This window comes from Phascolarctos cinereus, unplaced genomic scaffold (genome assembly GCF_003287225.1).
Source record: "Phascolarctos cinereus isolate Bilbo 61053 unplaced genomic scaffold, phaCin_HiC Scaffold_2;HRSCAF=192, whole genome shotgun sequence".
In the NCBI taxonomy this organism is placed as follows: Eukaryota; Metazoa; Chordata; class Mammalia; order Diprotodontia; family Phascolarctidae; genus Phascolarctos; species Phascolarctos cinereus.
The window spans coordinates 11076683-11345811 of record NW_027555625.1 but is presented as its reverse complement, the minus strand read 5'-3'; the positions used below and the strand labels follow the sequence as shown (position 1 = coordinate 11345811).

General features: G+C 47.4%; 5 protein-coding genes and 1 long non-coding RNA gene across 16 annotated transcripts in view; 4 read left to right on the top strand and 2 right to left on the bottom strand.

Moving 5' to 3' along the window:
- The first annotated feature begins 37567 nt into the window (after positions 1-37567).
- On the top strand, positions 37568-49418 carry BOLA3 (bolA family member 3). Of its 10 annotated transcripts, none has more exons than XM_021007738.2 (5): positions 37568-37866; positions 41941-42122; positions 44374-44497; positions 48048-48136; positions 48908-49418. In XM_021007738.2, exons 2-5 carry the CDS (start codon positions 42057-42059, stop codon positions 48971-48973), a joined length of 345 nt encoding a protein of 114 aa, XP_020863397.1. In that variant the 5' UTR covers positions 37568-37866; positions 41941-42056; the 3' UTR covers positions 48974-49418. The 10 variants fall into 10 exon arrangements, with proteins under 10 accessions (XP_020863397.1, XP_020863396.1, XP_078005353.1 ...); XM_078149227.1 differs by lacking the exon at positions 37568-37866 and adding an exon at positions 38207-40372; XM_078149232.1 differs by lacking the exon at positions 37568-37866 and adding an exon at positions 43005-43490 and having other exon boundaries at positions 38208-42122.
- Positions 49419-55273: 5855 nt separating this feature from the next.
- Positions 55274-81236, bottom strand: MOB1A (MOB kinase activator 1A). 2 transcript variants are annotated; one of them, XM_021007728.2, is made up of 6 exons: positions 81012-81236; positions 78801-78964; positions 65909-66002; positions 63565-63698; positions 61698-61861; positions 55274-60005 (listed from the first exon to the last, which is right to left on the bottom strand). In XM_021007728.2, the coding sequence occupies exons 1-6, from the start codon at positions 81023-81025 to the stop codon at positions 59928-59930; spliced, it is 648 nt and encodes a 215-aa protein (XP_020863387.1). In that variant the 5' UTR covers positions 81026-81236; the 3' UTR covers positions 55274-59927. The 2 variants fall into 2 exon arrangements, with proteins under 2 accessions (XP_020863387.1, XP_020863386.1); XM_021007727.2 differs by having other exon boundaries at positions 78801-78967; positions 81012-81234.
- A 4068-nt stretch (positions 81237-85304) lies between these two features.
- LOC144455486 (uncharacterized) lies at positions 85305-85923 on the top strand. Its single transcript, XR_013484183.1, has 2 exons — positions 85305-85586; positions 85734-85923. It is a non-coding gene; the product is annotated as an uncharacterized LOC144455486 (long non-coding RNA).
- Positions 85924-99606: 13683 nt separating this feature from the next.
- Positions 99607-125661, top strand: MTHFD2 (methylenetetrahydrofolate dehydrogenase (NADP+ dependent) 2, methenyltetrahydrofolate cyclohydrolase). Its single transcript, XM_021007748.2, has 7 exons — positions 99607-99821; positions 113968-114152; positions 116031-116153; positions 118883-119143; positions 119613-119705; positions 120800-120925; positions 124338-125661. The coding sequence occupies exons 1-7, from the start codon at positions 99727-99729 to the stop codon at positions 124496-124498; spliced, it is 1044 nt and encodes a 347-aa protein (XP_020863407.1). The 5' UTR covers positions 99607-99726; the 3' UTR covers positions 124499-125661.
- Positions 125662-126502: 841 nt separating this feature from the next.
- Positions 126503-245383, bottom strand: SLC4A5 (solute carrier family 4 member 5). Its single transcript, XM_078149225.1, has 26 exons — positions 245071-245383; positions 234299-234395; positions 231423-231617; positions 208358-208487; positions 176784-176944; positions 174844-174999; positions 173094-173192; positions 169487-169542; positions 162212-162369; positions 161255-161342; positions 160451-160605; positions 160192-160353; positions 158159-158333; positions 156700-156833; positions 155291-155562; positions 150126-150187; positions 145805-146005; positions 144527-144640; positions 144252-144413; positions 141491-141669; positions 139201-139273; positions 138570-138638; positions 138075-138248; positions 136754-136921; positions 132238-132299; positions 126503-129587 (listed from the first exon to the last, which is right to left on the bottom strand). Exons 2-26 carry the CDS (start codon positions 234375-234377, stop codon positions 129422-129424), a joined length of 3450 nt encoding a protein of 1149 aa, XP_078005351.1. The 5' UTR covers positions 234378-234395; positions 245071-245383; the 3' UTR covers positions 126503-129421.
- A 22311-nt stretch (positions 245384-267694) lies between these two features.
- Positions 267695-269129, top strand: part of LPIN1 (lipin 1) — a 152467-nt gene continuing 151032 nt past the window's right edge. Inside the window, 1 exon segment of the mRNA XM_021007716.2 lies at positions 267695-267884. Coding sequence (XP_020863375.2) covers positions 267807-267884 — 78 coding nt within the window. The 5' untranslated portion in view covers positions 267695-267806.

Here is a 269129-nt window from a genome sequence, read left to right as displayed (position 1 = left end):
ATTGCAGTTTGGGACAACTCTCATCATTATGAAGTTTTTCCTGACATCCCACTGAAACTGGTCTCTATGCACCTTCCTCTTGTCCCTGGTTCCACCCTCTGGTGCCAAATCGAACGTGTCTAATCCATGTTCCATGTGACAGCCCTTCATACATAAATGAATGAATAATCATTTCTTACATGCTTATGTGCCAAGAGCCATGTGCTTGAATACAGTTGTCATCACAAAATGGAAATTGACCCTAAGGTCTTTGTCACTTAGAGCAAGCCAGCACTCGGTTATGGGACCACCTGGCTCAAAGGCCCACAGGTATGAAGCAGAGGTGGTCCAGATTCAAACTCAATCTTCACTGACTACTATCCTGCACTACCTCAGTGGGGTGGGGGGTGGGAAGAAGAATAGTAAAATAAGGGGCCCCTCCTGTCTGCCCTTTTTCTCATCTCCCTTCTCATACAATCTCAGGAAGTAGAAGGGACTTCAGAAGTCATGAAGCTCAACCAGCAATTATAACATCTCTAACAAGAATGATCACCCAGCGTCCACACGAGGACCTGTACTAATGAGACTTAAATTATTTCCAAGAGCAGCTTGTGGACAAGTCCAATCACCAGGAAAGTTTGCCTCACATCTAGCTGAGTCTGCCTCTCTGATTTCCACTCATTTTTCCAAGGCCATAGGATGGTAAATTTAGACCTTGAAAGTCATTCAATCCAATGGAAAATTGAGGCCCAAAGACATGTGACTTGAGAAGGTCACAAATACTAAGTGGCAGGCCCAGGTCCTCAGCAAGGTCTGCTGCTCTTTCCACAGAGTTCTTCCCTCTCTCCATGTTTTGGCTTCTAGGGTCAAGGAAGGCAAAGCCCAGTCCTTCTCCCACAAGTAACTTATTTGATCTTTAACAATGGTATAAGGTAGGTGCTGTTATTATCCCCATTTATCTGGGATTCTTAGCCCCATGCCCCTGCCAGGTCTTCTCACTCTTGGGTTAACCGTTGCCAGTTCCTTTGCCTTTTCTGCCTTCCTTTGTCTCCTTTTCCCTTTCTGTCTTAGCTCAGTGGAAAGCCCTCACCCACATTATTTACCCCTGCTGGTGGCTCTCAGGGTCTGTGACGCTTGGGGGAACTCCTTCTGACTTGAGTACCAGTGGACTACTTGTGGGTATAGCTGGGTTGTTGGGGTGAGGGAGGGAATAAAGAAGGGGGTTCAACACTGCTGCTTCTGGGGAAGATTCCTCATGCCAAAATTGGGCTTATTTTTGTTTCAAAGACTTGCCTACCACATAAACAGAGCTTCCACTTAAGGGGTGTTTATGAATCAGAATTTGGGAAAGAAGAGAGGAGAAAATGAAAATGGAGATGTTCCTCCTCAGCACTCCTGTTGGTGCAGCCAAGGCTCTTGAGATCAGCAGTTTTTGCCTTCAATTCCTTACTCCTTTCCAAAGAAGGAGGTTGAGTATGTCCCAGTCCCTACAACTTCAGCACACAGGGCATGAAACTTCACAGCTGGAAGGGAATCTTTGAGGCTTTGAAGGCCAACATTTGAAGGAAAGATCCCTGTATAGCATGACAGCATAAAATGGATAGCTCCCAGTGCTGGCAAGTTTTTCCTAACCCATATCAAGACATTGGTGCATTGACTAATGCATTGTTGCTGGAACTCTGAATTAGTGCAACCATTTGAGAAAGTCATTTGGAATTACATAAATAAAGGGGCCAAAATATCCATGCCCTTTGACCCAAAAATTCTGCTGCTAAGCATATTTGGGAAAATGTAGTTGATGCAAAAACCAAAGGGATCAATAAAAAATCCATTTTTAGAATGATATTGGGACATTAAAATCTAGAATGCTGTTTTCACATGAATGACTGCTAAGCTTGGCAGACAGGTCTGCCTCCACCTTGTACTTGGGCAAGTGTTTTTCTTTTACTAAATTTTGTCGATGCCTTTATCACAATCATTTCTGAATCCAGCACTGCCACCACTAACCCCATTCCCACAAAGATTAAACCTTCCTTTGCAACAAAGGGAATTAAGCAAACAACAACAACGAATCCAGTGAACCTTGCAACAAGGTAAGTAACGTTGTGCCGCTAGAGTGCCCAGGTCACCTCCCTGCTAAAAGGTGAGAGGTGGGTTTCATGGTGTGTCCTCTGGGATCAAGATTGGCACGAGACTTCTTCGGAGTCTGAATTCCTCTAGTGCTCCTTTTAGTGACATCATCATGGCGGTCTATATTGTTCTTTTAATTAATTGGTTTGTCATCTCAGATCTTGAACTGGAAGGGATTTTGGACGTCGTCTAGTTTAACTACATCTTTTTACAGGACAGAAAACACACCTGGGGGAAGGAAAAGACTTGCCCAAGGTAACAGGGGTAGTTTTTAAAAATTCAATTTTTTTTGCTTCTGAATTTCCTTTCTTCTACCTCCCTGCATCTCACGTTGAGAAAGCAAGAAAAATCAACCTGTTAAAAACATGTGTAGCAAAACAAATTTCTACACTAGCCAGGTCAAAAAAAGGTTCCTCAGTCTGTTCTCTGGGTCCATCTGTTCTCTCTTTAAAGGTGGACAGCACATTTCTGTGGCTGATCACTGTGTGAATCAGAATGACCAAGTTTTGGAACATTGTTTGTCCTTACGATGCCAGTGTAATTGTATAAATTCGGTGTCTGATTCTGCTCACCTGGTCCTGTTCACTTCACTTTGCATCAGTTCCTATTAGTCTTCCCAGGTTTTTCTGAAACCATCCCACTCATAATTTCTTATGGCATAATAGTATTCCATCACATTCACATACTACAACTTGTCCAACCATTCCCTAATAAATACTCCCTCCAGTTTCCATTGGTCCACCACATAAGAAGCTGTTATAAGTATTTTTGTTCTTGTGGGTTGTTTTCCTCTTTCTTTGATATCTTTAGAGTATGGACCTAGCAGTGCTATCACTAAGTCAAAAGGTATGCCATTCAAAAGCTTTTTAGTATAATTTCAAACTGCTTTCCAGAATGTCTGGATCAGTTCATAGCTACACCAACAGTGTATTAATGTAGCTATTTTCTCATAGCCCTTTCAGCATTTATCATTTTTCCTTTTTTGTCAACTTTGGTGATGGAATTGAGGTATTTTAATGTGCATTTCTCTATTTAGTGATTTAGAGCATTTTTTCATATGGCTATTGATAGCTTGCATTCTTCCTTTTAAAACTGCTTCATCATGTTCTTTGACCATTCATCAATTGGGAAATGGATCTTGTATTCTCATAAATTTGAGCCAGTTCTTTATATATGTTAGAAATTAAACTTTATTGGAGAAACTTCCTGCAAACATTACCCCCAGTTTCCTGCTTCTCTTCTAATTTTAGCTTCATTGCTTTTGTTAGTGCATTTAAAAAATTATTTTATGCAATTAGAATAGTCCATTTTGTCCCATACTACCTTCTCTGTCTCTTATTTGGTCATAAACTCTTCCCCTATTCATAGATCTGACAGGTAATTTCTTCCATGTTCCTCCAAATTGTTTATAATGTCACCCTCTATGTCTAGATCATGTATCTATTTGGAGCTTGTCTTAGTATATGGTTTGAGATATTGGTACATGCCTAATTTTTGCCAGACTGTTTTCCAGTTTTCCTAACCTATGTGTATCCTCAGTCTCTTTTGATGGATCCTCACCTAGGTCAAGCCCACTAACCATGAGTGTCCCACAGAGCTGTGTTTTGGGATCTCTTCTCTTCTCTCCTCTCCTCTCCTCTCCTCTCCTCTCCTCTCCTCTCCTCTCCTCTCCTCTCCTCTCCTCTCCTCTCCTCTCCTCTCCTCTCCTCTCCTCTCCTCTCCTCTCCTCTCCTCTCCTCTCCTCTCCTCTCCTCTCCTCTCCTCTCCTCTCCTCTCCTCTCCTCTCCTCTCCTCTCCTCTCCTCTCCTCTTCTCTTCTCTTCTCTTCTCTTCTCTTCTCTTCTCTTCTCTTCTCTTCTCCTTCTACCTTTTTTCTTGTAGTGAGCTCATCAGCTCCCATGGATTCATTTATCATCTCTATGTTGATGATTCTCATATCTACTTATTCAGTCCTAGCCTCTTTGCTAACCTCCAGTCTCATATCTCCAACTGTCTATTGGACATCTCAAACTGGATGTCCTGTAGACATCTTAAATTCGACGTGTCCAAAAGCAAACTTATCTTTTCCCTAAAATCCTCCCCTTCCAAATTTCTCTATTATTGTCCATCCTCCCCCTCCTAGTCACCTAGGCTTGTAATCTAGGTGTTGTTCTTGACTCCTCAATCTTACCCACTCCCACCCACATGCCCCCACCCCCATCCAATCTCTTCATAGCATCTCTCCCATAAACCCCCTTCTCTCCTCTGATATTACTGCCACTCCAGTGCAGGCCCTCATCACCTCAATCCAAGACTATTGTAATAGCCTGCTGGTCAATCTCCCTGCCACAAGTCTCCCCCTACTCTAGTCTGTTATCCACTCAGCTGTCATAATTATCTTCTGAAAGCATTCAACAGACTCCAGCGGCTCTTATCAACTCTAAGATAAAATATAAAATCCTCAGGCATTCAAAGCCCTTCATAACTTATCCACACACATTTTTACAGTTTTCTTACATTAAACTCTGCCCCTCCTCCACGTATCCAGTGATCCTTGGTGCAGTGACATTGGCTTAGAGCAATAGGCTCATCTCCTGACTCTAGACATTTTCATTGACTGTTCTCCATGCATGGAATTCCCTTCCTCCCCATCTCTGCCACTTAGTTCTCCTGGTTTCTTTCAAGTCCCAGCTAAATTCTCATCTTCTACAGGAAACCTTTCTCAACCCATCTTACTTCTAGTATTTTCCAATTGTTGATCACTTCCCATTTATCTTGTATGTAGCTTGTTTGTGTATAGTTATTTGCACATTATCTTCCCCCCCCCCCGTTAGATTGTGGGCTTTTTGAGGGTAAAGACTGTCTTTCATTTTCCTTTGAATCCCCAACCTTTAGAGCAGGGCTTGACATGTACAGTGATTAAAAGGGTTGTTTATGTATAGGCTATCTCATGGGCTTGAGCCTTAGTTCCTTCAAATGAATTTTATCATTTTTTCTAGCTGTATAAAGTAATCTTTTGGTAGTTTCATTGTAATGGGACTAAATAATTAAATTAATTCAGGTAGTATTATCATTTTTATTATATTGATTCAGCCTACCCATGAACAATCAATATTCCTCCAATTATTTAAATCTGCCTTTATTCCTGTAAGGAGTGTTTTGTAATTATGTTAACGTGGTTTTTGTCGATATCTTGGCAGGCATATTCCCAAGTTTTTTATGCTACCTAAAGTTATTTTAAATGGAATTTCTCTATCTATCTCTTCTTGTTGTATTTTGTTGGTAATACACAGCACATCAGTAGTGAATAGTAGCTCCAGGATTTTAACCCAAGCCCTCTGACTCCAAATCCAGTGGCCTTTCTACCCCAATAGTTCATACCTATCTTCAGCTTTGGTGCATTCTTTTATCCATTTCTTACAGCACAGTGATATTCTTCTACCCTCACAGACTGCAGTTGGTTCAGCCATTCTCCAGTTGATAGGCACCCACTTTGTTTCTACTTCTTCGCTATCTACCACCAAAACTGCTGTCTTTTACCTTCTCGGGGTATATATAGCCAGTAATGAGACCTCTGTGTCTAAAGGTATGAGCAGTTTAGTGACTTTCCTTACATTTCAAATGGTTTCCCAGAGCAAGAATCTCTTCATTCTAAATACAGAATTCAAAATGGGAATCAGAATAGCAAATACCGGCACATAACCTGGTGGTCATCAAGTCACCCCAACTCATTTTACAGGACCAGAAATTGAAGCCCAGAGAGGAGCTCAAGAGTGAATTGACATCTCTCACACAGCTAGATGGCTGCAGACTCAGCATTAGAACTCAGGTCTCCTCATCCCACATTCAAAGCTCTTTCCACTCCATGAAAGCTGCCTCATCCAGCCTGTTTATACACCTGGATCCCCATTTGGAAATCTGATTAATGTGCCCTTTTTTTTGTTAGGCAATGGGGTTAAGTGACTTGCCCAGGGTCACACAGCTAGTAAATGTCAAGTGTCTGAGGCTAGATTTGAACTCAGGTCTTCCTGACTCCAGGGCAGGTGCTCTATCCACTGTGCCACCTAGCTAGCTGCCCCTGCTCAGTGTGCCTTTTCAGAATATTTGTTCAAAATTTCAGTTGACATGTGGAACTGAAAGTAAGGACAGTAGTGATCCTCTAGAGACTTTTCTCATTACCCCCCTCCCCGACTCCAGGTGGCTACAATCACTGACTGGTACTGCTCCAGGGACACAGGCAGTAAATGGGATTAAAATCCAGGTTTTCTGACTGAGTCCTCCTCACTACATGACATTTCCTTTCTTTGGGCACTATTATTCAGCCATTGGTTAATTCACCTAGCATAATTACCATATGGCCCACATTGCATACTGTCCCCCACCAGGATATCAAGAGAGACTTTGCAAAATGCTTTGCTCAAATAAAAATAGATTTCTTGCAGCATTCTCCCAACCTGCCAACCTGTAACTCTGCCAAAAAGGGAAATCAGAGGGATGGACATGACCTATTTTTCAAGAGTACGTTTGTATGAAATCTAAAACATTCCCCATTCATGGAATGACTGAGGAGACAGATGTCCCTTTTCTTTTCTTTTTTTTTGTTAATTTATTTTGATTTATCAACAATCACTTCCATATGCTTTTGAGTTTAAAATTTTTCTCCCCCTTCCTCCCCACTGCCTTCCCCAAGACGGTACACAATCTGATATAGGCTATACCTATATATTTCTATTAAACATATTTTCACATTGGCGATATTGTAAGTAAGAATTAGAATGAATAGGAGGAACCACCAGAAAGAGGAAACAAAACTCAACAGAAGAGGAAGAAAAAAAGCCAATAGTCTGCTTCGATCTGCATTCAAGTTCCATAGCTCTTTCCTCGGATGTGGAGAGCATTTTCCAACACGAGGCCTTTGGAGATGTCTTAGATGCTTGTATTGCTGGAAAAGGTTAAGTTTATCAGTATTAATCCAGATGTCCCTTCTCAATTAGATTCTCAAGTTTTCCCCCAGTTTTTGACACCTTAAATTATTTACAACCTGTGAGGTGAATAACTGGTAGTTTCTAGGAGAATCCCAAAGGAAGAAAAAATTCAGCTAATCACTCCATCCTTCCAAATGTTTTTCAGTCCTAATTACAAACTCCCACCTTCTAAAATACCCTTCTCAAAATGAATGAATGAATGAATGAATGAATGAATAAAATAAAATACCCTTCTCCCTTGAACTATTTTGGGCAAATAGAAGCAGCTAGGTGGATCAAGCTTGGAGTCAGGAAGGCCTGAGTTCAAATCTAGCGTCTGACACTGTTCAGAGTGTGACTCTCTGTGTGGCTGTAAGAAGCTGTAACATATGCAGTGGCCACACTGTCTTGGCCAATGGGCTAAACCATGCAGAGGGTAACCAACAGGATTCAAACTTATCATTGAGTTAGGGGGATAACTACCCTAAGCATTGGAAGACTCCTCCCTCCTCCCCATCTGCCCCCCCCATGGGTGGATGAGAACAATTGGTTCCAATGGCTGAGAAGGCGGCTGAAGCAGGTGCTTGTGGAGTTCTTAGAATTTGGCCAGACATCAGAGACACCGAGGTCATCTGCTGTATCCTGGGCCGTTGTCACCATCCTGCCCTTGTCCTGCCACTGGACTTCAGTGACTGGAAGAGAGAGCGAAGCTGATGCCTTTGAACAACTCTGCCTCGCTCCAATCCAATTCACCTTCAAGTCAACACATCACCCTCATGATGCATGGGTCCTCTTCAAAAACAAAGGACAACACACAACAGCTGGAGGACCCTGGGCAAACCACTTATTCTTTGTGGCCTCAGTCTCCTCAACTGTAAAATGAGGATAATAATAACACCTACCTTCCAGGGTTATGAGGATCAAATAAGCTAGTGTTTTTAAAGCACCTAGCACAGTGGCTGGAGATTTTAATAAATTGTAACTATTATTGTTTTCCTCAGTTATAACATTCTAGCCAGATTGTCCTACTAGGTGCAGCCCAAGTTCAACATTCTGTGTCCTGCCTCTGTGTCTTCAGATAGGCTGCCTCTGGGCCTGGATTGCTCTTCCTCTCTACCTCCATCTCTTAGTGGGACCACTTCCCCAACAACTACTCAGGTTGATAGGCTGGGCCACCAGAGGGAGGCTGATTACTTCTCCCTTCAGGATTCTAGCTATAACTCTGAGGGGCTGGGTTTCTAGCACCCACAAACCCTGGATGCCCTTAATTGTCCTTTCCATTAACAATCAGTCAGTTGATTAATTCACTTTTTAGGAGAGATATTTACTGAAAAGATGTAGTAAAAACAGATAGCATGAAATATTTTCTCTACAAAGCCTGGGGCACACTCTCCCACAAGTGTACACAGAATCCAGGGGCAAAGTGGGCTTAAATGAATAATATAATGGTGGTGATCTGGAGAGAAATCTGGAGAGAACACAGTGGTCAAAGAGCAAATGCAGCTGGTCATGGGAAGTTTGTTCTTGAGTCTGTAGCTGGCATTCTTCTCTGTCCAAGGGCTAATATGCCCTGAAGCTACTTTCCCCTTCAGGTGGCTTTCTGTGTCCTTCTGGATCAGTCTGTCTTTGTCCTTTAAGATGTCTCTCTCGGCTCATGAGTACAGCCTCTCCTTTCTTGAGGGACAATCTGTTTGTCCTCAGTATTTCCCCTTGCTCATGGCTGTATGCCTTGACTCCTACAGGTCCCTTCTCACCTCAGGTAGGTGGCACAGTGGGTGGAGTGCTGGACTTGGTGGAAGGAAGACTTGAGTTCGAATCTTACCCCAGACACTTCGTAGCTATGTGATCCTAGAGGAGTCACTTGACCTCAAATGCTCCTGGTTTTCTCATCTATAGACCGGGGAGTGGGAGGAGGCATCACACCTACTTCACAGGATCAAATGGGATAACACATATAAAATGCTTTGAAAGCCTTCAATTGCTGTGTAAATGCTAGTTATTTACTACTAATGTTATTATTTTCAGTGATGTAGTCATTGGGGGGCAGAGGGGAGGAAGGAGAGAGAAAAAGAGAGACTTTCTCCTGCCTCTCCCCCTCCCAGGAGCAATTCCATTTCAGGAACCTGAATGTGGATTCCTTCACTTGCTCTAGTTTACTGATTGACTAACCACTCCTGAAATTCATCTAGCTAATTAAGGTCTCCCAAAGTGGGGCTATTTTGTTGGGTTATTCCCTCCTTGAACCAATCAAAAAGGTTCACGCCTCATAAGGAGGTTCATCAGTCCCTACACTGATTGACTGAGGTGGGGAGTATGGAATGCCTTCCTCGTAGTCTCCCCCTAGTTAAACATTTGCTACTTGGAGTGCTTTTGGCACATTCCATAGTTCCAAATTCCGAATCCATTCTATTTTTTTGGGAGGGGTTAAACATTATGCTTATCCAGTACCTAGAGTAAGGATGCTGTGAAGCTCAAAGAGATTGTGAATGTAAAGCATTTTGCAAATCTTAAAGCACTATGTAACTACCAGTTAAATTAATGCTAATAAGTTTATTATTATCATTATCAGTCTACAATAACCAGGACCCCAGTCTGGTTATGCTTTCATTCCCTGAGCCTTCTATTGCACTCCTTTGGAGGTCAAGCGATGTTTATGGAGCCATGCAGAGGTGTGCTAGTAAATGTTTAGCAACTGGGCTCTAGGGTAGATGGGGGATGGGGGGAGGGGGAGGGGGGGAATGTCTGCACAGACCCTTTAAAATTTGATCTGCATACTTAAAATTTTCTTAAGCCCATGAAATCAACAAAATAATAGAGCTATCCTTGTTTTATAGCCATTGCTGATTTCTGAAGTATAAATGCTCAGACTGAAAATTTCACAATTAGATCTTGCAAGCTGGCTCTGGCATACCCATTCTAAAGAATCTCGGAAAAATCAATGTAGTGCAGTTCATATCAGGAAATGAACATGCCTCCCACTACTTCCCAATACGTGTTGATTTTTATTCGTTTTCATTTGTGTCAACTCTCTATGACCCCATTTGGGTTTTTCTTGGCAAAAATACTATAGTGATTAGCCATTTCCTTCTCCAGCTCATTTTACAGATGAGGAAAAGGAGGCAAACAAGGTTAAGTGATTTGCCCAGGGCCACACAACTAGTAAGTGTCTGAGGCCAGATAAGTCTTCCTGAGTCTGCTCTAAGCACTGAGCCACCTGGCTGCCTAATTTATGTCAATACGACTTATCATTTTACCAAATTCTCATCAGTTGCCACCTTTCTTTCAAAATACATAGCAACAGGGGCAGCTAGGTGGCACATTGGGAAGAACAACAACATTGGATAGCCCTGGAGTCAGGGGGTCCTCCTGACTTGAGTTCAAACCCAGCCTCAGACGTTCACTAGCTGTGTGACCCTGAGGAAGTCACTTAGCCCTGGTTGTCCCCCTACACCCATACACAGTGATGTAATTTAAGAAAAGGGTATCTTTTTACCAAGTTGCTATATGTTACTCCCCTGTCTCACAAAGGCCTTTACCAACCCAAACACAACAAGGAAAAGGAAATCTAGCTTCCAGACTCAGAGGAAAATTCTGGTCATTTCAGAGTCCAAGTTTTACCGAACAAATCCTTTTCTTGAGGGAATTTGTTCTGTGAAGTTTGGATTCAAAGTGGCAATGGGGAGCAAGGAATATTCCAACTTCTTGTCTCAACTAGTGAGCCAAAGGGAATGAGTGACAGTGCAGACCTAGAAGGCCACATGTGGCCTCGAGGCTGCAGGTTTCCCACCCTGGCCATAAAATCTAGGGCTTTCCCCACAGAGATTATGGACCCGAAAGTTAGCGGGAAGTAACCTCATCCTAAGATGTGAAACCAAATTGTTCTGGGTAAAAATTCTTTCATTATTCCATTTAATAAATAGAGGTCTGGCTGCACATCTCCAGGTGTCACTTTCCATAGTGGCATGCCAAAATGGTTCCCTGAGGGCCACATATATATTTTAGGGTACCCTGGAGCACCTGAATATCCCCACAGGATTCTGCCAATGCAAAGCAATCCAAAGGGAATTCCCTACTTACACTCATGAGAACAAGTAGGTTGACTTAAAGGAAAACAAACTCAGAAACTTCTAAAAGGAGTGTTTAAGGTTACTTACTTGAGTCTCTAGACCAGAAGGAAAAGCTTGTCCTGTAGACCTACAGTTTATAAGGATCTTACAAAAGGTATTTAGACCTGTTATTGCAATAAGGCAAGTAGTCCAGGTCTACTTAAAATCAAGAAAAGAAAAAGCAAACATTTAGTGGCTCTATTAGTATTCTCCAGGACAATTAAAGTAGCTGGATGATGTTGAACAAATGGGTGCATTTGGTATCAGTATCACGTATCAGTAGAGACATCAATAAACATGCATTTAGGCAGCAAAAGTTCTCTCAAAGGAACTGGTCTGACTTGTAAGGAAACACATCTCAAAACAGTCTGTTCAATTGCCTTGTGATTGCATGGTTTGTTCTTCCTTTTCAAAGAGGACCATGACATCAGAGCAATGATGACATGACTTGCGATTGAATTGGATCTGAGTGAGGGAAGGCTGTGCAAAATCACCAGCCTCACTTTCTCCTCCAGAGCCATCTGGGTCCAGTGGGCAGATATCCATCAGGATGACTGGAGATGGACCAGTGGCTGTTCAATTATAGTCCAAAACAAAAATTACTCTCTACTTAGTGGAATGTTCAAGATCAAGAGTTCTGGACAGAGAATATCCCCAGTAGGTCCTTGAAAATGTAAAGGAAGGGGGCAGCTAGGTGGCACAGTGGATAAAGCACTGGCCCTGAATTCAGGAGGACCTGAGTTCAAATCCGGCCTCAGACCAAACACTTGACACTTACTAGCTGTGTGACCCTGGGCAAGTCACTTAACCCCAACTGCCTAAAAAAAAAGAAAAAAAGAAAGAAAAGAAAACATAAAGGAAAGACCCCCAGATTCTGTCATATAAGCCCCTCAGATGTAGCATCTCTCCTGGAGTCACTCCCTCAAATTAAGCACCCTTCCTGGAGGGTGGAGTTGCAAGGGACAATTATTACTACTTCCCTCAGGATACTAAGGGTTAAGTAACCCGGAGGTAACCTTTCCATTTCCTGCTGCAGAAAGGAAGAGTAAGGACTTCCCAGGACCTGATTTCCATCTTCCTCTGGCCCCGGGACTTCTACTGTCCCTGCCTGAGCTCTGGAGAGGTAAGGCACAACCTTCCACCTGAAATGTGACCCCTGAAGGAAAAGGAAGAGGAAAATCTATGGAGAGAGGAACTTCTATCTCCTGCTGCCCTCTTTCTTGCCTGGTCTCCAGCCTTCAGAGGGAAGGGAAGAGGAAAAACAGGCTTTTCATTTGCCTTTCATCTTGTGTTCTATCTACTTTTTCCCGATGATCTCCAGTCTTCTCTTGGAAGAGGAGAGGTATGTGTCTTCCATTTAATGATTAACACACATCTGGTCATACTCTTCACATCCTAGTGATTCTGAAGCCCTTTAGGTTGTCATCCAAACTCCATTCCCTACCATCCTGTTCTTTTTTCCTATCCCCCTCAACCATCCCACTCCAAAGTCTCAACCCAAGCCACTTCTTCTACTGTGCCTTCTATAACACTTGTTCCATAGGCAACAAACTTGCCTTTATCATAAATCTTTTCCTCTCTCATTTCTTTCACCTTCTAGCAGCTGAGACCTGTCTGCCCTCGATGACACAGCCACCTTGGTCACCCGTGTCAGTACTGACTGCACTTTCACTCATTCCCTTTGGCTCACTAGTTGAGGCAAGAAGTTGGAATATTCCTTGCTCCCCATTGCCACTTTGAAGTTCTCTCTCTATTTCTATCACTCGGTAACCTCTCCTCCTTTGAGGACTGTGAAATCTGCATTGTCCACCCAATCAAAATCCTGGTAGCTGTTGTCTCTAGACCTCTAGGACTTTGCCCTTCCTTCTTCAATGAGCTTATCATCAAAGATGGCTCATATCTTTCTCTCTTCCCCTACTCCTGCCTTCATGCTGGAGGACTTCAACATAACATACTGCCTCAAACACTAACCATTCATTTTTTCAATCTACTCACTTCCTATGACTTACTTCTCTACCCCATCTCATCTGCACACAAAGATGTCCATATCTTTGATCTTGCCATTGCCACAAATGCACCACCTCCATATTCAAGGACTCTGAAATTCCTTTATCTGACCATCATCTATTGGCTTTCTACCTCTCCCTCTGTCTTCCCTTACCAAACCCTATTCCTTATCCCCATCGTGACCTCCAATTCCTCAGCCCCTCAGTCCTCTGCCAGACTATCGCCTTTGCACTAGCCACTCTCTCCTCTTTTCCCTATCTTGATCCTCTGTTGAACCAATTCAACTCTATACTGTTCTTTTGTCTTGAGTCCTGGTCCCCTTATAATGTTGTCGATTATGCTGTCACAAACCTCAGCCTTGGATTACTTCTGTCATCCGCTAGCTTGGCTTCTACTCATGTGCTGCTGAATGAAGGTGGTGAAAATCATGTAACCATTCTGAGTTGGGTCTGCTACAAATTTATGTTGCACGCCTTCAACTGGGACCTTACTGCTGCTCTGCAATTCTACACTTCTGTTATCAAAATCTACTCTCCACGGAGGCTCTTCCAAACCTTTTTATCCCTTTTCAAGCCACTTGTATATCCCTCTCTCACGTATTACAGAAAAAATCAAGTATATTTGCTAAGAGCTCCCTCTTCTTTCCTATGCCTCGTCTCATGTCACTCAGATGTCATCTGCCCCTGTATCCTTTCTTTCTCCTGTCTCACATGAAAAGGTTACCCTCCTCCTTGCCAAGGCAAACCCCTCTACCTGAACAAGGGATCCCATTCCATTCTGTCTCCTCCAACAGATTATCCCTTGTTATCACTTATCTTCAATCTCTCCTTGACTACTGGCTCTTTCTCTACTACTACAAACATTTCTTATCCTCAAAAATCCATCATTTGATCCTTCCATCCTTGTTAACTATTGTTCTATATCTCTTCTGCCCTTTGTGGCAAAACTTAAGAAGTCCATCTCTCCTACTTTCCACTCTAACTCTCCTCTAACTCTCTTCTTAACCCCCTACAATCTGACTTCTGACCTCATCATTCAACCAAACTGCTCTCACCAAAGTTACCACTGATCTCCAAACTGCCAAATCCGGTGGCCTTTTCTCAACCCTCATTCTCTTTGACCTTTCTGCAGCCTTTGACACTGTCACTCATCCTTAGTACTCTCTTGTCTCTGGGCTTTGGGGACACCACTCTTCTCTGATTTCTCTTTTACCTATCTGACCAGTCCTTCTCAGTCCTAGATACTCACCTAGGTCATGCCCATTAACCATGGGTGTCCCACAAGGTCTGTCCTAGGACATCTTCTTGTTTCCTTCTATATTATTTCACTTAGTGATCTCATCAACTGCCATGATATCCATGATTCTTCACCTCTAGCTCTAACCTCTCCACTAACTTCCCATTTCACATCTCCAATTGCCTTTCAGACATCTAGAACTGGAAATCCACTAGACATCTTAAATTCAACATGTCCAAACTTGAAGGCAATATCTTTCCCTTTAAACCTTCCCCACTTCCGAAATTTCCTATTACTGTTAAGGACACCACCATCTTCCTACTCACCAAGACTTACAACCTAGGTATCATCCTTGACTCCTCACTATCTTTCACCCCCCCCACAATCCAATCTGTTGCTAAGGCCCATTGAATTCACCTTCATAACTTCTCTTGAATACATTCCCTTCTCTCCTCTATTATTGCTACTACCCTTGTGTGGGCCCTTATGACTTCAACCTTGGACTATTGCAATAGCCTGCTGGTTCATCTGCCTGCCACACATCTCACCCTACTCTGGTCTATCCTCCATTCAGTCAGGTCAAAGTGATTTTCCTAAAGTTCAGGTTTGACCATGTCACACACACACATACACACCCACACACACCCACACACACACACACACACACACACACACACACCCTGAAATAATTTCCAGTGGTTTCCTATAACCTCTAGGATCAAATACAAAATCCTCTGCATGACACTGAAAGCCCTTAATAATCTAACCCCACCACCACCTTTCCAAGTTTCTTACACCTTATACCCTTATACGCCTTACACCTTATACCACACACATGCTCTACTTTTCAGTGACACTGGATTCCTTTCTGTTCCATAAACAAAATGTTCCATTTCTAGGCTTTGGACATTCTCTCTGGCTGTCCCCCATACCCCCAGTGCTCTCCTTCCTCATCTCCACCTACTGACTTCCCATGTTTCAACTAAAATCTCATCTTCTACAGAAAGCCTTCCCAAACCCTCCTAATTATAGCGTCCTCCTTCCATTAGTTATTTACTACTTATCCTTATACTTACTTGGCAGGAGTGATTCCATGATCAGGTAGATGATTTCTCCAGACTAGATTTATCCACTGTGCTCCAGATGGGTTGACCCAATTTCTCCAAATTGGGGTGGGGGTAGCTAGGTGGTGCAGTGGATAGAGTGCCACCCTAAAGCCAGGAAGACCTTTGTTCAAATCCAGCCTCAAACACTTACTAGCTGTATGACCTTGGGCAAGTCACTTAACCCTATTTGCCTCAGTTTCCTCATCTGTTAAATGAGCTGGAGAAGAAAATACAAACCACTCCAGTATCTTTGCCAAGAAAACTCCAGAGGGTCAGAGAGTCAGACATGACTGAAACACTGGACAATGCTTATCCTATACATAGCTTGTTTGTATACATTTGTTTGCTCACTGTCTCTCCCACTGGATTGTGAGCTCCTTGAGGACAGGCACTGCCTTTGACTTTCCTTATATATCCAGGGCTTAGCACAATACCTCACACATTACTGGGTGCTTAATAGATGCTTGTTGACTGATTGACTGACTGGTGGGTTTCTGGTACTATTGGTCACAAGTCCCCACCAGTGAGCTATCCATTGTCCCTCAAGCAGTTGAACTATGTTAGCTTTTAGAGATTTACTTGGGACATACAAGGTACCTAGGGAAAATGGGCTCAGAATGAAAGTATAAGTATTAGTGAGATACAGATAGAGAACATGTGCAGCAAAGGGAGATCTCTTGGGTCCTGGCCCTGGAAGTCCCTTTCCCCCTTTGTTTAGTCCTTGTAACACCCTTTTTAATAAATTTATTTATTTTTAGTTTTCAACATTCACTTCCAAAAGATTTTGAGTTCCAAATTTTCTCCCCATCTCTCCCCTTCCTCCACCCCAAGATGGCACATAAATTGATATAGGCTCAACATATACATTCATATTAGACCTATTTTCACATTAGTCATGTTGTAAAGAAGAATTAGAACCAATGTGAGAAACCATGAGAAAGAACAAACAAAGAGAAAGTGGGGGGAGGGGGAGGCAAATAATATGCTTCTATCTCCAGACTCCATAGTTCTTTTTCTGGATGTGGACAGCATTTTCCATCAAGAGTCTTTGAAGTTGTCTTAGATCCTTGCATTATTGAGAAGAGCTAAGTCTATCATAGTTGATCTTTGCATAATGTTGCTATTACTATGTACAATGTTCTCCTAGTTCTGCTCACTTCACTCAGCATCAGTTCATGGAAGTCTCTCCAGGTGTTTTTGAAGTCCACTTGCTCATCATTTCTTTTAGTAATAGCATTCCTTTACATTCATATACCACAACTTGTTCATCCATTCCCCAGCTGATGGGCATCTCCTCAATTTCCAATTCTTTTCCCCCACAAAAAGAGCTTCTATAAATATTTTTGTACATGTGGGTCCTTTTCCTATTTGTATGATCTCTTTAGGATACAGGCCTAGAAGTGGTATTGTTGGATCACAGGGTATGCACGTTTTTATAGCCCTTTGGGCATAGTTCCAAATTGTTCTCCAGAATGGTTGGATCAGTTCACAACTCCATGAACAATGTATTAGTGTTCCAATTTTCCCACATCTTCTCCAATATTTATCATTTTCCTTTTTTTGTCACGTTAGCCAATCTGATATGTGTGAGGTTGGTACCTCAGAGATTTGCATTTCTCTAATCAATAGTGATTTAGAGCATTTTTTCACATGACTACAGATAGCTTTAATTTCTCCCTCTGAAAACTGTTCAAATCCTTTGACCATTTATCAATTGGGGAATGACTTGTATTCTTATAAATTTGACTCAGTTCTCTACATATTTTAGAAATAAAGCCTTTATCAGAGAGACACTGGTTGTAAAAATGCTTCCCCAGTTTTCTGCTTCCCTCCTAATCTTGGTTGCATTGGCTTTGTTTGTGCAAAAACTTTACAATTTAATGTAATCAGAATTATCCATTTTGCATTTCATAATGTTCTCTATCTCTTGTTTGGTCATAAATTCTTCCATTCTCCATAAATCTGACAGGTAAACTATCCCTTGCTCTCCCAGTTTGCTTATTGTATTAGCCTTTATATCTAAATCATGTACCCTTTTTGACTTTATTTTGGCGTACTGGTAAGCTGTTGGTCTATGCCTGGTTTCTGCCATACTCTTTTCCAGTTTTCCCAGCAACTGTTGTCAAATAGTGAGTTCTTATCCCAGAAGCTGGAGTCTTTGGGTTTAGCAAACAGTAGATTACCATAGTCCTTGACTACCGTGTCTTGTGTACCTAAGCTATTCCACTGATCCACCACTCTATTTCTTAGCCAGTACCAAGTAGTTTTGATGATTGCTGCTTTATAATACAACTTGAGATCTGGGATGGCTAGATCCTTATAACATTTTTGATAGGATGTATGTTGGTGATGGCCATGTCAGTCCACTGCTCGGCTGAGTTGGGTCCTTGTAGGATATGGTGCTTCAGCTGGATGGTCAATCTGTTACTGAGCTGGGTTAAGCAGGTTGCTCAGCCACTGTGCTGTGCTGAGCCTTAATGGGCTCAGATGCTACTACACTAGGACCTTCACTGCCACTCCACAATCTCTCCAGAGTCCAGACCTTGTGATACTTAACCAGTCACTACTTGACCCCTTCATTTCAAGTTGTAGCTTGGTCACCTCCTGACTCCTGTGGCTACTGATCCCGATGCCAGTTACTGATGGGACCTCTGATGGGTCTCAGCATCTCCTGAACTCATGCAGTTGCTTGGTCATTCTAATATTAGAACACTCATTCACCTCAGTTCAGGAAATAATACAAAGACAGAGGTAGTCATGTACTCAGAGCCACCATTGCCAGGTGGTAGACAGGGCTGACAGAAACATTAATGCATTATTGATGGAGCTGGGAATTGATTGCCCCAACCATTCTGGAAGGCCATTAACTTGGTATTGAGAAGACAGAGTGACTACAATGTCATTATCCTTTGACCCTGAGATCCCACTGTTAAGAATATAAGCCGAGGAGATCAGTAAGGGAAAAGAAAGATCCTATATGCAACAACATATTTGTAGCAGCACTTTTTGTAGTAGCAAAGAGCTGCAAATAAAGTAGATGCTCACGTGTTAGGCAAACACCAGAAAACAGACTGTTCAATTATAGTCTAAGTAACAGATTAAAAAAAGTATATATCATTTTTTGATACCTTGCAAACGAGGGTATCCAAGAAATGTAATCCCAAGTGGAGAATCACTCCAGCAGATCACTACAATTCCTGTCTATATCTACTATCCATATTCTCTTCAGGGCTCAGCTTAAGTTTTTTGTTTTTGTTTAATTGAACTAAGAGAGGTAGGTCCAAAGCAAGGCATCATGCAAATAATAGATGATGTGTTAGACTTCTAGCATTAATCAAGCGTTTTCTCACAATAGCCCTGTGGGGGGCATCCTTCCGCGCTTCCACTTTCTCTCTGCATGAGGTTTGGATTGGTTGATTCCCTAGGTCTCTGCCAGCTTTGATTGCCCAGTCTTATTGTGGGGTGGGAAACAAAGGTGGCACTTTTTAGCTGTGGCTTCTTCATGGAAAGATTTGGCTCGTTCTGGAAATGAATCATCCCCCCAAAAAGCTGTGAAAGCTGGAAATGGAAGAGTTTCCTCAGTGACAGAGTTCTTGGAAGACCTCAGGGGAGGCCAGAAGCCATTTTTGCAATCATAGCTAAAAGTTATGGCCTCATAGCATTTTTGTTTATTTTCAAAATAAAGTTTTATTAATATCTTTTTACATCTACTTTTTAAAATTGAGTTTTATTTTTTTCAAATGAAAATCTGTCTTCTCTCTTCTACCTGCCGTTGAGAAAGCAAGAAAAAGAAAACTCCTGGTATAAACATGCATAGTCGATCAAGACAAATTTCCACAATGTGTGTGTGTGTGTGTGTGTATGTATGTGTATGTGTGTGTATGTGTGTGTGTGTATGTGTGTGTGTGTATGTGTGTATGTATGTGTGTGTGTGTGTGTGTGTGTGTGTGTATGTGTGTGTGTATGTATGTGTGTGTGTGTGTCCTTCGTGTTTAAAGAGGACCAAAATAACACCATTATGTTGGGGTTGAGGTACAGTGTGTCCAACTACGGTTGATCAGACTGATAGGAGCTTGGAAGACTCTACCCCTGTTTGGACACAAATTGTCCACATGAACATTTGGAGAGGAGATGTCTCTAAATTTGCACAGCTCATGTTTCTTTTGAGCTACTGCCGTTCTTCTTGCTCAGAGAGCATAGCACCTTCTTTGATGAAGGCACACCATGCTAGATGGTCCTGTGCCACCGTCTCCCATGTCTCACAATTGCCGGGGAAGTCTTTACGTGCTTGGGGTAGAAATTGCCCTAACTCACCAACAGTGACACCCCTCAGGTACCCTCAACCTGGTTTAGCCCATCTGCTGAAACGGTTTACCAAGGTGTGACTGCTGCACATGCTTCAGCTTCCTGGAGCCAAAGGTGAATTGGGTGAATCAGGTGGACACCAAACATGGATGAACAGCCTTGAAAAGGGCTTAGCAGCCCTCATACCAGAGGTTAGCTAGTCTTCTTCCCTGAACTCCCTACTCCTCTGGCACATAGTAGGTGCTTAAGAAATGCTTACTGATGGACTGCTTCGTTGGCTGTGGTAAGCCAAGAAGTTTTTCAGACCTTTAATCAATAGAGAGATGAGTCGCAGGCTCATAGATTCAGTTTTGGAAGAGACGTATTCTCTTATCCTTCATGCCTGACACAAAGCTCATTTCTCAGAGGGAGAAACTCAAGAAGCAGTCATTGGAGCAAGGACATGTCAGTGCAGGAGATGGGAAATCAAAGCTACATAGACATGTAGCTCATGGGCTGGTCCTTCTTCCAGCTGATGGGGGATTCTCCCCCTCCTCTAGGAGAGGGCATAGAGCTAGTAAAGAGCAGAGTTGTGATTTGAGCCCAAGGCCTTTGACTCGTCTTTTCCACTGTACCAGGCCTCTTTCCCCCAAGCTCATCCCATGGAAAATTCACTCTCTGACTCCCAGCTGAGAGCCTTGGTATTAGTGACTTCACCTTAGGATGAATCTTATTTGATATTTCCCTAATATCATTTGTTTTATGTTTGCCTCTAATTGTCCCATGATTTAGGAATTTAAGGATTTGGAAGGAGGATTTTCTTCCCTTCTTTGCATCCCCAGCACTTAGCATAGTACCTGGCACACAGTAGGTGCTTAAAAAAGCTTTGTAACTTAAGAGATTTTCCAAGAAATGGGTCTGTTCCCTAGCTCCCTAGTCCTTGAAGAGACTTCCCAGGGAGCCCTGTGTCAACCCCAGAAGGAGGCATCAGGTCTTTGGCTTCCTTGCTCCAAAGATCAGTTCTCTGGAGGCCTTTCCCACATCTGACCCACCTTGAACTGGTAGCTTTTGCCTACTGACCAGAGTGTCCCAGGCTGCACCTTTGCCAGCTCCTACCTGCTGTGCAGTGGTCCTCCTGGGCCTCATGGGACACAATAGCTCCACCTGATCTGACTTGCTGAAGGCAGGGTTTTGAGCAGCCTAATTATCTGCCCCCTCAACAGACATCTCCACCACTCATGCTCTGCTGAATTAATTTCTCAATGCTAGCATACTCCCAGCCCCTCAGATGCTCCCCATCTCAGTGATTCCTCTAGCTGACTGTCATCAAACAAGCCCCATTCCCCACCCCTCACTGCACAATCCTTCATGTCACACTGCTCCCCCACAGCCCTGCTCCGTGTCCCACTCCAGACTCATCCACCCCTTCCACTGTGCTTGATGAGATCAGTGCTTGGCTCCTAACCTTTCTTTCCACCCCATATCCTGTCCTCATATCAGAAGACTTCATATCGATATCAGCATACACGTTGATAATTTGATATGGTTGTCATATTGATAACTTCAACATACATATTGATATTCTCTCCAATGCCCTAATTTCCCAGTTCCACAATCTACTCAATCCCCATGACTTACTCCTCCACCCCACCTCAGATGGACATACTTTTGATCTTGCCATCACCCACGAGGGTTCCACCTCCATGTTCGTGAACTCAGAAAGGTCTATATTTGATCATAACCTTATCACATTCTTTGTTTTCCTCTTCTCATAATCCCCTAATCCTATTCTTCCTCTTTACTATGATCAATCCCAGCACCTCTCGATTCTTTTCCTGAACTAACTACACTCTCCTCCCTTCCCCATCTTGACCTCTTGGTGAACCAATTGAATTCCCCACTCTCCTCTGCTCTAGAATGTGTTTCCCCATTGTACTTTCTCCAACTATGCCTTGCCAAGCCCCATACTTGGATTACTACCACCATCTGTTGTCTTCACTCCTATTTCCAAGCTACTGAACAAAGCTGGAGAAAATCACTAGAGCATGTTGACTGGGTCCACTGCAGATTTATGTTACTTATCTAAAGAGGGCCCTTAGGACAGCAAGGCAATCCCTTTTATGCCTCCAAAGTTGATTCACTATCTCATCACAGCACTTTTCCAAAACTTTTTAATCCCTCCTCAAGCCTCACATGGCTCCTTCCCCAACATCCACCCTCTCAGCCAACAATCTTGTCTCATATTTAAAAAAAATTTTTTTTTTGAGGCAGGTCATAGAAAACACTCTTTTTTCCTTTCCTCATCTCACATTACCCAAATGTCTTCCCCTACAATCTCTTCCTTCACCTCGATCTCTCATGAGGAAGTGACCCTTTTTGTCCAGGCAAACCCTTCTCCATAAACGTTTCAGGATCACCTCTAGCATATTTGGGGGCCCTGTCTACATAAATAATTGTATTACAATTATGTGACAAAATTCATGTGCCCATTTGAGGTATACTGATTTATTGATGGGGATTTGGAATAATTAGCTTACAGCATTCACCTTTTTATAAGAAACAACAGAATTTAAAACACTGAACTATACGGAGCTGGAGTGATTGTCTCAGTTTTGATTACTATGATTGTCCACTCACATTATAATTCAAGCACGTGCAATCAATAACAGCTAAAAGCTGAACCCACCTCATCCATCCTCAATGCTAGTCATAATACTATCATCAGGTATTGTAGGAAAGCAAATTAGAAGCCAAAATTACACAGTGATTATACCAAAAGAGAACAAACTCATAATTCTGGGTGACTTTAGCACCAGAGTAGACACAGACTATCAGGTATGGCAGAGTCTTTGGGAGGAATAGAGTAAGAAATAGCAACAGCAACAGTCACTGACTATGGAAGATTTGTGCATCTCATGACTTTCCCATCACCAACACTGTCTTCCATTTACCTAAATGCAATAAAACTTCGTGGGGTGTAGGGTGTTCAGGGAAGACTAGTACCTCCAGCGTAGGCTGCCAAGCTCTTTTCAGGACTGCTCATCCACCTTTGATGTCCACCTGAGTCACCCAACTCTCACCTGCTCTATCATGTGCAGCAGCCACACCCTGGTAAACTGTATGGCAGATGGGCTAAACCAGGTTGAGGGTAACTGAAGGGCTTCAAACCCGTCAGTGAGTTAGGAAGATTTCTACTGCAAGCATGTGAAGACTTTCTCTGATGGAGTGGGCAGAGAACAATTTGTTCCAATGGCCACGAAGCCATTGAAGGAGGCACTGTGGAGCTTAGAGCTTGGTTGGACTTTGAAGATGCCAAGGCCATCCACTGCCTCCTGAGCCATCACCAGTCATCTTGACTTTTTCTCTTGCCACTGGACTCTGATGACTCTGGAAGAGAGTGAGACTGAGGACTTTACATAACTCTGCCTCACTTAAATACAATTTATGCGCAAGTCAAAAGACATCAGCCATAGCATTTTACTATTTTTACCTACCTCAAAGTCCTGTGGTGACAAGCAAGTGACAAAGCAGCAGGTTTAGATACACTGGGAGCTGTAGTCACAAGCTATAGTGTCATGTTTGCACTGGACTGAAGCAGTAGTGGGATTTGGCCACCCCCTGGATGTCTGAGCAGCCTGTTTGAAGAACCCCACTGCTCACCTCTTGGTGTGACGAAGGAGCTAGAAAAGGTGCCCTAAAAATTGTCTGCTTACCACAGCAGGTGGGCATCCCACCCTGTGGTCAAAATATAAAAAAAAATGTACACAAACTTTTATGAAGTTGGGGGAGTCGGTATAAGTTTTGTCACCAAAACTAATCTAGTCAACAAGCTCGTATGCCTCCCTGAAGGACTGAATGACAGGCTTTTGACAATGCGATTGCTATTTGCAGGAAAACGCCACACCACCATTATCAGTGCCTCCCAGCATGACAAACCTTGATGAGGTCAAAGAAAAATTTTGTGAGGACTTGGAGACCTTCATCATCAATGTGCCAAAAGAGGATAGTGATAACATGAAGAATTATGATATATTTTAAAAACAAATTTGAAGAAATCACAGTTTATTTTATGAATCATTAAGAATTTAGGTAAATAGAAAGACTTACATGAACTGATACAGAGTAAAATGAGCAGAACCAGGAGAACATTGTACACAGTAACAGCAACATTGTATGATGATCAGCTGTGAATGACTTAGCTGTTCTCAGCAGCACAATGATCCAAGACAATTCTGAAGGACTTATGATGGAAAATGCTATCCACCTCCAGAGAAAGCACTGATGGAGTCTGAATGCAGATTGAAGCACATTTTTTAAAACTTTCTTTATTATTCTCGTTTTTGTGGTCCATATTTTCTTCTGTAACATGGCTACTATGGAAATGTTTTGCATAACTGTACATGTATAATCTATATCAAATTACTTGCCTTCTCAAGGAAGGGGAGGGAAGGGAGGGAGACAATTTACAACTTGAAATTTTAAGAACTGGATGTAAAAATTTTTGTTTACATGCAATTGAGAAAAAAAATAAAAATTGAATGTTTAAAAAAGGGTTTTAGGTAAAGCACCCAGAATTTTTAAGCAGACAATGTGGGACATGTTAGAAATTCTAAGAAGCAAACATAGAATATCAAAAATTATTAACTGGAGGCAGCTAGGTAGCACAGTGGATAGAGCACTGGCCCTGGAGTCAGGAGGACCTGAGTTCAAACCTGGCCTCAGACACTTGACACTTGCTAGCTGTGTGACCCTGGGCAAGTCACGACCCCACTGCGTAGCAAAAACAAACCAAAAAAAAAATTTTAACTACTGAGCACATAGACTTTTGTTCATTTGTTTCATTTGTGTCTGACTATGATCCCATGTGGAGTTTTCTTGGCAAAGATACTGGAGTAGTTTGCCATTTCCTTCTCCAGCTCATTTTACAGATGAGGAAACTGAGGCAAGCATGGTTAAATGACTTGCCCAGGGTCACACAGCTAGATTTGAAATCAGGAAGATGAGGCATCCTGACTTTTGAACTGGCATCCTATTCTCTAACCACCTAGCGGCCTCAGGACATAGAGAATATGTTTCTTTCTTTCTTTCTTTCTTTCTTTCTTTCCTTTCTTTCTTTCTTTCTTTCATTTTTTTTTTTTTTGGCAATTGGGGTTAAGTGACTTGCCCAGAGTCACACAGCTAGTAAGTGTCAAGTGTTTGGTCTGAGGCTGGATTTGAACTCAGGTACTCCTGACTTCAGGGCCGGTGCTCTATCCACTGCGCTACCTAACTGCCCCCGAGAATATGTTTCTAATGTCAATATTTAAAGATTAATATTCTCCAACTATGACACATAATTTTGCATGGAAAACCTGATGTGTCTTTCAGATGTCAAAATAAAATCCTTAAGTTCAGCAACAGTGTTTCAATACTTTCTTCAGGTCAGAAAAACAGAATATTACTGTCAATATTGTTCACACTACAAATTTTTGGCTGTGCCTGGCTGCTAATGTAGTCTCTTTCATCATGCTGCATTTCTCTTATGAAGGAATATCTTCCTTTTAAAAGATTTTTTGTTTGTTTAAAAGATTGTTTGTTTAATTTTAGTTTGCAACATTCACTTCCACAAGATTTTGAGTTACAAATTTTCTCCCCATCTCTTCCCACCTCACACCTCAAGATGGCATGCATTCTGAATACCCCTTCCCCTCAGCTGCCCTCCCTTCTATCACCCCCAACTTCTCTTATCCATTTCCCCTTCTATTTTCCTGTAGGGTAAGATAGATTTCCATACGCCATTGCCTGTGAACCTTGTTTCCCAGCCACACATAAAAACAATTTTTAACATTCATTTTTAAAATTTTGAGTTCTATATTGTCTCCCTTCCTCCTTACCTCCCCCCCTCCCCTGCACTGGGAAGGCAAGCAGTTCGATATAGGTTATACATGTGTAGTCATGCAAAATACTTCCACAGTAGACATGTTGTGAAAGACTAACTATATTTCCTTCCATCCTATCCCCCCCCATTTATTCTCTTCTCTCTAACGGAGTATCTTCTAACAACGCCTACAGTTGTTGCCTACAGAAGCCTCTTGCATATGTTTTGGGCTATCTTTTTTTGCATATATTAACACACATTTATAGTATTCTATTTATCATCTGTGGCCATAGCTCCAGTTGCCAGTATACATGTGTGTACGCAGCAGTGTACTTGTGACTGATGAGAGTTAATAATGAATGGTAAATCTACAAAGAAGCAATATTGATGAGAATGTGGGGCAAGCAGAGCAGCTGAGTGGAACGTGGAACATTTTCTTGGGCTGTTTGCCATGTGGGGCTATCAGAGCCCACAACTGTCCTTCCTAATTTGGGCCAATTGGCTGGCTTACTTTAGTGGCATTCAGATATTCCCATATTCTGTGCAATATGTCCTATATAAATAAAGTAACTTTCACTTACATCTTCAGGTCGCTTCTAATTATTTTTATTCTATGCATTTCTTTATCTTTATTGTTTTCATGCCTATGATGAGTGGTGTCCTCCAAAGTATAGGGCACCCCAACTCTGAGGCCAGGACCTGGAACAGGAGCCCAGCTTGCCCAGGTCTGGGCCATACTAGAACAAGCAATCCCATTCCATCCTTCAGGCACATGATAAAGTCAATCAGTAAACTTTTCTTTTATTAATTTGTTTTGATTTATCAACAATCACTTCCATAAGCTTTTGAGTTTTAAATTTTTCTCCCCCTCCCTCCCCAAGACAGTGCACAATCTGATATAGGGTATACATATACATTCCTATCAAACATATTTTCACATTAGTGATGTTGTAAGGACGAATTAGAACCAATAGGAGGAACCACCAGAAAGAGGAAACAAAACAGAAGAAAAAAAGAGCAGATAGTGTGCTTCAATCTGCATTCAAACTCCACAGTTCTTTCTCTGGATGTGGATAGCATTTTCCATCATGAGGCCTTTGAGGATGTCTTAGATCCTTGCATTGCTGAGAAGGGCTAAGTCTATCAATGTTAGTCATTGGCCATTACTGTGTACAACATTCTCCTGGTTCTGTTCACTTCACTCAGCATCCAGTAAACATTTATTAAGGGAAATAAGCATGAATTAAGAGCCCACTGTGTGCCAAGCACTGTGCTATGTGCTTTATAAGCATTCTTAGTAGTAAACATTCACTGAACACGTGCAATGTGCTAGGCACTGTTTTAAGCACTGGGGTTGCAAAAATGGCAAAAGAGAGTCCCTGAAGGGGCTCACACTTTAGTGAGAAACACAACATGCAAACAGCTGTGGAGAAACAAGCCATAGATGGGATAGACTAGAAATAATCACTGGAGGGAATGCACTGAAATTGATCCAAGGCAGAAGAGGCTTCCTGTGGAAGGTGGGATTTTAGCTGGGATCTGGAAGAAACCAGGGAAACCAGCCAGCAGAGATGAGGAGGGGGAGTGCTGCAGGCGTGGTGCTAACCTATGACAATGCCCAAGGCCGGAAGGATGGAGGCCGGTGTCACTGGATTGCAGAGTAGAGGAGTAGGTGTACAGTGTAAGAAGACTGGGAAGTTGTTTTGGGGGGGGGACAATTTTGAGGGGCTTTGAAAGTCAAACAGAAGCTTTTACATTGGATCCTAGAGGTGGGAGGAAGTGTTGAAGTGTATTAACTAGAGGAGGAACTTTAGACAGATCAGCCTGGCAGCTGAGGAAGGATAGACTGGAGTGGGGAGAGACTTGAAACAGGTGGACCGGTCAGTAGGCTATCACAATAGTCTGGAGGTGAAGTGATGGGGGTTTGCATCCCTGTGGGGCCCATATGTGAAGAGAGATTTTACAAAACTGAAATCTACAGGTCTTGGATGTGGAAGGATATGGGAGGGGTGAGGGAGAGTGAGGAGGTGAGCATGACCCCTAGGTTTTGACTGTGGGGAACCAGGAAGATGGTGTTATTCTCTACAGTAATAAAGAAGTTGAGGGGAAAGTTAGTGGAAAAGATGATGAACTTAGTTTTGGACCTGTTGAATTTAAAATGCCTCTTAGACATCCAGTGTGAGATGTCTGAGAGTGGACGTAAGCAGAGGGGTGAGGTTAAAGGTTAGAGGTGAGTGAATTTGAGAATCATCAGTGCAAAGATGATGATGGATTTCATGGGAGTGGATGAGATCACCAAATAAAATCGTATAGAGGAGAAGAGCAGAGGGCTCAGCACAGAGCCCAGTAGGACACCCATGGTTAGCAGGTGTGACCTGGATAAAGGAGACTGAGAAGAACAGGGAGGAGGAGGAGGCCCAGGAGACAATGGTGCTCCGAAAACTTGGAAAGAAGAGAGTGTCAAGGAGAAGAGGGTGATCGATATTATCAAAGGCTGCATGCAGAGGTCACAAGGATGAGAATGAAGAAAAGGCTGTTGAATTTGGCAACTAAGAGATCCTTGGTGACTTTGGAGAGAGCAGCTTCAGTGGAATGCTGAGGTCCAGAAAACGGTGAGAAGGAATTAATAAGAGGGGAGAGGAAGTGGAGGATACTGTGGAAGTTGGCCATTTGGAGGACTTCAGCCTCAAAAGGCAGGAGAGATACAGGACGATGGCTGGATCAAAGGAGAGGCCTCTGAGGCCCTAAAGTCCGACTCCCATCCTGCTCCAGATTCTCCTCCAGGGCATACCCAAGACCAGGCTGTCTGGTGTCAGGAGAGGCGGGATGGTGAAGCCAATAAACTAGCATTAGCATCGGTCTTAGAGTGAGGAAGACTTGAATTCAAGTCCTGTCTCTGATACTTACTAGCTGTGTGACTCTGGGCAAGTCATTTGACCCTTCTGGGCCTTAGTTTTCCTATATGTAAAATGAGGGGAATAATAACACCTACTTCACAGGATTGCGGTGAGGATCAACTAAGATAATGTGTGTAAAATGCTTTGCAAGACTTAAAGTGCCATACAAATGCTGGTTATTACTGTTATTATTATTTGCCCAGAGACCTCTGGAGAGGGAAAACCTACTCCTTCCCTTTTTTAGCCACAGCACCTCTTCCTGACCTTGTTCTAAGTTATCTCCTACATTGACAGAGAGCAGGGTCCCCACACTGATGAAATGATAAACCTATGGAGTATTGATTATGATTCAAAATAAGGAGAAAACCAACAAAGTCTGAAATTTTCCAGAGGAAAAAGTTCAGAAGGGGACAGGGATGTAGACAGGATGTTTATGTTTCTGTCTTGTTAACACTAATCTCTGTGGCTTATGAAAGACAAACTGAACAACAGAAGTTTATAATTGTATGCACAAATGTTTTATTTGTTGTGTGGTCAGGGTACAGCTAGGCCTTTGTTCCACTTTCCTTCACAATGTCCACAAAGTGAATGTATGCACAGCTTCTCTCCTCCAGTCCCCCCAGCCCCTACCTTAGCTGGGGATGATTCCAAGGGGAGGGATGGAACAAGAGACAGAAGAGGAAGGATGCCAGTGAAAGACTAAGGGATTTTTTTTTTTGGCTTTCCTATTACTCTAAGGAAAAACGATTGGTAGCCATTATAGAGACTCTTTGACCAGGAAACTGGAGAAGGAGTGACGGACATAAGGAAGGAAAGAAAAAAGGAGAAATAGACAGAGAAAGTGAGAGGTAGAGACAGTAACACAGACACAGACTGAGAAAGACAGAGAGAGGCAGAAAGATAGTAATAAGAGAGAGAGAAGAAAAGAGACACAGGTACAGAGACAGAGAGACACAAAGATAGACATAGAGATACAAAGAGACAGTGAGGGAGAGATGAAGGAAAGAACGTACAAGGAGGACGGGAGAAAGAGTACAATCATCCCTCCCCCTTCCAGTGACTGGGATCAACAGGCCAGACAGAACCTGTGCCCTGGGCCTCTGAGAAAGGAGAGCTCAGAATCAGGACTTGAAGTCCCTGAGGAATTTCAGGCGTCTTTGGGAGTAAAGGTCACTCAGTCAGGGATTCCTGTGTTTGCTTCTTTTTAGTTCTCTGGTTGAAAATTAATTTTACTGATACATTTTGTTTTTATAACACCTTCATTTATGAATGCATCATCCTTTCCCCCTCTTCCGCCCAGACTGCGAGGGCTATGGGGTGTTCTGGGAGGACTGGCACCTCTGGTGTGAGGGCTGCCAACCCCTTTTCAGGCTGCTCATCCGCCCGACTCCTACCTGTGGCTCCAAGAAGCTGTAGCATGCACAGTGGCCACGCCCCTTAAAACCATCTCTAGACAGGCTAAACCAGGCAGAGAGGAATGGACAGGCCTGAAACCCATTGGTGAGGGTTATATATTTGTTTAAGTCCTTTATAGATCTTGAATACTAGAGCCTGTGTTCTCTTCATTTATTTTTTTTTTCAAATCAAGAAAGTATTTGTTTTTATTTTTCATTTAATTTTATTTTATTTTCAGTTCTGAATTTTCTCCCTCCCTTTTCTTTCTTCCAATCCAGGCCAAAAAAAAAAAACCCATTGCAAATATGTATACCTGTGCAAAACAAATTCTTGCATTAGTCATGTCAGAAGAAGAAGGAGGAGAAAGAAGAGGAGAAGATGAAGAAGAAGGAAGAAAAGAAAATATACTTTAATTTGCCTTTTGGATACATCAATTCTCTATCTGGAGGCAGACAGTATTTTTCACCATAACTCCTTTGGGATTGTGGTTGATCATTGCATTGATTAGATTTCCAAAACCTAATCTTAGATTACATTAATCTGAGTTTTTCTAAAGTTGATAATATTGTTCTTACTTTATAAATTCTTCTTCTGGTTCTGCTCACTTTACTTTGCAACAGTTCATGTAAGTCTTCCCAGGTTTTTCTGATAACATCCCCTTCATCATTTCTTTTTCTTTTTTTTATTTGTTATTTATTTTTAACATTCTTTTCTCTTTAAATTTTGAGTTTCAGATTCTTTCCTCCCTCCATCACCCCCCGACCCACTGAGAAGGCAAAAAATATTATATGTGAAATCATGTACAACATATTTCCGTGTTAGTTATATCACAAAAAAAGCAAAGACAAAAAAGTGAGAAAATTATCCCTCACAGCACTGAGTTCATCAGTTCTCCCTCTGAAGGTGGATATCATTTTTCATCCTGAATAGTCTGGAATTGTCTGGGATCATTGTATTGATCAGAGTAGCCATGTCTTTTGCAGTGAATCATCATTACCACGTTGCTATTACTGTGCATGGTGATCTCCCAGTTCTTCTCATTACACTTTGCATCAGTTAATAGAAGTCTTGACACATTTTTTCTGAAACCGTCCCCTGGTCATTTCTTATAGCACAATAGTATTCCACTATAATCACATCACTACAATTTGTTCAGCCATTCCCCAACTGATGGGCATCCCCTCATTTTCCAATTCTTTGCCACCACAAAAAGAGCTGCTGTAAATATTTTTGTACATGTGGGTCCTTTTCCCTTTTTTATGATCTCTTTGGGGTACAGACCTAGCAGTGGTATTGCTGGATCAAAGGGTATACACAGTTTTATAAGCCCTTTGGGCATAGTTCCCGACTGTTCTCCAGAATGGCTGCATCAGTTCACTACTTCACCAACAATTCATTAATATACCTATTTTCCCTCATCCTCTCCAGCATTTGTCAATTCTGGTGTGAGGTAGTACCTTAGAGTTGTTTTAATTTGCCTTTCCCTAATCAGTAGTGATTTAGAGCATTTTTTTCATGTGACTATAAAATAGTTTTGATTTCTTCTGAAAACTGTCTATTCATATCCTTTGACCATTTATGGAATGGCTCATATTTTTACAAATTTTGACAAACATTTTTACAAAAAGACATTTACAAAATGTCTTTGATGTCTGTGGGCTGAGGATCAGAAACTGCTACTGCTGCCAGTGATTCAGTAGTCCCAAAGCCTGCTCCCGGTTTGCTTGGGCTGGGTCTGCACTGGCACAGACTGTGCTAGACTTCTCTCTCACCCTGGTGTAGTAGACCTTTCCTGCTGATTTTCTAAGTTGTGCTGGGCTAGAAATTTGTTTCATTCAATCTTTTTGTGAGATCTACTGCTATAGAATTTGTTTAGAGTCATTTTAAAAGATATTTGGAGGAGTTTGGGGAGAGCTCAGGCAAGTCCCTGCCTTTACTCTTCCATCTTGGTTCAGCCCCCAATTCTGCTTTTTAAGGTGTTACTTTCTTCACTTTTTTTCTGTGCCTCTTTTTACCAAACTTCAATTCTCTTCTCATAAGTTTCTTTCATCACTCTCATTTTTTTCCCCTACCTCTACCACTTTTATTTCTTCCTTTAACTCTTCCAGGAATTCTTACTGGCCTTGGGTCAAATTAGCATTTTTCTTTGAGACTTTACTTGTAGCTGTTTTCACATTGTTGTCTTCTAAGTTTATGTCTTTGTTTTCCCTGACACAGTAGTAACGTTTTATGGTTAAGTTTGCTCAGTTTCCCGGCCTATTTCTTCACTTTGAATTTTATGTTGTTGTTGTTGTTGTTGTTGTTATTATTATTATTTTGGCTAGGCAACAGGGTTAAGTGACTTGCCCAGCATCACATAGCTAGTAAGTGTTATGTGTCTGAGGCTGGATTTGAACTCAGGTCCTCCTGACTCCAGGGCCGGTGCTCTATCCATTGCACCACCTAGCTGCCCCTGAACTTTATATTAAAGTTGAACTCTGCTTACGTGGGGGTGAGGAGGCATTCTCCCAAGTTTCAGGCTTTTTCATGCTGCTATTTTCAGAGCTAGTTCTGGGGGTCTGCAAGTTTTCAGTATTTCCAATGTGCTGTGATCCTAAGAGAGGCATGGTCACAATCCTCCTGGTCTGCACTCTGGTCTTTACCCAGGAAGGGCCCCTACTCCCCTGGAGATGCAAGCACAAGTGTTTTTCTTGGCCCTGGAACTGAGACCTCAAACTGTTTATGCGCAATAGAGATGCCAGTAGACTCCAGCTGCACCCAGTGCCAGCAAAGCGTCCCCTATAATCTCCTTCTGACCAGTTGTCCCACCCCCTTACTGTCTCTGGGCTGAGAGCCCCCAAAGGTGCTGTTTCTATTGATACTGCTGTTGCAGCAGTTTCTGTGGCCTGCTCCTGGTGCTGCCACCAGGCTCCAGGCCAGTGCCCAACTTGGCATCACCAATCTCTCCTGCAGACCTCCTAAGCTGTCTTAGGATGGAACAATGTCTCCCTCTGACCTTTTGTTAAATGTGATTTAAGGTATTATCTTAAAGTTGTTTGGAGGGGAATGCAGGGAGAGTTCAGCTGGGTTCCAGCCTGTTCTCTGCTGTATTGGCTCCATCCTTGATACCCTCTTCATCGTTTCTTATAGCACAATAGCTTTCCATCACATATATTTATATCTCTATATCTCATAACTTTCTCAGCCTTTCCCCAATTGATGGGCACATCATCAGTTTGAATTTTTTGTTTTGAATGTCTTTGCAAAAAGAGTGCTATAAATACTTTTGTACAAAAGGGTCCTTTTCCTCTTATTGTCCTTTCATTTTGACAAATTTATTTTGTAATATTGTGAAGTATGTATCTGCAAGTGGGGAATCAGCATGCTGGTGGCATAAGGGGTAGGAGCTCAAATTCCATCTTACATAAATCATTTTACCTCTCTGCCTCAGTTTCCTCATCTGTAAAATGGGGCTAATAAAAGCCTTCCAGGATTGTTGTGAAGATCCAATGGGATAGCATGTACAGTACTTTGTAAACCTTAAAGCATTATGTTGGCTATTATTAGTAGTATTATTTTGACTAATAATAAAAAATAAGTGCCATTTACATCCTGCTTTAACATTTGCCAAGTGCTTGAGACATATGAGCTCATCGGAGTCTCATAATTGCTTGATGAGAGGAGATATGTCATTATGGACAGAGAGCTAGCCTGGAAGCCAAGAAGGCCCAGGCTCAGGTCCTCCCTCTGAATCATATGTGCTTGCTGTGTGGGCAAGCTCTTCAATGTGCCAGTACTATGGGCAACTCAGATTCTAAGAGGTGTTGATTTACTTGAGAGCTGCTTAGTCATCAAATCAACAATAACTGTTTTTCAGGAGTGGCCCTTTAGCCGGTTTTGCATCCTATATGACTGTAATCTAATTAAGCCCAGAGCTGGAAAGGATCTCTGAGATCTCCTAAGTATGAAACTCAGTTATGTTTTGCACATAATGAACTCTGGGAATCTTTCTGAACTGGACATTCTGTGACTCTGTTAGGCCAACATTGGCAGTGATGGGTCTGGTCTGGGTGGCTAGCTACCAAGGGATTGATGCTGTTTTAGGTATCTCACAGCTATATCCAGGTGTGAAGATGACTCAAAGGATGTCAGGATGGGAAAGTACCGTAGAACTTAGAATGGAGAGTATGACCCAGGAAAAGTGCTTTAGACCTCAGAATGCTGAGTGTCAGAGGCTGGAAGGACTCTAGAACCCAGTAGCTTTAGAATATAAAAGTTGTTTTGATTTTAGTTATGTCCAAGTCTTCATGACCCCATTGGGGGTTTTCTTGGAAAAGATACTGGAGTGGTTTTTCATTTCCTTCTTCACCTCATTTTACAGATGAGGAACTGAAGCAAACAGGGTGAAGTGACTTGCCTAGGGTCACACAGTTACTAAGTGTCTGAGGCCGCATTTGCACTCAGGTCTTCCTGATCCCAGCCCCAGTGTTCTACTCACTGTGTCACCTAGCTGCCCAGAACATAAATGCAGAAAATCAAAGCTGTAACAGACTTTAGAACTCACAGTTTCAGAGCTGGAAGAGCTTTAAAACACAGAAAGCAATGCCTCAAAGCGAAAACAGACTTCAGAACAGGAAAAAGGCTTCAGAACAGATGGCAGATTTAGAACACAGAATGTAGTCTTTAGCAAGCCTTTATCAAGAGCCTGCTATGTGCTCTAGGCTAACTTCTGGAAACTCAAAGAAAGGAGGGGCAGCTAGGTGGCACAGTGGATAGAGGACCTGCCTTGGAGTCAGGAGGACCTGAGTTCAAATCCGGCCTCAGACACTTAACACTTTCTGGCTGTCTGACCCTGGTGGGCAAGTCACTTAACCCTGATTGCCTCAGCAAAAAGAAAAAAAAAATCTCTGAGCAAGAAAAAAAAAAGAAACTCAAAGGCAAAAACATTCCTTGACTTCAAAGAGCCCACAGTTTCATCAGGGAGACAACATGCAAACAACTGGGGACAGATAAAATATAGATGGGATAATTGGGGGTAATCTCAGAGTGAGGTGCTAAGGGTAAGGAGATCCCAGTAAAAGCTTCTGGGAGAAGGTGGGGTTTTAGCTGAGACTTGGGAACAAGGAAAAAGTAGGGGCCAGAGGTGCAGAGGGAGAGAGTGGGGGACAGGCAGCAAAAATGCTCTGAGTCCCATGTCCTGTGAGAACAGGAAGGAAGCCAGAGTCACCAGTTTGAAGAGTATGTGCTGAGGAGTTAGGAATATGTTAGGTTACTAAGGGCTTTCAATGCCAACAGTATCAGAACATCAAAGTTGAAATGGACTCCAGAACACCAGAACTGGAAAGAATTTGGAACATACAGGCTGAGGTGGAGGCTTTAGAACACAGAACACAGTGTCAGGTGAATGGATTTCAGAGCTCATACTCTGAGAGCCAGAAACACTCATGAACACAGAAGGCAGAATATCAGAGTTGAAATTGACTGCAGGACTCAGAGTATTAGAACTGAAATCAATCCGGTGAAACTGGCCTCCTCCTGGCTGTTACAGGAACAGGATGCTCCATTTCCCACTCCAGGCATTTTCTCTGGCAGTCTCCCAAGCCTGGAATGCTCCTTATCTCTGCCTCCCCACTTTAAGTTCCAACTAAAATCCTACCTCCTTTTTTTTTCCACTTAATAGTAATTTATTTTTTCCAATTACATGTAAAGAAAAATTTTAACATTCACTTTTGAGTTCCAAATTTTTTCTCCCTCCCTCCCCTCTCTTTTCCCCAAAATGGCAAGCAATCTGATATAGACATACATGTACAATCTTATTAGACATATTTCTACATTAGTCATGTCATGAAAGAAAAATCAGAACAAACGGTGAAAACTATGAGAAACAAAAAACAAAAAACAACCCAATAAAGTGAAAATAGTATGTATACTTTGATCTGCATTCACACTCCATAGTTCTTTCTCTGGATGTGGACAGCATTTTCCATCATCAGTCTTTTGGATTGTCTTAGATCCTTGCATTGCTGAGAAGAGCTAAGTCTATCATAGTTGATCACTGCACAATGTTGCTGTTACTATGTACAACATTCTCCTGGTTCTTCTCACTTCACTCAGCATCAGTCGTACAAGTCTTTCCAGGTATTTCTGAAGTGCACTTACTCCTCATTTCTTATAGCACAACAATATTCCATTACATTCATATACCACAACTTGTTCAGCCATTCCCAATTGATGGACATCCCCTCAATTTCCAATTCTTTGCCACCACAAAAAGACCTGCGATGAATATTTTTGTACATGTGGGTACTTTTCCCTTTTTAATGATCTCTTTGGGATACAAACCTAGAAGTGTTATTGCTGGGTCAAAGGGTATGCACATTTTTATAGCATTTGGGAATAGTTCCAAATTGCTCTCCAGAATGGTTGGATCAGTTCACAACTCCACCAACAATGCATTAGTGTTCCAATTTTCCCACATCTGCTCCAACATTTACCATTTTCCTTTTATTTTTTTGTAAAGTTAGCCAATCTGATAGGTGTGAGGTTGGTACCTCAGAGCTGTTTTAATTTGCATTTCTCTAATCAATAGTAATTTAGAGAATTTTTTCATATGACTACAGATAGCTTTAATTTCTTCATCTGAAAACTGCCTGTTCATATCCTTTGACCATTTATCTGTTGGGGAATGACTTGTATTCTTATAAATTTGACTCAGTTCTCTATATATTCTAGAAATGAGACCTTTATCGGAGACCCTGGCTGTAAAATATTATTTTCCATCTTTCTGCTTCCCTTCTAATCTTGGTTGCATTGGCTTTGTTTGCACAAAAACTTTTCAATTTAATGTAATCAAAATTATCCATTTTGCATTTCATAATGTTCTCTATCTCTTGTTTGGTCACAAATTCTTCCCTTCTCCATAGATCTGACAGGTAAACTAGTCCTTGTTCTCCTAATTAGCTTACCGTATCACCCTTTATGTCTAAGTCGTAAGATGTTGGTCTATGCCTAGTTTCTGCCATACTGTTTTCCAGTTTTCCTAGCAGTTTTTGTTGCATAGTGAGTTCTGACCCCAGAAGCTGGAGTCTTTGCGTTTATCAAACAGATTACTATAGTCATTGACTACTGTCTTGTGTATTTAACCTATTCCACTGATTCACCACTCTCAAATTCCACCTTCTACTGGAAGCTTTTCTCAATCCCTCTCAATTCTAGTCGCTCTCTTAATTATTCCCTATTCGTAGGTCTATTGCTTATTGTCATGTATTTATTCGTTCTTCGCTCGTTATCTCCCCAGTGGCACACGAAGTGCCTTTTGCCTTTCTATGCTCAGCTTTTAGCACAGAGACTGGCACGTGGTGTAGCGCAATAAATGTTAATTGACTTTAGAACCCTGAGTTTAGGAGCCTAAACTGCCCATAGAACTCCAAGCTCCGGGCTGAAACTGACTTTAGAACGCTGAGTATAGGAGCTGAAATTGATCATAGAACCCTGAGCTCAGGGCTGAAACTGACTTTAGAACGCGGAGTGTCGGAGCCGGAAGAGGAAGAGTCGCCCGCCCGGGAGAGAACCGAACTGGGGAAGTTTCCGGACACGCTACACAAAATGGATTTTGTCCTGCGGCGGGTCGGAGTCCAAACTGGCCCTAGAACGCCGCGGGTGTCCTAGCCCCTCCTCCCGCCCCGCCCCTCTACCCTTCCGGGCGGGCAGGCGGCCGAGGGGGTGGCCTCCCAGGCGACAGAGGGCGGGCTCGGCCCGGGTTCTCTCCCCGCCTCCGGCCCCGGCGCCGGCCCGGTCCTCTCGCCTTCCCCAGCGTGGGTGACTTTGAGCCGGCGTGAGTCGCAGGCTCCGCGCGGCCTCTCCCCGCCCCGCCCCCATGCCCGTTATGGCGGCTCCGGGCGCCGCTGCCACAGCTTCGCAGCTTCTCTGCTGGAGAAGCCTGCGTGTGGTGAGAGCTGGGGGCTGGAGGGATGGGGGGGGGGAACTCAGCGGGGGAGGGGGAATATGTGGGGAAGGGGAGCCCTGCGGGGCACCTCAGGTGGCGGAAGAGGGGGTGACGTGAGGAGGTGAGTGGGGGGCGATCTAAGGCGGAGAGTGATGATACAAGGCTGTGGAGGGGTCACTTGGGGGGGCAGGGCGGTCCAGAGACTGGAACTGGAAGAACGTGGGCTCAGAGTGGGGGAGGGGATGTAGCTAAACCGGACTAGTGGGTGCAGAGGCTGAAGGTTGGGGAGAGGGGGGTCTTTGCTGAGACTTAGAGGCGGGGGGAATGTGTGTTGGGGGGTTTGAGAAGGGAGTGTAGGAAGCCAAACGGGTCATCTCTGGCTGGAGGGAGAAAGCCGGCCCTGTGATTTAGCCGCGGTGACCCCAAGGACTTACCGACCTGGTCTCCAGGTCATGGAATTCCATCCCTTGGTTGTGTAGAGGAGGAAACGGGCCTGGAGACAGGAAGGGAGGTGAGTGGATCAAGAAGCATTTGGGAAGCTGCTAGGCACCGGGCTGCTCGTTGGGCATACTGACACCAAAAGGGAAAAGCCCCTGCCCCCGGGGAGTTTACAGTCCAGGGGCTAGGACCGGGCGCACACGTTTATGGAAATGGAGCCCACATAGTTCTAGGTACTGTAATGGCGTGCATTTGTGATAATAGCTGTCATGTAGGTGACCTTTGCGAAGCGCTTTACAAAAGGAGTTTGTTCTCAGAGCGACCCGGGAAGTAGGTGCTATTATCCCCCATTTTATAGATGAGGAAACTGAGCCTGAGAGGAGATCAGTGACTTGCCCAGGGTCCCTCGGTCAGGACTTGAGCTCAGGTCTTCCTGGCCACTAAACCATTCTGACCCATCATGGAAGAAGGTCGTTGTGGGAGGGAAGGCCTGGCAGCTGGGGGGAGTCAGGAAGGTCCTGGAGAAGGTGGTGCTTGAGCTGTGACTTGAAGGGAGTGAGGGATTCTGGGAGGGGGGGAAGGAGGGATGCATTCCAGGCTTGAGGGCCAGCCAGTGCAAAGATAGGAGTTGGCGGGGTACTCAGAGGGGAATAACAGGGGAGAGTAGCCCTCTGTTGGGACCTGTTGTCTTCTCCATGGTGCATTTATTGTCTTTTATTGTCTTTTGTTGCACAGTGCCTGGTATGCAGTAGGCACTTAATGCTTGCAGCTTGGTTGGTAAGAAAACAAGATAGGGAGGGCTAAGGTGTTAGCCTAGAGTTGTTCTCCTCTGTACACACCAGCACCAGATTCCCACCGCCTCCTAGGCTGGGCTGCTGCTCCTGGAGAGGCCCAGCCTCTTCTCTTAGCCTTCAGCTCAGTCCAGTGAACATTTATTGAGTGCCTGCTCTCCAGGGCACAGTGCTAGGCCCTGATGGCACAGAGACAAAACCCACACAGGCCCTGCCCTCTGGGAATTTACACTTTACTAGGGTGCTATTGATGAGCAAGGTGGGCATGGGAAGCGAAACAAAGGGAGGAAAGAGAGGAGGCTGCTGGCTGGAGCATTGGAAGAGCATCACAGGAGATGGTGGCAGGGCGGTGGGGGACAGATGCCATGCCTGTGAATTTAGGGAGGCAAGAGATGGCTGATGAGTTCATGAATGATGTACCCCCCAGTACGGCTGGACTGTGGAGGGTTTGAGGAGAATCCTGGGAAGATAGCAGAGGGCCTTGGATGCCACACAAGGGGTAGGAGAGGGAGGCAACTTGGGATCTCATTGGCCTAAAGAACTCCCAGGGGAGGAACTTCCCTCTGCCAGTGCAGGTCAGCACCTCCTATGCCAGGTCTGGTCTTAGAGAGGTTAAGCCACTTGTCCAGGGTCACACAGGCCAGTGGGAGTCTGATGTGGGAAGCCAGAGATGCCAAAGAATTTTTTATTCTAAAAGATCTAGGGAACCCTTAAAGGTTTTTGATTAGGGGAGTAATATGACCAGATCCACATCTTAGGAAGATCCTTTTGGCAGCTGGTGGAGGATGGATTGGAAAGGGGCACAGTCAGAATTAGAGCAGCCAGTTGGGAGGTGTGCCTGGCCAAGAGGTCCTCTAGGGAGCAGACTCCCCCTTTTACGGAGAAGGAAACTGAAGTCTAATGAAACTCAATGACTTGTCCAAGGTCATGCAAATAGTAGGTATCTGAGGTGGGATTTAAACCCAGGTTCTTTGATGCTAGAGCCAATGGAAAGAAGGGTCATCTGGGGGCACCATAGCGCACAGAGAGCCTGGCCAGGAATCGTCAAGACCTGAGTTCAAATCCAGCCTCAGACACTTACTAGCTGTGTGACCCTGGGCAAGTCACTTCCCCCTGTTTACCTCAGTCTCCTCATCTGTAAAATGAGATGGAGAAGACATGGCAAACAGCTCCAGTATCCCTGGAACCCCGAATGGGGTCACAAAAAGTCGGACACAACTGAAATGACTGAACCAGTGGAGAGAAACAGAGGAGTCCCACCGGTGCCAGGCATCCTGGAGGTAAAATCTGCTTGGCAATTGATTGGCTCCGCAGGCGGATGTAATCTAAGCTTCTCGAGCGCAGGGACTGTTTCCGTTTTTGGCTTTGGGTCACCAGTGCCTAACGCACAGTAGGTGTTTAATAATGCTTATTGATTACTTGGTTGATGAGAGAAATGGAAGAGTAAAAAGATACTTTCCAGGTTATGAGCCTCTGAGATTCCCTTCCACCAACACTGTGTGTCATGGCTGTACCCAGTTATGTACGTGTTGCATCCCCTCTTAAGAATGGAAGTTCCTTGAGGGACGTAGTAAATGCTTCACGAATGTTTGTTTGACTGATTTGGAGAATAGTCTTGCCCTTCTAAAAAGAAGGCTGTTTGAAGTTGGGGTGGGTTTGAGGAAGAGAGGATTCATTCTGTACCCGGCACATAGTAGGTGCTTAATTAACACTTGCTGACTTTGAGGCCACAGGCTGAGTGGAACAGGAGGAGGAGCTGTCCAGCAGACAGCTAGCTGCAGATGTGGTAGCGGAATGCAGGAGAGAGATGAGGGCTGGGTGTGCACACATTTCAGTCGTCGGCGGGTAGGGATTTGGCAAGAAGGGAGGAGGGCTGAGCTAGAAAGGAGCAGGGGCTGGGAGGAGAGTTTTCACTGTGCAGGTGGTGGCTGAACCCCAGGAACAGGGGTAGCAGGAGGTAGGGTTTGCTGGTCATAGCACAGGGTAAATACCAGCTGGGCTGGCCTGAATCGATGGAGGAGCCTCACTGACAACTCCCCAGCAGAGGGCTGTCCAGCTTCGAGCTCCCCCGCCTGGCAACAGTTCCCCGTGCATGCTAGTCGGACAGTGTGCCTTTATTAAGCCCCTTCTGTGTGCCAGGCACTGTGCTGAGCACTGGGACTACAAAGAAAGGCATTGAAGGAGATAGGGCACTGTACTTGGAGTCGGAAAGACCAGAGTTCAAATCCTGCCGCCGACATTTAGTACTTCTTTGACCACTGGCAAATCAGTTGACTTCTCTTGGCCCCAACCTTTCCTCAAGAGTTGTTGTGAGGATCATGTTAATACATGGAAAGCAATTTCTAAATTTTAAAAGAGCCGTAGAAATGCTACTATTATCATGATAATTGGATCATGTGTGTGCGTGTGTATCTATGGATATTTTATGTGAGCACAGGTACATGTGCATATATGTGCACACATGTGTATGTGCTTATGTATGTATAGATGTATTTACGGGTATTTGTGTGTGTGTATATACATTTCTTTTTTCCTCAGAGATCTTTTGAAAGGAGATAATCCAGTAGACACAGCACTTCATTTGGACCCAGGAGCCTTGGGTTGGAATGTTGACTCTATTACTTACTGTCTGTGTTTTCTTGTGCAAATACAGTAACAGTAATAATAATGGCTAGCATTTCTAGAGCTTCAAAGTTTGAAAATCACTTTAGTCAGTCACTCAGCATTTATTAAGCACCTACTATGTGTCAGGTGCTGTGCTGAGGACACAAAGAAATGGAAAAACAGCTCCTGCCCTCAAGGGGCTCATAGTCTGGTGGGGAGTATACAGCCATACGATTATGTGCAGATAAGCCACAGACGGGAGAGACTGGAAAAATCAGCAGAGGGAAGGCGCTAGAATGAAGAGGGATTAGGAAAAGCTTCCTGAAGAAGGTGGGCTGTGCAGGAAGCCAGGGGACAGAGATGAGGAGGAAGGGCTCTGCAGGCATGGGGTACAGCCCACGTCGCTGGATGGCAGAGGACACAGAGGTAAGTAAGGTGTAAGAAGGCTGAAAAATGAAGGTATGGGAGGCAGGTTTTGAAGGGCTCGGTTAACAGGGAACCACTGGAGTTGGCAGAGTAGTGGGGGTGAACTGGTCAGCCCTGTGTTTTAGGAAGATTTCTCTGACAGCTGAGTGGAGAATGAGTTGGCGTGAGAAGAGACTTGAGGCAGGGAGGACCCCCTCCCCCCCCCCTCCAGCAGCCATTGCAAGTCCAGGCATCGGGGCAGCAGCCATGCCAAAGGAGAAAAGATTTATAGAAGAGATATTGTGAAGGTAGAATCACCAACACTGATCTGTTGGCAATAGATTGGATATGGGGGGTGGAGAGGAAGAGAGGATGAACTGGAGCTTTCCAGCCCCGATGACTCAGAGGGTGGTGGTGTCCTTGACAGTAATAGGGAAACTGGGGAGACGGGAGGGTTTGGAGAAAAAAATCATGAGTTCAGTTTTGAACGTGTTAAGTTTAGGACGTCTAAAAGTCAGCTGGAGATGCAAGCCTGGAGGCTGGCCAAGTCAAGCTGAGAGTCATTAGCATTGAGGTGGGAACGGATTTCATGGGAGCTGATAAATTCACCACGTGAAATAGGACAGAAGGAGAATAGGGTACAGGACAGAGCCTTGGGGGATCCCCACCTGTAGCGGGTGTGAATGGGGTGAAGATCCAGCCAAAACAACAAAGGAGGATGGTCCAGATGATGGGGAGGAGAACCAGGACAGAGGTGTCCCTAACACCTGGAGGAGAAGGTGGTGTCAGTCTGTGGAGGCCAGGGAGGGGGAGGACCTCGAGACAAGGCTGTTAGATCCCACAGCTGTTCAGTCTTTTCAGTTGTGTGTGACTCTATGACCTCATTTGGGGTTTTCTTGGCAGAGATACTGGAGTGGTTTACCATCTCCTCCAGCTCATTTCACAGATGAGGAAACTGAGGCAAACAGGGTGAAGTGACGCCCGGGGTCACACAGCCAGTAAGTGTCTGAGGCTGGATTTGAACTCAGGAGGATGAATCCCCTTGGCTCCAGGCCCAGCGCTCTATCCACTGGGCCACATAGCAGGGAGATTATTAAATACATGTTTGTTTGTAATAGGGATCTTGTTTTTCTTGCTTTCTCAGTTGGTAGGGTAGGGTAGGGGGAGAATGATCTGAAAATAAAATTTAATTTTAAAAAAGAGATCATTAATATCTTCTGAGAGAGCAGTTTTGATTTACAAGTAGTATCTCATTTTGTCCTCCCAACAACCCTTCAGAATAGGTGCCAATATTAATCCCATTTTACACGTAAAGAAACCGAGGCAGAGGTGGTTACGTGACTTGCCCAGGATCCCACAGCTAAGAAGCGAATGAGGCTGGATTCAAAGGTCAGTCTTTCCGAGGCCCAGCCGTGTGCTGGGCGCCAGGTGCTTTGTCCAAGTGCCCTTCTCTCTCTGTGGCGTCTCCTCCCGTAGTATAAAATGACAGGGTTGGACTGGACGGCTGCTGGGGCCTTTGCAGCTCCAGAACCTGCCATCTGTGTTCGGGCTGACGTTCCTGAATGGGTGCATGCGTCGGTAGGCAGCCGCCGTCTGCACGGGACCTGCATTCCCTTCTGAGCCTCTGGAGTCTGTGAGTTATTTATGGTGCAAACCCCCACCTCCCTGAGGCCCCTGTCCTTCTGATGGAGGTCATGGGATGGTGTCGGTCTGGAAACTCCCTCTGCGGAGGCGGCTCCACACGTCCTTGTGGTCCTAGAGCTCCTGGGGGCCCTGCAAGGTGGAGCTGAGCAGCCACTCTGTGTTGGAGGCAGGATTTGAATCCGGGTCTCCCTGACTCCAAGGCCAGTTCGACCCAGTCCTTGCAAATAGGAGGAGGAGGGAGTGTAGGACAGTGGAAGGGGCTCTCGATCTTGAGTTGGTGGAACTAGGTCCAAATCGTGCCTTTGATAGTTACTGTGTGACCTTAAGGGAGCTCTTGACCTCTGTCAGCCTCAGGCTTCTCCTTAATAATAACTTAATAATGTTGATAATTAATAATAATAAAACTTAATAAGGGGGCTCCTTTACACGGCAGTGCCTGGTATACAGAAAGTGCTTAACAAATGCTTTATCTTATTGATAAGCTCCCTGCCGGCTCTAAAGCTATTACCCTTTGAGCCCACGGCAAGGAGTAGGGGACCCCATCACCCCACAGTGCTATGGCTGTCACTTCCCTGTGATCTCTCATCCCTCTCTCTCTCTCTCTCTCTCTCTCTCTCTTAATGGACAGGTCCCTTTTCTCCGATGTGCCCAGAGAACATTTGCTTCCCAGACCTCGGGGGAGCTCAAAGTGACTCAGATCCTAAAAGAGAAGTTTCCTCAGGCAGCAACTATCAAGGTCACAGACATTTCAGGTATGACCTCCTCCAGGCCCCTGCGGCCACAGCCCAGAAGAGCTGCTGGCTTGGGACAGGGCGGCCCACAATCTGCTTCTTTCTTTTTATTTTTTACTGACCCACAGAAGTTCTCACCTTTCCTTCCATTGGGCCAGCGAGCACAGCCACTTCTTAAAGGCAGGAGTAATAATGCAAGTCCACGTTTCTAGGGGTTCCTTAAGAGGGTCCTCATGACTGAGCGCGTTTTACAGAGGCACCACTGAATGAGCACTTAGCTCCCAATAGGGTCTAAGTCTCTGATCTTCTGGTAGAGCTCACGTGCCCCCAGTGTGTGGAGGACTTAGGGTGGGCAGAGACCCAGGTTCAGGTCCCTCCTCAGCAGTAGTCATTTTAGCTCTCGAAGCTTTAGTATCCCCGTCTTGCAGATGGGTTAATACTTGGAAAGCCCATCCCAGTGGGTGGTTGTGGGAAAGGACTTGGAAGAATTCCAGACGTCTGAGCTGTGATTCCAGACGGATTCCTCCTTCCGCAGCCATCTACCGGAAAGGAATCCCCACTCGGGCCTCTCCTAGGAATAGTCATCCTGCATCTGCTCAAAGACCTCCCAGGAGGAAGGATCCCCTCTGCATCTAACAGGAGTCATGAGGACCACCCTAGTGGGCTGGGCTAGGGAAGAGAGAACCGTGCTCACAGTCAGGGAGACCCACGTTGGCTGCGTGTCTCTGGCTACCACAGGCAATGTTGTTGTTGCTCAGCCATTATTCAGAGGCATCTGACTGTCTGTGACCCCACTGGGGTTTTCTTGGCAAAGATGCTAGAGTGGTTTGTCATTTCCTTCTCCAGCTCATTTTACAGATGGGGAAACTGAGGCAAGCAGGATTCAGTGGCTTGCCTAGGATCACACAGCCTGTAAGTGTTTGAGGCTGGATTTGAACTCAGCTCTTCCTGACTCAAGGCTGTGTTACCAGCTGCCCTCTACCCCAGGCAATGGTCAGATCCTAAGTCCCTAAGCTGATGACAGTCTGAGTTGGGAAAGGAAGTTTCCTCAAAGGAATTTATTTCCACCAATGAAATCACACATCTTATTCCCATAGCCCCCAAAACAGAACAGAACGTCCTGCTGTTTGTCGCCTGTAGAGCAGTTGATAGTAGACTGGTCGGCAGAGCAGAGTCATGGCCCAGAATTGGCCTGCAGTATGGAGAGACCCAGGAGGTAGGCAGCAGGATGCCCAGTGGAGACCTGGCTTGGACTCACTCCTCAAAAGCAGCCTTGATCCGGGTGCATCCTCTCTCTTAACCTCAATTCCCTTTTCTATAAAATGAGAGGTTTGGGCCAGAGACCTCCAAAGTGCCTTCCAGCCCTGGGTCTGTGATTTCTGCTCTGTGCCAGGCACTAGGAAAATATACAGAGCCCAAAACTTGCCCTCAGAGACCTTCCATTCTACCAGGGGGAAAAGACACGTCACTAAAAAGGAAACAGCATGATTTTGTGGGGTTGGGGGATGAGGGGTGCGGAGCCCCGACAGCCGGGGGATCCCTAGCTAAGCACTGTTGTGCTGCCCTGCAGAGGCCATTGCTAGTTTCCCCAAATGGCATGTTAGAATCTAAGAATCCACCATCTCTTGTATCTTGGGAATCTTTCAGAGTTCATGCTTGAAGATGCAGCCTGTGAGCTGTGTCAGGGCAGGGGAGGGCCCTGGGCCTGCCCGCAGCTTCCTGTGCTATGTGGGGGTTAATGTGGGAGCTATCAGCTGTCTCCAGAAATCCCCACCAAGGATCCAGACGTACTGCCTGTCAGATAGGCCTCTGGGCCTCATCTTTACATCCACCCACAAGCGTCCCTGGTCTGCTCCACCCTCCCGGTCACTGGCTGCCAACGGCAGTGGCAAAGATATTTACCGTTTCAGCAAGGCTTGCAAAACAAATTTTACTTTGGGAACCATCAAGAGTGAGAAAATTAAAAATAGGTTAAAAAAACAAAAAATGAGAGCACTGTGATAGGATAGATGATTCTAGACTTGGAGCCAGAAAGACCTGGGTTCCAAACCTATGGGACAAACATGGATGAGTCATGGTGACAGATTGATCTTGGAGGTCATTGAGTCCACCCCCTCATTTCACAGATAAGGAAACTAAGGCACCGTCCAGTGACTTAACCCCGTGTCACCCGGGTAAGGCAGTAGAGCGGGAAGAGTCCAAGCAAGGCTTTCGGGCTACAACTGTAGGGTTCTTTCCATTACGCCACACTGCCCCTCTGAATTGTGGCCCAGAGAGGGCCTTGTACCTCCCTCTTTCTTCCGTATTGCCTGTTTTTCTAATTTCTGCATTAATAGCTGCTCTCTGCAGGATCTGGCTTAACGGATGTGGCTTTAAAGTGTGTAACACTGGGGTTTAGTGCCACCTCATACACTGGGATAAGCTGGCCTCAGTTTCCTTATCTGTAGAACAGCAAGGTTAGCCTCAATGGCCTCTGAGGTCCTTTTCATCCCTAAATTTCGGTTGATGGTCCCGTATGGTCTGTATGGCCTAGCCTGGCACATATTTGGCCCCTTATGGGTGCTTGTTGGTGCATTCATGTACTTGGGCAGCTTTTCCCCTCACTTTGCCTTTTCAGTTTTAAGCTCTTTTGATGAAGTGTATAAACCTCTGGGTAAATACCTCTTTGCTAGTCCCTAGTAGGTAACTTCCATCCCTGGCCAGGAGCCTGTCATTCCTGTATTTTAAGCTGTGTTCCAGTAATCTAAAACCATCATTTTAAAGTTTTTTTCCTTTTTTTAGACAATTGGGGTTAAGTGACTTGCCCAGGGTCACACAGCTATTAAGTGTCAGGTGTCTGGTGTCTGGTCTGAGGCCGAATTTGAACTCAGGTCCTCCTGACTCCAGGACCGGTGCTCTATCCACTGTGCCTCCTAGCTGCCTCTAAAACCATCATTTTTTAAAAATCCACAATCTGTCATCTAAATTATTAGAATTAGAACCTAGCTCTGTTAGGAACACACAAAACTTAGAGCCTGTTCCAATTCCTAACCCCTTCCCACTCGTCCATGGCCAGGGAAACATCCAGCTTAGTGCCTCTCCAGCTTCCAGTACTCTCTTATCTGTCCTGACCACAGATGACATTGCTTCATCCCGGGTGGGTTCAGAAGCCATCCCCTGGCCATTAATGCCACCTGGGGCCTGCTCATAAGCTGTGACAGCAGGCAGTTGGCTAAGAAATTCTAGCTCCTTCAACCTGAAAAGCTGACCTTTAAACCCTTTTCACATACTTTTTATTGATACCTTTTGTCTTTAGATCACAGATGTTTCTGGGGAAGGGGAACAGCCCCCTCTTCCATCTCCTAGATTGAAACCTTCCCTAGGACAAAGAAAAACAAGCAGAAAATGTCTGGTGCTATGACCACATCAGACAGAGTATACAACATTCTGCACCAGCAGTCTCCCACCTCTTTACGGTGGGGAAGGCAGCATGATTCTTACCTGTTCCAGGACCACCACTGGTTTTTCGGTTACTCAAAGTTCGGCTCCCGTTGGTGATCTTTTAATTCATACTGTCATGTCACATTTTCAGGTGGTTGCGGGTCCATGTATGAAATACATATAGAGTCAGAAGAATTTAAAGACAAGCGTATTTTACAGCAGCACCAGATGGTGAACAAGGTTAGTAGAAGTAATAACCATGTCACATTTCTGCCCCACATGACAGTTCTCAAAACCTGTTCCTCACAACCGACCTGTGAGGTCAGCGTTCAAGGACTATCATCCCTATTTTACCTAGGAGCAAACTGAACCCCAAGAGGTTAAGTGCTTTCTCCCCTGTATCACGAAGCTAAGGCACTGGTAATACTTGAAGACACCGTCCTTCCTGTCACCATTCCCACCCCCACCGCCAAGCCTTCTCTTCTCTGTTTCCTCCAGTTGGCCAGTCATCCTGTGGCAGAGATTCGAGGCCTTCCCCTTCCTAAAGAGGGGTCCCCAGAGCTGAATGCAGTGCCCCACGTGAGGCCTGACCAGGCTTTGTGCAGGAGAGGGAGGGGAGAGCTTGGTTGTACGTCTTCCTGCTATTCTGGCATCTTCTCGAGATAGCTGTCCAGGGGCTCTCACCATGTGCCCTCAGGAAGTCCTCTGCCTCCCCCTCCTGTGCTCTTTTCCACTCTATCCCGGCTTCCTCCTGTGGGATTCTTCTTCAGGTAGGGGTTGGACTAGACGACCCATCCAGTCCGTTCTGATGGGTCCTGATCCAGGCACAGTGCCTGGAAGTGACTAGCGCGCTGGCCCCAAGCCCTCGTTCCCAGGGTCGAGGGCACAGAGAACGTTGGCCTTCATCCCTTGTGGACAGGCTGTTTCTCAGAAAATCCGGTCCTGGCTTTGAGGCTCCTTTTGTTAACCGTTGCTGCCCCCAAAAATGAGATTGCCCTTTTGTTTATTTAGGCGCTAAAAGAAGAGATTAAAGAGATGCACGGGCTGAGAATCTTCACGTCGGTCCCAAAGCACTGAAGCCTTGCTGGGAGCCTGGGACTGCCGCTGCTGCTGCCGCTGCCGCTGTGATGGTGTCCCGGGAGGGGACGGATGCCGTTTTCCCACAGCGTTTGCCCTCCACGGTCTCCTGTAGCTTCTGGCCGTCTCCGTGCTCTCGTGATTGAGGAGTGTTTGGGCTGTTCAGATATTCATTAAAGACAAAAGACTCCCATGACTTTGGAAACCTTCTTTTTCTGACCAAAGTCATTATCTTTCTCTGCTGACTGTCCCTGGCACTGTCCAGGGCCACACACTAGTACCGGAGACCAGAACTGATGTGTCCATCTACTCGGACTCGTAGGATCGTGTTATTACCCAAGGGAAGGCCACACCCAAGCTCCTTTTAGGTTCCCACCTGTTGCTTACAGGGGAATGCACCAATTGAAGCTCATTTAATAAAACATGGAGATCACGAGTCACCTCATGTTTGCCCTAGGGCATCTTGTTCATTTGGTCCTGACCAACAGTCCTCTGAGGGAAGTTGGTAGGGGTATTGCCTAGACTTGGAGTCAAGAAGAGACCTGGGTTTGAATTCTGCCTGTGACACTTAGCCATGGGATTGTGGGCAGGCCACTTAGCTTCCCTAAGGCTTAGTTTCTTCTGTAAAATGGGGATAACCTCACAGGGTGGTTGTGATTATTACCTCTGGGACCCTCTAAGACCCAACTGAAACACCTCGTCATCATTTATTGTCCTTCAAAGGCTGACACCAACCTGCCTCTCCAGGCCTCTTGAATGTCATTCATACATTCCACAATGCTGCCAGATTAGCTTCCTTCATATTCTTCATGCGTAGCATTCCCTCTCCCTCCTCTGTGCCTTTGCCCTCACGCCAGGTGTGCCTTGATCCCTCACTTCTGTCTCTTAGAATCCCTAGTTTCCTTCAGTTCTCAGTTCAAAGCCACCTTCTACCTAAAACCCTATTCCTCCTAGCTGCTATTGCTTCCCCCCACCAAATTCTCTTTTTTGTTTATCTTTATATATGTACCTGTTGTGTTCCCCAGCTGGAGTGTAAGCTTCTTGAGGGTAAATACTATTTCCTTTTTGTCTTTGTGTTTTCAGTGCCTGCATACAGTAGATGCTTAATAAATACTGGTTGATAAGTATCAAATAAGAAAATAATGTGTAAAGCACTTTGAAATCTTGTAGGGTCATCGCCATCTTATAACGTGTATCTTCTACTGAACCTAGCAATGTGCTCTGCACACAGTGGATGTTGGACCGATGCTTGTCAAAAGAACCTCCACTTACATGCTACAGATGAGCAAACTGAGGCTTAGAGAGGGGAAAGAATTTGCCCGGTCACAGAGCCAGGAAGTGTTGGCAGTGGACCAGCTAGGTGAACGCAGACGTGGACAACACGATGTAGGGGACATCAGAGGCCAAGGACCTGGGTTCAGATCCCCACTCTGTCACAGATGATCCGTCTGACATTGGGTAAGTGACCCTCAGCTCTTTGGTTTCCTTATCTCTAAAATGATGCGGGGGGGGGGGGACTAGATTTCTGAGCTGCCTTCTAGCTGCATCTGTAATCGCCTTAAGTATTTATTCCATTCCTTTTATGTGCAAGGTGCAAGGAACTGGGGACACCAAGGAAAAGATGAAAACATCCCAAAGAACTTACATTCTCCTGGGGTCTACAGCCCATGGAGAGATAAGGGAAGAGTAGATTAAGAGGAGATGGGGAGCACTGGATATTATGGAGATGAGGAAAGAATGATTGTAGGAGGCGACCATGGAGAGATGCTGTGCAGAAAGGTTCTAGAGGCTAAGGGTAGCGGAGGAGAGCATTCCAGGCATGGGCAACAGCCAGCGCAAAGACAACGTTGGAGGCTGACTTAGGCGAGGGGACAGAGGTTCCAAGGAAATGTTGAGATCCACCATGCTACCGTGACACTATGGTGGGCTCAGTTAACAAGATGGCCACATCCATTCAAGCCTGGGAGCCGACAGAGCTGAAACTTGTGTGTACTGATGGTTTCATGAAGTCTGCAAAGACAAAAGAGACAGTGGAAAACACCTGGGCTTGGAGTCAGAAGACCAAATCAAAACCCAGATCTGCCCCTTACATATTTCTGGCCTTTTTCATCTCAAAAGATCATGTGACCTCAGTCTCATTAACAAGCTTTACCATCTCAGTGAGCCAGTCACAAGTTCTAGTAACACTGTCTCTTTGGTTGGGAAAATTAATCAACCAATTCACAGACATTCATGGGGCACCAGCTGTGTGTCCTCTCTGAGATGACCTCCCCTCTCCTCTGTTTATATCTTCTTTTTACTTAATTATTTACACATTGTCTCTCCCATTAGACTGCAAGCTTCCTGAAGGCAGGGACTGTTTTTGCCTCTCTTTGTATCCCAGTGCCTGGCACTGCTAAATAAATGCTGGCTTCCTGGTCCTTACAAGCGGAGCACTAAGTGCTGGAGAACGCAAATACAAAAGTGAGAATCCCTGCCCTCAAGGAGCTTATGTTTGACTGGTGGAATACGATGGGTACACAGATAAATGTGTGATATGCATGTGTGTGCATCATGTATGCATACACACCTATATACATCAATGTTATATAATGTGTATACGTTATACCTACACACACATAAAATAAATAAAGAGTGACAGGGGAGAGGTGCTAATAAACTAGAGGGATCAGAAAAAGCCCAGAAACTTGTCATTTCTAATGTCTTCCATGTCTTGTCTCAAGCATATGATTTATTGGGTGGAGATGATCTCTCACTAATAAGGACACGACTGCTTTTGCAAAACCCTTTTCGTTGAAGATTTTATTGGTGCTATTTCTTTGTGTACCAGCGGCCTTCCTAATACTGCACCTCCCATAAAATCTTCCCACGGGACAACGAAAATCCTTTTAGCCCAACGGCCATGTGTCTAAACATCGTATGCCGTATTTGGATCCTAAAGTCCAACACTTCTTTACCAGCTGGAGGAAGATATGTCTCATCAGCTTTCTAGTAAAAAGACTGATCAGCGCATTTAATATTAGCTCTGATGTCTTCTAGTATTATTTTCATTTACGTTACATGGGAAGACTTGAACTGAGACAGAAGGTGAGAAGAACCAGAGGGGTAATATACATAATAACTACAATAATGTAAATTTAAAAAAATACCAATAGGAAAACAAATTCTGAGCAATTGTAGTGAATAATCTTAGTGAGCTAGGTTACTGCTGTGATGGATAGAGTGCCAGCCCCGCAGTCAGGAAGACTCAACTTCCTGAATTCAAATCTGGCTTCAGGCACTTCCTAGCTGTGTGACCCTGGGCAAGTCACTTAACTCTGTCTGCCTCAGTTTCCTCCTCTGTCAAATGAGCTGGAGAAGGAAATGGTAAAACCACTCCAGTATCTTTACTAAAAAAGCCCCAAATGGGGTCCCAAAGAGTTGGACATGAAAGAATTCAGTAAGGGCTAATGCTGTACTTCTGCTTCTGCTCTTCACTCTGCATCAGTCCTTAAAAGAAGAGGGAAGAATAAACACTTATTAAGTACCTACCATGTGCCAGGCACTGCACTAACAAATAGCTCATCTGCTCCTCACAACAGCTCTTCATGGTAGCTGCTGTTTTAATTCCCGTTTGACAGTTGAGGAAACTGAGACAAACAGGTTAAATGACTTGGCCAGGATCACACATCTAGTGTGTGAGGCCCACTTTGAACTCAAGTCTTCCTGACTCCAGACCCAGTGCTCCACTTAGCTGCCCCAATCTATCAATTTGGCAAAGACGACAGAACACAAAAATGAAAATTGATGGAGGGGCTGTGAAAAGAGAGGCACTCTCACACACAGTTGGTGGAGTTGTGAATGTGTGAACTGTTCTGGAAGAGTGTGGAACTAGACAACACATGCCACAAAACCATACAAGAGGCTGCTGGACAGCTCCAACTCATTGTTCCACATTCATCTCAAGCTCGACATGTCCAAAACAGGACTCCCCACCCCCAGACTCTTCCCTCTTCCCGTTTTCCTTCCTAGTCTGATTCCAGTCTGTCTTCCAAGGCTTACTGTGTGTTATTCCCCTTCACACACCCAACCCCTAATCCCATTCTTTCTCCTTACTGTGACCCTCTAGGGTCTAGGCCCTCACCCCTTCAATGGCTACAGTCTTCTTCCTTCTCCATTTTAGCCTCTTGGTGAACCAATTCACTTCTATACTATCCTCTTTATCTCAATCAGTTAAGCAGCATTTATTAAGTGCTTACTATATGCAAAGCACCATGTTAAGCATTGAGGGCAAAAACGCAGTCCACTTCTCTAGGAGCTGCCATTCTAATGGGTGAGACAAGATGGAAATAACTGTGGACCTTACCTGTGACTATATTCTACTTAGGGTCACTGGATCATAGATTTTAAAGAAAGAAGTCCTGGCCATAATCCTCATTTTACAGATGAGGAAACTAAGACAAACAGATGTGAAGTGACTTCTCCAGGGTTACCCAGCTAGTAAATATCTAAAGTCGAAGACGAACCCAGGTCTTCCAGACTTCACTAAGTCAGAGTGCCTCATTAGAGAAATCCCAGGGCGGGAAGGAACCTCAGAAGCCCATGAATCCAACCCACTCCTCATCTAGCCTGATGAATCCCGGTCCCAGGGAACTCACTGGGTTCCATTTTCTGAGGGTTCTTTTTCATTGTCGGGAAGCCCCTTCTTCTGATGGGCGGATGATGGCTTCCACCCATTTAGCTTGTTTTTGGTCCTTTGAGAGTGGAGAAGGGAAATGCATCTCCTTCTTGCACATGACAACCCTTTAAATCCTGGAAGACTCTCATGTCTCCTCTGAGCCTTCTCTTCAAGCCCTCTCCCCACACCCCCAAACCCTTCAACGTGTCCTATTAAGGCAATGTTTCTAGTCCCCTCACTATTTTAGCAACTCTTCAGCTAATTAACATCTTTGCTAAGATATGATCCTCAGACCTGGACATAATCCAACCTCTTTCATCAAAAATTTAAAGCACTTGCCCAGTGTGAAATGGCATTTTCCTCCTCGGTTGTTACTACAGCAATGCTTGTCTCTGGACTTCAAATTCCTTTATAATCTAGCTCCAGACCTGTCAGTAGATTGATTTTTCGTCACTCCTTGCATGTTCTGTGTTCTGGCCACGGTGGCCTATGTGGGGTTCTCCTACACATATTCCATCTCCCCTCTCCTCACTTCACATGTTCTCCCTGTCCATACTTCCATCTCTTGGGATCCCCAGATCCATTTGAATCTTAGCCTGGATGCCACTTCCTAGATGAGGCCTGATCGTGAAGGCCTCTCCCCACTCACATCCTTGCCTGAAATGGCTTTGCACAGATTTGATTTTTACTTATACGACCACAGGAATATAGATTTAGATCAAGAAAAGAATTTCAGAGGCCATCTAGTCCAACCCCTTTACTGTACAGATGAGGAAACTGAGGCTCAGGACTGAGTGACTTGTTCCAAATCACACTTTTACTAAGTGTGTCCTCTGACTAAATCGTGTCTCTTTCCACTAACTTTTCATGTGTCTCTCATCTGCCAATCAAAGCGCCAAGGAGAATGAGGTCAGGCTCCCCCACTCCTTTATGCTTCTCCCAGCCAGCATCCTGCACACAGCCGTCCCCACCCGCCACGGTTCCTGGCGTCCCCTCTCACCAGAAGTCTGGACCTTTTCTGTTGCCCTGTGACTGATCGGTGTCTGCCTGGGATCCCAGCGGAGGCCTTCCTCTCCCTCAAGTGTTCAGACCCGTCAGTGACCTCGGGCCCAACACAGCTAGGTGGTTTGAGAAGGAAGCCCTTCCCTGACACTACCAGGGTACAAGCCGGTCCTGTTGTGGTCAGTCATGGTAAGAGGAGGAAGGTCCCCCTGGGCAGCATGTCTGTGGCCCGGATCTTCCTGAGAGGACAACCAGCTTCACCAGTGGGCCACGAGCCACTGAAATGCACCATTTGTTCATTTAGCCTTTCCATCAAGAGGACAAACGTTTCCGCTATTTGATACCTCGGGCCCATGGTTGCACGTGTGTGTGTGTCTGTGTGCGCGCTCCCTCTAGTGATGCAGAGTGAGAATACAGCATCGCAGGGAGACGGATAACCCCAGCCTTGTGTCAGCGGCGAGTGCCCACAGGCCGGAGGTCTGGTCAGCTTTGTGATCTGTTGGCTGGTACAGCTTTTGTGACCCCAGGGCATGACCAGGCACCAGCCAAAGAGAAACTGAGGTTGTTCTCAGACTGTCAGTCACAGCTTTGAGAATCTATTGGTTTTTTCCCCAACACCCAGAAATCAGATCAAGTCACTGTTTTCTTTCCACATGCTTTATTCTAGTGAAAATAAAGTTACAAAAGTCGATACAAAACACTCTTTTAAAAAGTTGAGGGAACTTACGGAGGGAAAGTCACTAAAGCTTCTGGAATTGATGTAAAAAACATTATAAAAACTTGCTGGGTCAGAACCAAGGTTACCTCAGGCAGACTTCTTCCAAAGGCATTGATTCGTCTGTAGGAGTGGCAGATCGGGGCTGAGCACTAATCAGCCTCGGTGGGAGGGACGTACTGGCCACTTGGGGCACTGCCCTAGTCTCACCCTCGTATTCCACTGCTCACAACCAGTTTTCATTCACAGAGCACTCTCCAAGACTGAATGTGGTATTGACAGAAAAGAACCCAAGTGGGTTTCAGGTGTGATATCCTCAATCCAATTAGCCCTCTAACACATCATTGAATGAATACAGAATTTTCTGGAACTGACACTAAAAATCAAGATGAAGCTAGGACAGATCTCATTCGAAGGTGGCTTCTCCTCTTCTAATTCCTACCCTTCTCCCCAGGGGCTGCCCTGATAAAGACACAGGAAGACAGAAAAAAACGTGAACTACTTCGCTTTTCGGTTAGGACGCTAAAAGCAAGCCCACACACTGGACAGGGCACCAGCGAGGGGCTCACGTGGCCACTCTGGCCTTGGTTCCTGACTGTGTAAGGAGCGTGATGGACAAGGAGGCCACAGAACCTCTCAGATGGAAAGGACCTCAGGGCCATTGAGTCTAACCCATCCTCAAACAGGAACCTTCTCTACAGTAAGACCAAACCAAGCAGGAATGGGAAACCCACTAGGCCTCTGGAGGAAGGCTCTATCACTTCCAGCTCTACTATTAGTGGCCTATATGTGCTCTGTTCCCTCTGTCTTTGGAAACTGCACTTGCCCAGGACCAGGGGCAAGCCTGCAGCAGGAAGAAAGGGAAGGAGGGAGGGAGGAAACCACTTCTCATTAACACCAATATTGTCTCTGCCCTACAGACTGGCTTACACTGTCTTTTAATTCTGGTTAGGTCTTAGTCAAAGACTTTCTCCTCAGTCTTCATGTAAGTTAATATGGGTACCCAAAATCCTATTCTAGGAGTAAGAAAGGGACACTGGAGATCATCTGGCTTCACCTATCCCTACAGCCTCTCCACCAAGGGGACCCTGTTCACTGTCTCCAAGTACCTTCTATAGCCGGGCTCCTCCCAGTCAAGGGAAGGTCAGCAAGGTCACTGGTTTTAGTTACGATCCTGTTAACAGGCTCCCACTCACAACGGACCTGTCTCATATTTTAATGGCATAATTTTACAAGCCCCCAGTGGCTTTTCAGAGAGGTTCTTCCAATCCACAGACCCTTGAGACTTTGGCAAGCCCTAACCCATAAATGCAGCACTTATGAATGATCTACACATGAAGAGCTGGCCAGCTGACACTCTTCCTCCAGGAGGAGTGCCCAGTATTAGAACAGCTACCCCAGGCATTACCCACGCCTTTACAGGCTGGCCTGCGAACCGACCTCATCTATCAAATAGAGGGCTTCTTCATGTTCTTTTCTGTCAAGGACCCCTTTGGCAGTCTGGAACCTGGGCACCCCTTTAAAACACAGATTTAAATGCATAAAATAACATACATGGGATTACAAAGGCAACTGATTCTATTGAAATCAAGTGATTCAAACCGATAAAAACACCAAGTTCACTGACTCCAGTGAGGTTAGAGCCTCTGTACTGCCCCCTTCCAGCTTGAAATTTTAGGACTGAGTATAAGCACCAGGGAGAGAATGTGACATGCAGGCCCAGGCTCAGGCTCTGACATGGTTATGCTGTGTGACCTCAGGAAAATCACTGTTCCTTTCTGTGCCTTCCTTTTCTCAGTTATAAAGAGAGGGAACGTCACAGAAGTGGGCAGGGATAGATTGTGTCCATAGTCCCTTCTGGACCTCTGATCCACAGACTGAATGCTAATGACTTGGTGAGCTTTTACAGGAGAATGGGAGACTTCCTACATATTTTAATGTAAAACTAGAAAAGATTAGAAACCAAGCCAGCAGCTGGGTACACACATTCCTCTCTTGCAGGTTTGAAAAAACAGTTTTCAAGCCAAGCAATGCAAAGTTAAGGATGGAACCTGATCAAAAACTCTGTGGATGACATCTTCTCACTGTAAAGCTCAGGCAGCAGGACTCTGTTGGGTTGGTCGGATTATCTGCCGCTGCATGGGGGAAAGCAATCTGCCCCCCTCCAATCACCTGCAGAACACCACAACCCTGGCAACGATGGATGTGGAAAGGGTGGGGAGGATTAGAAAAAGAAAAATAAACCACACTGGATCCTCTGGGGTTTCTGTCCTGGTGGGATTAAATGTGTTTGTAAAGTTCATATTTAGCATTCTCTCTTCTGGTCAGCAAAGACCAGGCTCACAGAAGAATCAAAGAGAGGTGACCCAGCAATGGTGAGATCCATGGTGAGGAAGCCCTGGACAGGGAGGGGAGCTGTCATAAAGGCAGTGAGGGCCCACAGGTGGGACAGCTGCACCGGCGATGTGGGAAAGGCAAAAGGAACCAGGGGAAGGCATCTGTCATATCGGGTGGATCCTCTTTGGCAAGACATGGGTGATGACTGCCCAGGGAGCCATGTGGGAGGGCCTGTGATCTCCCTGGTGGATGATGGACCTTCCCAACTAGGGTTTGGTCAAGATAGATGGTTTTACTCTAAACCTTAACAAACATTTTCTGTAAGTGTGTCCAGGTCCAGGGCTGGTTCCACTAAGTGATACAAACAGGTGGAACCCAAACAAACGGATGATTAGGCATGACTTCTCTCTCTCTCTTTTGGTGGACATCATCAAGATGGCTGCCAAGTGGCCTCTCCAAACCCTGGGCCTGCCCACTGGGGGGATGCTAGGAAAGCCAGCCTAACACCCACTGCCCCGGCCCTGAGGAAGCCCGGGGTCAGGAATCCTGGAGCTTGAGCCAGAGAGGACATCAGAAGGCATACAGCCCGATGCCCCCATTTTACAGATGAGGAACCTGAGGCCAACAGAAGCTAGATGATGCGCCCAGGGTCACACAGGCAGTCATTGTCAGAGGTCAGACGGAGCCGTCCTCAACCCCTACACTGCCAGTCTGATACCTCATTTTAAGGAGAAAGAAGAAAGCCTAGAAAAAGGAAGACCCATGTCCCAGATCGCCCAGGTTAAGTCCGTGGCAGCCTGGCAGGACCTGAAGCCACATCCTTCGCTGCAAAGCCGCAGCATCTCCCACTAACTCAGCGTCGTCCTCCCCCTTAGGAACCAACTAGAAAAGATTTTTCCCCCAAAGAGAAAACACATTTTGCCCAGAATCATGTGATACAAAAATACACTAAGCACACAAAGGAGATGCTTTCTCCCCAGGGTCCAGCCCCTTTTGTCCTGCGGGTGACGGTCGTGAGGAAGCCCCTTAGACTGTGGCCCTTCAGACAATGCCCCACCTGCCGGGCTCCTCTTCCCATGGCAGGGCTTTCTCGGTGGCTTCCCTGGAGTCCCCACCACCGGGACCTTTCCCCCCTATGCCAATGGCCTACTTAAGGCAGTTAAGGTTCATTCAAAGTGCATGGAGAAAAACTCAAAACAGAACCAAACAAACTTGAAACAACAGAACTCAAGCAGTCCTAAATGCACGAGGAATCGTCCCCCCACCCAGCGTTGCAAATGTGGTGGAAAATTAAAAAACAAAAACACCATGACAGTGGCTTTGAGCCCCGCGTCTGCACACAGGGCATTTCTGTTTCGCAAAAAACAACCCCCTGCCCCCACCTTCCTAGAACACAAAAGCTCCCAAGCATCGGTGAACTGGAACCGGGCCCTTTCACACACTAAAGTCTATATTGAGAAAGCCTATAATTCACTTAAGGAAAAACAAAAAAAAAGCACCACGCTCCCTCCCTTGAGGGAGTCCGTGCCCAAAACCCAAGTCCTGTCTTGGCCACGAATTCCTGTGGTCGCTGGCGGGCCACCTGATGCCTGCTGGCAGAGCTGGGCCCCAGGAGGGGCAGCCCGTCAGAAGAGTCCTTACCTTACCTACTCCTGCACGCTCTAAAAGTATAGTCATCGATCTTTTTTTCCTCAACCCCCCCCCCATACTTTGAGAAGAAAAGATCTAGCAGAACAATAAAACAATCCTTTTCCAAGTTCTGGACAAGCTGCCCAAGTGTCTCGCAAGACCTCTTCCCAAAGTTCTGAGTCTACTGATGATGGGTGGGATGTCTTAAATCCCAGGCCCATCCCCACCCAGCATTTCAAATACTGCAAAAAGCAACAGGAGGAAGGGGGATGTCGGACCCAGAATCAGAATTTCTGCTTAAAAAGAAAAGCCCGTGAAGGACACTGGAGTCCTTGCCCTCCCCCTCCCCCCACCAGGGAACAAGTAGCAGCCCAGAGAGTCAACAGGCTGCAGGTGACAGAAGAAATAACTATGATTAACTACCCAGGATGCCCCCCAGGGGTGCCCCAAGGCAGAGGGGGCAAAGGCGGCAAAGGCTTTGGCCAGTCTGGCTCCAGGCAAGACAAAGAGGTGTGGTTCCACTGAGGCACCCTAACTGAACAAGAGGAAATGACCCCTTGGAGCAGGAGTGACCAGGGGCTGGGTCAGGCTGGGGGTCGTCCTTCTGCGGCCATCTATCTGTCCTTGGAGCCAAGCTTCTCAATCAGCTCCTGAAGAGGGGCCAGCTCACGTCGGTCAATGAGATTGAACTCCTGGAGGGCAGGGAGGAGAGTGGGGAGAGAGGGGAGAAGAGGAGATGAGAGAGAAGAAAGAGGGGAGGGGAGAGTTAGAAGAAGAAAAAGGAGAGAGGGGAAGGAAGAGGGACAGGGGAGAAGGGAGAGAGAGAGGAAAGAGGGGAGATGGGGGGGCAGGAGAAGGGGTAAGGAGAGGAGAGAGGAGAGAAGAAAGGAGAGGGGAGAGAAGAAAGAAGAGGGGAGAGGGGAGAGGAGAGGAAGAGGAAAAGGGAGAGAGGGAGAGGGGACAGGAAGGAGAGAGAGAGGAAAGAGGGGAGATGGAGGGACAGGAGAAGGGGTTAAGAGAAGATAAAGGAGAGAGGAAAGAGAGGGGAGAAGGGAGGGACAAGAGAAGGCAGAGACAGGAGATGAGAGAACGGGGAAGGAGAGGGGAGAAGGGAGAGGAGAGAAAAGACAGGAAAGACGGGAGAAGGGGTTAGGAGAGGATAAAGGAGAGAGGAAAAAGAGGGGAGAAGGGAGGGACAGGAGAAGGTGTTAGGAGAGGATAAAGGAGAGAGGAAAGAGGAAAGAGGAGAGGGGAGAGAGAGCCACCAAATCAGTCCACAATTCAACCTTCTTATTAATCACTCCCTGTATGGACAAGCATTTATTAAGCCCCACATATAAGCTGTAGATGGAGAAGACTGCGGCCACGAGGTCACAGGCAGAGGGAGCTGCGGCTGCAGAGGACCCCTCCACCAATGCAGGTCACTGTCTTCTCTTGTGCATCCTGACTTAGTTGCTTAGAGCAATGCAGAGAGTACTGGGCCTAGAGTCAGGCAGACCTGAGTTTGAATCCTGCCTCGGACACTTCCTAGCTGGGTGCTACGGACCCTGTGCCAGATGGTGTCAGAAGTGGCACTGGACCCCAGGGCTTCTCGGCCCGCCTCCCACTGTCCCCACAGAGTTAGGAATAACAATCATAACAGATCCTTCTCCAGGGCTCCAGAGATCCTGCAGAACAGTTTACTTCTGTGAGTCCCCTGAGGAGAGCGGAGGCTTCATGATTTAGAGGGGCCAACCACCTACTCTGTTCTGACATTTTCACATGCCCTGGTGACTACCTGAGGGCATAACAGGCCTGGGAAGCCAGACCTGGGCAAGGCCTGCCCATCTGAGACCCTGCCGCTGCCTCCTGTGTTTAAGGCTAGGAGGCAGCGGGGCTGCAGCCCAGGGGATCTTGGCCTGATGACTCCTGCAGGCCAACCCTGTCAGGCCAAGGAGTCAAACGCCCTGAAATGCAGTCATCAAAAATATATTTTTTAAAGTTCATGGCCCTTGGGTCACTTAGCCTCTAGACAGATAAGCTTTCAGAGAAGGTGGAGGCCTACACCGGTGAAGGGTGTTTCCTCATCTGGGAGTTCCCACAGAAATGCAACCCCGGTCCAATCCCTATCCCCATGTCTGTGTGTAAACAGGACCTGTTGGCACTTTGGTCAAAGCCTGGATTCAGCCTGGATTCAAATCCCACCTTTTCCAAACGGGTGCCCATCACCACACACACAGACACACAGACACACGGAGCTTCATCCCTGCATGACAAGTGGCATTCCTGATATCCTAGCTCTGGGGCTAGAAGCAGCAGCTCAGGCCCAGAGAGTAAAGGGGGCTTGAGCCTTCCCTCGAGGAGCCCTGAGGCCCCTTCCTCTCCCCTGTGAGGGTCTGACGCACCTGCACAAAAAAGATGAAGTGCTTGAAGGAGGTGTTGAGGTGTGCCTCCTCCTGCAGCTGCATCACTGCGTCAAAGTGCTGGTAGTAGATGTGCGCGTAGACCCGGAACAGGCGCTTCAGGATGGTCTTGGCCACCGACATGAAGTTCTTGGGGAACGGGACCCCTGGGGGCAGAAATCCACCTCGGTCAGCCCGTTAGTTGGCTGGTCAGTCAGTCAGCAGTGGACGTGGCTGGGGTGGTCAGCCTGCCTCCTTTCTCTGTCAAGAAGCCTTCCACGGAAGGAGCCCTGCCGCTCACTCATGGGCCAGAGAACGAGCGAGGCGGATGGTGAAGCAGAGGTGGGCTGGGGGCCACAGGAGGCCAGAGTTTGTCTGTTTCAGGCCAGGTCAACGATCACTTTTCCAGAGCCTACTTTTTATCACTAAGCCGGGCATGGTGCTCGGCACCGACTGACTCTGTCTAACTGTCCACAAGGGAGGGCCGTTCCTCTGGGGAGGGGTGCCAGATGTGAGACAGTGACGTGAAGAGAGACGGTCCCCAGTGCTCTGGGCCAACCTAATGACCAGGTGCAGCCCCCAGCAAGAGACAAGGAGATGTACCTCCTTCCCCACTCCTGGCAGGAGTGGGGGCCTATGGGTGCAGAGCACAGCAGAGGCTTTCCGCCCGCCCGTGTGCAAATGCGTTCTGTTGAACTGATGTTTTTCCTCTTCCTTTCTATGCTTTGTTACAAGGAAAGGTTTGCTGGACAGGGAAGGGAGGTGGGGGGGCTGAAGGGTGGAATGAAGGTGACAGAAAAATAAAAGCTTGTCACATATCTTAAAAAGGAAAAAACAGCACTAAAACCTTTCTTTTAAAAGAAAGTGATCCTTTGAAAGCAGGAGACCCCCATATTTTGAGAAGAGAAGCTACTTTACACTTCATAAAGCTGGGGGTGCAGATGGGGGTCCTGGGAGTTCCTACCAGGTGAACCTTTGGGACAGAACAAAAAGCTGGCAGCTTTCATAGAGACTCCGCAGAGGCTGAGCCGAGCCAGTAGAATGAGCGTCTGTCTGTCTCTCCCTCATCCACTGATTCCTCGCGCATTCATTCACTATTTGCTGAGGACTCCTCAGTATACCGCACAGTGACTCCAGACCTAGCCTGTCTCCTTCCTCAAGACAGCCCCGACCCAGCCAGCCCTTCTAAAGGCTCTCCCAGGGGAAGGCCCTGTGTAGCCTCAGTCAGTCAGTCAGTCAATCAGTCAGTCAGCAAGCACTTACTGATAACCCAGGGTGTGCCTGACGAGGTGGGAGTGGGCACGGGAGGGGCCTTCTATGGGTCCTGGGCCAAGATACAGGAGGGGAGCTCCACTGGGCTTGCCCAGGACCTCTGAGTTCACCAAGTCCAAACCCTCCTTGTTTTATAGATGTGGAAACTGAGGCCTGCCTTGTCTAAGATCTTGGAGGTGGCTACTCACACAGCCAGGATTCAAAGCCCTTCCCAAGATCCCACACTGCTTCTCCAGGGAGGGACCATCCCCTCCCTCTTTGTATTTCTCCCACAGAGCCAGGCACAGAGGAAGAGCTGTAGACATACTGGTTGCCATTGGGAAATGTGTTGTGTATGAATGAAAAGTCCTGTTAAAGGAAAAAAAAAATGCCTGTGGCTCACAGGATCAATCCGTGGAGAGGCCAAGGAGGTCCACGAGATAGGAAGAGGCCACGAGGCTGGGCACAATGAGCTCCGGCTTGGGAGACAGGAAGCCCTGGGTTCCAATCTCACCTCGGACACTTAACTAGGGTGTAACTGTTTCACAGTGGCCAGGCTAACTGGCTCTCCCCCATCACTGGAAAAGGTTGTTGGGCTCTAGGGGGCTCTCTAACTCACCAATCTTAGATGGGAAAAGTGTCTCGTCATCCAGCTGGTCCTGGACCCACGTCATCAGGTAGTCGATGTACTTGGGAGCAGAACATTTAACTGGCTTCTTGATGTTGGTGCCATCGGCCCAGTGGTACTCATATCTGCAGGAGAGATGCTTCGATAAGAAGGTGGCAAGAAAGCTGTCCCTCCCCAGTCAACTCGATGTAACTCGCGTCAACGTTTATGAAGCACCTACTATGAGCCAGCTGCTGTGGCTACAAAGACCCTTTGCAAAGGGAATTGGAGCCTGCCCTCAGGGAGCTTAAATCTGAAAGCAGAATCATTTTGAACAGGTCAGTGTGCAGGGGGCCAGCTGGACTCCAGTTCAGTCTGGGGTGGGAAGAGTTCCTGGAGCTATGCCAATTCCACCCTTCCCCGCCCTCACAAATCCCCCTACCCCAGAGTCATCTGCAAAGGACCCAGACTTTAGAGCAGTATAAGAAATGATGCAAAGTCCCTCTGTGGACACAGATCCATTGAGACCCCGTGAAAGTCACAGTATCTCATATCTATCACTGTCAACTAGCATTTATGAAGCCCCTACTGCGTGCTAGGTGCTGAGACGACAAAAGACAAAAATGAAAGCGCTCCTTGAGGGGCTCCTGATCTAGCCAGGGAGGACAACACAGATACACATGGGCATGTACAAAATAAAGACTTTGCTTTACATATGTTGATCTCATTCATTTTCACAGTCATCCTATGAGGAAGATGCTATTATCCTCATTTTCCAAATGCAGAAACCAAGACTCAAGAGGTTAAGTGATTTGGACAGGTCACACAACTGCTAAGTGCCTGAGGGGAGGATCTGAGCTCAGGTTTGCTGGACTCTGCCCCACTGTGGGCCGCCTCTCCCTACTCTTCAGATGACACTTTTACACAGAGAAGTTTAAAAAAAATTGTCTATTTTTATTCTAAACTTTAGACCAAATAAGACTAAATGCAGACTGTTCACCTCAGAGCTCTCACCCAAGGGAAGCGCTCACAGGTATTTCACTTTTTCTGCATGAGGGCACTGTAACAACAAAGGCCACTGACTGACTCAATGAGGCAACTTATTAACAAGGACCACCTGAGTCACTCCTGACTCCCCTCCAAGCTGCCTCTGGGGAAAACGTCCATGAAACCAGCACTAAAGAAAGGCTGAGTCAATCACGTCTGATGAAAGAGGAAGACCTGCCCCACGGAGAAATGGCAACCACTGATGCTGGGTTCAGGAACCCAGCCCTGGCTGCTGGAGCATGGCCAGCCTGTGGTGAGCCCCAAGCTGACTCATGACCTCTCCCTTCTTCCCTTCCCTACTACCATCAAGGGCACCCCCATTCTCGGAGGTCCCCAGGTTCAAAACCTTGGAGTCATCCTACATACTCTCTGTCATCCCTCATATCCAAGATGGTGCTAAGACCTGTCTATTTCACCCCCCCTTCTCTGGTCAACTTCACCTCTGCCCCATCTCTAGTCTATGTCACCCCCTCCCCCTTCTCTGGTCAATCTCCCCTCTGCCCCACCTCTGGTCAATCTCCCCTCTGCCCCACCTCTGGTCAATTTCACCTCTGCAGCACTTCTCAAATAGCACTTCCTTCCCTCTTCTGACACTGGCACAGAGCGTCCTCCCCTCTTGCCTTGACCACTATGCTAACCAGTAGGGGGTCAGCCTGCCTGAGTCCCTCACCACTCCAGACCATCCTCCATTCAGCCACCTAAAGTCCAGGCCTGATCAAGTCAGCATGGGAGCCCCAGGATCCAACCCAGCCGTCCACAACCCGGCCCCTCCTACCTCTCCAGCCTGTTCTATAGTCTTCTGCTTCATGTACTCTGAAGGTCCAGCATACTGGCCTTCTTGCTGTCCCTCCCACAGGACACTCTATCTCCCATCACCATGCCTGAAGTGCAGTCCCTGCTCCCCCATCCCCCTCTTAGACTTCCTAGCCCCTTCAAAGCTCAGCTCAACACCACCTTGCAGACTGTCCTGGTCACCCAGCTGCTTGTGGCACCCCTCCCCAACCCTGTTACCTCTTATTTAAATGGTATATATTTGTATCTGTACATGGTGGCTTCCCTATAGAATGGAAGCTGCTTGAGGGCAGGAGGCTGATTCCATTTTGTCTCTGTATTCCCAGGGCCTGGCACATTTCCTTGGCATCAATGGGAACATGAAATGCACCAAGAGGCTGCCAAGGAGAAGCAGATGTTTTTGAGCCCACAGACACAGAGAGGGTGGTACCAAAGGGGCCAGCCCTCTCTGGGCAATGCCTGGGATGCGTCTGTAAGTCACCTAACAAACACAGAGGCCCTGGGGAGCCCTTCTTACCTGGGGCCTGCAGACATCACTGGGCAGCTTGCTTCTGTGCAAAATTCGGTGATCGTCCCATAGAGCATATTGATCTGGTTAAAGAAATCCACGGCTGTGGAGAAAGAACAGCAGTCCTGCATTAAATGGGGGCCATGCTTCCTTACTTATTACCTGTGTGAACTGGAACAACTCACTTAATCCTTTGGGGGCCTCAGTTTCCCCATCTGTCACATGGGAATAACGATAACTTGGCACAGCAGATGGAGAGCGGGCTGAGGAAGACCTGAGTTCGATTCCTAGCTATGTGACCCTCGGCATGTCACCTGAGAGGGCCCCACAGCCAGTATGTGTCTGAGGTAAGACCTCCCCCCAAAGGCCACGCTGAGGATGCAGAGAGAACACCGCACAAACCTAGAGGTGTTTCATAACGTCAACCATTCTGATCATTGTTCTCACAGAGATCTCTGCCTGCCACCCATCCTTTCACCTAGTGCGTCTCAGGGACTTTGCTAGGTGCTAGAAACGGGAGGAAAAATGAAACCGTCCCTGCCCTCAAGGAGCTTACATTTTATATCGGTAGGTCTCTTAAGGGCACTGTGCCTCAGTTTCCTCATCTGTAAAATGAGGTAGTTGGACTCAATGGCCTCTCGGGCCCAACCCAGCTATAAATCCATGGTCTTATGTACGTTTACAAGTACATCCAGGTATATCCAGAATAAAAACAAGCTCAAATTCAGACGACAGGCACATAGCTCACCAGCGTGGCCCCTGGGGGGCCTGTACGTGGAGCTGCTTCAGTGTGTGCATGAGCGCTCGTGTGTGTGTGTGTGTGTGTGTGTGTGTGTGTGTGTGCGCGCGTGCGCTGATGGGGAACGACCTGCCAGGCGCTCCCAAAGCACCTACTGGAGCATGGAAGAGGCACAGAAGGGCTCAGCTCCACAGGCTGTGATCCCACCCCCAGCCCTCAGTGACAAGGAGAGTAAACAACGAGGCCCCAGTGATGAGACCTCGGCCTGCTTCGGGAAGGTCAGCACAGGGGCTGCTGCCCACAGAGCTCCTGGGGAAGGAAATTCCCTCTACCGGGCCTAGCAGCAAGTGTCATCTTGTAGAGCTGCCTGGCCAGAGGCCCGAGAGGGGAGAGGTGTCCTGACCTGCCCTGGCTCAAACAGCCAAAATGGTCTGAGGCAGGACTCGAACCCAGGACTTTCAGGACTGAAGGCTCACTCTATCCAACACACCATGGCACCTCTGCATTTCAAAATTAAAACAAATACTTTAAATAGAAATGAAATCGGGTAGAGAGAAGTGAAGAGCGGTATTTGGCGCCATTCTGCAGAGAAGGGGATGGTGGCCAAGGGACTGGCCCAGGGTCAGACAGCCAGTACCCAGCAGAGCCCACGTGGTGCTCAGGAACTTGCAGCGTCCCCACGTGCCTGCGAGGACAAAGTGCGCATGCCCGGTGTAGCTTCCGAGCTCCTCCCAGCAACCATCAGGCCTACATTTCTGCCTTCGCGGTATTCTTCACACATTCAACAGCTCAGCCAAACTGGCCATTCCTCCCCCGCCTAGGCCTTTGCCCAGGCTGTGCCCATGCCCCGAATACTCTCCCTCCTCACCATCCCTAAGGCTCAGCTCCAATGTCACCTCTTCCAGGAAGCCTTTCCTGATTTTTCTGGTTGTTCGCGTTCTCTCCTCTCACATGGGGCCGCCATGGTGCACTGAGCACCATGTTGAGTTCAAATTCAGCCTTCACCCCTTCCTATCTGTGTGACCCTGGGCAAGTCACTGTTTGCCTCAACTTCCTGATCTGTGAGCTGGAGAAGGGAACAGCAAACCCCTCCAGTATCTTTGCCAAGAAAGTCCCAAATGGGGTCATGCAGAGTCAGATGTAACTAAAATGACTGAAACTCTTCTCGCACTAAGCTAGGTTATTTATCTGTTTCACCGGAGAATGGAAGCTCGCTGCTTGGGTTTATCTCCTCTTCCACTGCCTGGTCTTGCGTCCTGCATGGTGGCTCGCACCCGCTGCCCGGCTGCCTGGTCTGGCTCCCCTCCCCGGATGAACTCCTCCCCTCTAACCTCACACCCCCACCGCCTCAAGCTCACCTCCCTGCGCTGCTGGTGGGCAGGGTGCCAAAGTCTCCCCAGGTCTTCCTTAAGAGGGTGGAGACTGGGCTCAGCTCCCTCTGCTCGGCATCTGCTGCTGAAGTGCTTCCAGTGCTGAGACCCCATGGTTTTATCAGCCTGAGAAAGCCCTCCACCAATGCTGATTGCCACCCATCTACACCTTCTAAGAAGTGACCTTCACTGGGGAGAAGTGTAGGGATCTCCCGGACGGGCAGGACTATGACTTCTCTGCAGCTCACCATCTTAGAGAGGGCTGCCCAGAGCACCTATGTCACACAGCCACAGCACACGTCAGACAGAGGGTTTGAACCCAGGTCTTGAAAGTCTGCTAAACGCTTTACAGACATCCTTTCATTGGAGCCTGACCTCAGTCCTAGGAGGGCAGTTCTAAGGTTATGATTCCCATTTTATAGGTGAGAAAACTGAGACTCAGAGTTCAAGTGACTTGTCCAGGGTCATACAATGGCTGTGTCAAAGGCAGGATATGAACACACATTTACCTGACTCCCGAGTCTAGCATCTCTAACCCCTTACGGGGTGTCCTGATGCCTCTCTGGGGATTGTTTCACTATCTTTGCATCCCCAGTGGCTAGCACACAGTAGAAGCTTCATAAATGCCTGCTAGTTGACCGCTGACCACTAGAAAACATTCTTCAAACATGCCTCAGTAAAAAGTTGTCCTCATGTTCCTGGGCTGGCTGAGAGTGGAGCCAGGATGAGTTCCAGGCAGGATGCACCCAGTAAAACAAAGCAGGGCCAGATGCCCAAGGCGAGGGAGGAAGGGTATGACTTAGGGTGCCACAGGCTAACTGCCTGTGTCCAGCCCATCAAAGAAGGACCACAAAGCCAGGGCAGAGACAGAGCCTCGCCCGAAATCTGGTTATCAGGACAGGCCATTCCCTGGCAGGTCCCAAAGCTCTCCTCCCTCCTCCTTTGAAAGCCCTTCCCAACCAGCTCCCTCTGGCCTCCTAGAATCAGGCCACAATATTCCCCTAACTGTTCTCGGCTCCAACCGAAGCAGACTTCCTGCCGATCTCTGAACCCAACAATCCCACCTCCCATCTCCAAGCCTGTACCCAGCCTGTACCCCATGCCTCCTCGCCTCTACCTCCCAGAATCCCAAGATTCAGTTCAAGCACTGCGTTTAACATGAGGCCTTGCCTGGTTCTGTCCTAGCTGCTAGCCTCCCCACTCCCACCCCCCATGACTTGGTACAAGCTCCCCAAGGGCAGGGACTGTTTCTTTTCATCTCCATATCCCCAGCGCCTGATGCAAGTAATAAATATGAACAGCTTCATGGATGCCTATTGACTGGCTGCTTGAGGACGAGGACGGAAGAGGTAGGAAACGGCTGGTAATAGGTGGCTTCTGCTAGAAAGCCCCTCCACCCACCCAGCCATTCTCGGCCTCGGTTCTAGCAGGGATTTGTTAAGCAGGAAGCCTGATAGAAGCAGAAGATTACTTTTGAGCCCCCACCGGGGTCCCCCAAAGCTGACCACAGCGTCCCTCCCAGAGTTACCAACAAGGATGAAGAAGGAAGACCGCAATGAAGGGCTTCTCCAAACCTTGGACGCCACTCCCAGCCAGGCCTCTGGGGAGGCAGCTTCGTGCCTGCCCCGGATCACCTCCTCTTACCCCCAGGAAGGAGGGCCCTTTGGGTCCCAGGCCCAGCATGCTGAGCGCAGAGGGCCGGGAGCGACAGCGGGGTCCCCACCCCAGACTCTGCTGTGCTGTCACGGGCGCCACACTGGGAACTGCGAGACCTGGGCTCCAAAGTTCGTCTCCTCCTCCCTTCGCGGATGCCTCTGAGGTCTCCTTCAGCCTGCCAGGCTAACCCTGGGCACTTGAGTCTCCTCCTCTGGGGCTCAGTTTCTCCATCCGTAACCCAATGATTTCTCTGAGGTACCTTCAAACTCTGAATGTGATGCTCATCTCCGTGAAGGCAAAAGCAAGGCGGGGAGCGACGCGGGAGGGCATGTGACGTGGCGACAGTCACTGCGTACTCCCGAGTCTCTCTATCTCGGCTGGCTTGGTCTCCCCCAAAGAGGAAGGAGGACTTCAGGGGCCACAGGAAGTCCCGAGCGATCAGCCAGCAGCGGGAGAGAGCCGAGAGGAGGGCGCCGCTCCCTCCCAGGGACGATGCTGGGCCTGCCCACCAGGGGGCTTCTCCAGGAATTATCAAAGGAAGAGGCAAATAGCCGGCATCAGCGACTGACTGCCTAGAAACAAGGCAGCTGCCGTCCACCTGACGACCACAGGTCTGACTTCTTCCCCAGCATCGAGGAGAAGGCATGTTCGTCTTCATCAGTCACCCCCTTTCTGGCCGTCCTATACTCGCCTCTGCCTCCTCTCCGTGTACATGGGGATCTAGGGACACTGCCAGGCTTGCTGCCACTCCTCAAACATGACACTGCCATCTCCAGCCTCCAGGCCTTTGTCCTGTCTCTCACGCCTGGAAGGCTCTCCCTCCTCTCGGCTTCCTTCAGATTCAGCTCAAGTACCAGCTTCCGCAGGAAGCCTTTCCTCTCCCTCCCCTCTCCCCACATGCCTTCCCTCTGGAATTTCCTTCCATTAATACTGCCTCTATTTTGTTGGGGCCAGCTGTTTGAGGTTCTCTCCCCCAGGAGAACGAGAGCCAGCGTCACAGCCAGAAGGAACGTGGAAAACGGCATCAGGGACTGAGACGCTCTGGGCAGGGCTGCCCGGGGCACAGGTGGTCCCACGTGACCCTGAAGGAAGGGGTGTCAAAGCGGATGGGAGACTGAGAAAGTGAACCTGTGGGCCCAAAGGCAGTTCCGAGAAGAGGGTCCTGCTCTCAGCTCCCGCCTGGGACGCGCCACACCCAACAAAGACTGGCAAAGGCTTTTTGCCTGGAGTGACGGAGAGCTGGTGTAGGGGACGCCTGCCTCCACAGATGCCTGAGGCCACCGGCAAACGCCAGAGCAAAGAGTGGATGCGAGGGGAGCTAGCAGGGGATTCGAGGACTCTGAGGCCAAGCCCCTCATCGACAGCTACCGAGCCGGAGCTGGGACTCGGTGACAACAGAAGAACAGCTACTAGCCTCGACGGAGTGCTTGCACCTCGCAAAGTGCTTTCCAAACATCATCTCATTTCCTCCTCGTAACGACCCTGAGACTTGGGTGCCATTATTAGGCCCATTTTACACACGGAGACACTGAGGCAGGCAGAGGTTAAATCCCCAGGACTTGCCCAGGGCCAAGAGCCGGTAGGTGTCTTGAGGCTGGATCCGCAATCAGGTCTTCCTGACTCCGGGCCTAGTGCTCTATCCACTGCACCTCCCGGCTGCCAAATTCACACCCCTTTTTAGAGAGCAGGCTGGAAAGTATGCTGATTTCCAGGAAGAAGCCCTGGGTCTGACTTCAGTGTCGGCTTCTGTAGCACTGCTTTGGGAGTCAAAGGACCTGGCTTCAAATCCTGACTGCTCTTTCCTGTGTGATTTTAGGAAACTCACCTAACCTCTCTGAGCCTCATCCTCTGGAAAATGAGGGAACTGAAGGAGATAATACCTTAAATCCGTGACCCTGTGCCTCTGGACCCCCTGCCCCAAATTTCCTTCAAATCCACAAAAATCATCCACGTTAGGAAATGGTACCTCTTAATTATCAAAGGGGGTCGCGGTCCAAATTCTTCAATGAAGTAGAGAGCGGCTTACGACAACCCCCAGACTCAGGGAAGGACCATTAAAGCCCTCAGGACCCGCTCAAGGCTGGGATGCTAGAGCCCACCCCGTGTGCCCAGGCCAGTGTGCCGGAGACACGCCAAAGGCTGAAAGCAGTGACCACGCAGGGCAGGCGACATCTTTGGCTCTCCTTTCATGTTCGCTGACATCTCTCAGGCTCTGTGCCTGTCCTGCTCCAACGCCACGCCTTGGCCTGGTCAGGGGGCAGGCTCTTATCCACCGGCGAGGGGTGCGACCAGTCAGTCAACAGCCAACAGTCATTTAGTGAGTGCTTACCTCGTGCCAGGAAGAGTGCTCAGCACGGGGAATGAGAGGACAGACAGACAGGCCTTGCCCTACAGGACTTTACATTCTGAAGGCAGCAGGGAAAAGGAAAGTGGCTGGACGAGAAGGAGAGGAGCCTGCCTCCGGGTACGGGCAGGAAGGACTGGGTGGGCGGCAAACACTTGCAACCTCCTCGCAGGGCCTCTAAACTTTAGTGGGCCCGGCCCTTCGGTGGACTGGGGAGCTTAAGGACCTCTCTTCATAATCAGGTTTTTAAACAATTACAAGGACATGCTAAATTTCTGTTGGAGCCGAGGGAAAGTGAAGATGTCATTTTTCTCTTGGGTCCATCCATCCCGCAGGGGGTCTCTCCCTTCCCCTGCTGCAGGGGCCACCCCTCAAAGGTTACCTTCCATGCTCTCTGGACGTCTCGGACGGCCCTCTCCATGTCCACGTCACAAGCATCTTGAAGGGAAGAATGCTTTTCCCCTTTCTTTGTCTCCCCAGTACAGAGCACAGTGCCTGGCCCAGAGGGACTGCTTAATTAAATGCTTGTTAACTGACTCATTGATAGTAGGTTCAAGTAAATGAATAAAAAAAAATTATTAAACATGTCCCATGTGCCAGGCACTATTCTGAGTTGTGGGGATACAAATGGAAAAAGCCAAATAGTCCTCACCCTCAAAGGGCTCACATTCTAGCAGAGAGGACAGCACGCAGAGGGGAGTGGTAGCCGAGGGAGGTTGGCCTGGGACGTCACACAGTAAAAGTGCAGTCAGAGAGCCGGGGTGGAAGGGGTCGGCCTGGCACAGAGCCAGCCAAAGACCAGTGCTGATGACCACATGGCTCCTAAGGTTCCTCCCAGCTTGGAGATGCTGGTAACCAGAGAACAGACCCCTAGGATCAAGGCAAGTCTTTGATCAAGACCAGCTATTCTATCCAGGTCCTCTGCTCAGAGTGCGGGTATCCTCCAGTGTCCAACGGGGTTCCCATCAATGAAAGCCCAGCTCTTTCAAAGTACAGACCCCTGTGCATCGATGATGAGGTAAGGAAGAAAACCATTTCTGAGGCTACAAAACCAGAACAGAGTCTGGTTAGGATGCTGGGGTCCCCCCCTCCAAAGCCACTAGTCTCACAGTCGAGGAAAGTCCAAGAGGCCTGCAGAGGGGCAGGAATTTGCTCCAGGCCACAAGTCAGTCAGTCAACAAACCTTTAGGAAGTGCTAAAACAAAGCTCCCATTCTAATGGCCCAGCAAGGCTCTCCAGAGTCAGGGCCGATCCTCTCAACTGCGCTGCTTTACCAGAGAGAAAATGAGGAAGCCGAGGTCCTGCCTGCAAGCCAGCCCACGCAGGGGCCGCACCTTAGCAGGTCTACTCAGCATGAGGAAGAAGCTCCAGAAGACATAAGTATATCCCTGCCAAGGTCTTGAAACAGGCAGCTTCTCCTTTGGGCCAAAGGGAACAGAGGCCCAGGCACCCTGCTCAGGTCATTCCTGGTCACAGTCCCTGAGGGGCCAAGCTTGGAAAACTACTGAAGACGGTTCACTGGCGCCCGACAGCAAGGCTGTCAGGGATCTCCTCACTTCCTCGGCCCCTGTTTGGGGGTAGGTCTTCTCTCCTTGCCAAGGCGAAGCCACCTACGTGTGCCCCAGACTCCATCACCCGACAATTCCATGAGGAACCACTCCCTCCCGTTCCCCTCCTCTCCACCCAGATCTTCAATCTCTCCTCACTGTCATCTACAAAGTCGAGGACCCAAAGCTGACCACTCTCTCCTCTGGAGGCCAGAAGTTAAAGAGTGAGCAGATCACAGTGTGCCACATTTTTTTCAGTAAAATATCAGGCAGGTTCTCAGCTGAGAGGGTGGGGGCAGGGGAGCCATGGACGTTTAGGAGGGTGAGAAGGTGTGCAGGAGCCACTGCGGGGAGTGGGATAGTGAGTTAACCGCGGAGGCATAAAAGCACTGCCCTGCTGTGGCGAGGGCTCACCCGCGAATAAGTGACGGTGATCCGTGGTGGACCCAGCCAACGGCTCCCTTGTTCTCTCCAGCACAGGAAGAGGGACGGAGGCAGCGAGGCTTGGGAGTCATCCCAGGGTGGGGGTGGGGAAGCAGGCAAGGGGACAATGGGGCAGGTGACTTTCACACAGAGGACAGAGTGCTGAGTTGAACTGGTTCAGCAAGGGTCAAGACGGGGAAAGAAGAGAGAGCAACCAGCAGGGGCAAACCGGGGCTGGCGGAACTGAAAGTCAAGCTATGGAGGAGGGCGTCACCTTCTCTGTGGGGGCTGGCGGGGGAAGGGGTCTGGGAGGCTGAAGAACCCGGAGCCTAGAGCGTTTGAGCAGGCGGAAAGACTGGGGGCAGGCCCTGAACTCAACAAGGTCCCTGGAACTGGGATCGAATGCTGCAGAGGGGCTGAGTGAACCTCGAAGGAGGAGGGGCCGCTGAGGGGAGTACTTCCTCCCCAGAACGGTGGGCATGGGCTCTGGGTGCAAGTTCAGCCAGGGCTGGGTCATCAGGAGGGAGCCAGGGGCCAGGCACTGCGCCTGTGAGACAAACACAAGGGGAGAAAGAGCGGCTGGCACTCCCTCCGCCAGACGGTCTGTAGCCTGGGCTACCGTCATGGGCCCGAAGGCCGCCTTCCTCTCCTCTGTGGGCGGCCTGGATGCACCTGGTTATCTGCATGTGGTCTTCCCTCAGTGCTCAGCACACTGCCCACATACAGTAGGTGCTTAATTAGTGTTAGCTGCCTGACTGGCTAATTATGCTAAAGCCAGAGAACAAAACAGAAGTGAGTCAGGCAAGGGAGTGGTGGGACGCGAGAAATCAGGCATGGGTGAGCAGCCCTTGTTCCCACCTCACCAAAGGAGCTGAGGAAGCTGCTACAGATGGCTCCAAGGCCAGGCCCGGAAGAAATGAGCCCCCCTTCCCCCCACAGCAGCACCGGCTCGCACAGAAGCGAGCTCCCTGGGCTCCTCCTGCTCAGGCTCACAGGCAGCTGAGTCGCTGCCGGCTCAGGAAAACACGAAAAGACCAAACCCTCCAGGCGGACTCGTGGAGCTTTCCTGGCGAAGCCCACCATGCTGGTCCCAGAAGGCCTGCGTGCTACTGACCGGACAGAGCGCCGCTCACCACAGCTCCCTCTCACGTCCCTGCCCACCACAGAGGAGAGTGGAAGCTCCTGGAGGGCAGGGGCTGCCTGTTCGTGTGTCCTCAGTGTCCAGAACAGTGTCTGGGATGTGGTAGGTGCCTTCAAATGCCCGATGACTGATGAACGAAACTTCTGGGGGCCTCCGAGTGCTTCCTAGCACGACAGATTCAGAGCTGGAATGGCGCTCAGAGGTGATCCCATCTTACAAATGAGAAGCCTGCGGCATGGAGAGATTCAGGGACCTGCCCAGGGTCAGTCAGTCAAGGAGGCTTTAGGAAGCACCTACCACGTGCCAGGCACTGTGCTAAGTACTGAGGATACAAAGAAAGGCAGAAACAGTCCCGGCCCCCCAGGAGCTCCCAGATGCAAATCACGAGGTCCCTACAACGTCTGTACAGAGCAGACGGGAAGTCATCACCAGCCTCCGGAGGGGAGGGGAGGTCACCCAGATAGGGAGTGACTGAGGCATGATTCAAACCCAGGTCCCCCTGGTACCAAGGCCAAGGCCAAGGCTCTGCTCAGACCACGGAAGAAAGAATCAGATCATCACCAACATCTCCACATAACAAGCCTGGCTCCGAAGTGTGAGTCAGATGTCACGGGACACGGCACCCGCTTCCTGGTTAACCACAATGAGCATGAGAACGACCTTCCAAAGCTTCCTCGCAATTACGGCTTCCCCGAAGGGGAACACATTGTTCCTCCCTGCAAGTTTATGGAAGTGTGGCTGCAGAGGATATCTGACCAACCCCCTCATTTTACAGCAAAGGAAACTGAGGCCCAGGAAGGGACGGGAGTCACCCAAGGCCTAGCAGTAAGTGCATGGGGGGAGGGGCATCCAGGGAAACACTGCACCAGGACCCCCAAGCAAAGACCAGACGACCGCTTGTCGGTGTCCCTGGACAGCACCCCATGGATTGCAATCGGGATGGTGAAGGGCTTCAGCTGACTGCACTTGAGGTCTGGCTACCGGAATGGAACGGGGATGCTTCACCGGGAAACGAGAAGACTCCAGCGGGCCACAGAACTGGAGCCTCAGAGCTCAACAGGAACCCGCCCTGTAAGCACGCAAGTGATTGACAGACGTCTTACTACGGGGTGCTGTCGCTGGGCCAGGACTGGGCCAAGTGCTGGGACACCAGGAGGGAGAGTCTGTGTGTAGGTCTGCATGCACACACGTACGTTCACACACACACACAGACTCATAGACATGTGTGTATACGTATGCACATATATGTACACGCACACACATATGTACACACATATACACACATACATACCTGTAAGTCTACAAAACAGACACAGGGCAGCCTCTGAAGGGAAGGCACACGCATTTCCAGGCACCAGGCCAGGCCTCCTGCAGAAGGAGCGCTGAAGCAGAGTCTCGAAAGAAAACGCTGGATGTCCAGAGACAGTGAATCCTGGCCCATAGGGCATGCACTGCAAAGGCTTGGTGACGGGAGATGAAGAATAGGCAGCAGAACAAGGACGGCTGGGCCACAGAGGGGGGAAGAGGGGAGTAACATCTAAGGGTCTGCAGAGAGGGGAAGAAGCCGTGTTGTGAAGGTGGGGATGGACCGTGTGGAGAGAGCGGGAAGGAGGAGGCCCGAGAAAAGGCCACCACATTAGGAAACTGTGTCTCTGGTGCTCAGCAGAGAACCTGGCACATAAAAGGCTCTTAATACATGCTTGTTGAACTGAATCAATTAAAAAGCGCCTTGTATCAATTATGGAGAGAGAAGGTCAAAAATTGGGTCATTTTTTCCCTAGAGAAATGACGATGATGTTTGTGGAGTCCTGGATTCCATCTGTTCCAGGGCCAAAGTCCTGCAGGGCAGAAGCCAGCTCCCTCTGGAGGCTGATCCAGCCTGTCCTTCAAGGGCCCCCTCCCCTGTCGCTGGGCGGCCAGGGCCCGGCGACAATGTCTGCAGACACTTCTCTTTTCATTTCCCTAAACAGCTTGAGTTGGGTATGATGTGAGGATTCACGCGCCACTGAACAGAGCTGGAGGAAACCACATAAGCAGGCCCACAGCAAATTCCGTCCTCTCATGTCTGCCGGGCCCTTTTCCCTGGCTGCCCCTCCCACTCTCCCAGCTGCCAAACACAAGAGCCTTCCTGTCTTTTACTCTCCTCCCCGGATCCTCTTCCCCAGCAGCTGAACACCTTGCCTCAAACTTGGCCCCAAGACAAAGGCTGGCCCCTGAGGGCTGCCTCTCCCTTCCATCCTTCAAGATGAGGTGGACCTTCTCCTTGCCAAGAGAACGCTGCTTGCCCCCTGGATCTCCCCCCTCCCAACTTCCCCAGCAGGCTGCCTCCCTGTGCTCCCCAAGATGGCACTATCTTCAGTCTCCTGCCTGCTGGCTCCCTCCCAGCCGCCAATGAATCTGTCCTCGTCTCCCTCTTCTGTCCAAGTTTCTCGCTTGACCCAACCATCCCTGCTAGCTTTTGTCTGCTATCTCATACTCCTTGAGAAGCCTGTCTAGACTCACTGCCTCTACTTCTACAATCTGACTTCCAGCCTCATCATTCAACTGAAACTGTGCTCTCCAAAGCCACTAATGACCCCCGACTGCCAAACCCAGTGGTCTTTTCTCATTGTGAGGGGGCAGATACACCACGTGAGGTCCCCCTTTGTGCCCCTGCCCCTGGGTGCCCAGAACCCCTCCAGGTTCTTTGACATGAGTAAGGCAGCAAGTCGCTGACTCTATACCTCCTTGTGTGATGGGTCCACCAGGCCTGACTCTTGACCCTGCCCCTCCAGCCTCTGGGACCCAGACGTTGGCCACCCATCTGACCTGCTGATGTACCCCAAGGGCCCCTGGGCCTTGCCACCCACCCCACAGCTGCCCCCTTAGGCTTTCTAGGCCCTTCCCTGAGCCTAAAGTTTTACACGCCATCTCTATCAATTAGAGCGTGAGCTCCATGACGGCAGTAACTGTCTCACTTTTCTATTTATCCTCAGCTCTGAGCACAGCTCTCGGCAAATATTAAGCACTTAAGACATGCCTTTTCCCTTATTTCTTCTTGACCTCTCTGCAGCCTGAGACACCATCGGTCACTCCCTCCTCCCTAGGTTTCCAGGACCCTCCCTCCCCCGTTCTCCTCCTCCCTCTCTGACCGCTGCTTCTCTGGATCCCACCTTCTAACCACGGGGGTCCCTCAGGGAGCTGTCCCAGGCCTTCTGCTCCACCCCCATTCTCCTTCCCTCGGTGAGCTCTTCAGCTCCCATGGCTGCAGTGATCGCCTCTATGCTGCTGAAGCTCAGATCCACCTTCCCTGCCCCCACCTCTCTGCTGACCTCCCATGGCTCATCTCCAGCCGCCTTTCAGGCGTCCCCAACTGGACGTCCAGTGAACACCTCAAACTCAACATGTCCAAAACAGAACTCACCATCTCTCCTCCTAAGCCCCTTCCCCCTCCCCCATCCTCCCAGTGCTCAGGCTCCCAACCCAGGGGTCATCCTGGGCTCCTCTCTCTCTCTCTCTCACCCCCCAGATCCAACATGGGGCCAAGACCTGTCAATTTCACCTTTGCAGAATCTCTGGGCAGTTTCACCTCTGTCCATGGGTCTATGCTTACAGGATCTCATACTTTAAGAACACAGGACAGCCTCTAATGCCCAAAGCCCTCTCCTCTCCATGAGCTGTGCACGCAGAACAAGGACTTACTGTTAACGGCGATCCACTCATTGAGGTCCTCGCCTTCAGGCAGCATGACGGCCTGCCGCAGGTTCCCGCTGCCCAGCGTGGCTTCTGCGTGCTTGAGGAGCTCGTACTGATGGGAGCCTTCCGGAATGTTCTTCTTGGGCTTGAAGGTCTTGGAGGACCGGCTACTACTGTAGGGGAAGAAGGGGGATGTACTGTGAATACCGTGGCAGGCTGGTGCCCATGTACAGGAAGTGCTTCCCCCACACTCATGGAGCTGGAAGGGAACCCAGGGCCTACCCGGCCTAGCCTCTAGTCAGGAAGACCCAAATTCAAATCCAGCTTCAGGTGTGAACTAGCTGGAAACCCTGGCCAAGTCACTTTACCTTGGCCTGCCTCAGTTTCCTCATCCATAAAATGGGAATAATAACAGCACTGACATTGTATCTGTATCCTCAGTGCTTGGCATATAGTAAGCATTTAATAAATACTTGTCTTGGGGCAGTGGATACAGCACCAGCCCTGGAATCTGGAGGACCTGAGTGCAAATCCAGTCTCAGACACATACTAGCTGTGTGACCCTGGACAAGTTACTTAACCCCAACTGCCTCCAAAAACAAACTTGTCTCCTTCCTTCCTGAGATCAGTTACATAGCCTGGCCACACAACTGTCAAGGATCCGGGACAGGGCTTGACCTCTGTTCTCTGTGCCGCTTGGCTGCCAAACTACCTGTGTGGCCCTGGCCAAGTCACCAAGCTCTTTAGGCCTCAGTTTCCTCATCCGTAAATCAAAGGGCTCCTTTGGTCCCTTCTAGCTCCAGATTTAAGACCATCTAGTCCCACCCCCTCACTGATTAGATAAGGAAATTCTAGGCCAGAGAAGATGACGGTCCCAAGGTGACACAGCCAGGGATCAGCAGAAGTAGGATTCAAGAAAGGGAGGAAATAAGCACTTATTAAGCACCTACTACATGCCAGTCACTGTATTCTGTGGTAGGGACCTAGTACGACAAGACATTATTAGGCCTAAGTTCACAGGTCACAGGGTTAGTGATTGACAGAGCTGGACCGTGCTTTACTGGCCATCTGGCTGAATATCATGCTGCAGATAAGGAGGTCCAGAAAGGTGAAGTGATTGGGTGATGAGCCCAGGTCTTTCCAGACACGGAGTCCAGGTACTTGTACCAAGAGGGGTCAAGGGCCCTGCCATTAACCTGGGCACTCTGTGGGCTAACCTTTCTTTGTGGCCTTGGGACTTAGCACTCGCCTGGCATGTAGTAGGGGCTTAATAAACGTGCACTGCCCTGAGGGGCTCGGCCTAGGAGGATGGCCCCGACAGAAATGGGGAAGTTGGGAGGGGAACCGGGTTTGTTTGGGTTTTTTTCCAGAGGCTGGAAAGAAGATAAGTTTGGTTTCTAAAGACAACAGGAAATTCCCAAGGGGAGCCCGGGAGAACTCTGCCACTCCTCCTCTTCTGGGCTGGGCCCCACGGGGAGGGGGTCAGGAAGGAGGGGTACGACCCTGACCCCCCCCCCAGCCCGGGAAGGGAGGGGGAACCAGGAGGAGGCTGGGCTGCAGCTCTGACCACATTGGCCGGCATGTCACCAGGCTGGACGTGATTAATGACTCGAAGGGGAGCTGATGAAGACAATGGGAATTCGGCGGGGGGGGGGTGTCCTGAGAGAGAACGGCCCCATCCATCAGGATCTCAGCCTGCCACCCCCCCCGTTTGCTCCCCTTTGTTTTCCCATCCCCCCTTTTCCTTAGTCTTGACCCCAATGGCCTCCCCTACATTCCCTCTCCTTTCCCTGCTCCTACCTAGAGCCACGGCTGGGACTGTCTCCGCTCCCTCTCCCAGCCCCCCAAAATCACCGGGGGCTAGACTCCTGGGCCCTGGTCACCAAGCCCCCAGGAGGGCCCCCACCCTCGGTGTCCCCCTAGTCTCCCAAAGCCCGCTCCCAGCACCGCCTGACTACACTCCAGCCTCCTGGCCCCAGCGGCCCACTCCTGCCTGGGGTGCTTGGGGCTCACCCCTAGGGCACCGAAACCTGAAGACCCAAGCCCTATAATGCCCCCCTCGTCCCGACCCTGGGACCTAGGTCCTGGGGTGTCCATTCGCGTTTGCGCCGGCCCCCGGGGCCCTCCCCTCAGCCCCCGGGGGGGTCTCCAACCTCCCTCCGCGGCGTGCCCTCAAGGCTCGGCCCCCCGCCCCCAGGCTCCGGTCCCCCCACTCACAAGAGGAAGCTCATCTCGTCTCGGCGGGGCGAGGCGCGGGGGACCCGGAGGACGCAAAGGAGCGGAGGCCGGACGGCCGGGGAGGGAGGGGGCAGCGGCGCCCTGGACCCGCACTCACGGACGGTCAGACAGAGCGATCCCGGCCAGCCGCGCGCCCGGAGCCGCCCACCCGAGCCCCCCACTCCGAAATGCGGAACTCGCGCAGCTCTCGCGAGAGGAAGCACCCCCTCCCCCCCGCGTCCGCGGCAGGAACGAGGAAGGGACGGGGAGCCCCGCCCGGCCCCCAAAGGGCCCGCGGCCAATCAGCGGCCGAGGCCCCGGCGCCCCCCCCACGTGGGCCCCGGGGCGCTGCGCCACCTGCGTGGGGGAGGGGCCCAAGGTCAAGGTCACTGGCGGGGTGAAGGGGATCCCGGGGGGGGCGGGGACCCCAGGGGGAGGGGGCTGGGAGGGGGCGGGGCTGGGCGGTAGGAGCTACCCCTGGGCCTCTGGACCGGGGAGCCCCGGGGTCACCTCTGGTCCGACGTCCCACGTCCCAGGGCTCTTCTAAAGCCCTCGGGCTGCCACGTCCCGTGTTCCGAGGGCATCTCCGGCCCCGAGGTCCAGTGTCCTCCGGCCCTTCCCGGCCCGAGGTCCACTGTCCTCCGGCCCTTCCCAGCCCTGTCGTCCTCTGTCCTCCGGTCCTTCCCGGCCCTGTCGTCCGCTGCCCTCTGGTCCTTCCCGGCCCTGTCGTCCGCTGCCCTCTGGTCCTTCCCGGCCCTGTCGTCCGCTGCCCTCTGGTCCTTCCTGGCCCGAGGCCCGCTGCCCTCTGGTCCTTCCCGGCCCTGTCGTCCAGTGTCCTCTGGTCCTTCCCGGCCCTGTCATCTGCTGCCCTCTGGTCCTTCCCACATCCCATGTTCCAAGGATCCTGCTGCTCAGAGACCTTCAGCCGAGGACCTAGGTTGTACTGACCAGGTGGATACAAGGAGTTTTCTCTTGAACATCACAAGAAACCCATCATCCATCTTATCTAAAACCTGGCCCTGTACTGATCAATCAGTTCCTGTTTCCATATTCCTTTGATGGTCTCTTGGGGGGCGTAGGACCCCTCTTTTTCTGAATTCGGGGATTTGGACCTGTTCATTCTCACCCTCCTCCTTGAACTTTCTTAGAAATCAGACGACCGAATGTTATATTGTTTCCTTTTAACTGTCCTTATTTGATGAATTGGTTTTAATATACAAAAGTTGGTCAACCCGGTATTTGGGGTCCAGTCCTAAACTGAGGAGATCTGGTCCTATAGGCATAGATTGCCTTAATGAATAGATTAGTTCGGGAGTCTTTTCTTCTGTCAGCACAGTTCCAAGTCCCTCCCTACCCTGGGTGACCCCCAGGCAAGCCACTGAATTTTCAATTCACTAGAAAACTTTCTAGCTGAAGTTGCAGAAAAGTGAGTGGCTTGCCTCGGTAGGTGGAGCTTTCTCACCTGAGAGTTCCCTCTCCCAAACTGTGTAGAAGTCCCCTTTTAGACCTAAGCTCCCTGAGGGCAGCTCCTGGTAACTTATTCTGCCCTCTCTCTCCTGCCCATCCACAACAACTGTGCATTCCTTGCACGGAGCTGGAATTTATAAATGCTTGTGGAGATGCGTTGAGTGGAGAAGTCCCCTCCTGGGCCTTTGAGCATTTAGTAGTAGAGGTGGGGGTGCTTGGGGCGGATGAGTGGGGCTTGGAAGGCCCGAGCAGAAGGTGGGTGGAAGGCTAAGTAAGGTTGCCTTGCCCTTGCTCCGGGCACGACAAGGAGGGAAAAGACCTTAGTGAAATAAAAGATAACCAAAAACACTGTCTACTGACCGCTAGGACTGCTAGGACTCGGAGTCTGTTGGCAGGCGTGGACACTCTCCCCTCAATGCAGATGGGAACAAATCCCTCTGAGATTTAATCGATGATCTTGAGGGTTGTTGTTTCTGAAAGGGGCACAGGGAAAGTCTAGATGTTTCTTAATCATCCAAAAACTAAAAAATAACTGGGTATTTTTGTAATGAGTAACTTTTCTTAGCCTGCTCATAGCTCGATACGGTTTTGTATTTCCTGTGCTGAAAAAAATGACTCATGAATTAATTGGGCTGATGAAACTTCTCTTGCCATCTGTGTCTGGGAGCTGTCTTTCCTGAAGCCCAGAATGGCCTTCTACATAGATTTTGGTCTATGCTAAGAGACCTCTGGAAATCTGATGCCCGGGTATTAATTGGTAATGAGTAAGCAAGAGCAGCAGTTAGCTCTTGGCCTCTTGAAGAGAGAAGGGATGGCACATAACACTTACTAGCTGTGTGGCCCTGAGCAAGTCACTTAACCCCATTGCCTAGCAAAAACCAAAAAAAAAACCAAAACAAAACAAAAAAACAAAAAAAGAGAAAAGGGATGGCTTAGTCCAGAAGGAAGAAGGTAGAAGGCCCAGGAGAAAGACAGACGGAGAGACAGAGACAGAAAGAGACAGAATTCGAGAGACAGACAGAGAAAGAGATGAAACTTGGTTTAGTGGACTGGGGAAGGCTGAATTTTGAGAGGCTGGCCAGAAACCTGAGCCAGGAAGAGGAACCAAATGGAAGCAACAGGTGTGTGGTATGGTGGGGAGAGCTTGGAATTTGGAGCTAAAGAATTGGGGTTCAATCTCAGCTCTGCCATTTGCTGAGACCTTGATCAAGTCACTTCATTTCTGGGCCTCACTGCCTTCACCACCAAGAGGAGGGTGGACCAGAAGGCTCCCAGCTCCCTTCCGGCTCCTTCCCATAGGAGCTGTTAGCATCTCTCCTTTGAAAATGAGAGTCGGTGGGGCATAACAGATTCCAGGCTTCCCTGTGAACTGGCTGAATTCCTTAACCTCCCAGTGCCTACTCAACTGGACAAGAGTCAGAGTTACAGATGAACTGCTGATCTCCCATAATGACCAAGTGCTTTGTCCTGGTTTTGTTCCTCACAAAACCCTAGTGGGTAGGTTGTTCGAGGGTTATCCTCATTTCACAGATGGGAAAACTGAGGCCCAGAGAAGATTGCCTCTGCAATCAAATACGTCGTTGCCTTTTTTGGCATCTGAGGTGTTTCATTGTCTGTTCCTGAACAATGACCCTTCTGTCTCCCTGAAGCCCTCAATACTCCAGCCAGACTGCCCCCCCCCGGCTTCTTATGGCCCCTGTAGGACAGCCCCCACCTGGCATGTTTTCTCTCCTAACCACCACCTTTTTGAGCCCCAGTTCCCTTTAGGGTCGTGTCAAAGGCCTTTGCTCATTCCGCAGCTGTTAGTGTCCCTATTTTATATTGAGTTTGTGAATCTCCAGTGTTTACCCATCTGGCGCTGGGTAGCACCCAGCAAGACGCTGGTACCTAGGGAGGGGCTTCATTGATTGTCGACTGATAGGAGGGCTGTCTCTTCCTCAGAAAAGTGCTGCTTGGGCCAGCCACCAGTCTGATGGTGACAGGACAGTGCTAGCTGCAGTATCTTATACATAGCAGTGACGTAACAAATGCCTGTTGATCGAGTAATTGATCTAGATGGGGAGAAAAGCAGCAAGCACTCTAGATGGCCGTATGAAAAGCTCAGTAACCAGGATGGGTTTAAATAACAGTTCTGGGCAATGGTAGAGGACTGGTCACAGTGCAGGCCACCCTGACTTACTGTTTTGATTCATTTGTTGTACTGATAAGTATTGCAGGAATGCAGAGGAGGGACCAAAGTCACTGAAAGGACATTGAGAGGCAGAAAGCACTCTTCTGGGCCTCAGCTGTCTGCTCTGTGAAATGAGCCTCCTGTCCCCTCCATCCTCAACGTTCTGGGATGATGTGGGCAGGCTTGCAGGAGGAGCAGGCCCGGAAGGTGGGCAAGTGGAAAGGTGCTGGAAGGCTCTGCATGGGGGGCCTCCAGATCTACATCCCATAGTCGAGGGCCCCAGCTGCTTCAGAGTCCTGGTGGCTGGAGGCAGGGAGAGCCGGGGCAGGGAGGGAAGGAAGGGAAGGCCAGATGCTGTACGCTGGTGCTTACAAAAAGACACACACTTCTCTTCCTCTTCAGGCCTGACCTGATGTTCACTTAAACTCCATTTCACCTGGAAATAAAAGCATGGTTTTTTGTTTGTTTTTGTTGGGGAGAGGACCACACCACATGGATCATGTACTGTACTTTGACCCCCACTACAGATGGATTTGATTCTGGGGATTTATCAGTTTTTATGGTCAATAAGCTAAAAGAAGGGAGGGACCTCCTCCCTCCCCTCCCCCAATCCTTATTCAGAGCTGTGGTTTCCTTCTCATTTCCTGACTGCTAACTTTAAAAAAAAAATCTTTTTTCTTCCTTTTATTCTAAGTATTACTTTAACTTAAAACCTCGGGGCTAGGGGACACCCTGGTCTATTGGAGACCTTTCGAGCCCCTTTCTCACTTGGCCAATGGGCACAATTCTATTTTTTTAAATGAAGCAATGTGGTAGGCTCTGAGGCAGGTATGAAGCTTACATCTAAACCTCCAGCCCTGCTCCTGATGCCTGCCCTGGTGGAGCTTCCACACTGTGAAGAGACAGTGGAGAGAGCCCTGGATTTGTGGTCAGAAGAGGTGGGTTCAAATTCCAGCTTTGCCACTTAGACCTGTGTGACTTTGAGAAAGTCACTTCCCCTTAAGTGCCTCAATTTCTTCATCTGTAAAATGAGAGCATTGGGCTGTATGTTCCTTTGGGTACCCTAATATCTCTCCCATCTCTAGCTCTTTGATCCTGGGGCAGTAGGACAGGACCGCGTCATCCTCTCAGGTTGGAAAAGGACTTTACAAATATCGTATGATCTTCACCAACAGCTCTGAGAGGTTGGTACTATTATTGTAGCCATTTCCAGATGCAGGAAAAATCTGAGACATTAAGAAATAAAAATAACAATAATAATGATCAGCACAATCATCGTTATAGATAGAACTTTAATTTCACCCTCACAACAACTCTGGGATATAGGTGCTATTATTATCCCAATTTTATAGGCAAGGAAACTGAGGCAGATAAAGGTTAAGTGACTCGCCCGGGCAGGATTTGAATTCATGTTTTCCTGACCCTAAGAGCAGCAGTTTCACATTTCAAACTACAAAACTATAATGTGTTAGAAGTGCTTTATCAGACACATGAACCAAATACCAGTGATGTTCAGGGTGTAGAAAGATCCAGGAAGATTTCCAGGAGCAGGTGGCATTTGCTTTTGCCTTTAAAGGACGGGAGGGCGTTTGGGGGAAAGGAATTGGGAAGGGCATCGCAGGAATAAGGCACAGTGCATGCAGCAACAAGGTAGGGAAGTTGTGGCCCCATGCAAGGACCATGAGTAATTCACGTGGCTTCACTTGGCATAGCAAAGAGTAGGATGGGGTAAGGTGATCAACCTTGACTTTAGAGGACCTACGGGGATGCCTACTTCCCTCCTCTCTGCCAAGAAGGGGCTCCTATGGCCACTAAGCATGGCCTATGTGTCCATTTGGTTTGCTTGGCTACTCTTCTTCGTTTTGTTAGGGACTCACTTTGGGAAGTAAGGAAAACACTAATCAAACATCTATTAAAAATAAAACAAATAAAGAGAGGTGCTGTGGCGCCCCATGGAGAAGGGCTCCATTTCCCTTTGTTCAAAAGCCCTTTCTTTAATCAGGGCACCAAGGCCAGCAGCTGGTGGAGGTGGGCTCAGCCTCTGGACAAAGGGCATCAGGTGACAAGCAGCCCCTAACAATCCCTGGCACTAGATCTCTAGCTCTCCAAGGCAGATTGGCCTGGAGGACCCTTTCCACCTCCTCCCCACCAGGGTCAGAAGACTTCATCAGCTTTGCCTTCCTAGATACCCGAGGGATTCTAGGGGTGGAAGGGCCCTGGGAGATGATTCTTGACACAAGAGGATAATAATCTCTAGTGCAGGGAGAGAGATTCTCTACCTACAAACTTCTGTGTTTACCGCTGAGGTTATAGACAGAGGTTAAGTGACTTGCCCAAGGCCACAGAACTAGGAAGGATCTGCAGCAGGATTTGAACTCAGGTCTTCCTGACTGCAGGTCCAGCAACAGCCTGTGCCGCCTAACTTAATTGTAGAAGAGGACACTGGAAGAACGGTAGGGAAATCCAGAATCTCAGATCAAATCCAGGGATCAGCCAAGCTAGAGAACAGGGAGGTCAAAGGACAATCCTGAGTCCTCTGGATTCTTCTGGCCTTAGCATGGGCACTCCCCTTTCTTCTCATTCTGAGTTTTTGAGGAAATGGAGGTGAATCCTACTTCATCACTTTATGCATCTAAAGAAACACCATGAGCAGCTCTGTGCGCCTTGGTATCCCTCAGTGTCCCATGAGGTAGAAGACGGGATGTCTGGGGTTGGGGGGGGGTCAACCAGAAGGATTCTGGGAGCGCCTCCTTCTAGAGATGGAAAGGTTCCAGAGAGGACAGAGGGGACTTTAGAGCAAAGGCGTCAGGTACGAATGGCCAGTATTTATTTACATTCCAGTAAATGGATCACTTCTCCTGGGACATAAGCGGTTTCTTTGAAACTTTATAATTCTCCTCCATTTTGGGCAAGAGTGATATGATGGGTAGACTTCCTCTGAGCCTGCAGGATCTGAGTTCAAGTCTCATCTTTGGCACCTCCTAGCTGTGGAAATCACTTAATCTCTACCTTCCTCAAGCAACTTCCCAAGACTTATTTATTAAATTATAGAATAAGGCATCTTAAACTTTTCTTGAATCATGGACTTCTTTAGCAGTCTGGTGAAGCACATGGAACTCTTGTCAGAATCATATATGTGTGTATATGCAATTCATACTAGAAGGAAATGAAAAATTCAATTAGAGTTTAGTGAAAATAAAGATATAATTTTTTTCCCACTCAAGTTCATAGACCTTCTGAAATCTATCACAAACAGGGACGCATGGACCCCTGTTAGGAATCCCTGATTTAAGGGGATCTGTATCCACTGAGCTCCTTGAGGGCAGGGACTGGGTTTTGTTTTTGGTTTTTGTGTCTTGCCTTTTTATGTATCTCTATCACTTAGCGTAATGTTGTTTGTTCAGTCATGTCCGATTCTCTGTGATCCCATTTGTTTTCTCTTGACAGAGATACTGGAGTGGTTTGCCATTTCCTTCTCCAGCTAATTTTACAGATGAGGAAACTGAAGCAAACGAGGTTAAGTGACTTGCCCAGGTCACACAGCTAGTAAGTGCCTGAGGCCAGATTTGAACTCAGGAGGATGAGTCTGGCAACATGGTGTTTTAAAAAAAATAGATCTTGGTAATTATTTCAGAATAATTGGTTTCTTTCATAATCCCATGCATTTTATTTTATGAATTTAAAACTCCCTCTGAGAAGGGGTCCAGAGGCTTCACCAGCCTGGCTGACAAAGGGGGACGCAAAGTTAACACCCCCAATATGATTTTTTCAGGGCAGGCCCCTCTTACTGAGATTCTGGGAGCCTGAGATTCTGGGCCAGGCTACTTTCGGTTCCAAGTTTTGAATTTATTCTTTACCTCTTTTCATCTTCCTTCGCCCTTTCCCCGCATCACTCTTGGTAAGGCAGCATGATGCTGCCTTGGGCCAGAGCCCCGACTTTGACTCAGGAGAACTGAAGTTATAATGTGAGCTCCTTGAGGTCAAGGACAGTGGCTCTTTTTTTTTTTTTTATCTCCAGCCTACTGTGTCTGGCATATAGTAGATGATTAATAAATGCTTATTGACTACTTAGAATTGAATCAGAGCTGTGATGCTTCCTAGCTGTGAACCTCAGTTTTTTTCCTCTGCGAAGTGGGTACAATAACGTTAATACCACATCCTCCAAGGGTGGTTGTGCCCACTGTGAAAGGGCCTGAAAATCTTCAAGGCCTAGATGCGTGAGCTAGTTTTATTTCTACCCTGTTTGCGTCAGTGACTTTGTGAATCATCTCATACTCCTGACGTCACTCCCGGTGTTTCCTGCAGTCACTGAGCTCCTCCCCTCTAATGACTTGAGTGGGTTCGGCCTCATATTCCATGTCTACACTGGGCGGGCTCATGGCAGGGCTTGCTTGGCTGGGAGGTGGCTGCCCTCTGCTGGTTTCCTACGGTCATTACAGGACTCCTCATTCTCCCCCATCTCTGGGGCTGGGCTCTTTCTGCGCAGTGATCTACTCTTACTTTGATCATTTGACCTGGTTTAGAAGCTTCTCTTAGCTGTAGTTCCCAGCGGCCCTCTGCGATACTCATGGACCAGAGTCACTGGCAGCTTGGTTGAAGCATTGCTGGTGGCTGATTTGGTAAATAAGCAGCTTGAGTTTTGGGTCCCTTCACAACTCTTAGGTGCTTGTTACCTGGATTTGGCGGCTGATCAGTGGAAAGAGCAAGAGACTCAGAGGTGGAGGACCTGGGTTCAAGTCCTGACTCATCTCCTGAGTGACTTTGAACAAGCACTCCAAGGGCGTTTATTAAGCCCCTATCCTGTGCTGGGAATTGGGAGTGCAAAGATAACGGATGAAATAATCCATACTCCCAAGAACTTTATATTCTGAGCCAGTTTCCTCAGGTGTAAAATGAGAATGTTGGGCTAGCCAGCCTCAAAGTTCTCCTCCCTCCCTAAATCTGTGATCTTCTGATCTCAAACGCAGCATTTCGGTCTGCCATGTGCTCCCGTTGATTAAGCACTGGAGGTCTGTCTCCAACTTGTGCAGTAGAATGGAAACTCATCGAGGGTAGAGACTTTCCATGTTTTTGGTCTTTGTGCCTAGCACATCTGGCACGTGGACGTCTGCTAATGAATGTTTGAATTGAGCAGGTTCCCTTCCAGCACAAGTCTGGGAATGGCAGCCTTTAAAGGCTTCCTTGGGGAAGATGGAGACAGAGCACTCTACCCCTCTCTCTTCCCCATGCTGTCTTCATTCCTGACCTCTCATTTCAGACCATTCCACCCGGAAACTGCTCTTGTCCTCCATGACGCTGACAAAATATCTTTGTTTGGGGATAGTTCCCTTTTCTGAAATTAAGCAACTGTAAAAACCAGGGCCCCTGAGGAGCAAGAAGATGCCCTTGAGTAGGCAAAGGGAAAAGGGAGTGGTTTGATTGGAAGGACAGACAGTGTAGCTCCCTGATTACCTGGAATCCCCACCTCTAGAGTAGTTGTTTGGGTGAAGACCTCCTAGGTTTTGAAGATCAGTGTTAACAGGCCAGCTTGTTACCTTTCAGGAACAGTACATTCATCATCTGGGCGTGACCCAGATTACTCTGTATTCGAGGGTCAACCTAAAGTTTAAATTACAGTTTAAAGCCACGCTAAGACTTGCGGCCCCCCTGTATTGACTAGAAGCAGCGTGGCCTAATGGATGGGGAGTTGATCTTGGAGTTGACCTGGATCCTGCCTCAGACTTGTCCTGGCTGTGTGTCCTTGAGCTAATGATGATTCCTCTGTCCTCCCCTCAACTCTCTAAGTTGGGAAGTTGCAGAGAAGTTGCACTGGTGGAAAGAGTCCCTTACATGGATGAAATCCCAGGTCTGACCAAATTCCCCCAAATGAGGTGAGTCCCAGTCCCCTGGAGGAGGAAAATGAAGCACAGAACAAGCACACAGGGCTGGAGGTAGGGGCAGGAGAGGGGGGAAGGGAAAGTGCCCAGAACCTGCATTGCTGCTGGTTCAGTGGTTTCCTTGTCTATGGGCTTTTAAATTTTGCAAAGCATCTTCCTCAAAATTACCATTTAAGGTGGGTCACTCAGCCAGCCAACATACATTTATTAAGTGCTTACCATGGGCCTAGCATGGGTCCTGCACTGAGGTTCAGTGACTTGCCTAGGGTCATGAAGTTTTAAGGGGTAAGCTCTGCATTCAAATCCAAGAATCCTGATTCTAACTCTCATGTTCTTTGCTCTGCTGCCTCTCAGGGTGGGCCAGGCCATGGTGGGGTACCACAGCTTAGGGCCCTGGATAAACAAGAGGGCAACAAGAGCGCTGGAGGCAGAGTTCAGAAGGGGATCTTAGCAGGCCCTGAGGCCATTGGGACCAGATTGTGAAGGGCCTTGAATGTCATTTTAAGGAATTTCTATGTTAAACTCCTGGGAGATTGGCAGGAACAGAGGCCATTCCCAGAATTTGTTGGCTTGTTTCAAAACCTCTGAGCACTTTTGCTGCCCAGGCTCACTGGGGCAAGCCAGATCAGCATTCACACATACCATATGTATTCATCATTCAAACCCAGAGAATGGCACTCTGAAAAGGTCTTCCTTCAAAGAGCTAAATCCAGAGAAAGCCTACGACTGAAAGGAGGAACTAAGGTCTCAATTTCAATTTAACCACATGACATTTGCTGAACGGTGCTACTTTCTTCCATAATAATTTTTGAAAGGGTTTAAGTGAGGAGGTTGGGTCAGACTAGCACTAGGGTCCCTGCAATGTCCCTAGACATTGCAGAGTCTAAGTTCTGAGGCCCCTCCTAGCTCTGACATCCCATGTTCTAAGTTCTGAGGCCTCTTCTAGCTCTGACATCCCGTGTTCTAAGTTCTGAGGCTTCTTCTAGCGCTGACATCCCATGTTCTAAGTTCTGAAGCCTCTTCCAGCTCTGCCGCCCCATGTTGTAAGTTCTGAGGTCCCTCCTAGCTCTGACATCCCATGTTCTAAGTTCTGAGGCCTCTTCCATCTTTGACACCTTATATTCTAAGTTCTGAGGCCTCTTCCAGCTCTGCCGCCCCATATTCTAAGTTCTGAGGCCTCTTCCAGCTCTGCCGCCCCATGTTGTAAGTTCTGAGGCCTCTTCTAGCTCTGACATCCCATGTTCTAAGTTCTGAGGCCTCTTCCAGCTCTGCCGCCCCATGATTTAAGTTCTGAGGCCTCTTCCAGCTCTGACACCCATGTTCTAAGTTCTGAGGCCTCTTCCAGCTCTGCCGCCCCATGTTCTAAGTTCTGAGGCCTCTTCCAGCTCTGCTACCCCATGTTCTAAGTTCTGAGGCCTCTTTCAGCTCTGCTACCCCGTGTTCTAAGTTCTGAGGCCCCTCCTAGCTCTGACATCCCATGTTCTAAGTTCTGAGGCCTCTTTCAGCTCTGAAACTCTTTTGTTCTAACTTCTAAATCTCTACTCAGAGTTGACATTGTATGTTCTAAGTTCTAAGTTTCCACCCAGAGTTAACATTCTATGTTCTACTGGTTCCTTCCAGACTTACAGTCTTATGTGCTGATATCTCTGGCATTCAATGTTTTTAAAAATACAGTAAAAAATAAACCTTTTGAAGTTATCATCCCTCCCTCCCCTTCGCCCCCGGAGCATTTCCATGTACAAAGAAGCCCAAGGGAGATGACTGGACTGTATACCCAACCTTAAAGCCACTATGCCATGCTGCTTGTATTACCTTGTATCCCTTCTCTCTGGTCAGGAGGTGGGTGGGGGCTTCATCAGGAGCCCTCAGGAGACAGCAGTCACTGCCTTGGCCAAGGTTTTTGAGTCTTTCAAAATGGCTTTTCTTTAAAATGTTTTTGTTATCAGGTAAATTCTTCTACTCAATTTCCTTGGCTCTAGCTCCTACTTCCCAGAAGCTCTGAAATGCTCTCTTTGGTCATTTTTGCCTTTCATTACTGTTATATCCTTTGGTTTGATCAGCTGTGACCTGGTTGATAGGCACCCCCACCATTTCCAGCTCTTTCCTTTTTTTCCTTTTAATCTTTTCTTCTGGATCAGGAGGGCTGTTCTGCTTATGACCATGCACAGAGTGAGTGGAGGGAAGGAAAATGTGAGAAAACTGGAAAGTGGGGAAGGGGCCAGGGTTGGAGGGCTCGAAGAGCCAGATGATTTTATATTTCATCCTGGAGGTTCAGTTCAGTTTCACTGAAACATTGATTAAGTGCCTACTCTGTGTCAGGGAGCCATGGGAGTTTTTCAAATAGGTGCATGGAGTGACATGGTCAGAGGTAGAGTGAGATGAATTTTTTAGATGGAAGCTAATTAAAATCTCAGCTCAATCATGGGAGACCTCCCCATCTCACCCAAGGGGAAACTCTCAAAAGTCTCTAGGGAAGAGCTGGCTTCCTTTACACATCTGCTACTTTCCACAAGTCTTTGCTGAAGAGTGGCACCAGAAAGACCTCCCAGGAGAAGAAGCTTCCACCAGTTCTGTTCTCACACATGGACTCAGGGTCGTGTTTTACTCAGCATTAGCTCTACCAATTGGGAGTCACTCTCTGTCTACCTATGCAGCCCATGCCAAATGCCCCAGGCTCGATTGGAAGCCTGATTATCCTCATTTTGGAAATGTTAGCCTTCTTCAGAGACAGCCCCTTCCAGTTGCTCATATGGATTTACCTTTCTAGGTTTCCCTTGAGTTTTATATTTGCACTTCCAAGTTTCTGCTGAGCTCTGGTATTTTCATCGACCATAATTGAAAGTTCTTTCTTCTATTAGAATTCATTTTTCCCCTGCAGGATTGTGCTCAACTTTGATTGGAAAGTTATTCTTAGTTACAATCCTACATCTTTTGCTTGCTCTGGACTCATGTCTAGAATGTTTGACTATGACATTCCTAGGACTTTGGGTTTTTTTCTTCCAAGAAGTAATTGGTGGGAAAAAAAGTAATTGGTGGATTCTTTCTATATTCACGTTGCCCCCTGGTTCTAATTGATTTGTGCAGTATTCATTTATGATTTCCTGAAATATAATGTCCAGACCTTTTTAAAAAATGGCTTTTGGGAGTCCAAAGATTTTAAATTTATTTTAACATTTTTTATTTTTATTTAATTATTATTATTTTTAAAATTATTTCTCCTTGATCTGGGTTTTTTTTTTTCAAGTCAATGATTTTTTTTTACATCAGATACCTTATACTTTCTTCTATTTTTTGAATCTTTTATTTTTACTCTAATATTTCTTGCTGTTACATGGCAGGTGGGCAAACAGTATACATTTATTAAATGCTGTCTATGTGCTGCTACTGGAGTCATTGATTTCTGCTCAGTCTATTTTAATTTCCTGTGAGTTGGTTACTTGGGTAAGGTTTACCATTTTCTGTTCTAAGCTATTTATTCTCCTTTAAATTATTTCCTCCAGAGCTTTTATTTCATTTTTATCTCTTGCTTCCTTCCTTCTAGGTATTCATGTTGTCCTTGTGGAAAAATCCATTATGTCTCTGCTTGCAATTTATTGTGGAGCTGTTCTCTTCTGCTAGGTTGGATTTTGGGGTATCTCTGCAGCTATTATAATTTTTTGTAGGAGTCCATACTTTTCTCTTTGGTTCTTGAACTGGGGTTTTGTGCTAGTGCTAAGCTCCACACTTTCTACACTTTTAGGTTGGATGTTTGAGACCCTGCTTGGCCTCAATCTGGGTTATCTGGTTTCCTGTGCTAACCTCCACCTCTCTGATCATCAGGGCTCTCTGTGTCATCTAAGAACACCTGAGACATCTAGGGACCTTGGAGCCCCGGGGCTTGGGGTACCCCAGTCTGGGTGCTCTGCTGCCTCAATGGTTGTTGTCATTTCCAGTGGTTTCCATGGTGTCTCCCCTCCCCTCCCCTCGCAGCACCAACCTGGGCTTTTCTTAGTGGTGCCCTCCACTCTTGTTGCCTCTGGATATAGACCTAAGGCTCTGAGTCCTTATTCAATGGTGTTGTCTCCAGGGCCCTCTCAATCCTGACTGCCCTTCTCTTGATGTTATTCAGTTTATTGCTGACTTCTGTTGTAGATAATTAATAATAACTGAGGAAACAAAATTGAAGTTATATGATTTATTAGCAAAACAGGCATAATAAATGGCTCAGTGGACTCCCCAGTCAGTCCAAAGACCCTGAACACAGAGTGGGACAGATTGTTACATATTTAAAAAAAAAAGGAAGAACAATTAATTAAAAGAAAACAATTAACAGGATACAAACCAGGATACAACATTAGGTAATCTGATTTCTGATTGGAGGAAAGATGAAGGGTTTTCCAAACTGGGAGAAGGGAAGAATGAGTTTCAGTCCAGTTGGGAGTGGGGCAGGTAGGTTTTCAATGTCTTTCTTTTCCCAGAATTGAGAGCTGCTGATTAATTGCATCCACTTCGCATTTATGAAACAATGATGGCTTGCACCATCTAGTTTCCTGTGAACAATTTGCAGAAAAACAACAAGATGGAGGATAATGAATGTGGCAGCACAAGGTGGAGTCAGTGTTGGTGAGACAGAATCTGATTGGTTCTCCCAATGCCCACACCAAAGCAACTCCATTTTGTAAGTGGCCTTCACTCTACCTTGTCACCTTTCTAAATATGGTGCCCCAGACCGAAGCATATTTCACCGGGGCAGCCAGCAGCAAGTCTGTGACTTCCCACCTTTCGGATACTGTTTTATTTCATGGAACCTAAAATCCAGTTTGGTTTTTGGGGTAGCTTGTCATACTTTTCCCTCAACTTGAGCTCACAGTCCACTAAGACCTCCATAATTTTTTCATACTCTTTTCCAGACCTATGCAGCCTGCCTTGAAAAGAGGGAAGAACATTAGATTTAGCCTATGGGGACCTGGGTTCAAGTCCCATCTTTGCTTCTTACTACTTATGTATCCTTGGACAAGTCACTTGACTTCCATGAGACTCACTTTCCTCAGTTTTAGAACGAGGGAGTCATAGATGATCTCTGAGGGGGCTCCCAGCCCTACATTTATGACTCTTTGGGACTTGACTTTGCTGCTGAATTGATCTGTTTTCCTCTTTATTCAAGGTGTTCTTTATTCTTGTACTTCTTTATTTATTAGTGATTTAGAACATTTTTTCATATGGTTCTCGACAACTTTGATTTCTTCCTTTGAAAGCTGCCTTTTCGGACCCTTTTACGATTGATTTCTTGGTAAATTTGCATCTGTTCCTTAAATATCTTTGATGTGAGAGCTTTATCAGAGAAATTTGTTGTAAAGAGTTTTAGCCCGATTTTAAATGCATTGGATTCGTTTGGGTAAACACTTTGTCATTTTCTACAATCAAAGCTGTCCCTTTTATCTTGTGACCCTCTCACCTGTGCCCTCATGGATTTGCTTTGTTATCTTTCTGACTGGTTTGAGAAGACCAAAGACAAAGGAGAGCAATAGAGAATTGGGTGAACGAAGCATTTATTAAGCACTTACTGTGTGCAAAGCCCTGTGCTGAGTGCTTGGGCTACACTGAGAAAAGCCTGGCAGCCCCTGCTCCCAAGGAGCTCACAATCTAATGGGGTAGACAATGTGTGTGTGTGTGTTTGTGTGGGGGGGGAGGGCGGGGGGGGGAGGTGGTTTCATCTGCAAATCTGTTGTGCAAAGATCCCCTGGTCCTTAGGGGGCTGCCCCAGAATAAAAGGTCAGGCCTTTTATTGAATGTCAGTTCCACTGATCAAATCTGATCAGTTTCTGATGCTGACCCATTTGCCTGGGAATCAGAAACTGTTCCTATTCCTCAGGCTCATGGATTCAGGGTTCTGGGCTATCTGCCTGATCAGGGTCTGAGAGGAGAAGGTGGTCTGGGGGTGCTGGGTCTGACCTGCTTGGTACATGCTGCCTCCTGTCCCTCCCTCAAGAGGCCTCATTCCACGCCCCGCCCCCCGTCCCAATGCCCTGTGGGTACAGCCTAAACACTACAGAAATTAGTTATATATTAGGAAGATAGGACAGTAAGGTGGTGCAGTAGATAGAAGGCCAGGGCGGGAGTCAGGAAGACTCATCACCTTGAGTCTAATCCAGCCTCGGCTACTTACTAGATGTGTGACCCTGGGCAAGTCACTTAGCCCTATTTGCCTCACTTTCCACATCTGTAAAATGAGCTGGAGAAGGATACAGCAAACCACTCCAATATATTTCCCAAGAAAACCCCAAATGGGGTCATGAAGAGTTGGGCATGACAGAAAAACAACAGAAAAATGTGATAAGAGGAGATATCTGCACTTCTTTCCCAGTCCTCCTTAACCTTAGTGCTTTCCTTCTGAGGTTATCTCCATTTTATCCTGTATATACCCTGTTTGTACCCATTGTTTTCATGTTATCTCCTGCATTAGACTGTGAATTCTTTGAGGGCCAGGGACCGTCTTTAATCTTTTTCTGTGTCACTTAGCATGGCGCCAGCACATCACAGGTACTTAATAAATGTTTGTTGACTTTAATGACATTTCACATGAGGCCAAAAACCCCAAGCAGTAGTTGACTGGGAGAGGACCTAGATTTTGATGAAGGATGCAGTGCTAGGTTGAAGCAATACTGTTATGGTCTAGAGACAGAGAAGGAAGGCAGAAAATCAGAGCCATGTGGGAACATGACAAAGGGATCTGGCTTATGGAACTGTCCAAAAGTCCCAGGACTGACTATAACAGGTAATAATAATAGTTAGGTTTGCAAAGTGTTTTGCAAATATTATATCTTTTGATCCTCATAACAATTCTGAAAGATAGGTGCTATTACTATCCCCATTTCATAGATGAGGAAACTGAGGCAGACAGAAATGAAGTTTGAAATGAATTTGCTCAAGGTGACACAGCTTCCAAGTGTCTGAAGCTAGATTTAAACTCAGACCTTCCTGACTCCAGGGCCCAGAGCTCTACCCATTACATCACCCATCTGCCTGGATGCTGCTGCCCACAGCGTTGCCAAAAGTAAAGAGAGAGCCAAGCTAATGCAGACACATGGACGAGTCTGCTCAGGGTGCTGGCTATGAGGGAGGTGAAGAAGACTTCTATAGCAACAACTTCTGTTACATGTATCCTCCGTGCCTTGAGCCCCCATCCAGCTGTGAAACTGGAGACCTCTCAAGCCAACTCAGATCTTGACTTGGGCCGTCAGGTGGATTTGCCCCACCAGCTGGGGCAGAAGAAGGATGGCCAAGAGCTTTAAGGAATGGGCTCCTGTCATAGCTCCAACATGGTGCCATGTGCATGCAAAAACTGGGACAAGAGAAGCTTCCTTTTTCCGACTCATTTGGGAAATGGTCTCCTCTGTTTCCAGTTCAATTATTTTGATGTTTCTTTGCTGCTGTTTCCCAGATATCCTTCTGCTAGTGAGGCATTAACCAATCATGATCTGAGTTGCTTTAGAGGTCTTCAGTTTCACACGTGGATGGGGGCTCAAGATATGAAGGAGGGACAGCTAGGTGGTGCAGTGGCTAGAACACTGGCCCTGGAGTCAGGAGGACCTGAATTCAAATCCAGCCTCAGACACATAACACTCACTAGCTGTGTGACTCTGGGCAAGTCACTTAACCACAATTGCCTCACCAAAAAAAAAAAAAGGATACATATATCAGAAAACTCCCCCCACAGACATGAACTTTAGAGCATGTGAAGGGCTAAGTGTCTAGTCTTTGGGCACAAATAAAATGGGGCTAATAATACTAGTGGCAAAGAGCTCCAGACCTGGAGTCAGGAAGACCTGAGTTCAAATCTGAGTCACTTAATCTTGTTTGCCTTATTTTCCTCAGCTGTAAAATGAGCTGGAGAAGGAAAGGGCAAACCACTCTGGTATCTCTGCCAAGAAAACCCGCCTTGAGTCATGAAGAATCAGACACGACTGAACAATGGTAATACTTGAATTGCCTAATACACAGGCCTAAATAAACAAAGCACTTTGTAAAGTGCGGTACACTAGGAACTCATCTGAGAAGTCCAGGCTCGAGAATGTCACGGTTTGGGAGCCACGCCAGCCACCAGAGTAGATTCCTCTATTCCCCTCCCCCACTGGTGCCTTAGGCGGGCAGGGTTGTTTTGTCACTTGCTGCAGCTCAGAAAATTCATCCTTTCCTGCTGGGCTTCTCTGCACCGAGGAAGGCTGTGTGCCATCTTGGACAAACTGTTTCACTTCTTTGTGCCTCAGTTTCCTCATTTGTAAAAATAAGGGTTGGTCTAGCTCAGGGGTGGGGAACCTGGGGCCTTGAGAACACATGTGCCACTTTTTGACTGAGTCCAAGTTTTACACAGCAAATCCTTTTCTTAAGGGGATTTGTTCTGTGAAGTTTGGATTCAGTCAAAGGCCCGCACTTGAGGATTAGAGGGCCTCACGTGACCTCGAGGCAGAAGGTTCCCCACCCCTGGACGAGCTTCTGGCTTCCGAGGTCTCTTCTACACGCATGTTTCTGAACTTGGGCGCCATGTCGAACAAGCCATTTCAGGGGGTTGGAGCAGAGGGCATCTGAGGTCCTTCCAGCTCTATGCTCTTTGGCATGTGGCCTTGGACAAATCACTTTGCCTTTCTGTACCTCAGTTTCTTCATTTGTAACGTGGGAGTCGGACTAAGAGGCCTCATCCCTCTGTGACTCAAGGTCCGCATCTGTAAAAAGGCTGGCACGGACGGCCACCGGCCCAGAGGTTCCTGGCAGTCCCCGGTCCGCGAGCCTCGGCGGTCCGCGAGCCTAGGTGCTCCAGCTCTGCACGCCGCCCTCCCTCCACCTAGCCTCCTACTGACAGCTGTCAGGCTTACGCAACCTCAGCCCTCTCTTGCCTTCTCCCCTCTGGCCAATGAACGGGCGCCGGCCATGTAAGGAGCGCCAGGCCACGCCCCCGCCCGGGCGTCCCCCAATGGCGGGGCCCGCCCGGCCCTGACGCACAGCTTTTTCATTGAGGCGGCGGCCCCGCCGGGGCCGTGACGTCACGCACCGGGGCCAATGCGCGGGCCGGGAGCCGGGCGCCCCGCCCCTCCGCGCGGCCGGCGGCTTTAAAGGGCGGCCGGCGACTCCGCGCGCCCCTTCTCGGGCCGGGCGAGGTGGCCGTGAGTGCCGCGCTCCGGGCGCCTGCTCCTCGGTCGGTGGCTGTGTCGGCGTCGCCGGTGGCGGCATGGCGGCCCCAGCAGTCCTCGCGGCCCCGCGGGCGGCGCGACTCCTGTGGCCGGCGCTGAGCGCCTGGCGCTCGCTGCACGTCACGGCGGCCAGGTGAGCGGGGAGGCGGTGATGGAGGGTGGTCCGTGTTCGGGCTGGAGAGGGAGGAGAGGGGGAGGAGGGGAGGAGGGGGGGGCCCGGGGGCAGTGACCCACTAGCCTGAGGGACCGGGGATGAGTTGCTGGAGGGAGCCTGGCCGGCGGGGCCCGCACCTCCGGGCCGGGGTGATGGTCCATGACGGGCTCCTTGGGGGGCGGGGCCGAGGCTGGTCAGTGGCCGGAGCCCAGACACCGGTGAGGGGGAGGGCAGCTGCACCTGCTCGGAGCCCCTCCCCCCATCCCGCGCCGGCCTCGCCGGTAGGGGGGGGGCGGCTCCGTCGTCCACGCCCATCCCAGGATGCCCCCTCTCCCCCGGTGGCGCTGGCCGGCCTGGGGGCGAGCCCTGGGATGGTGGTGGGGGGGGCATCCCTGAGGCCTCAGATGGCCAGGGCGGTAGGGGGGAGGGCAGTCGCGCAGGCTCGGGCTTTGGGGGCTGGCGTGGTCTTGGCGGGAGATCCGGGGCTTGGGCGGGGCGGAGACTTCCCCGGTGGCGCCAATTCTGACCCTTTTGGGTGCTCGGGTGGGGGGAGGAAGAGGAGGCGAGGTAGCATGGATGGAGGTGGGAGGAAGCGCAGCCCAGAAGCCGGGCACTGGGAGAGGGAGGGACCTCGGGCCGAGGGTTTAGTTTAGTCACCCCCACCCTCGTCATCTCTACAGCGGAGGAAACTGAGGTTAAATAAAGGCGGGGACAGGGACTTCTCTGAGGTCGCTGGGGAGCTCGGACCAGGGGCGGCCGCAGAGCCGGGACCCTAGAACTTGGGTCCCCCACCCCTAATTTATCTAATTGTCCTCCTCGCCGGTCCTGAGCTGGCGTGAGAGCAGGCAGGAACTTCGCTTTCTTTGTATCCCAGCGGTTAGCGAGCCTGTGCCGGGCAGCTTTGGTTACTTTGTGTTTGATAAAGGTGGGTGGACTTACGGACTGGATCTTAGATTTAGAGCCGACGTGGGCCCCGGAGACCAGTGGCAGAGACGCTTCTGGCCTCCAAGGGGCTCGCTCTCTAATGGGGAGACGACGTGTACAAGCAAGTAGATAGGAAGCGAGCTAGAGACAGGGCAGATCGGAAAGAATTACAGAGAAGGCTCCCGATTTCCAGTAGAAGGGGATGGCATTTTAGCCGGGACTTAAAGGAAGGTAGGCCAATGTTTAGTCCTACTCTCCTTCTACAAAGGGAAGAAAAGGGAAGTGGTGGGACTTGGCTGAAGTCACAGCGAGGGAGTAGAAAGATCAGAATTATGGGTAACGAGGACAATTAACTTATGGTGCTTTAAAAAGCACTTGACATTCTATTTCCTTTGCGCTTGAGTGCTGTGGAAGGAGTGGTTGGTGCGTGGCCCAGGGTTTGGTGTCAGGACCTGGGTTCAGATTTTAGTTGTTGACCTGGAGATGCAGTGGATAAGAGTGTACCGGGAGTCAGGAAGACCTGAGTTTAAATTTGGTCTCAGCCATTTACTAGCCGTGTGACCCTGGGCAAGTCCCTTTAACCCATATTTGCACTCAGTTTCCTCATCTGTAAAAATGAGCTGGAGAAGGCCTGGACACAAACCGCTCCAGGTATTTTTGCCAAGAAAACCCCAAAATGGGGGTCACCAAGAAGTCGGGTGGGACTGAAACAACTAAACAACCAAGTAAGTAACTGAGGTGACCTTGGTGGTTCACTTTTTCAGTCTTAATCTAAATCAGCAGGTATTATCACTGCGCCTACCTGGTTGTGACCAGCTTGGATAATCCCCCTGGGCCTAGTTCAGTTATCTGTAAAAGAGGGAAAGCTCTTGGGAGCTGAGGGAGGAGCATTCCCCCTCTGGTTCTCAAAATGGGTGATTTGGGGAAAAGTCCTGGTGCTTATATCCAGGCATTGTTTATCCCGCTTTTACAGATGAGGAGGGAAGGGCCCAGATAAATCTCAGTGTTGCCGTCTCTGGGGCACCAGACCCCAGATGTCCTGACTTCAAAGTTCAGCATTTTTGTGTCTATCACTGACTGTTAAGTACGTCCTGTGATTCCATTCTCTGTACCTGGCTGTGGTAGGGATGGACAAAAACCACTACCTGCCCAGCTCCTGGGAGCTGATGCTGATATCCTGGGGAAAACCACTAGCTAAGTAATAAGTTTGTATATGCCAAGTAATAAAAAAGGGGAGGTCTGGCTTTGGGTGAAGGAGTGATGTTATAGGCAGTCAGTCAATGATTGCTTAATGCTATGTATAGCTTGGGCCCCCCAGGATCCCTTGGGGTTTGAACTTGTGGGAGTGCTACTGCTGTTCCTGCTCCCCGTAGCTCTGGGTGGAGAATTCTTTTAAGGGATGACGTGAGGTGTAGACAAGAATAATGGAGAATAATGGACCTTGGAAGGGAAGGTGGGAAGGAAGATGGAGTGCACTGGGGGGGAGGGATCTTGATCACCTCTAAATAACCAGTTTGTGTTAAGTCAGAAAAACAAGTCTCTTCATTTGATAAAGCTTCTTGGGGAAAAGGAAGAGAGGAAGAAGGCCTATAGGCTGGCCCCCCATGCTTTCCCCCTTTGCCAGTTTTTTCTTGGCCTTGCTAGCTCACCTAGTGGCTACAGAGGCTACTTGCAGGCTGATGAAATCCCAGCATTCATTTGCAAGCTGCTGCTGGAATGAATGTCTGAAGTCCTGCACAGCCTCCCCTTTTTTGCCACTAGATGGGGAAGAGAAGTGTTAACTGTGGAGAGGAGATTCAGGGCCATGGGAAGAGCTGAACATATATACATACACACACACACACCACACACACACACACACACACACACACACACACATATATATTTAGTAATTTTAGAGAAAAATTTGATCATGATAGTAACTACAGCTGGCATTTAAACAGTTCAGTTTTATAAAATGATTTCTTTACTTAGAGGATTTTGCTTGATCCTCACACCCTTGTGAGGTCCTTAAGTACAGCAGCAGCTGTCCACCAATCTTGTAATTTCAGAGATCAGTATTAGAGAATTGCAGAGAGAGAGAGAACCCAGGGGGAAGGGGTGGGGGAGAGAGAGAGAGAGAGAGAGAGAGAGAGAGAGAGAGAGAGAGAGAGAGAGAGAGAGTGAGAGTATGTGTGTGTGTGTGTGTGTGTGTGGAGGGGGAGGTTATTAAGTAAATGATTTCTGTGTTTGGTCATTTAATCTAGTTATCAGAAGGATTTGAATTCTGGTCTTCCAGGTCTAGCCTGGATTATAATGTCCACTTTACAGGTAAGGAAACTACACTGAAGTGAAAGACTTCTTGCCCACACAGCTGAGAATTATCCAGTAGTATTTGCTCCACTGTCCCTCAAGATCTGTCTTGCTCAGTTTCCAATGAACACATTTAGACCCTCTCAGAGTTTGGCCATACAATGGCAAGAGCATTGTATGTTTCATAAAGAAGGGAATGTTTCCTGGGTTTTCCATTTCCGTTCCTCGGATGAGTCGCAGTCATTAATAAAAATATAGAAAAACCAAATTCCTGAAAAAATTCTTTCCTGAGAACTGGATCTTGGCCAAGGTTTTCACACTCACACAGCTCTGTTACCTGGGCAAATTAGGAGAGCGTTATTGCTATTGAAATCAGAGGACTTTAGTTTGAATTTGTCCTGTTAAGATGGGGCAGTCATTTAACCTGGGTCTTTTTTCTGGCATATAGAAAATAAGATTGTATAATATGCCCTAGTAACTGACCATAAGGTTGCTGAGATTCATTTATAAAGTACTTTAAAGTGCCCTAGAAATGTTGAATTGTCAGTAAATTTTGGGTGGGTGGAGAAAGGAGGGGAGTACTTACATACACTACCAGTTTATCTTGCTCGTTGTGAGGAAAAAACGCTTTGCAAACCATAAGGTTTTAGCAAAGTATATGAACTATTTGTTTTTGTTCCATCTTCCCTCCCCTTATGTTTATGATACAGAAGTGTTGTTCTATTGAGATCCCACCCTTGGTTTAGCCATCAATCCCAGCACCACGATGGACATCATCTACCTGGTGTCCAGTTCTTTGCTAACCAGATGTGCTGCTGTGAATGTCTTTTTTTTTTTTTTTTGGCTAGGCAATGGGGTTAAGTGACTTGCCCAGGGTCACACAGCTAGTAAGTGTTATGTGTCTGAGGCCGGATTTGAACTCAGGTCCTCCTGAATCCACTGCACCACCTAGCTGCTCCTGCTATGAATGTCTTGACAATTTATTAGGAGGACTTTTCTGTTGATCTTTGACCTCTTTAGAGTATCCCTGCCCATCACCCCTCACTCCTATAAAACCCCTGTTTTCTCTCCTTTTTAATTTACTGAGAGTGCCGTGTCCAAGGTCAGTGGTGCTATTTCATGCCTAGCCTTGATGGGGTTGCTTTTTTTCTTCCCCTTGCCTCTCTTGGAAGATTTTGTCTCCTAGCTTCCCTTTCTCTCTCAAATCCTTGGCGGGCTTCTTCACTGTTTCATTCTGATCTGCCTGTGCCCTTGTCTTTTGGGCGTTCTTTACTTTTACTCTTCCTTGATGATCTCTGACCCTGATATTCTGAGTTTCAATGACACCTCCTCTTTGTATTTTATTTTCAGTGCATCTCCAGCTTCTTCCTTGAGCTCCGCATGTGTGTTTCCAGTTGCCTCACGCACAAGAAGTGGGGAGCTGAGGTTGGCATAGGTCAGTCACTAATTGTATAAGATAGAAAACTGAGGGCCCGCCTAGAGAGAGGAAGCTTCCATTTCCATGTAGACAGGGTCCCCTAGATGTTAGCTAGAAGCACAATTTTTCTCCTTTGACTAAATTCATCTTTCCTCTCCAGTTTTACTTCTCTTAAATGTCAGTGTCCTTGATAATAACAATAATAATACCTTATAAAAGATTTGCAAAGCACTTATAAAAACTCTTTGATCCTCACAAGCAATCTTGGGAGAGAAGGGAGGTATGCTACTAATATTATCCCCCTTTTATAGATGAGGAAACTGAGGCAGACAGGCAAAGTTTCTTGCCTACTCAAAGTACTGAGTGTTTTGGAGGCTTTGAAAGCTCTTCCTTGACTCCAGCTGGAGTCCCAAGCTCTCACTTTGCCACCCACTGAGCTGCTGCCCCTACCATTCCTCTGAAAAGAGAAATATCACATAGATTTGTTTGCTATGTGAAAAGTACACACTTATGCCTTTAAGCATGGCAATACTGAACTAAAAAAAGGTGCCAGTCGCTGCTCTTTCAGTTGGGCTGGCTTTGAAGGCTCTTCTGACAGTCTGTTGAATTAGAAAAGGCTTGCAAGGCCTGGGTGCTGAGAAAATCTGTGCAAATTTTGTCCTGAACTCAGACTGCCTGCAGGGAGCTTCCTGCATTCCTGAGTATGGAAAGAGACGTTAGGACCTTTTACAAATTTTTTTTAAAAATTAAACTTAATTTTTTTAATCTCAGTGAAAATGCCCTTTCCTCCCTGTCTCCTGTATAATGTTCTTATACTTTGCGTCAGGTCATGCAAGTCTTCCTAGGTTTCTCAGAAACCACCTCCCGTCGCCTGCGTCATTTCCTACAGTGCAGTAGTAATTCCTTAACCTGGTGATCAGTTGGTCCCCATTTGGTAGGAACCCCTCAGGTTCTAATTCTTCGCCAGTTCAACATTTGTATTCTGTGTCTGGGGGCTTTAAACCGCAGTTATCAAAGTGGCCATATTTCATCCTTGTGAACTTGACTTTTAACTGGATTTTTTGCTTCATGAGAAATGCCTGACAGCATTGTAGCCTACAAACAAACAAACTGCTAAATAAACCTTGAACCTGCTGGACCAGGCCAAATTTAGGCTTAGCCCACAATGCCGGTGGGGGAGAGAGCCCGTACTAGGAGAGTTCAGTTGCAAGTCGCATAGAATAATGTACCCAGGGGCCTCAGGAGGTAGGTGGAGTGCAAAGCAGATCAGTCGTTGGTACTGATAAAATCTTACCTGTTCTTGGAAGAAGCACCTGCACCAGCAGTGCCAGGTCCAGTCTCCACATGAATTCTTCCCATGGATGATTGACTGCTGTGTTGGAGCTGGGTTGGAGGAGGGGGTAGGTTGCTCAGCCATTCCTATGGCTTTTTGGATACCGGGTCTGAGGGGGAGGTGATGGCAGAGAGATTTTGTGTGTGTGTGTGTGTGTGTGTGTGTGTATGTACACTAACCTGGAACATGCAGCCTCCTGTCTTGAGCCTTCAGGGATCTGCTTTCAGGTAGTTAGGCCGGCCTGTCCTGGAGATGGCAGTTGGTCGTTAGTTTTGGGGGCTGGGTGGCTTGCTTTTTCACAGGATGCTTCTGCGGATGGGGAGTGAGCATGCCGTGAGGGCCTTTAGCCTCCCTTGCTCACTGGTGTCAGGGGGTCAGCAGCTGGCATTGGTGGTGACTGGGCCCCCCTGTTTCCACAGGGGAGTTACTAACACGCTCTCCATGATGGCTGCAGGGGATAGCTGGGGAGTCTGGGGAAGCGGGCTTTCTCTTCCTGTGCTGGGATCTGAGCAGAGGTTTGTCAAGGGTGGTGGCTCTGGTTTGCTTGCTGCCTTTAGCCCTCAGGATGCCTGGCCGCTGGGTCCTGCTGCTGCTACCATCTCTCCTTCCACATCCTCTGAGTTGCCAAGTTGTGTGACTTTTACCTCCCCAGACAGCTGCCACCTCGTGACCATGGCCACTGTCTGCAGTACTTGAGTACTGTGTTTGGTTCTGGGGCCATATTTAAGGAACAGAACAACCTGACCAGTGTCTGGGGGCAGATATGGAAGGGACCTGGGCATGTTTACCTTGGAGAACATGAAGGCTTAGAGGGAACTGCCTTCCTGTATCCCAATGGCTGTCTATTAGACTAGAGTATTAATATGCTCTGTTCAGTTTGGCAGAGGATAGAACTTGGGCCAGCAGGTGGGACTTGTTGGAAGTCTGGGACCCAACTAAGTCATGGGTGCGTGTCAGATGTCTAGCATTCTTTTCTCCGTACCAGGTTACTGGGCATTAAATCCCTCTGGATGCTGAACTTGACTCAGCACCATACTTAGATGAATGAAGTCCTGTGCTATTTAATATAGTGCTCTGGGCAGACTGAGGCAGAAAGCTGCTCTCCCTGCCCCTCAAGGTGGCTTACATTCTGGGAGTTACACTTGCAAAATAAAATTGGACTGAGGGGTTTCAAAGTGGGAGGAGAGAGAGCACCAACCCCGGGGGAGTCAGGAGAGGCTTCCTGGAGGAGGCAGTATCTTGGAAGGGAACCTCTAGACTGTGAGAGGAGGCAGCAAAAATGCCAAGTTGGGAGCAGCAAACAGGCACATGGCTGGCATGAAGTGTTGGAGAATGACTTAATGTGAAAGCAGTCTGGAGAGAGGAGGCGCTGCTGCTTTACAGCCAGTATAAAGGGGACAAGATGGAATGGCATGGTGGAGGCAGGACGGGGGAATACTATATTACTGATAATACCGTCGGTTCTTTAGATGTGATCTAATTGAGTGCAGTATAATCAGAAAGTCCTGACAGGGTCAAGAATCCAGCCTCACAACCAGCTGTGTGACCCTGGACAAGTCACTGAACCTGTTTGCCTCAGTTTCCCCAGCTGTAAAAATGATCATAATAGCACCTACCTCACAGGGTTGTGGGAGGATTCAGTGCTCAAACCTTAAAGTTCCATATAATGCTAGCTACTAAAATGTTGTTGGTATGAGATCTTAGAGCTGGAATCCTTCCAAAGACCCACTTTGAGTACCGCCCTGATTTCCCTGCCCCATTGGTTTGAGCCAGGGTCAGTGGTAGTCCTGCTCATGCAGCTCATTCCAGGCTGGCCTAAGTTAGCTGCCATGTTTGTGAGGATGCCCTAACAAGCTCTAGCATCTTTGCTTCTCTTACATGGTGTGTTCCATGAAGCAGGTTGGGGGCGGAATTCTGTGGTTCCTGGCATGTTGTGGACACTCAATGGGGTCTTGCTATCTAGGTGACTTTCCACAGTGGCCTGCTTTCCTGTTGGCATAGGAGGGGAAGCTTAGCAGTCACAGATCTGTATCTCTTCGGGGAAGAGGGTTTCATTGCTGCTAGCTTACTACCCGCGGCGTTCACTCTCTGTCCTGCCAGGGAACATTCTAGCCCTCTTCCTTATCTGCTCCACCAGCTGGCTGCTTTTGATCATAGGGAAATGGCCTGTAGCTGGTTCTCCTCTAGTTGTTCCTGGAGTTCTGGGAAAGCTTTTCCAGTGGAGCACGGCCGTAGTGAAGTGGCCCAGTTGGCGGTGGTAGTGGTGGTGGCAGCGGTGGTGGGCAGGGGGGCTTTTGGAGACAATGATGTTATGGCACAGCCCCGGGGGGTGGGGTGGGTTAGTGCTGGTGGCTGCTTTAAAATGATCTTAATTGAATGGCTCCTGACTTTTCAGCTCTTGACTGTTGAGTCATGACTTGAATGGAAAGTTTTCCAAACAAAATTTTATGAAGCATTAGAAGATCTTAAAGGCCATGGATATTCTGACTTCTTACTTAAGGCCTTATTACCTCTTCCTTGTCAGACAAATGGGCAAGGTGAAGTTAGGTAGTCATTAATAGCTTACCAATAAATACATTGTTATCTCAGCATCTTTCAGAGCTGTGGGTCAAGAATACAATATTATGAGGCTCTTCCCTAAAGGTTCAGTGATTTAATAATTGGTTCACTGTGATCTTTGGTCCTCATACTGGTCTGATCTTCCTGGTTGTGGTCACTTCTTTTTAGCAAATAGAATTCATTAAGGAAGTTGGAGAAAACAGCTAAGAACCTCCTTGAGAGAGCCAGTAATACCAATATGGTCAAATTAGAAATATTTCTTCAAATTACCCACTTAATGAATTAAGTTTGCAGAGGGCTTTAAAACTTGATCTCATTTGAGTCCCACAACAAACCTGTGAGTGAGATGTACTCTTATTTTGTAGATGGCTTAAGAAAAAATGGGCAGCTATCAGATGGTGCAGAGTGCTGGGCGAGGAGTCTGGAAGACTCATCAATCTAGCCTCAGACACTTAATATAGCTGTGTGACCCTAGGCAAGTCATTGTAAAATGAGCCGTGGAGAAGGAAATGGCAAATCACTTCAGTATCTTTGCCAAGAAAACCCCAAATGAGGTCACAACTGAAACAGCAAACAACTAAGAGGGAAAGGGGAAGGGCCGTTCATTAAGGCATGTAACAAAGATAAAATTCATTAGGTACCTACTATTGCCAGAATTGTGCTGAGAGCTTTACAAATATTTCATTTGACCTTCAGAACAACCCTGGTAAGTAGATAAACTTAAAATGGTACATGATTTCAATGACGTCAGGGGAGATAATAAGCAAATTAATGGACCATGGAAGAAACTGTACTTGTCCAATCTGTGGTATAGGGAGGACTTCATGACCAACAAGAGATAGAGGTCCATAGGAAATAAAATAGGTAATTTTGATTACATAGAAAGTTTTTGTACAAACAAAACCAATGCAGCTAAGGTGAGAAGAAAATCAGGAAACTAGGAGAAAAATCTTTGCAGCAAATTTCTCAGCTAAAAGTCTCATTTTTAAGATATATAGTGAATTGACTCTAATTTGCAAGAATGAGAGTCATTATGTCCCAACTGATCATGAAGAGGCAGCTTTCAGAGGAAGAAATCTAAGTTATCTGTGGCCATATGAAAAAATATTTATAGACATCACTAATAAATGGAGAAATGCAAATTAAAACAACTCTTAAGGTTCCCCCTCATACCTATCAGATTGGCTAAAATGCCAAAAAAGAGAATGACAAATGCTGGAGGGGCTGTGGGAAAATGGGCAGCTTCTGGGAAAGCAGTTTGGAAATAGGTCTGTATCCCAAAGAGATCCAAGAAAAGGGAGTGGGACCTATTTGTACAAAAAATAGTGATAGTTGCCCTTTTTGTGGTGGCAAAGAATTGCAAAGTGAAGGAATGCCCATCAGTTGGAGAATGGCTCAATAAGTTGTAGCATATGATTGTGATGGAACACTATTGTGCTGTAAGAAATGACAAGGGAGGGATGATTTCAGAAAAACCTGGGAAGACTTACAGGAACTGATGCAAAGTGAAGTGAGCAGAACCAGGAGAACATTGTATACAGTAGCAACGTTGTAATGATAATCAGCTGTGAAAGACTTAGGGATTCTGATCATACAATTTATCACAGTTTAAATGACTTTTTTGGTTAGGCAATTGGGGTTAAGTAACTTGCCCAGGGTCACACAGCTAGTAAGTGTCAAGTGTTTGGTCTGAGACTGGATTTGAACTCAGCTCCTCCTGACTCCAGGGCCCGTGCTCTCTCCACTGCGCCACCTAGCTGCCCCTACTCCTTTTACTTCTTGAAGGTTGAGGTTGTTCTAAGGGATGGTTCCTTGGGGGGGAGGAGGAGGAGGACGAGGAGGAGGAGAAGGGGTAGATTAGAAAATGTAGGTCAGGCAAAAACAAAAGGCTCTTGATAGAAAATGCTATCCATTTCCAGATAAAGAACTTTATGGACGGATGGACACAGCACATTGAAGCATTTTCTTCTTTTTTGGATATGGTTAATGGAGGAATTTGTTTTTCATGATTCTACACATTTATAATGGTTTTCCCCTACATGTTTTTGGAGGGTAGGGTGGGGAACGGGAATGATGGAGAAAATTAGAACCTGAAATAAAATAAAATTGAATTTAAAAAATAAAGAGCTTACCAGAGACTCAGACAAATCAGGTGAATGCTCTTGGCCTCATAGCTAAGAGTGTTGTGTTACCTCTGACAAAATGTGAGAGACAGCTGAAGGAATAATTCTTACTGATCAAAACCAAATGAATGAAGGCAGCTAGGTGGCGCGGTGAATAGAGCACTGGCCCTGGATTCAGGAGGACCTGAGTTCAAATTCTACCTCAGACACATGATACTCACTAGCTGTGTGATCGACCCCTGGGCAAGTCACTTAACCCAGATTGCCTCACCAAAAAAAAAAAAAGAATGAGCTTTGGATATGAAACCCTTTTATATTGAACTAGAAAAATCAGCAACAAAAACCACCAGTGAAGATGAGCAATTGATGTCTTCGATAACCAGAAACTCCAAATTGATCCTATCAGTGAAGTTATAAACTTTTTGGTGTATACCCTTGGAGAAGTGGCCATTCCTACCAAACATGCTTACAATATTAATTCTATTTATCACACCTGTGAGTTAGGATTCTCAGTCCTCTTTTCAGTCAAATGTAGAGCAAGAAGCAAACTGGAGGCTGCATTTGATAGGTGGGTATCTCTCTTAAAAATTTGTCTGAGACAAAAACTGTTGTTTGACAAGAACCAGAAAAGAGAGGCTCACCAACTTATTGGACAGTTCTGACAAGTGATTCCACACCTTTAGGATACTATATGTTGAACACCAAATAAAGTTTTCTTTTCTAACTGCTTTATTTCTTCTGTACATATATATGCGTGATAAACTCTAGAATTTCTATTTCCTTTTATATTGAATGGTGTCCTGAGGAGATTTCCACTGAAGCCCGGCCCCATATAAGCTCCATGCCTCCTGCAACTAAGCCAGGTTTAAATCTTTTAGAACCTACTGCTCCTGACTGCCTAATTCCATTCCCTAGTCCACGTGTGATGACAGATGCTGCTTGCCAAAGAAAGTGCCTTTTACTAGAAATGGAAGCTGAGCATCCTGAGATGGAGGGTCTGAAGTTGAAGTATAAATAAACCAAGTCGCTCCAAAAGGCAGCTGTGACCCGGCTCCCTTTCTAGTACCTATCCCTAGGCTGCTTTTCTCATTCCTGGAATAGGTTGCTGCTGTGGGTCATGACCCCTTTATTAATATAGATCAGGAATGTTCATGCAGCATAGCCAGGATGTTAAGGGATGACATTGCAGGGACTGGTGGGCCACTGGTAATGTACCGATGATGAATGACTTCGTAGACCTTGAGGGAGCCCTGCTGGTGGCATTTTTGGTGGGTGGCCCTGACGGTGAACTGAGGCTGCAGCTCTTGCTCTCCGCCCTCCCCCACCTCGCAGTGATGAGCTGATGGGGCTGGCCCACCAATTCCATCCATCTTGAGCAGAATCCTGCCCCATCGTCAAGCCCTTTTCCATCTAGTCTGTGCCATTTGGGACCATTTTGGTCGACCCCTCGAGTTCCATGTTGGGATGAGGTGTCAGGCCTTGGTGGAGGGGCGGTCGCAAGCTGGAGAGAAGAATGACTGGATTCTGTCTGGCAGCGTAAGTTCAGGGTTAGCTGGTAGGAGGCAGAAGCTGCTCAAAACAGTCATTGGAGTCCTAATTATGGGTTGTAAATGCTTACACATCCATTTCAGTTAATATTTAGCTTTGGAGAGCTAAATCTGGCAAATGGCAGTACAGGATATTGAAGACCTGGGTGGGTCTTGGAGAATTATAGACAAGGAATGATTGGAACAACTCTCTGATCTCCCTCCATAGGAGTACTCTGTTCCATGGTACAGATCACAGTCCATGCACAACTTATCCTGCCAGACTTTGGGCCTTGTTGATCCACACGTCTTTTACTTTATGGGGCCAGGGTGGTAGTGGGAGAAAGCATTGTAAGTTGTGGTGCTGGCCCCAGAAAGCCTCACAGGTTATAAGTTAGAAATATAAACAAATAGCTGTGTGTAGGGGTGCAAGTCAAGATCAGTACTGCAAAGGGAAGTGTAATCTTTGGACAAATTATATCTGATTTATTTGTTTTTCTTTTTTGGTTTGGGTTTTGTTGTTTTTTTTTTTTTGGCTAGGCAATGGGGTTAAGTGACTTGACCAGGATCACACAGCTAGTAAGTGTCAAGTGTCTGAGGCCATATTTGAACTCAGGTCCTCCTGACTCCAGGGCCAGGACTTTATCTACTGCGCCACCTAGCTGCCCCGGGAAGTGTAATCGGTGCCAAATTTGGTGCCACATTCAAATAGAAGTAGGCCATTTGCCCTCCGTAGGACGCCTGTGTGCAGGGCTGCATGTTGACTTAGAAAACTATCATTCTCACTTGTATTGTATTTTTATCGATTTTGTGAACTATTTCTCAGTTCCATTCGAGGCTGTTACAGTCTTGTGGGCCCTCCCAGTCTTTGCCACCTCTGCTGTAAGGGATGGATGAGATCACGGGATTCAGCATTTCTAGAGACACATGTGGCAGACTGGTCCGGACTGCCTTCCAGACAAAGGAACCTGTTTTCTGTTCCCTTCCGCCCTAGAAGCCTGCCCTTCACTGTCCTCACGCCATCCCTACCACCGCCGTCTTCTTCATCAGCATCACGGCCAGCATTTCTGTAGTGCTTCCAAGTTTGCGGAGGTGTTACAATTAGCATCTCATTTGCTCCTCTCAACAACCCTGGAAGGAAAGTATTATCCCCATTTTATAGATGAGGAAACTGAGGCAGACAGGGCTTCAGTTATTTTGCTAGGGTCTCACAAGCTCGTTAGTGTCTGAGGCTGGATTTGAATTCAGGTCTTTGTGACTCATTTCTTAGCTAGGACCCTTCAAGTCTGAATTCAGGGCCCCCTCTTCTGTTAGCCTCCTTGTTAACATCTTCTCGGTCCTCCAAATACCTTATAATTATTTATCTGTGTAAATCTTCCAGGTCAAAAAGGAAGCTCCGTGAGAGTGGGGACTGTTTGTGACTTTGTATTTCTGGGGTCTAGCTCAGTGCCATGTACATCTTTGGTGCTTAATAGATGCCTGGGTTTTTTTTGTGAGGCATTTGGAGTTAAGTGACTTGCCCAAAGTCACATAGCTAGGAAGTGTGATGATTGAACTCGGGTCCTGCTGACTCCAGGGCCAGTGCTGTATCCACTGCACCACCTAGCTCTCCTGGGAGCAGTGAGTATTGGATACTTGGAAGACGGGCGCTCTCATACTTCCCGGCTTCTAAGTGACCTCGTACATGTTTCCTTGCTTCTTGGCCTCGGGTCCTTTCCTGTAGAATTTGCAGTTTGGGCTCTCCATCCTTCCTTTGATCTTAATAAAATGAATTTGGGTGCTTATTGCATTGACTTGATACTCTTGACAAAGAGATGAGATCTGCAAAGTAGAATTCCCAGATATTTGACTTTTTGTCTTTGAACGGATGATTTCAGCAAACATGAAATGGCCAGAGTGGAGAGAAAAGGGGCGCTGTCCCCACAAGCTGAGATGTTCTTTCCATCTGCAGAAATGAAGCCGTTGTGATTTCTGGAAAGAAGCTGGCCCAGCAGATCAGGCAGGAGGCCCGGCAGGAAGTGGAGCAGTGGGTCGCCTTGGGTAACAAGAGGCCCCACCTGAGCGTCGTCCTGGTGGGAGAAAACCCTGCCAGCCACTCCTATGTCTTGAACAAGACCAAGGCTGCGGCAGATGTGGGTAGGTTCTGTCTCTGACAATCTCCTCTCAAGACTGACATGTGATGCTTTGTTAGCCACACTTCTGACAGGGGGAGGCCTCCTCTGGGCCTTCCTGCTCTGCTGTCCACAGTTCTTGGCTTTGCCAGGACCTCCTCTAAATTGGAAGGTTGGGGATGATTACACACTGGGGGTATGCATTAGGTGACGTCTATAAGAATCTATAATGAACAAGTATTTATTAAGTACCTACTATGTACCAGGCCAAGTGCTGGGTTTGCTAAGATTAAAGTGAAGCAGTGTCTGCCTTTGGGGAGCTTAGCTCCCCAGGGGAGACAACATGGATCCATAGTGGTAGGCTTGCAAAGCAACATAGGAGGTGACCATGGTGGGGAAAGCATGAGGTAGAGGGGAAGGGATCCAGGAAAGGCCTGCAGGAGGGAGGGCTTGAGGGTGAGTCTTGAAGGCAATAAGTGTGTGTAGGGGGTGCGGGGACAGGATGGGACTGGGTCATCTAGGGGGTAGAGGAATGGAGATGGAGTGGACAAGGGAGGGCAGAAGGCCCGAGGCTTGGCCACAGACACTGTGCTGTGAGGTTGGAAAGGGAGGAGGGCACCACCTGGTGAAGAGCTTTAAAGGCCAAGAGAGGAAGGAATGTCTCTTTGATTCCTGAAGGAGGTAAGAGGGAGCCCCTGGAGTGTGAGCAGGAGGAGGCTGGGGAGTGCCGGAGTGAAAGAAAATCCCTTTGGCAGCTGAGTGGAGGGAGACGACCGATGAGGAGGTTACCACAGTTGTCCTGCTGTGACATAATGAGTTCCTGTGGTAGCTCTGGGTGTGGGTGTGTGAAGGTGTCATGTGGGACGGTGTCATGGCAGTAGAAATAAGACTTGGCCACTGTTTGTATATGAAAAGGGCGAGTGAGTGAGCAGAGGAAGTGAACGGGTGAGAGGATGGCTGACAGGATTTAGGAGGGCAGGGGTTCACTCAGACCAGGGATTTGGTGTCATTGGGATGGAATTATTGGAAAGTACCTGGTTCCTTGAATGGAGATCTGATGCCTCCCATTTCCTGATCACGTTGTGAGAGTGCCTTCCACAGAAGAGGTAGGTATTACAGCTAATTAGGAAACAGACATGAAGGGATTGTGCTGAGGCTGTCATTGCACAGCTGGTAAACAAATGCCAGATTTGGGGTGCAACCGGGTGTCTGCAAATCTAGCACCATTCTCCCTTCCCTCTCAGAGGCGGCGAAGAGATACTGGACAGGTTTCACATCTTCTGAAATGCAGTCCCCTATGTGTTTGAATTATGCATGTGTGTGTGTGTGATGTTTACGTAGAGACACGGGTGACCTTGGCCGTGTCATGAGACGTGGTGGTGGTGGGGTTAGCTCAGTGTTTGGTATTTGTGGCGAAAGATTATCAGACAGATTAAGGAGCCAGAAGGAGCCTTGGAGGAGGAGTATGTAGAGGGAGCCTTTTGTCCTGACTTTTCTGCTGACCAGTCCTTGGATCAGGCCGTTGAATCTCTGGGCCTCAGTTTCCTTGCCTGTAACATGGGAGAGTTTTCCATTAGATCTCTGAGTACTGACCTCCCCTGAAGCTGCGGGTGATGAGATTTCTTGCCGTGTTCATTCAAGGGTCTGTCTTCTGTCACTGGGGCTCCCTGCCCACTCTGGACGCTAGTTGGACATTGCATGTGGGAGGATGTCTAAGGATCAGCAGTTACATGGCAGTGATTGCGTGGCCTTCCGGGCCGTGGCCTTCCTGACCATGGAGGGCTTGTTGTTACGGGCAGTTCTTTGAGTTCTTCATGCAGGCACATCCCAAGCGCTGTCTGGGAGGAGAGCAGCAAGGCCGTTGGGCTTCACATTCATTTGTTTGTTCGTTTGAATCAAACAGGAATCAGCAGCGAAACAATTTTGAAGCCTGCCTCCATTTCAGAGGAAGAGCTGCTGGATTTGATCAGCAAGCTCAACGATGATGACAGTGTGGACGGCCTCCTGGTCCAGCTCCCTCTTCCTGGTGAGTGTGGACCTTGGTGCCTTGTAGAGGCTTTGTAGGCAGCCCGGGGTGCCACAGAGCACGGGGCCCCCAGGCCTGGAGTCAGGAGGACCCGCCTTCAGGTCTGGCCTCAGGCCCTGGCCAAGTCACTTTGTCTCTCTTTGCTTCAGTTTTGTCATCTGCAAAATGGGGATAATGATAGCACCTGCTTCCTAGGGTTATTGTGAGTATCAAATCAGATACTATTTGTAAGTGCCTAGCACACCACACCTGGCACAAGGTGCTTATTTCTTCCCTTCCTTCCCAGAGAAAGACTTAGTTTTCGATTTGCTTTGAGGCACAGTGGGCAGATGTACAAGACTTCACCTGTGTGAGTTCCTGAGACGGCGCGGAGGAAACTTCCCTGCCCCCGCTGCTCCTGGGCCAGCCTCACCAGCAGCCCTGTCCTTCAGATACTGGCCGGCCTACGAGGGCTGGCCTTGAATGAGGGAGCAAAAAGAGACAACACCCTGGATCCCAATAATAATGATTGGCTATCAATAAAATAGAGAAAGAATCCCTGCTCTGTAGTCAGATCTTGAGGGAGTCCCTAGCCAGCCCTTCATTGCGTCCCTGGCCATGTGCGTCATTGGTGGACGGTTAGAATGTAGCATTCGGCTTCAAGCGGACTCCTGGATATCGGTCAGTGCTATTGTGCCCCTAGCCCGGGTGTCTGAGCTCTGTGCCGTGGTCTGCTGGTGTGGATCAGCATCCCCACATCAGGGAGGCCCAAAGCCAGGAGCTTCTTTCCTTGAGGCTGAGGGAGCGCTGGGGCTTTAAGAAGCTCTGCTCGAGATCACACTCGATCTTGCAGCGTTATTGCAGAGGGAGCAAACTGCTCATATGGACGCTTTCTAACTTTCAGGGTTGTACAGAGGTTGTTTCTTTGATGTTATGCTTTTAAGATGTTTGGTCTTTTTTCCCTCTGGCTAAAAGGTGATTTTGTACTGCCCCTGAGTGTGTGTTGTGGTGTTTGACCACACATCCTCATTCATGCTCAGGCTGTGGCTGTGTGCTCCACTCACCCCAGCCTTTTGGGTGGAGGAATATGGAGCCCCCAAATGGCAGAGCTCCACTCCTCCTACCTGGGGCTGCTGTCCCATTTCAGCCTTCGCAGAATGTCTAAACCTGTTGTCTTACTTAATCCTCACAGTCCTGTGAGAGAAGTCCTCTAGGGGCATTTGTCTGGTTTGTAGCTGAGGCTTAGTGAGGGTAAGTGAAGGTATTCAAGGTCAAAGCTGGGAATTCAATCCATTGGCTAAGCACTGATGGCGTTAAACTCGGTATGTTTGTGGAATAACACCAACTAGCATTTATCTGGTACTTTAAGGTTTGCCAAGTGCTTTACGAATGTTATCTCATTTTATCCTGACAATAACCCTTCGAGGTAAAAGTGCTGTTATTATTATTATCGTTATTGTTATCATCATCCTCCCCATCTTAGAAAAGAGAAAGCTGAAGCTAAGTAGTTAAGTGACTTGTTTAGAGTCACACGGCTAGTAAACTATCTGAGGCTGGATTTGAACTCAGGTCTTCCTGACTCTGGGCCTAGTGCTCTGTGTACTGTGGCACCCCCTAGCGTCCCAGCTGTCTCCCCTGGGGAGAGAACAGTGAGGGGCAGGTGAGAAATTCCAGGGAGGGGAGCTGGGAATCTTGTTTGTAGGAAGGTTGAAGAAGTGACTGGGTGGGCTAGGAGACCAGAAGCAGAGGTGGGGCTCTGTGGGGATTGGCCCAGGTTCTAGCTCAAGAAAGAGGTCAAAGGGAACTTGGTTTTTCTCTGTGGGTTAGCCTAGCCCAGATTATCACTCATTTACAAACATTATTAATGTGATAAGCATTTGCAGAGAATGCTTCTGACCCACAGAATGAATTCCTCTTGCTGATCAGGAAAACCCTCTTTGCAGCATTATTTTTAACTCATGTTGTGTAGTCATCGTGAAACAAAGACATTTTTCCACGGTGGTAAAATAAACGCACATGCTCGTGAGCGTGGTTTTTGACTTGCTCATGGAGGTGAGCAGTAGTGATGGCACCATCCCTGGGGGAAGATCGTCTTCTCCAAAAGCCAAGGCGACTCCCGCCTTTTGATTTAGTCACCAAGTAGTTGTGATAAGTGTCCCTCTAGATGTAGTCACTCATTGTGACTTATCGGGAGGTCACCAATCCCTGTTTGGCTTAGGTCCTTCCTTTGAAGTTACAAGGTTTCAGTCCTGACCGGCCTCCCTCTGGCTGGCCTGGTGGTTCAGGCTCAGAACAGGAAGGAGATTAACATTTAACAGAAGACCACCAACAACGTGGAAGGGGTGTTTGATGGGAGGCAGCCTTGATTCTGGTGACCGCAGCCTCTGGCACCGGAGGGCCTGGTCAGGAAGGCGGTCAGACACAGGGCTCTTGACAAACAGGCTGCACTCCTCGTGTGCGTGGCTTTTGGGACTTTGGTGACCGAGACACTGTATCGTCAGTTTGAGCCGTCGTGTCCCGGACGGTGTCGTTGCTGTTTTATGAAACGACTCACCTAGCTTACGTGGAGGGGATGTTAGTAGACATAGCAAAGCTGTCCTTGCTCACGTGAAGTTGATGTACTTCTGCCATGCCAAGGACACAGGATAATGTTAATCGTCAGTTTTTATAATCCAGAGGAGGCCTTTGTTCTGTAGCCTTCTTTGAAAATGGGTCTGCGTGAGTGCCTTACCCTCCCTTTTCCTTCCCAGAGCACATCGATGAGAGAAAGGTGTGCAATGCTGTGGCTCCAGATAAAGACGTGGATGGATTTCACGTGATCAATGTGGGGCGCATGTGCCTGGACCAGTACTCCATGCTCCCTGCGACGCCCTGGGGGGTGTGGGAGATCATCAAGCGGACAGGCATTCCCACTCTGGGCAAGAATGTGGTTGTGGCCGGCAGGTCCAAGAACGTTGGCATGCCCATAGCAATGTTGCTGCATACAGATGGCAGGCATGAACGTCCTGGAGGTGGGCACTTTGTTTTTATCTGTAAGATGCCCCATCGGGCCTGTGATCTGTTAGGGGAGGCGTTCCTGATGTGTTCACTGCTTGGTAGGGTTACTGCATTTGTGTTCCTTGGGATTACAGTGTCCCTTGTTCCATTAATGACCTGACTGGTGCTCCTGAGGCAATGTACCTAGTATGGTGGGAAGGGGGCGGTGGCCTGGATTTGAGGCTTCCTCTGAAGTTCCTTGGGCAAAGACCCTCTCTGAGCCTTAAAGGCACACGCCATGAAGTGGTCTGAGAATGTCAGTTCTGATATCTCAACCTTCCAGTTTCTGTGGAAACAGCCCAGAAATTAGTTTACCTGCAGCTCAGTACCATCATTTGCTTTTTAAAGGGGGGGAGGATGCCTGGTGGATGTGACCATTCCAGATGAGAGACAGCTCCCAAATGGTCACCAGAGAGCCAGCTCAATGTTTGGGTTCTTCCTCAGGGGACGCCACGGTGACGATATCTCACCGTTACACGCCCAAGGAGCAGCTGAAGAAGCACACGATTCTTGCGGATATTGTGGTATCTGCCGCCGGTGAGTTGTGGGATGCAGACAGCATCTGGGTTTTCGGGACAGTCGGGATTCTGGCTCTGCTCGTACGGTCCGTGGGGCTCTCATGTGTAAAGGGAGCGGGTTGGACAAGGAGCCTGTGCTGTCCCTTCCGGACTTAGATTCTGTGAGAAAGAAGCCCCTTCTGTGCCTGCTGTGGATCGGGTGACGTCAGGCCCAGAAACAGGTTTGAAAAGAGCCATCGCTGTCTGTGCAGAGCCTTTCCTCAAGCAGAAGCTCTCTTCACGAAAGTCGGTTAGGCCAAATGTGAGGGATTTCAGGGGCTGGATGGTTCGTACTGCCAGGTCAAGTATTGATCTAGTGAGGGAGATGCTGTGACCTTGTGAGTAATATGACGCATGCTGCAGGGGCAGTCTTGTGGTGGGGGGCACACTTGGGGTGGGATTATCATCCCCTGGTATGCCGGGAACCCTGTTCAGCATCTCTCTGGTCCTATCTAGTAGAGTCGGAAATCTTTTGGTTTCTTTAAAATACTGAAGTGTGCACTGGCTAGAGTATTAACTCTGACTTGTTGCAATTAGACCAGCACCTAGGCAGTACCATCGTCCTGGAGTTTGGGGAGTGAAGAGAGAAATGAGGGAGTTAGGAAGGTGGACTGTGTAGGCTGGGAGATGCTGAGGAGCTGGAAAGTTGCTTCAGCCTGGGCAGGGCAGGACAGGAGAGGGGAAGACGTGGCAGGATGTGGCAGAGAGGGCTAGAAGGGGAGGGAGCTGGACAGGGGAGGCCTGAGCTAGAGGCCGAGTCTTCTGAAGGCTTTGGCTCTCGCCTGTCTCCATGGGGAAGAGAGGAAGATGCTGAGGTCCTGAGGGGCTCAGATCCTCTGAAAAGGTTGTCTTTATGCTCCCTAGAATGAGGCAGAGTCAAGCTCTTGGGGTGAAAGGTCCCTGAATCAGAGGCCAGAGGTGGTCCAGGTGGTATTGGGTTCAGTAAAACGTCTTGGCAATGTTGTTTCTTTCACTCTGCTTGACACCTCCCCACTTTGTCCAGGAATCTTAAGTACAGAACCTGATGCTATGGACAGGTCTGGAGAGATGTCATTTTGCCTTCTTCTGTTCTAGGCATCCCTAATCTAATCACAGCAGACATGATCAAGGAAGGTGCTGCTGTCATCGATGTGGGGATAAATCGAATCCACGATCCCATCACTGCCAAGCCCAAATTAGTGGGAGATGTGGATTTTGAAGGTAAGTGACAGAGCGGTGCCTGTACCTTCAGAGACAGAGAGTTTTTTACGTGATGGGAGCTGTGGTTTCCCCAATGCTTAGGCCACTTCCCTTAGGTGCCTCTGCTTTCTCTCCTTTCACTCTTCTTAACCCCTTTAATCTGCCCTTCAGCCTTAACTTATTGTTCCACTTCAGTTACCGATGATCTCCTAGTTGCCAGACCCAGAGGCCTTTTCTCAATCCTCATTCTCCTTGACCTCTCTGTAGCCTTTGACACTGTCGGTCACTCTCCTCCTTGTGCCTGTCTTCTAAGCTTTCAGGACACCTCTCTCTCCTGGTTCTCCCCTACCCTCTCTGACCACTCCTCTTCAGTCTCCTTTGCAGGGTCTTCCTCCAGATTATGCCCTCAGTAACCACAGGTGTCCCTCGGGGCTCTGGCCTGGGTCCTGGTTTCTTCTCCCTCAGTGCTACTTCCCTTGGTGACCTCCTCAGCTCCCATGGATTTAATGACCATCTCTGTGCTGCAGATTCTCAAATCTCCCTGTCTGCCCTAACTTCTCCGCTGACCTCCCATCTTTCATGTCCGTCTGCGTTTCAGACGTCTTGAACTGGATGTCCAGTAGACATCTTGAATTCAATATGTCCAAAACTGAACTCATGACCTTTTACCCAAATCCTCCCCTCCTCCTACCTTTCCCTACTACTGTGGAGGGAAACGCCATCCTCTCATCCCTCAGGCTCCCAACCTATAAGTCATCCTGGACTCCTCACGGTCTCTCACGCCCCATGTCCGACAGGGTGCCCCAGGCCTGTCGATTTCATCTCCCAAGCATCTCTCAAATATGCCCCTTCTCTCCTCTGACCCTGTCCCACCCTGGTGCAGATCCCCATCAACTCCCATCGGGACAAGTACAATATCTGCTGGGACTCTGCCTGCCTCCAGCCTCTTCCCATTCCAGTCCATCCTCGCCATTCCACCACCAAAGTGATTTTCTTAAAGCCCAGGGCCGATTGTGTCCCTCCCCTACTCAGTCAACTCCAGTGGCTCCCTATTGCCTCCAGGAACACATACAAAATGCTCTGCTTGGCCTTCAGAGCCCATCCTGACGCAGCCCCTCCCCCTTTGTCAGGCTTCCTACACCTTCCTTGAGTCCAGTGAGCCCGGCCTTTGTGTTCAGCCACAAACAGAGCACATGTCTCTAGACTCTGGCATTCTCTCTGGGGGTGCTCCATCCCAGATCACTCTTCCTCCTCTCCTCCCTGGTTCTCTTGAAGCCCCCACTAAAACACAGTTGGAACGTCTTCTACTGTGAGATGTTCCAACCCCTTATGTCTGGTGACTTCTCTCTTAACCATTTCCTATTTCTCCTTTCCATGGCGTGTTTGTACACACTTGTTTACATCTTGTCTCCTCCATTACACCGGCAGCTGCTGGAGGGCCAGCAGTCGTTTGCATTTTGCTTAGCACAGTGCCTGGCACACAGTAGGCCATAACAAATGCTGCTTGACTGATGGGTACGGCTCGTCCCCACCTTCTCATTCTGCCCGTGTCCTTGTGTGACTCCTCGGCTCCTGTCTGGCCTCCCCAAGGCCTTGCTCTCTTGACCCAGGATTTCTTCTCTTGGGTTTCCAGAGGGATCCTTGCATGCACTTGGCCATCGGCCATGCAGATGCTACAGGCTGTTTTTCAGGGGTGATTGGTGACCATCTAGGAAAGGAGCCCAGGCTCTCAGAGCTGGTCAGACTGAGTCATGGCCTGCTTCCCAGGCTCACTTAATGGGTAGCACAGGAGCATTCTATAGCTGGTCTGCTCAGATTTTGCAGCACACATGCTCATTCTCCTGGAAAAGATGAAGAGACACAGGCTGGAGGATTGTATTGTTAAATGCCTTTAGAGTGGATGGAGTGGTTGCACCCACGGGTGCCCTGGCAGCTTGGTAGGCATCTCTGCTGTGTAACAGAATCTATGCCTTATTTGAGGGCAGCTCTGCTGTGTAACAGAATCTGTGTCTTATCTGAGGGCAGAGATGGCAGGCATACTTATGGGCAGAGGACACAAAGCTGGGAGGGACCATTAAGGATGTATAAAGGATCGGGGTGGGTTTGAGCTCTGGGCGGAATTGAACAGACAGAATTTAATAGGGTTTAGAAAGTGACCTTCACATGTACACGACGGGGGACAACAGAGAGGGCAAGATGAGAGCTGCCCCCAGAATGAGGAAGGCCTCCCTGGCAGTGGCTGGGTGGCCCCAAGCCAGTCCCTTCACCTCTCGGGGCCCTAGGTGACTCTGAAGACCAGAAGCCCCAGAGAAGGTGTGGGCAGCTCTGCCTGGTGGGACACGGGAGGCCCCTCAATGGGCTGCAGAAGTGGGTCCAATCCAAAAAGGAAAGACTCAGATTCTTCTTGGTGAGATTGGATGCAGACATTCTTTGCACTCAAGAGTTCAGCCTTTGATTCTGTCTTCATGGATTTCTTATTTATGGAAAAGCCGCTCAGTTTCCTGAGCTCAGAATCGTTTTTTATCATCTCCTCTGGGAGACCCCCTGGCTTGGTTAAGCAGTGTCCTGCTCACCTTGATTGTGGAAGGGACTTCATTCCATCTTCTTCCAGTTAGTGCACAGTGGGAGCTTCTATATTCAAGCCTTAGGTCCATTCTGAGTGTATTGAGCAGCACATTGGTCTCAGGCTCACTGCTGCCCCCTGCTGTTCCTGGCAAGTTGCACAAAGGGTGTTCTTGGGCAGCTCTGGTTTTCAGGGGCTCTTGTTTCTGGCTTTTCTAGTCTGTCGCACTGATGGATTTTTCTTTTTTCAACCGGTGCCATCCAGATCTTCCTCATGCCCAGATCCTACCTCCCTTACGCACCCTTCTCTGATGGTCCCAGGCCCCTGCTCCCCACTAGGCTAGGAGGACCCTCCTCTTCCTCAGATTACTTGGCACAGGTCTTGCCATGGGCATGTTTTATTCTCCCAAGAAAATGTAAGGCATTTTTATCTTTTGTGTCTCCATGTGCAGCAGAGGGCTTTGTGCACACATAGAGTGCTTAATCCACATTTGTGGGAATTGAGTCTTCAGGCTCCTGAACAGTGGGGATGAGACTTATTTTATGTTTGAAATTGAAAATGAGAAGCAGCTGGTGGCTTAACGAACAGAGCGCTGGGCCTGGACTCAGGAAAACCTGAGTTCAAATCCAGCCTCAGACACTTGCTAGCTGGGTGACCCTGAGCAAGTCACTTAACCTGTTTGCCTTAGTTTTCTCAAGTGTGAAATGGGAATGATAATAATACTTAACTCCCAGGATAGTTGTGAGAATCAAAGAGATGCTATTTCCTAAAAAAAAAACCATGAAAATGAGCGTGTCGGGTCGATGGTGGGGTCTACTGGGCTTTCTTGACCCGATCCTGAAGTAGCCTGGCTTTCTTTGTGCCCTGCAGAAGTCAAGAAGAAAGCCAGCTACATCACTCAGGTCTCTGGGGGCGTGGGTCCCATGACGGTTGCCATGCTGATGAAGAACACCATCATTGCTGCAAAGAAGCTGTTGAAGCCTGAGGAGCGGGAAGTGAAGGCCAAACAGTTTGCGGCAGCCACCTCTTAATGGAGATCTCTTTATTTAAAAAAAAAACCACAAAAAACATTCCAAGTAATTTAAAAAAAAAAGAAGCAAAACAGGCCGATAGAAATGCAATATTTTAATTTATTCTACTGAGATAATGTTCTGATATTTGTTCGCAGTCAGGCTATTTATTGAAAGCGTTAGTGTAGGCAGCTGTGTGTGCTCACAGAGACCCGTGTCACCCCTTCTGAGATGGCTGCAGGGTGGTGCTGGCTCCTGCAGCCTTGCCCAGGGAAAATGGAGCTTGTCGCATTGGGCGCTCCTAGCAACTGAGGCCATTGACAGTTAAAACCCATAAGGCACAGGACCCCGAATCACATGGAGCCAGAAGAGACTTGACGGGCCGTTGAGTCGGAGTGACTGCATTATTGTGGTGACTTGATAAAGTCAGGTTGCCTTACAATATTATCCTCCTGAACTCATCCGTGGTCCCCTAAAGGAAGTCTAGAGGTTAGTCTCAGTTGGCTAGACTCAGTAGTTCAGATGGAAGGAAAAGGGAACCCACCATGTAATCTGGAACACGGGCAGGGGAACATCTTAGCTAGGCCCTCCGCACCCCAAGAAATAGTAGTCTGCTGGTTCCCATAAATGCCACCCACAGCTGTGCCAGTCTGGAGCAAAGGTGGGCGCTCTTTCAGGCCAAAGCCCTTGGTGGGGCGGAATGAGGCTCAGAAGTGTCGTCACTCAGGAGCTGGCCAACAGGAAATGGCTGTTTTTGAAACAGGCCCTGCCTGTCCTCTTCTTGTGGGGTGTGGGGGAGTTAGTGGCCTGGAACTGATTACAAAGAACTTCGTGTTTGACTTCAAGGTTGTGATTCAAATTATACACATTGGCTGTAACAGAAAGAACGCAGACCTGAAAGGAGCTCTGACTTGGGGACATTTTGTGCTCTGGGGGATGCCAGGAGTTTATTTTGGGCACATCCCCCTCAGACTTGTGGGAAGGGGCTGGGGGTGGGGCCTTGGCTGGCGCAGGCCTTCAAGATCCCCAGCACTCTCCTGATAACCAAAGAATTTGCAGTGGCTGCTGCTTCCTTTCCACTCAGCTCCCTGTTGCCTTTCTGGAAAGTCTTTGAAAGCTTGCAGTGCTTACCAAATTACCCAACCAGATTTTTGATTAAAGCAGTTTTCTAAAAAAATGAAAAACGCTGTGTAGTGTGGTCTCTTCTGGTAGAACGCAGGCACCTTCGTGGAGTTGGGGGTACCTCCTCACCCAGCCTGATGGGGCCTTGTTGGGGCAAGTGTTGGGACCCTTTGGCGAAGCCCAGCCGTGTCAGACTCTGACGCAAAACCCTAGGGCGTAAGGCTCCCTGCATCTCCGACACGGAGTCCTGAAGACTCGGGCCTGAGCAGACTCAGTGACTCACAGACTGAAGCTTCCGGGGCAGTGCTGCACATTTCTATAGAGGAAGCTTGTTCTCCAGTGATGGTGGGTCAGAATCTAAGGGCTGCAGCATTTAGAGAGTTACGGCAGCACTCTGGTGGTGGCCGATTTGGCCAAGGCCTCCGAGGTCAAGATGCAGAGAGTGTCTTTTAAACATTAATTTGAGTTGCTTTGTTATGTGACGTTTAACTCGAACTTTTTCTAAGGAGGTGTAATCAGTCTGGTGAAATGACTGGTGTTTGGAGGCTTGTTCGCAGGAGTAACAATGGGAGTGGCAGCTTGCGTTGTGGGGAGGGTAGATATCAGCCCTGAAGGGCATTCTGTTGTCCCTTCTGCCGCACGGTGGGTTCTGTGGGGGCCATTGGTGCTCAGCGGCCGCCAGTGTCATGACAGCTAAATGATGCTGAGAGCCTTGGGCCTGGAATCAGGAAGACCAGAGTTCAAACCAGTCTCAGACACTTACTAGCTGGGTATGTTATTTAACTTTTGCCTCCATTTCTGCCACTGTAAAATTGGGATCATAAGCACTTCTGGGCTTGTGACATCAAATGAGATAGCTGTAAAGTGCCTAGCACAGTGCCTGGTTTCCTAGTACTTAGCTTCCTCGGTATTCCCCATCTCCCAAGGGGGACATGAGTCTTTGTTGACACTTAGGAGGTGTGAGGATTTTATTTTGGGGGACTAGGAGTAAATACTTGCAAGCCGGTTATGAGACCTTGAAAACGCCGGAGCAAAAGGAACAGAATTTCCTTGTTTATTGGATTGTTGGTAACGTGACGTATAAAATATTTACTGGCTTCCATGTGGTAGGTGGTGCCAACTAGCAATTTCTGAAAACCTTAAGACACCATTGAAATCAGGTCATTTCCATATATGTACAAAATATAAACAATTACCATGAAAATTACAGCTATTGGTTTGTGAAAAGGAAGATTAAGAATGCTGTTGTCTCAGCTTAGCTGATTCACCGACCAAGCAGGCTCATTTCTGAGCATTTTGGATTTCTGTATTTCAGATGCAAGTGCTGTGAGAAAACAGTCCAAGTTTAGAAAACAAACAAAAACACCAACTTTTTTTTTTAAGTTTAGCCCCCTAGCTATCATAGTATTGGTTATAAAGGAAGAAAACATGCCTGTGATCCCTGTGTGTGTGTGTGTGTGTGTGGTGGGGTCAGGGGGAAGTGCCTCTAAGGCCATTTGGCTTAAGTAGAAATCATCTGGCTTGTATGTCTTCATGTGAATGATTACAGCGACACTGGAACCAAAATGGCCTGGGTTTTTTGAGCTCTAGACCCATGGCTCTTTTTGTATGTGGAGGCAAGGCTTGAAATGCATATGCATGATGACACATGTCCAATCCTGTTTGCCAAGTAAAGTAGATTTGGGCTAGATCATAAAGTTCTAATGGCTGGTATTTAATATTGTTAATTCAGCAATGAGCCATGCAGAAAAATTGTTCTTCCAAGATGTAACACTAGAATACCTGGCTGAACTAAAATTAACTCTCACACATTGACGTGAGCCGTGCGCAGAAAGTGGGCCACTTTCCAGTTGACAGATAGGGACGTGCCCAAATGTAGGCATAGTTGAAGAATTCAAAACACACAGTACTTACTGTTCACATAAAAGAGGGTTTTTGTTTGTGTTTTTCATTTGAAATAGTGAGTTCAATGAGTTCTAAAACTATAAGTTAATAAATGCCAGTTTTTCTTAACAGTCAATTCCAAATTGTTCCACCAACAAATGGAACTCATTTTTCCAAAGGGAGAGGAAAGGCAGAGTCATACAGTGTCCAACCAACAGTGTTGGTCTTGCAGTCAAGAAACCAGGTTTGAATCCCGCCTCTGCCATTTGACAAGGCATCTATGACCATGCCAAAGCCAGCTTCTCCATCTGGGCAATGGGAATGGTAAATGCAGATGTGATCTACCTCTCAAAGCTGTGAGAATTCAGTGAGATGAAAGACAGAAAGCGGAGCCTTCCAAATGCTACATCAAATGCCAACTGTGATTATTGCTACCAAACTTGATCGAGGCACGTGGAGCCACGAATCCTTGTTTGTAGACCTGCTCGTGTTGTAGACAGACCTCTTCTAGGAGGAACCTTAGCTAGGATGAGTGAATGAGGGAGAGGCACACAGAAAGTCTAACCTTGGTCTCTTAGCTAAGCTCTTAACAGAGTTTTTACCTATTGGGTTTTGCCCTCTTGTCTTTTAAAGAGGAGTTGGCTATTTCCTCCTCTATCCTAGCTATCATCTTAGGAAGCAACTTCCTTGTTCCGCCATTCTTTGCCTACACCACGTGAATTCCAACACTTTTGGTACATCAAAAGGCTGGCCTTCTTGACTGTCACTTGGGACTAAGACATGAGACTACTTTATGTCTTCACTGTATCAACTAGCTTGTGTCTTTCCCCAGAGCAGGGACAGGGTCTTTCTTGGGGGTCTAAAAAATGTGTAGAGCCTGGGACGTTGTGTATTGAATAGCAGGGCTTAGTGAGGCAGTAAGCTGACCTGGATGTTAAGGCCTATTGCTTCCCTTCATAGCTGCTTGGTATGTTGGGTGGGTGGGATGTAGTTACAGCAAGAATTGTACTCCGCAAGTCAAGGCAGCCTCTGATGGCCAGTGTCCCAAGGACATCGTGAGTTTTATGAAGTGAGGCTTTCAGGAACTGCTGACTATGAAGGACTCTCCAGGATGTTCAGAACAGGAATGGGAGATGGTTTACTGAGAAGAGCTATCACCACCCTAAGGGAAAGAAGGCCTAGGAGACCCCAACCTGGATGTTTGTGTGAAGTTGTGCAGGAATAGTAGATGTGACTGTTGGTGGCCAGATGGTAACGTTTTGTGCCTACATTTTTACTCCTTTCCAGGAGAGGTCATGGATGACTTTTTTAGGTCTCGGGTGGTGAGCAGAGCCAGGATTCCATCTTAGCTCGTACCGCTCCAAATCTAGGGGTTGGACCCCAGGGGGTATATTATAGAATACCCCTGATGGTGAGTGTCCAGTAGGTCTAGATTTCTGTCAGGCTTGGGATTTGGAAATGGAGGCAGGGAATACCATGCTTAGTGTCCATGTCAGTATCTTTGAGGTTCCAGGCCAACAGGACAGAGCAGCAAATGATCTACCACATCTGTGTTTCTAGATTCTATCCCTTCCTAAAGTTACAAAGAACTCTACTGTTGCTTGTCTTTCCTGCAGAACTTGGGGACGGGTGGGAGTAGGTGGGTGGGGAAGCTGAGGCTTGATTGACAGGAAGGAGGTGAATGAAGGTAAGAGCTCAGTTCTTTCAGAAGGATCTTTGAAGTATTGGGGGAGGGGTGCTGTCAAAAGGATCTATCTATATTTCTGCCCTTAGAGGAGAATGTGTGTGTGTGTGTGTGTGTGTGTGTGTGTGTGTGTGTGTGTGTGTGTATGTATGTGTGTAAGAGACAGCCAGGCCCTCAGCCTGACTCTGTTCCTCAGCCAGCCAATGTATTGTGGAGGTGGGGGCTGGAGAATGGAAAGGCTGAAATGCTAGGAGCTACAGTGTGGTTTCACTGCCGATGTCTCTGGAGTGTTTCTCTCCATCTCCATGCTCATAGTCCGACTCCATCTCAATCTTCACTTGTGGCATTGGAAAACCTAGGCTCCGGGAGTAGTTGAAGGCAGGTGAAGGTGGGCAGGAAATCTTCAAGTGTAAGGTGATGCTGTGGGGGAAACCAGAGAGCAAAGACTAGGGGAGGAAGGATTAACCTGACTAGGTGTCCCCTGCCTCCCCAGGACCTTCAGGAAGCCTGGGGCCGGTAGCCCTCTTGCCTTCTGAAGACTTGAAAAAACCAGTGAGAGCTAGACTCAATCCTGAAAGTTCTAATTTTTCTGCAATTCTGACCCCGACAGGTTACTTGGAGGAGAAGGTGCCTCCACATTTCTCTTAAGAAAAACGCCTTCCCCTCATACTACCTAAAATCCTGCCAATTGAAGATTCAGGTGGGTGGTTACTAAGCTTTTTAGTGTTGGTCAACTTAGCGTTAGTGAATCAGTTTCGTGAGATTGCCTTCATCTCCCAACCTAGGGGAAGTCAGGAAGTTTTGAATGCGTAAGGATATTGATTCAGGTACAGACTGGTCTGGAAGGCAACTGAGGCCCCTTCTCACCTAGAGGTTCAGTGAACTCAATCACAGAATTAGAGGTCATTGGGTACCAGCTATACTCAAAATACTAATTAATCCTTTCTAAATGTTCTTGAACAAGGGGTCATTCAGCCTTCAACTCCATTTAGGGTTGGGACTTGCTGGTCATCTCCCATGCATCCCCTCCCCCAAAGGTGACCTGCTCCATTTTCAGACATCTCTAATTGCTGACAATTAGTCAATTAGACAATTAGTCAATTAGAATTAGTCAAATGAAATCCTTCCATTTGACTGCCCTCAGCATGCCCTGTACACCAATTGTCATGCCCCTCAGGGTGAAAAAGAACTCGTCTAATCCCAACACTTGATCCATTTTAGATCCTCCATGTCTTAACTCTAGGCTAAGTATGTCCAAATTCCTTAACTGACCCTTGTGTGACATGGTCACCAGTCCTCACCATCCTGACTGCCCTCCTCTGGATGTATTCCAGATGTATGTCCCTCCTGAAATGTACCCAGCAAGAGACACAGTACCCTAGATGTGATCTGGCCAGGATGGAGGCTGGTGGGGCTGTTAACTCCCTAATTCTAGATGCTGGACTTAGGTATTCATGCACCATAAGATCTCCAGGCAGCTAGGTGTCGAGTGGAAAGTGCTGACTTGGAGTCAGGAGGACAAGGGTATTCAAAGTGACATCAGCATGTGTTTTGGGGTCCCTGAGTATAAGGGGAGGGACCAGGTTGGAGAGAGCCAGGGAGCCAGGGGCTGAGGATTTGGCCCAGATGATAACAGAGCGCTGGAGTGACCCTCAAAGGAGGAGAGGGTGCTGAGAGACAATGGTGAGGGGATCCCAAACTGAAGCCCCATTCAGGGCGTTGTACTTAGGGAAGAAGCCCTCTGGCCTCATACGGGAGTGTATCAGATCAAATTAATGGGTCGAATTCACTAACTGGCCGAGAGGTTCCCTGCAAACCTTAAAACTCGCTATTATGATGATGATTCAATTTGAGTTTTAAAATTTCTGTTATGATGGCCTGGCCTTGAAGGTAACACTGAGCTACCTCCTTTCCCTCCTCGTTTTGCCTGAGTGACTGCTGGGAAAGCATAGTCCAAAGGGGTAGGAGCGGGGCGGGGCTGGTGCAGGATTTCAGTGGGACAGGGAGCAGCTTAGTGAGGAAGCTCTGTCCGGGTTGTACATTGCTGCCTATGTAACCGCTGGGGTTAGGTGACTAGCCCAGAGTCAGAGCCAGGGTGTATCAGAGGCAGGCCAAGCTCTCTGCGCTCCCTCGGTGCTGCCCTGCCCACAGGAGCCCACCGACATCACCCTTGTGTCTTTGGTCTCTGAGAACGAAGGACAGACCGCCGCCACCTTCTCATTGCTGAGCTAGCCTTTGGGGCTGGGCCTTCCCTCCTGCTGTCCCTAATGTTTTCCTCGATCCTCCTCTTGGTGTCTCAACTGCCCCTCTGACTCCTGGCTTGAATGCCTTTCTGGAATGCTGCTTGGTCCCTGGCCTGCCCTGGCAATGGTGAAGTTGCCTTGTCCCCTTGGTCACCTCCTTTCTCAGTGCCAGAGAGTTGGTGGGGCTTGGACTCTGGCCCTGGGCTTGTGGGGCCTTGCCTCTTGCAGATTTTGGGTAATTCCCCAGTGTGTCTTCCCTTCACTCATGCAGATGGCCAGCCCTCCAAAGCTTGGAGAGCTACTGTGGCCTTTCATAAGTATTCATTGCCCTCAGGGCCGACTGTCTGGGGACGCATCTCTTTGAGACGAGCCCATCGGGCCTTCAGACCCACTCATGGTGCTGCTCATCCCCAGAGCCAGACACACATCAGGCCCTCCTCCCCAGCAGGACCAGGAGGGCTCATGCTCCAGGGGCAAGGCCTTTCAGGGCCTGGGGTTTGGCCATTTCATGCTGATAAGGCAGCGGTGGTGTTTAAAGTCTTTAGGCTTCTTGGAAGAATTTTTCTTTTCTAATCCTGCCCTTGCCCTTTCCTCCCTCACCAGACGTTGGGCAGGTCTTCCTTTTCCCATCTGGCTTCCCTGCTACAGCTCTTGTTCTCCCACTAAAGAGCTGAGCTTCATTGTCTTGTGACACCACCGTCACATTATGGTGAGGCCGGAAGGCCTGCCCCGGAGGCCAAGGCCGGGTCCAGAGTTTGGCTTGGCTGCCCATCCTCTGGCCCGAGCACCCAGACCCAGCAATGACCACCAGAGGGATGGACAATTACCTTCGATCGGAATCGCTGAGGAAGGGATCAGAGGGAGTAACTCCAACTGGAAGCTCTTTTTCCTGATGGGGGAAGAAGCAAAATGGAGCAAATTCTGTTCCTTCTGCCCTCCCTCCCCCTGGCCCACCCAGCACAAGCCCTTCTTTCCAGCCTTCAATCCTGGCATTCTCATGAAAAAGAAAGATCACAGAGTGAAAGATGAGCCTGGTCTGGGGGAGAAGCCTCTGTCACCCTCAAGGCGTGTGGCAAAGATTGCTTAAATCTATGGGAGAAAGGGTGGAGAGGCTCAGGAAAGAGAGAGGGAGGGAAGGAACCCGGAAAGAAGAAGAGATATGGGGATGCAAGAGAGGGAGGAAGTGGGGCAGGGGACGTGGAGGGGGCAGTAAAGACCACAGCTGCAGACTTGTGAGGGATCTTGGAGGCCATCTGATCCAGCACACCCTCTTCTGCCCCCATTTTACAGTTGGGGAAACTGAGGAACACAAAGGTTAAGTGACTCGCCTAAGTTCACATAGGTATGAGGCAGCAAGAGGCAGGATTTGAACCCCAGGCCTCTGACTCTAGACTGAGTACTCTTTCTGTCATGTCACACTGCCTCCATCTCCCTCGAGAGATGGAGGGGAAAAACAGGAGGATCCAGAGTCACAGGTGATGGGGAAGGGCAAAGATGGCGGCCTGGGACCTCAGGTGCCTGTCAATGGCAGCGGCACCATCATCACAGGCCACATTAACCGTCTTCTCTAGGCCCAGAGAAAGGTCTTCCGGTGGGTAAAGACCGTCATCGTGTTAACACGGGCCTGTGTCTGTTGAGATGTGAGGAGAGCTGGGAGGCCAGTAGTCCAAATGGCATCCTAATCATTTTATAGGATCATAGATGGTCGCAGGCTGAAAAGGACCGTAGAGACCATTAGGCCCATTAGAGTGGGACCTCCTTCAGGGCAGGGACTGGCTTTTGCCTTTTGTTGTATCCTCAGCACTTAGCCCGGTGCCTGGCACACGGTGGGCTCTTACTAAGTGTTTACTGACTGACCAATGAGATTTTCTTCTACTCAAACTTTCAAAGCCATTTCTACAAAGCTCTCTAAGAAGCTGGGAAGGATCCACTTGGCCATTTGAAGATAGGTCAGTCTTCAAACAGTAGACTTCTAGTGTGGATGAACTGGCCCAGGGGTCTGGGTGTTACCATAGGGATAGAGCCTGGCCAGGGATCCCATTACTATATAGGACTCCCAGATGAGTAAACTCCCTCTACTGATGCAGGATGGCATGTTCTCTGCAAGTCAAGTCTCAGGTAGCTGCCTGGAGCCCTGAGAACGTGACTTTTAAAGGGTCACACGGCCACTGGGTGTCAGAGGTGAGACGCTGACCCAGCTCTTCACCGGCTCCTATGCAATATCATAGGTGAGTGAAAATGAAAGAGCCGCCAGGAAATGGAAAACAGGAAAGAACAAACTTGGGTTGGAAGTTAGGAGACCTTCATTTGAAAGTTGCCTCTGCCTCTTATCAGTTGTAAGACCTGGCATGACACTGGTCCTCCTTGGCCCTCAGTTTCTTCTACAAAAAGAAGGGGTTTGATTAGAGCGAGCCTTCTTTACCTTTTGTGTGTCCCCAACCCCTCTGGCAGACTGGGGAAACCTTCAGACTTCTCTCTTCTCAGGGAGACATAAAATGAACTATGTAGCATTGCTAAGGAAACCAATCATATTGAAGACATTTATCGGAGTATTTCTAAAACGTCCACAGACCCCAGAGTAAGCGTCTTTGGATTAGATCTTCCAGGCCAAAACCCTGTTTCTGAGAATCCTACGATCTTGTGAGAGCCATAGGTAGGTACCTTTGCCTAAACGAGGCTCGATCAACACAAAGTTCAAGATTTGACCTGGTCACTGAGTCTGACCTAAGTTTCTGATAATGCTCTTGGCTCAGCCCCCACCTATGCTCTACTGCCTCATCCCTTCTCTGAATGTGATATACTCTGAAAAGCATGAATGCAGGCCCCCAAAGCTGGGAGATGGAGGAGATGGCAGAAGATTAGACCAAGCAGGAAGGTGCTTTACTTACTGGCAATGCAATGGATACCATTTTGGGGATCGGACTGGACAGGTTCCATGGGGATCTTTATAACTGAGGGAGAAGGAAACTGGGGCTGGGAAGAAACATCAGGAAAAAAGCCAGTAAGTACCCTGGATGCGAACCGTGTACATGCTTGGCAAATCAGGTGGGAAATGCACAAATGGGATCACAAAATGGCACCCTCTTCCCAACACAAGGGAACACTGAAGGTAGAGCTGCTAAGCTTCTGAGGAGCGCTGAGGGAACACTTCTCTACACTCCAGGAAGAGGCCAAGATCTCCCATATCCCAGGAGGTAAGGACCCCTTGCCATCATCGTCATCACTACCAGTAACCACTTCCCATAGTGCTGAAAGAGTGACAAGGCGCCTTCACCCCAGTGACCCAAGGAGGGAGGTAACACTGGTGTTCCCCCTGAGACAGGAAACCCTGGCCCAGAGAGTAAAGTGACCTGCCCAAAGTCATATGTTTAGGGTGTGGCAGGCAGGCTGGGATTCCCTCCAAAGTCTTTTGACTCCAGACTCTCTCTCTTTCTTTCTCTCTTTCTCTCTCTCTCTTTCTTTCTCTCTTCTCTCTCTCTTTCTTTCTTTCTTTCTTTCTTTCTTTCTTTCTTTCTTTCTTTCTTTCTTTCTTTCTTTCTTTCTTTCTTTCTTTCTTTCTTTCTTTCTTTCTTTCTTTCTCTCTCTCTCTCTCTCTCTCTCTTTCTTTCTTTCTTTCTTTCTTTCTTTCTTGGCTAGGCAATGGGGTTAAGTGACTTGCCTAGAGTCACACAGCTAGCTCTTTCCATTTCATGACATAGCCTTATCCACCTGCACTGTGACCCTTGTCACAGAGACACACACAAGTGGGCCTCACTTTAGGAATCCACTAGGGGCTCCCAAAATGGGAGGTTAATGGAATTTTTCTCAGTCTAGTCCTGTTTTCCCATTGACAAGTCCATTCCAAAGATGTGTTCACACCCCTTCTAAGACATTTTCCATAGACAGTGGCCTTTAAGATCTACCCCCTTGCCAGCCTCTGCCTCTTTCTTCCAAGCTTGACTCTATGAAGGCACTTGAAATTCAAAGGAGCCCTTCAGTGATTTTTATTGAATTGTCCTCTAATGATCTCATCTGTCTCCACGACTGACTTTAAGTTCCTATGGGGCCGGGTTCACGTCTTAAGCTACTTGGGTAGCTTTGGACAGGTAGGCAGCACAGTGGATAAAGAGTGCCAGGCCTGGAGTCAGGAAGACCTGAGTTCAAGTCCAGCCTCAGACACCTCCTAGCTGTATGACCCCGAGCAAGATGCTTCACCCTGTTTGCCTCAGTTTCCTCAACAGTAAAATGAGCTGGAGGAGGAGATGACAAACCACTCCAGTATCTTTACCAAGAAAACTCTCGATGGGGTCAGGACAAGTTAGACACGATTGAAAAGCTTAAACTTTGGACAACCCAGTAGTGTCCTGCACAACCCCAGCCCCATGGCTGGTGTTCAATAAACACTTCTTGGTAAGCTGAGCAGTAAAGGGAAGAACGCTTTTGGGAAGGACTGAGGTTCCTAGGGACTGGACAGCATTCTCAACAGCAGGGCCCAGCTGGACTGAACAGCAGCTCTCCTTTCATTGTAGGAGGGGTCCTTCCAGTGGGAGCCTCCGTTAGTGCCTCAGTGTGACCTGGTGGAGGATGGGGGTGGAGGGGAGAGTAGAGCTGAGGTGTCAGCAGTGTCTACCATGCTGGACAGTCCGGCCTTGGTGAAGGGCTGGGACGCCATCAAAGGCCTGTCTCAGAGCAGAAGGGCCATGATTTCTGCTGCAGCCAGTGGGGAGGATGGCTAGCTAAGGCAGTAAGGAGGGGCAATGTGCATTCAGGAGAGGTAACAGCCACAAGGAGTCATGCCTCCCCGAAGGGCTGGAGTCACCTCTTAAACTACTTAATTCCCCACCCCCACCCCCATTAGCCCATAGGCTCCCGACAGCTATTCTTTTGGCTATTCTTTAAATCCCCAGCACAGTGCCTGGGACATAGTAAGTGCTTAATAAACGTCGACTGACTGAGTGTGTAAGACACACTGAACTCTGCCATAGCAGCCTCCACATTCCTGCCTGCATAGCCCAGCTCAAGCCAGCTCCATTTAGCTCCAGTTCTCTGCCTTCTGCTCTGCTTCTGGCTGCCCAGGAAGGGCAGGGGTGGCTGGCCCTGGGTGCTGATCCTTTTACATGGTAGATGGGAAGATGTGGCCCCTAAGCTTAGCCTGGGTGGGTGTCACCTGGCCAGGGAACTTGGGAGGGTGGGGGCTTCCTCTGAGCTCTGCGGGGTCTCCATCATCTTTGGGGATCCAGGGGCTCACGCACGGGTGACATCATGGCCGACTGCTTAGCTCAGAGGGTGGATCCTGGGCTTGGAGTGGACCAGGTGTGTTTCGCTCCCCGGCCCCTCAGCCTCCCCAGGCCTAGCCCTGCCCACCTCCTCACTGCTGCTGCCGCTGCCACCGTCCAGGGTCCCTTTCCTCTTCTTCTTCTTGTCATCTTCCTTCTTCTTCTCCTTCTCAGGGATGACATTGTCAATCCAGGCCAAATCGTGCTGGGAAAAGACCAGGTCCAACAGCTTGCGCACAATGATGAGACCCAAGATCTGGAGGGGGAGGCACAGAGAGGAGCTGGAGCTCTGACGGGATCGAGGAAGGGGGGGAGGAAGAGGAGGAGGAAGAGAAGGAGGAGGAGGAAGGAAAGGAGGTGGGAGAGGAAAGGGAAGAGGAGGAAGATCAGGGAGAAGGAGGAGGAGGAGAAGGCAGGCTTGAGGGGCAGCAGGAATGGAGCCTTCTGGCCACCGGGGCCCCCGCTTTCCCCTTCAATGCTGCCTCTCCACGCTGGCGCTGTGTTTCAGTGGAAAGAATACCACGTTTGAAGTCAAAAGCCTGTGTCACCTGACCTGTCTGAGCCTCAGTTCCTCCTCCTCTAAAATGAGGGAGCTGGAGGGTTTCCAAGGTTCTAGATCTATGATCCTGATCTTGGTTCTAAGCTCTACTTTGTCACTTCCTGTCTATGCAATGTCGGACCCAGCATCTAATGTCTCTCAGGCTGTTTTCCTTGGCTATAAAGTGGGGCTATGTCAAAGGTCTGCTGTGAGGAAAGTAGACAATAAGGCCTTAGGCTAGGAGCTCTGGGTGGACAGCTTCTCTTCTCTGTGCCAACCTGTAAAATAAGGGGATTGGACTCAGCAGTCTCTAAGACCCCTCCAGACTCTGGCTCTTCCATCCATCTCAGCCCCGTATGGTCCTGCCCTGCCTTTCAAGGCTTCCTTCCCATTCTCTCTTCATCCTCTACCTTCCAGTCAGGCCCAACAAAGAGGGGTCCTTCCCCAAGCCTGACATCCTCTCTCTTGACTGCCTGCTTCCCCCCACACCTGGGATCCCCTCCCTCCTCATCCCTCCCTCCCAGACTCACCTCCTTTGGGAAGCCTTCCCAGCTCCCTCCCTCTGAGCATCCTCCACTCTCTCCATTTTCTTGGAGCAGTCCCTAGCCTCTCTGCTTTGCCTCCATCACACCTGACCTCAGACTCCTCTCTGCCCAATGCCACCCCAGCCCCAGGAGCTCCTTGAGAGCAGAGACTGTTTTTTTGCTTTTCTTTGTATCCCCTGTGCTTAGCATAGCTCCTGGCATACAGTAGGCACCTAATAAATGTTTCCTGACCAATTGATCCTCCCAGGCTGAGCTTCTCCAGTGGCAAGTGAGGAAAGTGAGGAAAGGGATGGAGGTAGGGACAGTCCCCTTGGGTCAGTTCTCACCATCACAGGGAAGATGATGGCAGCCACGGTGGACTTGAGGATCCAGAGAATGGCCAGGCAGAGGACCTGTACCAGGGTGAAGAGGTGAATCCGGCGCAGAGGCACGTGGCGCAGGAACGCGTAGTCGGGCTGGTGCTTGGCGGGCATCAGGAAGAGCTTGCAGCGCTCCCAGAACTGTCCGAGAGAGCACAGGGCTTAGCAGGGTCAGGTGGAGGACCTGGCGTGCTCAGGATTGGGGCCAAGGACCAGCAGGTCACCTGTGCAGCAGTGGGTGCAGGATCAGGAAGGCACAGCCTCAAACCCACACACAGAGCACCACGGAGGTGTGCTTGGGAAGGGAGGACGGCCCCAAGGGACTGAGCCCAGGGCTTTGGACTAGGGAGCACGCCCAGGATTGGGGCCAGGGACCAGCAGGTCACCAGTGAGAGCGGCGGGTATAGGACCAGGAAGGGTCAACCGGGGAGCATTCTGGCCGTGTGGGGCAGGGAGCCTTACCTGGATACCATTAAGAGAGGCTACGCCCATGTAGAGAAAGACTCCGTAGAGCACAGGCATGGGGATGTACTAAGGGGAGAAACAGGGAAGGACAGCTCTCAGGGGGGGCTTGCTGGCTCTGACCCCCATGCGATCACAGAATCTCAGAGCTGGAAGGAGGCTCAGAGGCCAGAGGCCAGCTCTATGAAGAGGAATCCTTTCTGCCGTCCACATCGCTGAAGCACGATTATAGAGAGCTCACTGCCTCCCAAGGTAACGCGGACGTTCTCATTGTTAGGAAGCTATCTCTGAGTCGGAGTCCAAACCCTCCTGCCTCCCAGTGCTAAGTCTAACGAAGCAGCATCCACATGTGGCGTGATGACATCATAAGCGTACAGTGCTCTGAAAACTGCCACGTGCTGGACGTCTCCCCCCGCGTCTCCTTCCACTCCGAGGCAGCTCAGGGCTGCCGCTGCTGAACGTGGAGGGTGGTCGCAGCTTGTCGGGTTAGACGGGGCTTGGTGCGCGTCCCTGGAGGCAGGGGCCGTGCTGCCCCTGGGGGACTCTTTTGGTGCGCCTTTCCCTCCCCTGCTGAGCCTTCCCGGGCTCACCCTGCGCACATGGCAGCCCTCGGTGGGGTGGGGGCGCTCACCTTCAGGATGGGAGCCAAGAAGACCGAGATTCCCGTCAGGATGAAGACGATGATGCCTGTCACTCTCTGCTCCCTGGCAGTGGAGACATGATGAGCAGGGTCAAGGGGACGCTCTAGGGCCACTTCTTTTTATTTATTTATTTATCTCCCTATTTATTTATTTATTTAATTACTTCTTTATTTTTCATTCATTCATTCATTCATTCATTCATTCATTTATCTATTTATTTTTTTAGGGCCACTTCTAAGGCCAACCACGTTTGGAGGCTCAATGTTCTGCAGTGCCCCCTGCTCCATTAAAACATGAGACCCTCGAGGCCAGAGGCTGTCTTTGCCTTTCTTCTAGCCTCAGCCTTTGGCCCACAGTAGGAACCCCTCTGTCTTCATTCACACTGACCTTGGGAGCCACACCAAGGGCCCTGGGCCTACCCTCTCTGGCCCTCCTGGGCCTCTCCTGCCTAGGCACCCACTCACTGCTCCCTCCCCCCATAGGGCCACCGTGATCTTCTCAAGGAACCCCCGCCTTCCCTCCAGGCCCTGCTCCCTGCTCTCCCAGCTGCAGCTAGCTACTCCCACAAACCTCTCATCCTGGACGGGTAAGTGTGGGGCAGGAATATAATCAGCGTTTACTGAACTGACCAGTGCGCTTTGTGAGATATCTCAAAGACCTGAGTTAGGGGTTGGAAGCTGCGGTGCTGGATGGAATGAAAGGGAATTCAGGTGGTTGTCGCCAGAAAGACATGTGACCCTGTGGCCACACTGATGAGTCTCCAAACATAGCCAGGCTGGGCCTCAGGTGAGGTGCAGGTAGGAGAATCTGCCAGTCCACATTGTGTGGATGTATTGGAGAACCAGGCTCATCTGGGTTCATCTCACAAGGAGATGTAGGAGTGGGGCGTCGCTCTCTTGTAGATGTACATTTTTAATATTTAAACGGCCTTCTGGAGACAATGACCTTTCCCCATCTTTGGGGTCTAATAGGAAGGGGACTCTGTGGGAGGCAGGAAGGTTACCAAGGGGCTTTTCAGGACAGGAAGTGGCCTATGACCTTGTTCAGGTGTTATTTCTTCCACTCCCACAGCTAATGGCCCTTCTCCAGCTTTGGAATCTGCTGTGTTTGGAGATGCATCAGCTTGTGGCTAGCATGGCTATGCTGGTCCTTGAGGTAGCCCCATCCAACCCTGGGCTGGCCTTGGAAACTCTCCTGGCTTTCTGGGTACCGCCTGATGGCAGCACCCCTCTGGTGCAGCCTTTGAGACTGGGGGATCACCTCGGTCCCCTGATGAGAAGGCATTGAAGGAACACCTTCGTGGAGCACCAGCCACGTGGGCCGTGCTTAATAAGTAGTGACCGTGGGATGGCCATGAGGGGAAACAGAGCCCAGGGAGATCAGAGCTCCCAGGACTGTGTTGGGTACATTTCATGGAATGTCGTGTCTTATGGTGATCTGCTTTGGCGTCTCATTCCCATACTGGCAGCTCGCAGAGGGCCCGCTCAGCTCTGCTCAGACGGATGCTTCACAAACATTCATTGTCCAGAATCCATCCAAGCAATGTCTAAGGGTGTGTGGACTCACCTGGACCCACTTGGGGGGCACCCTCATGGCCCCCCACTAATTACTTTATAGTTGTATTCTTATCTGTGGATGTGTTTTCGGCCAATAGGAGGCAAAATGCTCCAGGGATGGGACTGTCATGTGGGTCATAGTATCCCTTCAGCCTAGTGCAGCACCTGATACATAGTAGGTGCTTCATAGATGCTGATTGATGGATGGGGAGACAGATAACTTACCCAGGAGAAGGTCCTTGACCACACAATATCCCTGGGTGGTCTGTGCTGGGGCAGGTAGAACTCTTGTGTGATTTCAGAGGAAAGAAAACCTTCCCAGGTAACCAGAGAAGGCTTCAAGGAGGTCGGAGCTGGCTGTGGGTATGATCCAAGTAGGTGTGAGGGAAGTTTCAGGTGTATGGGGGGAGAGAGGAGGGGGAGTGAAATAGTGTGATCAAATGTGTGGAGGCTGGAAAGTAAGAGATCAGTTTGTCTGGCACAGAACAGGGGACTTGTGTAGGGTAGTTTAAGAGAACCTTCAATGCCAAGCTACGAAATGTGGTCTTTGTCTTTGTAGGCAAAGGACAGAGGAGGCATGGACCTGCATGGTGTGACCAGGGAGCCTGTTCAGCCCCCGACCTCAGAGTCTGTGCAGCTCTCTCTCCCATGCCCGCTCTCCCTCTTTGTGGGGCCTGGCCAAGAGGCTTTGGGCTCCCCCTCTGAGGCCAATGCCTTCTCCTACCTCACCCCCAGGAACTGCGGCTGCTCCCCGGGGGCACTGGTCTCCGTCTCCATCTTGAGGCTGTCGATGTGGGCTATGGAAATGACGGTAGCAGCCACGTACCAGGGCAGGCCCATGAAGGAGCACACAGCCATGAGGATGCCCACCCAAAACAGGTCCAGGTGGTAGCCTGCAGCCTTCTGTGGAAGGAAGAGGGACCACCTCAGCATGGGCCACCATGTTCTCAGGCCACAAGCTGTTCCAGGCCCCTCTCATCCCCCTGTCACTGTCCCAGGTCTCCAGATGGACTCACAGAAGGAATCTTTGTTTCTGACTTAGAGGAAAGGCCGATGCTCATGAGGCATCTGTGGCCTGGGCATGGTTCTCGGGGACTTTGGCTGAGCCAGCTGGAGTCCTGGGCTTCTTGAGCCCACAGGGCCACCTAGTGTGATGTGAGCTCACCAGGCTTGAAGGCAGGACGCTGGGGCTCCAATCCAGGCTACCCACTAGCTTGGTATTCTTAGGCAACCTTTACTCCCCTGAGTCTCAGTTTTCTCATCCTTAAGATGGGCACAATAGTACTTATCTCAGCTAACTCACACAGCTTTGAAGGCAAGTAGGTGGTATAATGGATAGACTGCTCTTTGGAGCCAGGAAACCCTGAGTTCAAATCCTGCCTCTGATACTTATTATGGGACCCTAGGCAAATCACTTAACTTTTCTTTGCCTCAGTTTTCTCATTTGTAAAATGGGGATCATTCTACTTCCAATAGTTTTTGCAAGGATCAAATGAGATCACATATATAAAACATTTTGCAAACTATAAAATATCCTATCAACACTAGCTATTATTATTATTATTATTAGTAGTAGTATTAGTGCATCTTACAACATGATGAATGTGAGCTACAATTGTAGCTCACCCAGGGAACCATCCTCCCCAATCCCAGAAAGCCCCATTTGGTTTTGACCTGGCCTGGCAGAATGAGCCTGGACCAGGGGACCAAGCCAGCTCAGGGCTGAGCAGGAGGTGAGGACAGGGTTGGGGGTGGGAGCTGTTTCCTGATTGCATAGTCCTTTAGGGGGAAGGGTCCATCTGTTTTAGCACAGATCTCTGCTCTTCTTGGGGCCAGGGACTGCTTCAGGCTTAATCCTGGGATGGCCTTGTGGGTTTTGGACCCAACCAAGCTCTGGTCAGGCTTTGACCTGAATTCCTAGTTCCTTGGGGAAAGGGAAATCTAAGGTTCTCCTAGAAGAAAGGGTCCTCAGCCCAGCTCATACCAGAACACATGTCCCTTCCATAGCCTCCCCAAGTGGTCATTTACTCCCTGCTTGACAAGCCTAAAGGAGTGAGGGGACAGCTCACCCCAGTTTAGAGGACCTGACTCACCTTTGCCCCAAGGTCTCCTCTGAGCCTGAGGCTCAAAGCCAGAAGGGCAGGAAGATATGAGCTTCCCTTTTGGAGAAGGGGCTGTCTGTGTGTGGGGTCCTCACTGATAACTTGGGGCAGAGAATTCCTGGGTTCCTTTGGAAAATTCTTGCCCTGGGACTGAGCTTGGCTGGACTAGCTCCCATGGATGCACACCGTCATTCTGATTTCAAACCTCCTGTGTCCAGTGGGGATGGAGACCTACAACTTTCCCTCCAAGAGGGAGTGAATTTGTAAATAGTAAGAGTGAACACCGGGAGGGGTTTTGTTTTTCTTTTTTTCTCAGTAGAGGGGGAGGTGGGAGGCAGAGAAAGTGGATTTTTGTTGATTGAAAAAATAAATTAAAATCTAAAATTATAATAAACACCTTAGCCTTCAGTGTTTACAACACACTCCACCTACATGCTCTCACTCTTTTCTCAAACCACCCTGGCAGATCTGTTGTTGTTCAGTCATTTTTCAGTCATATCTGACTCCCCATGACCCTGTTTGAGGTTTTCTTGGCAAAGATACTGGAGTGGCTTTCCATTTCCTTCTCCGGCTCATTTTATGGATGAAGAAACTGAGGCAAGCAGAGTCAAGTGACTCATCCAGAGTAACACAGTAGACACTGAGGCAGTTAAGGGATCACACAGGTGGTATCAGAGGCAGGATTTGAACCCAATCTAGGCTCTATACACTAGAACATGCTGCCTTTAGAAAATAATCACAGCAGTGCATATTTCAAGAGTCCATGGAAGCTGACAAAATGCTTTCCTCAAATACCTCTGTGTTTTTTTTAGCTAGGCAGTGGGGTCAATTGACTTGCCCAGGTTCACACAGCTAGTAAGTGTTACGTGTCTGAGGCCAGATTTGAACTCAGGTCCTCTTGAATCTGGGGCTGGTTCTCTATCTACTATGCCACCTAGCTGCCCATCCTCAAATACCTCTGGGAGAGAGGTGGTGTGAGCATCATTAGCCTAACGCAGGTTAAAGACTTTAGTCCAGGGGCGGGGAACCTGTGTGAGGCCTTCTAAATCCCCAGGCGTGGCCTTTGTTTGGTAAAATTTGGATTCGGTCAAAAGGCCTCGAGGCCCCAGGTTTCCCCCCACCCCACCACTTTAGTCTGTAGGCTGTGGGCAGCTTGAGAGCAGGGACAGGCTGTCTGCTTGTCTTTGTAGTTCAAGTTCCTAGCACAGTGCCTGGTACACAGTAGAGGGCTAATAAATGCTTCTCCTCCCCCCTTCCCTTCAAGGCCAGACATCGCGTTTCTGCCTCAGAATTAGGAAATGAGCCCTCGATTTCCCCTGCTCCGTAGCTACAAGCCCACCCGACTCCTGGCTGCCTGTGCCTCAGCGCCCCCTACAAGCATACCCTCAATTTATTCTCCTTGCGGTTAACGATGACCGCTGTGATCTGCTGGTCCATGAAGATCAGGATGGTCACCAGCAGGGCGGGGAGGGTGCTGGCTAGGTAAATCCACCAGGGGTTCTTCCCGAAGGGGAAGATGAACCAGCCTCGGTCCACCCGGGTGGGCTGGAGCAGGGAAGAAACCATGAGTCACTCCTCCCTCTCCCCCTTCCCAGGAAGCCGTGGCTCCCAGGCCCCACCTTTCCTCCCCCTCCTCTCCTTTTCCCTCATGGCATTACCTTAAAAACTGTGGGCACCTGAAGCTTTGGAGTATTGAGGCCAAAGAGACTGTCGAGGGCCACGAAAGCCAGAATGGACATGAAGATGGAGAAGTCGCTGATGAGCTTCCGCAGCTAAGGAGAGAGCACATCAGCCCTAAATGAGAGGTAGGAGCTGGGTGAGCCCGGCTGGACAGTTGGGGATCGGCCAGAATCAAGAACGCAGGGACTTCTGACCACGGTGTCCTTGCCCACCCCTGAGCACTCGCCTAGGGTGTTACATCAAGAGGAAAACGTCCCTGGAGAAGGCATGGGTTCAAATCCTTTCTCCATCATTTGTTGCCTGAGTGACCTTGGGCAGGCCATGCTCTGGGCCTCAGTTTCCTCATCTGTAAAATAAGCTGGAGAAGGAAACGGCAAACCAAGAAAACCCCAAAAGGGGTCACGAAGAGTTGGACACCCTGAATAACTGCCTCTTGGTAACATACTCATTGCTCCTACTTCTCCCTGCTGGAGCCAAGCAGCACAAGCGAAATCTCTTTACAAGGTCATCTTTCCAACACCTGAAGAGATAAATTGTGCCTTCTCCAGGCTAGCCCACCCCACTCCCTTAGGAGAGTTAGAGTATCTTCATGATCCCCACAGGTCCAATATTGTGTTCAGTTCTGGACACGGCCAAGGTGCAGGGCCTGTGTCTGGGGCTCCCATCCTTTCCCACCCTGGCACCTCCCTAGCTTGGACCTGGACCCTCTCTCAATGCAGCCTAAGAAGGCCTGAGCACATTTTGACACTGTTAAGTTATGCTGCGCTTGCAATCCACAAGCACCCTCGGATCTCTGTCTTAGGATCTGCTCTCCCGTCTTGTCTCCCCCATCTTATACTTGTAAAGTTGATTTTTTTTAAGCCCAAGGTGCTTTACATTTATCAGATTAAATTTAATCTGCCTGACTTCTTCCTTAAGTTGTAGCCTGTGGAGATCTTGGAGGTGAACGCACTGCTCCGGAAGGGGGCTGACCACCAGGGCAGAGGTCAGTGGGATGATCAGTCACCTGCCTCATGGTCTGTGAAAACATGTCCTGGATTTTGCCTTCTTGGATAACCTTGTCCAGCATGGTCAAAAAAATAATAATGATGAATTAGTGGCAGAAGTGGGCTTTTGTCTCTGGTTTCCCATCTCTAAGTGAAGTGTTCTTTTCACCAGGGGCCACTGGGATTCCTGCTTACAGAATGTCAGCCTAAAGTCTCCACTTCAGAATCTAAAGACCCCAGGAGGTAGTGCATCACAGGTGGGCTTCTTACCTTGGTAGGGAAATAGCGGCTGAACTTGAATTTCTTTAGGGTCAGGGTCATGGAGTATGTCCCGAAAAAGAGGATGAAGGACATGAGTGCCAGGTCTGGGACAAAGTGGCAGGAGTTCCCCAGCAGGCTCCCTCCGTACCTCAGGCACTCCTTCTTGCTCAGCTGAGACCAGTCCAGAGCTGTCAGGTTAAGGGGATTGTCCTTGGAGTTCAAGCACAGAAAAGAAGGAATCAGAGTTGTACTGTCCCTGCACACCTCTAGATACAGCCCATGCATCCTGCCCTGGGATGGTGGTGCCCCAGCTCCTAGAAGGAGACCTTTCCCATTGTTAGGAGCATTCCTGGTGGGTCCTTAAGGAATGGTATCCCATCGGTTCCCATTTCTGTACAATCCTGCTCTAACATCATTTACTCAGCTATTCAAAGTAGCTTCCTAAGGCTCAGGTTTGACCATGGCACCACCTTTACCAAAATCTTCCAATGACTCCAACTCAACAAATCTCTGAGTGGGAAGGGAGGGACCTCAGAAGCTGTCTCATCCAGCACACATACATGAAGACTCTCCTCTGAAGCTTCCCTGTCCCAACATCCTTAAGTTTTGTTGAAGATGGCCAGGAAAGTGGAGATCCACCTTCCCGTACCTCCTGAGGTAGCCAGCCCATTCACTCCTGGACAGCTCTCAATGTTAGACCGAGCCTAAATCTACCCTAAATAGAAATTTCTACCCATTGCCCAAATCGTACCATCTGTGGCTAATGAATTAATTAGTTGGCAAGCATTTATTAAGCATCTGCTCTGTGCCAGGTGCTGTCTAATCCCTCTTCTTTGTGGGGACACCATTCTGTTCGGCTCCCGTCCTTCTTTCTCCTTCTAACTGACCATTCCCAGGCTGATCGGGGAGCCCGGCACATTGTAAGCCCTTAATAAAGCCTTGTTGATTGACCACTTCCTTCTACAGATGCTTGTTGGAATATGTTCCTCAGGCTCCTCTCTAGTCTATAGCTTGTAAGGGTTCTTGACAAAATGGGAGCCCAGAATCAAACACAAAACTGCGGCGGATGTGGCTGGACCCGACGGGGGCTCGCACCTCCTGGATGCCATGTCTCTCAAGGGGGCCCCAAAGCATGTTGGCCTTTTGGTTATCCTATCACATTATGTGCACTACGTGCTCACTGAGCAAGCATTTAGCAAGCCCCTCCTATGCGTTAGGCACATCCTGAGCTCCTTCGGCGGTATCCCTGTTACTTGGCTTGCCACGTGAATATGCCCTTGTGTAGCAGAACCTTCAGCCTTGATGTCTACTCCTCACACAGAGCTGCTCACTGAGGGCTGGCATCATTCCTCCCTGGCTTGGTAGCAAGCTCCTGCCACAAACAAATTCAATTCATCAGACATTTATTGATGCTGTGGTCCCTGCTTGCCTTCAAGAAGCTTTCAATCTACTGTGTGGCTATGACACAGTAGAGACAGAAGTATAATAAGTGAGGTCTGGGGAGACACCAGACGCATGCTCAGGGGGCAGAAAAGAAAGCTTCATTTGTTCAACATTTATTGAGATCCCACTATCAGCAAGGTCCCCTGTGATGCAGAGGAGAGAAACATAGAACCTGAGAGTTAGCTACTCATCTAACCCTAGGATTCTCTAGGGCTATGCCAGGACAGGGTGCTAGGGGGCGTCATAGTGCACAGAGCCCTGAACTTGGAGTCAGGGAGACTTATCATCCTGAGCCTCAGATACCTCAGATAGCTGTGTAACCCCGGGTAAGTCACTTCACTCTCTTTGCCTCAGTTTCCTTATCAGGAAAATGAGCTGAAGAAGGAAATGGCCAACCACTCCAGTGTCTTTGCCAAGAAAACCCCAAATGGGGTGACCGAACAATAACAGACATGCCAGGAGAGTGTGCACTCTGAGATGACCTACCCAGCTGAAAACAACTGAATATGGAGTACTGAGTCTGTCATCTTATGACCATCCATGCTAAAAGCTGAGGGGCTTACCACCAGCTTAGCCATATTCTAACCACCCTAGACTCCCCCAGGAAATCTAGGTGAGATGGCTCTGAGAGAGTATACCTCAAGGAGAAAGAGAAGGATAGGATGGGTAAAATGGAGTTGGGGGGTGGGCGGGAGGGGGAGGAATGGGGAATAATGTATATTTTTAAAATACATGCTTATGTGAGAAAATCCAGGGACTGAATAGGGGAGGCATGGGTGAAGAGACGGGGAAAGAAACACGAGTGATGTCATTGGACACCGCCCGGACAGAAGGCAGAGATAGAGAAGGCATGTGGGAAGCACGTTAAAAGCCAGAAGCATTATGTAATAGGATGCAATAATTGTACATTTGCTGGAACTCTCCCTGCCAGAGGGACCAGAGATCATTATTCTCTGGTTTGCTTAATGGTAATGCCACCATCCAAATGGTGAATTAACCAGGGAGGGAAGTGGCTCGATCTCATTCTCGCCAGCAGGGAATTCGAGGTGGCTCGATTGGAAGTGATAGAAACTCTGGGGGGAAGTCACTGCTGTATTTTAGAATTTGTGTTAGAAAAGGAGACGCAAGGCAGACACAGTCTGATGTGCAAGCTCAGTGCTGGTAGGGCAGATTTCAAAGGACCGAGAGAAAAGATAGACTCTCATGGACTAAAGTTCTCCAGAGAAAGTCAGTCCAGGTGGAATGGGAGGGTCTCAAGAATAAAATTCTGAAGACAGAAATACAAATTTTGCAATAATTATTTTGTAGCAGTAGAATATAAACTTCTTGAGGGCAGACTAATTTTTTTTAATATCCCTAGTGCCTGGCACATCATTTGTTTTTGTTACTCCATCATGTCCGATTCTACATGAACCCATGCACAAATCCACGGGTTTTTTCCGGCAAAGGTAATAGAATGGTTTGCCATTTTATTCTCCAGTGTGTCCCCATTTTATAGATGAGGAACTGAGGCAAATAGGGGTTAAGTGACTTGCCCAGGGTCACACAGCTAGTAAGTGTCTGAGGCCAGATTTGAATGCAGATCTTTCTGACCATAGTGCTGGTGCTCTATCCACTGCATCACCTTCCTACCCTTTGGCAAATCATGGAGCTTAGTAAATGTCTTGGATTCATTGTCTGATGAGCAATTCCGATGAGAACTTGTCAAAAGGGACTAACGTGAATGCACGGGCAACTCACCAACCAACAGATTTTTAAAACTCATGTAAAGACGAAGGGCGCAAGGGCAGGTTGGAGAGGATGAATCCAAAACGTTGGTGTGGCACTGGAAGCAGAATGTCAGGAAGGCTGGTGGGGAGGATGGGCTGGGGAGGGGGGCTGTTGTGGGCCAGGACAGTGATGGAACTGGGGAGGCAGGTGCTAACACCCTCTTCCTCTCTCCTTGCTTCTATACCACCTGGGGCTGCTGTGAGCAAGGAAGCAAGTTGCGTCAGTCTGGGACGTGGGGGGCAGGATTGGCTGAGGTGGATCGTTGAAAAAGAAGAATAGAAAAAGTTTTGGGGCTTCAGCAGGAAGCTCCTGCGACCCCAGGGAACTCTCCCTACTGATCTCCTCCTTAACTGCCTTGGGAATTGCTTTTTACCAAGAAGTATTTGAATATATTTTTATTAAATGGATTGTATGTTTGAATCCTCGGAGTCTGAATGAGCCATTGTATTAGATGTCGAATAGCAGAATAGAAAGATGCTGAACACAACAAAAAGTCTTTTTTTTTTTTTAAGTCACAGGTTCGGCAAGGGCCAAACAAAGATAACCAATGGAGAGATGAAATGGAGTAAGCAGAGAGCTGGTATAAGGCCCCCCGCCACCCTTGCTGAGTCTGAGTCACCAGGCCCAGATGTGCCACAGTTTTGGACTGGCTCAGCTCCTGTCAGGGACGTTGGAAAGTTGGGGGAGCACAGGGGGGCTCCTGCAGGACAGATGTGGGCCAGACCTTCCAAAAGAGAAGACGGTAGAGTCTCCAGCCTATAGACCAGTGAGCTTAACTCTGATTCCTGGCAAAATCCTCGAATGTACCCTTGAAGGGCTGCTTAGTAAACATCTAGAAAAGGGATCCTGAGGGCTTCCTCAAGAGCAGGCTGCCTCAGCTAACGCAGATTTCTTTTCTGGGAGGACCACAAGGAGATGCGCAGACCAGGGGCATGGGATACACATGGTTAACTTAGGTTTGGGCAAGGTATTTGATCTGACAGGACTTTCTGCCTCTCCCTCTCTCCTCCTTCTGCTCCCCCCTTCTGTCTCTCTCCATCTATCTGTTTGTCTCGGTCTGTCTCTGTCTCTGTTACTGAACGCGCCAGCCTATGCCATGAGAAAACAAACCACTTACCAGAGAAATGTTAGTGTTGTTCGGCACCAGCGGAGCTGAAGCATTGAACGTGGTTGTGTTTGCTGTGGAAAATGAATTTGTGAGTGGGTCAGCAGTGTCTGAGGGGCAGCTTTTGGGTGCCCCTGTCCTTCCCAGCATCCTAGCTGTCCCCTCACGGCCCTCTGGAGCCAGGACTCCAGAGAGACCCGATTGTCAGACCTCACACCTTGGGGCCTCTCTTAGCCAGATCTTTCTGATAATAATAATAAGGATCACAATAACAACACTATTAAGAGCTCCCATTTATACTGTTTTAAGGTTGGTGAAGGGCTTTGCCTCATCTCCTCTCTTTTGGTCCGGCTTTGGGCCCCTGGGTTGCTCAGAGAGGTGTGAGCAGAGGTCACAGATTTTCTCACTGGCTTCCACGAGCCTGGCCCACCAATAACTGTGAACTCCTGCTGGACACTGAGGGGTGAAGGCCGATGCCAAAGCCCTTAGTGGGACACCCAGGTCTACTGGCAGCTGTTCTGTCTCCCTGTGAACGGTGCACTGGGTGATTCACCGGGGGGTCACTGAGCCCATTTCTGGACAGCGGGGCCGATCCTGGCTTCCGAGAAGACCATGGCACATGGCACCCAAGGGGATGAATTAGGCCTGGAGCACTCCAGTGGCAGAGAGGGGCCTTGGCTTGTCAGAAGCCTCCTGGCTCTGCTATCTACCAGCTGTTGGGCCACGGCCAAGTACTGCACCTGTCTGAGCCTCAGTGTCCTGATAAGTCAGGTGAGCCTGAGACGGGCATTAGCAGCCACGGGCTGGTTGGGAGGAAAACTCTCTGTAAACTGTAAAACCCTCCCTGAGAGGCGAATGACCAGTCAGCCTAAGAGCTTTGCTCTGTCACCTGCCCTTGCCTTCCTGGAGCATTCAGCAATTCAAATCACTGTTTGAGGCCCTGCCTTTTGGGTCATCAGAATGAAAGACTCTACCTAGCTCTGGAGGAGGGCTGAGGGCCTGGGGACGCAGCTACAAGGATGCCCATGGCTTCTGTGGATGCCTCGAGTGAAGGTTGCCAAAGCCCCCTCCACCATCCTGGGGATCACGAGAGCCAGCCTGGGTTCCTGGTTCTTCCACCTGCTAGCTGTGTGACCTGGACCAGTCACCTCCCCTTGGGGGAGTGGAAGGAGTACTGAGGATGTGGTTCTGAGGCCTGGCTCCTCTAGAGACTTCAGTGGAGCCCCTTCACCTCAAAGGACCTATTTCCTCATTTGGAAAAGGAGGAAGTTGGATCAGATGATCTCAGAGATCCCTGCAAGCTTGAAATGAATGATCTTATGACTTTCCTGGGCCTCATTTTCCTGTCTGTAAAATGGGAGTAATGGTGCATTTCTGCCTAGCTCAGGGCTAAATATGAGGGGCTCTCTAAAAGCTGTAGAGGGACTGACATAAAGATTGGGCTTCTGGCTTCGTGAGTATAGGGAATTCCCTAGTGGGGAACCTCCCTCTGCAGGTGGAGATAAGCCCCTTCTTTAGAGAGCTGCCTAGAACACGAAGAGATATGTGACTGGCTTAGGGTCACTCCACCAGGTTATGTTAGAGGCTGGGCTTGAAGCTCGGTCTTGGTGGCTTTGAGGGTAGCCATGCCACAGGCCTCTGCAAACAGTAAATCCCAGAGAAAATTATGATTTACCCCTGTTCTTACTGTCAAGAGCATAGGAGCAGAAGATTTCCAGCCATAAGGGGCTTAGAGATCATTTAGACAAAAAATCTCATAGGTGAGGAAACTGAGGGCATTTGGGAAAACCTCTCCTGTCAGCAGTTGAGAAGGACAGAAGGAAGGCAACCTTCTCCCGGGAGAGCTGACTGGAACGTCTGAGACGTCTGTAATTCTAACATGGCTGTGACAACCTCGATGAAAGTCTTCATTTCACAAACTCCTGTTGATTGAAACTGAAGGCCAACAGGGAGTATGATATTTTTCGGTGTGAAAACTGAGACTTGGAAAAACAAAGACAGTTCTACCTGCGCTGGGCTGAGGGTCCCTATAGGGCATTGTGGAGTGAGGTAGGAGGAGGGGGCACCACTGTTGGGGGCCTCCTCTCTCTCACTTCCTTTGGCAGCCCTCTCTTCCTTTTCTCTTCCTCCTTCCCTGCTCTGTCTCTGTCATCTCTCTTCTCACAGGGCCATAGAGTTGGAAGGGAGATCAGAGATCATTTGTCCAACCCCACCTGAATAAGAATGCCTACCCAATGGCTTATCTCCCCTTCATGTGATAAACAGTATGTTGAAGGCACCTCTCAGTCACACTCGGGATCTCTCTCTTCCCTCCCTTTTCTTTTTTCCCTCTCTCCCTCTCCCTCTTTCTACATCCCTCTCTCCCATCTGTTTCTCCCCCCATCGGTCTGTCTCTGTCTCTCCCTCCCTCTCCTCCCTTTTTCTCTCCTTTCCCTAACTCTCTCCCTCCCTCTCTTTTCTCCGCATCCCTCTCTCCTCCTGCCCACCTCCCCTACCTCCATTGTCTGTCTCTTTCCCTGCTTTCTTCTCTCCTCTGGATCTATGGTTTCATTAGTGTAGGGTGCTCCCAGTGAAGGAGCTTCCTCCACAAAGGCAGATTGGCAATTGGTCTGTAACATCTAGTCTTGCAGAGTTACCCAGGGAACTGAGAGTTTCTGGGACCTGACAAGGGTCACCCACAATCAGTGTGTGTCGGAGGTGGGGTGTAAACCCCTGCCTTTTTCTCTTAATCCTTTTTTTCCTCCTCTTTCCGTGTCTTAGGCCTTTCTGTGGCCCCAGTGACTCCCATGGGCCCTGCTTGGAGTAGCCCTCCCGATGGTCCCTGAGCCCCCCCCCAAATACTGAAACACAAACTGGGGTCTGCTCATAAATCTTCCCTTCCCTGTGTCTATATCTCATATGTACCTGGTTTTTCACATGTTGTCTCCTCCCCATTAGGATGGAAGCTCCTCCAGGGCAGGGACTGTTCTGGCTTTTCTTGGTATCTCCAACACTTACATGATGCTGGGCATATATTAAGTGATTAATAATGGCTTGTTGACTTGACTTCTCCTTTCTGACTACACGCCCTCCTTGAGGAAGCACATGCTTCCCCAGGCTTTTGTTTTATGGTAGCTTTCTTTTTCTCCTGCAGCAGGGAAAGGGAAGGTGTAGACCTGAGGGGACAATACTCTGGGGTGGCCTTGACCGTGGTCTGTGCCCAACGTGGGTCCAGCTGCTGCTGTGATTTGTATACCCCTTGGTGCTGAGTGAGAAGTGGAGCGGTAATTGTGATAACTTATAATCATAGCTCAGTGCTTCTGCAGCTGAGATTTCTAAGTGTAAGGATTATTGCCCTCATCTGACAAATGAGGACACTGAGGCTTGGAGAGGCCACACCGATCTTGCCACTCCTCACTAACATTTACATAATGTGTAAAGTGGACAGAAGCACTTTCTGATCCTTGCAATGGTCCTGTGAGGTAGGGGCTACTTTAACTCCCATTTTACAGATGAAGAAGCTGAGGCTGAGAGAGATGAGGCAGGATCTGAGTTCAGGTCTTCTGACTCCAAGTCCAGTGCCCCCTTCCAGAGGCTTGTGGCTATATGCTTGGCACATGGTAGGTACTTAATAAATGCTGATGGAGGAAATACGATCTGGGGGAAATGAAGCCAGACCTTCACTCTGTTGTACGGTAGCCCGGGTAGCTCAATGAACCATGGAGGCAGCGGGTGCCAGGCTAAAAGCATCGTCTGAAGGCCAACCACTCCCTAATGTTAGAGCTCTCAAGGGGCACGTGGGCCCTACCAATTAGGGAACCGGTTGTGTGGCCTCCTCTGAGTCATAAGCAGCTTCCAGAGCCAGACCTTGTTACGATGCCTTCTGCTTTAAACAATGATTGTCCAACCTAAAAATACTGTTTGTGTTTATGAAGGCCCTTATGCCATTTTCCAAAAAAGCTACATCAAAGTGAGGAGGAAAATATGAACAGTTGGTGGCCAACATGGTGGAAAGGGTCCAGTTAAGAGGGTTGTTCATGGTTTGCCTTGATACTCACATGGGTTTGAAAGCAGCCAGATAGGAATGTGCAGCAAAGATAAATAAGGTAGAAATCAGTCACAATAATAAAAACAGAAGGAAAAGTTTCCCCAAAGAGAAGAGTGGAGCACCCCCAAATAACTATTTTACCATCCAGTCGAGTTTTACTGTAGATCTGGAATGCAGAGAAACTATGGGGAGGCAAATGGTCTGTGAGCTACAAAGGGAGGAATGGGTCTTTGTGTAAAAAAACATCCTCATCATTCCCACCCTCCACCTCCCCAGTGGGAAGGAGCCGGCATTGTATAGTGGCAAGGACCCTAGACTTGGCATTGCAAGTCTGAGGTTTGCACCTGGCCCTAAAGGCCACTGGAAGTCTCCATGACCCTCAGCAAGTTAGTCACAGAGTTAGACGGAAAGGGGAGTAAGGGCCAGCTCGTTCAAAACTTTCCTTTTACAGATGAGGAAACTGAGGCCAGGAGGAGTGAAGAAACTTGCCCGGTGTCATACAGGAAGTAGGCAGAGGGCCAGGACTGGAATCTAGGTCACCTGGCTCCAAATCAGGCCTCTTGCCACTACCCCACATTTCTGTGTCTTGGTTTCCACCTCTGTAAAATGGGAATTAGCAAGCTCTGTGCTCCCCTCACTTCTGGGGCAATCGTGAGGAAAACCCTTCCTTGGGCAAAAAGGCCAAGTTCTTGGGTTGTGAACCTGAGCTTCTGGACCTGCTTGTGCACATACACACACACACATGCATACCCATATTCCCATTATGCTCTGGGTCTCAGTTGCTTAGCTTTTTCACCCTGGGCATCAGCTACAGAGAAAAGCCTAGAGCCCTCATTTCATCTAAAACCTGCCTTTTCTGATTAAGCTCTACTATGGATAGAATATCAGCCCTGGAGTCAGGAGGACCTGAATTCAAATCTGGCTTCAGACGCTTGACACTTACTAGCTGTGTGACCCTGGGCAAGTCATTTAACCCCATTGCCTAGCAAAAACCAAACCAAACCAAAACAGAGCTCTACTGTGTACCCTCTGGCCTGTCCCAGGAGCCCCAAGACCAGACCCCCCCCAGAGCAGTCCCCTTTGGCAGCTGCCAGTGAGGGAGGGAGGAAGGGAAGCGTGGCGACTCAGCCAGGACGGCCTCCTGGGTCACCTGTGTCAGGGGCGACGCACTCGCACTTGTATGTGGTGATGAGGTCAGGATTGAAGTCCGTGTTGATGGGGTAGTATACGAAGGCACTGATCATCTTCTTGATGGCGTCGTAGATGAAGATGAAGCTGATGAGGGTGGAGAAGCCTTCCTCGGTGAAGCGGGTGATGTACTTTATGATGAAGCTGGCGTCCGTCGCCACCAGGATGAGGCACTGCAGGGCGGAGTGCAGGCCTATCCACAGGCGGAACTCCATGTAGTCGATGCCGTTACTCCTGGCAAGGCGTAAAGACAAGAGGTCTTGGAGCCTGGAGCCAGCACGCAGGTGGCCAAAGGCCTGAATGTTAAAAGGACTGTCCCAGTCCCTACCGACTGATCACTGCTTGCCTCACCATGGCACCAGCTGGACTGGGAGACGTTGGTGGAGCGGTGATGGGGAGTAGGGAAGGTACCTAGGACTTGGCACTTTGCCTGAGACTTTGAGAATTCTGGGGAGAGCAGAGTAGGGGGGTAGTAAATGAGGTGGCCTAAAAGATGAGCATCACCATCCTTCCGTTCTTCGTAAGGGCAGAGAGGTGGTGCAGTGGACGGAACACCAGACCTGGAGTCGGGAAGACCTGAGTTCAAGTCCTAACTCAGCTGCTTACTACCTGGGTGACACGGGGCAATTCACTTAACCTCTGTTTGCCTCAGTCTCCATATCTGTAAAATGGGGATAAAAACAACCCTTTCTCAAAGTCGTTGTGAGGTTCCAATGTGGTAATGATTACCAACACTTAGCGCAGTGCCTGGCACATGGTAAGTGCAATGTGAATGTTAGCTGTTGCGATAATTATTATAAACAAGCGGAGACGAAAAAGGCTACTGAATCATAGGGTTTTTGTGCCGGGAGGCTACCAAGTGTTTGATGTTTGGGGAGCCCAGTGACATGGGCTTATACCTGTTATTAACTTGGGACCCGATTTGGTTTTGATATTTTCATAAGGACAGAGACTGGGGCCGTGATTTCCTTGCTATAGGGACTCCTGGGTGAGGAAACTCTCTCCACCAATGCAGGTTGGCCTTTCGGCCCCTGAAGTTCAACAGAGTTGCCTCGAGGGTGGAGGAGTCACCTGGCTTGGATATGTCAGAGACACAACCTTAACCCAGGTCTTTGGGCTTCAAAGCCAACTTTCTCCTCTCTGTGCATTCTCTATGTTTTCATAATATGATACAATCTTAAGGGTTGGAAGGAAATTCAGCGCGCATTTAGTCAGACCTTTTGCCTCTTCTCGGGTATCCCTAGCAAACAGCCACCCAGCTTCTGCTTGTATGCTGTGCTTTCGCTGGGGAACCCAGCCCTTGGCCCGTGGTCCCTTCCCGCACTGGGGCTCGTCGGCAGACTCCAAGGCCGCCAGGACGGCTGTACCTACTTGCTGAAGTCGAACAGGAGTTTTTCGAAGATCAGAATGGGCCCAGTGCTGCTGAGAATGATGAGGGGTTGTCCAGCAAAGAAACAAAACAAGGAGCCGGCCATTGCAGTGCCCAGGAAGCTCTCCATCACGCCCTGGGGAGGGCAGACAAGGGCAGGGTCAGTGATGTCCGGCAAAAACATGATTTCTTGGTTCTTTCTCTTTTTCTTACAGTGCCCCCCAGCCCTAGCTCCCTACTTTCTAACGTTCCCTCTTAATGCCCAGTGCTCATTCTCCCCCTAGCCCGCTGCTCCTGGCTCTTGGGCCTTTAAATCAGGTTGTCTCATCCTGGAGCTTCCCTCTGGCCCTGGAGCATCCCACCCTCCCTGGAGCCGCTGCCTAAGTTACAAATCCAAGCTTGATTTATTGTTTGGCTCACCATGAAGAATTAAGAGAGGGAAAGACTTAATTATGCAAATTAAACTTCAAAGTGAGTGTGTCTTGCTTACAAAGTTTTTTTTGGAGGGGAGGAGAGAACGATCTGTTTCCCAGCATGCCCTGCCTAAGGCCTTCTGCACTTGGGACATCCCTCTGTAGGGCCCATCCCTTCTCCCATTGAGGCGTTCTTCCACTTTGTGGAAGGGCCCAGGCTGGCCCTCATTCCCTTCCTGGCCCCCTCCTGACTTCTGGAATCCAAACCATGCCCCCACACTAGGTCCCTCCCCACCCTTCCCCTTTTGTGTGTCGTTTTCAAAAACCCCATTAGAATGTAAGCTCTTAGAGGGCAGGGGCTTTCTGTGCCTAGCACCTAGTAAGCAATAAATGCTTCCTTCCTTCCTTCCTTCCTTATCTACTTTTCTCTCTCTTAACTTACCATAATCACTTCTCCTAACCTGGAACCCATCCCCCTCAAACAGCTCTGGACTTTGATGTACCAGAATCCCTTCTAGCCTGATCACTGCACTGGGGAGCCAGTGCCGGAGACAGAGTGATAGCCCCTAAGACTTGGGAACAAACTCCTTTGTTTGAGTGTCTGTGACTGAGCCCAGCTTTTCTCCAGGAAGCCCTGCACTATAGTCATGAAACTGTGTTCTAAAATCCTGCTGCGTCCTGAGGATTCTAGATCAGCCTACATCTAACAGAGGTCTGGGCTGAGATTGAACTGTGATCTGTAATGTCTGAACATCACCTGGAAAAGTGACCACGTTGTACCTTTTATGTGTAGGTAACATCTGTGTAGATAACATTATTTAAGTTCGATCATTTGAACAGAGTCCTATCATTGTGATTAAAAATGGGAAATTCACAGTTGTGATCCGGCTCTCTGCTGAAATACTAGCCGTGTGGTTTAGAGCACATGGCCACCTGGTGGTGGCGTCCTCTCCTCAGGCTTGGCTCTGTCCAGTGATGGAGCTGGACACTGCACACCTGGAGATACAAACCGGGTGACCTCTGCTCACATCACCTCACTCGGGCATACCTGGTAATTGTCCGTGGCATCCCCCAGAAGCCCTCCAAAGGTGATGGCGTTGGTGATACAGCCGAGGTAGATGAAGAGGATGGCGGAGATGGACTGGATGTGGAATCCTTCATAGAAGTCACTTGGGAACCAGGGCAGCTTCCTCTTAATGTCCAGGCACAGGCCCCCGAAAAGCCTGTTCAACACACAAGGGAGACATCTTTGTAGTTGGGAGCCCAGTCTCTAAGGAGAGTGGAAGCTCCCTGAGGGAAAGAGGAGATTGTTGGCTTTGTCTTTCCCTCTATGGAGCCTGATCTTAGTAAAGGACTTCACAAATTGGTTTGTATACATGACAGCATAATCAAACCTTGCCCGTTGGAGATGCTTAATAAATACTTGTTGAACTGAACTGGTGGATTGGGGTCTAGGTAATTAGCTGGTTGGTGGAGGGGGACAAACATTTACTAAGCACCTACTATGTGCCAGGCATTTTACAAATGTTATCTCATTTGATCCTCCCAGTGACCCTGGGAGGTGGGTGCTATTATCACCTCCATTTTACAGATGAGGAAATTGAGGCAGATAGCAGTTCAATGACTTGCCCAAGTTACACATGTAGTAAGTGTCTGAGGCCAGGTTGGAGCTCAGGTCTTCCTGACTCCAGGACCAGCACTCTGTTGCTACCAGGTGCCTCAGTAAATAAGAAAATTGACATTGAGAACTGAATACTAACCCCCCCCCCCGGGCCCCTAGGCAGAATCAGAGCCCAGGAGGATGGGCAGAACTAGAGACAAAGGAGGGAACCCCTGGAGTCCCAAGGATGTATGGAGGCTGGGGGGTGGGGGAGAAGGCAATTTGATCCAGGGCACTCCGCACTCTAGGCAAGTCATTGTCGGGACTGTAACTTTGCACCATGCATACTAGAAAAGGCGGTATGTGAGGGGACTAATCCCTCATTCCAAGGCATGTGAAAATCTGAGGGCTCCAAGGGCTTAGAGTCGGAGAGACATCTTATTCCCCCAGTCATGGTGGACGTTTAGTTGGTGAAGGGTTGTCATGCTTCATAGGAAATAGGAATAGCCAAACTTCTGACAGAAATTTTGGGCTGAGTAGTGAAGGTGATGGACTAGAAATCCACTGGGGTCTCCCTGCCCAGTGCTCACTTCAGGGTTGTTCTGCGATGATTATCAGCATTACAAAAGGCTTTCTCAATGGACAGAAGAACCCCTTTAGGCTTCTCAAGGGCAGCAACTTCACAGAATTTCATAGCTAGAAAGGACTTCTGAGTTCATCTCATTCCATCCATATTGGATGAGACAGGAATCCTCTTTGCCAAATTCTCTGCTAAATGGTCCTTTGGCCTATGTTTGAAGATTTCCAGTGATGGGGAGCGCACTACTTTAAAAGGTACCCCACTCCCCTTTTGGACAGCTGTAATTATTATAAAGTTTTTCCTTAAGTCAAGCCTCAATTTGTATTCTGAAATTTTTACTCAAAGCACCACGTTTTGTTCACTGGGGCCAAGCAGGACATGTGCAATTCTTCTTCCATATGAAAATTCTTCAGTACATTTCAATACAGCTGCCATGTCTGTCCTAAGTGCCTAGCAAGCACTGAACACAAAAGAGATATTAATTATCTGCTGATTTAGTTATTCCCAGTTGGTGCTTTGAGAACAGGGTCATATCCATGGACCTAGAGAGTCATAGTACTTAAGGTTGGAGGGATCTTTTTACTCATCGAGTCTGTTGCTTCATTTTACAGAGAAGGAAACTGAGGCCCAGAAAGTCTCTAATGGTCCCATGGACAGCAAATACCATAGGGAAGATTCGAACCCAGATTCTCTTACTACAAATCCAAAGAGTGGTTGTCCAGCCCAGCAAAGTATCAACGGCGTAAGAGTAAGTAAGGTTGCTGTCGTAAATGAATCTACCCTAGGATGGTTTTGGAGGCTGGGGATGGGGACAGAGCGGGTGCCTACAGAGAGAGGATGGGGTGTAATAAGGAGAGAGAATAAGGTAAGAAGAAATGGAAGGCATAAGTCTGGACTGTACCTTCCTGTCCAGACGAGCTCTTCTCCAATTTCATGCACCGCCGGCATCTCACCATCTTCACCACCACCGTCTGCCCCGCCTCCTCCTCCAGCCCCAGCCCCAGCTCCGCCTCCCACAGATCCGTTCATCTGTCCCAGCTCATTCAGAGAGAACACAGACTTCCTGCAAAGAGGAAGCGGGTGAGAAAGATGCCAGGTTCTGTCTGTGCCTGGCTTGCTCTGCCTGGGATCCCCTCCTGGCCCCCGGGGTCCTCTCTTACCTCTTGTCAGCAGAAGGCACTTTCTTTGGGGGCTCAATCCGGATATTTGGGTCCCACTCTCCAGGGGGCAGGACGATCACCTCGTCCAGGAATTCGTCAATGCCAGCGATCAGGTCATCTCGGTTTCGGGCTTTGTAGGCCACGTCACTGAAAAGCTGAAGCCAAAAGTGGGAGGGGAAGAGACAAGCATGTCCAGACTTTGAGGCTGCCTGAGGACCAGTGTGGGCTCTGGCTGAAGGTCACAGAAGCACAGCCCTTTGAGTTTAGGTTTCCACTTCAGACTCTGCCCTTTAGGGGGGAGCGCTTACTTCTCAATGGCACAAATCTCTTCTTCTTAATTGTTATTAGGGAGGTGGGAGTTATGTAAAGAGTTCTGGTTTTAGAATAAAAAGATGGCAGTGCTAATTCAGGCTCAGCCATCTGTGTGTCTGTGAGGCAATCACCCAATCTTGCTGGGCCTCAGTTTCCCTATCTGTAAAACGAGGAGGTTGGTCTAAGAGGTCTGAGCTCCCTGCAGGCTTGTGGGAGGGGCTCAGACTTAGCCTAGGCAGATCATCACTGGAGATGTGTAGGTATTTGAAGCCCATTTATAGCTTTCAGACCTTTGGCCTCTGCAGCTTCCAGGATTCCCTCTTTCTCTTGTTTAGTTACTACCTCTGGCTCCATCCTCCACAGGCCCAGCTCTCTCTGACTGCTCCTGCCTTTGGTTCTGGCTCAGACATCCCTGTCCCCAGCTCTCCCTCCAGCCTGGAGAGTTATCTCTGGTGTGACTCTGGAAGCACCCAGGGGGGCCAGGCTACTTACGTCATCGACCATGAGGGTCGCGATGGCCCGGCCGATTTCATTGTAGGATTTGGCTTTCCCGTGAGGGCCTAGAAGGATGAACAGGAATCTGGGAAAAAGACACAGAGGGAGGATAAAGCTCACATGACAGCCCTTTTCCATGGACAAAACACCTTCTCAACAGTAGATGGGGGCCTGGCTTTTTATACCCATTTTGCAGATGAGGAAGAGGAAGAACAAGGACAGAATGGAGATGTCTTGGACACAGAGAAATGTCTTTTCTTAAAATCTTATTATGCTTCAGCTGACTCCCTCTGTCCTTTAAAATCTATGTGTGTATAGGACTAGAGTCTGGACTTCTGATTACAATGCTATAGGGAACTTCTGGGTGAGCAAACTCTATCCACTAAGGCAGGTGGGTACTTTATCTGCAACTTAGTCTTAGAAATGGTTAACTTCAAGGTTAAGTGACTTGCCCAGGGCCTCACAGCCACGCTGTGTTTGAGGCAGGACTCGAACCCAGCCCTCAGGTCAGCTCTCTCTTCACTACACTATGTATGTAAGTCTGCTGCCTGTGTGTTCAGAGAAAAAAGTGACACTTGTTTGCAGCCTCATCTCTGAGCTCTTTTTTCTCCAATCCTTTTTTCTCCCCTTGTGCCCCATGTCCAGATCCCGACTGACCAGCTTCCTTCAGGCTCCTCAGTGCTCTTCCATGAAGACAGTGGCCCCCTGCATTGCCCAAGCCCAAAGGCACCTGGGCCTCCCTTCTCATCACAGCTGGTGTTCCTTTATTCGTCCTCCTTACAGAGCGGATCATAAGATCTAGATCTGGGAGGGACCCTGGAGGCCATCCTGTCTGACCCCCTCATTTTACAGAGGTGGAAACTGAGGCCCCAGGATATTAAAGAGCTTCCTATGTTGACTGCTTGACTGACTAGCTCCCCACCACTGGGGTGGTTGGCTTACATGGCCACTCACCTAGTGGGAACAGGCACCTCGGTCACCCCTCCCAGCATGGTGGACTGGATAAGACGGACAAAAGCGACAAAAGGTTGGTCCAAGAAGTCCACCTCTCCCACCAACACATTGGAAGCTTCCGAGTCCTTGGGAATCTTCTTCATGAATTTGTTTTTCAGCTGTTTTGGGGGAGATAACACAAGAAACACAACATCTCATTCGCCACCGTGATGCCTCGGTTTAGACTTCATCACTGCAGGGGCATTGAGCCACCGCCCGGCTCCTGAATCCTGTATTCTAACTCCCTGGCCACAGTCTCCTGTCCATCCTCTCTCCTTATTCCTTCCCTCCTATCGTCCCTGCTTGGGCCTTCACTGTGACTTCTGGCTGCTTCGCCATCTTGACTTTCCTTCCATTCTGGCTTCACCTGCCACCCTGTTCACAGTTGGCAAGTTCTCTGTTCCTGTTCCCAGGTAGCTGAAGACTCAGCTGATGTGACTTACCTGTGTGAAGCCCTCCCTCAACCCCCTTGGTGTAATCTCCCTCCTCAAATTTTCTAGCGTTTTTCTCTCTGGATAATGTTGTATCCCCCAAGTAGCTGGATGGATGGACAATGCATTTATCGAGCGCTCACTGTGAGCCAGCCATTGGTGAGGGCTGGGGATACAAACACAAGAAGACTAGATGGTCCTTGCCCCCTGGAGGCTTTCTCTCTAACAATGGAAGAAGGCACACAAAGGGGCTTAGAACAAACGCCCGTGGAAGGGCAGGATCTCTTTTGTTTTCATATTGGCCCTAGCACCAAGCACGGGTCCTAAGTGAGTTAAATGAGTTTCCCTGAATCGCTGTTTTGCCTGTGGTGGAGGTGGGAGGAATGGCCCAGGAATCTGATGTAGAGCAAGCTGACCTTGGCTCACAGACTGTGTTCTGCTCGACCCGGGCCCTTTGGCCAATTCATGGTGTTACTGAAGCACTTAGTGGGCCAGCTGCCTGCTTGGCATCAGAATCCACACATCAACATGAGGAAGGGACCTTCGGGGGAGGCAGCTTGGAGGAAATGAGGAAAAGTGCCAGGGCAGTCTCAGTGCCGAGGGGGCTCAGAATAAACAAAGGCAGGCATCGGCAGGCATCGCTAAACATTCAGTGGCCCTGAAAATCTCTCTGTGGTGGGAGTAGCCAGTCGCTGAGCTCCAACCTTCTGTGGGGCTCAGGGCTGGCATTTCAGGTGTCACCCTTCCTGCTGTGGTCTCGGACACCAGCCTCTTCGCCGTTGCCTGCACACGTCCCGCCATCTCCTGACTCTGGGCTGGCTCCTTCCTAGAAGCCTCCCCCTCCCCGTCTCTGCCTCCTGGCTTCTTTCAGGTTCCAGCTAAAATCCCGCCTTCCAAAAGAAGCCTCCTCCTGCCCCCGAGCACTAGTGCCTGACTGGTTGCCTCCACCCTGTCCTGTGTCTGGTTTGTACACGGGTGCTTTGTGTTGACTGCCCCACTAGACTAGAAGCTCCTTGAGGGCAGGGACTGTCTTTGGCTTGGTTTGTATCCGCAGCATTTAACACAGTGCCTGGCACATAGTAGGCACTTAATAAATGCTCATTGACAGACCGACAGTTACTCAGGGTCTAGCCTGGTGAGGGATGGGAAAGGACAAAAGTCAGTGGCAGGAGCTGACTGGAGAGGGAGGAAGGCCACAGTCACGGGCTCCTAAGAACAAAAAGGGGCACAGGATTGGAGGTCACAGGATCCTGGATTTGGAGCTGGAGGGACCGTAGATCATTGAGTGTCACCCCCTCATTCAGCAGATGAGGAGCTGAGACCCGGAAAGCCAAAAGGCAGCAGGGTGGTACAGGGGATAGAGTGCTGGGCCTGGAGTACAGAGGACCTGAGTTCAAATCCAGCCTCAGACACTTATTAGCCATGTGACCACGGGCAAGTCACTTAGAATGTCTGCCTCAGTTTCCCCATCTCTACAATGGGATCCACTTTCAAGGGCTGTTGTAAACCTTACAGCACTATACTGATGTGTTAAAGCCAAGATCTGAATACAGGTCTTCCCAACTGCAGATCCCACACTCTCTCCTCCATGCCACTCAGGCTCTCAATGGTCATGCTCTCCCGCCTGTGAACTTCCTGAGAGCCTCCACGGAATTTCAGTGAATGAGGAATGACCAAGATGAGCCCAACTTACACTTCCATAGTCTTCTGTCTTATAAAGAGCTTTCCTCACAATGGAAGAGAGTATTGATCAGAATCATTAACCCCACAGACAAAGCTGAGGTCTGGAAGGTGAGGCATTTTGCCCAAAGGAGTCCGGCTAGTAAGTGTCAAAACTGGGAAAATGTGATGGGAAAAAACCAGACCAAACAGCTTGGAGGCTGCAAACGCTCCTTCCCGCACCCCTGTAGCCTCTGAGGGCAGCTCTAGAAGGAGTGTCCCCACCATCTAGTCTCTGAGAAAACTGTAGTGGGAAGAACATTGGATTGTGTGTCTGGAGATCCGCGTTCAAATCCCAGCCATGCCTCTTATTGGCGTCTTGGGCAATCATTTCACCTGGCTGTTTGTATTTTGGCTTGCCCTCTTACCTCTGTCACCTTGGGCTCTTCACATCCAAACAATGGGCCTCAGTCTCTCTTTTAAAAACGAGAGGGATTGGGGCAGCTAGATGATGCTGTGGATAAAGCACCAGCCCTGGATCCAGGAAGACCTGAGTTCAAATCCGACCTCAGACACATAACATTTACTAGCTGTGTGATCCTGGGGAAGTCACTTAACCCCATTGCCTAGCCACCCCCAGAAAAGGAGAGGGGTTGAACCAAATGGACTTTGAGATCTCCTTCAGCTCAGAATCCTATGAACCTGCCTTTGTTTCCTCATTTGCAAAATGAGGCTATTAATCATTGCCCCACCTCATTGGCAAAGCTGTGATGAGAATTAAGGGGGAGGGGCTGCGAAGGGCCATGTAGACTTTAAAACCCACCATCATTGCCAACACCATCACTGGGCAGCTCAAGGGACCGCTGGACCCAGTGGAAATCTGGCTCCCCATCTGACCAGTGTGACACAGGGAGCTGATAGAGAGATGCAGGTATTCAGAGGGCTTGATTGGAAAAAATGTTAGTGGGCTGCTTCCTGGGGTGCCTATGAAAGACCTTGCAGAGAGTCTTGAGCTATTATTTCATTGAGGGGGTGTGCAAGTCAGTAGGAGGGTGGGAGAATCTCCTTCTTCTGGCGAAAACTGGCAAATCACCTGTTTTTTGATAGTTGTCTGGGAACTGAGATGTTAAATTATTTCCTAGGGTTCCAGATAGCAAGCAACTGACTTCACTTCTGCCTGCCTCAGTTTCCTTATCTGTAAAAGGAAGGGGTTAGACTAGATGACCTCCAAAGCCCCTTCCAGGTCTGAATCTATGATTCTGAAACAGTTTCTCCTAAGAACCCCTACTAGACAATGCTTCTTTAGCCCAGCTCATCGTATGTACTTGTAAGCTGATAATTGCATTTCGAAGAGTCACGGTATTTAGAGTTAGAAGGTGCCTACACCTACCTGCACCCAAAAGGAATCCTCACCATAACGCACCCATCAAGCGGCCCTCCAGCCTCTGCTCAGAGACCCCCTAGGAGGGGGATCCCACCACCTCTGGGGGTAGCCTGATCCACTTTTGCATAGCTCTGTCGTTGGGGATTTTCCTAATGCCAAATATAACTCTGTGTCTCTCAAAACTGTTACTTAGACATATCCCCAACTTCAAGCTTTTATTTGATTCGCACCTGCATCCCTCTCCAACGAGTACCAAATTATGAAGCTTTGTGCTCCAATAAATGCTTTGTTGCTGCCGTTTCCTCTCGTGACCACCAGGGGGTGTGAGAAACCTAACTCAAGCGTCACCTCGGGCATCCCAGCTGGCTAGACTTGGTACCGGGTACCTGGTACAACATCTTTGCATCTCTAGCTCTGCTCACTTCTCTCCTCTCCTCTCCTGCTCAGGGACTTGAATGCCTCCCACTGCTTCCAGGCGGAATTTCCCCATGTTTTTTCATACCTTGGTGTCTCCCATCCAAAGGCATGACCATAGCTCCCACTCAGGGGCTCCAGCACCTTGGGAATGAAGTCGTCTTCCCACTCCCTCCACTTCCTCCCAACAGGCCACATGAGGGGGGCTTTCTGGCCATGTGGCTTGAAGGGGAAGCCATTCCTTGAAACACGGAATTTCAACTCCAGTCACAGCTGAAAGGACTGTGAGGGTCCCACCACATTTCATCCCCCGTCTGGGGAAGTGGGGCATCCTGTAGGCATCTCAGAGGCATCTGAATTGATATTATTTTACTGGACTGGCTAGAATCATAGGACTGAGACCCGGGTGGGATCTTGCTGATCAGGGAGTCTACCCTCCTTATTTTATAGAGAAAGAAACTGAGGGCAGAAGAAGGGAGGGGATTTGTTCAAGGTGCCACAGGTAGGAAGGAACAAGGCTGGGACTTGATCCCAGGTCTTCTCCTTCCAAAGCCAGCGCTCTTTCCCCACTGCCTCCCCAATCAGTCGCCCCCCACCCTGGAGAGTTCTTTTTCCTCTGCTCTATTTGTAATTAAATTCCCAGATTAAATCTGACTTCCTGAAATCTTCTCTGATTATTCTTCCCCTCCCCATTTTGTGCTAAATGCTCAAATACTCCAATGGAATTATGATCTCACTATTTCAGATATTCCCTCCAGTGATGTGAATTTCAGCCACTCTGTGTCGGCCCATCTTGTGGGACTCTCTATCATGTCCTCCCTTAAGGTCATCTAAGGGGGCCCAGCCAATGTGCTGGAGGCCTTCCTTACTACCTGCTCTCATGAACATAACTCTAGGGTAATTCCTTCTTCTTGCTGTGTGCCTAGGCCCTCTTCTTTGGTGATCATTTCCCTTCTCTCTCCCATTACATAATAACCTAGACATTCTCACTGTCAGCGAAGCACTGAATTGTTCAGGGAGGGTCATGAGGACCTCGTCTTACACATCTTTGCATCCATCACAATGATTAATGTAGTGCCTTGCACAAAGAAGGCATTGCAGAAAGATTTGTTGATTCTTGCCACATAGTAGGCACTTAATAAATGTCTGTTGATAGACAGGTAAACAAAGGCAGATTTATGGGTGGGATGGGCTCAGGCACAGACTCATTCAGCTTCTCAGGGTGTGTGTCAGTCAGAGGTAATGGAGAAAAATGGCAGCCTTAAAGTTCTCCCTCAACCCCGCCCTTACCCCAAATTCAGTTGCAAGTCCTGTGGACTCTATCTGTACAGCCTCTCTCACGACCAATCCCTCCTTTCCACTCACACGCCTTAGCCCGGGTCCCCCTACCTCTCACCTGGGCTGTTGCGATCACTTTCTGACGGATTGATGCCCTAGCTTGCAGTCTCTCCCCGTCCCCTCCACCGCCCATTCAGCTACCAAAACCATTTTCCAAAGGCACCAACTGACCATGTCACTGCCCTGCGGAGGCTCCCATTTGCCTCTGTTCAACACCTTAATTCAACAAGCATTTATTAAGTGCCTACGGAGTGTTAGGTAGTCACAAACTCTTTGTTCAACATTTTGAAGCCTTTGTAACCTGGCTGGATCCAGCCCATCATTCTGATCCATTTCATATGCTTTCTCCTCAAATCATCTATGTTCCTTTCCTCAGACCTCGCCCTTCTTGACCTCTCTGTCACCTTCAACACTGTGGACCATCCTCTTTTTTCCAGATGCTCTCTCCTCTCTAGGTTTTCAAGATACTGATTTCTTCTGGGTCTCTTTCCATCTATCCAACGTTCTTCAATCCCCTCTGCTGGTTCTTCATGTCCCAGTCACCCAATATGGCACACCCAACAGAGTGTCCTGGGCCCTCTTCCCTTCTCCCTCTCTATCTTTTCCCTTGGTGATCTCATAAGCTCCCATACATTCAGCTATCATCATTATTCAGACAGCTGGGGATCTGCCTCTTCAGCCCTCGACTTTCTTCTGAGATCCAGTCCTCCATTGTCAGTGGTCTCTTGGGTGCCTCAGACTATATGTCCTATATACATGGCAAAAATAGTCCTTGCTCTGTTCCCACCAAACCATTCCCTTTCCTCAGCTCTTCTATATTTGTTGAGGGCACTAGGCATCTTGAAGTCTTCCTTGACTCCCCACACTCACTCATGTCCCACAGCCAATCTTGTTTCCACCTTTACAACTTCTCTGAGATATATCCCCTTATGGCCACTCACACAGCTATGACCTAGTGCAGGCCCTCATCCCTTCACCACGCCTCAATTATTGCAATAGCTGCTGGAGTGGGGATCTCCTTTCCTCAGTCTGTTCTCCACTCAGTTGCCAAAGTATAGGTGTGACCTCGTCCCCCCTCTGCTCAGTGTGGTCCCTTATTACCTCCAGGATGAAATGTGAGCTCCTCTGACATTCAAGCTCTGCATGACCTGGGCCCTTCCTCTCTTTCTGGGCATCCTGTGATCTGTCTACCCTGGCTTCCTCACAGTTCCTCAAACACGACATGTCACCCCAGGCCTTTGCCCTGGCTGTCTCTCACACCTGGAATGCTCTTCTACTCACCCCTTGGTTTCCTTCCCAACTCAGCTCAAACCCCACCTTCTAGAGGAGGTCTTTCCTGGGAGCCCCAGCCCTGATGCTTTACCCTTTCAGATTGTCTTCTATCTGTCCAGTTATTCATCTGCTTTCTCCTCCACAAGAATGTAAGCTTCTTGAGGGCAGGGACTATTTTTGCTGGTCTTTGTGTTTTGTGTTGTATGCTTCAAGGCACATAGTATGCAATTGCTAAGTGCTTGTTTACTGACTGACCCAGACAAAGTGGCCAACCTGACATACCATCTACAGCCAGCACACCCTTACCCAAGCCGTGCTACAGGCCCAGAATACTCCCCCTCCTCGCCTATACCTCCTCTAATTCCTAGCTCCCTTCAAGGCCCAGCTGGGCTGCCATCTCCCATAAAGTCTTCCTGATCTCCCCAATAATTAGATACTCCTTTGTACGGTGTCCTCTCTCTGTTTCTCTCTCCATCTCTCCCTCTCTCTCTGTGTATATATACATATACGCATACGCACACATGTATTTTGTATTGATTCATCTGTGTTCATGTATCTCCTTGGCAGAATGTAAGTGCTCTGAGCAGCAGCTGTCTCACTGGTCTCTGCATCCCCCGGTGTGGGGCTTAATAAATGTTTACTGAATTTCCTTAGAAGCTTTTCTCTCAGCACATGGAGCTTCCCCAACCCTCACTGCAGGGCAGCTATCTACCCCAGTTCTGAGGCTTTACCACCTACCTGATTTGGGTTTGGGGTGCCCGAAATATCATTCATACTCCGGCTCTGGGCGTGACCTAGGGGAGAAAAACAGGACTTCTTTAGCTGGGGGAATTCCTCTAATCCTGGGGTCCCACTGGCCTTTGGATCTTTGGTCAGAGTGGGGAGATCTCTCCCATCACCTCAACAATCTCATTGCTATCTGCCCTTTTTGTTCCTTCTAGGAATAGTGGTGAATACTAGAGTGAATACAGTGGGTTGGTACCAAGGTCAGCTCCTGCTCAGCCCAGCAAAGTCAGGAGCAGTGAGCTAGCTACACCTTGGAGACGTGCTACTGCTGGACTCACTTGGGAGATGTAGCTCAGAGAATAGGCATAGAATGTCTGAGGTTTAGAACATAGAGCACAGAATGTCAGAGGTGGGAGGGAGCTACATGGAATAGAGGATATCAGAACTAGGAGAGACCTTAGAACATAGAATACAGAATGGGAGAGGTGGGATGGGTCTTAGAACATAGATCACAGAATGGGAGAAGTAGGAGGGAAATTAGAGCATAAAATACAGAATATCAGAATTGGGAGGGAACCACATAGAACAGAGGATATCAGCTAGGAGAGACATTAGAACATAGAACACAGAAGGAGAGAGATGGGAGGGAAATTAGAATATAGAACACAGAATGGGAGAGGTGGGAAAGAAATTAGAACATAGAATACAGAATGGGAGAGGTGGGAAAGAAATTAGAACATAGAATACAGAATGAGAGAGATGGGAGGGAAATTAGAACATAGAATGCGGAATGGGAGAGATGGGAGGGAAATTAGAACATAGAACACAGAATGGGAGAGGTGGGAAAGAAATTAGGACATAGAATACAGAATGTCAGAATTGGGAGGGAACTGCTTAGAACAGAGGATATCAGAGCTAGGAGAGACTTTAGCACATAGAATACAGAATGGCCAAGTTAGAAGGAAACTTAGAACATAAGCAGATTAACATTGGAAGAGACCATAGTTGATAGAGTCAACCAGGTGGCACCGTAGTGCACAAAGCTCTGGATCTGGAGTCTGGAAGACTCATCTCTCTGAGTCCAAATCTGGCTTCAGATGCTAGCTGTGTAACTCCGGGTGAGTCACTTAACCCTGATTGCCTCACTTTTCTCATCTGTAAAGTGAGCTGGAGAAGGAAGTGGCGAAGCACTCCAGTATCTTTGCCAAGAAAATCCCAGATGGGGTCACAAAGAGTCGGACACTACTGAAAATGCCTTAACAACAACTTCTACTACAACTTCCTGGCAGTGGAGCAGGCTGACTTTTAAAAGTAGCTAATTAAATCTGGGTTCTTTCAGTACCTACCTCTCTACTGCCCCATCCTTCTCTGCTTCAGGGGCAGATTTCCATGAGCAGGTTCAGAGACCGCCCTGGCTTGAGCCAGGGATGCCTCCCATAACCCTGCCTATCTCTTGCCAACTCCCAGGCTCAGCCTAAGCCCAGGGACCCCCACCCACGTCAGCACCACCAAGCCCCTGCTGTGAGGAAGTCCACTCTCTCTACCTTCCCTGCACCCTCACCCCACTCCCTGCGTTATCTTTTGCCACATCCAGGATCATCTGTGCTTATTCCACCTTTTAGGGTCTTTCCTTAGAATGATCCGGAGCCGAGGCCCAAATCCCTTTGGCTACTCTGTCCTCATTTTCAGGGAGAAAGAATTAGGTTATTCTGTGTGGCCCCAGAGGGCAGAACTGGGAACAACTGGGATGAAGCGGGGAGATGAAGAGAGGACAATTGTGGCTGGATGTCAGGAACTGTCCCAGAATGAACCGGGCTGCCTGGACGAGGGGTAGGGTCCCCCTCCCTGGAGGTCTTCACCCAGAGGATGGTTTGGAGGGAATGTTATAGGCAGAAGTCTTGCCATGTGGGGCTGGCTACTGAGGACCATTCTGAATATAAACTTTCTGAAATGCTCTGAATGTGGCCACGTCCCCCTAAGGACGAGCTAGAGCAATAAAAAACCTATGCTGGGTGTTCCAGCCCTAAACCTGCTTTGAGCTCAGCCAGGTAATTCAAGCCAGAGACTTGTTTTCTTTCCCTGGAATTACATGGATTCTTTTCTCCAAACCTCTGAGCGTTCTCTCTGGCAGCGGGCAGGCCTGTCTTCATGAACCACATTTTTCTGGCAGATGGGAGTTGGCATCGCTCATGGGGTGCTTACGCAAAGGCCTCCCCCACCCCGGGAGTCCTTGAGGCACATTTGAGTATTCTGACCCCAGGGACCATTTACTGGGGACTGATGCCATGACCCTGGGGGAACCTTGGAACTGGGAGACAAGGGTCTGCAGCTCTGTCCTGAGAATGCCCATGGCCAGGGCTCAAGAAGACTAGGCTGCTTAATTAATTAATTAATATTCTTTGGGCACTTCTCCACCCTGTTCTGCCTTGAGTCACCGCGATCTGTGTACTTGTCTCATCTCCCCTTCCAAAGGAGAACAATGGCTGCATTTCTTGATTGACTGACTGACTGACTGACTGACTGACATTTGGACAAGCTCCAGGGGATGAGGCAGAGCCTTGGACACAATACCCGCTTACAGCCTCCACCCTCTCCCTTTACCAATGTGCCAAGGAATCCTCTTTTTCTTCAGTCCCTCTCTGTGGCACCCTGGATTAAAGATGAATGTCTAAGTCTTGCATTCGAGGCCCTTCAGAGCCTGACCCCGGTCTACCTTCCCAGATTTATTTCATGTTACTCCTCATCACAGCCTTTATGTTCCAGCCAAACAGAACTCTTGGCTTTCCCCCCGTCTTGCTTCTTGCCTCTGCACATCTGTGTTGGCCCCCTCTCGTAGCTGGAATATGCTCCCCAAACATTTGGAGGGCTTTTCATGTCAAGAAGAGATCCGACTTGTTCTCTGACCCCAGGTTCTCCCATGGTTTGCTTCCTTCTGGGCCCATCCAACCTTGTCTAAAGGGGCCCGGAGCAGGCGTCTCACCCCAGAGCTTCACTCACTCGGCAGTCTGGGGCTGATCTCCTGGACACAGCCCCTCAGGAAGTCCATGACCAAAGGCACAGCTGAGGAAAGCCAGAGGCTGTCCCCAACCTTCCCAGGGGAGGCAGGGAGGGAGTGTCACTCAGGCGTCTCAGTTCTGCTCTTTGATGCAGCGTTCAGGTAAATGTCACAAAACACTGAATGGCAATGTGTTTAATGACAATCAGAGGTGCTGGCTTGGACACAGGCCAACTCTCTGAGTGGAAAGTGAATGACAGAGAGCTGGTTTAACCTACACCTGTCCAGAAAGCCCTGCTACAATCTCACCAGAAAGTGGGCCTCGCGAGTGTGCACCTCCTGCCCACCCATGCTCAGACGCCCCCAAGTCAGCGTCTCCTTGCTGATGGACGCTCCTGGACTCGCTCTCGGGCCCAGCCAAGCAAACTTGCTCCCTTCAGTGCCCTCGTGAGCACAAGACTTGGGCACAAGGATGCCCTCCTCGGAGTTAAGCAACAGAAGCTTCCTAAGCGGCGTTTCCCTAGACGCTCCTGGGAATGCTGAGCAGTGCTATCACAATGCTGCCTTAAACCCCGAAGCTGCTGCTGACACAGAGTGGCAGGCCAAGGCTAGCGAGACACTTACACAGCCGTCCATAGCTGGCGTTCTGCCTGGTCCGCAGGTCCTCAGTGGAGTGGTGCAAGTTGGGGCCAGCTGCTGTAGGGCTCCGGGCTGGGCTCCGGTCTGCAAGAAGGACAGAATGGCTTGGTGAGTAGGGACTCGGGCTGATGGACCCCGCTCCCCTGGAGTTATCTGGACCCAGGCTGGGCCGAAGGAAGAGGAGGTTGGTGATGAATATTAATAGTGTGGAGAGATTGTAGGGGAAACTTTTATCCTACTCCCATGGTATATGCAGGAAGGCTCACATCAAATGCAAATTAAAAAGATTTCCTTTCTTTCTTTCTTTCTTTCTTTCTTTCTTTCTTTCTTTCTTTCTTTCTTTCTTTCTTTCTTTCTTTCTTTCTTTCTTTCTTTCTTTCTTTCTTTCTTCTCTCTCTCTCTCTCTCTCTCTCTCTCTCTCTCTCTCTCTCTCTTTCCATCTATCTATTATCTATCTATCACCTTGCAAATTTTAAAGTGAAAATTTTAGGGCTATTTAGATAGCTGTTATTATTATCTTAATCACATAAAACAGATGTGCTAATAGGATCATAAGTTTAGGGCTGGAAGGGACCTTGAAGGTCGTTCTATCCAACCTCCCGATTTTATGGCTGAGGAGCCTGAGGAACAGAGGGGTTAAGTGACTTGCCCCAGATCTCAAAGCTAGTAAGTGTCTGAGTCAGGATTTGAACCCAGGTCTTTCTGACTCCAAGCACAGTACTCTATTCACTATGCCATGAGTAGTTTGAAAAACTCTCAGCAGAGACTAGTAATAATCTAATTATTATACATGCTGAAAAGAAATAATATGTTTTTTAAAAGCATTTTTCAAGTTAAGCTTTTCCCTGAATCAAACTGACCTTTCTGTGTCCCATTTATTCAAACAAGTGAGGTTTTACCATCATGCACTTTGTTTTTAAAATTTTCAAATATATTTTTATTTATTCCATTAAATATTTCCCAATTACATGTAAGAAAAATTTTAACATATGTTTTTTAAAAATTGAGTTCCAAATTCTCTCCCTGTCATCCTGCTTCTATCCCTCAGGAAGGCAAATGATATGATACTGAGAACTCAAAGGAGTGATGGTGAGGAAGGGAGGGCAGAGATGGCCTCACTCAGGTGTGAAACCTCGCTCCTCCTGCCTCACCTGAGAAGGTAGAAAAAGCACCTGCTGCTTGGGGCCAGCCTCTGGCTTTCGTCGGTTGTCCCTTTGGTCGTGGGCTACCTGAGGGTCTCTGTGCAGATCAGCCCCAGAGTGCTGAGTGAGTAAAACCCTGGGGTGGCTGAAGTGGGAATGAAGTGACTGATGAGTGACTGATGGGGAGTGAAGCCATACTCCAGGAAAAGGGAGAGTGGGACAGTGTATTGGGAAATATTGGGACAGGGGTGAAGATGGAGTGCTTAACTTGAACATTCCCTGGTCTCTTCTGACCCTCGGCCCATAGACCTTTCCGCTCCCTTGCTCTAAACCTCTTTCTCCCCACCATTCCTCTGTCCTTTTCCTACCTGGACCTCGATCTTCATGTAGATCCAGAGGGACCTCCCAAGGGCTTTGCCCAGTCACCCTTCTCTGCTCTCTGGGAGGGCTCCTGGGAGGGAGGAGGGGTGATTCCCTGAATTCTCTGGACCACACTCTAAAGACTTTCCATAGGAGCCATGAGAGGGGCTAAGGCTAGAGTCCCCTCACAGCCAGGGCTGGCTGTGGCCCTGACCTGTGAGTGCCCAACTTACTGGAGGGGGAAGAGACAGATTTTCCAATGTCCGCCAGCGAGCGGTGGATAGGTTTCTTAGTCTGATGCCGATGTTTTCTCAAGAGGACGTAGCAGACTCTCTCTCTCAGCTCTGGCTTCAGGAGTCCATCTTCTATTTGCTTCTCGACAACATCATCTGATCAGGAAACAAACACCCCCAAGTAGGGCATTGCCCAGTGGGATGAGCCAAGTGGTCTGTGACTCCCTCTTCAACCCCTGAGATATCTTGGAGTGGATGGAGGAAGAAGCATGTAGTAATAAGTTTATCAATTGACTGATCCTCACAACAATCCTGAAAGGTATGAGGTACTAATTATCACCATTTTATAGTTGTGGAAACTGAGGTAGACAGGAGGTAAGTGACTTGCCCAGGGTCACACAGGAAGTATCTGAAGCAAGATTTGAACTCAGAACTTCTTAACATTCTATCCACTGTGCCACCTCACTGAGCTTGTAAGAAGCAGTAATAGCATACTAGATTGTGCTGGGTTCAAGTCTTGCTTGTGACACATACTACATGTATGATCATGGACACATTATTTCTTCTCTCAGTACTTCCAGCACTTCCTGGAGTCTGTTTAGTCATGCACTAGTGAAGGGCATTTCCACACTGGGAGACCCCCCAAAAAAGAAAAAAAGAAATCCCCAAACTTTCAGCCCTTCTTGGGTTGTTTTGGAACCTCTACAGGTCAGCACTGGCCAGAATTTAGATAATGCTGTAGGGTTTACAAAGTACTTTCCTCTCAGCAGTCCTGGGGGGTTGGCAGTGCAAGTATAATACCTATTTCCCAAATGAAGAACAAGGACTAAGAGGGGCGTCACAGAGCTAGCTAAGTTCAGGTGAAGAGCCAGGATCTTAGGGGGAAGTCCAGCGCTTTCCCCACTAGGCTGCCCTGCCTCATCACATCTGCAGGGTTGGTTTCAAATCTGGGCAACTCTTTTTTTTTTTTTTTGGTGAGACTTTGGTAACTGGGAATCCATCCAGAGCCAGAGCTGGGCCATCATGCAGCTGGGGGAACCCTGAGTTTGGAGTCCACCACTCTCTGGGATGCCAGCCCCACCAGAATCAGCTGCAGGAGCCTGAGACATTGAGCAACAGGAAGGAAGACTCGGAAGGGTAAATATCACTTCTATCTTTAAGTAGTCCAGAAGATGTCACGTGGAAGAAGGATTAGCTAACCTTGTTCTCTTCGGCTTCAGAGGGCAAAAGGAGAAGCAGAAAGGAAAACTCGGGTTGAATACATGGAATATACTTAGATACACCTGCTGATTAATGGAATCTGCTAGTGAGTTTTCATCACCATTGCCAAATTTCAGAGCCGTAATTAGGGTGGGGAAGCTGGAGCTTTGCCTCGGGCACTGAAAATTGGAGGGTGCAAAATTTCAAAATAATGATTTCAATAGATTGTGTAATTTTCAAATTTGTTACATTTACATTTTGACAGCATGCTCACTCCCCTTTAGGAGTATAGACGCATGTTAGCTAAATTAATTCAGTTAGGAAGTCACCACATGTTGCGTTCTGTCTAATCCACCTTCCAGGCCACATATCAGATGAGCTCCTCCCTAACCTGGCCAAATCTGCTCCTCTGGGCTAGCAGCCTCAACAGAAGTCTTGAGGTATCTCATGGTCTCCCTCCATTGTGTCAGGGCTGGGGGTCTCCTCCTTTCTTCAGGGAAGTCTATGTCCCAGGAAATCCTCCCCCACAGGTGAACTGAGGGTATATTTATTTAGAACCACAAACTATTTGGTGCTGATTGCCCCTGGCACCGAAACTCTAACCTATAACCCATCAGATTCAGTTTCCTTCACCAGAGGCAATGCAGACTCAGTGAGGTAGGAAGGTTTATCACAACTTCCTTCAAGAGAGGGGAAGTGACCAGTCCCACAATCACATGAGCAAAGAGATCCCCTCATACCTATGATCTGTGGTAAGGAGCAGCCATCTAAGTCCAGAAGCACAGTACCAGTCTGGAGGCAGGTTCGGAGTTCAAACAAGCTATGCAGAGATAATGTCGATACATGGGGCTTACTCCATCGCTCACCTCCTTCTTCAACCTTCTCTTCAAACTTTACCCACCTAGGAAGGGAGAAGGAGGAAATTCAGTTTGGGCAGGGCTGGGATTTGGGGCAAGTGATGTGAAAGCAATGGACGTTGTCTGGGTGGGCTCCATGTTCTGGGGTCAAAGGCAAGGGAGTAGTCAGGGGTTCCTCACACCTCTTCTATCTCTGAAAGATATCTGCAAAGGTCCTGAAGCCAAAAAAAAATGTCACAAACTTGGTCCCCAAGGCTGGTCTTGCTCAGAGTATATGACACATTTATTAAACACATGTGACAAACAACTGTGCTAACATAAGCAAGACCGTTCTGCCCTCAAGGAACTTACATTCTAATGGGGAAGAAAATACCTTAAGGGAGCTGGGAAGTGGGAGTGGTGTCTATCTCTCCAGCAGAGTTGGTGTCTGCCCACCTCTACTGTCTGTGACTTGAAGGATGCTGGGAAAGACTTGAGAACATCTTCGCCATAGATCCCCCCATCGGGTCTCAAATTTACAAATTAATGGTCCTCTGGGCTGAGGAATTGAAGCCCCCCCCCGATAAATGTGACCTGGGAGGGGACAGGCATTAAGCCAGGGATCCCTAAATACTCTTTTTTTGGTGGTGGTGGGCGACTACTTTTAATTTTCTTGGAGTCTGGAGATCATCGGTGCCTGAGGGAGACAAAATTACAACTGAGGGTACAATGTAGGCGGTTGCTTGGGGTGCAACAGAAAGGAAGGAACAACTAGGGATACTTTTGAATGACTTTTAATTCCTGCACATATTATTAGGAACTGGATTACTTACTATGACTTATAGTCATTTCAAGTCATCTATATAACAAGAAAGATGGAAACCTTCTGGGGGAAAAGGTCTCACCTTAGACACACACTAGCTGTGTGACTCTGGGTGAGGTAGTTTCCCTCTTTGGGCCATAATCTTCATCTGTAAAGTGAGACTTTTAGACCCACTGGCCTTGAAGGTCTCTTGACACAGAAGGCCAGTGAGAGCTCAGCTTCCGAGCTTTATCTATACTCAAACATTTGTAAACACTCCTATCCCTTATTTGGTGAAGAATTCACCCCTGGGCCATAGCCACAAAAGGTGCCCCATCTCCTCCCCTCCCCCTTTTTTGTGGTCTGATTTTTTAGTATTCAGGTCATGCATCCATTTTGCATTTATGTGGGGTAAAGGGCTGGTCTAAACTTATCCTCCATCTGACTACTTTCCTGTGTTCACAGAAATTCTTATCAGATAAGGAGCTCATTCCTACCTAATTTATGTTTTCAAGTTTATCAAACTCTGAGTTATTGAGTTTAATGCTTCCTAATTTTTGTCTCGTCTTTTCTCTATTGATCATCTTTTCTAATTTTTAACCAGGATTAAATAGTTTTCATGATCCCAACTTTATAACAAAGGTGTTAGTCTGGAAGGGTTATTCTGTGGGAGTTATTTATTTTTAATGTAACAGACACCAGAAGGTCAGGGGCCACATCTAAAGCACCCCTTTCATTTTGTTTTTCCTGGAAATTGAAAATGCAACGTCACATGCCTTTAAAACCAAGAACATGAAACCTAACATTTTATTCAGTACTACCAATTAAGTGGAAATAGTCAGTCAGTCAGTCAGTCAATAAACATTTATTAAGTGCTTGCTACTTGCCAGGCACTGGGCTAAGCACTGGAGGTACAAGTATGGGAAGGAAAAAAAAGAGAGAGAAAGAGAGGGAAAGAGAAAAAGATAGAGAAATGGATAGATAGTATAGAGAGCCACGCATAAAAGAAGGGAATGAGACAGAGAAGAAACAGAAAGAAAAGGAGCTCAAAGCAATTTGAAATGAAGAATTCTTGTTTATACCTCTTGTTTGTTTAGTATCATTATTTATGGTAATCAAAGATCATCACCACAGACCTTAGAAATGGAGATTAGAGCTCAGACCACTGCTCATTTTTTCCCAATTAAAAATAATATTTAAACACTCTGAACTTAACAAACATGAAAAGGGAGGACACATGTAAGAGTGTTAAGAAAAAGAGGGTTATACCTGACATTTGGTTTCCTTTATGTACAATTTACTTAAAAAAATCTATATTTACAGATTCAACATGTCACTTTTAGAGCTATGCTTCTGTTTTTTCTTAGATCTTCAGAACAAGGATGGACAACTTCCCAACAGCCAGGTTCCTATTAATGTGAATAACAATTTCCTGTAATGGCCACATTGCCTTTCTGTAGGGGAAGGAGTTAAAAGGTAGCTCTGAGGGGCCCTATCTCAACTCTTTGAATAACAAGTTCGGGAAGATCAATGAGCAGAAAAACATGCCTGGCACAGAGCTCACATTTAATCAGTGATTATCAATGGATTGATTTCAAGTTTGAACTTTTGCTAGTCTTTCCACAGGAGCCAATGTTCACATGGCAACACAGGCTTAGCTACTAGAGCTATGAAGATACTTGACTGTCTTGCTGACTGGTCATAGGTCCCTTGCAAATCTTTGCATTGTAATATTATTTTACATCTTTTGAAGAAGATACTTTAGAGGAGAGTGGTAGCAAACTAAAATGGAAATAGATTCCTCTGGCCACATATTGACTTAGAAAACCACAAATTAACATCATCTATGTTTTGTTGTATTACTTCTTTTGTTAGACATTTTCCAATTATGTTTTAATCTGGTTTGAAGCCAGTTTGACCCCCCTGATTTAAACCTCAGCTTATCCAAGTTTAGGAAGCTCTAGCTTCAGCTGGGTCTACAGAAAGTCTTTCCAAGAAAGAGACTGAAGCTCATTCCCTCCTATTGGAATTAATCAACAAACAACCATTTGTTAAAATCTTGCTGCGTGCAGATTGCTGTGTTGGAGACCTTAGGTGTAGATAAAGCATGCCAATGTGGAGCTTATTTTATTTTTATTGTTTTTTGGAGGCAATCGGGGCTAAGTGACTTGCCCAGGGTCACACAGCTAGTAAGTGTCTGAGGTTGGATTTGAACTCAGGTCCTTTTGACTCCAGGGTTGATGCTCTATCCCCTGCACCACTTAGTTGCCCCCATTGTGGAGCTTATGGTCCAGCAGAGGGCTAAGAGTCAAACTCAGATTGCTCTAGTATATGATAATATGTAATACACCTATAATCTATATGAGGAATGGGGGAAGACTAGGGAAGTCTTCATGGAGAAAGTGGCATTTGAGTTCACTTTAAAAGGTAACGAAGAAGGAGAGGAAAACAAGACATAAATAACAATGTGGATAAAGGAAGAAGGGCACAGTCCATACTGGGTGCCAGAGAATAATGCATTTTGGCTGATGGCCAGAGAGTGTAATAAGAGATAAAACTGGGAAGGTAGGAAAATGTTGGGTGCAGAAACCAAATGGCAGTGAATGGGAAAGGAAACGTGTGGTGCTGAAGAGGTGGCCAAGGTGGGCAGCCAGGAGTTTAAGAGCTAAAGGGAAGAAAGATGTAGGACACTAGCTTGAGGAGACAGAAGGGTTTCTGCGTCCACCCCCACTCCACCTCACCCCAAGGAACAGAGGATTGCTAAGTATGCTGGCAAGCTGCCAGCTGAGAGGGAGAAATTGAAGATGAAAGAGGGAAAGACTGATGGCCAAGCTTTGGGCTGAGATGGGTGGGGAAGGGATGAAGAATGTGAGTAGCAGAATTATCCTCATCAAGGAGAAGGGCTACTGCCTCCTTGGAGGTTGGAGCAAAGGAGGAGAGGATGGGGGGGGTGATACAGGGTTACTTTTGAGGTGTGGAGTAGGGGAGATGAGGAGCTTTAGGACTGGGCCCAACTGAGCATGTTTGTAGGAAAATGCCTGAAGATGCATTGGGGGCCAAGTGGGTGGGTTACTGCTGGAAAAAGGTCCTAGAGAAGATGCTAGAGAACTAGGATCTCATCTCCCCTCTGAGCCTGGAAGTGCTGCAACATCCCAATCTCATCGCACCAGTTTCCTCTGCTTTTGAGTTCTCTTCAGCAGAATGAAGGGCAAAAGCCCCCTTTGGCACCTATTTCTCTCATGGCTCCCCTCGATGCCTCCTCCTGTGCTATGGGTGGAAGTTAAGCACAACCATGTTTGTCCCTCCCCCAAATCCTGATCTCTACAAAGCTACTGTCAAACCCACTGGATAGTCAGTGAAAACCCACGGATGCCAGACAAAAGAAGAAAAGCAGCTGGGGATTCTCATCACCTGACAACCTTCCTTCACCCTCTACCCGGTAAATGAAGGCTAGCTTGTAAGAAGCAACATCAAGCTCCCTGTCCCTGCTTGGGTGATGCCCAAGAGGCATGATTTGAACCCATGCCTATACAAACCTTATACAAAATTTTCCTGGTATGCAGGAGAAGCAATTTTGTATAGTGAGAGTGATTGTGCTGAACCTGACATCACAAAGCTGGGAAACAACTCTACATTGACAGCTCATTATTTTTTGGACAGAATCAATCCCTAGGAAGGGGGCCTCTAGGTGACGCCATAGTGCACAGAGCACTGGGTCTAGAGTCAGGAAGACTCTTTTTTGAGTTCAAATCTAGTCTATGACACTTACTAGTTGTGTGACCCTGGACAAGCCACTCAGCCCTGTTTACTTCAGTTTCCTCATCTGTAAAATGAGCTGGAGGAGGAAATAGCAAACTATTCTAGTGTCTTTGCCAAGAAAACCCCAAATGGGGTCACAAAGAGTCAGATGCGACTGAAAGGACTCAACAACTACCGTGGTCTATTAGATGGAGCACTAGCTATATACTCAGGAAGAGTCTCTTCCTCTTCTTCTTCGCAATTCTACCCACCTCAGCCTCCAGCCCAGCCCTAGTCTCTGCCACCATGAAGCTGTCCCTGACAATTTTGACTCAACATTGTTCTCTCTCTACTGTGACCCTTGTAATCTATACCACACAATTTAACTTAATTTACATATCATCTTGGGAAATAGTGTGGCCTCATGGATAGAGAACTGACCCCAGAGCCAGTAAGATCTGGGCTTGTGTGCTGCCTCTGACACATATTTGATCTGATCCTCTCTCGTCTTCTTTGGAGATCGCTCCCACCATCGTCCCCAATGTCTCTTTAAATATCAGGCTCTCCTTTAGTGGTTCCTTCCCTGATGCTTGCAAAAATGCCCAAGTTCTTCATTCCTAAAAAATTCTCCCTAGCTCCTACCATATCCACTAGCAATTGTCTCTTATATTCTCTCTCTCTCTCTCTCTCTCTCTCTCACACACACACACACACACACACACACATACACATACTTTCTCCTGTCTTTCTCTCTCTGTCTCTCTCTCTCTCTGTCTCACACACACACACACACACACACACACACATTCTTTCTTTGCTCTGTCTCTCTTTTTCCTCAAAAAAAAAAAGCCACCTACCGTCAGTTGCATCCACTTTTCTCACTCCCATCTTAGCTCTCTGCAGTCTGGCTTCACACCTCATCTTTCCACTGAAACTGCTGTCTCCAAAGTTCCTAACAATTTCTTCATTTCCTTTTCTCAGTGACTATCTTTTTCGACCTCTCTGTGGCCTTGATCACTTACGAGCACCCTCTCTCCTTGACACTCTCCTTGCTGCATTTTCATGGCAATTCTTTTTCCTGTTGTTTCTCCTGCCTGACTGGATGTTTCTTCTCAGTTTTCTTTTTCTTTTTTTTTTTTATTTGCGGGCTATTCATCCAGATTATGCTCAGTAACTGTGGATGTCTGCCAGGCTTTGTTCTGGGTCCAATTCTCTCCTCTGTCTATATCATCCCATTTGGCAATCTCACCAGCTCTCATGGGTTAAGTTGTAATCTCTATGCAGACCATTCCCAGACCTGTCTGTCAGCCCCAACCTCTCCCCTGAATTCTAGTCCTTTATCAATCACTAACTTCCTATAGGAATCTCAAACTAGGCATCCGGTTAGCCTCTCAAATTCAATATGTCCAAAGCAGAATTCATTGTCTTCACCCCTCCCTGCCAACTTTCCATCTTCCTAGCTTCCCCATCCTCCTCACTACCCCCTCTCAAAATCTCAGTCATTCCTGAGTCTCACTCACCCCAACTGACTCCATCTTGGTCATTTCTACTTTCACATCTCTTGGATGAAGCCCCTTCTTTTCTTACACATCTACTACGCTCCTTCAGGCCCTAATTATCTCTTACCTAGACTATATCAATAGTCTTCTCGTTGTTTTTCCTGCCTCAAACCTCTTCCCATTCCAATCAACTCTTCTCCTCAGAGTGCTAACGTGATTTTTTCTAAAGCACATGTTTGACCACGTCATAGCCTTCCCTTCCCCTCCTAACCCCTTTCAATACACTCTAATGCTTCCCTTTATGATCAAACATACATTCCTCAAATTTGCTACATTTTCATTGTTTGAGTTCTTAATGCAGCATTCCCCTTCACCAGCTCGAAGGTCTGGTCTTGCTGGATGGCTCCTTACACAGGGTGCGCCATGTCATATTTCCACCTTTGGCAATGGCTGTCTCCTATGCCTGGAATGCCCTCCCTCCCTAACCTTCAACCCTTAGAATTCCTCAAGCCTCAGCTCACATGGCATCTCCCGCAGGAGGCTTCCCAGCCCCCCAGCTGCCTTCCTCTGAGGCTGCCTTCCATCCAGTTTGAATCTAGTTTGCATCTAGCGATTTATATATGTGTTGTCTTCTCCGTTAGAATGTAAGCTCATTGTGGCAGGGACTCGTCTTGCTTTTTCTTTGTATGCTCAGCACTTAATACGGTTTCTGGCACATAGTATGTGCATAACACGTGCTTATTAATTGATCAATACTGGCTACTTGTGGCTCTGAGCAAGTAATTTAACTTCTCAGCGTCTTAATAATAATTAACATTTACCTGGGGTTTACTTTGTGCCCCATGCTGTGCTACGCACTTTATAAATACTGTCTTATCTGATCCTCATAACAACCCTGGGAGGTAAGTGGTATAGTTGTCCCCATCTTATAGATGAGGAAACTGAAGCAGGCAGAGGTTCAGTGACTTGCCCAGCAGTAGGTGTCTGAGGCTGGATTTGAACTCAGGCCTTCCCGACTGCAGGCCCAGCACTCTAACCATTGTGCCTCCTAGCTGTCCCCGACAGTGCTCTCTGACTAGAATGTGGAGAAGGTGCCAAGGGTTCCCTATATCAATGCAATCACAGCCTACAGATGAATTTATATTATTCTCTAATTTTTTCACATGTGCCAGTCCTTCTGGATTGGCTGATTGATAATCCCAGCTGAATGAAGTCTGTCATCATTCTCTAAAGCTCACGCAGAGCAGCTGGGAGCACTAGTTCCAATGTTATGGGCGAGCAGCATGGCTGGCCAAGGGCAGGGGATGGTGACTGGCGCAATCTTCCATTGCCTTTGGACTTGGGACCCTTGAGGCTCCTGGGGACCCGGGTCTCATTCACCTTTGTGTAAGCATGGCCACTTACATTTATATTGGACTTGAGAGTTTGTGAAGCATTTTCCTCCCGCTAGTCCATGGAGTATAATCGGGATTCTCAGATGGGGATTGGAGCTGTGATCTCCTTGCCATCGGGAACTCCCAGGTGAGGAAACCCCCTCCACCTTCTTTGCAAATTACTGAGAAGGGAAATGATGTGCCCAGGGTCAGTCATAGAGCCAGCATATGTTGGAGGTGGGATTTGAACCCAGGCTTTGAGACAAGCTGGTCCACTGCAATCAGTACCATCTTCCTTTTTATAGACCAGGAGACTGAGGTTCTAAGAGGCGAGGCAGTTACACAGCTAAGTGATGGGCTTCGAGCCCAGGGTCCTGGCCATGAACCCTCTCTAGCTTCCAGCACAGTGCCTTGCTGGGTAGATGCTCAATAAATTCAACAAATCCAGTTAACTTATCAAACATTTAATATGTCCCTACCACTACTAACAGCTAATAGCTAGTGTTTATATGGCACTTGAAGGTTTGCAAAGCGCTTTACAAATGGTCTCTCACTTCAGCCTCACAACAGCTCTGTAAGGTAGGTATCATTGTTGTCTCCATTTTATAGATTGAAGAAAATAGAGGTTAAGTGACTTGCCCAGGGTCACGTAGCTAGTGTCATTTGAACTTAGGTCTCCCTGACTCTAGGACCAGTGCTCTAACCACCGTACCACAAGGGTCAAAGAAGCAGAGTTTTTGTGCACATGGATCATAAACATAACAAATGTGTCATCAGCAGGGACAACGGGGGATACCAATACGGTGGTGGAAGACATCCTCTCTACCAGTGTTGGGCCACTACCCTACCAGGTCACCAGACGGAATCTAGGAGCTCAAGTTTCTATTTCACAATAGCTCAGAGCATACGGCCCCATTGTCCTCTGGACTGATATCAATCTAATTCAATTCAGCAAGTGTTCAATTCAGTGCTGGGTGATCTGAAGCAACACAAGGTTCAGATGAGACAGACCTTTCCCCCACGGAGTTCAAGAGTGAAACCAGGGGACAAGATGCGAATTCAGATCACAGTAAAATATACAAAGACTTGATAGAAACCAACAAGGGACATCCTACTTTAATGACAACATGATCTTTGTCCCCCCCAACCCCATTTTGAAAAGGAATAGCATCAGCCCGTCATCAATAGGGTATGTGCCTAGAGTCATGCATCCACTAGGAGGGTGGGCCTACATGGACCCACCATCACACCCACCCAGGACCTTTAGTGACCAAGAGCCATGAGCAGTGGCAATGAAGGCCGCCTGAGCTGACCATCTGTAAGGGACCCTATGGTGTTCCTGTTCCGGGCATAGCAACTTTGCGTGGGTAACAGCTTGGTCTAGGCCAGAGGAACTGGGACAAGGCCTGTCAGACTTTCCGTTGGCTCTCACTCACAGAATTCCCAGCCAAGAGTTTCTCAGCAAGGGATAACTATGGAGCAGGCAGACAGATGAGTGTCCTGGAGCTTCACTTTGGAGTCACCAAACACCAGTCCAAGGAAGATACCGTGTCTGTCCTGACCTTCACTGCCTTCAAACTACATGACCTGATGTTCAAGCCCTCTGAGGTCTGACCTTCACTCTAGCCTATTTCTCCTACCCCTCTCTTGCTCTTCCTTTCTACTGACTACTTTCTTTCAGCCAAAATAGTCTATCTATTGTTGTTCAAGTAAACCCTCCTCTTTTCCTCCTCTGAGTCCTTATTCACACTGGCTGGGATGCCCTTGTATCTTTTCTCATTTACAGATCCTAGGTCAAAGATAGAAGTTAGAGAATGAAGAAATCTTAAAGATCCCCAATTCCCAAATTTTACAGATGAAGAAACTGAGTCCCAGAGAAAGTAAGTCATTCATCCAGTGTCTGTCATATTGGTAGTGTGGGATTTGAGCCCAGGGTCTTCTGACTTCAAATCCAGCACTCCTTCTACCATACTACTATGCAGACCATCTCCACATACTAGTCAGTTTTGAAAGTCTGGCTCAAGTGCCACAACTTCTGTAAAATCTTTTCTGATTACTCCAGCACCTGGAGTTTTCTCTCTCTCTCCTCTGAGATGCTTTCTGTGACAGGTATTATTGTCATTGTTTCACCATGCTGCCTCATGGCCTCACTCAAATTGTGAGTTAACTTTTTACAAATCTTAAGAAGAAAAGTAGAGTCAGAGAGAAGGTCAAAATTCATGCCAAACTAAAGTAAAAGGATAAATATGAAAACAAACTGCAAACAACAGTAACTCCAACCTGACCTGTTTAAAAAAAGCTAACGATGCTACAAAGTGGAAATGGATGAAGGAAAAGACATTGACATAGTCTCCCACCATTTCCTATGGAAGTTCAACTCATGTAAAGTGATTATTACACTAGGAGCACAAAGGCCTCCTCATCTAGCAAATGTCTGAACTCTGCATGTAGAGAGACTTCACCATAAGAGGAAACACCAGGTTAGACTATAAACTCATTTGAAAAACATTTCAGAGAAAGGTGGAGGATTGTGAGCAGTATCGCATTACAAAAAACAGCACGGTGGATGGGAGAATGAGTCAGCTTGAAACCCTAATAATCCCAGAACATTTAGAAAGGAAACTTGGAAGGAAGACAACAACCCAAAATGGAATATTTCTGTGCCAGCATTTGTAGAGCGATCTTTGAGTGGCATTGACTATTTTGACTCCACTTTCTGTTGCGCTATATAATCAAGTGTGAAAGACACTTGGGAAGATGAACTTGGGAAGAACAGCTGGACTTGACCAAGTATATGTAGATGAAATCCACGCTGAGGGGTGACAATTTTGAAAACACTGAGGGACTGAGTCTCAAAATATCTCAAAGACAGGAAGACTAGAAGCAATCACAGATGGTATTATCAGCAACAAAAAGTAATTGAGACAACTCCAACAACTCCTGACTCATTCATCTATTTTCTCATCTCGAGAATATCTTCATAAACATTTAAGAAGGGAAGAGTAAGCATTTATTAAGCACCTATCATGTGCCAGGCACTGAGCTAAGCATTTTACAAATATTATCTCATTTTATCCTCACAAACCTGGGAGGTAGCTGTTATTATCCCCACTTTACAGCTGAGGAAAGTGAGGTGGACAGAGGTTAAGTGACTTGCCCAGAGTCACACAGCTAGTAAGGATTCAAGATCATACTTGAACTCAAGTCTTGACTTCAGGCCCTGTGCTCTATCCATTTTATCACCTAGCTACTTAAGAATCAACACACAGGGGGCAGCTAGGTGGCACAGTGGACAAAGCACCGGCCCTGGATTCAGGAGGACCTGAGTTCAAATCTGACCTCAGACACATAACACTTACTAGCTGTGTGACCCTGGGCAAGTCACTTAACCCCATTGCCTAGCCAAAAAAAAAAAATCAACACACATATCAAGAATATTCTTAATGAAACTATGAGAAAGGAACAAGTGGGTTTGGCAATGGATTCTTCTGTAGTGGATGGCATCTTCAGAGTTACACAATTGACTAATAGATGTATGGAGTACACGATCCTATTGAATTTTATTGTTCATTGACTTAAAAAAATTGACTCAGTAGATAAAAACGAAGTCTTATCGTGTCTGACTCTTCATGACCCCATTTGGGGTTTTCTTGGCAAAGATACTGGAGTGGCTTGCCATTTCCTTCTCCAGCTCATTTTACAGATGAGGAAACTGTGGCAAACAGGGTTAAGTGACTTTCCCAGGGCCACACAGCTAATAAGTATCTGACGCTGGATTTAAACTCACAAAGATGAATCTTCCTGACTCTAGGCCCAGCTGTCCCTCCATTGTGCCACCTAGATGCCCCCCCATTCCTTCCATAAGAAGTTTTATATATATATATGTATATTATATGTATGTATGTATATGTATATATGTGTGTGTATGTGTGTGTGTGTGTGTGTGTGTGTGTGTGTGTGTGTGTGTGTATCTTAAGATTTCTTGATAGATGCAACCATAAAGACCTTTGTTTGGCAGTAGATGGATTGTCGGTACCAAGAGAGGCACAGAAAGAGGAAGCATCTGCTTGACAAAGAGTCCAAGCTGATTCTACCTCCGAAATCTCTCTCAGAGACCTTTTCTGTTCTCTTTTTCCCACTGCCAACACCTGGGCACACACCGCCCTGGCCCCCACATCGACTGTTGCTGTCAGTTCCCACAAACCCTACCTGCCTCCTTTCTTACTCCACTGCACTCCATCCTTCACACTAGCACTAGGTGGCTTAATCTTCCTTATTCAATCCAATAACAAACCCTTATTAATCCCCTCAGTGCCAGGCACTGTGCTGAGTGTTGGGAGATTACAAACCACATCCACCCTCGAGAGGCTTACCTTCTACTGAGAAGTCACAGGTAAGTAAATACAAAATCAATATACAACAAATTAATTGGGGGATAAGGAAAGGCCCTGGCAGCTGGGCCAATTGGGAAAGGCCTCATGTAGCAGGGAGAACTTGAGTAGACTTGAAAGCAGCTCGGGGTTCCAGAAGAGAGGGGTGAGGCAGGTGAGCTGTCCAAGGATGTGCATGAAGGCTGGAGAGGAATGTTGTCTATGGCCAATGAGCAGGACAATTATTTGTACTAATTGGGACCTAACTATAGTTTGATTGGCTAGATCACTGGTGTCAAACTCAAATAGAAACAGGGCCACTAAACTGTACGTAAGGATCCCTGTGGACTGCGTGTTGATTTGCAAAACCGCATGTTAACATTACCAATTTTTTTTCGCATTGCTATTTTGTTGATTTTTTTTCAATAGAATTTAGGGTTAGGGTTAGTCTAGAGCATAGCGTGCCTTAAAGAAAGCAGTGGAAAGAGGGGCTGTAAATGCCAGGCTGAGGACTTTGTGTTTTATCCCAGAGGCTAGAAGGGAATCACTGAAGAGTCTTGATAAGGATAATGACTTGGACAGATCTCTGCTTTAGGACTAGCAGTTTTGGAATGTAAGAGATGGGAGAAAGAAGAGCGTAGTAAAGAGTTCTTTATACATGTGTGGGGTGGATTGGAGAGGGCGGTGACTAGAAGCATGGTGTCCCGTTAAGAGAGGAGGCCATTGCAATGGTCAAGGCAGGGGGTGATGGGGGCTCAGACTAAGGGGACAGCTGTGTGAGGGGAGAAAAAGGACTGAATGAGAGAGATGTTGTGGACGTGGATCCACAAGATTTGGCAAACAATTGGCTCTGGGGGGTGAGTGAGGCCGAGGAAAAGTAACGGATGACTCAGGTTTTAAACATGGAGACCTTGAAGGATGGTGATACCTTTACTTCAGAAATGCCAGGAGGGATGAGTTTATGTGGGGATCCTTCTGAAATTCATGGAACCATATATGGAGACCTGGAAGGGTCTTTGGAAGCCATCAGATCCATCCCCCTCATTTTACAGATGAGGAAACTGAGGCCCAAAGGAGCTTTATTAAGGTCAAACACTAGCATTTGAGGTGGAACTTAAATCCTGGGTTTCCTGACTTTTACCACTCCAGTATGCCTCTTCTAACCCTGAGATTCTCCCAAATCTGTGAACGTGTCATATATTCTACTAGAGTGTTAGCTCATGAGTTTTTAAACTTCATCCAAGGTGTTGGGGGTGTGGGGATCCTCATAGATGGACAGCTATCTGTCCACAGAGGGGGTACCCACTTTTTCTGTGGCTAGCCCTTTAGGTGAGGTTATTAATGCCTCAGCAGACACTTCTACCACCCACATGTGTACAAGAGACAGAGTTAATAAAAATCTATCTTATTAACTGCCTGACCTCATGGCATTGATCGAGTTACAAATGGCATCTGTGTACACAGCTCCCTTTGTGTGAGCAGAGAAGAGCCTCAGCTGAGCTCAAAAAGCCATTTAAATCCGTCCTGGGCAAGAGTGACTCCTTCTCCCGAGGAGCGAAGCTCCCCCCAGACTAATAACCCCTTGCAAAATGTGGCCCAGGGAAAAATTCCTCACGGATTTTGGATTTTCACTTTGTTTGTTAATCTCATAATTCAATAAAGCAAACACTCCTTGTGGCCATTTTAATACTTTTATTAAATGTTTTTCTTCCCTCCCTGAGGTTTGGGAATAGTAGGGCACATTAACCCTTTGGCTGTCTAACATGGACAGGATGGGGGACCCAGCAGGAACATCCCCTCCCTGAATGGGTGGGCTTCCCCAAACTCTTTGTTTGCTCCACTCCAAACACTTATTGGTTCTTAGATGTGGTTACCTTCATGGAGAGCTGACTTCCCTGAGAAGATCCTGTGGGTCTTTCTTCAGTCAACTTAAATTCACAGAATCTCAGAGCAAGCCCTCCCTCATCATCACTCACCCAGACTAGCATAATATCCTTCTTTTTGGTCTCCCTGACCCAAGTCTACCCTCACTCCAATCCATCCTCTACCCAGATGCCAAAATTATTTCCCTAAAGCACAGGTCTGACCATGTCAATCATCTACTCAATCAACTCCTTGTTAGTTCTAAGATCAAATATGAACTCACGTGATTGGCATTTAGAGCTCTTCACAACCTGCCCTCAACCTACCTAGTCTTTTTCCAGTCCTTATACATGTACATTACTTCCCTCCATGAAGTCTGTGATCCGCCATATTGACCTAATGTGTTGTTCTGCACACACAATACTCCATTTCCCGTCTCTATCCCTTTGCACTGGCTGTCTCCCATGCCTGGTATGCTTGCTGTCCTTTTCCACCTCAGCCTCTTGGACTCTCTGGTTTCCTTAAGATTCAGTTCAATTACTACCTCCTACTCCTTGCATTCATTTTGTCTGTCTCTTGTATATACTTATGTATGTTCATGCTGCCTCCTCTAGGTTAGAAATCCCGTGAGGACAAGGAGTGTATTCCTGATGCCCAGCAGAAAGCCGGGCACATCAGAAGCACTTAATAAATGCTTGTTGATCAATTGCTCTTGTCACTTGTATCTTTAGAGGAGTCCCCTAACAGCTTTCTAAACAACTGGTCACCCAGTTTTTGCGTGAAGACTTCCAATGAGGGAGAAATGGTCACCTCTTAAAGCAACTCATCCCACTTTTGGACATTTCTAATGCGTAGAAAGTTATTCTTGACCTTGAACCCACAATACCATTTTAGGACAGTTTTTATAGGTTTATGTGTGTAGGGCCCTCAGTTGGTGACCTCCCTCCTTCAGCTTGCAGGTCAGATCCCTTGGGATGACTATTCTGAATTTGAGGTACAGTTTGAGTTTATCCTCCCAAAACTACACCTTGTGAGCTCCTACCAATGTTTACCTTGATTCTAGTCAACTAGAGGACATAATAAATTTAAAGCAAAGACATGTACAGAAATGGCATAGTAAGGACAATATCAGCAAAACCTCTCCTCCACGAAATCTGGGCCACACCTGGGATATAAATATACAGGGCATAAATGAGAAGAATGGACGTATATTGGGAAGGCAACTTACAAGTTACAGGGCACTCTCCCCATCCCCCATCCCCCATCCCCTTCATGGCTTCCTTGTGGGATGCAGGGCTTATTGGCAAGTCACTCTGATAAATGTCTGGGACTGCTTCTAAGTGGAACAGGCTGCTTTGGTGCTCGGCCATGGTCACCACCATGCCTGGCTTTGAGCTCTGCCAAAATCTTGGCTTAGGATATCGCTACAGACTTTCAGAGAGAAGCAGAACCTATGCCGTAGAACCAACAGAAGTCTGGGCTCTGCCTTCTTTAGGGTGGGCCATAACAGGGATTCCCTTCTTGGATAGGTTGGAGAAGATGGCCAGTGAAGTCACTTCCACTCTCAACTTCAGTGACATCGGGATTTCCCAAGCAGGATTCCCAGTTACTCAAAGTGACTCGACTCTGAACCATTGGATGTGGGTTGTTTTGCTGCCAAGGTGTCTTTGCTGATTAGGGAGGAAAAGAAATCCTCCCCTACCCCTCTTTTAAAAGACACAAGCAAGTCCTTAAGAGCTGGGGTCTTCCTCCATGGCTGATTTTCTTTGGACAATTACAGTGGGTTCAGTTTGCACTTGATCTATGCCACAAGGGGCACGGCTAAGGGTTTTATTTAATCCTCAACTGCCTTCATCCAATGGTCAATACCCTAGCACAAACTGCATGTGCTCCACTCAAAACTTTCAAAGTGTAAATAGACTACTCTAAGTGTGGAAGAGGAAGAGAAGGGCACCTACTATGTGCCAGGCACTGTGTTAAGCACTTTGTATGCATTATCTCATTTGATCCCCCCAATAACCCTAAGAGGTAACTGTTGTTATTATCTCCATTTTCTAGTTGAGGAAAGTGAGGCAACAGAGATGAAATGACTTGTCCAGGGTCACACAGCTAGTAAGTGTTTGAGATTAGATTTGAACTCAGGTCTTCCTGACTCAATGCCCGATGCTCTATTCACTGCACCACTAGCTAAAAGATGCTTCAGTCTCTTACATCTCCCTGGCTCTGGGCCATTCTGTAATCTCGTTAATCTAAAGGCAGATTCAGGGGAGCCCTGATCAACTCTGCTGTGCTCCTCTTTCCTCACATATCTTTAGGTGAGAGGCAGAATTGTTACAAATTGTTTCCTTATGGAATAATAATAATGATGATGATGATGGGCATTTTTACATAGTGCCTTAAGGTTCACAAAGCCCTTCACATTCATGATCTCAGTGGAAGCTGGCAATAACCCAATGATGAAAGTGCTATAGCTGCTGCTGTACTCATTTTAGGGATGAGTAAACTGAGGCACATAGAGGTCAGGTGACTTGCCTGCCCTCAGACAGCAAGAGCCTGAATCTGCCTCCCTGAAGCCTCCCTCCTGGCCCTCAGGCTGGCTCCCTGGGATGGAGTAGAGTACTAAGAGAGTCAGTGATTTGCCTAGTATGCATCAGAGGTGAACCTTGAGTCCAGGGCATCCAGGTCCCGAGGCCAGATCTCCATTCACTATCTCATTAATTAATGCCTGGTGTTTGCTTGATTAACGCAGTCTAAGATCATGTTAGCTTTTTCAGCTGGTAAGTGACTCTCTTGTCTCATATTGAGAATTCACCCAGTTGGATGGTGGGGAATGGAGGATTTTTCATTCTAAACACATTAGGTTCCAAGTTTCTTTGCACAGAGTTCAAGGATTGGGTCTTAACCTGAGGTGTGTGATTTTTTTTTCAACCAAAGACAAGGTTTATTAGAACATCCATCATATTGGGCAGACTCTTAAGGAGTCTGAACATTAGTAAGCTATTGGCTATTGGCTAGATTTTAAGAATCAGAGCAGCGGCTAGATTATAAGAATCCCAGAATCTCAATGGAGACAAAACGGACCTTATATACAGAAAGACTGTGGGAGGGATCTAGGAGTGGCCAAGTAGTTTGGAGTGACTGGAGGAGGTGTCTAAGGAGATCTGGATGGGAGTGGCCAGTAAGCTGGGGTGTGATTTTGTTTTTGAAATACTTTGTTAACTGTATTCTACTATAATTGGTTTTCTCAATAACCCTATGGATTTGCTTTTTATGCATTGAAGCACAAGATTCTGAGCTGGGGTCCATAGACTTCATCAGCCTGATGGTCAAAGGGGTCTAGGCACAAGTAAGGTGAACAGTCCTGCCTGAAAAAACAATCCTCCTGAAAAAAACCCATTCCCTAATCTAGGAATACTCTCCTTCCTTACCTCTGCCTCTTGGAGTCCTCGGCCTCCTTCGAGGCTCAGCTCAAACACCAGCTTCTCCTGGTTCCCTAGGCTGCTCATGCCTTCCCACACGAGGTTACTTGTGTCTGCTTTGTATGTGTCTTGTATCTACTTATGGATGTCAACGTTGTCTCCCTTGATAGATGGAAGCAACTTGAGGTCAGGGACTGATTGATTTCTGTCTTTATAGAGTCATGCCTAGCACAATGCCTGGCACATAGTAAGCAGTGAATAAATGCATGTTGATAGACTGACAGAAGAAGGTAACATTATTTTGGGGGGCTAGGCAATGGGGTTAAGTGACTTGCCCAGGGTCACATAGATAGTAAGTGTTATGTGTCTGAGGCTGGATTCGAATTTAGGTCCTCCTGAATCCAGGGCTGGTGCTCTATCCATTGCACCACCTAGCCGCCCCCAAGAAAATAACATTTAAAGTGAACTAATGATGGGTAGGACTTTAGTAGTCAAAGAAAGGTGGGGGGGGCATTCCAGCCCCAGGAAGTGTTGTGAGCAAAGATCCAGAGGTGGGAACATAGCAGGGTATAATCAGGGGGCAAAGAGTGGTCTAGTCTCCAACTGGCAATATCCTTGAGTTAGCTTGAAGGAAGAATGGGGTGGGGGGAAGAAGTAGGAACTAAGATGTATGGAGATTCCTCTCCCTTCTATGTCCTTCCACTTATCCTCACCTAGACCTGTAGACCGATCAGGTCTCTCTTTCCATTCCCCTATGCCTAGGCTCCAGAAATCAGCCCTTTCTCTTCAACTCCCTCAAGGCTCCCTCCTCATTCCAAGCACAACCAGATTTATCTTACTATAGATCTGACCAGTCCTCTTCTCAAAGCTCCCCAGGGAGTCCTTCTTGTCAGACAGAGTGAAAGTTCATACTCCTTGCCTGACATTAAGGGCTCTCCAGACCTCTCTCTCACACCACTCTATGTGTCCTGCCAAATGTGTCCCTTGAGTATGATTTTCCTGTCTCTATGTCCCTCCTCAGGCTGCTCCATATGCCTAGAAGGACTCTTTCCTCCTACTTATCTGCTAAAATTCAACCTATCCTTTAAGGTTCAACTTCTTCCCTGAAGCTTTCCTTTCCCACCCCACCTAAGTCAACGTTGTCCTGTCCTCCTTCAAACCTTGTATATTACTTTGTACTTTCCCCAGGTGTTGGACTTCTTTACAGTGTGTGACACTTCAGATCTCCTTCTCCTGGTCAATACTCTCTTATCTCTAGGTTTCTTGGACATCCCTGTTTCCTGCTTCTCTCCCTACTGTCTGACTGCTTTTTCCCAACTCTCCTTTGCTAGATCTTCATCTACAACAGAAGTTCCCAAACTTATTTGGCCTCCTGCTAAAAAAATTACTCAGTGCCCCCCTGGAAATCTACTTTATTTAACCCTTTAATGTTTTTTTTAATATGCATCATTTCAAAAATATAAAATATTTTTAAAAGAAAATAACACATCTTAAATTTAATAATTTATTGTAAATTTGTGTTTTTTTTTCTTGCATTGAAATTTTGGTGACTCAATATTGCATCATGTAACCATATAGTATCGTATTGTAAACAAGTCATTCCTACTGATGCACACTGGACTTCCCAACAACGTGCAACATACTTACCTGAAAACACTTGCTTGTTAAGACCTGTCAGTGGACTTGACCACTGATCAACTATAACTTGCATTTTGTGTGTTTATTTGGCAAATAATGTAATCACGACTTAAACTCTGTTATACAACATGTACAAATGGTTTTTCAAATTTTTTTCTCTTCTCTTTCCTTATGCTTTCACTGCCACCTTACTTTTATTCAATGTCCCCCAATTGCACCTGAGACTACTACTGCTCCCCCTGATCATTCCAGTGCCCCCCAAGGGGTGGTATCACTCACTTGGGGGAACCTCTAGGTCTTGCCCACTAACTTTGGGTGTCCCCCAAGGCTCTGTCTTATGCTCTCTTCTCTTCTTCCTCCTTCCTATCTCACTTGGTGATCTCATTAGCTTCCAGGGACTCAATTAACTTCTCTAAACAGATGATTTGAAGATCCAAATATCCAGGTCTAGTCTTTCTCAAGTTAAGCATTCATTAAGTGTTTACTATGTGCCAAACACTGTGCTAAATGCTGTCTCTCCTCGGTTCCAACTAACGCCTGGATATTTTGAGCTGTATGTTTGTAAGCAGCTCCAACTCTCTGTGCCCAAAAGAGAACTCATTAACATTGCCACCAACTTCTCCTCTCCTTTCAACTTCCTTAGTACTATTCCATGCATCATCCTCCTTCTCCTCCTCCTCCTTACCCAGGAGAATATTTTCATGTAATATTCTCCCATCTTTATTCTCATTAAGCCCAAGAAGCAGATCTCTTGCTAGGTTATTTCTTGGTTCACAACATCTGTACCATAATTCCTCTTCTTTCATTCACAATACCATCACCCTAGTTCAGGTCCTCTCACCTCAGCTACTGAAAGATCCACTTGGGCAGCTAAGTGGCACAATGGATAGGGCTCCAATCTTGAAGTTAGGAGGACCTGAGTTCAGATCCGGCCTCAGACACTTGATACTAGCTGTGTGACTCTGGGCAAGTCACAGCCCCAAAGAGCTACTTAATTGGTATTCCTGCTTCAAGTCCTTCCCCACTCTACACCTTTCTCCATTCAGCTGCCAAAGCAGTCTTCTTCCCATTCAACAAGCTTTAGCAGCTCCCTATTGTCCCAAAGAACTCCAAGTCCCCAGATGGACTTTTAAACCGCTGCACAATCTGGCCGTCTCCTATCTTTCCAGTATTCTTACACCTTAATCCCTCTTTTCCACCCCCTCCCCAGTACTCTGGACAGCTACTCTGGTCTGCTCTCTGTCTGCTGCTCAGGACCATGGATTTCCTATCTCCCTGGCTTTGTGTGTCCCCATGCCTGGAATGCTCTCCCTCCTGCCCTCTGCTTCTTACTTTGCCTGGCTCCCTGCAATCTTAGCTCAGACATTACCTTCTACAGGAGGCCCTTTCCAGCCCCTAAATTGCTGATGCCTCCCCCACTGTATAACCTTGTATTTAGTCTGCGTGTACGTAACTGCTCTCTTGCCTGAGAGAAAGTAAGCTTCCTGAGAGCTGAAGTTTTGTCTTTGTGTCCCCAGCATCATGCTTGGCATATAGCAGGTGGAAACAGAAAAAGCATTCATTAAGCACCTACTGTGTGCTAGGCACCGTGCTAAACTCTTTATAAATATTATCTTATTTGATCCTCTTAACGACCCCATGAAATTAGTGATCTTATTATCCCATTTTATAGTTGAGGAGACTGAGGCATCCAGAGGTTAAGAAGTGACTTGACCAGGATCACATAGCTTGTAAATGCCTGAGTTCAAATTTGAACTTGGATCTTCCTGACTCCAGGCCCAGCACTCTGCACTATGGCTTCCCCTAGCAGCCTCTAGGAAGCACCTTAATAAAGTTGGTTGATTGGTAGACTGAGCACTCCTGCTCTTGGAGATCTCTTCTGAATCTGAGCTCCCCAAATGTATACCCTCTGCATTGTCAGTGGGACCTCTATGCTGCCTCCTGGCATTTCTAAATCTTGCCTTATTTAAATCTTGTATTGTTACTTCATTATTTCTCTGAAATCTGCTTCCCAGTAACTTTCACCCACTGTTCCTATTTCTGTTCTCTGGGGGCCAACTTCAATCCTCTTTCGCATGAAAACCTTTGGACTACATGAAGACAGCCACTGTGTCTCCCCGCAGTGCCCTTGTCCCCAGCCTACGCATCCCTAGTTCTTTCCACGTGGCCTCCTCGTGGCATGATCTCCGGGTGCCTCATCATGCCTGTCAACACTCAGCTTGTCAGCTTTTTTCCCTAAATCAGGGCACCCAGAAATGAACACAACTCCAAGGCTGCCCCAGCAAGTCTCTTCTCTTCCTCATTCTGGATACCACACCTCTAGAGATGAAGGCCAGGATCCCATTAGCTTTTGTGGCCATAATACAAATCTCACTGTTAACTCACATTGAGCTTGTGGTCCACTAACACCTTTGGATCATTTTTGTCTGAACTGCTGCTCAACTATTACTGTACTGAGGAGAATAGGTAGGGTGATGGATTTGAAGCTGGCTGGGATGTCAGAGATGACCTAATCCTGCCTACTCATTTTATAGATGAGGAAGCTGGAAATGGGAAGTAGATTTCCCAAGACCAGATAAGTAGTAAATGTCAGAGGCAGAATCTGAACCCAGATCCCTTGACTCTGAAGCCGTACTCTCACTGAACAACACTGCCTCCTTGTATAGTGTGTGTGGTTGGCCACAGGAGCAGGGCTTTACATTAATCCGTATTTAATTTCATGTCTTTATAGACTTGGCCCACACTCTCACTCCTCTGTCTTCACCTCTGTATTTCTCTCTTCTCCAACACTCACACATGCATACCTGGCATCAGAGCTGAGGAAGCATGTTAAATATGAAATGGCGTGATCCTTTGAGGGCTCTTGGAAGACCCTCTCCCACTCCATGGCTGTGTAGCTCTAGCTGTTGTCACTTGTGTCTGACCTAAGTATGCCCTTTGGCAGCCTCCATATTGCTCTCCACTTTCTAAAAAACCAAACAAAGCCCCAGAGATTCCTGTTATTCCCCCTGCTAGGCCCCCAAGGGGTCATCTCTCCTCTCTCATGTATTTCTAGAGAAAAGCCATTGGCTTCACTGCCCCCACTTAATCACCTCCCTCTCACTTCTCTAACCCTTACTTGGGACCCTGCCAATGGAGAGAAATAGCTCTCTCTATGGTTACCAGATGAAGCAATTATGGCACTGTGGATTAAGTGCTAGGTTTAGAGTCCAGAAGACCTGAGTTCAAATTTTGCATTAGGCACTTGCTAAAAGTATGATCCTGGGGAAGTCACTTCGCCTCTATTGCCTCAGTTTCTTCATATGTAAAGTGGAGATAATAATGGCACCTAGCTTCTGGGGTTGCTGTGAGATATTATGAAATCATATTCGTAAGGTACTTAGAAACCCTTAAAGTTCTGTATAAATGCTAGCAATTGCTATCTCCTTTTCTCTAGTGGCTGCTGTCCTAGTTCAGTCTTTCATTGCTTCTCACCTGGAGCATTTGGGTAGACTCCTCCTGGACCTCTCTAACTCCACACTCCCTTCCTTTCCATCTGCTCTCCATGCAGCTGCCAACATAGTCCCTCAAAGACACAGGGCATACCATTACTCCCCTGCTCAGGAGTCTTCCATAACTTTCTATTGCCCCTAACATAAAATATAAATCCTCCAGCTTGAGATTTCCAGCCCTAAGAGTGCCAGCTTTCCAGAATTTCCAGAATTTTTTTCCAGAATTATTTCACACTACTCTCTTTAGTCATATTGGCATTCTGCTATTCCCTGATCTCGGGATTCCATCTACTGTCTCTATGGCTTGTACAGACTTCTCATTTCCCTTACCTCCCAAGACCCTGGAGGCATTCCCTCCTCCCTTCTTCTCTTCAGAGGCTCAGAACCCTAACATCCTCCAAGGCTCTGCTCATGAGCCACCTACAGCAGAAAATGCTTCTTGGTAGCACTAAGGCAGAGACAGCTCTTTGTTTCTGTCTTCGTATCTGCCCAGCTCTAAGCTCATTGCCTTGAAAATGTTGGTGCTGTGTCTAGATCATCTATATCAATAACCATATCATCTATAATCTATCTACATGTATAGGTATGTCTCTGTATTTGTAGTTCCCTATGTATCTATATACATCTGTCTCCATCTGTATTTGTTGAATTCAAAGTTGCCCTCTAGAGCCAAGAAGAACAACCTAGTCCTTTCTAGATGAGACAGCCCTTCAAATACTAGAAGACAGATATCATAAACCCTCCAGTTTTCTCTAGAATAGACATCCCCAGTTCTTTCACCTAGTCCCCATATGACATCATATTAGGTCTCTTCACTATCGTGGGTGTCCTATTCTGGATAGAGGCAGAAGACTGGATCTGAAGCAAAGTCAGGATCTGAACCCAGGTCCCTCTGACTCCAAGTTCTCTTTCCATTAATAAGCTTACAGAAGAGTGAGGGTGGTAGTAAGACAATACAAGAGATGCTTTAGGGAAGAACAAAACATTATGGGAGTTCCAAGAAAGCAAAGATACCCTTTAGCTGAGTGTATGAGGGACAAATTCATGAAGGAGGAAGTTCCTGAAGGATGGGAAAAGCAAGAGATAATGCAAAGAGGTCATTCTAAGGAGGGACAACTCCAGCAAAAATGCACAACAACAACTGGGCTGGAACAAGGAGTCTTCATCTGGGATCTGGGATCTCAGCTTTTAAAAATATTTTGATAACCATATTTCAATAGAATGTATTTCCTTTGTAATCCTTTATAATTTTATTTTATGCATTTTAAAATATGATTCTCAAAAGAGAGATTGACCACACTGCCATAAAGTTCCATGATACAATGCAGGTTAAGAGCCCCTGGTCTAGAATAACAGAAATCTTAATTGGAAGGGACCTTAGGACATGCTATCATAGACTTAGGGCTTGAAGGGACCTTGGAGGTATTGAGGTGTGCCCTTTCATTTTACAGAGGAGGAAACTGAGGCCCATATCAATTAAGTGACTTGTCTAGAGCCTTACAGACAGTAAGTGTCTGAAGCAGGATTGGAAATGAGGTCTTCCTGGCCCCAAATCCACACTCCATCCATTGCGCCACTAGCTGCCTCAAATAAAGAATGTATGTGCTGTCAGTATAAGAGCTCGGGATGCCTGAATGGGAAGAGACCTGGGAATCTGGAGATTATCTAGGACCCCTAGTTCCCTGGCTTTTAATCTCCAGGTGAAAGAAGTGGAGCATGGAGAGATCAAGACAACTGCCAAAGTCTACCTCACTTGGCTGGTGGCAAAGCTGGTTCGGCTAGAATGGAGTGGGGAGGGACATCCACGGGGCTAGTAGGAGAAAAATCGACCATGGCCAGATCAGAGAAGACCCTGAATGCCAGACAAAGGAGAGGCGTTGAAGGTTTTGGAAGGTGCAAGTGAAAGACAATTCTGGTGGTGGGAAGGCATGGGAGGGATGAGCCACACTGGGAGGTGAATGGCAGGATTTGGTAACTTGTTGTACTGGGTGGGGGCAGGGGAAGGGAGGAGTCCAAGATAACACCAGATTTCCAAACTGGGCAGCTCTGGAAATGTAGAGTAATGAACTATAAAATAATGAACCAAAATGCCAAAATTAGGAGCAAATTTTTATTTTTTTGTTTGTTTTTTAAGCTCCTACAACAAGGGAGGCCCGGGTTTGGTGCTCATCTCTGTCCCTGCTCTTCCAGCCATTGGGCAGCTGAGAGGGATGCCAGGGAAGATCTGGAAGCCATTGCCTAGAGAGGAGAGCTGAAACCATGGGAGGAGAAGCTATTGTCAAGGAAGGCAAGGAGAAAGAGGAGGACAAGGGCAGAGAATAAGAGGGTAAGGACAGAGCCGGGAAATTTAGAAAAAGGGCTACACCCATATCTCTTGGACTAGAAGAATGTGACTGCCCACTGGGGTCAAATTCAGCAGAGAGGGAATGGCACTACAACTGATGGCTATGAGATACAACATCTAACACTGGGAAGAGCCCCAGAGAGAGAGCAAACCAATGCCTTCTCAGGGACAAGGGGGAAGGTTATGTGAGATGAGGAGTCACTTGAATTCTCTTCCCCTCATGTTCCCCATGTGCAGAAATACCTGCTTTACCTATTCCACAAGGTTGTTTAATTAATCACGAGCATTTATTAAGTGCCTACTGTATACCAGGCTTTATGGTAGTCACTAGAGATATAAAAATTAAACAGCACTTGCCCTCAAGGAGCTTATATTCTAATGGGACAGATATATGTACATATATGTGTTAACTCACTCTAACCCAGGTGAAGTGGGCTGTTTTCCTGAGGGTTGTTTCTGTGACCTGTGCTATGAATATGGAAAGGGCTGTGGCTCCTGCTAGGCTGAGGAGGAAGGAGCGAATAAGTATTTCTATAGCACCTATGTGCCAATCGCTATCTGATTTAATCCACATTTTACAGTTGAGAACACTGAGGCAGGCAGATGTTAGGTGCCTTGGCCAGTTACACGGCTAGTAAATGTTTGAGGCTGGATTTGAACTCAGGACTTCCTGACCCCCAGGCTCAGTGCTCTACCCACTGCTCCAGCAGCTGCCTGACTGAGAGAACATGGAGCTGTCATGCTCCATGAGGAAGTAAAAGGCCTGATCTATTTGGTTGGAGTGATACTTTGAGAGAGGGCCGAGAAACCTGGAGCCCCAGATATGTGAGGGAACTGGCACCCCATCATGCCCCTTGTTTGCAGGGAGCCCTAGAGGGGACTCTCCACAGTGAGATCATTCTGTCTCCTGATTAGAGCTGAGATTTTACTATTGTAGGGGGACAACCAGGACGAAGGCACGGCGATGAGAGATGGAAGAGTGAGAAGGTCCGTGGAGCTGGACCACAGGGTGCGAGGAGGAGGGTGATGGGTAGTAAGGCTGGGACAGCAGTTTGGGGCCAGGCTGTGAGGGTGAGGTGTGTATGCACAGCCCTAGGGGGATAGGGGAGGTTGGTGATGGTCACTTTGGCAGCTCTGTGGAGGGTGGAATAGAATGGAAAGACACCTGAGGCAGAGCATCCACTGAGGTTATTACAACAGGTCAGGAGAGGCAATGAGGCCCTGACCTACCGCGGTAGTCATGGGAGGGGGGATGTAATGACATATTCAAGATATGGTGGAGGCAGAAACGAGACTTGGCAATGGGCTGAGTGAGGGTCAGGGGCTGTGAAGAGCAAGGCTTGGCTGGAAACCCTTGGGATGATACTACAGAACTACACAAACATGAGAGCAGCTAGGTGGTGCTGCAGTGGACAGAGCTCCAGGTCTGGAGTCAGGAAGACCAGAATTCAAATCCAGCTTCAGACACTTACTACCTATGTGACTCTGGCCAAGTCACTTCACCCTGTTTGCCTCAGTTTCCTCATCTGTAAAATGAGCTGGAGAAGGAAATGCCAAACCGCTCCAGTGTCTTTGCCAAGAAAACCTCAAATGGGGTGTTGAGTCGTCAGATTTAACTGAAACAACTGAACAAGAACAAAACGCAAATGTGAAAACTTTCTGATTTATATTCATGAATGAATATTCATTTTAGAAGCTCATCCTTATTTCTCCCGGGGTACCCCTGTGGATCAGTCATCCCTACTATGTGTCAGGCACTGTTCCAGGTGTATGTTCCAATGCCTCCATTAAAGACTTCAGGTCTGGGAACCCCATGTATGTAAGCACAATATCCATCCATGACCTTGCCTGCTTTTTTTCTACAGAGGTGTCTAACCTTGAGCTTCCACGAATCCCCAGATTTAGGGTCACAATTCTGGGTAAGAAATTTGGACTGACTCCGTTCGTAAATTCATTTAAGTGCATTTAGGTGGAAGGTTGACTTAAAATGCAGAGCTAAGGCTGGGCATCTGTATGTCCTGGGCAAGGCTGGAAGACTATGGTCCCCATGGGTTATTCTCTACTGAAAACTTTGATGGCAACACATGCACTTGCCTTATCACCAGATAAATCCTTGTGTGCCGCGGAGTGGGACTGTCTCACCTCTCCCATCCTAGGGGGCAGGCAAAGAAGGGAGGGGGAGGGTATGAAAAGTATAAAGGTAGAGAGTGAGATGAATGGTTGGGAAATGGGAGGGTGACTTCTGCTTGGCTCAGACAGAGTCCTAAAGGGGAACGGAGTCTCCTGAGCCAGCCTCCTCCAAGTGGATGAGCTGGAGGTAAGCCCAGGAGCATCCAGAGAAGGCAGCCAGGATGCTGGGCTCCAGACACATGGGGCCTGGCAGAAGGACCAGGAGATGTTTAACCCCAACAAGAAAAGGCTTGGTTGGGGCTGCGCAGGATGGCTGCCTTTAAGACCCAGGATTCGATTGGTCTCTGTTTGCCCCAAGAGGGAGATTCTAGGAGCAATGGGTTGAAATTGCACTTGGAAGGATTTGGGCTTTATGGCAGGACAAAAATTCCCAACAATGAGAGAGATGTAAGAGGGGAGTGGACTTTCCCTCATAGGAGGTCTCAAGCACAGGTTAGTCAACCAACAAGCATTTATTAAGCACCTACTAAGTACCAGGCATGGTGCCAGATTCCAGGGACAGTAAGGCAGAAGTGACAGTTCCTGTCCTCAAGGTACTCACATTCAATTGGAGACAACATGTAGGCACCCCCCAAAGTGCCTCTGAAATACACACCAGGTCGTTGTTGTGGGGACGGGACTTCATGTCCAAGATGGTTTATGAGCTGTGTCTCAAAGAAGAGGAGGTGAAGAGGGAGGGAATCTTGGCATGGTGGAGAGGGATGATAGCTTGGGAAAACCCATGAACACAAGAGATGAATAGTTGCAGATGAGAAACAGCCAGAAGGCCAGTCTGATTGGAAGGGAGATATGCGAGACAGAAGTGATCTAGAGCCTAGGAGCAGGCAGGAGCCAGACTGGGAAGCTCTTCAACATGAGATGGGGAGCTGGTGCTTTATCCTAGAGGTAGCAGGGGACACTGGAGCTTTGTGAATGGGGCAGTGACTCAGTCAGATATATGATCTAGGAAGATCATCTTTGGGAGCTGCATGGAAGATGCATTGGACTGGGGAGAGACTCAGGTGGGAATGCCCGTTAAGAAGCTACAACAATAGAGTGGGGAAAGGTGAACTGAACTAGGGGTGTAGCTGTGTGAATTGGAGAGGAGAGGAGAGATAGAAGAGATGTTGTGGGGGTAGAAATGACAAAGCTTGACAAAGTGGATGTTTGGGGTGAGTAAGATGAAGAGACAGAGATGACTTTGAGCTTTTGAACCAGGTGACAGAGGATAGTGGTGATGAAGAAAAAATGGAAGTTCGGAAGAAATGGAGGCTTTACAGGAAATAATAATGAAATCTACTTGTCATCCCCTTGCAAGGGACCATTGTTCAGTTTTGGACTGGGCTAGGTCACCACTGAATTCTCTTCCTGACCAGAGTTTCAGTGATTCTGGGTAGGAAGCTATTTCTCAAGGTTCAACACCACGATTAAATCACCAACATGAAGCGGCACAAATTTGTTTTGGAAAGCCATACTATATCATATGTTAAGAGTGAGAGTTGTTCTTATTGCTGGGACTAACCCTGAGGATTTTATTGACAAGGAAAAAACCATGAAAAATTCTTTTTAGAGGCATTATTTGTAGTAACAACCAAATGGAAACAAGCTTTCTGTCCGATGACTGGAGGGATGGCTGACATTGGAGCATGTCATAGGGTTGTAGATTTAGAGCTGGAGGGAGGCTCAGAGGCTGTCAGGTTCAACTCCCTCATCTTACAGTTTGGGAAACAGGCTCAGAGAGGTGGCCACTTGTCCAAAGTCATACAGAGAGCAAACATCTGAGATAGGATTCGAATCAAGGTCTTCCTGACTCCAGGTCTCAGGCTGCCTCTGTATATGAACATAATGGACCATGGCAAATGTCTACTAGTGCACCCTAAGAAATAACCACAATACTTTCCGTGGTATCATTGGTGTGAGCACTGTCCTATCTGTGCAGATCACTGCCCCTCTATGTCTCAGGGAAAGAGAGAAAGGCAGAGAGAGAGAGAGAGGGAGAGAGACAGAGACAGAGACAGACAGACAGACAGAGATCTCAGTGTCCGATCCCTATGGGACAAGATTCTGGAGTGGGGAAAGCCTGTTTGTCACTGCTCAGCACTGCACAAACACATGTTCTAATCACCCTAGGGTGAAGTCCCTTTCCTCAAATGTTGGCTTCCTGTGTTCAGTACGAGTTTGGGCTATAAGGTAGCAGAAATATGACTGATGCCCTGTGGCTTAGAAGATGGACTTGGCCTTCCATTTGTCTTTCTTTGTATCTCTTGTGCTTAGTATAGTGCCTGGCATGCAGTAGGTGCTTAATAAATGCTTGTTGATTTGACTACCCACCTTCTCCACTTCTGCTGGATCTAACCACAAGTGGAATCACAATAAAAATGAGTGATTAAGTGAATGAATAAATGGAACCCTTTATTTCACTCTGATTGACTGTAATCTGTTCCTCTCAGTGCCTGTGACAGATCATTGTCCCTTCTCCAGCCCCGATCTAACTCATTCCTTTCTGTCTCTTGGCTTTCTACCTCCCCAAGAGTCAAACATCAAAGGCATGAGGTTGTGCCTCATGGAATCTGCGTTCGGATTCCACTTCTGAGGTTTACTATGTATGTGACCATGAGCAAATCACTTGGCCTCAGTTTTTCAATCTGTAAAACAAAGGGTTTGGAATAGATGGTTGCTGAGGTCCCTAAAGCACTATCGTGAGATCCTTCCCTCCCCCCTGCCTGTGCCACACCTCCAATTCTTTTGAGTCTCTACCTGTCTCTCTTACTTCAGCATAGAATAAGTTGGCACTTTCCCTAATGAAGCCATATCCCTTTGGGTATCTCCTTGGACCCCGCCCACCTAGAGACTGCCCCTGGGGGGGTGAGGGCAGGACTTCTTCCATCCCCCATTGGCCCACCCTGACCCTCCCCTTTCAGGTGCCACCAGTGTCTTCCCATCAGTACAGCCTAAGGAGCCCAGGCCTCCCTATTGGACCTGCTGATGCACCCCAAGAACCACTGGGCCTTTCCCCCTGCCTGCAGGTGAACGCTCCCATCTGCTGCTTCGTCGATGCCCTTCCACCCTACTTCATCTACCTCTCTACTCGTGCTCCCATCCTTTCCTAATTCCACTGGGAGAACGTACTGTCCATTTGTCCTTCCATCCATCCACAAGCATTTACTTGTGGGCCTACTACGTACTAGGCGCAGAGGATAAGGTACAAAGAATAAAGCCATCACGTGGGGGCCAACAAGTCCATAGCTAAGTCTACACAGAATAAATATGAATATACATTGTTATATAATAATATAAGGTGGCTTGGGAGGGAGGGCGCCAGCAGGTGGGGGGACCAGGCAAGGCTTCACGCGGAATCGGGGCTCGAGCATCTTGAAGGAGGAGGGTGATTCTGTGGGACAGAGGGGAGGAACAGGAGCATTCCAGGCACGGGACCCAGCCAGCGCAAAGACCAGGAGATGAAGCATCTTGGGAAGAACAGGGAGAAGGCCGGGTTGGCTGGATCACAAGGTGAGGGGGAGTAACAACTAATGAGAATGGAGCAAAGGTTGGGGCCTGGTGGAGAAAGGCTTTACAGTGGAGTTCACTTGGAATCCTGGAGGCCCAGGCCTCCCTAGGAGGAGTCAGGAACATTTATTGAGTAGGGAAATGACTCAGTGAGGACTGCATACGAGGACAATCATGCAGCTATCTGCATGGAGAATGGATTGGGGTGGGGAGAGGCGTGAGGCAGGAAGACCAGTGAGGACTCTGGGGTGATGGTCTAGGGCGAGGGGACGTGTTCTTTGGGCTGGTGAGCTTCCTGACATGGCCCAGGTCGTGCCTTGTAGGGGACCCTCTGCCCAGTCTGTAGGGAAGGCCAGCCCTGCCCTTGGACTCTGGGACCGCATCGTCAGAAATTTCTCAGGGTGTGTTGTGTGTGTGTGTGTGTGTGTGTGTGTGTGTGTGTGTGTATGTGTGTGAGAGTGTGTGTGAGTGTGTATATGTGTGTGTATGTGTGTGTGAGAGTATGTGTGTGTATGTGTGTGTATATGTGTGCATGTATATGTGTGTGAGAGTGTGTGTGTGTGTCTGTGCATGTGTGAGATACAGCATAAAGTGCCCCAGATCTGGCCCATGAAAACTTGGGCTCCCATCTGGGTTCTGAGACCTATTAGCTACGTGACCATGAGCTAATCTCTCTGAGCCTATTTCCTCATGTGTAAAGTGAGATGGGGGCGCTAGATGGCACAGTGGATAGAGTCCTGGGCCTGGGGTCAGGAAGACCTGGGTTTGACTCTTACTGGGCAAGTCTCTGAGCCTCAGTTTCCTCATCTGTAAGATGGGGATAATCAAAGCAGCTGGCTCAGCGTGGGATTGTGAGCTCCCCAAGAGAGTGAGCATAAGAAGCTTTGCGGGCCTGAAAGTGCCACCAAATGACGACCTGTTATTAGTAAGAACAGGGACTGGTTGGTGACTTCACTGATAAAGAACCTCCATGAAGAGGAAATGCCTTCCACCAATGCTTGTCATACCTCTCTGCAGCCCAGAGTTTTCTGGGCCACTGAGAGCGTAAGAGACTTGTCCAAGATCACACAGCCAGTCCGTGACAGAGGGGGGACTAACCCAAGTCTCTTCAAGACAGGGTCTCTATACATTCTTATTATTAGAGCAAAACATGAATAATCCCTGTGCTTCTCTCCTTGCGGGGTTGTGGTGGGGAAGCATCTTAAAGCATCCTTGAAATGGGGGTGGTTTCTATCATTGCCTCCCCCATCTCACCATCTCCTTACCTGGCCGATTCTTTCCACTCCATCTCCTCACCGTCATGTTGCAGGGTGTCCATCTCCGTGAAGAGGGTTGGGGTGGGAATGCCATCTTCATCCCCCAGGATGTAACGGAGCCGCTCAGCAGCTGGGGACCCTGAAAGAGAGAAGACAGGTAGCTCGGTGAGTCTGCTATGGTCTCCTGGAGGCAGAGTGTCCTCGGTGTGGGGAGGCTGAGGCCATCTGGTTCTGCCTGAGCAAGAAGAAGAGAGCCCTGGGGGGATGCGACTGTGGGGAGAAGTTTCTCTAAGGCCTCGGCCCACCTGGGCTGACACCTGGCATCAGGAAGAGGAGACTTTTCTGGCTGGGGCCACTGACACCGGGGCTGTGAGGACTGAGGCTGACATCTAGCCACCAAAGAGGCCAGATGGGTTACTGGAGCTCAAGGCTTACCTGCAGGGTAGCGTGTCCTGAGACGCGATGGAGAGGATGGAGTGAGGGCTTCTGGCTTCCCCACAAACCCACCACATTAATGTGTGTCCATGCATCCATTCCCTTTTCCTTCCCTGTTTCTGATGAGGACACCATCATCCTCCCATAATCTCATTTTTGCCTTTTCTCAGTCCCTCACTGCCCCTCCTCCCTGTTTTCATCCTTAGATTCTTCATCTCTCAAGTCATCTGCTCCACTCACCCGCCTCACCCAGGTCATCATCACCTCTTGTCTGGACAATTGTAAGAGCCAATAGTTGGCCTGCCTTCAGTCTCTCTGCTCTCCATTCTGTTCAAGATCTGCCCAAGTAATCTTCCCAAGGCAAAGTCTGACCAAGCCACTGCCCCTGACTGTAGGAGAAAAGAACTCCTTATCTTGGCATTGAAGGCTCCTGACAGGTTCTTCCCTGCCTTGGAGTCATTTCACATCACTCTCCTTCATTCACTTGATGTTCCAGCCAAGGGGGGACTAGTGGCTGTTCCCTAGACAGGCCACCTCTGGCCCTTTGGTGCCCTTTAGTGCTTGTACAGCACCCACAGTGTCTCCCATGCCAGGAGGGGCTCCTTCCTCATCTCCACCTCTTGGAATATTCACTCAAAGGTCAGCTCAGGCAGGATCTGGGAAGCCTTCCTTGGCCAGTCTAGTTAAGGCAGGACTTTGTCTGGGAAGCTTCCTTGGCCAGCCCAGTTATGGTGGGACCTCATCTGGGAAGCCTCCCTTGGCCAGCCCAGTTATGGGGGGACCTCATTTGGGAAGCTTCCTTGGCCAGCCCAATTGTCCACTCTCACTCCCTTCTAAAATTTTCCCAAAGCACTTTGATATCTCCATTGTCTTTGTCACTCTCTACCTTGCATTTCCATAAGACCATAGGATTATACATTTAGTAAAGGAAGAGACCTCAGAAGTTGGCTATAGTCCAGCCCCCCATGGATGAGGAACCTGAGTCTCAGCACTTAGCACATGGCCTGGAACATAGTAGGAAAGACACCGAAGTAGATAGTTCCATATCTGGAATTCAAACTGTGGCACTCTGGCTCCAAATCTAAGGCTCTTTCTCCTACAAACATCATGCATCTCCCTGATAGAATATAAATTCCTAAAAGGCAGAGACTGCTCTGATTTTATCTTTGTATTTCCAGTGTCTAGCACAGTAACTTACACATAGTAGGTGCTTAATAAAAGTCTTTTGACTTGACTTGAATTTTGACCTGTTTCCTACCTTCTTTAAAATGGCAATGGTGGAACCACCCAGCTGCTTGGGAGTGGGTGTCCACTGGATTATTCCAGAATGTCAGAGATGAAGGAACTTCAGAAGTCATCTAATCTCACCTATGGTTACCTGAATGGGGAACTCTTCTACCACATCTCAGACAAGAGCTCAATCCAACCTTTATTTGAAGACCTCCAGGAAAGGGAAACTCATCATGTCTCAAGTCAGCCAATTCCATTTGGGATAGCTCTCATGAGTAGGAGGTGTCTCTTTACCCTGATCCCAAACTTCCTCTCTGTCACTGTGACCCCTTGTCCCTAGTCCTGCCCTCTGGGGTAAAGCAGAGCGAGTCTGATCTTACATATAACAAGACTTCAAATACTGGAAGAGGGCCTTGCTGTCCCCTTCAACTGTATCCTCTTGGTGTGGTATCTAACCTGTACTGTCCTGGTCTCCTCCGAGGCTCTAATTGGTCATGTACTTGCTAAATGCACTGCCCAGAACTGAACACAACACTCTGGATGTGATCTGACCACGGCAGAAGAAGAACAGACTAGTTCTGGACCCAGATCTTAGACCCCTGCATTCCAGTTGGACTAAAGGACTTGGCTTGTGGGGGAGGAGAGGAATGGGGATTTCAGTTGGCTTAGTAACAGACAGGCAGCACCAGCAGGGTGGGAGACTTCAAGCCTCCCTACCAGGGCCCTCTATGACCTTGGGCATATTGTGACTAATGTGAGTGTGCCCTGTTCCCAACCTGCTGGGCTAGTGAGTAAGGAAGAGTCTAAGGACTCTTGTGAAGAACTGGAGATGCCTAGAATGAGACGGAATCTACAGATATCAGTCTAAGAGTCGTTAGGGAATGTGGGCAGAGGTGGCCAAGGAAAGCAAGGCACCCTCCTGGCTCTGGGGCAAAAGGGACGAGCTGACGTCTCTGGTGAGAAGGGGCGGGATGGCCTGAGGTCCCTTCCTGGGCTATTACCTTCTCCCTGGGATATTGGAGCACTGTAGTCTCCGGGGGCTCCCCAGCGCCAAGGTCACGGTCAAACAGCTGCTGCCACTGCCGCAGATGCGTTGCTGTGTGGTGGGCCAACGTCTCTTTCCACCGTTCAGGTTACAACCAATTACCTTTTGTTTCCCAGCCAAGCACCAGGAAGAAGGGGAGGTGGGAAAGGGAGGAAGTGGGGGAGCATCTGTGTGTGGAGGGAGAGGAAGGAGGGAGACGCTTCCATCCCCCCAGAAGGAGAAAGGTTCAGCTGTAGGAGAAGCTGGGCATAACAGGTGCTACATACCCCCAGCGACATGACCTGAGGCCTCCGTGGTGGCAGCAGCCACAGCAGCCGTGGCAGCAGCCGTGGCAGCAGCGGCTCGGGACCTCTGGATGAATTTGCAGAGTCGCTTCATTCTCTCGGTGGGCATCCCTCCGCTCCACAGAACCCTCACCACCTTCCCCCCCTTGGCCATGGTCGGAGAGCCTGGCAGGCTCTTGCCCCTCTGAACCCAGCAAGGGCTGGGCTGGCTCTAAGACTCTGGGCATTCACATTCTTTCTACAGAGCCCTTGGCAGCAGGTGGTCTGGCTAGAGGGCAGCAGACAGGCTGGGGCTGGGTTATCCGGCTTCAGCACACAAGGCAGGGGTGGAATGTTACTTTGGGGCAGAACAGGCTAATCTCCGTTAATGACGCCCAGAGAGGTGCTTCATTGGTTTCTCCCATCCCCAAGACTTTCCCTCACTCACAGATTCGGTAAACTTCTCATTCTCACCCTAGCCCCTAAGGCAAATTACAAACAGAACTAACCAGTCTGCCAGCAAGCCTGGCCCATAGATATCCCTCGGGGGGACACCCATAGGCAGCCAGGACTTTTCATATTTAGGCACTGCTATAACCCCACTCAAGTCAAGTCAACAAGCATTTATTAACTGCCTACTGTGGGCCAGGCACTACATGCAGAAAAGCAAAAAATGATTTCTTCCCTCAAGTTGCTAACAATGTTCTAGTGGAGGAGACAGCTATATATAAACAAGCTATATTCAAGCATTAACCTGTACACACTTAATAAATGCGGTTAATTGATTGACTCAGACTCGTAGTTCTAACTGTGTAGTTACACAGGTGAGTTGCTTGCTTCATCAGAAAGAGAAACCAAATTTCTCAATCCTCATCCCTGAATCAGGGCACTTTGTGATGGAGGATAAGACAGGCATGGGCCTGACCCCTCTCTAGGAAGATCGCCTTCCTTCTTGTCCCTGTGGGGATGGCTTCAAGGCTGATGAAATGATTGCTGAAGGCAAGAGGAGAAAACTTCTCTTCTGGTGTGGGTTTAGAGGCTGGCCAGGAGGGCATGAGCTGGCCTGTTCTGGACGCATTTCGGTGTGAAACCAGGGATAGATGGGAGATGTCTCTGAGTTACAGCGTGACTGTGAGCGTATGTGAGAGTCTGACCAGAAAGAGATTGTCAGCATGGTGACTGTGGTGTGTCAGGGGAACCCAAAGCTCAGAGAGGATCATGGGATGATGAGACCACAGTGTTAGAGCAGGGAAGAAATTCGTCCCCTTCATTTTACAGAGAAGGAGACTGAAGCCCTAGGAGGGCAAGTTACACAAGGGCTCACAGATAGTAAGTGGCAGAAGGAAGGTTTGACTTTGGGTCGTCTGGGGTGGCTTGAGATAAGCAAAGTGGGACTAGGTACAGTGGCCAGAGTGAGCTATGCCCTGGGTGCTAGTGATGCACCCAGTCTGTGCCAGTCTGGAGCGAGTGGCGTTGCAGGCCAAACATTCAGCTGAGCTCCAACAAAACATGTCTAGACCAAGCACCCAAGCTCGCTCCTCATGGCTGATTTAGCAGATGGCCCCAGATGGTAGGCAATATGGCGGCTGCACAGGAAGGTTCATAGCATGAGCAGAACCCCCTTAGAGTCTGCAGTATTGACCCAACTGTCTGATGTCACAGATGTCAAGGAGGCAGCCAATTTATCTAGCAGTTCATAGAACCCCGAATCCACAGTGGCCAGGGACTTTGGAAGTCATCCCAAGCAAGAGTCCCTTCCCTAACCTCATAATAATCATCAATGACACTTCACAAGAGACATTGTGTACCTTGTCTCATTTGATCCTCTCAAGACTCTTGGGAGAGCAGTACTATTTTGCAGATGAAGAAAATGAGCAAGTGGTCTTCCAAACTCTGCTTTACAGACTCTAAGGAAGGGAATCCAGCCCTCATCTGGAGGTAGCCCATACCAGTCTTGAAAAAATCTCATTGTTAGGAAATTTTTCCTGATTTCAGCCTCAATCTACCTTTATCTAAGTCTGTCTGCTTTGCCTAGGTCTGCCCTCAGGGGCTAAACAAATATGATCCGTCTTCCATGTGGCAGCCCTGCAATAGGGGAAGATGTCCCCTCTGAGCCGCTCTTCTCCAGATAAAATAACCACCTCTTTGTCATCCGATCCTCAAATGACAATGACCTGGTCCCTAGTCCCCTTTCTAGGCTGTTTGCTTATTTCTGTACTTACTCAAATATGTCAAGAGAATGAAATAATACATGCAAAGTGCTATGCAAACCTTAAAAGTGCTACGTTATTTCCAGTTATTATTCTTTGCTTTTTTTTTTAAGTTCTCGACGTACTCCCCTGAACAAGCCTCATCTTGTCTGATCTCAGAGGAGGCTAAGCAGGATTAGGTCTTGGATGGAAGACCACCTGGGAAACTAGCTGCCATAGCTCTGGAGGAGCTGTCCAAAGAGACTCATGTGGACAATCAATTTAGTTTAAAAGAAACAAAAAATTAAACACATCACTTGTAGAAGATCAAAGCCAGAGCCCAGAAGAGGATGCACATGAAAACATAGGACCCACAGAGCTGGAAGGGACATTAGAGGTCATGGAATCTATCCCCTCAGTTTACCAGTGAAGAAATGAAGGCCAGAGAAGTTTAGGGACTCGCCCAGGTCATTCTGGTAGTAAGTGGCAGATCTGGTAAAATGTAGCCCTGTTCTCACTTTCCAGTCTTACTCCATACACTGGTGTGAGGGCTCCTGAGCCCTCTTCAGGGCTGTTCATCCACTTTTACCTGGTACCCAACTCTCACCTGTGACTCCAAGAAGCTATACCATGGGCAGCTGCCACTTTCTGGTAAAACTCTTTGGGCAGATGGGTAAGGGTAACCAAAAGGCCATCAGTGAGTTGGGGAGTGTCCATCCCAAGCATGTGAAAACCTCCCCTGATGGAATGGACAGATGAGAATACTTTGTTCCTGTGGCCATGAAGGTGGCTGAAGCAGGGGCTGTGGAGTGCCTAGAGCTTGGTCAGACATGGAAGACACCGAGGGCATCCACTGCATCCCAAGCCATGGCCAGTCATCCTGACCTTTGTTCTGCCACTGGACTTCAGTGACTCTGGAGGAGAGAGTGAGGTTGACTTCTCTGTGCAACTCTGCCTCACTTAAATCCAATTCATGCACAAGTCAAGACATCACCCTGTGATGTCATTGGTCTCCAAAAACCAAGGACAAGCACCACCTTACTCCCTGACAGTCATTCTTCAGTCTAGTGACACCTACCTCCTGGGTGTTTCACAAATAAGACACTTCACCTCTCAGCTCTGGGCATGTCTCTGGCTGTCTCCCATGTCTGGAACCCTCTCCCCTCCATTGCTCCAACCACTGACCTCTCTAGCTTCCTTTGAGTCCCAACTAAAGTACCGCCTCCTACAAGAAGCCTTCCCCAACCCTTCTTAATTCCACTGCTTTCTGTCTGTTCATTATTTCCTATGCATCCTGTATAGAGCTCGTTTGTCAATGTATTTTGTTAGCTTTGCATTAGATTGGGAGCACTTTGAGGGCAGGACTCTTTTTCCTACTATTGTATCTCCAGGAACTTAGCACAACCCCTGGCATACAATAGGTGCTTAATAAATGTTTACTGGCAGACTATTCTTGCAAGTATGATGCTGTAAGAATAGTATCAGGAGTGCTAGAACTTACAATTAGCTGAGGATAATGAGTAAAGTGAAGGAAAAGTGACAGCAGAGCTTTCAGGATTGAGTTACTCTGTTTTTAATGTTGCTTCTGCCTTCATTGCCAAGGAGGACGCTCTTGGCCCAGCAAGGACAGAACAAATCTGGCTAAATGGAAGCTAATTTCCAAAATAAGTTAGGAGGTGATAAGAGCACACCTCACTGTTACCCGAGTTCAACTCACCAGTCCCTGATGAACTACATTTTTGGGTCCTGAAAGAGCTGTGGATAGGATTTCTGAGCCACCAGTAGTGACTACAGAAAGACTCGGGTAAGCTGAAGGGTACCACAAGATTGGAGAGGGACGAATGGCCAGATTTTGAAAAAAAGGGAGCAGACTAGAGCCTGCACACAACAGGCCAGTGAGCTTGACTGTGTCCTGGAAAATTCTAGAGCATATAATTAAAGGGATGGTCAGTAATCACCTAGAAAGGGAAGCCATGATAACAAGGCTGTTCTCAGCCTAGTTTCACTGAGAATAGATTGTGTGACACACCTCAATTCCTCTTTGACAAAGAAAGTTGTAGATAGGGTTTAACTAGATTTTAGCAGAGCATTTGATTACTACCTCGTGCTTTTCTTGTGGAGGGGATGAGGAAACACAGACTGGACAACAATATGCTGATAAAAGGATAAGAAATGATGGGTTTAGAAGTGGTTGAATAGCATTCAAAGGATGGTCATTAATAGTGGCAGCCTATCTTGGAAGGTGAACACCAGAAGAGTCTGAGGCATCGGGGGTGACAGGTCAACCAAGTGGTACTGAACAGTGTCTGGAAGGCCAACTTCTCCTTCAGAGGGACATGACATGAATATTCCTCTTCAATGCAAATTCACACTCAGCACTTGGGAGAAGAATTTGGCTATGATGTATTGTGAGTGCAGATCCCTCATTCTTGAGCTTTGAGGAAGCTGTGTGCCTTGCTGCTTGGGTCCGAGGACTAAGTTTTGGATCCCAGATCTGCTGCTGCTTATGACAGATGATCTTGGACAGGTTATTTCTCTCAATCTCTCTCTCTCTCTCTCTCTCTCTCTCTCTCTCTCTCCCTCTCTCTCTCTGTCTGTCTGTCTCTCTCTCGGTCTCTGTCTCTCTCTCTGTCTCTGTCTCTCTCTCTCTGTCTCTCTCTCTCTCTCTGTCTCTCTGTCTCTCTCTGTCTCTCTGTCTCTGTTTCTCTGTCTCTCTCTCTCTCTCTCTCGGTCTCTCTGTCTCTCTCTCGGTCTCTGTCTCTGTCTCTCTCTGTCTCTCTCTGTCTCTCCTCTCTCTCTCTCTCTCTCTCTCTCTCTCTCTCTCTCTCTCTCTCTCCCCCCCCCCCCCGTGTATGTTCTGTATGAGGAAAGGGTGGAATGATCTGATCTTTGTGATCTCATCCTGCTCTAACATTCTTTGTTCTGGTAGATTCCATTCTCAGGTTCTTCCCAGCTCTGACATTGCATGTTCTTCAGTCTGTTTCCAGTTCTGGCATCCTGGAGTCCATATTGTAAGGTCCCTGCTGTCTGTGACATTTCAGGTTCTGTGACCCTGCCCAGCTGTCCATCAAATGTACTCGTGCTTCTTGTCTGCTTAAAAATATTGCTTGATTTATCGCTTTTGCCATCTAGAAGTTCAGAACACTTAATTATAGATTTGCCAAATAATTACACACAATAATGCATAATTGCAGGTTCACTGAATGTGTTAGAGAGTGGATATAGATGAAAAAAAAATTACCAGCTATGGTCAGCCTTGAGAGGAGGAGGCATTCTGATTTTAGCTGGACCAGCTGAGTCTCTATAATTAGAAAAGGTTGAGGAATGGTTAGCTGAGGTGGCTGGGAGCTGCTTCCCAGGCAGGCGTGTCTCCTACCTCATCATCAGGAAAACACCTGTTGCTTCTATCCCCATTTCAAATGCTTCATCTCCTGTCACTTCTACCTAGGGTGCTGTAGATGAGAGAGAACCGTGGAGTCCAATCATCAGGAGATCTGGGTTTGAATCTCATTTCTGACACTTCTTATTAGTTTTATGCCTCTCAGACCAGTTACTTCTAGCAGTAGCTAGGTGGCAGAGTAGACTTGGAATCAAGAAGATCTGAGTTCAAATTCTGCCTCAAATACCTACTAGCTGTATAATCCTCTCAACCTCTCTCAGGCTCGGTTTCCTCATCTATAAAATGGGGCTAATAATAGATTCTACCCTACAGGACTGTTGTGAGAAGCAAATGAGATAATACATGTAAAGTACTTTGTCAACCTTAAAGAGCTACATAGATGCTATTTATTGTTATTATTATTACTCTCTGAAACTCAGTTTCTTTGTAAAATGGGGATACTAGTTTTTTCACTATTTACCTTTCATAAGCATTGTGGGTAAAATGTTTGGTCAGCCTTTGTCCATTTGTCGAAGAGTTATGGAGGTCAGAGCCAGGAAGACTGATGATGCTAGTGTTTCCAGCCCAAGAACTTCTCCCACTCCATGCCTCCTGGGCTAGTAACCATGCTGGCAAACACCCAGTCTGGAGGGCCATTCAGAACAGGGCTCTTGCTTATCACAGCCCAGACTCCCTGCACTGGGATTGTGTTTTAATGAACTGCTAGTTTGACATTCTCTTAGTATGTCAGAAGTTAATCCACATCATGAGAAATGCCTTGGTTAATAGATGCTCACTATTCTGAGGCTCACAATGAGAAAACAGCTTTATGGCATCTGGGGAGGCAGTAGCTAGGCATTTGCTTTTGCAGAAGACATTCTAAGGACAACCATTCCACGGTTATTTTTTTCTAGTTGCTTGGCACTAAAGGCACACAAGATCCACCATGATAGTGGGAAAAAGAGATGAGCTTTGGGGGAGGGGGAGGCGAGGCAAGACTTGAGCAGAATCTAAAAATGTGAAATTTTTATTTAAAACGGAACTTTATTGAAACAGCTAACTGATCCCTGTCTGACTGCCCCATTTGTTTCTCCTAGTTCATCATGTAACTTCTACCCTTGGTCTGCTTCTGATCTCTTGGCCATCTCAACAGCTCCTATGGTTCAATGGTCCTCTCTCCATGGGTGACTCCCAGATTTACATCTCCAGTCCTGGTCCCTCTTCTGAGTTCCCCTTCAACAACACCCACTGCCCATTGGGCATTTCCATCTGAAGATACCTCAATGTTAACATGCCCCCAAACAAAAATTACTGTTTGTCCCCCTAAATCTGCCACACTCTTCCAAACTTGCCCATTCTTGTAAGGGATACCACTCAGCGACCACTCACAACTCTTTCCTCTTCTCATTTCCATACCTAGCCAATAGCCACATGGGGGTCACTCTCACTCTACATCTCTCACGTGTGCTTCTGTCTCCACATGTAGCCACTTCTGAGTTCAGACCCTTATCAGGGTTCCCCTGGCCTACTGCAATGGCCTCTTCATTATTCTCATAGCTTTTAGCCTCTTCTTTTTCTAATTCTTCCTTCACAAAGCTGCCAAAATACTCTTAAATTGGGGGTCTTACTACATTACCCCCCCCCCCCCGCTCAAAATCCATGTTGGTTCCCTTTTACTTCTAGGATAAAATGCGAAAATCCAGAGTCTGGCATTTCAAGATCCCCAGGAGAATTTACATTCCTGGCTCCCTGCAGTCAGGGACCAGTTCATTTTGAAGTTTGCGCCTTCAGCCCCAGCATGGTGCCTTGAACATGCAGATGTTTCAGGAATGCTTATTAAAATTGAATACAGTCACCACTGATAAGAATGCCTGGGCGATTCTTATTGCCACAGTGTAATATGAAGCTCTGAGTTCAAGCCCTGCCTGCAGCACATACTGGCTCTGTGATCCTGAGGAAATTGCTCAGCCTCTCAGTGCCCTGGTCAACCTCTAAGGCTCTTAAGCAGCACAGCAGGGGCTGATGGGCATTGGCAGAGGGAGTTTCCACACTGGGACCTCCTCGTACCCATGAACTCACAGAAATCCATTCCCAAAAAGAAATCTAGTACTGGACAATTATAGAACATGGTCCTCACAACATTGCTTTGGCATTATAATATCTATTTTATAGAAGAGGAAACTGAAGGTCAAAGAAGCAGAGTAATTTGTACATGGTAGTCATACCATGAACAAGTTAGGATAAAAATCTGAACCCAGGACATCTTACCCAAGCCCAGGGCTCCTTCCCCTATGTATACAGTTATTATTCAAGTTCCTTCTCCCCACCCTGAAAGCCCTAAGGAATCTGTTTACTCAAATGTTTGAAATCTGAGACTCTCTTAGCTGCTGAGCAATGAGGAGAGAGAAAAGCTCACCAACCGCTTTCTCATTGCCAAAAACAGGAAAAAGCAGATGTAGAAACACTGACCATACTGGTCCAACAGAGGCTGCCCCTTAAACAGTGTGATTCATCGCTCTTCAGAGGACCTGGGTTCTCATCATCCCACCTGCGTGATGTGCTGTTTAAAAGTTTGAGAGACATAATTTCTGGGTAGTCATTTTATAAATAATGCTCACATTTTAATAAAAGGGGTCAGTGGTACTCTTGAATGCCAAAGACCATCAGGACTGTGAACTCAAGGCTTATATGGTCTTGGAAAAGTGGCTATTCCAGAGGATATCAATCAACTCTGACTGCTTAACACTTAATGAGAGAGAATGAATATTACCGTGAGGGCCTGGACGTATTCTAAAGCTTTTTTTTTTTGGTGAGGCAATTGGGGTTAAGTGACTTGCCCAGGGTCACACAGCTAGTTAAGTGTCAAGTGTCTGAGGCTGGATTTGAACTTAGGTCCTCCTGACTCCAAGGCTGGAGCTCTATCCTCTGCACCACCTAGCTGACCCTGGACCTATTCTAATGAACTTTGATTACATTATTTACTTCTTTTTTAAAAAAAAAATATTTTCAATTCAGGGAACAAAACAAGCATTTCCATAACACAAAAAAGATGATTGCACATGAAGATGCAAATAATACAACTTATTATTCCCTCCAATATACAACTAAGTTTATTTATTTACTTCTAAATTACCCGCCGTAATGTTCTTCAAGAGATTGAACTTTGTTTGTTTTATTTTATTTTTTGGCAGTTGGGGTTAAGTGACTTGCCCAGGGTCACACAGCTGTGTGTCAAGTGTCAAGTGTTCGGTCCAAGACTGGATTCAAACTCAGGTCCTCCTGACTTCAGGGCTGGTGCTCTATCCACTGTGCCACCTAGCTGCCCAAGAGATTGGACTTTGAAATGACTTCAAATCATTGGTTCTTAGTAATAATTTCTCTCAGGGACTTTGAGGAAGTCATTTAACCTCAGTTTCTTCATCTGTAGAATAAGAGGTGAGGTTTCTCCTGATTCTGAGATGCTGTGGTTCTGTTTTCACTCTGATTTTCTGAACCTATGGGTAGGGATGGGGTGGGTGTGGGGATGGAGGGGACGGTACGGTCTGGATTTAGGCCAATCATGTACCTCCTACTCTAGGCTCAAGCCTGTGTGGACAATGCTCTGGCTTCCTCTTTTCCAGGGTGTCTTTTTCCTTATTAGCCCATTAACTGTTCAGTAAGTTGCAAATGGGAATTCTTAAAATGCAAAATCACACAAGGAAAGGAAAGGGAATAAGCATTTATTGAGTGCCTTCTATGTGCCAGGTGCTGTGTTAATCACTGGATTCCAGAGGTCTCTGGTTCATTCCTGAACAGAAATTTTTACTCCAGCATTCCCAGCCAACTTAAGGACTTCTAAGGACCAGAGCGACCCAGCACTGCTGAGGCAGAGCCCATCCCAGACCTGGAGAGCACCAACGATTAGGAAGCCTTTCCTTATCCTAGCTCTGTGGCCAGGCAAGCCAAGTTTAATGCCTTTTCTGAAGGCAGAAGAGCTCAAATCTCGCTTCTGACTCTTATTAGCTGTGCAATCCTGGGCAAGTCACTTAAACATTCTCAATCTCAGTTTCCCATCTGCAAAATGGAGAAAGTAATGAAAAATCATAGCATCTGCTTCACAACGTTGTTGTAAGGATCAGATAAGACAATCTAGGTCGAGCACTTTGGAAACCTTAAAGTACCCTATAAGGGGTAGCCGGCACAGGCAGCCAGGTGGCCTAGCGGATGGAGCACCGGACTTGAAATCAGGAAGGCCTGATCAAATCCTGTCTCAGCCACTTGCTAGCTGTGTGAAGCCTGGGCAAGTGACTTCACCTGCTCAGCCTCAGTATCCTTCTCTGATGTTTGTCCTTCATTCCCAAAGAGAAGCATGGCAAAGTGATGTCATGACTTGCAAGTGAATTGGATTTAAGTGAGGGAGGGCTGTGAAAAGTGCCCAGCCTCATTCTCTCCTCCAGAGCCGTTTGGGTCTAGTAAAATGGGGATAAAATTACAAGTGCTATATAAATGCTATTATTGTTCTTTCCAAGGATAGCTCTTCCAAGTACCTACAGATACTCGTGTTACTCCTAAGTCTTTTTTTCTCTAGGTTTGAGAAGTCAAGTCAGCAAACATTTACGAAGTACCTGCTATGTACCACATGCCATATTAAGAGATGGGGATACTAAGAAAGGCAGAGACAGCCCCTGGCCTCAAGAAGCCCCTAGTCTTACAGGGGAAACAAATTCCAAGTCCATCCACATAAACTGCATACAGGATCAACTGGAGATAATCCCCAGAGGGAAGGCACTAGCAGAAGCACGCTGGGAAGGGTGTCCTGCAGAAGGCAGGCTTTGAAGTGACTCCTGAGAAAGCCAGAGGGCAGGTGAGGCAGGTGGGCATTCCGGGCATGGGAAAGAGCTTGGATTTAAACACTACTGTAGGTTTGCAAAGTGCTTTGCATATGCTGACTTATTTGATCCTCACAGCAATCATGGGAGATAGGAGTTATTATTAGCCCCATCTTACAGATTAGAAAATTTGTATCAAAGGGGTCTCTTGCTTCACATGCCCTCTTCATATCCTATGCTGTTTTGACTGGAACCACGCACCTGACAAAGAGACCTTGCCCACTGCACCTGCATTGCCTGGGTCCACTGAAGAGAAAGAATTCTAGCTTCTTGGTATTTTGAGGGGTGGATGGTGGTGGAGATGGCCGACAGACTGTCATCTCTCTTACAACTCCGACCCAGAAAGGGAAAGATGCTTTGAGCTTAGTCCATGTTTCTTTCTGAGTTCGGGTTCCAGCTCCTCTTTAGTGTCTGGAAAAATTGTTCCACAATTACCGGACTCAGTAATGTCCTGGGGCTCCCTATCACCTCCAGGACCAAATGTAAAATCGACCTGCATAATTTGGTCCCCCCCTACTTCTTTAGGTCTTTTTATCCCATCCCTCTAGATACTCTGACTCAGTGACGCTGACCTCCCGGCTGTTCCTTAAACAGGACACTTCATCCCTCAACTCTGGGTGTTCTCACTGGCCGTCCCCATGTCTGTAATGCGCTTCCTCTTCCACATCCCTGCTAAAATCCCACCTTTCCCAAGAAGACTTTCCCAGCCCCCCACGATACTAGTGTCAGATTCCCTCTGATATTATTGCCAATTTATTCTGTATCTTGTTTGTGCATAGCTTTTGGTATGTTGATCTCTCATTGGGTTGTGACCATTTAGCTGGCAGGGTTGTTGTGAGGATCAAATTAGATAGTATTTAGAAAGTGCTTAGCACATAGTAGGTGCCATATACATGCTCATTATTCCCTTCCTCTTCCTTGAGAGCAGAGACTGCTTTTTTCTTGGGGAGGGGGCAGGAATCTCTGTATCTTCAGCCTTAGCACAGTGGCTGGCATGTGCATAATAAATGCTTGCTGCTTACTTGTTGTTTTTCAGCTTTTCCCACTCAGCCCTACTGGAGTTGACACTGATTCTCTATCATTTTAACTCTATAATTGGAGAGAGAGGTAAGAACATAGAAAGCCCATCTTCAGGGCGTTTAGACCTCCAAAGACACCATTAGGAATAATTCATTGGCAATCATAGACTTATGGCTGGAAGACCCTTTAGAGATCATCAGAAGCCAACCCTCCTGTCCTTACTGTTGCAGATAAAGAAACACACCCTCAGAGATGAAGCGACTTGCCCGTCAAACAGGAAGGAAGTACCAGAGCTGGGAGTTATTGTCCACTTCTGTGAAGGTCCTGCAGCCTCTGGACCAGGCACAGCTGAAAGAATAGAACTATTCTCTGGTGGGAGTGATGACCAGGGACGCTGTCTTGGCTGGCCTTGCCCCGTAGGCTGGGTCATCTCTGCTCAGGCCTTTAACGCATGCTGCACCTGGAGACAGCTTTGGGACGATGAGTTGGACAGCTGAGTGTAGTTTGGACAGGACTTGGGAGAAACTTGAGGCAGGGGGACCAAGCAGCAGGCTACTGCATGAAGAGGGGTCAGACAGGTAGGAAAAGAGCCAGGGAGGGTAACATTTCTTATTCTCTTTTTTAAGGCAATGGGGTTAAGTGACTTGCCCAGGGTCGCACAGCTAGTAAATATTATGTGTCTGAGGCCGGATTTGAACTCAGGTCCTCCTGACTTCAGGACCAGTGCTCTATCCACTGCACCATCTAGCTGCCCCTAAGAGTAACATTTCTAAAAGCCTAAAGGAAGAGAGTATCAAGGAGAAGAGGGTGATCAACAGTGTCACAGGCTGCAGAACAGGACTGGAAAAGGGACATCGGATTGGCCAGTTAAGAGATCACCAGTCACTTTGGAGAGAGCAATTTCAGTTAAATGATGAGGAAGGAAGCCAGACTGGCGAGAGTTAACAGAAGGCAAGTACAGGAAGTGGGGGCACCTATGGTAGGCAGCCTTCTCAGGGGGTTTAGACACCAAAAGAGGAGAGATTGGACAAGAGCTAGCAGGGCTGGGTGGGTTGTGAAGGTTTTTAAGGATGGATGAGACACGCACGCATTTGTAGATGGCAGGAGATGGGGAGAGATTGTCAACTAGTGGAAGAGAGGGGATGGCAGGGGACAACCTGCTGGAGAAGACTGTGCAGGCAGTGGCGTCAGCCTTGGCAAGAAGGGCCACCCTGTGCGGCCAGGGTGACGAGAAGATGGTGATAGAAAGCATCTGAGTGATGACAGAAAAAGAAGGGAGAAGAGGGAGTTCTCATCAATGGTACCATTTTTTTCAGTGACATAAGAAGCCAGGTTCTCATCTGAGGGGAGCTATAATTGGATTGAGGAAGGATGACATGATTGGGAAGAACCTCGATGGTGAGCAAGATGGTGAGTTGATTAGGAAAGTCTGAAAGGATTATCTTGCCAGTAGTGAGGCCCCGTTAAGACTATCTATGTTAGCTAAGTTTGTAGTGGACTCAGCCAGTGTAGTTTTGAGAATTTTCTCTAGCTCTGTTGAGTCTCATTCCTAATGGCCAGGAGCCTTAGCCTGCGAATACCTTGTCTATTTCTAGGAACCTCTTGAGACTCAGTCAAGGCCTCCATGCATGACCTGAGCAAAGGAATTTGCTTTGGGGTATTTGCTCCTTTCATTTTTCTAGATACTAAAATAGAGAGGGGCTGGAATCCAAGCTATCCCTCCAAGACGTGTGTCAACTGCAAATTTAATGAGCATGTGATTTATGTATTTATCCAAAGCACTGACAAAAAATTTAAAACAGCACAGAGTTAAGCACAGATCACAGTCATGCTTCCCTGGAGATCTCTTATCCTGTTGACATTGAACCATTGGCAACTACTTTTTGAGCCTAGCCAACCAATCATTTCTGAGCTTTCATAGTATTTTCATCAATTCCATGTCTCTCCATCTTCTCCACAAGAAGAGTATAACTTTGTCAAAGCTTTGGCTAAAATCTAGATAAACCATCCCCACAGCATTCTCCTGGTCCCCTTGTTTTGTAACCCTGTCCAAAAAAGAAGAAAGGTGAGTCTGGTGTGACCCATTCTTGATGAAACCAGAATGGCTCTCTATAATCATCTCTTCTCTCTCTAGAGGTTCACCAACTATTTCTTTGATGAGCCATTCTAGAGTTTCCCCAGGAATTTAAGGTAGACAGGCTTTGAGACTGTTAGCTTTCCTGGGAATTCTTAGAGTGGAAACCAACTCATCTCTTACCCTCCCACTCAATCCCCAGGAACTGGAAACTCAGAACTTCAGTAAGAATGGGAAGGAGCTGTCCAGATACATCCAGGAATTAGCACTTACCTTCTGACCAGGCACTGGCCATTCAGCCTGGTGAACACCATTACTGTTCCTGCCTACAGGACACTGACTTGCTCTACTGAGACGGACTTCTGTCCCACAGAATGCATAATAAATACAACCCAGAGATGTGTGGTGACCATCAGGGGATGGCTATCCCCTTAGGTCACAACAATGCAACTCTGTAAGGTATTATTATAGAGAATGATAATATTAATACCATCATGCGATCATAGGACCTAGAGAGATGGAAGGAATCTCAAGAGGCTGTCAAACCAACCTCTTCACTTCACAAAAGGAGAGATCAAGACCCCAGATGTGACATGTTTAAGGTCATGCAGTTAGCAGGTGAGATTCACTTCCAGGCTTTCTGACCCTGAATCTACTGCCTCAGCCTTGGTGCCTTACCAACTTCCAGAATGCCCATTTATGTGGCTGCTTAACTGTTTAAACACGGTTTTTCTCCCTTAGTTTCAAAAAGGGGCCATATCTAAAGAGACCATTTAGAGAAAAGGGAAAATGACAGTTTGCTTAGAAAGAAGTCAGTTTCCACAAGGAAAATCCATTTAGATCAGACAAGACAGAGCTGGCAGAAGGAAAGGCCAGTAGCACATACGCAAATGGCCAAGTTCAGTCCCATGAAGAGTACAGTACCTGAGTGTGATGGAAACTGCTGAATGTCTTAACTGTGATCCTAGGCATTCCCCTCCCCCTTTTAATTCTCTGAGAACCAACATCTAGACCAGAAAACCAGTAGCCTGTGAAAGAACAAATGCTTACCTGGAGTCTGCATTCTCTCCCTCATGTGTTTCCAGTGCACACTAGCTTCCTCAGAACTGGCCTGATCGGAGGGGAGAAAAATCCCACGGAGCCCACCAGACTAGCGGTGTCTTTCTGAGGGCCCTAATGTTCCTCCAAAGCTCCTTCCCTCCCCCAGCAGATGAGCAGATTCCACACAAGGTCCCCCTCTTCAGCTCAGGTGCTTGAGAATTCCCCAGTACATAGAGACCGGCCCCTGCTCAGCAGGAAAGTGCTTCTGGGGGTGGAGGGTAGGGTCCAGGGGAGTGGGGAGACTCCAAGGGGATTGTTCTTGTGTATGTACGTGTGTGTGTCTGTGTGTGTGTGTGTGTGTGTGTGTGAGAGAGAGAGAGAGAGAGAGAGAGAGAGAGAGAGAGATAATCCTCTCAAGGTCCACATGCCCCATGTGACTGCCAGCTAGCAGACCCCTCCAGCCTGAGGTACTTTGCTTCCCTCGGGAGTGGCGCTCTGCCCTGGAATTCCCACCAATCGCATCATGCCGCATTACGTGTATTTACGAAAACGAGGTCAACTTTATGGTCCTAGTATTTTGAACTGGGCTGATACCAGCCCCAGTTACTCACATCAACCCCGTGCCTGACCAGAAGGACTTTCGTAAACCTGAACCATCAGGGACCAGTGTGTACAGAGTTACTGACTTTGTGCCCGCTGGCATGGGACTCGTGGGCACAGGGGCAAGGGTTATGGCTTAGTGACAACAACAAGAGAATATGCATGGTCAGGTCCATGACCTCAAACACAGGCCTGCCCAAGAGGTCTCAGAAAGTCTGTGGAGGATGCTACTGTCATTGACTTGCACCCTAGCCATCACTGCCATGTGTTCTCCATGCTCAGCATTCCCTACTACACAAGAATTCCCCCAGGACACTCACAACACAAGGATACACAAAACACGGACACAGAGGGCAAGACTCCCAGATGGCCACACCCCCCAGAGCTTCCTTGTTCCGCTATGAATAGGAGTCTGTGTTGAGGTATGACCACCCATGACCACTCCTGTGTGTGGCCGAGAGAGATTGGAGACAGAGCTCATAGGAACAGACGGGCCCGTCCCCTTCTACTGTGGTCCTAAGACACTGCCATGTTTGAATTTCTCCTGGCGTTCTTGCTCTTGATGAACCCTGACTGGTGCCTACCGATGTAAATTCCAGTCAGGTGACCAAGTCAACAAGCATCCATGAAGCTCATTCTGCGCACCAGACATGGCGCTAAGTACAGAAGACCCAAACAAGGGCATCTCAGGGGCAGAAATAGCACTGGATCCATTATTATGAGAGTTTGGGAAGCATCATGGATTCATGGATGGAGTCATCAGAATTCCACACTGCAAAAAGCCTAATGTCAGAAAGCTCCGAGATGGCAGAGGCTATGAGTTAGAGTCAGAGCAAACACTGGAGGTCATCTGGTCCGCCCCTCCCCATCCCTGACAAACTTCCCTAGCAATTGGTCACCCAGACTCTGCTTGAGTACCTCTACTGACGTACAAACTCTGCTGGCTCATTCCACTTCTGGACAGCTTGAACTGCAAGGGAGGCAGCATGGCATACATAAGGCATGGCATGCTGGGCTTCAAGTTGGAATGACCTGGGTTCAAATCCTGCCACAGACATTTGCTAGCTGGGTGACCTTGGGCAAGTCACTCAGTTTCTTCAACTCTGAAAGGAGGGGGTTGGGCTTGATGGTCAAGAAGGTCCCTTCTAGCTCTAAATCTGGGATCCTATGGGTTCAGATCCTGCCTCTGACACTTACTATCTATGTGCACCTTAATTCTGGAGTCATCCCTTTGTTGACTTATATTGTCTATATCTTGCTTGTGTATAGCTGTTTGCATTCTTTTTTTAAAAATTATTTTATTTTTAATTTATGGAATAAAGTAAACATTTCCATAACATATACATATGGGTATATATATATATATAAAATTATTCTAAACATATTTGTATTTATCATTCTTTCTCTGGATGTAGATGATGCCTTTCTTCATATGTCCTTTATAGCTAATTTGGGTACTTGTAATAGCCAAAATGACTATTTACTCAAAGTTGTACTTAAAACAATATTGCTGTTACTCAATATACAATATTCTCTTGGTTCTGCTCATTTTGCTCTTCATTATTTCATGCAAGTCTTTACATATTTTTCTAAGATCATTAATCATCATTTCATATAGTATAGTAGTATTCCATCACAATCATATACCACAACTTATTCAGCCATTCCCCAATTGGTGGGCATCCTAGCAATTTCTAGTTCTTGCCACCGCAAAGAGAGCTTCTACAAACATACAGGTTCTTTTCCTTTTTCCCTAATCATCTTAGGAAATAAATCTACTAGTGGTATTGTTGGGTCAAAGTTTAATAACTCCTTAAGCATAATTCCAGATTGCTTTCCAAAATGGTTGGATCAGTTCACAATTCCACCAATAATAGATTAGTGTCCCAATTTTTCCACATCCCCTCCAATGTTTGTCACTTTCCCCTTCAATCATTTTAGCCAGTGTGGTAGGTTGATTATAATCCTGAATGAAAAAAAGAAATGGATATTTGATGAACTGAAAGACTTTCAGGTATTTATAACAAAAAGACCAGAACTCAATGGGAAATTCAATATAAAAGATCCAGAAGAAATACAAGGAAAACATTAAAGACTAATTATAAGGCACTCATTAAGGTCAAACTGCTTACTTATTATATATGAAAATGTTACCAGTATTCTTAAAACTGTGAACATTAACTAAGGTAGTTTGAAATAAAGGTTGGGGATGAGTTGTATATGATGGGGTGATTCTAAAAAACAAAACTGAACAGGAAAAGAAAGAAAAGGAGCTATTATTTTATAAAAACAGGGCATGAAAGGAAGAACTAATATAGAGGAAGCAGGTAGGGGTAGAGTGCTGGTAATATTGGAACCTACTGTCCTCTGGGTTGAGGAGGAAACAATGTGTATGTCTAGAGGAGTGTAGAAGTCTACTTGTGGGGAGGTGAGAAATCTGGAGGACAAGGTGAGGGAGGGACTTTTAGAAGGGTGACTAGATTAAGATTTAGGAGGGTAGGGGAAGGAGATAGGTGAGGGACTTTTGAAGAGGTCTGTAGTTTAAGATTAGGAGAGTGGGGGGAAAAGGTAAGGGAGAGACTCTTAGAAGGGTAGGTAAATTAAGGACTTGGAGGGTAAGGAGAGAAGATAAGGTGACAGGGATAGGGTAAAAAGAGAAGCTGAGAAGGAAAATAGTGAGTAAAAATAAAATGGAGAGAAATTCACAAATATTATTTATAACTTTGAATGTGAACAGGATAAGCTGTTTGCATTTTGTCTTCCCCATTAGGATTTGAGTTTCTTGAGAGTAGGGCTTGTGTTGTTTTGTGGGATGGTTTAGCTATTTTTTTGTGTGTCCCTAGCACTTAGCACAATGCCTGGCAAATAGTAGGTGTTTAATAAATGCTTGTTGATTGTTGACTGACTGAGTGATTTCTTAACTTGACAGGAAACTGGGCAAGTCCACAGGGCTCTAAAAATGAGAAGATTGCACTGGATGACCTCTGAGGTTCCTTCCAGCTCTTCCTCTATGAACCTAAAGGTCTTTCCTTTCTTATATTAAGCTGAAATCTTCCTCTTTGCAAGTGCTAGCTAGCAGTCTGTATTCTACCTCTGGGCTCAGACAGAGCAAGTTTATTTTCTGCTCCCCATGAGAGACTTTCATATATTCATAGACATCAATCATGTTCCCCCTAACTCAGGAGTCCTTAATTTGGGTCCTTGGACTCCCAACATAGGTTTCCGAGGGTCTGTGAATTTGGATGGGAAAAAGTGTATTTTTGTTTTCACTCATTTTAAAAATTTTCTTTGCAATCTGATGCATTTTACTTTATGCATTTAAAGACATTACTCTGAGAAGACAGGGTTTAATTGCTGAAGGAGTTCCAGACAGAAAGAAGGTTAGGAACTCCTGCCCTGTCTTCTCTTCTCCAGTCTGGACATCCCCAGCTCCTTCAGTGGAAACCACTGTGGCTGGACTCCCAGTCCCCTGCCCCTCCTGGTCTCCACTGGAGCTCTCCACTTGCCCACAGGCTCCATAAAAGGTGACGCTCATATGGCTCAGATTCTGATCATGCCCATAGCTGGTCTTTAAAGTAAAGGAGTCCCAAGACTGCCTTACCCAAGACTGTATGATCTCTTCTTGTCGTTTAAGGAATAAAAATCATCATTCCAAGCCATGTGGCCAGTACCAGTCCCTGAATCCGCAGGTGACCCAGACATCTCTGGGCATGTCTAGTTTAGGGAAGACTCAGGGGAGCCTGACCTTTGAAGTCTTTGAATGACTTTCCCAAAGGTGGTTTAGACTTGTTTTGTTTGGACAAAGATGGGTTAACTTTGTTTCGTTTGGCTCCAGAAGACATAGAGAGGAACAACAGATAGAATAAGCAAGAGGCAGATGTAGGCTTGGTGTCAGAGGAACTCCTCAAGAATTTGAGCCGTCCAAAAACTGGAATGGGCTGACTTAGCCGGTAGTGAGCTCCCTGTCACTCGGAGGTCTTCAAGTAGAGACTGTATCATTAGAAATGTAAGGGGAACTCTTATTCAGGTCTGAAATGGATTCTGAGACCCCTTCAAACTCTGAGCTGTTGTAACATTATGTGTATTCTCCAAATATCATATTGATCTAAATAGAGGTCCCTTCAACCCCCACCCCCACCCCCTTGAATCTGTGTGAGATCTCCCTTTGTCAGTGTGGATTATAGCACATTGTGTGGAGATTGATTGATTACACACTCTTGGTAACTAACCTCATTAGCTGATTGGCCAAACTGTCTTGCTTGCTGTTTTTCATACACAGCATAGTATGTCCCTCCAACTCTGCCTTGACATATGGCTGGAAGGCTCTTCCTCTTCACTTCAGCCTCCTACCCCCTAACAAATTACCTAGTATTTACCATGCATGTATTATGGATGTTGGTTTCCCAATAAAATGTAAGCTCCTTGAGGGCAGGCACTGACTCAATGTACCTTTTGTCCCTAATGCCCAGCACAGTGCCTCACATTTAGCAGCTAGTTAGTAAATGCTTGTTGATTGATTTAGAAGCCCTGTGATGTCGCCAGAATAACACATGTTAAGTGACTGGCCCAGGGTCGTACAATGTGTGAGATTTAAAAGTAGAATTTGAACTTGGGGTGCCCTGTTCATCCAGCCTACTGTGCTATATTGCTTCTGCTAAACATGACACCGTCAAAATATTGTTATTCTGTAAAGTTTGAAATATTTTTCATTTCAAATGAAGATCTCATTTATAACATCAGGGGTTATCTTTTCATTGCTATACTCTTACTTGGACCCCCATTCTAGGCCATCCTCTGGTTTTGTTCAAGCCAGATTTGGGAGAAGGAGCAGCCAACACGGAGACCAATATGGTAATTCCCTTGTATAGAAGCCAGTCACCACCTGGATGCTTCTCTGAAATGCAACCCTTTGATTGATTCCCAGACTTACGGATTTTGCTGATGTCGTCTGTGCTGGTGTCTTGGGAGACTGGCCTGGCTTCCTCTGGGTCTGCCCGCCTTGAGGGGTGCTCACGGGCTCTCCTGAAGTGCTTGGCTTTTTCCCGGCCAGAGGGAGCTCGCTTCTTGAGTATTTTTCTACCGTAGTTGCTGTGGACCGGCACCCCGATGTAGATGGAATGATAGCCTGCAGAACATGGTGCAGAAGGGGAGGAAATTAGTAAAAGTCCTAGTTTTGGAATGTTACCTGAGAAGAGGCGTATTTCATTCATCGAGTTTGTATGCCCAGTGCCTAGCATATAATGTGCACTTAATTAATGCTTGCAGATTGACTGAAGGATGGATACTGCTTTAATAACCAATAGAACAGAGCATTGGGAGAAGAACCCTTGGGGGGAGCCCCACAGAGGCACTATGGGGGGTGCTGTGGGCCATGTTTCAACATTTTCACCCTTCTCCCACAGTCTAGCCCTACTTAGGTTGTTCTATATCTATTTTCCTTTTTGAAAAAGGTCTTGTTTTGGGGAGTGCTCTGCTTTCAGACCAATGTGGTTAATCTGCCTTACATGATAATCAACTCACTCCCTGTAAGAATCAAACTGCTGATGCCTCTGTGTCCATGAGGACACATCTCCCTCACTGGGAGAAGAAATGCCCATCACAGGCATGGCACCCACCTGCTTTTCTGACAGCAGAATTGTAATGGACCTCTCTTCTAAATGCTGTACTGTGTCAAGACTGAGGACAAACTGCAGAATCACCCAGTCCAATTCATATCGGGGAAGAAAGATCCCCTCAACATCACAACTAAACAGTGCTCAATCAGCCTCTGCTTGAAGGGACTTCATCCCTCCCACAACAGTCCATTCCACTTATGGCTGGCTTTAATTGTCAGCAACATGTTCCTTATGTCAAAACTAAATTTGCCTTTTTGTTCCACACTTTAGGAAGGAATGAGCCAGAGAGTGTTCAAAAGAGTGATAACAAGGGGGAGTGAAGGTCCTTAAGTTCATGACATATGAGGAATGGTTGAAGGAACCAGGCGTGTTTAGCCTGGTTTACCCTGGAGAAGACCCAGAGGCCAGGGTGACCTCCAAGTGAGATTCAAGTATTTGAAGAGTAGTTCATGTGGTAGAGGGACTAGATATGTCTGCTTGGCCCCAGAGGGCATGACCAGGTGCATTGGGCAGATGTTCCAGGGAGGCAGATTTCAGATTGATGTAAACTCTTAACAAATGGAGGTGTCCCAAGGTGGGAAAGGCTTCCTTGGAAGGTGGTGGCCCCCTCAGACAGGAGGTGGATGATCAATTCCTGGGGTTGTCAGAGAAAGGATTATTCTTGGGGTGCACAGTGGACCTCTGGGGTGACCCTTGAAGTCCTTTCCAACCCTGCCATTCTGTGCTCATGAAAATGATGTGATTGTGTGATGAGGGCTTGTGCCAGAGTGGGGGTCATAGGGGTGGAAATCAAAGGATGGATGACAGAGACCCCAAGGAACCAGATGTCTGCCTCTCCATCTGTCTAGTGGGTGTGGGTTAATAATCTAGGGCAGTCACATTTACAGAAAGCTCCAAAGTTTGCAACATCCTCTCTCCATATGATTTCATATGCCCTTGTGGAGGTTGGTACTACAGGGACTGTAATTTCCATTTTGCAGATTCAGAAAATGGGGATCCAAGATAAGTGGCTAGTCATAGGCACACAGCTAGTAAGTGTCAGAAACAGGATTTAAACCCGCATCTTCTTGCTTTTTCCACAGCGCTATGGTTAACAGCAGTAGCTAACATTTACGTAGTCCTTTGAGGTTTTCAAAGCACTTTATAAATGTTCTCATTTTATCCCCATTTTACAGTTGAAGAAACTGAGGCAGACAGAGGTGAGGTGAATTGCCCACACTCACACTGCTGTTATGTTGTTAGTTCTTCATACTCCAAGAGGACCCATGACATCACAATTTTGGGGTCAAGGTACAAGTGTGTCTGACTGTGCTGATCAGACCAATGTGAGCTCAGAAGGCTCTACCACAGGTCAGGCACAAATAGTCCATATGAACATTTGGAATGGAGATGACTCTAAGTCTGTGCCTCTCACATTTCTTTTCAGCTATTGTAATTCTGCTTTGCTCATAGAGCACAGTGCTTTCTTTGATGTGGTCATGCCATTCTGAACAGTCCTGTGCCAATGGGTTGCAATGTCTCACAATCAATACTAAAGTTCTTCAGAGAGACCTTGACAGTGTCCTTGTACTGCCTCTTCAGACCTACATGTGAGCACCTGCCTTGTGTGAGTTCTCTGTAAAACAGTCTTTTAGGTAAATGTATATTTGGCATTTGGATTAGGGGGAGGCAGGATTTGAACTCAGGTCTTCCTGACTCCAGGTCCAATGTTCTTACCACGCCACTGATACTTGCTAAGACAGGAGAAAAATTATCTTGCTTTTTTTGTTTAAGCTTTTTTTCTACATTCAGTTCTCTTGCCTACCTCATTGCTTCTACATAATGCTCCTTAGCACAGGGGTTCTTAATATTTGACTTAGATTTTGGGGCATGTGTGGTCTTGATGGGGGTAAAAATGACATCTTTGTTTCAGTAGAATTGGCTTTGTAATTGATGTATTTTATTTGTTCTGTGAGTGCCCTGAGAGCAGGGGCTTCATTTCCCCTTCTTTGTATCTCTAGCGCTCTGCACAGTTAATAACCAGAAGAGAGGGAATCCCAACTGCGGTCTCCTGACCTCCAATTACTTATCTTTCCTTTTTAACACTGGGTCCCCTCAGAGATGCTGTGTCTAGGGGCAGGTGTCCCAGGCTCCCAGGGCTAAGAGAATTACAGTCAGTGATTCCAACCTCACACTGGTGAGTGGACCTTACCTTCTTGTTTCTTACTTCTCCCTCTGGAGTCAGTGTTTTTTCTCTTGTCCACCCCAACCTCCTTCTCTTTCTCCATCATGTCTGGAAACTGGGAAAGCTTGGAGGCACAACATTGGTGTGTCAGCAACAAGTAGAATAAAAGAGAGAAAAGAATTGAAAATAGATTAAACACTGTAGCCTCTCAGCCCCAGAAACAGGAATATTTTTAAATGTGGTAAAAGTGGGTCACATTTTTTGAAATAAACGGTTTTGTGAGATCCTAAATGTCAAACTGGAAGGGACCTCAGAATCCATCTAGTACAACCCCTTCATTTTGTAGATGAGAAAACTGAGGCACAGAGAAGTAAATGGAATTGTCTAAGGCTAAACAGGTAGGAAGAATCAGAAACAGAATGTGAACCAGGATTCTGACTCCCAAGTCAGGCTCTCTCCACTCTACCACTTCTTCTCTAAAAGTTGTGTATAAATTCTACAATTATGCACTCAACTGTACACACAGTCTATGCAGAGGGGGTGGAAAGTTATCTCCAAGGGAAGGCTGTCTTCTTTAGTTTCTTTGATTATCCGTCCCTCACAACACAAGGCTCTCTGGGCACAGAGCTTGCCAGCTGTAATCAGGGTATCTCTTGGCATGCTCTGGTTGTGTCTGAACAGGGCTGTGTAGACTTTTAGGAAGCCTACAAATGAGTCCTCTAATGACTTCACCTATAGTGCCTGTCCTTCACACTCCATCTACTCATTCAGGCTGGATCGTAACTCATGATGGCAGGGAATCGATGCTTTGCCAAGGTCACCCTGGGAGAGGTTGGAGAGAAGTGGGCTTGGACAGCTCAAAGAATTTGCTGCCCTACTGACAGGCAGGAAGAATGAGAATAATATTATTTGTACTTCCTTAGCCTTGACCCCTTTATCCTTGGATTATTAGGACAGTCTCTAGCCTATGGTCTCTCTTCCCCATGAATTCATTTTGAATGCTTCCACTGACTTAATAATGACAAAAATAACAGTAATTCAAGCCAATGTACCATTCTCCTCACAACCAATGCTGTGATATAGTAGTAGTATTATCATTCTCATTTTACAGATGAAGGACCAGGCTCAGAGAGACTTGTGATTGGACCAAAACTGGTTAGCAGCAGAGCTAAGATTCAAACCCAGATTCTTTTATTCCAAACCCAGTGCTCTTTCCTGACATTAGGGTATCAGAGGGAGGTGATGCTCTATTCCCTTTTGCACACTTGGGTGTCTATTCTCCTCAGTAGACTAAACTCTCACAGTCTGTGGTTGTGGATGGACTATGCAAAAAGTAGATGCTTTAATAAATATTTGTTTAAACACCAGGTGGCGCTGCTGCTCCCAACCGGTTCTATTCACCATGAAAACCGGGTGCTGGGATGTTTCAGGCTGGCTGCTTGGGTTATGGGGTCCACCCTGCGAAGTACCAAACTCTTCATGGTCCCTAGGGAACTGGGGCTTCTTTCCCCTAGGTCCTCCTCTTTAACTGGTAGGCAGACTCAGATCTTAATCTAAGGGGTGTGGTCAGTGAAGGTTTACTTATCCAGTCAGAAGCCTTTTGGTGCTTATGATCTTAACCTAAAAGTAGAGTTAACTTTGTCCAGTCTGACACACTTAGGGCTCCATCTCTAAACGAATGAATGGATGAATGAATGAAGCGTGCAAAGCACTGTGCTAAGCACAGGGGATATAAAGAGAAATATCCCATGGAGAAAACCCTGCGCCTTCCCTGGATCAGCTATCATTTTATGCAACTCCATCATGTGAAAACACAGACACAACATACTAAAAGCCAGCCAGCCTAGCATCCAAATAAATATGCGTAATCGCATAAAATTCTACTCATAGCCATAAGAAAAATCACAACAATAAAATTAAAAACAAATATGACCTTGTGGACAGAGTGTTGGACCTGGAGTCAGGAAATCCTGAATTCAAATCTAGCCTCTGCCACTTAATAGCGGTATGACTCTGAACAAGTCATTTAACTCCTCTATGCCTCAGCTGCCTCATCTGTAAAATGGAGACAATATTGCCCCTAGCAACCTGCTAGGGTTGATATGAAGACCAGATGTGACAATACTGGTGAACGTTTTGTAAATGTTAAAGCACTACCTAAATACTAAGGATTAATCCAGTTGTTGTTGTTATATGCTATTATCTTATCCACTAGAGCTCTGAGTACACAGCTTCTCCCAGACTTAGCCTATAGTCTTCCTCTGAACCCAGGAGCTGGAGGAAAAACAGTTTCGATGGCCTCTGCTCAGTCTCCTGTCTCCTCCTGGCCTCCTGAAAGGTCAGTGCCTTGGCCAAAGGAGCCCAGTATTGCAAGGGAGAAGAGGAGCTGCCTTGTTTCTCCTTACTCACCGCCTTGCTTTCTTTCTGCCTCTCTCCCTCCTGTTCTTGAGCAGCCCTGGAGAGCCACAGGCTCACAGGAGCCAGAGCTGGAAGGGATCTTAGAGGTTTCTGGGTCTAATCTATTTTTTTTTTTTTACAGATGATGAGACTGAGGCCAAGAGAAGTTATATAATTTGCTCAGGATCAGAAAAGTAGAAAGTGATCACGTGGGATTTAAACCTGGGTGTTGCTGACTCCAGGTCTGGTGCTTTGTCCAATGCATTAAGTTCCTCTTAGGCCTTCCACCTTTGCTCTTCCAACCCTCCTCTTCCTCCCTCAGCCTATTCTCTTCATATGGTGGGCCTCCCTCTGGAGGGAGCCTGGTCCCAACCTGCCTTTCCCACCTTGTTCTATATTACCTCCCCTCCCATGTCTGAGGTCCAGCCACATTGCTGTGATTGTCCCTCACACATGACATTCCGTGACACTGTGGTTAAAATCCAGCCTCAGACACTTACTAGCTTTGTGACACCCGGTAAATCACTTAACCTCTCTGTGCCTCATTTTCCTCAATTGTAAAATGGAGATAATAATAACACCTTCAAAACTCCCCTCAGGCCCTTCCTCCTATGTGAAGTCATCCCTGGTGTCCCCAGCCTCCATCATCTTATACTGATTTTGTAACCACTATATAAGTGTACACTGTCTCCTCAGGAAGAATAAAAATTCCTCAAGGGCAGGGACTGTTTAATTTTTGTCTCTGCGCCCACAGGTCCTAAGCACTGCAGATACTTAGGAAATGCCTTTTGGTCCATTAACAGTTGTGGAATTAAGTAGAAGATTCCCCGGAGCTCACACTCAGCCCAGAGGGCAGGTTGTGCTCTGAATCCATGCTGCCACAAACCAGCTCTTAAACAATCCCACCTGCCCTGGGGTATAAATCCCTCTTTTCCTCTCTGATAATATAGCCGGCACACATGTCCTCAGCTCTGTGATGCTGGCAAGCACTGGACTGACATGATTTCCATTTGAGCCTCATAAGATCCCTGGGTGATAGGTGCTATTATTATCCCCATTTTACAGATGAGGAAACTGAAGTCAAGAGATTAAGTGTTTACCTAAGGTGGCACAGATGTGGGATTCAAACACAGATCCTCCTCACTTCCAAGTCCAGTGCACTACCCCCACACTGCCTATTTCTTTTTCTGGCTGGGGGAGAGTGTTGGGGAATGAAACCAAAGTCTGGAATGGTTCATGGGGATTCAGTTTCACTGATCTCACAGCCCTCAGCCGCAGCCTGCGTCTGAAACTGTGGTGAGACCAGAAGACTGAAGCCTGGGCTGGAAACTCCTGGAAAGAGGCAAAGCATGCCCCTGTAGAGCCAGGAGACAATTCAGAATGTGAGGCCAATCATCAGACTCTCCTTCGGCTTGTTTGCTCTGAGAAGGATGCTCGGGGTATGTGACCCACCAGCTCGGGAGAGAAAGGGCCACGAAGTTTGAAGTGAGGCTGTGAAGTTGCCAAGGCAACAGTAGCTATTAGAGACATCGGCTCCAGGAAGGACGTTGGAGGACACAGCCTGGGGGGCACGATCACTTGGTAATTTGCCTAGTCAGTGGTGGCTATACCCACTCTCACTTCTCTAGCTCCCAAAGGTTTATGAAGATCTTTCCCAGAAGTGACCCACTGAGGCAGATGCTGCCAGTTTAATTATTATTTCTATTTTACAAGTGAGAAAATTGGTGCTGGGGATGGGGATGAGGACAAGATTTGTCCATGGTCACCTTGCTGGGAATGGGACAGCAGGGATTGGTCCACAGCATCTCTGATGCCTGAGCCTGTGCTATGTAATAACTCCTTTAAGTAGTCAGACTACATACAGCTGGGAGGCTGGGTCCAATGGAGAGGCCACTCTTGAGGAAGGATGCTTATAAGATGTGGACTGTCCAGAGGAATGGTCAAGGGCCTGAGTCCATGCTAAATGAAGACTGAGTCAAGGGGCTGAGAGCATTTAGCCTGGAGACCCAGGGGGAAACGGCAGATACGTTTAAGAACTTGAGGACTTGTGGGAAAGAGAAGTTCCATTTGTTCTGCTTGGCTCCAGGAAGCAGAACCAGGACGAATGGGTGGGAGCTGAAAGGACAAAGATTTAGGTTTTATATCAGGAAAAAAATCCCTAACAGTCAGAGTCATCCCAAAGAGAAGTGGGTTGTGGGGATCTGGGGGAGAGGAAGCAGGGCATGCTGGACTTGGAGCCAGAAAGAACTGAAATCAAATCCTCTCTCAGACAATTAATAGCTGTGTGACCCTGGGCAAGTCACTTAACCCCTATCTACTTCAGTTTCCTCATGTGTAAAATGGGGATAATAGTATGGTACCTACCTTGAAGGGTTCTTGTGAGCATCTAGTGAGATGGCACACATGAAAAATGCTTGGCAAATCTTGAAGCGTTATATCAACACTAGCTATTATTCTATGGTAATTGCTAATTTGTGTGGGCTCCCCCTCCTCCAAGGTCTTCAGGAACTGGCTGGATGAGCACTTGGAGGAGATGCCTTTCCTGGTACCACTTAGAGCAGATGGCATCCGAGGTCCCTTCCAACTTGGAAAGTGGGCTGATCTGTTCCCCAGCAGCCACATTCCTTGGGACCTTACATGGAGAGGAGTGGTCTGTGAAACTCATTTTCCCCCAACACCCATTGGGAACCCCTTAATATTTCAGATCAAATGATAATAATAACATTCAGGTAGCATTTTACAGTTTGCAAAGCGCTTTAGAAATATTATCTCATTTTATCTTTTCAACAAACCCTGGGAAGCAGATAATAGCATCTGCTTATTATTTCCACGTAATAAATGAAGAAATCGAGGCAGCAGAGGTTAAATGACTTGCCCAGAGTCATACAGCTAGGAAGTTTTGAGGCCAGATTTAGAATCTGGTCTTTCTGAGTTCAGGTCTGCTGCTCTAACCACTGTGCAACTGAGCTGCCTCCTAGCAGAAGATATGTGACTGTATCTATGAATCAAGACATTTTGGAAGGTTTCTGAGGGAAGATGCACATGCACAGAGCACGCAGGTTTCTTTTCCAGGTGACAGCTCCCCAAGCCTTTCTTCTCTGGACAAACCCCACTTCACTGTTCCCAAGAAACCCTCTCGTTGCATGGACTTGATGTTCTTCCCTGTGCTGATTGGCCTCCTGTGGTCACTCTCTAGGACATCAAAATGTGGTGCCCAGAAATGACCAGGAAACTCCAGGTGGGGACTGATGAGGGCACACACAGGCTGTGGGATTCCTGTGCTGTGCTCTGGGCCACACTCTTGGCTCTGGTACATCTTGTCACTCAAAGAGTCCAAAGCAGCCAGAGGCCCATGGGCAGCTATGGGCATTTGTGTGTGCCCGTGACCTTCCATGCCAGCTCTCTGCCCTTTGCTGACATTCTCATGCTATATCAACGAGACTTAGCTGTCAGAGATGAGAACCTCCAAAGGGGTGGACGTCCTTTCAGCTCAGACATTCTATACTCTAAGGCAGAGGTTCTTACCACACAAATAAAACACTATCACCCTATCACACAAAGTAAATGCTTGTTGACTGACTGACTGACTGACTCACACCCCTGCAGCGGTCAGTGGGTAGATTTAGGGCAACGGGGAGCTCCATCTTCCCAACCAAATTGATAGGCTTCCCTCTTGTTCTTAAATCTACCACTGATCACTCCGGGGTTCTGACAGAAAACAGAGGATTGGTGCGAGAGTCAGTTGGTCAACCAACATTAACTTTGGGTGATAGCAGGGATTCCTACTCTTCTCATCCAGGGCTCCATTAGCCAAAGAAAATGAATCTGTTGGTAACTTCTGTTGAGGAAGGCTAGTTAAATAAAGTCAAACAAGTGAAAACCCAGCCCTAAAGAATTGGCTTTTGTGATAAAACACTGGGGCAAACCAGTCAAATGTTGACTGGTTGGCAATGTTGCTGTTGATTCATCTTCTTGAAGAACAAACCAGTTACATCGAAGGAACAGGACTGCCAGCCCAGGAACAATGAATCCACAGCCTCCTCTTTGTGTCTCCTCCCCCTTCCCTGTCCCAGAGGCCCTGGGGGAGCCTCTCTCTGGGGCCTCCTTTCCTCAGTTATCTTCCCCAAGGGCTTTCTCTTTGCTCTTCCCTCTTCCCAGCTGTACCTAATTCCCTCATCCCAAACTTTCTCTGCCTTCTGTTGTGGAAATTACCTCATTTAAGAACTCATTGTGGTAAGAGGAGATTTGGACTGTCCATTTGAATGTGTTAATACATATAAATGAAATAAAACAATTCAAATTTATAAACCTGAACAAAGGCACTTGGTGCATGTTGAACATCAAATATTTGTTTTTCATGTTCTTCAAAAAGTTATAGCTGAGATTATTCAAATGAATGGATCTCCAGCCCTTAAAAAGTTGCTGACTCACTGTCCTATTTTGACAGTGGATAGACAGATGGGATTTGAGAGTCAGATCTGAATTCAAATCCTACCTCAGACACTTAATAGCTGTGTGACCCAGGTTAAATTACTTCACCAGTCCTAGAACAAGTGGCCATCCTTTGGCTCTGGGCATTTTCTCTGGCTCATCTGCCGTTCCTGGAATGCTCTTCCTCCTGAACTGTGCCTCCTGTCTTCCCTATCTTCCAAACCTGCTAAAATCCCACCTTTGATAGGAAGCCTTTCCCAATTCCTCATAATTCTCCTACTTTCTCTCTGTTCATTGCTTCCTATTTATCCCATATATAGCTTTTCTGTACATATTTGCTTGCTTATTGTCTCTCCCATTAGATTGTGAGCACCTCAAGGTCAGGGACTGTTTTCTGCCTTTCTTTGAATCTCTAGCACTGCCTGGCCAGCAGTAGGCACTTAATATTGATTGACTGACCTCTCTCAGTCTTAGTTTCTTCATCTCTAAAATGGCAATAGAAATAGCACTTAGCTTCCATAAACCATAAAGCATTGTATCAGCACTATCCTCCTCCTCCTCCTCCTCCTCTCATTTTCATCCTCATCAGGGATGGAAAGGGGGTTTCCCTTTGTGGTGAGCCAGTGTGAGACCATTGGGGGGATAACTGAAGGCACTAACCATACTTTCAAAGGAACATCAGGTAGTTCAATCTTCCTTTCTCTGAGCACTGCAGAGGAGGAAGTTACCCAGAACATCTGCATTAGGCAGCTAAAGTCTGGTTCTACGTCCTCAGGGACAAACCTTCCAGGTCTGCAAGAAAACCTCTACAGACGGCCTAGAGGGAGCAGGGTCTGCACCATTCCTTATCTGGCTCTTTCCACCTCTTCCCATCCCTTCTTTTTTCTTTTCAGTCAGTAAATATTTATTTAATGCCTACCATGTCCCAGACACTGTGCTAAGTGCTGGAGATGCAAAGAAAGGCAAAAGACAGTTTCTGCCCTCAGGGAGCACACAGTCTAATAGGAGACACAACATGCAAACAACTTATGTACTAAAGTAAGTTGGAGATAATTTCCAAGGGAAGGCACTAGAATTGAGAAGGATCAGGAAGAGCTTCCTGTAGAAGGAGTGATCCCAGCTGAGACTTGAAGGAAGCCAGGGGTAGAGATAAAGAGGGAGAGCATTCCAGGCACGGGGGATGGCCAGAGAAAATGCCCTGAGTTAGGAGATGGAGTGTTTTGCACAAGGAACAGCAAGGAGGCGACTGTCCCTGATGGAGACTGGTGACGTGCATCACTGCATATAATGTGAGACTTTATTGCTATGTTGGTTAATTTTACTGGACTGCTTTGTTTACTTCATTTTTGTTCTTTGTTTTAACAAATGGCCTTCTGGGTAGGGAACATCCCTTCTTTTTTAGCCAGCTGCCTCAGGTGAGTATGGAATTGGGGCTCCATCTCCTACCTCCATGCATTTCCACAGGGTGAAGCCCCTGCCTGGAATGCCCTCCCTCTTCATCTCAGGCTTCTCACAATCTTCATCTGCCTTTAAAGCTCCGCTGAAGATCCCGCACCCCCCCCCGCCCCGAACCCTCCCTTGTCTCTCTTGCTGTGCACTAGTTCATGCTGGGCTGCTTCTCCTTTCTCAATATCTATTTATTTATCTGTGTAAATGTTGTCCTTGAAGGCATGGGTTGTTTGGTTTTCCTCTCTGTATGGCTGGTAGCTCAGGCGCAGGGCCCTGCACACAGTAGGCCCTTAATAAATGCTTAATGAATTTGTACCTATAAATCAACTAGAATTTATTAAGCACTTACCATATGCCAGGCACTGTGCCAAGCATTGGGAATACAAAGAAAGGCAAAAACCTCGAGCTCACAGAGTTCACCCCCTAACAGGGGAGATGACAGCGAATTCCCTAGAAGTAAAAAGGGGCTAGCCAGATCCAGCCTTTGCTGCCACATCTCACCATCTTGCCTACCTGACAGACCATCCCTCAGGCCAGCAATGAAAGGGAAGTGTCTTCAAGCTGGGGACTAAGAGACCGGGAAGACAACAGGAGATTTACCCCAAGAAACCCAAAATAGCCCTTTAAGGCAGAGAGGGCCTCATTTTTCTTTCCACTTTACTGACAAGGGCCATTCTTTTAGTGCCTGGTGTGTGCAGAGAATGGGGCCAGGTAGACAAAAAGCACAAAATGCGGATTCTTGCCCTCAGGAAGACTACAGGGGAGTGTATAGCCATACTTAAAGAGAGAAAGGCCTGAGTCCAAGTCTGGCTCCAGACATTTACTAGCCCTGTGACTCCAAGAGCAAATCACCAGGCTTTCTGAGCCTCAGTCCTCATCCATAAAATAAGGATAATAATAGCCCCTATCTCCAAGGGTTGCTGTGAATATCAAAGGAGATAATATATGTGAAGTACCTTGCAAATCTTAAATTCTTTGGAAATGAGGAAAATTCTGCTTGTGGGTCCCATGCAAAGAAGTAAAAACAAAGAATCTTCTATTTCATTAAGAGGAAAGCCTGTGTAAGACAGTAGCCTGCTTGTAGTCCCCTTTCCCCCTTCACTCCTCTCCCCGGAACATAATGAATATAATATAATATAATATAATATAATATAATATAATATAATATAATATAATATAATATAATATAATATATAATATAATATAATATATATAATAATAATAATATAATATAATATAATATATATATATATAATATTAATATAATATAATATAATATAATATAATATAATATAATATAATATAACATAACACAACATAACATGATATAATATGATATAACATGATATGATATGATATGATATGATATGATGTGATGTGATGTGATGTGATATGATATGATATGATATTATGTGATGTGATATGATATGATATGATATAATATAATATGATATGATATATGATATGATATGACATGACATGATATAACATGACATAACATAACATAACACAATATAACACAATATAACACAATATAACATAATATAACATAATATAATATAATATAATATAATATAATATAATATAATATAATATAATATGATATGATATGATATGATATGATATGATATGATATGATATAATATGATATAATATAATATAACATGACATAACATAATAGAAATAGCTGAAAAAGACCTTAGAACATAGTATGTAATAGTTGGGAAGAACCCTAGAACGTACAACATTGAACTTCAGGGCTGGGAGAGACCTTCCAGACCCAGAACTTAAAGTGTAAGATCTGGGACACCAGCCAGTCAGAGAGCTGTGCATCCTCACGGACTTGGAGTGAGGAAGACCTGAGCTTGAATCTTACCCTGAGAAAATCATTCGATCTCTCTGAGCTTCAATTTTCTCAGCTCCAAGATGAGGTATATTACAATAATGTCCCAGGGATGTTTTGAGGACCAAGTGGAGGACCATTGGTAAAGCACTTTGAAGACTTTAAGCTGCTCTACAAATGTCAGTATCATATACAAATGTCAATTGTTATTGATTTTATTGGCCCCTCATTGGACATCTTTAAGCAGCTAAGCTATTACTACCAACTTAGACAGCATCTTGCAGAGGAGAAACTGAGGCCCTTTGCAGAGGAAATATTTACCCAAATGTACCCAGCTGGTAGCCCAGCGCCCGACTCTTGTGTTCCAGGCACTTCTACTGACTTGGGGTCTGAAGGGGAAAGTGATGAAAAGCCCCTAAGCTCCCGGTCCCCCGTTAGGCTCCTGGCACTGTTCCAGAACTCCCTGAGCCATTCAAGTCTGCCATCCATTTGGTTTAAAGAGCCACGGAAGCCAGCTGGTCCTAGCCAGCCCTGGTCTGGTAGACAAGTCAGTCGTTCTGCTGCCACTTGAGTCAGCCAGGGCAGAGCTCATCCCCTGGGCTCTCTGTTCCCAGCCCAGACTGCTTGCCTGGAGACTTGTGGCCAGCAAGGTTTCTAAAGGCTTAGGCTGGGTACTTACCTCCAACTTCTCAAAGTCGTAGAGCAGATTTCTAGGAGAGCAGTGGGTTCCTGGGGAGATACCCCAAAGCCTTTGCTGTGTCCTCACTCAGGGCAAAGTCAGTGGCTGCACAGTCTCTGGCTGTGCCTGCTTGCCTTGGGGCAGAAGGGATGGATGTGGGGAGTTTAGCTCTAGTGTCTGCTGTGATTGGGTGGTCAGGGTAGGATAGGGAAGGGGGAGGGGGAGGAAGAGAAGAGGAGGAAGGCAAGCTCCAGCCTGGGAGGGAGGAGGCTGCCTGCTCCCAGAGGGAGGGGAGGAGAGGAGCCCAGTGGACCACATTGCATCTTCTGGGCAAGGCCAAGCATCTTAGCTGTGGCAGCTTCTTCAAGGCTGATGTTGGGTGGATCTTAGAACTGCTACCTTGTTTTGTAAAATGTTTTTGTTTCCACACTTGTTTCAGATCATTCTCTCTGCCCCCACCCCACCTCCCCAATCCTTAACATGGCTGTCCTTGAGCATCCCTACATCGGCCTAAGGAAAAAATGCTTTTTGGTTCTGGGCTCCAGAAGAGGGAGGCCCGAGATGACAGAAACAGAGATTCTTAGAGCTGACAAGGGTGGGCAGGGAGATGTGCAGTAGTCTGTGGGAGAGGGGGCTGGCCTTACAATCCAGCAAGCCTGGGCTCTGATACCTCTTTAGCTGTGGGACTCAAGGCCAGTCTCCTACAGCTCTGAGCCTTAGGTTTCTGTATCTGGAAAATGGGGAAGATAATATCCATACCCCCCAACATCATGCAGGGATGGAGGAGGGGTGAGTGTTTTATTTCAGTCAAACTGACCTTTGAACTGCTCTGTTCACAATCCCATCTCCTGCCCCTGTGCCTTCTCATTATTGACTCTCCAGGTCTGGAAGATACTTCCTCCTCACCTCCAAACTATGGAATCCTCAGGGACCTTCAAAGCCTGGAGACTTTCCCTTATCCATCCTCTGATTTGTTACAATGTTCTTCCCAATTGAAGAGATTTTGTTTTACATTATATTTACTTATATTTGACATTTTGTATTTTCCGCTCCCTCCCCCTCAAGATCTGTTTATCTATCCATCTATCTATCATCCACCTATTATCTGTCTATCTATCTATTCATCTATCTATGTAAATATCATCTATCTATCTATCTACCTATGTTTCTATGCATATTTGTATCTCTGTATCTGTACCTATGAATACATATACGCATCTATGTTTCTATGAATCTTTGTATCTATGTGTTTATGCATATTCACATCCTAGGTATTGAGAGAAATGATCATTTCTTTTCCATCATTAAAATTCGGGATAGCCAAGATTTTGCCCCTGTCCAAAGCCCAGTCTCTCAAGGGCAGGTATGACAAAATATAGGATTGACATTCTCCTCATTCTGGGTATTGCCATTTTACTCGGCTAGATCAGACTTCTGTTTGAAAATGAATTCCTGTGCACTTGGTTCCACTCAAGCCAATCTGGGTAAAGGTGCATCCTCTATCTAGGTTACCCAAGGCTCTGGGTGGCCAAAGGGAGCAGAGAGGGCCAAACAAAGAAGATAAACACAACTAAAAAGGAAAGGAAGGAAAGGAAAAGGACACTGAGACCTTAGCAACTACCAAGGTAGAAGTTGGCGTTCTCAATAAAGAATGCTTGATGCAAACAAGGCAACAGATGAGCTTTGGAAGGTGATTTCCATGGCAAGCTGCAGAACTGATGGACATAAGGCAGATGAGATCATGTTGTGGCTTTTTTTTAAAAATTGCTTTTGTGTCTAGGACTATTGATTTCATGGGTATAGGAACTGCCAGGTATAACTTCTACCACTGCAGACTGGCATCTTGCCCCCACTTGGCCATTTCTAGTCTTGGAGAGGTGCCTGGGGACACTGAGAAATACAGGGGTTTGTCACACAGCCAGTATGGAAGTCAGGGGTAGGGCTTAAATCCTTAGCTTTAGAGCTGGAAGTGAGCATAGAAGTTGTCAGCTCCCTCATTTTTCAAGTAAGGAAACTGAGGCACTCAGAGGCTCATGCAGCTGCTTGATGTTTGTGATGTTATTAACCCTCATCTTGGCTCTGAGTCTAGCTCTTTCTACTCACTTGGCTTCCTTAAATCTGTTCTTCTATCTTCCATTGATTTCAATTCAATTTTAATCATCAATTAAATCTTTGTTCAATGCTTTAATCTTTTCTATTTTTTGTTAATTAAAAAATAAAACCTGTTTAACTCAGTGGAATAGAATCCAGCTTTGAAGCCTGTCAAAATAACTTTGTGGTATCAGTATTAACAAGGCAGCCAACAGGGAGAAATACAGACACTCAAGTCATTTGCCATGTTCTGGAAGATTTATGATCCAGACTCCTGACAAAAGCATTCCCAGTGAATCACTGGATCATGCTGTTACCATACAACACTGAATCAGTCAGTCTTTCTTCACTCCCCAATGCATTCGCCTCTCATTTGTGGAACTGACATTCCCAAACATGGGTCTCATCATCATTCCTCTGCTCAGGAATCTTCAGGGGCTCCCTATTCCAGTTAGGGTACGTTCCAAATTCCTCTGTTTGACATTCAAAGTCCTTCCCAACCTGGCTCCACAAGCTGGTTATGCATCCCTCTCCCTGATCTTCCATGTTCCAGCCAAACTGGCTTCCTCTTACCCAGCATCCCAGAGATCCCTCGTCTCTGAAACACTCTTGCTTCTTTTCTCTCTTGGAGCCCATGGATCCTTTCAAGGCTCAGCTCAAACAGCACTGCCTATAAGATGTCTTTTTTTCGGTTCTCTCCCTTCCCTTCTCATTTCTAGTGCTCCTCACTCCACAGATTACTTTGTATTTAATTTGCATGTATTTGGCATACACTTATCTGGGTAGCCTTGGACCCCCCCCCCCCAAGTAGGATACTAGTTTGTGCACAACAAGCACTTTTCGTTTTCATCTTTGTATCCTTAGCACACAGCACAGTTGGTGCCTGGAATAGCACAACTGCTTAATGACTTGTTGAAGCAAATTTGCAATAAAAAAATCTAAGTTCAAATCCAGCCTTGGTCACTGTGTGACCTTGGGCAAATCACTTCATGTCCCAGTTCCCTCATCTGCACAATGAGGGCTTTGGACTGGATGGCCTCTGAAGACTTCCATCTCTAGTGCTATGGTCCTATGGATTGTATTCACTTAATTGCAGGGCGTTCTGAAAGGTTAGAGTCTCTACAGTGACCCCTACAGTTGTTCCCAAGAATTCCATCTAACCATACTCCATGGAAATCCAAAGTGGATGAAAAAGTACATTGCCCAGATTGGGACAAGTGGCCCATTCTGATAATTCATGAGTATATGTCTGGGAAAGACACTGTGGATAGATAGCCAATGAGACAAGCCCAGAATCTCACAGTTGGAAAGGGCTTCAGAAATCGGAAAACATGACCAGGAATATTTTATACAATGTTCCAACAAGTGATCTTCTTGCAGGCTCTTAAAAATTCATTTTCCTTCCATGAAACAGCCTTTCATATACTTGAACACGGCCATCCCCAAACTCTCACTCCTCCAGGCTTCTGAACATCCGCAGTTTCTTCAGTGGATCCTGGGATGGCATGGCATTTCCTGGGAAGGTCACTTCACTCCTCTGAGCCTGTTTCCTTTTATGTAAAATGAAGAAGTTGACTGACTGGCCTCTCAGGTCCCTTCCAGCTCTCACCCTGGAATTCTATGATTTCCAGGACTGCCTAGGCAATCATTGTGTTCATGATGCATCCATAAGCATCCATGTTCCCTGAGCCCTGGCAGTCAGAGTCCCCCACCCTCTGGCCCCAGCATCTCCTCGGGGTCCCTTGCTCTCTGCCTCCTCCGAGGACTGTCGCCTTAGGTACAAGAAGCAGCCTGGTCCAGTCTCACAGACAAGAACAACACACTTCCCCTTCCTCTCTGCTTCTGTGGCAGGTAATCCTAGACAAGAAATACTTGCTCCTTTCTCAGGAACAAAGTCTGTGGCTTTTGTCTCACTTATTGCTCCTTTGGTTCAGCTGGCCCCCCCTTCTCTGTTTTCACTTAGGGGCAAGGACTGGCACTGTGAGTTCTGAAGTACAGGAGCTCCCAAGTGAAGACTTTCCCTTTACCAATGGAGATGGGCACCTTCTCTGCAGCCTCAAGTTGTAGAGAATTGCCTAGAGAGTACTGGAGTTAGGTGACTTGCCTAGGATCACACAATCAGTATGGGTCAAAGGCAGAACTTGAACTCAGTTGTCCTGACTTTGAAGCCAGCTCTCTGTCTCTGTCTCTGTCTCTGTATGTCTGTCTGTCTGTCTCTGTTTCTCCCATCTCTCTGTGTCTCTGTCTCTCTCTCTGTCTCTGTCTCTCTCTCTACCTCTCTGTGTGTCTCTGTGTCTGCGTCTCTACCTCTCTGCCTGTCTAGCATTAATGAGTGTCAAACATATTAAGAGAAGAAACCCTTTAAGAACTGGCTCTGACTTTCTTGCTTTCCAATGCCTTGTTCTAAAATCACATGTATTTTCGGGGCAGCTAGATGGCGTAGTGGACAGAGCACTAGCCCTGGAGTCGGGAGGACCTGAATTCAAATCCAGCTTCAGACACTTGACACTTACTAGCTGGGTGACCTTGGGCAAGTCACTTAACCCTGACTACCTCACTAAAAAGCAAAGCAAAACAAAACAAAACACGTGTCCTTCTGAGGATGCACTTCCCTCTTCAGCAGTTTCCCTATCCAGAAAGCCTTCTCTTGTCCCAACCTGATTAACTCTTCCCCTGTGAATGGAGACATGCTTTGTTTCCAGTTCTTTGTTGCCATAAAAGTACTGTCCAGAATAGTACGTTGTGTTTCCTTCCGGTTTGCCCAAGTTAAGCTATGTATACCTGGCAGTGGCATCTAAGAGGGCATATCTCTACCACCTTCCCCACATGTGCCAAGCCCCACAAATAACGAATCCTTAACAAGATGGTTATTGTCTCCCATAGGTTTAGAAAGTCTATCTGAGATGGGCACTGTATATCCACGTAGAGTTCTAAGCCCTCTGAGAACACACTGCAGATACCTCCTAACCCGGAAGCCAATAGACTCATGGGATCATCGGATCAAAGAGATAGATCCAGGAAGGCGACTCAGAGGCCAGCTAGCCCAAACCCCCTAATCTTGCGAAAGAGGAAACGGAGGCTGAGAAAAGCGAAGTGATTTGCTCAAAGTCATACAGGCAGAAAGTGTCAGAGGTGGGATTTGAAGCCCAATCATCCAGTTCTCTTTCTCACGGCTTTGCAGTCTTTTCACCATGCCTCCCAAGGCCACAGGGATCCGTCTTTCACCTTCTGGGTCCTCATGACTTGGTAGACAATACTGTGTAGTCAAAAGAATGTTGGATTTGGATCCTTGAAATCTGGGCCTCAGTTGTTTCATCTGTACAAGGAGGAGATGAGACTGTGTGACCCCTCTGACCCTAAGTACTTTCTCCTCTGTGGGTCTCAGTTTTCCCATCTGTACAATGAAGGGGCTGGATTAGATGATCTTGAAGGTCCCTTCTAGGTCACCCTTCAGGATGGGGAGGGGGATGCTCCTGCTTCTTGGAGCTCCTCTTGCCCTCCGCCCTTTTACTTGTTACATCCTCATGAACACATCTTGGAATTCTGCCCGTTATCTCATCAGCAGCCTAATTTTTAAACCAGAAAATGTTGTTGATTCTTAGCTTTCCTGCCGAGTGACATTTGCTGAATCCCCTCTAAACTGGCCTTTCTGGGTAGCCAGACCTCTTTGTTCTGATCACAGCACAGCGAGCCAGAGGTATCGCTACTCCATGAGCTTTGGGGGCTCTCTCAGAAGTGGGAGTGCCCATTGAAGTTTCACCCCTCTGGGCTGCGCTGGCTGCACCAGCAATAGCACCAGGGCCCTAATTCTCCCTCCATCTCCCAACACCACAAAGCCGTGGCCTCTTGAGGGACAGGACGTGACTATACACCCACAAAAGAGGCATTTGGACAAGGAAACGTGAAAGAGAAACATATTTGCATATTCTATTGTTCTTCTGAGCTTGTTATTCCTTATCACCCTTGACATATTTTAACTTTTCCCTTATATGGAGGTAAAAAAGAGATTTTAGGAAAGTGGAGGCTTGGGAGGTTGAAACATAGTTAATTTGGGGTGTTCCCCATCCTGAAGGAGTTTAAATTTTAAAAGATGCTCACAAGTGGGGAAAGCGAGTCAATTTCTAATGATGGAATTTGAAGCACTTGGCATCACGTAGGAGATACTTTGGGAGCAAAGTGTTATAAGAACATATCCCCGGTGAGGCAGCCATCTTCTTGGCCTACGGGTATGGCCAGACGTAGTGCCAGTCCCTGTTGCTTTGGATATAAAAGTGTGCAGAATATAGCAATCCAGATTGTAGGCAACAACCCAATCCCAAAGTTTATGTGGTCTCAACACGGCAACGCAGAAGCTTGCCACTCTCAACCCCACTGACAAAACTGCACCTCAGTTTTCCTCAGAAATCCCTTTGACTGCCCTAGGCCCCCATTTCACTTGGGATGTTATGTTTGGTTTTGGGGGCTTCAGTTGAAGAAGGACACTGTGAAGCTGGAGGAATGACTAGGGCAAGGCAAGCAGGATAGTAGGAGGCGTTGAGTCTTTGTAATATGCATATCGATTCAAAGAGTTAGGTTGTTTAGACTGGAGAAGATTCAGGGGGCCATGGTAGGGGACTCCAAGCATGGAAAGGGCCATTGAGAAGGATTTGTCATCATTGATGTCCTTGGTTCCAAACCTAGGAGCAATGGCGGGCATTCCATGCAGGCCAGTTGGGGTTGGATGTCAGGAGAGCCTACAAGATAGAATTGCTTAAAAGAGAACTGGGCGGACTTGGAGGAGGGGCCTTTTTCCTCCCAGCATGCTTTTACTCAAGGGCACGATGGCCACTCGTTGGGGGTGGGGGAGGCCTTTTTCAGGCTTGGATTGGACTAGATGGTCTTTGGATTCCTTAAGCTTGGGATTCTCTGATCCTATCTGCAGTAAAACTTATGGGAAGAAAGCAAGGAAGAGAGCCTTGGAAATACGGGATGCCAGGGAGCCTCCATCCCTCCGAAAGAGATCTCTTTTTCTTGGACTCACAGTCTCTGGTTTTGGCTTCTCTTGAGCTTGTCCTCTCCTCCCTCCAGATTGTGACCTTCCTGAGGGCCAGAACCCTAGAACCAACCCCGTAGGAGCTCCCCATTAGTCTGGAGCTCTTTCAGGGCAGGGCGCATGTTTTACCTTTCTTTGTACCGCCACACTTAATGTGGTGCCTGACATGTAGTAATTACCATGTCTGTAGTGTCTTAAGGTTTGCAGAGTGTTTTACAAAGACCTCACCAGGCCCTTTCAACAACCCTCAGAGGCAGACGCTATTATTATTCCATTTTATGGTTGAGGAAACTGAGGCAGGTGAGGTTAAGTGACTTGCTGAGAGTCACGTGGCCAGTAGGTATCTACGGAAGGATGTGAACTCAATCAGATCTCGCTGCACGTCTTTCTAGTACACCAGATTCTGACTACTCTAGTTTCTTTTGTCCTGACCCCTTAGTCTGTGTGGTGGTCTGGAAGGTTTTCAGTGTAGCTCATTGTGTAGATGCATGGGGTCGGAGGGTGTGACTCTGGCTCTGGTTGGGGGGAAGAGTCATGTGGAGACGCTGCAGAATCAGTAAGAACTGGCCTCCTTTCCTGCCCTGACTCAGTTCTCCCAGATGTTCCACTAGGCAATGAATAGCAGGAGGAAAGAAGACTTAAGGGGGTCATGGCCTTTGCTTCCAGCCATTTACTAATTAAAAAAAAAAAGGATTTATTTCTTTGTTTTGAGTTTTCACCATTTGCTTTCTAAGATTTTGAGTTCTAGACGCCCTTCTTCCTCCCTCCACTTCCAAGTATGTAGACAGAAATGGAAGAGAACCTAAAGGACATCTAGTCTAGTCCTCTTATTATTATTATTTAAAAATTTTCAAGCTCAGAAGCAGAGAGCAAATGGTTTGCTCCAGATTTCATGGTGTATTGTTGAGTCCTGTCTGACTCTTTGTGACCCCATTTGGGGTTTTCTTGGCAGAGATACCAGAGTGGTTTGCCATTTCCTTCTCCAGCTCATCAGACAGATAAGGAAACTGAGGCAAAAAAGTTAAGTGACTTTCCCAGGGTCACACAGTTAGTATGTGTCTGAGGCCAGATTTAAACTCAGGAAAATGAGTCTTCTTGACTCCAGGCCCACTGCTCTATCCATTGTAGTGCCTCCTAGCTACCCCTAAACTGCCTAGGTATGGGATAGTAATAATGCCAGCATTTGGGTAAAGCTGGCAGGTTAGCAAAGCACTTTGTAAGTAGGTCTCATTTGGATAGCAGAGTTAGGATTCAAACTCAGGGCCTCTGACTCCAGATCCCAGAACTGATCCCACTGAATCACCTGTATCACTCTCCCTGTGCCTGGCTTGGAGGACAGAGTGAACAGCAGTGGATAGAATCCAATAAATCCAATAATACAATAAGCATTTATTAAGTACCTACTATGTGCGAGGCACTGTGCTATGAGCTGGGGATACAATTAATAGAAGAAAGACAGTCTCTGCCCTCAAAGAGCTTACAATCTAATGGGGGGGGGGAGTCAACATGCAAATGGAGGCTCCAGTTAGAGAAGCAGTGGTAATTACTACCAGTGTAGATATTTTATATTGACTTGTCTATGTGTATTTGCATGTGGTTCCCAAAGAGAAGGCAAGCAACTCGAGGGCAAGGACTTCCTGTTACTGTTTACAATGTGCTGTGCTAACCTGCCAGCTCTACCCAAATGCTGGCATTATGTATGGTAACACAGCACAGAGCCTGCCAGATAGTAGCTGTTTGCATTATACTGTAAACTCTTTGAAAACAGGAATCATTTGCTGGTTTGCTTGGGTTTTGGCCTTTCTTTGTCTACCCGCTGCTTAGTGAAGCTCTTGGCACAGAGTAGGCACTTCATAAGTGCTTGTTGATGGACAATAAATGTTGCACAGTACTTGGCACATAGTAGGACCTTAATAAATATTTGTTACTGTTAATGTTATTGTTAGTGTTTTTACAGAGAATCCTTATTCAAGTACGGACTGGACTGGATGACTGTGGGGCCCTTCAGACTCTGAGGCTCTATGACAGGAGGCAGCATGACACTATGGTAAAAGCCTTGTTTCTGGAGTCAGAGGACCTGGGTTCAAATTCTTCTCTGGCTACTTTTTGCCAGTGTGACTTTGGGTGAGTCATCTAATATTCTTTGCTCTTAGTTTGTGTCCTTATTTGTTCAATGAAGGGATTGGATTAGAGGCTTGTGCGGCCACTTCCTACTCCAAATCTAAGAGTCAAGTCAAATCAACAAGCATTTATTAAGCGCCTACTATGTGTCTGGCACTGTGGTCAGCATTGGAGAGACAAAGAAAGGCAGGAGCAGTCCGTGTCCTAAAGGAGCTTACATTTTAATAGAGGAGACAGCATGTCAATTATTTACAATCCATACAGGATAAATTGGACATAATGGCCAGAGGGGAGGCCCTAGGGGGATCAAGAAAGTGAGATTTTAGTTGGGATTTGAAGGAAAACCAGGAAACCTGGAGATGGAGATGAGGAGAGAGAGTGTTCTAGGGATGGGGGTCAGCCAGGGAAGATGCCTGTGATTGTGAGTGGAGAGAGATCCTGACCCGACACTCATTAGCTGTGTGAGCCAGAGTGGATCACTTAAATTCCCTGTGCCTCAATTTCCTCGTTTGTGGCATGAGAGGGAGGGTGGTCCAGTTTATTTATTTATTCAGATATGGGTCTAGTGAATGTGCCCCAAGGACTAGGGAGAGCTCCAAGTCTCCAGGGGCGCATCAGCTTGCGATGCCCCTTCCTCCCTGTGCACCTGTGCCATTAGACCCTGACTTGTGTACCTCCCTCTCGGCCGTGCTCGGCAGGCATCCCTCCCTCCCCATCCCTGCTCCAGCCTGGTCCAGGCTTGCATCTCCTCTGCCTCATGTGGCTCTCTGCTGCCCTCTACTGCTGCTGGACAGGAAGCTCAGGTCCTCCAGGGCCACAGTTCTCAAGGTCCAAGCTGGGCAGCTTTAGGCTCGGGTTGGAGAGGACATGAAAGACCTCAAGTGCTCTGGCTGACCCTAGAGGGGCAGAACTAGGAAGGTCAGGTGGAAGTGGGCCAATTTAGGCTTGATGGGAGGAAAAATTCTAGTGCCAGTCCTCAGTACTACAGATGAGGAAACTGAGGCTCATCAGACTATGTGCTCCTTAAGAGCAGGGGCTCTCTTTTGGATTTCTTTGTATCCCTAGTGATTTAGTACAGCACCTGGTGCATAGCAGGTGTTTCATAAATGCTTATTGACTGGATGACTGGGTTCAAGGTCCACAGTGTCACTTACTACTCTGTGACCTTGGGCAAGGGATTCAACTGCCCTGGTTCTCGAGTTTCCCATTTTCACAATGCAGGGATTGGTCTTGATCAGGTTTTCCAGACGTGGTCCTCAGTCTCCTGGGGCTAATGTGGAAACTTTTCAGGGAATCCACAAAGTCAAAACTTTTCATAATAATGCTAAGATGTTATTTACCTATGAAAAGGTTCCTCTCTTTTTCAACTACATCTCAGTGTGAGGCTGAATTTTCTTAATCTTCTTCAACCAAAACAACACACCACGATACTGAATGCAGAAATAAATAGGAGAATCCAGCTATCTTCTATTAAGCAGACATCATCATCACCATTATCATCATCACCATCACCATCACCACCACCACAATCATCATCACCATCACCACCATCACCATCACTATCACCACCATCACCATCACCATCATCACCATCATCATCACCATCACATCACCATCACCATCACCACCACCATCACCATCACCATCACCATCACCATCACACCATCACCATCACCATCACATCACCATCACCATCACACACCATCACCATCACCATCACCATCACCATCACCATCACCATCACCACCACCATCACCATCACCACCACAATCATCATCACCATCACCACCATCACCATCACTATCACCACCATCACCATCACCATCATCACCATCATCATCACCATCACATCACCATCACCATCACACCATCACCATCACCATCACCATCACCACCATCACCACCATCACCATCACCATCACATCACCATCACCATCACCATCACCATCACCATCACCATCACCATCACCATCACCATCACCATCACCACCACCATCACCATCACCACCACCATCACCATCACCATCACACCACCATCACCATCACCATCACCATCACATCACCATCAACCATCATCACCATCACCACATCACCATCACCATCACATCACCATCACCATCACCACCACCATCACCATCACCATCACCATCACCATCACCATCACCATCACCATCACCATCACCATCACATCACCATCACCACCACCATTACCACCACCATCACCATCACCATCACACCACCATCACCATCACCACCATCACCATCACCATCACCATCATCACCATCACCATCACCATCATCACCATCACCACCATCACCATCATCACCATCACATCACCATCACCATCACCATCACCATCAACCATCACATCACCATCACCATCACCACCCCATCACCATCACCATCACCATCACCATCACCATCACCATCACCACCACCATCACCATCACCATCACACCACCATCACCATCACCATCACCACCATCACCATCACCATCACATCACCATCACCATCACCACCATCACCATCACCATCACATCACCATCACCATCACACCATCACATCAACCATCACCATCACCATCACCATCACATCACCATCACCATCACCATCACCATCACCACCACCATTACCACCACCATCACCATCACCATCACACCACCATCACCATCACCACCATCACCATCACCATCACCATCATCACCATCACCATCATCATCATCACCATCACCACCATCATCACCATCACCATCACCATCATCACCATCACCATCATTACCATTACCATCACCATCACATCACCATCACCATCATCACCATCACCATCACCATCACCATCATCACCATCACCACCATCACCATCACCATCACATCACCATCACCATCACCACCACCACCACCATCACCATCACCATCACCATCACCACCACCATTACCACCACCATCACCATCACCATCACATCACCGTCACCATCACCACCATCACCATCACCATCACACCACCATCACCATCACCACCATCACCACATCACCATCACCATCACATCACCATCACCATCACCACCATCACCATCACCATCACACCACCATCACCATCACCACCATCACCACCATCACCATCACCATCACATCACCATCACCATCACCACCATCACATCACCATCACCATCACCATCACCAATCACCATCACCATCACCATCACCATCACCACCACCATTACCACCACCATCACCATCACATCACACCATCACCATCACCACCATCACCATCACCATCACCATCATCAACCCACCATCACCATCATCATCATCACCATCACCACCATCATCAACCATCACCATCACCATCATCACCATCACCATCATTACCATTACCTCACCACACATCACCATCACCATCATCACCATCACCATCATCACCATCACATCATCACCATCACACCATCACCATCACCATCACATCACCATCACCATCACCACCACACCACCACCACCATCACCATCACCATCACCATCCACCACCATTACCACCACCATCACCATCACCATCACATCACCGTCACCATCACCACCATCACCATCACCATCACCATCACCATCATCATTATTATCATCATCATCATCATAGCTAGCATTTATAGAGAACTTTAAAGTTTGCAAAATGCTTCATTTTATCCTCACAACATTTTAGAGATAAAGAAACTGAAGCAGGCCAAAGTTAAGTGACCTGCCCAGAGTCACAAAGCTAGTAAGTATCTGAGGTCAGATTTGAACTGAGGTTTTCTTTTTCTTCGAGTTTTAGCCAACTATACCACTCACCTGCTTCATATCAAGGAGATTTACAAAAAAATGTAAAACAATGCCACTCTTCTCACCAAGTTTTTGTTTGGGGAAATATAGTTGTTTTTCACAAATATTGTTATTTTTGTTAATACGTGATGGATTTATTATTGTTATTTTACAATGAGCTAATGTAAATATTTTTAAAACTTAGTTTTAATTTAGAGTAGAGTAAATATCAATAGATATAACCCACATAAACAAAAACTTTGTGGGAGGGTTGTCAGTAATTCTTAAGAGTGTAAAGGGGTCCTGTGACCAAAGATTTTGAGAACCACTGGTCTAGGCCTCAAAGATCCCTTCCAGCTCTATCATTTTAAGATACTGGGAGTTTGGCCATGTGGGCTCGAATTCCAGCCCTGTGTCTACCCTGGTCTGTGACCCTGGGCCAGCTCCTTCTGTGGGCCTCCTTTCCCTCCACCTGCTGTCTCAACCGCAGCATCTGTGATCTTTGGAGTCACGTGTCCAATTTGGATCAAGTGAAGGAGAAAGGAGGAAGGGAAGCTTCAGGAAGGACATTGTCCCGAGGGCATAATCTACATTATTTGAGTGTGTCTTAAATGTCTGGTTTTGTTTAAAAAAAAAAAAAGGAAAGTGACTGAAACAACACACCTGTGGCTAAATCCAAACAAGTTTAACCTGTTGTCTCACCCAGGGAAGATGAAGTCAGTGAGAGAAGCCCTTTCCCCTGTTTCCCCCTCCTGCCCCAGCTCCTCAACCTGGCTCCAGCCTCCCTTTCTGCACTTATTTCACATGGTTCTCCATTCATCTACTCTACAATCTAGTCAAGGGGACCCACTTACAATTCTCCAAGTTCAGCCCTCCATCTCCTCCCTCAGGGCCTTTGCATAGGCTGTCCTTCCCTCCCTTCCTTCCTCCTCACCTCTGTTTCCTGGAATCCTTAGCTGCCTGTATGGCAAACCTGCCTTGATTACCCCCACCCCATCCCTAGTTTTTAGTGTTGTTTCCCTCTTCTAATCATCTTGTGTGCAATTATCTCTAGAGAGGCAGCTTGATCTGCTGGAAGGAGCCTTGAATCTGGAGTCAGAGGACGTGGCTTCCAATCTTGTGTCTGCCCCTTACCACCTGGGTGACCGTGAGCAAGTCTTTTAACCTTGGTTTCTCATCTGTAAAGTGGGAGGATCAGACTAGGTGGTCTCCAAGGAGCACCTACTTCCCAGGGTTGTCTCGGAGATCAAATGAGATAATATTTGTAAAGCATCTTGTGACCCTTAAGTGCCATGTGAGTGTCGGCTCTTATTGTTATTTTGAGCACGCTGCTAGTACCTACTCCACAGAAGAGTTAGGAGTCCAGCCTGCTTAAAGTGCTCTGGAAACTTGGAAGCTCCCTATAAATGCTACTGTAATTGTATTTCTCGGGCAAATGAATCCTACAAAAGGTGGGATGGGAATTTTGAGGTCATCTTTCTCTCATTTATGTGATCCTTTTTGACCCACACAGATTAATTTCCCTTTGGAGTTAAACCAGAGAGGTCTGGCTGCTGGGGAAAAAGAGCCCCTTTCAGCCAGGGAAGGACCTTGTTTTATCCACACCAGGCTTCCTAAGCCTCCATCCATATCAGGTTTCATCAGGAAAGAGGCAATAAGGGCTCTCCACGTCCTGCAGCTTGAGAGCTTCTCTGGATCTGAGCATAAAGCTGCAAACAGGGTCTGTGGAATTCCCAACTAGTCCCCAAGCCATGACCTCAGGAGAGAGGCACACAAGGCAGGAATGGGATGCCTCTGCAGCCTGAATGGTGGAGAGGAGGAAGGCATGTCTGAGAGTCCCGTGTCCAACATTTCTTTCAGTGACTTGAATGAAGGCAGCTATGGCTTATCCAAGTTCTCAGCTGCCAGGAATCACGGAGGGATAGCTGCACCGCTGGATGACAGAATATGGGGACAAGTTGATTTTGACGGTTTGAATGATGGATAGGATAGAAGGTGGATGAATTAAATAGAAACAAATGCTGTTGTGTATCAATGGGACAAGCAAAAGATGGGTTACTCTTGGCCATTCAGCAGGGAAGGTGAGAAATCTCCATAGCATATTGCCTGGCACATAGTAAATATGTAATAAATTCTTGCTGATTGACTGAGTCTGAACTGACTTCAGAAGGATTCAGCAGTGTCCTGAGGCATTAGAAAAAGCAAACGTGACCTTTGGATGCTTTAAGAGAGGGCCAGTATGACGGGCAAGGGAAGAATAGTCCAGCCTCATAGACAAACACTACCTTTGCCTTTACCCAGTCATTGAGAAGAATATTGAACAACTCGGGCCAAGTACGAGTCCTTGGGGCATGCCGCTGGACAGCTCCTGCCACACTGATGTCGAGCCATTCGAAATTACCCTTTGAGTCCTGCCATTCAAGCGGGTCTGAACCCATCTGATTGTACTATTGTCTAATTCATATCTCCCCATCTTTGCCCATAAGAATAGTTGTTGTTCAGTCATTTTTAAGTTGTGTCTGATTCTTCATATCCCATTTAGGGTTTTCTTGGCAAAGATGTGGGAATGGTTTGTCGTTTCCTTCCCCGGCTCATTTTACACATGAGGAAACTGAGGCAGAGTCAAGTGACTTGCCCAGGGTCACACGGCTAGTAAGTGGATTTGAATTCACAAAGATGAGTCTTCCTGACTCCAGTTTCCGCACTCTATCCACTGCACCACCTAGCTGCCCCATGAATAGCTGGAGATATTTTATCCAGAGTTTTGCTTAACTCTAGGTAAAACAGATGTGCAAAATTCTGCCCAACTACTAGTTTAGAAATTTTATCAAAAAAGGAAATGAGACTATTCTGGTGTGGCTTGTTCTTGATGAACAAGCTGATTCTTATTCTGGTTCTTCTGGGCTGGTTCTTCGTAATTGCGTGGATAGAAATGTTTCGCTTTTTAGATATTAATGACTATCTCTTTAATGAATCGCTCTCAGATTTTCATGGAAGTACATGTCATACTCACTGACCTATAGTCTGTAGACTTTGTTCTTTCCTTTTCTTCTTACATTTTTCTTCCTCCTATCTCCACTTGCCTCCTGGCTATTCCTCAAACGTGGCACTCCATTTCAGGACTCTGGACATTTGCTCTGGCTGTGCCCCCTGCCTGGAATACTCTCTCTTCTCATCCCTTCCTACTGGATTCCCTGGCTTCCTTCAAGTTCCAGCTAAAAATCCCACCTCCTACAAGGAATTGTTTCCCTTTACCCCTTAATATCGGTGTTGATTATTGCCCCTTTGTCCCGTTTACAACCTGTTCGTACATACTTATTTGCCTGTTGTCTTTCCCATTGGACTGTGAACTCCTTGAAAGTCTTTGACCTTTCTTTGTAGCCGTAGCATTTAGCACAGTGCCATGTACACTGACTCACAGACCCTCTTTCCCCTCCTTATTGAAGTTGTTTCTCTTTGTGATTTTAGAATTTAATTCCTGAGTATCTCCTATCTCTTCTGGGCTGGCTTCCCCTGAAGCATTTTGGTTCAATGTCTCTGAAATCTTTGCAATCTGCTTTTCCAAAATCTAGGGCATACATCAGGCCATGCCCAGATTGTCTCTCCTCTCTCACAGACTCCAGGATAGAGTGCTTGCTTTCCCCCCAAGGTATCCTTAATTTCCACCCTAGCAATTAGTGAGAATCAGATTCATAATGGAATGTCTACTTGTTTCCTCCTCCACCTTTCAAAGCATGAAGTTACCATGAAGGCAAATTAAGAAATTCTTAATTGCTCTGCTTCTGGCAGAGAGAGTGGGAGAGCTCTAGCAGATGTTTTGATCACTGATGCCCCCTACTAGATTGTGCTTCTGAGTTGGGCTTGTGATATGTTTCAAAAGTTCTTCATCTATTTCCTCTTTCTGCCCAAGTGGTCTGTAGCATACTCCAATGACAAAAACACTTCTTTCTCCCTTTTTTTTTTTAGGCAATTGGGGTTAAGTGACTTGCCCAGGGTCACACAGCTAGTAAGTGACAAGTGTTTGGTCTGAGGTCAGATTTGAACTCAGGTACTCCTGATTTCAGGGCCAGTGCTCTATCCACTGTGCCACCTAGCTGCCCCCCTTTCTCCCTTCTTTGACTTTCACTCAAATATTCTCCAACACTTCCTCTCTCTAGTTGCTGGATTTCTTCACTTAAGTCTGCCTCCTTAATATAAAATTCTACCCTCCTACACTTCTCTGCTTTTACCTATCCTATTTCTACCCCAATAGTCCAGGCATAGTATAAAATGGCATTAGGTCTCAGGGATGCTTATGAGGTCAAATTCCCCCACCCCATTAAGACTACTTGTAAGTCACCATTCCCTTATGGGTTTCCTTTTTTTTTTTTTTTTTGCTAGGCAATGGGATTAAGTGACTTGCCCAGGGTCACACAACTAGTAAGTGTCAAGTGTCTGAGGCCAAATTTGAACTCAGGTCCTCCTGACTCCAGGGCTGGTACTCTATCCACTGTGCCACCTAGCTTCCCCACCAGTTTCCTCTTGAAGAGGGTATAGAGGTCCCACAAAATGACTGCTGGGCTTCTAGTCAGAACAACTGAATTTGAATCCCAGCTCTGCTTCTTACTAGCTATCTGACCTTGGGCAAGTCCTTTGTCTCTAGGTCTCATGTAAAATGAGAGCATTGGATCAAATGACCACAGATATCATGCTTATAGAAGCTAGATTTCACAATGGAGAGAACACAGGACCTGGAATCAGGAAGACCTGAATTTGTTTCTGGACAAAAAGCTCTTTTAACCTTTGTTTCCTCATCTGTAAGATGGGGTTAATAATATTTACTTCACAGCATCGGTGTGAGGATCAAATGAGTTAATATGTAAAATGCTTTGAAAAATATAAGAGGCTCTCTGCCCATGTGAGCTAGCTAAGAAAGTCCCTTGAGCCCAGACCTACCCCACGTTTATCCTCTGGAGAGTGGGGATAATTCTCATCCTGCCTCCCTCCCAGGGTTGTTGTAAGGGAAAAACTTTGTGAGCCAGAGAGATGTGAATTATTATTTTGGAATGTCTCCCAGGGGTATGTGGGAACTTGGCTGCTTCTGCCTTGAATTGTAGCCAGAGGTGGCAAGGACACTTCCCTGCCCAGTACTGCATGTCCTGGAAGCAAAAGTTCCAAACGTGGATTCAGCGTTTTCAGTCATCTGGGCTCTGATAGCGTGGGTGAGAGTGGCTGTGCATACACATATACATGCACCCACATACATGCACACAGTGCACAGTGCACACACAGCCCCTCCCCTTGCACACGTGTGCAGTGATGATGCTTCATGCATGATATAGGATGAAGAGCTCAGTGTGTTGTCTCTTACCCTTTGTCCATGAGTTTCTTAAAATATCTTGCCTGGAGAATGTAAAAATAGCCAGGCCAGATATGCATGGAAAGGCCTGGAAGCCCTAGTGGCAGGGGGCTTGTCACCTGTATGGTCCCCAATATTCTGACCTTCTGAGGAGACAATGCTTGGGAGCAGGAAGTGCCTGCAAAAGTCAGCCCAACTCCCAGCTCCAGCAGCACTTCACAAAACCGCCCTCAAGACAAGGTGGGGCAGCCGGAGGAGGTTCAGAGCCAAGAGGCCCTAAGTTCAATCAACCAATCAATGTTTACAAAGTGCCTACTACATGCCAGGTACTGTGCCAAGTATTGCTTCAAGTCCAAATCTGCCTCACTGACTGTGTGACCCTGGGTGAGTCCTATAACTTCTCTGTGTCTCCAACAAACCCCTGGCAACCTGGCCAAATCCCAGATTGGCTGGATATTTTTTGTCATTATTTTGGGGGGAGCAGGGATTCTCATGCATCCAGTCCCCTGACATTTTATATCCATGATGTTGGAGTTAGGATCTGAACACAGAACTTTCTTCCTCCTCCTCTTCCTCCTCTTCCTCCTCCTCTTTCTCCTCTTCCTTCTCTTCGTCTTCTCATCTTCCTCCTTTTCCTCCTCTTCCTCTTTCATCTCCTTCTCTTTCTCTTCCTCCTTTTCCTTCTCATTTTGTATTCCTCCTGTTCTTCCTTCTCTATCATTATTATTACTATTATTATTTATCACCAAGTCCCCATACAACCTTGGAACTCTGCTGAGTCTTAGAGCAGAGACCCCATTGGCCTCAGTCTAAACAAGAAATCAGGAGGTTATTATTTATGCTGTGATCCAGGAATGATGAACAAACAGAGGTCCCCTTGGAAGCTGGCTTTCGTGGGTGCCCACTGGCATCTCCTAATCTCTCTCTTCCAATCAATCATAGGGAAAGGGAAGATAATCCAGGAACAAGGGATGGCTTTGGTTGGAAAGGGTGGGGAGTGCTAGATTGTGGAAGGCTTTGAATGCCAGGAAAATGATTTTTAAGCTTGAATTGGGAAGCAACCAGGAGGCACTGGAGGCCATTGGGCATAGACATGACACGGTGCAGTGTAGATTGAAGAGAGCTTACTCTGGGACAAGAAAGATGGGCAGGAGAGGGGAGGGAGGCAGAATTCCTAGTAGCAGCCAGGTCATGGCAGCAGACTCTCTCCACTGACAAGTCCATTCTGTGGATGGCTATGTACCCATCCCTCTTCTCATTTAATGATTGAGCTCAAGAGAGAAAGAGACATGCCCCCCCTAATGGAACATCCAAAGACAGGTAAGTGATCAAGACGGGATGCTCAGGGTAACTGGAGTGGTCTGTCAACAAACATTTATTAAGCTCCTACTATACGCCGGGCACTGTGCTTCAGTGTGGGAACAGAGAGACAAAGAAAGAACAGTGGCCCTTGGCTGGTTACTGAGGCAATGCTGGAGCCCGCCTTCCTGACCTCTGAGCAGAGCTCTGGCTGCAATGCTCCCCGCCTTAGGCTTTCCTTCCTGGCTTTAATGCTTTTTTTAAACACAAATATTCCACTTTACATCTTCATTTGTACCTTCCTTCAGTTACAGATTGCTTTGACACCCTTTATTGTCTTTAATCTTCTTAGTCCTTTGATTAGCTAGGGAAGAGTTGAGAAAAATGAGGGAGAACATCTTGTCCAAAGCCATCCAGCTAGCTTGAGATGGAACCGGAACCAAGGGCTTCTGTTCCAAAGTTCCTTCTATCCTATGGTGTCTCTCCAGGAGGCATTTGGATCCCTCCTTGTCCTACTCTAAGAGATTTCTTCAGACGCCCCATGCTTCCTTTGCCTCCCGTGGTTCCTGCTCTTGGACATGCTTTCAATGCGTTTCCTTCCAGAGATGTCAGCCCTGGGCTGGCTCTTCTAGAATCCCAAGCTTGAGTTCTCTTGGGGGTGAAATCATCTGCCTAGAGATTAGATCATTGGACCTCTGGGAGCTGATGAGATCACTCATTGAGGTAGCATAGATGGAGGAAAAAAGAGGATTCAGGGCAGACCCTTGTGAGATCCCCACCTGTTATCAGTGGGGCCTGGAAAGTGGAGGTCAGCCAGGAACGGGTGGAGCCCCAGGAGAAAGCAACATTCTACAAGCCTAGAGAAGAGGGTGTAGACTTCTGGTCAGAGTTAGCTGGAGTGGGATGAAGGAGTGGGACATCGTGGGGACAGACTGGATTAAGGAATTGCAAAGTGAGGGCATGTAAGGAAGCCCTAATATCGATGCTGAAGTGCCTGCTTTGGGGGTAAAATTTGGGGAGGAGAGAAAGACGGAGTCAGGCCCTGAACTCATTGAGGAAGGAAGGAGAAGTGGCCACTGGAATGTAGATTGGGGGGTAAATTTGGATGGTGTGAACCTGGAAGTGATGATGGTGAGTGATGGTGGCAGAGAGAGTCTGGAAGAAGTTGGGGAGGGGCAACAGTCTTCCTACTGACCCCACCAATGAGTGAGGGAGATGGGAGAAAGTCGCCAGTGCAGGGAAGGGTATCCTTAAGAGGGAGTCAGCCACAGTGAGAGCCAGAAGATGGGGGGAGTGGAAGGGAAACGTGATGAGTTCTTTTTCCCTGGAAGTCTTCAAGCAAGGCCCGGATGATTCCTCTCTTGTCAAAGGGGTGATTGAGGGGAGTCAAGGTGGACTCAGGTCCATTCCCACTTCAAGATTCTGGGATTCTAATGTCTCTATGTAGATTGGTTCCATATTTTGGAAAGACTGGCAAAAACAGAATGGAACAAACAAACAAACCCCCCCCCCCGCCCTTTGTAGTGAGGGTGTCGATTTGCATCTGCTGGGATTTGATAATAATAACAGCAGCTTGCATTTTCATAATTTGAAATTTATAAGTGTTTGCTAGACATATAAATATATAAATATATATATATATATATATATATATATATATATATATATAAAATCATGGAACGGTAAGGGACCTAGACTCACCCCCCCAACTCACATTTTCCAGGCAACAATACTGTGTCCCAGAGATGCCAAGTTTACAACAACCCTTTGAGATTAGTGGTGCAAGCATTCTGATTCCCATTTTTCAGATGAGGACATTGTGGCCCAGAGAACAATGCAGCAGAGTGGAAAGCTGCATTCAAATACCAATGATGCCACTTTTTACCTGTGTGACCTAAGGCAAGTCACAGGCTTTCTGGGTCTCATTTTCCTTATCTGAAAAATATGGGAAAGCTGTTTTAGATGTCCTCCAAGGTCCCTTCTATTTCTAGATCTCTAAGCTTATGATTCTAGTGGCAAAAAAGACCCAAGGTCTTACAGGGAGTTAGTGGCAGAGCTGGGACCCTGATGTAAGGTGGATGCGTCCAATGGTCTTTCCATCCCAAACTGCATCATCACTCCCTGTGTAAAAATAGCCCAGTGACCTTTAAAGTGTTTAACATTAGGAGGAATATAGAGAGCAGATCTGCGACTCAGGGAGATCCTGGATAAAGAGCCACCAGGCACCAATGCACATTAGTAATTATTCTGTGCTCCCAAGTACCTGAGAGGGTCTTGCCTAAAATCCTATGGTCTATCAGTAAGTCAGTCAGTCAGTCAGTCAGCAAGCATTTATTAAACACTCACTGTGTGTTACACACGTGTGTGCTAAGTGTTGCAAATACAAAGAAAGGCCAAAAAAAGGTCTCTGCTTTCAGGGAATTCACAGTCTAATAGCGGAGGTAACGTGCAAATGATTGTGTGTGTGTATAAGAGATCTAGACAGTGTAAAAGGTGGGTAATCTCTGAGGGGAAGACATGAACAACTGGGGCAGAATGTGCCCATGGAGGAAATTCTAGCAAGATGGTGCTAGAAGAGGGCGCACCAAGAAGATGGCATATGTCACAGGTGGGACATGAACCCGGGTATTCCTAGCTCCAAGAACAGCTCTCTAGATACAAGCCATACTGTTTCTATACTAATAACAACAGTAATAATTTCTATCCAAAGTTGGTGTTTGTTTTTTTTTTTTTTACACTTGGCTCTCCACCCCTGTCCAGGTGGGAAAGGATTTGTGTTTATGCCCATGCTGTTTCAGTCCTTGTGACTTGGCTCCCAATCTTAAGGAGTCAGTCGTGGGGGAAGAGAGCTGTTAGTAGCCAGGCTCAGGTTTCAGACCTGGCCCGGCTTCCCAGGCACTTGAGTAGGCAAAATTAGCCTGCTCTCACCATCCCTGGAATAGTCCTCACTCTCCTGCTTTGCAGGAAGCACCGCGGTTTTCAACAGGCAGACCTGGTTCATCTGGTCCCTGTCTGAAGGGATGGAGTCTTGGGCACCCCTGAACTGAGCCCCTGTGGAGGGACCATGGAGCATGGGGATTCAGCTGAACGGGCTGTGGAGTCTCCACCTGGAAAATCCCACCCTGAATCTGCTTGGTCATGGGTAAAGTACTATTGTGCTTGTCACCATGGAGGCTGGCCAACCAGACAGGGCTCTGCCTTCCTTCCCCACTGGAAGTCAGGGCACTCACTGATCAGCCTTGATGGGGAGAATGGGCATTATAACTTGGAGCAGGAGGGGTGGAGGTCACTGCCTTGGGCCAGATAGCATGTGCACTGACTGATCCAGTGAAAGAAAGTGAGAGCCTCCAGTGAGCTACCTGGGTGGCCACCTCTGAGGCAGAGCAATAGACCTCTAGATTTGGAGACCAAAGACTTGGAGTCAGTCTCTAGCTCTGTGTTTATTACTTGCATGACGTTGGGCAAGTCTCCATGAGTTCTCTCTGTTCTAAAATGAAGGAGTTGGTCTACCTTGTGAGAGATTCGGAGGCAGAAGGGACCCAAGATTATCTAGTCCGTGCCTCTCATTTTACAGTGGAGGAAACTGAGGCTCAGAGGACAGACTTACTCAAGGTCTGAACCTGGTGACCTGGCTCACAATCTTAGTAGATTTGCTTAGAATGTTTTCTGTTCTAAGGTCTTTCTCAGAGAGTACATTCCCTGTTGTAAGATCCCTCTGATTCTCTGACATTCTAAGGCTTCTTAGCACTTTGCTGGATTTATTCTCCTCGTCTATAAAAATGAAGGGATTGGACTCCATTATTTCCGATGTCCCTTCCACATAGTTTGTGATTCATCCACCTCTGCCTTTATCAGATATTCTCTCTTCTAAAAGACCTGTCCAGTTCAGACAGTCTGTTTTCTGTTCTAAGGTCTCATCCAGCCCTGATGTTCCAGGGTCCTGTTGTAAAGCCTCTCTGTTACACAAGGCAAGGCACAGGGGGAAAGTTAGCAGAGCTGAGATTCGAACCCAGGTCTTTTGGTCATCAATAAGGCAGGTCTGTGGTGGTTTTGTCTTTGTATCCGGACACTTAGCACAGGGCTAATCCCTCAGTAAATCCTTGCTGATTGATTGACCCCCAAACCAGAGTTCTTTCTACCACACCTTCTGGCTCTCTCAGTTCTGTGATCTCTAAGTATGGTGCCCAGAGGAGAAGTCAAAGCAGTGGGCATTGATTAAGCACCCACTATGTGCAGAGCACTGCGGAGGCTATTGTTTGGTCGGGGCTAATAGATAACTGTCTTGTATATATGATATCACATGAAGAGATCATCAGAGAGATGGGCCAAGAGCTAGAGACAAGGGCTGTGTGGGGAGGTCAGGAGGTATCATTGGCATTGGGCTCTA

What these genes read in the sequence shown, in the direction of transcription:
- BOLA3 (XM_021007737.2), top strand. Translation starts at nt 37,795, where the DNA reads ATGCCCGTTATGGCGGCTCCGGGCGCCGCTGCCACAGCTTCGCAGCTT. An exon ending in GCTGGAGAAGCCTGCGTGTG is followed by an intron (nt 37,867 to 44,373) that starts GTGAGAGCTGGG and finishes CTTAATGGACAG; the next exon opens with GTCCCTTTTCTCCGATGTGC. An exon ending in AGCACCAGATGGTGAACAAG is followed by an intron (nt 48,137 to 48,907) that starts GTTAGTAGAAGT and finishes TTGTTTATTTAG; the next exon opens with GCGCTAAAAGAAGAGATTAA.
- MOB1A (XM_021007727.2), bottom strand. An exon ending in GTGATGTCTGCAGGCCCCAG is followed by an intron (nt 63,699 to 65,908) that starts GTAAGAAGGGCT and finishes TCTCTCCTGCAG; the next exon opens with ATATGAGTACCACTGGGCCG. An exon ending in ACTTTTCCCATCTAAGATTG is followed by an intron (nt 61,862 to 63,564) that starts GTGAGTTAGAGA and finishes TTCTGCCCCCAG; the next exon opens with GGGTCCCGTTCCCCAAGAAC.
- MTHFD2 (XM_021007748.2), top strand. Translation starts at nt 99,727, where the DNA reads ATGGCGGCCCCAGCAGTCCTCGCGGCCCCGCGGGCGGCGCGACTCCTG. An exon ending in CAAGGCTGCGGCAGATGTGG is followed by an intron (nt 114,153 to 116,030) that starts GTAGGTTCTGTC and finishes TGAATCAAACAG; the next exon opens with GAATCAGCAGCGAAACAATT. An exon ending in GGGAGATGTGGATTTTGAAG is followed by an intron (nt 120,926 to 124,337) that starts GTAAGTGACAGA and finishes TGTGCCCTGCAG; the next exon opens with AAGTCAAGAAGAAAGCCAGC.
- SLC4A5 (XM_078149225.1), bottom strand. Translation starts at nt 234,377, where the DNA reads ATGATGGAGAAAGAGAAGGAGGTTGGGGTGGACAAGAGAAAAAACACT. An exon ending in GAGAAGTAAGAAACAAGAAG is followed by an intron (nt 231,618 to 234,298) that starts GTAAGGTCCACT and finishes CATGTTCTGCAG; the next exon opens with GCTATCATTCCATCTACATC. An exon ending in ATCTGTCTCTTCCCCCTCCA is followed by an intron (nt 173,193 to 174,843) that starts GTAAGTTGGGCA and finishes TCCTTCTTGCAG; the next exon opens with ACCGGAGCCCAGCCCGGAGC.